The sequence below is a fragment of the Neovison vison genome, chromosome 6, assembly GCF_020171115.1.
Source record: "Neovison vison isolate M4711 chromosome 6, ASM_NN_V1, whole genome shotgun sequence".
NCBI classification, from domain to species: Eukaryota; Metazoa; Chordata; class Mammalia; order Carnivora; family Mustelidae; genus Neogale; species Neogale vison.
Genome location: NC_058096.1, coordinates 215574854 through 215847265, shown reverse-complemented (window position 1 = coordinate 215847265; position 272412 = coordinate 215574854). Strand labels below are relative to the sequence as shown.

The following is a 272412-nucleotide window of genomic DNA, read 5'->3' as shown; positions in this document are numbered from 1 at the left end:
ACCCAGGTTCCCTTTGGCTGAATCCTGATGAGTTTCCTCACCTGGGAGAATGGAAGCCTGAGGGAGGGAGGGAGGGAAGGGTTCTGTTATGCCCTGGGGAGGGCAGGGTGTGCAGGGCTCCCAGGGTTCATGCCTGTGGCTGTTCAGGTGTTCTGCCCTGCCTCACCAGGGACTGACCCACTCTGGGGCTTCTGTCCCCATAGGATGAGTCTAGAATGTGGAACCTTCTGAACGTGCCTTTCCTTCTGTCCTTGGGGAAGCAGGCTGCACCTCTGTGCTGAGTCCCATGTTTGTTTCCTGGATTCCTTTTCTCTCTCTCTCTCTCTCTCTAAGATTTTATTTATTTATCTGAGAGAGAGAGGGAAAGAAAGAGAGAGAAAGAGTACAAGCAGAGGAAGCGGCAGGCAGAGGGAGAAGCAGATTCCCCTTTGAGCAAGGAGCCCGATTCGGGACTCGATCCCAAGACCCTGAAGGCAGACGCTTAACCGACTGAGCCGCCCAGGCATCCCTCGCGGATTCTCGCGGATTCCTTTCCTGATCAAACATGCAGTCCTTTGGCTCCGGTTTCTCTCAGCACTTGGGCTCCTAAACTATAAGTTGATTGAGGGATGGGGAGTGGGGAAAGCTAGAACATTAGGGAAACCAAACAGAATTTGTGTTCCATTTAAGCAAAAGAACCTCAAGATGGGAGACGAATGAGTTTAAGTTCTCAGGGACATACAGCACATTGCAATCAGTTTTTGGCCGTATGTGTCTCTAGAGAACACTCACACTGGCTCCTGTTTGGGTTTTTTTTTTATAAAATCAACCAATTGTGAAATGCATGTTTTTCTTGCCGATGTAATCCTGGTAACGTGCAGTCAGACTTTGTATTTTTGGGTGTTTGGGCGCTGACACCTTAAGCCTCACCCTGCCCTCCACACCACACCCCACCCCTCTCCTGCCCCCTGTGCTCCCAGCTAAAGGAGCTGATGAGAAAGCCTGGGTGGTCTCCTCTCCCACCTGACCCCTCACGTCCCCCCCCCCCCAGCCAGCTCTCCTTCTTTGCTTTTTTTTTTAAAGATTTTATTTATTTATTTGAGAGAACAATACAGAGATAAAGCACAAGTGGGAGGAGAGAGAGAAGCAGACTCCCCGCTGAGCAGAGAGCAGATATGGGACTCGATCCCAGGACCCCGGGATCATGACCTGAGCCGAAGGCAGACATTTATTTTGGGCCACCGAGGCACCCCTCTTTCCTTGCTTTCTGAAGCCGTGTCAGAGCCGCCAGAGAGGCCTCCCTGCCTTCCCCTGATACTCCTGTTCTTAGGGTCCTAAGCTTCTTCCGACCCTCTGTGTACATGTGATGGGGTGGGGAGTTCATGGTCATCCGTCTCAACCCTTGAACCACTCCTGTGCAGTGACCATAACCACTGGCACCACCGCCCGTCCAGGCAGGACCACTAGGCGGTGGGTCCGCTTCTCTTGCTCTCACCTGCTCACCTGCGCTGACGCCTGATGGTGGCATGTTCCGCGGGCGCTTGGGGCTGGGGAGCTCGTGCTGTGACCTGTGCTGCCCCATGTCGCATGGCTGACCCTCCCACACCTCAGTTCTGTGTTCAGCCTACCAGACTCGGCGGTTTACACAATCCCCAGGCATGTGAGAGCAGGAGCGTAAGAGCGAGGCCCTCCTTACAGTGGTCCAGGACGATGTGTTTGCTGGTTTAGGGTGACACTGCATTAGGGCAACGCTGTGATAGGGGCTGGGCTGGCCCCACATACCCAAGGGTGGGGTGGCAGAGGGGACTCTATTCTGTGCAAGAGGCCAGGGCCCATCAGGTGGTTGCTCCTAAAATAGTCGTTTATATAGAGAAAGAGAAGGTCAAAGGCAGCCAGCAGATGGCGGGTTGGGCCCACACTCCTGCTATCAGGAAGCTTGTCAGGACACTTCAGTCCCTCTGCTGTCAAGGGCCTGTGCTGCCAGGGCCTCTACTGCAGCAAAGATCAGAGCCTCCGGCCCCAGCTGGCGACACTCATGGTCCACCCTGCCCCTGCCCCCCACACCATGGCACAGCAAAGGGATTAGTTCAAAGTTGACATAAGCCCATGGTCCGTAAATGCAGTAAAGCCACTGGTTGTCATATGCAGGCTCCTAACCCTGCTGGAGGGGTCTGAGACTCTCAGGGGAAAAATGTGTAAGTACCGGGGTAGAGAGGTCACCTGCTCCCCTGAAGTATATCTGGTGACAAAGATATCAAAACAGGGATGGGCAAGGGTAAGGGACTCATAGATAAAATACGGAAACAAGGGGTGCCTGGGTGGCTCAGTTGTTAAGCTTCTGCCTTCTACTCAGGTCATGATCCCAGGGTCCTGGGATTGAGCCCCACATCGAGCTCCCTGTTCAGAGGGAAGCCTGCTTCTCCCTCTCCCACTCCCCCTGCTTGTGTTCCCTCTCTCACTGTGTCTCTGTCAAAAGAATAAAATCTTAAAAAAAAAAAATACGGAAACAAAAGACCACAATTTGACCAAATTGTAAATCCAGCAGATAAAGGTACACAGCTTGGCTTTTCATCTCTACCACATAAGTTCTAGATTAAGCTTGCTATCTGGCGTAATGCACTAATTCAGAAACCTTCAGTTAATCAATACTAGGTCTCGGGGTGCCTGAGTGGCTCAGTCGGTTAAGCGTCCAACCCTTGGTTTCAGCTCAGGCTCATGAGATCGAGCCTGTGTCCGGCTCTGTGTGGGACGTGAGGCTATGTAAGGTTTTCTATTTCCACCTCTCCAAATAAAATTTTAAAAAAATACTAGGTCTTAACTTACAGGTAAACCTGGGATCCCACTCCATTTAAGCAGCGTTCCCTGGATGATCTCAGGGCTGTTACTGACTAGTATATATGGGACAGATAGACCAGCTGTTTGTCCTTGACCATCAGAAACATGGTCCTGTCTAGGGTCACCTGGATAGCTCAGTGGGTTAAAGCCTCTACCTTCGGCTTAGATCACGATCCCAGGGTCCTGGGATCAAACCCCACATAGGGGTGGGAGGTGGTCTCTGCTCAGCAGGGAGCCTGCTTCTTCCTCTCTCTCTCTCCCTGTCTCTCTGTCTACTTGTGATCTCTCTCTGTCAAATAAATAAAATCTTTTTTTAAAAGATTTTATTTGACAGAGAGAGACAGAGATCACAAGTAGGCAGAGAGACAGGCGGGGGGGGGGGAAGCAGGCTTCCCGCTGAGCAGAGAGCCCGATGCAGGGCTCGATCCCAGGACCCTGGGATCATGACCTGAGCTGAAGGCAGAGGCTTAACCCACTGAGCCACCCAAGTGCCCCAAATAAATAAAATCTTAAAAAGAAAGAAAGAAAGAAATATGGTCGTGTCTAAACCTGCATGGTTTAGATGCACCCATTGTCCTAAAATATCCGATAGTGAGCTGAGAAGCTCTGAACAAATGATTTGTAAACTAAAATTAAGGTGAGTAATTGCCACTTACAAATGGTCTTGAAAAAGATGGGACCATGAACCTTATCCATCAAATAAAGCAGCTAATATGGCCCCATGGAAATTGCACAGTGTTTTGAAGGATTGAAACCCTATACCAAGCCTACTGAGTTGGTTGACTATTCCCCGTACCTCTCCTTTGAACAGCTGAATTGGCCTGTTAAATTGGGAATGAACTGAGCCTGCATGGCTCAGTTGGTTAAGCGTCTACCTTTGGCTCAGGTCATGATCCCAGGGTCCCGAGATCGAGCCCCACATCGGGCTCCCTGCTCAACAGGGAGCCTGCTTCTCCCTCTCCCTCTGCCTGCTGCTCCTCCTGCTTGTGCTCTCGCTCTGTTAAATAAATAAAATCTTTTTTTAAAAAGATTTATTATTTTAGAGAGGGGGGAGGGGCAGAGAGAAAATCTCAAGGAAGCTCCACCCCTAGCACAGAGCCCAGTGCGGGGCTTGATCTTGCAACCCTGAGATCATGACCTGAGCAGAAATCAAGACTCTGACTCTTAACTGAATGAACCACCCAGGCGCCCCTCAAAGATTTCTTTTAATGTTACACCGTTGTAGCTTTGCTCTGGTTAGTGTCACTTGACTCATAACCACCACCTCCTGGGGTACGATAATAATCATCTTTCAACATGTGGCCCACTGACACACGTGTGAAGTGTCTCATGACTAATGCTTTACTAAAAAGAACCACCTTATCTTAACAACAGCTGCCCTCCAAGGTGCTAGAGACCCTGCTTTCAGCATATACAAATTCCTCAGACCTTACATGATCCCTAACCCCTGCTCACTAAAATTTAGTGTATCATCAGGGACTCCTCACAATCCCACAGCAGCTCCTTCTGCCCACGGGTTCTGTTCCTGTGCTTTAATAAAATTACCCTTTTGCACCAAAAACATCTCAAGAATTCTTTCTTGACCGTTTGCTCGGCAGTCCCACATCCGTGGTCACGGAATTTTTTTGTGCATTTGCACTCAGAGACTCATACAAGGATGGCATGCACTGATATGAAAAGATCTGGAGGATTTATCAGTAGAACAAGAAAGCAAAGTGGGTTGCCAAATACGCAGCAGGTTACCCACTGGGTGACTGTTAGGGTCGACTGCATGGGCAGGTGGACTCCTGCCGGAGATTTGGTTCAGACTGTCAACACTGGCATCACGCACATGCCCTACAGGGTATGAAAGCATCGTGGGTTTTGTTTGTTTGTTTGTTTTAAGGGCTTTACTTATTTATTTGAGAGAGAGACAGTGAGAGAGAGCATAAGAGAGAAGGTCAGAGCTAGAAGCAGACTCCCCATGGAGCTGGGAGTCTGATGCGGGGCTTGATTCCGGGACCCTGGGATCATGACCTGAGCCAAAGGCAGAAGCTTAACCAACTGAGCCACCCAGGTGCCCTTGAAAGCGTTTCTGCCTTCCATAATGCAAGCGTCCAGGGAGGGCATCACAGGACAGGCCTCTTGAGCAGGTGGGAAATGCCTGGAGAGAGCAAGGAAAGGAGACTTGCCTGGGGTTAGGGGTGAGCCAGGGTGAGAGCTGGGGGGCAGGGGCAGGGTCTCCTGTGGATTGAATCATTTGCCAAAACCAAAGGTGGTCTGGTCCCCTTGTACAGATGTGGGCACAGGGGGAGGAAGGAGAGAGGAGGGTTGAAAGCTGTCAGCAAACATCAAAAGAAGGAGTCAGAGACTTCTTGCCTCTGGCTGGACATGTAAGGCGCTCAGAATGTGGCTTGCAGCCCTCGGAGGACAAAAGCAAGAAACCCGAACATCAACAACGCTTCTGCCACAGAACTGAGGGAGCAGGTAAAGCACCGTCTCCAAAAATTAGAGAGGCCAAAGAGTAGCCATTTTGAAATATGTCCAAAATATTTTGGCCTCCACACAATCTATTTCACCAGAGGGGCACTGACTGGGATTCTCCCAGAGCCTCTCTGACCTGGGAGGAAGGAAACAGCCAACCTGAGGCTCTTCCAGCCTTTTCCACAAGGTAGAATACTTGTGAAGACGACAGGGTTTTTATCCCCTGCCTGATACCCAATATGTGGTGACTGTTCGATGTCATTTCTCCAACTCTGTGTCACCAGATGGGTTGCACAGTTCAATTCAAGTCCAACATTAACACCCAGAGTTCACGTCCGACTCCACAGGGGAAAAGCTCAGCCCCACACACTGGTGGCCCCACTCCAGATGCCAGCCACAGACGGGAGCCCAGGCTGCTGGCATCTGTGCCCAGCCGCCTACACACTCAGGTTCCCTCCGAGTGCCATCACGTCTGGTAAGTTCCCAAATCAATGGTAAGAACTCCCCTGAACTGTACTGATGTGCTCTAAAGGATACAGCGCAGGAACAGTCAAAGGTAGTGATGCATAGGTCAAAGTAAGGGGGGCATACTGGTGAGGGGGGTACAGGGGGAGAAGGGGGTTACAGAGAATGCCCCCCTGCCAGCCCCTGCCTGTGCTTGCCAACCCAGAAACTCTCTGAATCCTGGATTACAGGGTTTTCATGGGGAGTCACTGCCCATTGGTGATTAACTCAATCTCGAGTTCCTCTTCTCTCTCCGGAGGCTGGGAGCTGAGCCTGAGCATTCCATGCCCATAGTCAAGGCTTGGTTTTCCCAGTGCCCAGCCCCATCCTGAAGCTATCTAAAGGCTAGCTAATAGTTTCCCATTAAAACAAAAAATATTCTGTTACCCTTATCACTCAAGTGAATTCTGAGGGCTTCAAGAGGCTTTTGCTAGGAATCAGGGACAAAGACCAAATATCTTCCTTTTTCCCTTTTTTATTTATTAGAGGGGGAAAGAGAGAGAGAGAGCACACAAGCAGATGCAGAAGGAGTAGCAGGCTCCCCACAAGCAGAGAGCTGGATGCGGGGCTCGATCCTAGGACCCCAGGATCATGACCTAAGCTGAAGGCAGATGCTTAACCAACTGAGCCACCCAGGCGCCCTCCAAATATCTCTTATTATATCTGGGGATATCAAGCCTGGGGACACAGGCTCACTAAAAGACTGAGAGCAAACCCCTGGAGCAGAGGACCCTTCCCCTCTGGCCCCACCTGCTTCTATATCAACTGGGCTCTTGGTTAACACAAACGCACTACGGACAGAATTAGGTGCTTTCCCGGAGCACTGAAATAATGCAAGAATGTCTCTCTCTCACCAATCCTAGTCAGTCCTGTCCTGGATTCTGAGCTAATGCATTAAGATAAGAATGTATCAGCCAAGAAATGTGAATTCGCTCCTTGGTGGGTTCTAGACAGAGACCACAACAGGTGGAGTTGTTACACAGAGGGACATCTATCTGCAGCAAATTAGAAGATCTCGGGGGATAATTTCCAAAGCCATGGCTCCCTGAGCAGGGGGCGAGGGGGTTCTTTTTATTTCAGGTTTAGGACGAATATTCAGAAAGGGGAACTTAGTCATTGCAAGTAAAGGTGGGCATGTCTCCAATTCTCTGATGGCCAACTATGGCCAGCCACATTTAGAGTGGGGACTCGGTAGGGTCGCCACTGTGACAGAAGGTGCCACAGGTCACAAAGCATGAGCTCCCCCGCACCCACCAGTGCTTGCCATCACCAGACAGCAGAGTGGGTGTGCAATACAGAGCAAAAGCAGACAGATCCATGGGATGGTGGTCACATGTGGACATGCTGCTCACAGCGTCCATTGTCACGGTCATGTGCATGGGAGTGGTTTAGAAGTTGAGGGGCAGCGGTGCCTGGGGGGCCCAGGAGGCTGATCCCGACTCTTGATTTTGGCTCAGGTTGTGATCTCAGGGCCCTTAGAGCCATGGGGCGGCACAATCTTGTTTGAGATTCTCTGTCCCTCTGTCCCTACCCAGCAGCCCCCAGTCTCTCTCTCAAATAAATAAATCTTAAGGAAAAAAAAGAAAAGAAAAGAGGGCACCTGGGTGGCTCAGTTGTTAAGGGACTGCCTTCAGTTCAGGTCATGATCCTGGAATCCCAGGATCCAGTCCCACATTGGGCTCCCTGCTCAGCAGGGAAACCGCTTCTCCTTCTGACGCTCCCCCCTCATGCTCTCTCTCTCTCCCTCTTTCCCGCTCTCAAATAAATAAATAAATAAAATCTTTAAAAAATGAAGAAGAATAAATTGAAGGATATAGTTATATAGCCCCCCCACCCCCGCCCCAACACAACACAGACATCCAGACAGTAGGGGAAAACTTAGGACTCACGTAACAGAGGTCTCAGAGCAGGGCGGACCTCTCAGACCAAAGAACAGAAAGGAGCCTGGCTGGGTATGGAGTTCAGTGGGGTTGGGATGTGGGGCAGAGGCAAGTGATCTGCACACAGGCGGGGCTTTTCCAGCTGAAATCCCACCCCACACCACCACTGCTGCTCTAGAGAAGAGACCACCCAGGCATTCTCATCAGTTCAGCTGGTGGGAGCACAAGGGCAGGGGTGGGAGGGGAGGGGGAGCAGAGAGCTGGATGAGGCTTAAGCTGTCAGCACTCAAACACGCAAAAATGCAAAGTCTGACTGCTCACTGCAAGGACAAAGGTTGGTAAGAAGCCCCTGGTTGCGCTCTCTCTCTCTCTCACACACACACACACACAAACATACACACAAGTAAGTGAATCTTTAAAAATAAATAAATAAAATAGGGGTGCCTGGGTGGCTCAGTCATTGTCTGCCTTCAGCTCAGGTTAGGATCTCAGGGTCCTAGCATGGAGCCCCGCCTCCAGCTCCCTGCTCATTGGAAAACCTGCTTCTCCCTCTCCCACTCCCCCTGCTTGTTGTGTTCCCTCTCTCGCTGTGTCTCTCTGTGTCAAATAAATAAATAAAATCTTTAAAATAAATAAATAAAATATGGAAATTTTACTATTTAACAGTCTTGATTTAATTTTAAGTTTTGTACATCAGAAACCATTCTAAGATCGCATTCCTTTCAACATTAATGGTTACAAAAGTGCAAACCATACAAAAGGAAAATTTTCAAAACTCTTTCTAACCAACAGGACCTGAGGCATCACAGAACTCCTGACTTTCTGACTTTCTCAATGTAGTAAATTGTAAATAAATTACACTCTGAGTGCACCTACAATGTGATGTCAGACTCAAATCCTTTGTTTAGAACCCCCCCCAATCCCAGCTGCCCTCCTGGGGCACTTGGGTGACTCGGTAAAGGGTAAAGTATCTGTCGGCTCAGGTCATAATCCCAGAGTCCTGGGATCGAGTCCCACATCGGTAACTGATACTGGAATATATTTTTTTTCATCCCTGTTCGGGGGGAGTTGGCTTCTCCCTCTGCCTCTCCCCCCTTTTCGTGCTCTCTCTCGCTTGCTCAGATAAATAAATAAAATCTTAAAAAAAAAAGAACCCTCTCAAACCAGTTAAAATCTCAGAAGGCATCTGTGCTGCATTCCCTCCCCCAACCCCACATGCACTTGTATCCCCACGTTGAAGGGCCCTGTTGCTTCTCTCGGTATAAAGGCTCCTTCTCAGGTGGGTGTGAGCAGGTAGAACACCAGCAGGGAGGCCCAGCAGGAAGAACCTACTGGGCTTTCAAATACTTCCCTTTGTAGGCTCAAGGGGGCCCTTACCTTAGAGACACTGACCTGGGGTCTCTAACCACCACTGGAGTTTATCTGGGCACCAGAAATATTTTAAATGGCATAAACCCAGTAATGAAGAATCCCGCAAAATCACTAAATCCAATGTTTATGGGGTAAGGAAAGACAAAAGAAAATGAAGACATTTTTCTTGTTCAACAAGAAAATCCACAAGTATTTTTTTGCAGTGAAACAGTCAAAACAGTAACTATTATTTCCGTCGCAAGAAAATGTTTTCTAAACAATTAATCACTAGTTCAAGTCTAAGCCCTGGAATTATATTTGAAATCCCCCCTACCCACATTCCATTCATAAATAAATAAATAAATACCTCAAAATATTACTACAAACTGCTCAGGAGAGGAAAATTGAAAAACTACAAATACTTGCAATGCAATACTGGCATATTTTATCTTTTCTGAAATACCCTTCTTTCATGCATGCCTCTTTGGAAATAGTTCATACTGCCCTTCGAGATCTACTGAGTAAACAAATTTTACGTTTATTGAAAAATGAAGACTTAATACAACGTTGTTGTATTCTCTGCTTCTTCTCACGCTCTCACGCAAAATATCCACAAAGAAATAAATCATTTTGAAATGAATCATCCATTGACTGTGTGAAAACGATAATCAATTAAAATACTGAGCTGAATGAATTGCACCGCAGAGGACAAATGGTTGATGCTGATGCCATGAACTGAAGAGGGGAAGCTGGCGTCGGGGCAGGCGGGCGGGATTGGGAAACAAGCATTCACTGCCAGTCCAAGGAAAGGATAGGCCGAGGGACAGGGTCGTGGATTGGACCCTCTGCTTCCCAAACACCGGGAACACTCAGGAGAAACGGGTGCCCCTCGACAGAAAGGAGGGACTGGGGCCCCGGACCACAGCACCTCCCGCGCACGAACCCCGGAGACCGAGTCACGACTGTCCCCTGACGACCCTCCCTCCCCGTGGTCACCGCACGATCAGGGCAGACGCGGCCGCGCGCAGGGACGGGACAGGACGCCGCGGTCCCCGCTGCCCGCCCAGCCCGCACGCCGCGCGCCGGAGGGGACTGAGGTCCGAGCGGCGCCACCGCGGACTCGGCTCCGCAGACTCGGGGGATCGCGCGGGAGGTTGGGTCCCCGCCACCGCCCGTCGCCAGCCCCTCCGCCCCTTCCTGGCACACCCGGCCCCGCACACTCACCATTTCCCGGCTTCTCGGTCAGCCGGCGACGTCCCTACGGCTCCCGCACCGGGTGCAGCTCTCTGCGCTATAGACGCGGCGGCAGAGCCACCTGGGACCGCTAAGCGCAGGTGAGATTTCCCCGGGAGCAACTTCAGGAGCGTCCACGAGGCTGCGGAGCGTCGCCACACCCACCTGCCCCGGCGGCACCCCTGATTGGACAGCTCGCAAGGACCCGCCCCTCCCCTCCTGAGTGACAACAGGGCAGGAGGTCCAGACCGCTCAGGCGCAGGGTTCTCTGCTGGGGTGGGGGAACCCGCCCCCTCCTTGGACGTTTGCTTTTAGACAACTCTTGGTCCAGGCCCTGGAGGGACAGTGGCGTCTTCCTGCAGCTCCTTCTAAACGTGGGGACGCAGGTGTGCGCAGGGAGTTAGAGAGTCCGTTCGAGGGGAAGGACGCCCTTGTTCAGAGCAAGAGGGGCGCCTGACCAGGCTAGACCAGGCCAGGCCAGACGGGAACTAGATGTTCTGGAGTTCTGGAGTTAGAATGAGGCTGAGAAATCAATGTCAGAAATGGAATAAATGCCTAATTTTGAGATCACTTCCACGTTACCAAATGTCACTTTCTTCTCTGATTGACATGATTACCAACTATTTGCTAGAACTAGAGGGTCTGAGGTCCTTCCTGGGGTGGTGGGGGGGTGCTGAGGGCGGAGGGCGGGCACGAGACTGAGAAATCACACATGGACCTGTGTGACCCTTGCTTACTAACATATTTTAAAAAGACCTCACCTTGGGGCGCCCGGGTGGCTCGGTCGGTTGAGTGGTGGGATTCTTGGCTTTGGTGCGTTACTGAGATCCAGTGGGGAGGCCGCTCCACGCTAAGGTCAGCTGTGCTTGAGATTCTCACTCCACCTCCCTTTCTGTCCCTCCTCTCACTTTCTCTCTCTCTCTCTCTCTCTCTCTCTCTCTCAAATAAATAAAATCTAAAAAACAAGAAACCCCTCACTGCATGCAAAAGTCTGGTTCCATTTTGATCTTTGATGGCAACTTGGATATGTACAATCAGCACCACAATTTTTCAACATTTTGTCCCCTCAAAAAGAAAGTCCTGTAGGCTTTAGCTTTCCCATCTTCCCATCTTCCTCCTCCAAGCCACAGCCTCAGGCCGCCTCTAATCTACTTTCTGTCACTATGGAATTCCCTATTCTGGAATCATGTATGAATGAAATCATACAGTATATTGTCTTTGTAATTAACTTCAGTCACTTAGCATACTTTTCCCAAGGAACATCCCTGCTATTGCTGGTATGGATAATTGATTCATTTCTACAGCCAAATAATATTCCATGATATGGATAAAACACATTTAATTTACCTATTCATGTCTTCAAGGACAGTTGGTTTATTGCCAACCTTTTGACCATTATGAAGGACATCGCAAGAAATTTTCATGTACAAATTTTCACTGAAACATGTATTTCCATTTCTCCTGGGTACGTACCTAGAATGAATTGATGGGTCCTATGGCAATTCTAGGTTTAATTTTTGAGGAATTGTCAGACTGTTTTCCAAAGCAGCTGCACCATTTTATGTTTGCACTACTAGTGCATGGGGGTTCAAATTTCTCCACATCCTAGACAAAACTTATCTCACTTTTTAAAAAAAGATTTTATTTATTTTTTAGTCAGAGCTCACAGGTAGGCAGAGAGAGAGGGAAGCAGACTCCCTGCTGAGCAGAGAGCCCGATGTGGGGCTTGATCCCAGGACCCCGAGACCACGACCGGAGCGGAAGGCAGAGGCTTAACCCACTGAGCCACCCAGGTGCCCCCTTATCTCACTTTTTGATTCACCCATCTTAGTGGTTGCAGAGTGGTAGCTCATTGGGATTTTATTAAATTTCCTTGATGACTGATGATGTCCAGCATCTCTTAGTGTGTCCTCGCCTATTTGTACATCTTCTTTGGCAAAAACATGTATTGACATCTTTTGACATTTTAAAATTGGGTGGTTTGACCTTTTATTATTGAGTTGTAAGAGCTATTTATATATGCTTTTGATACAAATTCCTTATCAGATATATGATTTATAAAATCTTCTTCCATTTTATGGGTTGTGTTTTCACTCTCTTGCTTTAAAATGTTTACTTTTAGATTTTACTTATTTACTTAAGAAAGAGAGAGAGAGCAATTTGTGGGGAGGGGAAGAGGAAGACAAAGAGGAATGTCAAACAGACTCCATGCTGAGCACAGAGTCTGACCCAGGGCTCGATCCCAAGACCGTGAGATCATGACCCGAGCAGAAGGCAGAGGCTTAACCCACTGAGCCACACAGATGTCCCTAAAATTTTTATGTTTAATAGTGGTAATATATATAAACATGTCATAAAATTTACATTTCAGTGTATAGTTCAGTAGTAAGAAGTATGTTGACATTGGAAAGCCAATCTCAGTACATTTTCATTTTTCCAAACTGAGTATCTGTACCCATTAAACATCTCTCTGAGCTCTTCCCTCAGGCCCCTAAAAACCACCATTCAACATTCTGTCCCTATGAATTTCACATTCTAGGACTACATACAAGTAGATTCATACAGTAGCTGTCCTTCATGACTGGCTTATTTCATTTAATATAATGTCCTTTAAAAAACCCCAAAACACCACAAACCCAATGCACCTGGATGGCTCAGTCAATTAAGCCTCTGACTCTTGATTTTGGTTCAGGTCTCCATCTCAGGGTCATGAGATCCAGCCTTGCATTGGGCTCTGTGCTCAGTGCCGAGTCTGCTTAAGATTCCCTCTCCCTCTCTCTCTGCCCCTCTCCACCCCTCTCTCTTTTGTCTCTCTGAAAAAAGAAAACTGAAAAACCAAAACACCATAATGTCCATAAGGTTCACCCATATTGCAGTATATGTATCAAAATGTCCTTTCTTTATAAATCTGAATAATTTTGCATTATATGTATGTGCTCAATTTTGTTATTCATTCATTGATCCACACATGGGTTGAGAACACCTTTTGGCTCTCATGAGTAATGCTACCCTGAACATGGGTGTAGAAATATCTGTTTGAGTCCCATGTTCAATTCTTTTGAGTATATACTCCCCAGAAGTATATCCAGTAGTATTGCTGAATCATATGGTAACTGTGTATTTTGTCCAATGCTTTCTCTGCATCTATTGAGAAGATCATATGGTTCTTAACCTTTCTTTTATCAATGTGCCATATCACAGTGACTGATGTGTGAATATTGAACCAAACTTGCAGCAGAGGAATAAATCCCACTTGACCATGATGAATGATTCTTTTAAGATACAGTTGAATTTGATTTGCTAGTATTTTGTTGAGAATTTTGGCATCCCTGTTCATCAGTAATATTGGCCTCATTTTTAGTGGAGTCTTTGGTTTTGGAATCAGGGTAATGCTGGCCTCATAGAATGACTTTGGAAGTTTTCCTTCTATTTCTATTTTTTTAATAGTTTGAGAAAAATAGGTATTAACTCTTATCTAAATGTTTGGTAGAAATCCCCTGTGAAGCCATTTGGTCTTGGATTTTGTTTGTAGTGACATTTTTTAGTACTGATTCCATTTCTTTCTTTCTTTTTTTTAGATTTTATTTATTTATTTGAGAGAGAGTGAGATGCATGCATACATGAGCGGGGGAGAGCAGAGGGAGAAGCAAGCTCCCCACTGAGTAGGGAGCCTGACATGGGGCTCAATTCCAGGACCCCAGGATCATGATGTGAGCCAAAGGCAAAAGCTTTAACTGGCTGATTCCCCAGTAATGATTCCATTTTTTTGCTGGTTATCAGTCTGTTCAAGTTTTCTATTTCTACCTATTTCAGTTTTAGTAGTTTATATGTTTTGAGAAATTTATCCATTTCTTCCAGACTGTCCAATTTTTTGACATATTTATTTTTCATAATATTGTCTTACAATGGTTTGTATTTCTGTGGTATTGGTTGTTATTTCTCCTCTCTAATTCATTTATTTGGGTCCTTTCTCTTTTCTTTTTGATAAGTCTGGGTATAAGTTTATCAATGTTATCACTTCTTTCAAAGAGCCAGCTCCTGATTTGCCTGTTCGACTTGGTTTTTTCATTTTCTGTATCATGTATTTCTGCTCTAATCTTTATATAATTTCCTTTCTTCTGCTGGCTTTAGGATTCATTTGTTGTTCTTCTTCTAGCTCCTTTAGGTGTAAAGTTAGGTTGTTTATTTGAGAATTTTCTTGCATCTTGAGGTAGGCCTGTATTGCTACATACTTCATGTTTATGACTGTTTTGTTGCATCTCAAATGTTTTGGGCCATGGTGTTTTCAATTTCATTTTTTTCCATGTATTTTTATTTTTTTAATTTTTTAAAAAAGATTTTTAAAATTTATTTGACAGAGAGAGAAATCACAAGTGGGCAGAGAGGCAGGCAGAGAGAGAGGGGGAAGCAGGCTCCCTGCTGAGCAGAGAGCCCAATGTGGGGCTCAATCCCAGAACCCTGAAATCTTGACCTGAGCCAAAGGCAGAGGCTTAACCCACTGAGCCACCCAGGTAACCCTGTATTTTTATTTTTTAAAATATTTAAAGTATGACCTGTCCATTGGTGTAAGTGGGTTATTAAAGTCTCCTACTATTATTGTATTATTATCAATTAGTTCCTTTATGTTTGTTATTATATCTTTTATATATTTGGGTTCTCCCAAGTTGGGGGCATAAATATTTACAATTGTTAGATCTCATAAAGTAGTCCCCATTATCATGACATAGTACTCTTCTTCTATCTCTTGTTATAGTTTTTGGAGTAAAATCTGGTTTGTCTGATATAAATTGCTACTCTGGCTTTCTTTTGATGTCTACTTACATGATAAATATTTCTACATCCCCTCACTTTCAATCTGTAGGTGTCTTTAGGTCTAAAATCAGTCTCTTGTAGGCAACATATAGATGGGTCTTGTGTTTTTACCCATTCTAACACCGTTTGATTGGAGCATTTAGTCCACTTATATTCAATGTAATCATTGATGGATATTATTTAGTGCCATTTTATTACTTGTTCTGTCATTGTTTCTGGAGATTTTTCTCTGTTCTTTCCTAGTCTTTGTCACTTTTGGTCTTTCTTTCCCACTCAAAGAGTCCCCTTTAATATTTCTTGCATGGCCAGTTTAGTGATCACAAACTCTAGTTTTTGTTTGTCTAGGAAACTCTTTATCTCTCCTTATATTTTGAATTATAGCCTTCCTGAATTGAGTATTCTTGGCTGCAGATTTTTCCCATTCAGCCCATTGAATATGTCATGCCACTCACTTCTCATTTGCCAAATTTCTAAGGAGAGATCTGCACCTAGCCCTATGGGTCTTCCCTTGTAATTTAGGGACTTCTTTTGTCTTACTGCTTTTAAGATTTTTTTATCACTATATTTTCCAAATTTTAACTACAATATGTATTTTTTTAAAAGATTTTATTTATTCATTTGACAGAGAGAGAGAGCGATCACAAGGAGGCAGAGAGACAGGCAGAGAGAGGGGAGGAAGCAGGCCCCCACTGAGGAGAGAGCCTGATGCAGGACTTGATCTCAGCACCTGAGACCATGACTTGAGCTGAAGACAGAGGCTTAACCCACTGAGCCACCCAGGCACCCCAAATTTAACTACAATATGTCTTGATGTTGGCCTGCTTTTGCTGATTTTGATGGGAGTTCTCTGCGCCTCCTGGATTTGGATGTCTTTTTCCTTCCCCAGATTAGGGAAATTTTCAGCTATTATTTCCTCAAATAAACCTCTGTTCTCTTTTCTTTCTCTTCTTCTTCTAGGATGCCTATGATATGAATGTTATGACATTTGATGGAGTCACAAGTCCCTAAGTCTACTCTCATGATTGATAATTCTTTTTTCTCTTCTTTATCAGCTTCATTATTTTCCATTATTCTATCTTCTGTATCACTTATTAATTCCTCTGCTTCTTACACCCTTGTGGTCATTACATCCAGTCAGTTTCAAATCTCAGTTACTGCATTTTTCATTTCTTCCTGATTGTTTTTTAACTCTTTTATCTCTGTGGTAAGGGTCTCCCTGATGTCTTCCACGCAGTTCTCAAGCCCAGGGAGTAGTATCCTTATGATATCGTTTTAAATTCTCCATCAGGCATATTACTTATATCTGGTTTTTTTAAGACTTTTAAAAATTTATTTAAGAGAGAGAGAGCACAAGTGAGGGGGAGGGACAGAGGTAGAGAGAGAAGCTGACTTTCCGCTGAGCAGGGAGCCCAACTCAGGGATGGATCCCAGGACCCTGGGATCATGACATGAGCCAAAGTCAGATGTGTAACTGACTGAACCACCAAGGTGTCCCTACTTATATCTGTTTTGACTAGATCTCTGCCCATTATCTTTTCTTGGTCTTTCTTTTGGGATAAATTCCTCCGCCTTGGCATTTTTATCTAGGTTTCTGTCTTTTCTGTGTTAGAAAATCACGTTATGTTTCCTGCTCATGAGAGTAATGGCTTTATGAAGAAGAGGACATATAGTGTCCAAGGTCTGGCACTTCAGGGATTGTCTCTGTTGTTTGCTGCATGCACTCTGTGGCTGTGTTTGGCTGCTCTGTCCCTCAGGTTAGTCCTCTACAGAGATTCTCCTTGCCTGCAATGGGCAGCATTTGGACCTTGGGCAGAGCATGGTGAGTTTTAAGTAGGTGGGTTCTAGTCTGCTTGTTAAATGAGGTACCCTGGTGATACCTCTAGTAGAACTAGAAGCCTTGCAGAACTCTATGGTCAGTAGATGTGGTGCAAGTGAGGATTTCTTCTGGTCTTCTGGTGAAAGGGCTCACTGTGCTGGTCCTTACGCACACTTGCCTGAGAAAAACAATACCGGCAGAGCTCAGAGGGGCAGGACTTGGTGTAATGAAGTTAGGTAACCAGTGTTGGTGCTGAGCTCTTTGCTGAAGTTGGTTTATGCTGAGGGGCAGGGGAGCAAAATGGCACCAGCCAGTTCATTTTTCCCTGGAGAGGGGACTCCATGCTTGCTGCTCCAAGGTTTCTTTTGTGCATCCCAGGCATTTTTTAGATCACTGTTTTCATGCTATCTCTCTCCGGATTGCATGCCTGTCTAGAGCAGTGCAGTGTACTTTGAGCTCTATCCAGCCAAGCCTGCAGAGTTTTAAAAACCCCAAACTTTAGGGACTTGGTGTGGGGAGGACCTATGCTGGTGTTTGGGGGAGGGTCTTGCTATGCTGAGACTGATGCAGGTTTGTCCCAGAAGGGGACTATGCCAGAGCACAGGGGCATGGGATTTGGAGCAAGCTGGCTAAACAGACAGTGTCTGGGTTAACCACCCTCAGCATGTGTCTCTGCACCTATGTTGAGGGGTGGGAGGGAAATGGTACCCTCCTGCTCTTTTGTTCCCCAGGAGGCTACTCTGCAAATGCCACCTCTCACAGATGCACTCCAAAAAGAGTGAACAGTTTCTCCCCATGCACCTTAGGTGATCCTCAGATCAGGCTGTCTGTCCTGAGGTTGCTTGTGCTTTCTCTCATGGAGTAGGGAAGCGCCCTCCGGGTTCCATCCCAGCCAAGCCTTCTGACCTCTAAAACTCCAGTCTTTGAAGCCCACTTGTTGCAAAGACTCATGAAAATCAGCCCCTCTCATTTTTCGAGCCAATGGAAATGTTGGGGCCATGTTCTCCCTGTGCACATCCCTGTGTGCTCCACTCTGTCTCTCCTTTCTTTGCAACCAGGGCTCCCTCCCTTCTGAAACACCAACAATCCATTCCTCCCTCAAACTATGTCTCCACCCAATTATTACCTTCCTTGACGTGGCCTCTCCTTGCTCTGTAGTTGTACAGTTTGTATTCAGATTGATTTAATAGTTATCTAGCTCGGTTCAAGGGACAAGGCAAGTGTAGGGTTCTCCTACTATACCTCCATCTCAGCTCCCCCTCCCCTGCACCAATTTTTAAAAAGAATATTCTTTCCTCATTTTCAGTGTTTTTGAATATCAGTTGACCATAGATGTATGGGTTTATTTATGAAATATCAATTCTATTCCAATGATCTATACCTCTATCCTTGTATCAGTACACATTACCTTCATTACCATTGCTTAATAAAAAGCTGTGAAATAAAGAAATGTGAGTTCTCTTGCTTGATTTTTCATTTTCAAGATTGTTTTGGCTGGTCTGGATGCCTTGCAAATCCATACAAATTTTGGAAACAGCATGCCAATTTCTCTAAAGAGCTCAGCTGAAATTCTCATAGGGACTGCATTAAATCTGTAGATCATTTGGGGGACTACTGCCATCTCAAAAATATTAAATATTCTGATGTATAGACATGGGAAGTTATGTCATATGTTTAGATCTTTATTCATTTTTCTCAACAATGTTTTAAAGATTTCAGAGTTGTTGTTTGGTTTTTCTTTGTTAAATGTACTCCTAACTGCTCTTTTCAGTGTCATTATAAATTTATTTGTTTTATTAATTTCATGTTCAGATAATTCATTGTAAGTGTGTAGAAATCAATTCATTTTTATGTATCAATCCCATATCCTACAGCTTTGCCAAACTTGATTATCAACTCTAATAGGTGCTGCATTTAAAAAAAAACATTTTATTTATTTATTTGACACAGAGAGAGAGAGCACAAGCAGGCAGAGAGCCAGGCAGAGTGAGAGGGAGAAACCGGTTCCCCACTGAGCAGGGACCCCAATGTGGGGCTTGATACCAGGACACCAGGATCATGATCTGAGCTGAAGGCAGATGCCTTACTGAGTGAGCCACCCAAGTTCCCCAAGCTGTTGGGGTTTTTTTAGTGGATTCCTTGGTTTACTTATACAAGATAAGTCATCTGCAAGTAAAGATAGTTTTTCCTATCCAATCTGGGCTTATTTTATTTCCTTTTATTGCATATTGTACTGGCTGAAACTTTCAGGACATTGTCAGATAGAAATGCTAAGAGCAGACATCTTTGTTTTCTTCCTGATATTCAGGGGAAACCAGTCTTTCACCATGAAATACAATATTAGCTGAGGTTTTTTTTTAATAGGTGTTAATTTTCATGTTAAGGAAATCTCCATCGATACCTGTTTTGCTGAGGGACGCCTGGCTGGCTCAGTCAGAAAAGCATGCAACTCTTGACCTTGGGGTTGTGGGTTCAAGCCCCATGTTGGGTGTAGAGATTACTAAAAAATAAATAAATAAAACTTTTTAAAAAATACCTAGTTTGCTGAGGGTTTTTTTTAAGGTTTTATTTATTTGTTTGTTTGTTTGACAGAGAGAGAGAGAGGGAGCACAAGCCGGGGAATGGTAGGCAGAGGGAGAAGTAGACTCCCCACAGAGCAGAGAACCTGAGGTGGGACTCAATCCCAGGACCATGGGGCCATGACCTGAGTAAGTGACTGAGCCACCCAGGCCCCCCTTGCTGAGAGTTTTTATTATGAGAGGGTGTTGGATTTTGGCAAATACTTCCTGTAAGTCTACTGAGATGATCATGACATTTTGCTTATTACACTATTAACACAGTGTATTACATTTATTTTCAGATGTTAACCCAATATTGCTAGAATAAATGAAAAGGAGTCATGGTCTATATATGTTTTTAGATGCTGCTGGATTAGGGTTCCTAATATTGTTTTTATATTTGCATTCATTTCCACAAGACAAACTGGTCTCTTAATTTTTTTGTAATGCTTTTATTTGGTTTTGGAATCAGAGTTATAGTGGTCCCATAGAATGAATTTAAATGTTGTGTTGATTGTATGTTTTGACAGAGTTCATGGATAATAATATAAAATTATTGAATGTTTGGAAAAATTTTGTAATGAAGCTGTCTGTATTATGCTTTTCTCTTTTTTTTGGATGATTCTCTGGTTAATAATTCAACCACAACACTTGTTATAGTTCTAGACAGATTTTCTATTTTTTTCTTAAGCTAATTTCAGTTGTTTGTGTGTTTTTAGGGATTTGCCCATTTCATCTAAGTTAACTAATTTACTGGTATTCTGCTGTTCATTGAATTCCTTTACAATCCTTTTTATTGCTGTAAAATTGGTGGTAATAGTCTCTTCGTTCTAACTGTAGGAATTTGAGTCTTCCCTCTTTTCCCCTACATCAACCCAGCTAAAGATTTGCCAATTTCATTTACCTTTTCATAGTACCTACTTTGGGATTCACAAATTTTCTCTATGGTATTTCTTTTTTTTAATTAATTAATTTATTTGAGAGAGTGAGAGCATGCACACACAGAAGCAGGCGGGAGCGTCAGAAGGAGAGGGAGAAGCAAGCAACCTGCTGATCAGGGAGCCTGATTTGGGGCTCGATCCCAGGACCCTGGGATTATGACCTGAGCTGAAGGCAGACGCCTAACCAACTGAGCCACCCAGGCACCCCTTCTCTATGGTATTTCTATTCTTTCACTAATTTCTGCTCTAATCTTTATTATTTACCTAATCTCATTGCTTTGGCTTGGTTGCTCATCCTTACAAGTGTGTTAAGGTGAAAGGTTATATTATTGATTTGAGATATTTCTTCTTTGCTAGTATAGGCAGTTACAGCTATAAATGCTCCTTTTTAAAAAGATTTTATTTATTTGACAGAATAAGAGAGAACACAAGCAGGGGGAGTGGCAGGCAGACAGAGAGGGAAAAGCAGGCTCCCCACTGAGCAGGGAGCCTGAAGTGGGGCTTGATCCCAGGACCCTGGGATCATGACTTGAGCCATCTGAGCTGAAACCAAGAGTTGGTGACTTAACCAACAACCGTACCACCCATGTGCCCCAAGTTATTGATTTTTAATTTCATTTCATTGTTGTCACAGAACACAGATTGTATTCATTCTTAGTGTTTTAATTTTTTTAAGATTTATTTATTTATTTTAAAGAGAGAGAGCGTGTGTGTGGGAGGGGCAAAAGGAGAGGAAGAGGATCCTAAGCAGACTCTGCACCCACTGTCTCACATTCCATTGTGAATTCGCCTTCAAACTCTTATTTCTGCCTTATAAACCAAGCTTTATCATTTGTTAAAAATGTCTCTTTCGGGGAACCTGGGTGGCTCAGTGGGTTAAAGCCTCTGCCTTCGGCTCAGGTCATGATCCCAGGGTCCTGGGATCAAGCCCCGAGTCGGGCTCTCTGCTCAGGGCCGGGGGAGGCCTGCTTCCCCCTCTCTCTCTGCCTGCCTCTCCACCTACTTGTGATCTCTGTCTGTCAAATAAATTAATAAAGTCTTAAAACAAACAAACAAACAAACAGTAACTGATAGGGTACCTGGGTAGCTCAGTCGCGCCCGGCATGGGACTCTGTGCTGAGTGTGGAACCTGCTTAAGATTTTCTCTCTCAAAAGACAATTATCATATGATCTCCCTGATATGAGGAAGCTGATAGGCAATGTGGGGTGTTTGGGGGGTAGGAAAGGAATAAATGAAACAAGATGGGATCGGGAGGGAGACAAACCATAAGAGACTCTTAATCTCACAAAACAAACTGAGGGTTGCTGGGGGGGTTAGGGAGAGGGTGGTGGGGTTATGGACATTGTGGAGGGTATGTGATGTGCTATGGTGAGTGCTGTGAAGTGTGTAAACCTGGCGATTCACAGACCTGTACCCCTGGGGCTAATATAATACATTATATGTTATTTTAAAAATTAAAAAATTAAAAAATAAAATAGTTAAAATAGTGAGTAGTGAGTAGTTAATTTGAATGGTGCATAAAGCATTTTCTCTTTCAATTGCTGAGAAAGTAAAAAATTAATAAAAGCAAAATAGTTTAAGACCAAAAAAAAAGATTTTCTCTCTCTCCCCCACCCTTTGCCCGCCCTTGGCTCATGTGCATTCATGCCTGTGCCCTCCCTCTCTCTCTCTCAAATTAAAAACAAACAAACAAACCTGGAGCCAGAGAGTTCCATTTTCTCATCTGGTATAAGGAACATGGAAGCTGCCATTCTGGACCTTGTAGGAAAAAAAATTTTTTTTCTGAACAACTCTTCTTGGATCCAGAAGAACACTGTGGTCACAGGCAAACCACTCTCTCCAAAACTAGGAAAAGAAGAAATAAAGACAGCATTTTAAAATGTGCCCCAAATATTCTGTTTTGTTTCCCTTTTCTTAAGACTTTATTTTTTTATTTATTTAAAGATTTTATTTATTTATTTATTTGACAGAGATCACAAGCAGGCAGAGAGGCAGGCAGAGAGAGAGGAAGGGAAGCAGGCTCCCTGCTGAGCAGAGAGCCTAATGCCGGGCTCGATCCCAGGACCCTAGGATCATGACCTGAGCCGAAGGCAGAGGCTTTAACCCACTGAGCCACCCAGACACCCTTAAGACTTTATTTTTAAGTAATCTCTACACCCAATGTGGAACTTGAACTTAAAACCCCGAGATCAAGAGTCGAGTTGCCTACCCACTAAGCCAGACAGGCGCCTCAGGACAATTGCTTTCAAACAGAACATTTCCTAGCCTGGCTGACTTCATTGTCCATAGTGTCAGGTTCTTCAGAACACGAGGGCACTTGCACGTGCATTCAGTTATGAGATGGACAACAGTGGTCCAGACCAGACCTCACTGAACAAGAGGACGCTGAGTCCTCTAGGGGTCAAGGGCTTCGTGTAATAGCCATGGAGCCACTCAACAGAATTCTGAGCCTGGTTTAGAAACACAGACACTTCATGGGGTGTGTGGGTGGCTCAGTGGGTTCGGCTTAGGTCCTAGTCTTAAGAGTCCTGGGATCCAGCCTTGTATTGGGCTCTCTGCTCAGCAGGGAGCCTGCTTCCCCCTCTCTCTGCCTGCCTCTCTGCCTACTTGTGATCTCTCTCTCTGTCAAATAAATAAATAAAATCTTTTTAAAAATCTTTTTAAAAATGCAGATATTCTTTTGTTCCTTACTTTCAGGGGGAAGTATCCACTCCTTCATTACTAAAAATAATATTGGTTTGGATTTTCCCATAGATGCTCATAATGAGATTATTTCATTTCCTTCTTTTCTAGTATGCTGAATGCTTTAACTTAAAAAGCGTATTGGATTTTGCCTATTTTCTCTGAGGCTATTGAGAAAATCTTGCCATTTTTACTCTGTTGGTATCCTTCATTATGACAATAATGGATTTTCAGATACTAACCCAAGTTTTCATCTTTGGAATAAACCCCACTTGGTCATGTTGTAGAATTTTCATATATAATGCTGGATTGGGTTTGTGCATTCACAAAGCAAATGTGACATGTTCTTTCCTTTATATCTATTTTTGTACATGCCCAGTTTTTTTTTCTTTTAAGTAGGCTCCACATCCAACATGGGGTTTGAACTCATGACCCTGAGATCAAGAGTCCCATGCTCTACCAACTGAGCCAGCCATGTGCACCTGTACTTGTACAATTTTTTATTTATTTTTATTTTATTTTTTTAAGATTTTTAAAAAGATTTTATTTATTTATTTGACAGAGAGGGAAATCACAAGTAGGCAGAGACGCAGACAGAGAGAGGGGGAAGCAGGCTCCCCGCTGAGCAGGGAGCCCGAGGCTCGATTCCAAGACCGTGGGATCATGACCTGAGCTAAAGGCAGAGGCTTTAACCCACTGAGCCACCCAGGTGCCCCTTGTACAATTTTTTAAATTGAAGTATGGCTTCCATATAATTTCAGGTGTACAACACAGTGATGCAACAACTATGTACATTACAAAATGCTCATCCAGAAAGGTGTAGTTACCATTTGTCACCATAACAAGTTGCTGACTTAATTTCCTACTGCTGTGCTTTTCATCCCACTGATTCACTCATTCTGCAACTGAAAGTTTGTAGCTCTTAATCCTCTTCATTTAGTTCACCTGTTCCCTTAACACCCTCCTTTCTGGCAGCCACTGGTTTATTCTTTATGAGTCTGTTTCTCAACCAAAAAAAAAAATGTTGTCTGTTCATTTTTTTTTTTTACATTCCACATAGAAGTGAAATCACATGGGATTTGTCTTTTTCCTTTTTTAAGGTTTTATTTATTTATTTGACAGAGATCATAAGTAGGCAGAGAGACAGGCAGAGAGCGAGGGGGAAGCAGGCTTCCTGCCGAGCAGAGAACCTGATGCCGGGCTTGATCCCAGGACCCTGAGATCATGACACAAGTCGAAAGCAGAGGCTTAACCCACTGAGCCACCCAGGCGCCCCTGGGATTTGTCTTTTTCTGTCTGACATATTTCACTTAGGATACTGTTCTCTGTGTCCATCCATGTTGTCATGAATGGCAAGATTTCATTCTTTTATTATGGCTGAGTATTACTTCACCATGTATATATACCACATCTTTACCCATTCACATATTGAAGGATACTTAGGTTGTTTCCATATTCTGTATTATTTTTTAAGATTTTTTATTTATTCCTTTGAGAGAGAGGGAGAACAAGAGCATGAGCAGGGGAGAGGGTCAGAGGGAAAGGGAAAAGCAGGCTCCCCACTGAGCAGGAGATAATGGCCCAGAAATGGCCAGCCCAGGCCCTCTGGATTCCCCTGAAGTTTTCTCTCCCTCCTTAGGCTACGACCTAAGATACATTAGGTATCTTACTTGTAATTCTGGTCTTCTAGAATGTCAACCTTAAGGGGACAAGGATGTTTGCTCCCTGTCACTCACTGCAGTACCCACTAGAGCGCCTATTACACTGGAGATTGACCCTTGTTGACTAACTGGCCTCACAGACTCTCACGCACCCCACCTCATCACAGGAACCATGTGTGCTTGGCTTGATCAGAGCCGAGTAAATTGTTCTCATCTCCTTCCCATGTGACAGAGGGGTGTCGTTGGGCCCCAAACAAACCAACTCCCAAAGGAGGATCCATGTGCCCTTCCTGATAGCCCGTGACTTCACACTTCCTGAGCAGAAACCATACAAGGTCATGTCTAAAAGAACGCAACTCAGGAGCCTCGAGAGGTGAGTTGGGGCCCATGATAGCTGGAGCTACTGTGGTGCTGCCCCCCGCGCTGCTGTAACTGCATCTAGAAACACACCCCTCATGACGTTACATGTCCTCATTTTGCTTTTCTTTTTAAGATTTACTTGTTTATTTGAGGGCAGGAGGGGCAGAAGGAGAGAGAGAGAATCTCAAGCAGATTCTCTGCTGAGCACAGAGCCCCATGCCAGGCATGATTTCCTATGACCCTGAGAACATGACCCTAAGAGCATGACCTGAGCAGAAACCCAAGTCAGACACTTAACCAACTAAGCCACTCAGGTGCCCCGCGTTTTGCTTCTCTGTGGAGGATTCACTGAGGGGAACACAAACTGGTGTCTCCTCCCTCTGCTGCCATGTCCCCTGCTGTGTTCTCCTCAGTATGGTATCCATGCCCGCCTGAGGTCTCATTTGTGCGTGGACCTCACTCTGGTCAGCCATGTTGGCCTGTCCTCACTGAGGCCTTGATGGCTGTCCATCCTAGTTAACGTCTGCTGGTGGGGAGCATGGCAGCCTCAGAACCTTAGACTCCAGGTCTCACAGCCACAGAGAGATCACTTTGTGGACTCAGGAAAGCACTAGATGCTGTTGCAAGACGACATTAAGATGTTCCAGAACCCATTTCTGTGTCTTCAAGATATCAGGTGGTGTGGTCTCTGACAAAGGAGGGCACCACCTCCTGCGTCTGGGTGCTTTCTGGAAGGAGGGTATCCGCCATGTTTCTGCCACTTTTTAAACGTTGGACCCCATTGCAGAGGGAAAGGGAAACATGGTAAACATGGGGGCCATGTTTACAAAGGGAAACTTGGGGCTGTGGAGGGTCTGTCAGGGATCTCCATTTCCCACAGACCACCAGCCAGTACTCTGTAGGGTGAGTCCTAGTCCAGAAGAGAGTTGGCCTGGGCCTTGGGGGGTTGCCTCCAAACTCACCCTGCAGGGAGGCTCTGAAGGAAGGGAACCTGGGCTTAGTTGGCACATGGGCAGCTGAAGCCTCAAGGTGGTCTGTGCCACAAACTTGGGGAGGGAGGTTTAGGGACAGCGAGGCCCCTGAAGTCCTCCTGGGACTAGAACAAAGCAGGGTTCTCTTTTTTGACATCACGGGAGGTTTTGAGACTATTGTGAAGCTGCGCTGGTTGGTGCCTAGCTGACGCTCGTGGGGCAGCAGGGGTGACTCTGCTTGAGGGGCCTGTGTCTCCTGACCGTTCCGGGTTCTTCCACAGCTTCACTTCGCAGTCACCTGCAGTTGCGACCAAGAACATTTCTAGAGTAGTACAGGTGTTGCATTAACCATAAACTTGGGGGGCACCTAAGTGGCTCGGTCGGTTAAGCGTCTGACTCTTAATTGCCGCTGAGGTCATAATCTCAGGGTTGTGAGATTGAGTCCTAGGTGGTGCTCAGCCCTGGGCATGGAGCCCGCTTAAGTCTCTATCCCTGCCCCTCCTGCCTGCCCTTAAAAAAATACACACACACACATACATATAACTAAATAGATACATACGACTTAAACTTGTTTCTCAGCAAGCTGGCCCAGAGAAGGCAAGAAGATAAGAGATAAGAAACACAACACCTGGAAATGGCCTCAAGACCAGCTCTCAGGGAACCTGATGTTGATAACCAAAGATTAGATTAGGAAAAACCCAGGGAGCTCCCACCAGCATCCGTTAGCTGCACCCTTGTTTCAGACAACAACATTCTTAAGTTATGATCTGAGAATCCTGCTGTTTGAGGTGGCACCAGGAGCCTTACGGCTTTCTCACCGGTTATGTGTATGACATGAGGGTAGGTGTGCCCCTGGAGGGTGTCAGGCTGGGTTCCAAGACAGGTCTCTGGTGGCCTTCTTCCCCCCTTCTTAGACGACTTCCTATGAAGGACCCCACGTTGGAGGACATACGGCGCACACAGAAATCAAAGTTAGGGTTTTAACATTCTCCTAGCATGTGACATTTTTACTGTTTTCTATTAATTGCTTTTAGTAAATATACACATGTAATTTAAGGGTAGTTATGTATTTTCACACATGTATAACTGTAACACTCTCAAGATAGAGAACACTCCATCATCTCAAAAGAACAGTCAATAATGGTATTAACAGAAAAATATGTTTACTAAACAAATTGGACTTTATATGAATAAAATCTAGAAAAGAGGAGAGTAACACTTCAGAGAACATTCTCAACCATAACAATCTGAATTTGTGGATACCTGAGGACTTGCAGGAAAATTTGAACCCACGCTGGATCTTTGATGGAGAATTCTGGAGCCAAGTGGAGAAGCCTACTGCTCAGATCCAATGGAAGTCAAGCAGTTGGCGGTCGTTTTGAGATTATTCTTGGTTTCCAAGAAAAAAAAAGGAATAAGGCAAACAGGCTGGAAGCACGTGTCTGTGAAGGTGTATGCTTCTACCCACCTCCATACCGGTGGCTGAAAAATGTGCCTAGTCCTATTTCACTTCTGAATTCCAAGTTTTATGTAAATTGGGCTTTGGTAAATTCTAACATGAAACCATAAATGCAACAGATTCTAGGAATCTAGTAGTTTGCATGACTGACTTTGACATTAACAGCTTCAAGGAGGGTCATTTCCAACTCTAGATTTATTTTTCTATCTCACGCAGGCCTCTATTCTTAATGTAACTCTATACTCCAAGTCCCAGCCATAACCAATGACAAAGAGCAAAGGACAAAAGAAGAAAATAATTCACGAGACTATAATGTATGATGAACTCTACATATTCACAACTGTATGGCAACTATTTAGGAAAAAAGAATAAGGCTCTTCAGGCCAATGAGACGGGAGCTTTCTGTTAATAAAGAAATGCAGAATATAGAAATAATGACTAAAGCATACTGAGTACTTGCCCCACAGGAGGACACCAGGGAAAGGAAAATACTAAAGTGTTATTTTTCAACATTCCTTTCCTTACATAATTTTAAATATAAAAATTAAACATACTTGCATATTAGAAATACACTTCAATCACCCATGGACCCAACAGACTTCAAAATAAGAGTATAAAAATGTTACTAAAGAAAAATTTACTTATTAAACTTGGGAACTCTTGCTTAAAAAGTGCCTACATAATTATCTCACTTCAGTATCTGCTTGTAAAAGTAAGTGGAAGTCCACAGTACAGAGAATTACTTTTAAGAATTCTCCTCAATTCTTCCTGGGTGGCTCAGTTGGTTAAGCCGCTGTCTTATCATGACACTGATCATGACGCTCAGGTCATGATCCCAGGGGATCAAGTCCCACATTGGGCTCCTTGCTCAGCGGGGAGCCTGCTTCTCTCTCTGCCTCTGCCTGCCACTCTGCCTGCTTGAGCTCTCTTGCTCACTCGCTCTGACAAATAAATAAATAAAATCTTTTTTTAAAAAAGGAATGAAAATCTGATAAAGACCATATGTGTATAGTGCTCACTTCGGCAGCACATATACTAAAATTGGAACGACCATATGTGTATAACATTTATAATATTTTTTTAAAAGATTTTATTTATTTATTTGACAGACAGAGATCACAAGTAGGCAGAAAGGCAGGCAGAGAGAGAGAAGGAAGCAGGCTCCCTGCTGAGCAGAGAGCCCGATGCGGGGCTCGATCCCAGGACCCCGGGATCATGACCTGAGCCGAAGGCAGAGGCTCAACCCACTGAGCCACCCAGGCGCCCCTATAATATTTCTTTAATGTTGTGAATTTTCATAAGTATTCTCCGTGAATTCATGTTCACAAAGTTTACCTATATTACTTCTTTCTTTCCCAAATAATTTTCACACTACCTTTAAAATATCTGTAAAAAGTTTTTATTTTTTAGTCTATAGTATGAATCCAGGGAATAATCTAACATGATTTTCAGTGTTGTGGGACAAGTGAAGATTTCCTACATTGTTTACCATCAATGAAATTCTCTCTATTGACTTTTCTGGTAAGCTCTGAAGGAAACAGGACAACTGAAGGCTTTCCTACATTCCATATGTTTCTATAATTTCTCTCCAGCGTGCATGAAAGACTAAGCAACAAATGACAGCTTTCTTACATTCCTTATTTCCATAGACTTTGTCTCACATATGAGTTCTTTCATGATTTTGTAAAGAATGAATAAGACTGAAGGCTTTACAACAAATTTTACATCGATAAGGTTTCTCTCCAGTGTGAGTTCTTTCATGTGTTTGTAACGAACTGGGAGAAATAAATGCTTTCTTACATTTCTCACATTTATAAGGACCATCTCCAGTGTGGATCACCATGTGTGATCGAACACCTGACCGAAAAATGAAGCCTTTCCCACATTCCTTACATTCATAAGGCTTTTCTCCAGTGTGAGTTCTTTCATGTTTTTGAACATAATAGTGACTGCTGAAGGCCTTACCACATAGTTTACATTCATAGCGTTTATCATCAGTATGCGATCTCTCATGTTTGCGTAAGTTACTTGAATATCTGAAGATTTTACCGCATTTTGTACATTCATAGGGTTTTTCTGCACTATGTGTCTTTTCATGTATTCGAAAGGACTGGGGACAACTGAAAGCTTTTCCACATTGCTTACATTCATATGGTTTGACTCCAGTGTGAGTTCTTTCATGAATTCGAAAGTAATTGGGACAACTAAAAGCTTTCCCACATTCCTTACACTTATAAGGTTTCTCCCCAGTATGAGTTCTTTCATGATTTCGAAGGGAACTCGGATAACGGAAAGTTTTACCACATTCCTTACATTCATGAGGCTTCCCTGAAGTATGAATTCTTCTATGTTTTCCAAGGGACCTGGGAGAACTGAAAGCTTTACCACATTCCTTACATTCATAGGGCTTCACTCCACTGTGTGTCATTTCGTGACTACGACAGTTTTTGGGACACCTGAAGGCTTTCCCACACTCCTTACATTTATAAAGTCCATCTCCACTTTGCTTGATCATGTATCTTCGAAATTTGGCAAGAGGATGAAAGGCTTTCCCACTTTCCTTACATTCATAGGGTTTCTCCCCATTATGACTTCTCTCATGTTTACGTAAATTACTTGAATAACTGAAGGTTTTACCACATTTTGTACATTCCTTGGGCTTTTTTCCACTGTGTATCCTTTCATGTATTCGAAAGGACCTGAGACAACGGAAAGCTTTACCACATTGCTTACATTCGCTAGGTTTCTCTCCAATATGAGTCCTTTCATGTTTACGTAAGTTACTTGAATAACTGAAGGTTTTGCCACATTTTGTACACTTGTAGGGCTTTTCCCCACTGTGTGCCCTTTCATGAATTTGAAAGTAATTGCGACAAATGAAAGCTTTCCCGCAGTGTTTACATTCATAGGGCCTCTGTCCAGTGTGTGTCCTTTCATGCATTCGGATGGATTGCCGATGCTTGAAGGATTTCCCACATTCCTTACATTTATAAGGCTTCTCTTCACGTTCCTGATACTCATATGGTTTGTGTCCAGTGTGACATCTCAAGTGCTTGTTAAAGGATGAATGACACACGAACACTTGTCCACACAAAGTACATTTATGTAGTTTTATTCTGGTAGGACTTTTCTTCTTCTGATTATGATATGGAATCTGGCTGAAGATCTCTTCATACTGACTACATTCTTTGCTTTTACGGAGTCTTTCTACCATTTGACTGCTGTAAAATATGAGAAGCATAATGTTAATAGGTTATTAATAATCATTAACTATGACAGTGACTTTTGTACCATCTTCAAGGAAAATGTTGGTTTTCTGATTGTTTGAAAAATGAACATACTGAGAGCTTTGCAACAGGCCTCTATCTTAAGTATTATCAAAACAGTAATATTCATAAATGGTATTTCTACATGCAGTTTTCAGATACACCATTTTTCAGAAACTGTACATCTCAGTTACATGTGAGGAAAAAAAACTTTTGGCAAAATATCTTAAGGATCAATGAATTTAAAGCTGGGGTGATTTATTTGCTTGTTTTTAAAATTTCATGGCATCTCTAGATTCTCTAATGAAACTCTGTTTTCTCGTGTGAATGCTACTCACCTTAGATCTGTCCCATGATTTTCATTCTGATCTTCACTGTCATGGATATCCCATTTTTCCTCTGAACTACAAACTAGAAAGAAAAGCAGTATAAATTATAAAATTTTATAGAAAAATTGTTAGGATTCTAGGTCCATGATGAGTTGTGACCACAGCAGTTTTATTAATGAAAATATTACCATCCCACTTTTCTCCCCTGAAATAGCCCTGATGAGCAAGTTACACCGAATCTCTAATTGATTTGGCAAGTAAGAATGTCATCATCCTACCTATTGAGGCCAGGTTCCTGAAGGTTTCCTTCATCACATCTCTGTAAAGTTTCTTCTGGGAGGGATCCAGGAGAGCCCACTCCTCCATGGTGAACTTCACAGTCACATCCTCAAAGGCCACTGAGTCCTGAATAATCCCATATATGTATATAGGATGGGTGAGACAGACCACTGAAGACTTATACTCAATTTATAAGCAGTTTACATATGACTTCCAGAGCCTAAGTGACCTGAGGGGCAAGGGTATTTCTTTCCTTACTGTTCCAAAGGTAGGACATTGTAAGGATGATAGGGTTTTCTCACTCCTGACACCAAATATGTGGTATTTGTTCCACAGCCACTTCTCCAATCCTATGTCACCAAACTTATGTCCAACAATTCAATTCTAATCTAAACTACCCAAAATTTAAGTCAGATTCATAGTTTAAGAAGTCAGTCCAACACACTGCCCCTACTTGTATTACCAGCTACAAATGGGGAGCCAAGTTTACTATTTCAGTAGCCAATTACAAATTCACAGATTTCTGCTACATTCTGTCTTATCTGTTAATTTATTGAAATGATTTTGAGAAACTTAGCAAAATGCTTTATTTACCATTATCAGTTTACTGTAAAGCATACGACCCAGGAACACAGGAAAAGTTAAGGCAGTGGTATGGGTAAGGGGAATAGAAAACAGGGTGTGCACAGCTCCTCCCTCACCATGGACACACCAACCTCCCAGCACCTGGGTGGACTCACCCTTGCACAAACTGTCAGAATTCCATCTTTAAGAATTTTGATGGAGGTTTCATTACATCGGCACAATTTATTAAATCACTGGCCACTGGTGATTAACCCAATCTCCAGTTCCTGTCCTATACCCAGAAGCTGGGAGCTACAGCTCAACATTCTAAACATTTAATCAAAGCTTGCTATTTTAGGGGGCACCTGGGTGGCTCAGTTGGTTGGGTGTCTGCTTCCGGCTCAGGGCATGATCCCAGAGTCCCAGGATCCCGCCCCACTCAGGCTCCCTGCTCAGCATGGAGTCTGCTTCTCCCTCTCCATCTGCTCTTTCCTCTGCTACCTCTCTCTCTCTCCCTCTCAAATAATATTTTTTTAAAAAATCTTGCTATTTCAGGAATCCAAAACCCCATGATAAAAGCTACCTAGTAAGTGGACAAGAGGTGCCTCATTAGACAAAACACACTCATTCAGGATTAATACTGAAGTAATTTCAAGGGATTCAAGAGGATTTTGCTAGGAACTGAGGATACTTACCATACTTCTTTCTCCTTATATTATAGTAGGGCAAGCCCAGGGACAAGGGCCCACTAAAAAGACTGACAGCAAATCACTGAGTTAAGAGAATACCACCCCACTGGCCCCATGTACCTCTACATCAACTGGGAACTTATTTAATGTAAGTGCATGATTTGGGGAAAAAAAAAAAAAACGTGCTTTCTGGTAACCTCAGGGTGATGGCAAGAATGTCCCCTCTCACTACACTTAAATGACATTATACTGGAATTCTTAGCTAATACACTCAGACAAGGGCAATAAAAGGTAAATAACAAAAAATAAAAGGTAAACATTTGTGGAAGTAAGAAATAAAACTGTCTTTGTATCATGACAAGATTGTCAATTGAGGGGCACCTGGGTGGCTCTGTCGTTAAGCATCTGCCTTTGGCTCAGGTCATGATCCCAGGGTCCTGGGATCGAGCCCCACATCAGGCTCCCTCTTCAGCAGGAATCTTGCTTCTCCCTCTCCCACTCCCCCTGCTTGTGTTCCCTTTCTTGCTGTCTCTCTTTCTCTCTCTGTTAAATAAATAAATAAAATCTTTAATAAAAAAGATTGTCAATTGAGAAAATGAAAAAAATTCCAAATAACAAAGAAAACCCCACGAACCAAGAGCAAAAATAAAAGATAAAAAGCTAAGGGAGCCTGGGAGGCTAAGTTGACTGAGCATCCATCCAACTTTTGGGTCACGGGATCAGGTCCATGGGGCTCCACTCCCAGCAGGGAGCCTGATTTTCTCCCTCTGCCCTTCCCCTCCCCTCCCCTTGCTTGCACTCTCTCTCTCTAAAATAAATAAATCAGGGCGCCTGGGTGGCTCAGTGGGTTAAGCCTCTGCCTTTGGGTTGGGTCATGATCCCGGGGTCCTGGGATCGAGTCCTGCATTGGGCTCTCTGCTCAGCGGGGAGCCTGCTTCCCCCTCCCTCTCTCTGCCTACTTGTGATCTCTGTATGTCAAATAATTAATAAAAATCTTTAAAAAATTTTTTTAAATAAAAATTTTAAAAAGAACAATGAGGTATCACCAGTTGCTTGTTACAATGGCTAAACATCATGAGAACATCAAACCAACTTCATTGCTGGTGGAAACGGAAAATGGTAAACCTACATTGGAAGAAAGGCAGTTTTTTAACACTAAGCCTACATTTACCATACTATGCAGCAATTATGTGTTTCAAATGTACACAAATGAATTTAAAACTTATGCTCATAAAAATTCTACATGTGAATGTTTACAGGAGCTTTATGCACACTTGTCATGACTTACATGGAACCAAGACAATTTCAATAGGTGAGCTGATTAAAAAAAAATATCACTGGTATATCCACTGGATGAAATATTTTACAGTGACGAGAGAAATTGGGTTATCAAACGAAAAGACTCGAGGACAGTTAAAAATCATATTCTTTTTTTTTAAAAGATTTTATTTATTTATTTGACAGAGAGAAATCACAAGTAGATGGAGAGGCAGGCAGAGAGAAAGAGAGGGAAGCAGGCTCCCCGCTGAGCAGAGAGCCTGATGTGGAACTCGATCCCAGGACCCTGAGATCATGACCTGCGCCAAAGGCAGCGGCTTAACCCACTGAGCCACACAGGCGCCCCTAAGAATCATATTCTAAGTGAAAGAAAACTATATAACAAGGCTACACACTATGATTCCAATCATAGGGCATTTCTCAGAAAAGAGAAAATTAAAAGGCATCAAAAGATCTTTGGTTACTTGGGCTTTGGGGTGGGAGGGAAGGGTGAATGACCAGGTAGAGAACAGGAGATTTTCAAGAGAGTGAAAGTATTCTATAGGATACAAAAATGACAGACAGGGGTGCCTGGGTGGCTCAGTGGGTTAAGCCTCTGCCTTTGGCCTGGGTTATGATCTCAGGGTTCTGGGATCGAGCCTCACATCAGGTTCTCTGCTCAGCAGGGAGCCTGCTTCCCCCACCCTGATCTGTTGCTGCTCTGCCTACTTGTGATCTCTCTCTCTCTGTCAAATAAATAAATAAAATCTTGAAAAAAAAAATGACAGAGACATGTCATTTTACATTAGCTGAGGTCCTCAGATTATACAACACAGAGTCAACCTTAATGTATGAACTTCATGCACTAAAGTGGGTTCAACAAATGTAACAAATGTATTACAACAATACAAGATATAAAATATAGGACAAACTGTGTCCAAGCAGAGGGATTTTGTGGGAAGTCTCTATACTTTGCGATTAAATTTTCTGTAAACCTAACTTCTCTTTAAAAAAAAAAAAAGTCTACTAGGAAAAGAAAAAGAGACACATTAATATTCACACCTAATAACTGACCCATGTGAGGCACAGACCATCTTTCATTCAATGTAGTTCAACTTATTTCAGTAAGCCATTATGGTGCTTTATGAAGTCTGCACCCTGAGACTTGGAAGAGAGGAGAAACTTCCAGTGAATGCCGATGAGAGTGGCCCAGCACAGTGTATTTTGAGAAGTGAAATGAGTGCCTTTGTTACTATCGGTCACATCTGGACTTAGACATCGATTACATGGCTCCTGGCAAGGCCTTGCGTTCTGGCCTTAATAGACATATAGACAAGTGTTACTTTTATTTATATTGGGGATAGTGGAGACATAGGATTCCCAGAGTTCTTTCACCCCAGCAGGGCAACTCAGAGAGTCACTCCAGACTAGTGAACAGGTGAAGATGATGTCAACTGTCACCTGGTGCTAAGACAACTGACTGACATACGGTAAGTTGTGAAGACCCTCTGGTCTGATCCAGTTCAGACATAAGAAGCAGCAGTTCTGCCTAAACTCCATTATGCACAAATGTGGTGATGTCATACCTAAAGTCTATGAACTCCCATTGCTTTGCACTCAGATACTCCTATGGAGCTCCCCAGAGAGCCCAGGGGTCTGGGAAAGGGGGGGGGGTCTTCCTCCAACACCATGGCATCTTGCAAAAGACTGCAGAAGAGGGCCATGCTCTCCTGTACCTGGCTATCCCAAAGGTCCACGGTTTGCCCCATGTCTCAAGCTAGTCAAAGAGCAGCCTTTTTCAAGGCCATCATGGGTAACGCCAGAAGGCATGAAAGGAGGTCAAGGAAGCACTCAAATGAAGAAGGCTGTGGACACTACCAGTGCCAGTTCAGTGGCAGTTTCAAGAATCTCCAGCCTTTTGAGGTACCAGTACCCACTGTAATAGCATAAATGAGTTCAAGTAAAATTTGTAAACAAGAAATATGTTTCCTCTGGAACATAGTAGATGTGAGTGCTGCTGGGAGAATAGCTATTTCCTTGTGATATTAGAGAGGGGAGGTGTCACATTATCAAACAATTTCCAGTAAAATAACAAGGTTGACCAGGCCTCACATTCATGCATGACAATGCCCCATCCACATTTTGCTAGCTCCTTTTCTCAATGTTTGCCTCCCTAGTATGTCCTCAGGGGAGGAGATCATTAATGGGGCACCTGTGTTCTTGGAGAAACCCAGATGCAGTTCAGATGACTGTTTGGGAGGGCAAAACTGTTGAGGATCCATGAGGATAACCCAGAAAAGGTGTACTGTGTCCCTTCAAGATAAAGGCCACTGCCGCTGTGAGGCTGTTGAGATAAGCACCAACCAGAACAGACCCCACCCAATCTGGGACAGCAGGGTATTTACCCTATTGTTGATTGGTTGAATCAATAATTTCCCTAAAGTTGGGGACTGAGTATAGAGGTCCATTGGGTGCGACCACAGTTACAGTTACACAGTTGTGGCAATTGACTGTGAGGTGTCATTCAGTTGTTCCAGGTAAGAATAAGTCAAATTCAGCTTTTCACCAAAGGAGAAGCACTGGGAATAATCAACCCTTCACTGAACAGGTTTTGTATATGGTTTCGATCCTTCAAGGGCCATATGAACTATTGTTAGAGGGTACAGTGCAAGAGGTCTCATTTTTGTGAAGATGACTTGTAAGTGACAAGGACAAACATCAGTAAGAATAATATACACTTGCAACTGCTTCTTGGATATAGGAGGCTCAAGAAATGATCAAAACTCTGTATTTGGGGGTGGCTGGGCTTAATAGTGCTGGAAGGAACTCAGATACGTTCATGGTGATTTTCTTAAGTTACACTCCCTATCTTACAACTTTATTTTATTTTATTTTCTAAAGATTTTATCTTATTTATTTGACAGAGAGAAAGATCACAAGTAGGCAGAGCGACAGGCAGAGAGAGAGAGGAGGAAACAGGGAGCCTGATGCAGGGTTCAATCCTAGGACCCTGGGATCATGACCGAGCTGAAGCCAGAGGCTTAACCCAATAAGCCACCCAGGTGCCCCAATTTATTGTAAATATATATATAAACTTGGGGCGCCTGGGTGGCTCAGTCACTTGAGCATCTGACTCTTGGTTTTGGCTCAGATCATGATCTCATGGTCCTTAGCTCTAGCCCCACATCAAGTTCTGTGCTCGGTGTGAAGCTGGTTTGTCCCTCTCCCTCCACTCCTTCCCTCTCCCTCTCTCTCTCTCCCTCTGGAATAAATAAAATCTTTAAATATATATACATATATATGTATATATATGTGTATATATATGAACTTATGTATGTATATATATATGAATTTATGTATATTATAGTATTTAACAGTCTTGGTTTCATTTTAACTTTGTACACAGGAAAACATTTTAAGATATAATTCCTTTAAACACTAGAGGTTACAAAAATGTAAACCATTTGTATGGTTTCTGAAAATTTTCAAATGTCTAATTAGCAGGACATGGGGCACCCTAGTTTGTCCATCCCCTAGATCACATGCAGGGTATTTTCCAGAAATAAGTAGCATCTTACTTACATTAGGGGTTTGAGTTGAGCACCTTACATGCACTGGGTTTTCAAATATTTACCTAAGCTTTGGGCAGTTTTTCTTACATCAATTAAAACAGGAATTCAATTGCTTTAGCCTGTTGAATGTCAGTATTCTCTAGGGGCATGGACATGCTCTAACTGATCCAAAAATGAAAAATGACCTTAAGAAAAGTTGACTGAGTGCCTCTCATGTCTTGAAGTTCTCCTGTCTAAAGAGAACACAAATTCTATCTAATTCCACAATTTTCTTGCTTTCCTCCCACTGTATCTCTCAATCAACTCACAATTCCAGAGCCCAAGTGCTTAAAGAAACTAGAGCCAAAGGGCTGTACTATTCAATCACTAAAGGAACCCAAAGTAAAGACATATAAGGATCCGCGCATATGAGCGGCCTGCTTCCCACGGAACAGAAGGAAAGTTCCACATTCAGAAAGTTCCACATTCTAGGGGCACGTGGTTGACTCAGTGGGTAAGAGTATGTGACTCCTGATCTTGGGATGGTGAATTCAAGCCCCACCTTGGGCGTAGAGCTTACTTAAAAAAAAAAATCCAAATTCTAGACTGCCTGGTGGAGACAGAAGCCCTGGAATGGGTCAGTATATGGAAGGAATGATAATAGACACGTGAGCAGCCATAGGAATGAACTCTGGGAACTTCACACACATGCAGGGGAGGTGATCTGAGAAGAAAAACTGGGCATTATGTACTTCCCCTTGAAAGCTTAAGGGGGTCAGAGCTTAGAGACACTGTCCTGAGGACTCTGCCTGCCACTGACATTGCTTTGCACCACCAGTGATATCTTAAATGACATAAACTCAATGTCTGAACAATGCAGCAAATCACTCAAACCAGTGTTTATGTGGAAAGGAAGAGGAAAAAAAAATGTAGGGTACTTTACTGGCTCAATAAGAAACCTCACAAGTAAGGACTGCAGTCACAAATATAAATAAATAATAAGAAGTTAATTATTAACAGAACTTGTTTTATAAACTACTAATCATAGTTGAACACTATAGTTCTGCAAGTCTAAGCCTTGGAAATCCATTTGAACTCATTCCAAATTAAAGAACAGACCTCAGAGTATCAGGAACACACTCAAGGGAGGAAAAAAGTAAAAAATAATAATACCTGCAGGGTAACACTAGAATTTTTTTTTTTCCTGAACTCACCCCTTTCTTGACTCTTTGGAAATATTTTAGTTTTTCACGATGTATGAATTAAATAAATTTTTATTCATTGAAAAATCTGAGACTAAAGTTAATTGAATAAATCGTTTAAAGGTGACAAACTGAGGGACATCTGGGTGGCTCAGACAGTTAAAACATCTGCCTTTGGCTCGGGATGATCCCAGGGTCCTGGGATCCAACCCCACATCCGGCTCCCGGCTCGGCGGGGGAGCCTGCTTCTCCCTCTGCCTACTGCTCCGCCTGCTTGTGTTCTCTCTCTGTCAAATTTAAAAAAAAAAAAAAAAAAAAGTGACAAACCGAGGGAAGGACCGTGCTGACAGGGCAGGTCATCCAGGAAAGTTTCAAAGAGGAACCTCCAGCCGAAGGACTTCCCATAGGATGACTGTGCCTAAGAACGACCCTGGAAGGAAGGGCACAAGGATTTCATACAACGTTGTTCCAAGTCATTATTCGCTATTTTTCTCTTCCGTAAAATATCCAGGAACAAAAACTAAACCCGTTTAAAAGCGCCATCCACTGGGAGCAGGAAAAAATGATAAATAATTGAAATACTGGGTCTGTTTGAAATGCACCACGAAGGAAAATAGCTAGTTCCTGGTGACGCTGTGAACTGGAAATGGTAAGTGGGCCAGGAGGAATCTGGAAATTTACGCAACGACTGCCAGTCCTAGGGAGAGCTAGGCGCGGGGTGGAGGGGGGCGCGGGTGCCGCGACAGGATCGTGGATTTCCCACAATTTGGGAAAACTCAGGAGAAACGAGGTCCCCTCTGAAAAGAAAGGAAGGGCTGAGGACCCCACAGACCATGGCACCTCCCGAGCACGAACTCCAGGGAGCCAGTCACGATCGTCCCCGGTCACCTGGGGTCACCGCACAATGTGGAGAGACGCGGCGCTGCGGGCGCAGAGCCGTCCACAGGGCGGAAGTTGCCGGGCGCAGGGACGGGACAGGACGCCGGGGTCCCGGCTGCGGGCCCAGGCCCCAGGCCGCGCGCGGGAGGGGACTGAGGTCCGAGCGGCGCCACGGACCGACTCGAGTCGCAGACTTCAGAGTTCTCCGCAGGGAGGCCAGCTCGCGCCCCCCGCAGTCTCCGGGCTGTTCCACCCGGTACTCCGCCCCCCTGTCTGGAAGCCCCGGCCGGCACACTCACCATCTCTAGCTTTCCGGGGTCTCCCGGCGTTCTGCCTACGATTTCGGGGAAGGTCCAGGTCTAAGAAAGACAGAAACCCGGGAAGGGCGACCTGGAAGCTCTAAGGACAGGGACCCCCGATCCCAACAATGGCGGGAGCCAGAACCTCCCGCGGAGTGAATGCGGAGCATCGCCCCGCCCTCCTGCCCTGACGTCTCCCCTGATTGGACAGGTGGCGAGGCCCACCCACCCCCCCCCCCCGCTCCCTCGGGAGTGACAGCTGGCCAGAGGGGAGATGTCTGGGGGACCGCGGCGGAAACTCGTTCTCTCCAGGGATTTTTACTTTGGAGGGTAATGCGGACCGTCCACTCGTGGAACTTGACCCTTCTTTACAAATAAAGACCCTTAGGAGTCACCTGGCTCCATTTTGATGTTTGATGATTTGAAAGCGTTGGGTCTTCCACCCAACACTTCCCCATCCTTACTTCACAGTTTTAAAATCCTATTGCCTTCCAAGCACCACGCTGTGGTGGGAAGTTGGAACCCCAGGCCCCGGTGGGTGCAGGAACTTTTCTAAAACCAATCACAAGTTGTAAAACGTATTGACTAAATTCTCTGGTATACGTTTTACACTGAAAAGGTATTTATTTTAGATCACTGTTTGAATGTATCCTGAGAGAACTGTGCTAGATAAAAGTTATAAAACCTATACGGTAATTCGATTACTGTTTGGACTCAAAAAACAAGAAACAAGAAAAGGTTACATAAATATGGGATGTTGTTTGAAAGTATTAATATGCTTAAGAGATTGGATTGCAAAACTCTTAAAGCATTTTCCACTTATTTGAGGAACTTTGGGGGGAGCATTTCTTTTTTTTTTTTAAATCATTTTACTTTATGTTATTTTTCATCATGATAAATGTACTCTTTTATTCCCATCCCCTGTTTTCCCATGCCCTCACCCATCTCCCCTCTGGTAACCATCAATTTGTTCTTAATACTAAAGAGTCTGTTTCTTGGTTTGTCATTCTCTCTCTTTTTCCTTTGCTTGTTTTGTTTCTTAAATTCCACATATAAATGAAATCATATGGTATTTGTCTTTCCCTGACTTATTTCACTTAGCATTATACTCTCTAGTTCCATCTATGTTGTTGTAAATGGCAAGAGCTTGTTCTTTTTAATGGCTGAGTAGTGTTCCGTTATATAGATAGATAGATACCACTTCTTTATCAATTCGTTTATTGATGGACACTTGGACTGTTTCCAGAGTTTCGCTATTATAAATAATGTTGCATAAACATAGAGGTGCATGTACTCCTTTGAATTAGTGTTTTTGTATTTTGGGGTAAATACCCAGTAGTGTGACTCCTGGATTGTATGTCAGTTCTCTTTGTAATTTTTGAGGAACCTCCATATTGTTTTCCAGAATACATGCAAGTGGGGGAGGGAGGGCAGAAGAAGAGGGAAAGAGAGAATCCTAAGCAGACTCCATGCCAAGTGTGAAGCCTGACATGGGGTTCCATCTCATGACCTTGAGATCATGACCTGAGCTGTAATCAAGAGGCAGATGCTCAACTAATAGAGCCACCCACGTGTCCCTCTATATTTTGATACAAGAACTTTTCAGTTATATTATTTGCAAAATTTTCTTTCATTCTATGGGTTGTGTGTTCATTCTCTTTTTTTTCTTCTCATGGTGGTAATATACACATTCTATAAATAATCTTACCCATTTTTTAAATTTTATTTATTTATTTATTTGACAGAGAGAAATCACAAGTAGACGGAGAGGCAGGCAGAGAGAGAGAGAGGGAAGCAGGCTCCCTGCTGAGCAGAGAGCCCGATGCGGGACTCGATCCCAGGACCTTGAGATCATGACCTGAGCCGAAGGCAGCGGCTTAACCCACTGAGCCACCCAGGCGCCCCAATCTTACCCATTTTTAAGTGTAGAGTTCAGTAGTGTGAGCCACACTGACTGTGAAACCAGTCTGCAGAACTGTTTTCATCTTGTAAAACTGAAACTCTATACATATTAAACAACAAATCCCCACTGCCCTGGGACCCTAACCCCTGAGAACCACTACTCTTCTCTCTGTCTCTGTGAATTTGATTACTCCAGGCACCTCATGTAAGTGGAATCATACAGTTTCTGTCTTTTTTTGACTGGCTTGTTTCACTTATGGCCTCAAGGGTCACCCAGGGTAGCATGTGTCAGAATTTCATTTCTTTTAAAGCTGAGTAGTATTTTGCTGTGTGTGTATACCATATTTTGCTTACCCACTCATCTCTGATGGATGCTTCCACCTTATGGCTACTGTAAATAATGCTCTTGCAAACATAGATGGACAAATGTGTTTGAGTCCATGTTTTGAATTCTTTTGGGTATAGACTCAGAAGTGGGATTGCTGGATCATGTGATAACAATCTGTATATTAAAAAAAACAACTGCCATACTATTTTCCTATTTTCCACAATGGCAGCATGGAGTTACATTCCTCCCAGAAGAGTATAAGTAGAAACAAATGAGAATGAAGAGAACACTTCATGCTCATTTCGTGAACCCACAAACCCTATCCAGAAATAAATAATATTCTATACCATGACTAAGTAGGATACAATCCAGGAATGAAAGCTTGGGTTAATATCTCAAAATCAGTTAATGTAATAATGAAGGATATCGATACAGTAAGAAACAAAATAGCAAGATCTCAGTTGCCTCAGAGAAAATAAGTGAAAAAATTCAATATTCTTGGGGCACCTGGGTGGCTCAGTGGGTTGAAGCCTCTGCCTTCAGCTCGGGTCATGATCCCAGGGTCCTGGGATCAAGCCCCGCATCGGGCTCTCTGCTCAGCAGGGAGCCTGCTTCCCTCCCTCTCTACCTACTTGTGGTCTCTATCTGTCAAATAAATAAAATTTAAAAATCTAAAAAAAATTCAATATGCTTGTGTGATTAAACCACTCAGCATATCAGGTGTAAAAGGAAATTAACTAAGCTCATTAAGAGCATCTATGGAGGGGCACCTGGGTGGCTCAGTCATTAAGCCTCTGCCTTCGGCTCAGGTCATGATTCCAGGATCCTGGGATCCAGCCCCACATCGGGCTCCCTGCCCTGCAGGAAGCCTGTTTCTCCCCTCCCCCTGCTTGCGTTCCCTCTCTCACTGTCTCTCTCTCTCTCTCTTTGTCAAATAAATAAATAAATAAAATCTTCAAAAAAAAAAAAAGAGCATCTGTGGAAAATCCAAACTAGTATTGTTTTTGATTGTGAAAAGCTGGATGCATTCCCCTGAAGTAAAGAACAAAGCAAAGATATCTGCTCTTGCCATTTATATTCCGGATGCACCATTTATTTTAGCTAAAACTATTATGCAGGAAAAGGAAACAAAACGCATTAAGGTTGGTTAGGATGTAAAACTATACCACCTCCCCACTGAGGTATCTTGTTTCTAGAAAATTCTAAAAAATCCACTAAAAAAAAAAACCCTCCTAAAACTAATAATTGAGGGGTGCCTAGCTGGTTTAGTTTGGTAGAGCATGGGACTCTTGATCTTGGGTTGTAACTTCAAGCCCTATATTGGGTGTAGAGATTACTTAAAAATGAAATCTTAAAAAAAACCCTGATAATTGAGTTTAGCAAATTGGTTAGATCCAAGATCAAGGTATAAAAATTTAAAAAAAAATTTTTTTGAGTGAGAGAGAGAGCAGAAGGAAGGGGCAGAAGGAGGGAGAGAGAATCCCACACAGGCTCCATGCCCAGTGCAGAGCCTGACTTGGGGCTCAATTCCATGACCCTGAGACAATGACCTGAGTAGAAATCGAGTCAGACGCTTAGCTGACTGAGCCACCGAGGTGCCCCACAATTGTATTTTTATACACTTGTAAAGAATAGTCTGGGGACACCTGGGTGGTTCAGTTGGCTAGGTTTCTGCCTTCAGCTCTGGTCATGATCCCAGAGTCCTGGGATCTAGCCACCTGTCAGCTCCCTGCTGCTCCTTCTTCCTCTGCCACTCCCCCTGCTTGTGCTCACTCTCTCGCTCTCTCTCAAATAAATAAAATCCTTTTTAAAAAAAAAAAGGAATAGTCTGATAATAAAATTAATAAATGCATTTACAATGAAATCCAAAGGAATAAAATACTTAGGGATAATTTAGCAAAAAAGTCCAAAATGAATACTCAGAAAACTAAAACATGAGCAAAAGAAATTAATAAATATGTAAATAAATGGGGAAATGAATCAGAAAACTTAATATTGTTGAAATAGTGCTAGCCCCCTAAATGATCTAGAGACACGGCACAATACCTATCATGATCCCTTATTTCCTCTTATATAAATTGGCAAGATGGTTTTTTAAATTATATGGAATTGCAAGGGAACCAGAATAGCCAAAGTACTCTTGAGAAAGAAAAACAAAGTGGTAGGACTAACACTCCTTGATTTCACAACTTTGTAATATGCAGTAGTAATCAAGAGAATGTGGTACTAGGGCACCGGGGTGGCTCAATTATTCAAAGTCTGCCTTTGGCTAAGGTCATGATCCTAGGGACCTGGAATTAAAACCCACATCAGGCTCTCTGCTCACTGGGGAGCCTGTTTCTTCCCTCTCCCTCTGCCTGATACTCCCCCTACTTGTGCTCTCTCTCTCTCTGTCAAATAAATAAAATCTTTTTAAAAAGAGAGAGAATGTGGTACTGACGGTAGATTAAGATTTGAGAAATAGTGGTGCCTGGATGGTTTAGTTGTTTAAGTTTCTGCCTTGAGCTCAGTTTCTGATCTCAGGGTCCTGGGATTAAGCCCCATATTAGCCTCCCTGTTCAGTGGGGAGTCTGTTTCTCCCTCTCCCACCTTCTCTCTCTCTCTCTCTCTCTCTCTCCCTTCCCCACCTTCTCTCTCTCTCTCAAATAAATTAATAAAATCTTTTAAAAATATATTTGAGAAATAAACCCACACATCTGTAGTCAACTGATTTTGGGGGGGTACTAAGAATAGGACAAGAATATTCTTTTCAGGGGTGCCTGGGTGGCTTAATCAATTTAGTGTCTGACTCCTGATTTCAGCTCACATCATGATCTCAGGGTTGTGAGTTCGGCCCTGTGTCGGGCTCTGTGCTAGGCGTGGAGCCTGATTAAGATTCTTTCACTCCTTCTCCCTCTGCCCCTCCTCCCTGCCACTCCCTCTCTAACAAAGAAAAAAAAAGAATGTTCTTTTCATAAATTTTTGCTGCGTCAACTGGATAGCTATATGCAAAGGAAAGAGGTTTTATCCTTACAGGACACCACATACAATAATTTAAAAGAAAGGATAAAGACCTAAACATAAGAGTAAATTACGACACATTTACATAAAATATAGGAAACAATTCTGAACTTGTATTTGGCAAAGAATTGGTAGCTAACACACCAAGAGCAAGAATGGAAAGGAAATGGGCTTTAGCAAATTTGGACCTCATTAAACTAATGACTTTCATTCTTTTTTAAAAAGATTTATTTATCTATTTATTTGACAGAGATCACAAGAAGGCAGAGAGGCAGGCAGAGAGAGAGAAGGAAGCAGGCTCCCTGCTGAGCAGAGAGCCTGATTCAGGGCTCTATCCCAAAACCCTGGGATCATGACCTGAGGGGAAAGCAGAGGCTTTAACCCACTGAGCCACCCAGGCGCCCCCATAACTTTCATTCTTAAAGGACACTATCAGGGAAACGAAAATACCTTTTGGAACCCTTGTTACACTATTGTTGAGAATATAAAATCATGTTGATGGTATGAAAAACAACATGGCAATTCTCCCAAAACTACAGAGTTATCCTCTAAGCTAGCAATTGTCTCTTGGGAATTGAAAGCAGTGATTCAAACAGCCTTACTCGGTCATTGACCACAGGGGTCTATGCCCCACTGGAGTTGCTTATATTCTATGTTCTAAACAACACAACCATTATATACTATGTTCTAAACAACACAAACTAAGTGTTTGAACAAAGTCACTCAAACTCAGTGTTTATGTGGAAAGGAGTAAAGAAACTGTAATGCATATTTACTAGTTCAACCAGAAAACATCAAATATCTACTCCTTTTGGGGAAAGATCAATTATTTTTCATGGCAAGACATTGTTTTGCAAATAATTAGTCCTGCTTGAATAGTTTCACTCTGCAAATCTAAGCAGATTTGAAATCACCCAGAATTAAATAATAGGTCTCAGAAACTAACAAGACACTGTCAGGAGAAGAAAAAGTGAAATCAAAATCCTTAACAAATGGAATGTAATATTAGAATATCTTGTTTTTTTTTCTGAAATTCACTGCTTTCTCATTTCATACTTTCTTTCAAGCTCTATTAATTAAATAAATTTTATCCCTATTGGAAAACGATAAATAAATTAGCACATGTTTTCAGGGTGGCAAATCCCGTGTGGGGCAGTTCTAACAGGACAGATTCCTGTTTCAAAGAGTTTCAAAGAGGAAATTCTACCAAAAGACTTCCCATAGGATGTTTGTGCCCAGGAAATACACTTACAGAAGAGTCACATGGATTTCATACAGGGTATGTTGTCCTGCCCAATTAAAACATTGAGTCTGTTCGAAATACATCACGGAGAGCAAACAGTTGGTAATCATGTCAATCAGAGAAGAAAGTGGCATTTGGTAACGTGGAAGTGATCTCAAAATTAGGCATTTATTCCAGTTCTGACATTGATTTCTTAGCCTCATGCTAACTCCAGAACTCCAGAACATCTAGTTCCCGTCTGGCCTGGCCTGGTCTAGCCTGGTCAGGCGCCCCTCTTGCTCTGAACAAGGGCGTCCTTCCCCTCGAACGGACTCTCGAACTCCCTGTGCACACCTGCGTCCCCACGTTTAGAAGGAGCTGCAGGAAGACGCCACTGTCCCTCCAGGGCCTGGACCAGGTGTTGTCTAAAAGCAAACGTCCAAGGAGGGGGCCGGTTCCCCACCCCCAGCAGAGAACCCTGCGCCTGAGCGGTCTGGACCTCCTGCCCTGTTGTCACTCAGGAGCGGAGGGGGCGGGTCCTTGCGAGCTGTCCAATCAGGGACGCCGCCGGGGCAGGTGGGTGTGGCGACGCTCCGCAGCCTCGTGGACGCTCCTGCAGTTGCTCCCGGGGAAATCTCACCTGCGCTTCGCGGTCCCAGGTGGCTCTGCCGGGGCGTCTATAGCGCGGAGAGCTGCACCCGGTGCGGGAGCCGTAGGGACGACGCCGGCTGACCGAGAAGCCGGGAAATGGTGAGTGTGCGGGGCCGGGTGTGCCAGGAAGGGGCGGAGGGGCTGGCGACGGGCGGTGGCGGGGACCCAACCTCCCGCGCGATCCCCCGAGTCTGCGGAGCCGAGTCCGCGGTGGCGCCGCTCGGACCTCAGTCCCCTCCGGCGCGCGGCGTGCGGGCTGGGCGGGCAGCGGGGACCGCGGCGTCCTGTCCCGTCCCTGCGCGCGGCCGCGTCTGCCCTGATCGTGCGGTGACCACGGGGAGGGAGGGTCGTCAGGGGACAGTCGTCACTCGGTCTCCGGGGTTCGTGCGCGGGAGGTGCTGTGGTCCGGGGCCCCAGTCCCTCCTTTCTGTCGAGGGGCACCCGTTTCTCCTGAGTGTTCCCGGTGTTTGGGAAGCAGAGGGTCCAATCCACGACCCTGTCCCTCGGCCTATCCTTTCCTTGGACTGGCAGTGAATGCTTGTTTCCCAATCCCGCCGCCTGCCCCGACGCCAGCTTCCCCTCTTCAGTTCATGGCATCAGCATCAACCATTTGTCCTCCGCGGTGCAATTCACACAGCTCAGCATTTTAACTATTTATTGTTTTCACACAGTCAATGAATGGCTCATTTTAAACGTTTATAATTTTTGTCTGGATATTTTACATGAGAGGCAAGCAGAGAATAACCACGTGGAACTACGTTTTTATGAAATCCTGTGCCTCTCCTTCCAGGATCTTTCCCTGGGCACGGACATCCAATGGGAAGTCCTTTCGGGGGAGGTTCCTCGTGAAAGTTTCCTGGGTGATCTCTCCAGCCAGCACTGCCCATGCCTAGGTTTCTCACCTTGGTGAAATTTATTCATTTTTAGTTTCCAGTTTTCAAATGTAAATGTATTTAATCGATAGATTGAGAAACACAGTATTAAATATTTCCAAAGAGAAAGAGAAAGAGAAAAATTCTTTTTTTAAAAAGATTTTATTTATTTATTTATTTGACAGTCAGAGATCACAAGTAGGCAGAGAGGCAGGCAGAGAGAGAGGAGGACGCAGGCTCCCCGCTGAGCAGAGAGCCTGATGCGGGGTTTGATCCCAGAACTCTGGGGTCATGACCTGAGCTGAAGGCTGAGGCTTTAACCCACTGAGCCACCCAGGCGCCCCGAAAGAGACAAATTCTAATATTACATGGCATGTGTTAAAATTTCACATTTTTCTAATCCCTGAGAAGGTGTAGTAATATTCTTAGGTGAGAGTGTGTGTTTGTGTGTGTGTGCACGCGTGTGAGGGTGAAGGGGAGCAATTTCCAATGTAATTCCACCATTTAGTGTATTCAGTGATTGATTATAGACAATTTCTTGCCATGGAAATAATTATTTACTATCATTATTTCTGAAAGTAATAAATACTTGTGGATTTTCTTGTTGAACTACAATTTTCGTCCACCTTTTCTACATAAACATTGGGTGTGTGTTACTTTCCTAGATTCTTCATATCCTGGGTTTGTGTCATTAAAAATATAAATATACAGGGTGCCTGGGTGGCTCAGTGGGTTGAGCCTCTGCCTTCGGCTCAGGTCATGATCTCAGGGCCCTGGGATCAAGCCCCACATGGGTCTCTTTGCTCAGCAGGGGGCCTGCTCACCACTTCTCCCCACCTGCCTCTCTGCCTATTTGTGATCTCTGTCAAATAAATTTTTTTAAATCTTTAGAAAATATCAATATAGTCCAAAGCTATGTGACTGGGAACAGAAGGCTATGACTAGTGACCCAAGCTAGGCTCCCCGCACTCTGCCCCACTGAGCCTTCAACAGGAAATGCCTTCAGGACCCCAGATGGTTCTTCTTGAGAGCCTCTGCAGGTGTCCTACCTGCTCATACCTACCACAGAAGGAGGCTTTATATGAAGAGAAGCTACAGAGCCTGGAAATCTGGGGATGCATGTGCACAAAGGGGAAGGGAGGTAATCTCCTTCCAAGGCAATTGTGGTACCCTTGTGCCTGTGTCTGGACAGTTTGGAGTTTTACATCCCTGTGCAGGTGCACTCCGTGTAATTTGGATTGAAAAAGTCTGTGAAAGTCAGGAGTTCCGTGTCTGGGTTAGGGTTCACAAATTTGGGAGCTCATTTAGGTAATAGCCTAAACCTGAATCCAGCTGAGGGTTTCCCTGCTTGTGAGAATGGAAGGCTTAGGGAGAGAGGGGTTCCATTATGCCCCAGGGAGGGGAGGGCTCCCAGGATTCATTCTTGTAGCTGCTCAGGTGTCCCTTTCTCCCCTACCCCACTTTCTTGGGGATCCACCAACTCCAGGGCTTTTGTCTCCACTGGGAGAGTCTATTTTTTTTTAAGATTTTATTTATATATTTGACAGACAGAGATCACAAGCAGGCAGAGAGAGAGGAGGAAGCGGACTCCCTGATGAGCAGAGAGCCCAATTCGGGGCAGGATCCCAGGACCCCAGGATCATGACCTGAGCCGAAGGCAGAGGCTTTAACCCACTGAGCCACCCAGGTGCCCCCTCACCGGGAGAGTCTAGAGTATGTTCAGCAATATGAACATGGCTCTCCTAGTGTCCTATGAAAAGCAGGCCTCTCCTCTGTGCTGAATCCAATGTTTACATTTCTTTTCTCTGGATTTCTTTATGGATTGAGTACTGAAGCCCTTTGGTTCTAGGTTCCCTTAGTACATTGTAATTTAAAAAAAAAAATTTTTAGAGAGGGTGGGAGGTGGGAGAGGTGCAGAGGGAGAGAGAGAATCCCAAGCCGACTCCAGTGGAGCCAGACCCAGGGCTCCATCTCACAACCCCAAGCTCATGACCTGAGCCGAAATCAAGAGTTGGATGCTTAACCAACTGAGCCACCCAGGCGACCTGGTACTTTGTAATTTTGTTCCCTGTGGGAGAAATAACATTTTTTGTTTCTTGGGCTTGCAAATGTAAATTGGTTGAGAGGGATGATGGCAGTAAGGTAAGAAAACTATGGAACTCACTTGAATTTTTGTTCCTTTTAGGCGAAAGAACTTCAAGATTTGAGATGAACGGGCTTCAGTTTGCAGGTACATGTTTTCATTTTTACATCAGTGCTTGTATGCGCATGTCTCTAGAGGACTCTGACATTTAAAAGGATCAAGAAAGTGAATTCCTATTTTAATTGACATGAGGAAATGTACCTGTAGCTTATTAATTAAGTCCTTGAAAATCCAGTCCATTTAAGGAGCTAAATTCAAACCCCTGTTGCATCAGAACATTATTTCTGAAAATACCCCCAGTGTTGAACTCGGAAGGGCAAACTATGATGCCACATGTCCTTCTAGTTAGAAGAATATTTGAAAATATTCATTTTCTATGGTTTTCACTTTTGTAACTCGTAGTGTTTAAAGGAATTAAATCTGCGACACTTGGCCGGCTCCATCCGTGGAACACGAGACTCTTAATCTCAAGGTTGTGGGTTGGAGCCCTATACTGGGTACAAACTACTTAAAAATAAAATATTTTTTAAAAAAGAATTAAATATGAGACTGTTTTCCTAATACAAAAGTGAAAATTAGGGGCGCCTGGGTGGCTCAGTGGGTTAAGCCGCTGCCTTCGGCTCAGGTCGTGATCTCAGGGTCCTGGGATTGAGCCCCGCATCGGGCTCTCTGCTCAGCAGGGAGCCTGCTTCCCTTCCTCTCTCTCTCTGCCTGCCTCTCTGCCTGCTTGTGATCTCTGTCTGTCAAATAAATAAATAAATAAATAAAATCTTTTTTTAAACAAAGTTAAAATTAAATAAAGATTGCTAAATAGTAAAACTTGGTATATACAAACTTCTGTTGATTTGAAGTAAAACCATGAGATAGAAAATCTGACTTAAGAAAGCTCACTGCTGGGGCGCCTGGGTGGCTCAGTGGGTTAAGGCCTCTGCCTTCGGCTCAGGTCATGATCCCAGAGTCCTGGGATCGAGCCCCACATCGGGCTGTCTGCTCCATAGGTAGCCTGCTTCCTCTTCTCTCTCTCTCTGCCTGCCTCTCTGCCTACTTGTGATCTCTGTCTGTCAAATAAATAAATAAAATCTTAAAAAAAAAAAGAAAGAAAGAAAGCTCACTGCTGGGACACCCGGGTGGCTCAGTTGGTTAAGCAGCTGCCTTCGGCTTGGGTCATGATCCCAGCATCCTGGGATTAAGTCCCACATCGGCTCCTTGCTTGGCAGGGAGCCTGCTTCTCCCTCTGCCTGCCATTCTGTCTGCCTGTGCGCGCTCTCTCTCTCTCTCTCTGACAAATAAATAAAATCTTAAGAAAAAAAAAAAAGAAAGCTCACTGCTAGGGCACCTGGGTGGCTCAGTGGGTTAAGCCTCTGCCTTTGGCTTGGGTCGGGATCCCAGGGTCCTGGGATCAAGCCCCACATGGGACTCTCTGCTCAGTGGGGAGCCTGCTTCCTCCTCTCTCTCTCTGCCTCTCTGCCTACTTGTGATCTCTGACTGTCAAATAAATAAATAAAATCTTAAAAAAAAAGAAAGTAAACTCACTGCCCACACATCCCACTCCCCTCCAGTGCTGTAACTCCAGCCATCTTCCAATCCACAGTCTTGATCATTTCAGGAGTTTCCAGCCAGCTTTTGTGTTTCTTCAGATAGAAACCAAGCCATTTCAAATACATAGTTTTCTTATCCACGCGTGTCCTTGTAACAAGCAACCAGACTCCACATCTTTTGATGTTTGCTCGCAGCTTACCCCTCACCTCTCCCTCTTTCCCTTATCTCCACACTTGGACGAGCAGACAAGAAAGTCTGGAGACTCCCTGATATGGTACTGACTTCAGATTCCTGGCACACAAGCCCCCGTCTGCAGAATTCTTGCCCTGGCCCCACCCCTGACAAAGATTCTTTGCTTGGCCAAACTTGAGTCAGGCTCCTGAAATTTCTCGGAAGTCGGTCAGGGTAGCTCCTTGTAAAACCCAGTTTTAGCAAGAACGCCTGCTAAATCAGTTGATCCAGAATCATCCCCATACCCTCCATATCTGATCACCCTTGATATGTGACCAAGTTCCTCCCCCGACTTGCTGTGTGTGTTGGGGCAGGGAGGAGGCATCAGTCTTAACACCGGAACCGCATAACGGCTGGTGACTGTTAATTCTCGTCTGTGAACAGCATGTCCAGACGAAGCCACCACCCATGGGTCTGTCTTCTTTTACTCTGACCTGCTCCCCTGCTCTGCCTGATGGTGGTGTGCGCTGTGGGCTTCCCAGTCCCCGGGAGCTCATGTTGCGGCATGTGCTGCCCTGTGCCAGTGACCCTACGAAGCCTAAGTTCTAGAATCAAACTGACCAGAGGTGGTAGCTCTAGGATTCTTGGGCCTTTCAGAGCAGGAGTATGGGATTGGGGCCCTCCTTATAGTGGTCCTGGGTTGACACGTTTGCAGGGATTTATCTGTTAGAATGAAGCTGCGATAAAGGCTGGGTTGGCCCTGAGACAGCCCAGGGGCGGGGCTGGCGGAGAGGACTATACAGGAGGAGAGTGTATCAAGGGGTCACCCCTGAAACCGCTGTCATTTAAAAAGAAGAAGGGAAGAGAGGAGAAAGGCGGATCATTAGAATGCAGGCGGAGTCCTGACCCCAAATACCAAAGGACCCATCAGGATCCTGAAATACTTCTGGGGCTGCTTCTCTGCCACACTGTGGCAATGATTCTGACCCTCAGGGTCACAGAGGCCAACACACACAGCACAGCAAAGGTATTCAAAACATTTGTCACAGGAAAGTCTCCTGTCCCTGATGGCACTGATTTGAAGCTCACTGAAGGAAAAATATATATATAAATACCTAGGTAGAGAGGACACTCCTTTCCCTGAAGTTGATCCAGTGACCAAAAACAAACCAAACAAAACAACTCAAAATAGGGAAGGACAGGGGACGCCTGGGTGGCGCAGTTGGTTGGACGACTGCCTTCGGCTCAGGGCGTGATCCTGGAGTCCCGGGATCGAGTCCCACATCGGGCTCCCAGCTCCATGGGGAGTCTGCTTCGCTCTCTGACCGTCTCCTCGCTCATGCTCTCTCTCACTGTCTGTCTCTCTCAAATAAATAAATAAAATCTTTTAAAAAAAAATAGGGAAGGACAGGAAGAAAAGAAGAAAAGAGAAAAACACTGAAAGAAAGGTCCACAATTTCACCCAATTGGAAATCCAAAATACACTAAAGGAATCTACACAACAAAAAAAGAGTACAGGTCACTGTTTAAACCCTTTAAAAACCAGGAGCACCTGGGTGGCTCAGTCAATTAAGTGTCTGCCTTTGGCTCACGTCATGATCCCAGGGTCCCGGAATCGGGTTCCTTGCTCAACAGGGAGCTTGCTTCTCCCCCTCCCTCTCCCTCTGCCTGCCACTCCTCCTGATTGTGCACCCTCTCTCTATCTTGAATGAATAAATAAAATCTTTAAAAGACAAAGGATTCAGGGGCCTCTGCAACAGAGATTCTGAATTAATTTTGCCATCTTCTTCAATGCATTAATTCGGAAACCTTCATGCAAATAAGACTAGGGTTCAAATTATAGTTATATTGGGATTCCAGAAAATTTCAGCAAGTTACCCCTGCTAATGTAGGGAGTTACTGAATATAAAATAGGGGACAAATAGGTATGCCTCACCTCAATGCTCTTCACAGTTTCTTGCCGGGTACCATCGTTCTGCAAGAAGTAACTTTTTTTTTTTTTTTTTACTATACGATTTCACTTATTTGTGGAAATTATGATATGAAACACACGAGCAAAGAGAAGGAGAAAGAGGCAAACTAAGAAACAGACTCTTAACTAGAGAACAACCTTCTGCATTCAGCATGATGTTAGCCATGCATTTGTCATTTATGGCTTTTATTGTATTGAGGTAAATTCTTTCTGTACCTAATTTGTTTCTTTTCATCATTAAAGGATGTTGGGTTTTGTCAAATGCCTCTTCTGCACCTGTCAAAATGATCATATGACTTTTATCTTTCGTTTTGTTAATTTGGTGTAACCCATTTGTGGATTTGAGGAAGTTGAACCATCCTTGCATCCCAGGGATAAAGCTAACTTGATCATGTTGTCTAAGCCTTGTAATGTGCTGTTGAATTTGATGTCCTAGTATTTTGTAGAAAAGTTTTGCATCTATGTTTCCCAGGGATATTGGCTTGTAATTTTCTTTTCTTGGAGTGTGCTTGTCTGACTGTGTTATCATCATAATGCTGGCCTTGTAAAATGGTTTTGCAAGTGTTTCTTACTCTCTGATTTGTTGCAAGCATTTGAGAAGGATTGGTTTGAATTTTTTTTTAAGTGTTTGGTAGAATTCACCAGTGAAGCCATCTGGTGCTGAGCTTTTCTTTGTTGGGAGTTTTTTGATTGCTAATTCAATTTCCTTACTTATTACTGAGCTTTTGATTTCCTCTTTCATGATTCATGCCTGGGTGGCTCAGTGGGTTAAAGCCTCTGCCTTTGGTTCAGGTCATGATCTCAGGGTCCTGGGATCGAGCCCCGCATCTGGCTCTCTGCTCAGCAGGGAGCCTACTTCCTCCTCTCTCTCTGCCTGCCTCTCTGCCTACTTGTGATTTCTGTCAAATAAGTAAATAAAATCTTAAAAAAAAGATTTAAAAAAAAGAATGTATCCAGTACTTGTAGGTTATCAAATTAGTTGACATATATTTATTCATAGTAATCTCTTATGATGCTTTATTTTTCTGTGTTCTCAGTTATCGTTTGTCCTTTTTAATTTCTGATTTTATTAATTTAATCTTTTCTCTCTTTTTTAAGGATTCTATTTATTTATTTGCCAGAGAGAGAGCAAGAGAGAAAGAGAGAGAGAGAATGAGAGTACTAGCAGGGGGAGTGGCCGGCGGAGGGAGAAGCAAACTCCCTGCTGAGCAAGGAGCCCAATGTAGGACTCGATCCCAGGACCCTGGGATCACAACCTGAGCAGAAGACAGAAGCTTAACTGAGCCACCCAGGTGTTCCTGTTTATTATTTTTTTAAAAGATTTATTAACTTATTTTAGAGAGAGCATGAGTGGGAGGGGCAGAGGGAGAGGAAGAGAGTATCTCAAGCAGACTCCATGCTGAGCATGGAGCACGATGGGGGGGCCTCAAACCCACAGCCCCAAGACCAGAGCCAAAACGAAGAGTCACATGCTTAACTGACTGCACCACCCAGGCACCCCTAACCATTATTTCTTTAAATAAGCTTAATACCTTTCTCTCTTCTTTTGGAATTTCTATGATGTGCACATTATTTATTTTACTGGTGTCCTCTAATTCTCATAAGCTTTCTTCGTTTCTTTTTTTTTTAATTTTATTTATTTATTTGACAGAGAGAGATACAAGCAGGCAGAGAGGCAGGTTGGGCTGGGGGTGGGGGAGCAGGCTCCCCACTGAACAGAGAGCCCAATGTAGGACCCAATGCCTGGACCATGCCCAATGCCAGGACCCTGAGGTCATGGTCCAAGCTGAAGGCAGAGGCCCAACCCACTGAGCCATCCAGGTGCCCCTCTTCATTCCTTTTCATTCCTTTTTCTTTTTTCTTCCTTCCTCTGTATAATTTCATATGATTGGTCTTCAAGTTCACAGATTCTTTCATTGTGAAGAATTTCACAGTTCCTCCCTCCCTGTTCCTTGTAACATTGTGGTCATTCATTTTGTTTATCTATAAGCTATAATTACTGAAAACATTGCTATTATGACTTTGAACAAAGTGTTGTCAGATTAAATAAAAATACCAAAAACAAACCATTGTATTTTACCTTTACTGTTTTGTTCTCTGACATTCTTCCTTTCTTGATTATTATCTTCCTCCTACTGAGTTTCTTTTAACATTTCTTGGGAAGAGAAATGACAAAATCCCTCAAATTTTGTCTCCAAAAGTCTTTTTTTCCTCGTACTTTTGAAGGATTATTTTGTCTGACACAAAACTGCAGTTGGAGTTTTTTCTTTCAACACTTTTACAATTTAACAAAACTCTCTTCCTGCTTGCATGTTTCTGAAAAGAAGCCTGAATTAATTCTTTTCTTTCTATGTAACTCTATTTTCTCCCCCTATTTTCTTTCAAGATTTTCTCTTTGTCTTTTCCCCGCAACTTTGAATAAGATATTGCTAGGTGTGCATTTGTAGGCTTTTATCTTCTTTGGTGATCTCTGAGCTTCTTGGATCTGTAGTTCAGGGTCTAACATTAATTTGGGAGTATCTCAGTCATTGTTGTTTCACTTATATCTCCTGTTCCGTTCTGTTTTTATTTTCCTCCATGTAGTCCAATTGTGTTATGTTACACTTTGTGTCACTGTCCCAAATTTCTTAGATTTGTTTTGCCTTTTTTGTTTATTCTCTTTGCATCTCAGTTTTGGAAGTTGCTATTGACATTTCCTCAAGCTCACTGAATCTTTCATCACATATTTTCACTGTATTGATGAGGCCCCCAAAGGAATTCTTCATTTTTCTTCTACTGTTTTGTTTCTTCATTTCTTGCCTATTTCTTTTGGTTCTTTCTTAGTTTCCATCTCTGGGTCAATTACCTACCTGTTTTTGCACGTTATCCACTATTTCCATTAAAGTGCTTAGCATATTGATCATGGTTGCTTTACATCTCTTGTCTAATAATTGCAACATATCTGCTACGTCTGAATCAAGTGCTTTTACTTGTACTATTTCTTCAAACTGTGTATTTTAATATTTTTGTTGTTGGTGTTGAATACCAGTCATGATGTACTGTGAAAAAAGAACAGGGATAACTAGGTCCTTAGCTTGAGGATTCATGTTTATATGATGAGGGTTTAGTCTATGTTTACTCTCTGTAGCTGTCAAAGGCTAAAATACCCAAGGTGTCCTTGCTTTTGTCATTTTGGGGAGTACTGAAAAGACTTCTTACAGTAAGTTCTGAAATGTATATTTCTTTCAGTTTATTCCACTGTTATTCAATGGGGGTCGTCCTGATGTATTGGCATGTTGTGGATGGAGAGGAAATGTTCAGGATTGGTCTCAGTATTTTAATGAGTATGTGTTTCTGGGCTGTGACCTTTGGTATAATAAGAAAAATGTCTGGGTTTTTTTTGTCTGTTTGTTTTAATTTAAGTAGGCTCCACACCCAACATGGGCCTTGAACTCATGACCCTGAGATCAACAGTCACATGCTCCACTGACTGAGCCAGCCAGGGACTCCCCCAAAACTTCTGGGGTTTGTCCATAGTTCCTACTAAATACCATCAAAGCCCTTGGACTTTCTTGGTGAGAAAGGTGATAGGAGCATCTTATTTTCAAAGAGGCCACTATTCGTAAGCCTTCAAGCATTTGTAATGCTTCAGGATTGAGGTTGGTCACCAGGAAGACCACGATCTCTTTAGAGGCTTGATTTTTTTTTAATTTTCAGCCCAGCCCCCAACCTCTGGGGAATGGGAAGGAGCTAGAGATTGAGTTATTCACCAACCACCAATGATTTCATCAGTCATGCCTATCTATGTAAGGAAACTCCATCAAAACCCCTACACCTCAAGATTCAGAGAGATTCTACTTTAGTGAAGACATCAGTGTGGCAGGAGGGTATTGTATCTGGTGAAGACATGGAAGGTCCCTTCCTCCCCCACCTACTTTGTCTTGTACACCCCTTCCATTTGGCTGTTTCTGACTTGTATCCTTTAAAATAAATCAATAAATAAGAAGTAAATTTTATTCTAATAGTGTTTCTACTGAATTAACAAACATGGGAGTGTATCTAGGGACCATCCAAGGGCTGGGCCTCCCACTTGCAGCTGGCTTCTAACATGGGGACCATTTTGTGGGAGTATATCCTTAAACTGTAGCGTCTGATGTTAACTCTGGTTAGTGTTAGAATTGAACTGAATTGTAGGCCACCCAGTTGAGAGTTGGAGAAATGGTTTTGGAAAAAAATTTTGTTTTTTTGTTCCAATGCATTGGAAAACCCAACATATTGACTATGAGCAGTGAAAAATGACCTATGAATCCCACAAGGGTTCTAAGTTCCCCCACACCCTCAACTTAGGTCAGGCAGAAAGGCCAGAGGGGAATCAAGTGGCTACATCCTTCCCTGACCCCATGGGATTCTTGAGAAACAATTTTTTTTTTGAGAAACAATCTTTTGAGGACATATCTTGCTAAGAAGAACAGAATATTGCAGGAATATTTCAAAATGGCAACTATTCTATGTCTCCATTTTCAGAGACAGCAGTTTGTACTGTGACCTCAATTCTTCTAGAGGTCTAAGAAGAATCATTGATTTTACTCGGCTAGCTTTTTCTGGTAAGGATAGAAATGTCACCTTCTAAACTCCTTCCATGCCAGGGAAGAAACCGTAAGCCTCTGACTCCATTTTTAAATATTTGACAATTGATATGTTGAGAAAATCCAATATTATTCCTGAATAGAGAGAACCCAGTTCTTTTCTCCCATGTATCTCCTTTGTATTCACCCAGAACACTTTCCTTCTGACAGCTCTGGTCTCCAAATGTATGAGGGTTTTTCCCCCACAGCTGTGACGTCAGCAGGGTGTCAATCCTAACACTATCTACCTGTAGATAGTGCAGATCCTACAGGTTAAGAGCTCATTTCCCACCAGACCCCCCCCCTTCAGATGCCAATCACTTGTAGTAGGTGCCAGTAAAGTTACCCACAACTTCAGTCTGACTTGCTACAAATCAGAGGTTCCCACAGTCCTTCCTTAGGTTCAATTAATTTGTTATGGCAGGTTCCAGAACTCAGGGAAACACTTAATAGATTTTGTTTATTGAGGATAATATAAGGGATACAGACGAACAGCCAGAGGAAAACGTGTTGAGGGGCGCCTGGGTGACTCAGTGGGTTAAATCCTCTGCGTTTGGCTTAGGTCATGCTCCCAGGGTCCTGGGGTCGAGCCCCACATGGGGCTCTCTGCTCCATGGGGATCCTGCTTCCCCCCCACTCTGCCTGCCTTTCTTACTACTTGTAATCGCTGTCTGTCAAATAAATAAATAAAATCTTAAAAAAAATTAAAAAGAAAACATATGTTGAGAGAGTTCTTGGAGGGCCCCTATGGAATTGGAGTATGCTACCCTCCTAGTATGTGGAAGTGTTCCCCAAGCTGCAAAGTCTCCAAACCCCATACCATTGGGATTTTATGGAGGCTTACTAATGTAGACATGAGCAATTTTTTTAAGATTATTTATTTATTTATTTATTTGACAGAGAGGGAGAGAACACAAGTAGGCAGAGAGGCAGGCAGAGAGAAAGGGGGAAGCAGGCTCCCTGCCGAGCAGAAAGCCTGATGCGGGGCTCTATCCCAGGACCCTGAAATCATGACCTGAGCTGAAGGCAGAGGCTTTAACCCACTGAGCCACCCAGGCGCCCCAATCAATTTTTTTAAAAGACTGAATTCTTTATTTTAGAAAGAGAGAAGTGGGGGAGGGGCAGAGGGAGAGAGAGAATCCTCAAGCAGACTCCCTGCTAAGCACGGAGCTCAATGGAGGGCTTGATCCCAGGACCCTGAAAGTATGACCTGAGCTGAAATCAAGACTCAGGTATTTGACCAGCTGAGCCACCCAGGTATCCTTCCCTAAACATGATCAAATATTAACTCCATTTCTAGCTCCTCCCCCCTTTCTGGAGGATGAGTTGAGCTAAAAATTCAAAGCTTCTAAGCATGGCTTGGACTTTCTGATGACCAGTCCCCACCCAAGAGCCCACCCAGGGTCACCTCATTAGAACAAAAGATGCTTCTAGTGCTCTTATCACTTAGGACTTTACATGGTTTCAGGAGCCCTATGTCAGGGACAGAGTCAAAGACCAAATATTAAAACAAGACTGGCTCCTAGTACTCTTATCTCTAGGAATTTACAAGCTCCAGGAATTTGGAACAGAAAGCAATATGTATATATTTTCTACTATCTGACAGCTGACTGCTTTAGAGTTTTACCTCTCCCTCGTCCCTCTGTGTTCCACATCTGTATGAGGTAATAAGAAAGCCTGGGCACTCAGCTTTGGCCCTGGCAAGAGAGTCTGTCACAGTACTAAACTCTCACCTAGCCACCCTCCAATCACCCTCAGTAAAAACACATGCCTGTTGGGGCGCCTGGGTGGCTCAGTGGGTTTAAGCCTCTGCCTTCGGCTCGGGTTGTAATCCCAGGGTCCTGGGATAGAGCCCTGCATCAGGTTCTCTGCCTGGCGAGGAGACTGCTTCCCCCCTGCCTCTCTGCCTGCCTCTCCGCCTGCCTCTCCACCTCCTTGTGATCTCCGTCTGTCAAATAAATATATAAAAATTTTTAAAAAAAAAATAAAAGAGAAATTAAAAAAAAATACATGCCTGTCTCCTTTCCTTGCTCTGTCAAGGCTTTCCCACCTGCTTGAGAGGCCTGCCTTGTCCTCCCCAGAAACTTCCATTATGAAAGTAATAAACCCTTTCATGTATTCCTAGTAGGTGTGTTTTATTTTCTACTTTTCAACCAAACCTTAGGGGTTTCTGCTAAAGCTGGAAATGAAAGCTCACATTACCACATTACAGAAAAAAAAAACAAATTATGTTTTCTTTAATCTTAAATACTTTTTTTTTCAATCTTACATACTTCTTAAAATTGTTTATCATCACATATATTGAGGAAAGAATGTAGAAAATGTTTTGCGGTAGGATCTGCTAATAATATAAACATCCCCGAAGTCATCATCAAGATTCCTAAGTGTGGGCAGTAGTGGAGCCTCATGTTCCCCTCCGTGGCTCACCTCTGTCCTGCCCCTTCGATGACTGTTGTCCCCATGCTTTGTTTATCCTCGATACCTTTACCATCTCTTATTTTTCCCTAAGCGGTGTTCTTTCCGTTTTCCTCCTTTGACCTTTGAGCAGGTAAGTATCCACGGAATGATGCTGAAAGGCTTTCCAGTGGGTTTTTGCCTCAGTATGTTTCTGACCTGCGAGCACCTGAGGCTTCGGGGCTGGTCTAGGACTGTGGGGTTCAAACCTCCCGGCCAGCTAAGTGGCCCAAGGCTTCGAGATTCTTTCCATACAAATGAGAGCGGTTGGGGGGCGTGGTGGGCAGAAGACTCCCTGATGCAGACGGTCCAGGATCCGAATGGAACCAGACTCCGCACTAAGTGAGGTCACTTGGGTCCGTGTTTGTGAGGAAGGGTCACGGCTCCGTGAGTGGCCTGGCGGCCTCGCGGTTCAGAGCGACGTCCTCGCAGAGACCAGGTGGCATCCCGCCGCCCGAGCAAGGTCGACTCAAAGACGTGACCTCCGGCCCGCTGTCACTCAGGCGGGCGGGGGCGGGGCCTCGCGAACGGCCCAATCAGGGGAGTCGCTGGAACCCTACGTGCGGGCGACGCGCTGTGGACGGTGGGGACTGGGTGCTGTCGCCGCTGTCCGGCCGAGGCTCGCATCACCTCGCGCCGTCCTGAAAGGCTTGGGGAGCTTCCGCCACATCCTCTGTCGCCGTGAGCTCCGCCGGCCGCGGCAATCGCATGGTGGTCGACCCGGTACCCCAGAAAGCGGGCAATGGTGAGTGTGCGGGGCCGGGAGTCGGGAGAGGGGGGCGGGGGGACCGGCTGGAACCGGCCACGGCTGGACCTGGCTTCCCCGCGGTGAACTCCGGAGTCGGGGGACCCGAGGCCGCGGATGGCGCGGCACGCAGCGCGGGGCGGCCCGGCCGCAGGGACCCATGCCATCCTGTCCCGTCCCTGCGTGGCCGCGTCCCCCTCAGATCGGGCGATGACCACAGGGAGGGTCATCAGGGGACGGTCATGCCTCGGTCTCCCAGTTTCGTGCGCGGGAGGTGCTGTGGTCTATGGGGTCCCCTTCCCTTTCTCCCTGGGGGGACCCAGTGTCCCCGCACTTTTCCAAACATTTGGGGAGTAGGGTCTCAAAGTCACGACCCTGTGCCCCCAGCCTAGCTCTTCATGGGACTGGCAATAAATGCCTCAATTTCCAGATCTTTCCGTGTTTTCTGAAACGCCATCTTTCCTCTCCAGTTCAGAGCATCATTATTAACTATTTGTTCTCCGGGGTGCATTTCATATTACGCAGTATTTTATCATTTACCCACAGAGCCATGGATGGCTCTTTTTAAAGACTTGTCTTTTTGGTCCATGGATGTTTTACTTAAGAGGAGAGCCAAGACAAACCACCTGGAATACGTCGCATGAAATCCCTTTGCCTCTTCTCTCAGGGTCTTCCCTGGGCATCGACATCCTATGGGAAGTCCTTTGGTTGGCGGTTCCTCCTTGGAGACTTCCCTGAGTGTTGTCTCCTGTCAGTATTGACCCTATGTGAGTTTGTGACTTTATTCACCTTTAAGCCTGCATGTTTCAGTTAAGTTAAAATGTTTTTAACCAGTAGATCTCCAAAGTATGAAATTTTACAAAGAGGCAAGAAAGGGGTGAATTTCAGGGGGAAAAAATTCCATTGTTACATTTATTACAAATTTTGTTTCCTTTATTTTCCTTCCCATGAGCCGGTGTGTTAAGGCCCAGAGATTTGTCCTTTTAGGTGATTTGAAATGTAGTATCAGGACTTAGACTTGCCGTACCTAGAAGTGTGTTCAATTATGATTGTTTCCAAACAGTTTCTTGCCATGGAAATTGTAATTAACATATTTATATTTTTGAAGGAAGTAGATGTTGGTGTGTTCTTTTTGTTTTACTAGAAAAATCCTTACAGTTTTCTTTCCTCCCTTATTCATAAACACCAGGTTTGATTTTGTCCAAACACTAGGCTTATCACATTTGAGGTATTAGTGGTGGTTCAGAGCAACTTGGTAGGAAGCAGAAGCCTGAGGTCAGTGTTTCTAAGGTAAGGACTCCCCCTTGAGCCTGAAAAGGGAGGTACTTGAAGGCCCAGCCGGTTCTTCCTGGAAAACACCACAGAAGGAACTGAGAGAAGCTAGAGAACCAAGGAAAGCTGGGATGCCTGTGTACATGGGGGATGGGATTACAGGACAGGGCAGTGCTGCTCTTCCTGAGGTGGCAATTGTGGTTTCCTTGTGCCTGTTTCTAGACATGAGCTTGAGCTTTGCGTGTGCAGTGTAGGTGCACTCAGAGTAATTCTGTACATTGAGAAAGTCTGTGAAGGTCAGGAGGTAGGTCTTCTGGACCAAGTGTTTGTGAATTGGGGAGTTCTTTGGAGTTAGATCCTTACACCGAATCTGGCCAGTAGTTTCTTAACTTATGTCAATGGAACCCTGAGAGAGGAATGTTCCATTAGGCCCTAAGAGAGTTGTGTACAGAGCTCCCAGACTTCATTCCTGGGGCTCCAAGTGTTCCTCCCCAAACCTCCTCTCTGACTGTAGAGGTTGTATTCCAACAGGTGCCGTCTGGACCACAAGCTGGGAATATGAAATTTCCTTCTGAACTGTGGAAGCAGGCTGCTTATGTCACCTGATTCAAATATTTGCGTTTCTTTCCTTATATATGTTTGTATATTGCATTTTGTAACCTTTAACTTTAGGTAGCTTCCCTCAGCCATGTGTGATACTGTTTGCTTTGTGAGAACATGACATTTTTAGTTATTGGATTTTGAAAATATGGGTCGATTGAAAGATATAGTGGAAGTAATGGAAAGAATCCTGGAACCAAACAATGTTGGTTCCCTTTAGGCAAAAGGTTCTCAAGAGGCGAGATGGGGGTATTTGAGGTTCTCGGGTAGGTTTTACATTTTAGGTCAGGTTTTGTGTTTGTGTGTGTGTAGGGGGAGCTTTGGAAATTTGAATGCTGTAATACTGTTAAAGGTTAAGGCAAATTAATTCCTCTTTTAATTGATACAAGGAAAACTACTCAAAACTTGCATAAATCTTTGATAATTCCCATACATTTCATGTCTGAAGGCCAAATCTCTAATGCATTATAATGTGCTACTTAATCCTAACCCCCCCAGTGAAAGTTGAAAGAAGAAACTATGGTGCCTTTTTTTTCTTTTTCGTGTTTTTTATTTAATTTAATCTTTTCAGTGTTCTAAGATTCATTGTTTATGCATCATACCCAGTGCTCCATGCAATACGTGCCCTCCTTAATACCCACCACCAGGCTCTCCCAGCCCCCTCCCCCCTCCCCTCCAAAACCCTCAGTTTGTTTCTCAGAGTCCACAGTCTCTTATGGTTCCTCTTCCCCTCCGATTTCCCCCAGCTCCCTTCTCCTCTTCTCCCAGTGTCCTCCGTGTTATTCCTTATGCTCCACAAGTAACTGAAACCATATGATAATTGACTCTCTCTGCTTGACTTATTTCACTCAGCATAATCTCCTCCAGTCCCGTCCATGTTGCTACAAAAGTTGGGTATCCGTCCTTTCTGATGGAGGCATAATACTCCATAGTGTATATGGACTGCATCTTCCTTATCCATTCGTCTGTTGAAGGTCATCTTGGCTCTTACTACAGTTTGGCGACTGTGGCCATTGCTGCAATGAACATTGGGTACAGATGGCCTTTCTTTTCACTACATCTGTATCTTTGGGGTAAATACCCAGTAGTGCAATTGCAGGGTCATAGGGAAGCTCTATTTTTCATTTCTTAAGGAATCTCCACACTGTTTTCCAAAGCGGCTTCACCAACTTGCATTCCCACCAACAGTGTAAGAGGGTTCCCCTTTCTTCATATCTTGTCCAACACTTGTTGTTTACTGGATTGTTGATTTTGGCCATTCTAACTGGTGTGAGGTGGTATCTCATTGTTGTTTTGGTTTAAATGTCCCTGATGGCTAATAATGATGAACATTTTTCATGTGTCTATTAGCCATCTGTATGTCTTCATTGGAGAAGTGTCTGTTCATGTCTTCTGCCCGTTTTTCAACATGATTATCTGTTTTTTGAGTGTTGAGTTTGAGGAGTTCTTTATAGATTTTGGATATCAGCCCTTTGTAGTGTCATTTGCGAATATCTTCTCCCATTCCGTGGGTTGTCTCTCTGTTTTGTTGACTGTTTCCTTTGCTGTGCAGAAGCTTTTGATCTTTTTTTTTTATTATTTGTCAGAGACAGAGGGAGAGAAAACAGCGAGCACAGGCAGACAGAGAGGCAGGCAAAGGCAGAGGGAGAAGCAGGCTCCCCGCCGAGCAAGGAGCCCCATGCAGGACTCGATCCCAGGACCCCGGGATCATGACCTGAGCCGAAGGCAGCCGCCCAACCAGCTGAGCCATCCAGGCATCCCAGAAGCTTTTGATCTTGATGAAGTCCCAAAAGTTAATTTTCGCTTTTGTTTCCTTTGCCTTTGGAGACATATCTTGAAAGAAGTTGCTGTGGCTGATATCAAAGAGGTTACTGCCTCTGTTCTACTATGGGATTCTGATAGATTCCTGCCTCACGTTGAGGTCTTTTATCCATTTTGAGTTTATCATTGTGTATGGTATAAGAGAATGGTCAAGTTTCATTCTTCTATACAGAGCTATACAATTTTTCCACCAACTGTGGTGCCTTTTATTATGCAAAGAGATTTGAAATTCTTTTTGTTTCTCATGGCTTAAACTTTTATAAATACTCATTTTTTTAAAGATTTTATATATTTATTTGACAGAGAGAGACACAGAGAGAGAGGGAACACAAGCAGGGAGAGTGGGAGAGGGAGAAGTAGACTTCCAGCTGAGCAGGGAGCTTGATGCTCGATCCCAGAACCCTGGGATCATGACCTGAGCCAAAGGCAGACTCTCAACGACTGAGCAACCCCGGCATCCCTATGTTTATTTTTCCTAATATGTATTTATTTTAAAGCGGGAGAGCATGCGTGCATATAACCGGGGACGGGGGGGCCAGAGGGAGAGAGGGAGAGAGAGAAAAATCTCAAACAGACTCCCTGCTGAGCACAGTGCCCAACACTGGGCTCAGTCCCACAGCCTGGAAATCACGACCTGAGCTGAAATCAAGAACCGGACACTCAGGTGATTGAGCCCCACAGGCACCTCATAAGTGTTCATGTTTAAAGGATGAAATCTTAGAATGGTTTCCTATGTAGAAAAAAGTTTTCATTAAATTTTAAAAAGCATAGGAAGGTTATTCAAAAGAAAGGGTATTAAAAAGAGAAACTATGGTTTATATATATTACTGTTTACCTTAAAAAATATATGCAAGGGTTAGCAAAAAATGTAAAATATAGTCTAAGGAGACTCAGTGCCAGAACACCCTGGTCTACTCCGAAACTCTGGCTTCAGCCACCCCCAAAAATGAGTGTTGATCATTTCTTGAGCGTCCTGTTAGTGTTTTCTTTATATGTCTTTATATGACATAATATATATGTCTTTATATGACATTATATATATATATACAGTCTCTAGATATGTATTTAGATATATTTAAATTTAAATGTATATTATAAATATTATATAAAATATATATTTATGATATATTATATTTATATTATTCAATATATTATATATTTCAATATATTTTATTAATTTAAATATATAAATATATATAAAGACTATATGTATTCTATATATGTAGAATATATATAGTCTTTATATTCTATTTAATTATATTTAATTCTAATATATAGAATGTATATATATTGTCTTTACATGAAGACAAGCTCTTGCAAATGTGCGTTTTTCCTAACCACGATTTTCTCCTTGTATGAGCAGTCAGGTTCCGTATTTTGGATGTTTGCTCACAGTTTAAGTTTCCTCCTTCCCTCTTTGTCTTCTGCCTCCCACTGGATCAGGCTAATGAGAAAGTCTAAGTGGTGTCTCCTCTAGAGATGGCAAGAGATTCAGATCACACTGGCCCCTGCCCCGGGCAAGGATTCTGGCCCCAGCCCCACCCCCCAGCCACAATGAACCCCAGACCAGGCTCTTTTCACCGCTTTCTGAAGCCCAATCAGAGCTGCTTGAAGGGCCAGCCCTCCCCTCCCCAGAGACATTTATTATGTGATTTGTAAACCTTTTCCTACCTTCTTGCTCTGTGTCTGTGTGTCCCGGTGCCACACTGACCCCAGTCTCGACGTGGGAACCACATCTCCGCAGGTGACCGTAATCACTGGCACCGCCGGCCACGTCCAGGCAGGACCGCTAGGCTGTGGCTCCGCTTCTCTTGCTCTCACCTGCTCGCCTGCGCTGACGCCTGATGGTGGCATGTTCCGCGGGCGCTCGGGGCTGGGGAGCGCGTGCTGTGACCTGTGCTGCCCCGTGTCGCATGGCTGACCTTCCCACGCCTCCGTTCTCTGTTCAGCCTACCAGACTCGGGGGTTTACACAATCCCCAAGTATGTGTGAGCAGGAGTGTAAGAGCGAGGCCCTCCTTACAGTGGCCCAGGACGATGTGTTTGCTGATTCATGTCTGCGGTAGGGTGACACTGTGACAGAGCCTCGGTTGGCCCCACACACCTAAGGGTGGAGTGGCAGAGGGGACTCTATCCTGTCCAAGAGGAGGGCCCATGGGTGGGGTGGGGGGCAAGGGGCGTCACTCCTGAAGTAGCGGTCACCGAGTTAGAGAAAGAGGAGAGGGCAGGGTAGCCAGAAGCCTGTGGGCTGAGTCCACACCCCTAATCACAGGGACCCTTCAGTCCCTCTGTGCCACCCCTGACTCCTGCAGCAAAGATCTGGAGCATCAAGTTTAAGGGACACACTCAGGGTCCCCCTGTGGCATAGCAAAGGCCTTAGTTCAAACTTGATCTGAGTCCAGGGTCATCAAGCTCAATAAAACAACCAGCGTTCATGCGGGAGGCTCCAGGCCCTGCCGGCACTGCTCTGAGGCTCCCGGGAGGAAACAATGTACAAATACCCAGGTAGAGAGCACCCCGCTTCCCTGAAGTATACCCAGTGATGGACAAAAACTAAACCGGAGAGGAAGCCGAAGAAAAGAGTGTTGAAACTGATGCAGAGAAACTGGCTCTGAAGACCCAGAGGGGGTCCCACAGGACCAGCCAAGAGGGTCCTTGGTTATGCTTAGGATAGAAATCAAATGTAAGCCCGCAGCAAGTGAGAGCAGAGTTTATTGAAGATAGAGAGCGGGGGCAGGGGGCGCCTGGGTGGCTCAGTGGGTTAAAGCCTCTGCCTTCGGCTCAGGTCATGATCTCAGGGTCCTGGGGTCCAGTCCCGCATCGGACTCTCTGCTCAGCAGGGAGCCTGCTTCCCCCTCTCTCTCTGCCTGCCTCTCTGCCTACTTGTGATCTCTCTCTCTGTGTCAAATAAATAAGTAAAATCTTTTTTTTTTTTAATGTTCTATTTATTCAATGCAGGGCTTCATCCCAGGACCCTGGAATCATCACCTGAGCTGAAGGCAGACGCTTAACCAGCTGAGCCATCCAGGGACCCCGCGGGTCTGAGGTTCTTATTGAGAATGCTGGTTTGATGTACATGTCCTGTCAGGCGTCTGAGAACTGGCCCAGTGAGCATGAGTGCCCTGGTGTCCTCCATACCTCATGTGTGCCTTGGAGCCAGGTGTCTTGGCGGCAGGGTATCTGGAGTCAGTGGTCTTTGAAAAGGTGTACGATGACCCCTCTAGGCCACTCCTTAGATGTTATCTGTTGTACTGGAAAACACCAAAGAAATCATTAACTCCCTGGTCTTTACAAGGAGGACATACATTAAGGCATGTGTAAGGGGGTGCCTGGGGGACTGAGTCTGTTAAGCCTCTGACTCTTGAAGTCATCTCAAATCTGGATCTTAGGGTCCTGAGTTCAGGCCCTGTATTGGAGGCTATTTAAAAAAAAAAAAAAAAAGCCTTCTGGGGCGCCTGGTGACTCAGTGGGTTGAAGCCTCTGCCTTTGGCTCCAGTCATGATCCCAGGCTCCTGGGATCGGGCCCTGCATAGGGCTCTCTGCTCAGCTGGGAGCCTGCTTCCTCCTCTCTTGCTGCCTCTCTGCCTACTTGTGATCTCTGTCTGTCAAATAAATAAATAAAATATTTTTAAAAAAAGAGGCTTTCTGCCTTCGGCTCAGGTCATGATCTCAGGGTCCTGGGATCGAGCCCCACATCGGGATTGAGTCCCACATTGGGCTCTCTGCTCTGCGGAGAGCCTGCTTCCTCCTGTCTGCCTGCCTCTCTGCCTGCTTGTGATCTCTCTCTCTCTCTCTGTCAAATAAATAAATAAAATCTTCTAAAAAAAAAAAAAAGAAGCTTGTGTAAGGCAGGGGTGCAGGTACTAGCAAGAATAGAAGCAGGAAAATTAGCAAAGGAAAAAAATCCTTTTTTTGTGAGGTCCCTTCAGTATTCCTGTCTCAAAACCAAGGTCTGCAATTTGACCAATTGAAAATTCAACATATATTAAAATAATGTATGTAACAAAAAAGATAAAAATACACTCCTTCATGCTTTGGGCCTCTACAACAACGGGCTCTATAATGCATTAATTTAGGAAACTATGCAGATAGCCAATACTAAGGTTCAACTTACAGCTAAAGCTGGGGACCCGACTATACTTAAGCAGGGCACCCCTGATAAACTTAAGGGAGTTGCTGAATATAATACAGAGAACAAATAAGCACGTCTCAGAACCACGAGAACTGTGCTCTTACCTAAAAATCTCTCGTGGTCCTAGCACCCATTTTCTTCATTTTTTTTTTATTTTAAAGATTTTATTTATTTATTTGAGAGAGAGAGAGAGAGAATGCACAGAGAGAGGGGGAGAAGCAGACTCCCCACTGAGCAGAGAGCCCAGTGTAGGGCTTGACCCCATGACCCTCAGATCATGACCTGAGCCTAAGATAGACACTTAACTGACGAAGCCACCCAGACGCCCCACACCCATTTTCTTTAAATATCCCATACTGAACAGAGAAAGACTGAACCCACTGTGTCTTATCTCCTTTTCCTCCCCTCTCATGCTCTCACTATAAATAAATAAATAAAAATCCTTACAAATAAATAAAATAAAATCTTACCCTCACAAATAAATAAATAAAATCTTACAAATAAATAATAAATAAATAAATTTTATTTATTTATAAATAATAAATAAAATCTTAAAAAATAAGATAAATTAAAAAAATAAGATAAATTTTTATCTCTCACAAATAAATAAATAAAATCTTAAAAAAAAAACCTTTAACAAATATTTAAATTTTGTTTTTGGCACTTCTAAATTGTACTAACAAAATGGGACCCCACCGACCTTCCTTCACCAGCCCCCAGTTAAATTACTTAATCCGACCGAACATAAATTTTTTTTGTGAAGATTTTATTTCTTTATCTGACAGAGAGAGAGAAATCACGAGTAGGCAGAGAGACAGACAGAGGTGGAGGGTGGGGAGCAGGCTCCCTACCGAGCAGAGAGCCCGATGTGGGACTTGATCCTAGGACCTGAGCTGAAGGCAGAGGCTTAACCCACTGAGCCACCCACATGCCCCGACCAAACATAAATTAAACAGAAATCCAAACCATTGATTGAAAACTCCTTTTTTTAATGAATAAGCGGCTGTTCCCTCTGGTTCTCCTTTTAACAGCCTTATTTGGCCTCGTGTTTAAATCTGGAAAGAGTGAATGACACGTCAGAGTGGATTCCTGCAACCTTGAGGCTGCGTCTACTCCTGATGAATCCCTATTCCCAGTCCCCACTGTAGTGGAAATTCATGACTCTGTCCATTCAGCACCAGATACATTTCCTGCCGTCAGAGACTTGAGCAAGTTGGATTTGTTCAGTGCCCGTTTCAGCCTCCTGTCAAGTGCAGTTGGTTTTCACCTCCCAAATGACATGATGCACCTCTTCCTGGTTACCTGCAGGGGGTGTCCAGCTGCAGCCTGTGCGCTCAGCCTCTGCGAGCGGGATCTGACCTGCACCCACCTTGCTCCAGCATCATGGGTATGACACCACACTAACGACAGCCTCTGCTGAGGATATTTGGGACATAAAGATTTTGATAAAAAGAATTCATAAAGGGGCGCCTGGGTGGCTCAGATGGTTGAGCATCTACCTTCTGCTCAGGTCATGATCTCCACGTCCTCAGATTGAGCCCCACGCCAGGCTCTAGCCCCGCATTGGGCTCCCAGCTCAGCGGGGAAGCCTGCTTCTCCCTCTCCCATGCTTGTGCTCTCTCTGTCTCTCTATCAAATGAATAAGTTTTTAAAAATTTTTCTTCTTAAGCGGCGCCTGGGTGGCTCAGTGGGTTGAAGCCTCTGCCTTCAGCTCGGGCCATGGTCCTGGGGTCCTGGGATCGAGCCCCGCATTGGGCTCTCTGCTCGGTGGGGATTCTGCTTCCCCTTCTCTCTCTGCCTGCTTCTCTGCCTACTTGTGATCTCTCTCTCCCTCTCTCTGTGTGTCAAATAAATAAATAAATCTTAAAAAAATACTTTTTTCTTTTTAAAAAAAGAGCTCCTAAAAAGGGGCTAGCCCATTGTCATATGTATGATGCAATGCCCTGCCTCCTTGTTTAAATTTTTTTTAAGATTTTATTCATTTATTTGACAGAGAGAAATCACAAGTAGGCAGAGAGGCACGCAGAGAAAAAGGGAAGCAGGCTCCCTACTGAGCAGAGAGCCCAATGTGGGGCTCGATCCCAGGACCCTGGGATCATGACCTGAGCCGAAGGCAGAGGCTTAACCCACTGAGCCACCCAGGCACCTGAGTGGCTCAGTTGGTTAAGTGTCTGATTTGGGCTTAGGTCATGATCTCGGGGTCCTAGAATGGAGCCCTGCATAGGGCTCCTTGCTCAGTAAAAAGCCTGCTTGTCCCTCTCCCACTCCCTTTGCCCCTTCCCTTTTGCTCTGTCTTTCAAAGAAATAAAATCTTTTTTAAAAATCTTAAAAATTATTTGGTAATCTGGAGCCTGTTCCCTCCTTGACACCGTGAAGTAACTGCTGTCCCTCTCAGCAGCCACCACACTGGCTAGATTCCTTTGGTGTTGTGGCCGCAACATACTCTGCTTAAAATCCTACTTGACCCTATTGCTGCTGTTACTTGTAAAACGGTCCACCCTGACTAGGAACCCCCATGACAACACGGAAGGCTCTGGGCTCTGATCCGGTTGCCACACAGCAGGCACACCTGGGAGTGCCCCCAACACTGTTCCACGACAGGCCTCAGTGACCTCTCCTCAGGCCTCCTGGGGTTGCCCTTGATGGCCTTACCTTGTCCGTGGGCTTCTGAGGCAAGACGTGGCCCCAGGCCCCAAACTGTGCCCGTCCGTCATCAGTCCGTCACCTTAGCACTGACCAGCAATGGCTTCAGCTACGTTTGTAGACTCTTGGGTGATTGTGAAGAGATGCTCCTTCGTGGTAAAAAGTCGGGGACTCTTTCCTCCTAGACCTCTCCAACATACAAACCAAGGTGACATTTGTCTCCACGTGCACTGAGGTCCCAGTGTGAGTCCTTGCCTGGACACGCCTTACCACAGCAGAGTTCTAGATGCTACCGAGAGCAATGAAGACACTCATGTCGCTTCTCCGAACACACAGTGGCTGGCTGTCCGGAAGGCGTTCAGTGGAAATTTCTGTTCTCCCCTGTCTCTGGGTTTAGGCCTCAGAGGGTGCCATATGGGTCACTGAAATAAATTCAGATCAGTTGAATAAACGATGGCCTCTTTCAGTCGTCAATCATCAGGGATGAATATGAACGCCTCTGTCTTCTTTTTATTTTTTTCCCCAGGCAGACTTCTCTACAGCAGTTTTAGTTTTACAGAAAACTTAATCAGAAGAGGGGGGCGCCTGGGTGCCTCCATCGGTTACGCATCTGCCTTCGGCTCAGGTCATGGTCCCGGGGTCCCAGGATGGAGCCCTGCATGTGACTCCCTGCTCAGTGGGGAGCCTGCTTCTCCCTTTCCTTCTGCCCCCTCCCCATTTGTGTGCTCAGGTACGCACATGTTCTCTCTCTCTCTCAAATGAATAAATAAAATCTTTAAAAAAAGGAGGGGGGACAAAGGGTTCCCACATAACCCTCTTGCCTTCATATAGTTTGCCCTATTTTTTATATTTCGCATCGCTGTGCTATAGTTGTTATAGTCTGTGAGCCGGTGCTGATGCGGTCAAGTCCTTGGTTTACAGTAGCCAGTTTCTGTGTCACACAGTCTCTGGGCTTCGGCAGCATCAAATGATGTGTGTCTGTCATTTCTGGATCGTGTCATCTACTTTCCCTTCCCTAAGCACTCCCTGCCATCCATTTAGTCATTCCTCCTTCCCACCCCCCAGATCCCTCGCAACTGTAGCTCATTAACTGTCTCTGGTTTGGGGCTTTCCGGAATTATGCTTGGAACCATGCAGTGGGTAGTCTTGCCATAGTCTCTGCTTTCACCTCGCAATAGGATTTTGAGGTTATCACACGTCTTTCTGGCTTGATACCTCCTTTCCTGTTACTACTGAATAATATTTCATTATATGGAGGTCCCAGTGGTTACTTTTCCATTCACCTATTGGAGGATACTTTAGTTTCATGTAAGTCTTGGCAATCCCGAATAAAGCTCTTATAAACACTCGTGTGCAGGTTTCTTTATGAAGTTTTTTTTATGAGTCTATAACTCATTTGGGGTAATAGGAAGGATAGTGACTGCTGGATAGTATGGTTAAACAAATAGGTGGTTTTTTAAGAAACTGCCCACCTCGGGCACCTGGGTGGCTCAGTGGGTTAAAGCCTCTGCCTTCAGCTCAGGTCATGATCCCAGGGTCCTGGGATCGAGTCCCACATCAGGCTCCCTGCTGAGCTGGGAGCCTGCTTCCCCCTCTCTCTGTCAAATAAATAAATAAAAATTTTTTAAAAGCTGCCTACCTCCCAAAATAGGCATACATTTTCCATTCCCATCAGCCATGAATGAAGGTTCCTGTTGCCCCACATCTTCACTATTATTTGTTTTTTTTTCAGTGTCTTGAATTTTTGCTGTTGTAATAAATGTCAGGCTGTGTATCATTCTCTCATTCACAATTTCTAATGACATGGTGTTGAGCATCTTCTTATATGCTTAATTACCATCTCTATATCTTTGGTGAAGGGTGTGTTTACATCTTTCTCCCATTTTTTTAAAAGATTTTATTTATTTATTTATTTGACAGAGATCACAAAGAGGCAGGCAGATGGGGAGGGAAGCAAGAGAGCCCGATACGGAACTCGATCCCAGGACCCTGAGATCATGACCTGAGCCGAAGGCAGAGGCTTAACCCACTGAGCTACCCAGACGCCCCATCTTTCTCCCATTTTTTTAATTGTGTTGCTTGTCATACTGTTCTTGTCTTAAGAGTTCTTTGGACATTTTGGATACTAGCCCTTTATCAGAGAAGTGTTTTGTGAAGATTTTCTCCCAGTCTGTGGCTTCTGTTTTCCATCTCTTAATTTTCACAGATTGGGTTTTCATTTTAATGAAGCCAAACTCAACTATCTTTTTTCCTTTCATGGATTTTGATTTTGGCGTTCTATCTGAGAAATAATTACCAAACCCCAGGTCATCTAAATTTTCTTGTATGTTATCTTACAGGAATTTTTTATGTATCTCTGAGTCCGTTTTGAGTTAACTTTTACGAAAGCTGTAAGCTCTGTATCTATAGATTTTATTTCATGTGGATTCTGCTTTTCCTGGCACTTTTTGTTGAAAAGACTGTCTTCTATATTGAATGGCCTTTGTCTTTTGTCATAGATCAGTTGACTATATTTGTTTAGATCTATAGGAAGGCACAATTTTTCCTTTTCTACATTAACCTTTTTTAAAAATTTTTATTTGTTTATTTGAGAGAGGGAGAGAGAGAGCGTGAGAGTGGAGAGGTCAGAGGGAGAAGCAGACTCCCCGCAGAGCAGGGAGCCCCATGCGGGGCTCGATCCTGGGACTCCAGGATCATGACCCTGGCTGAAGGCAGTCGCTTAACCAACTGAGCCACCCAGGCGCCCCGCTATGTTAACCTTTTATCCCTTCAGCCTTACTCTACTCTCTTCTAGTTCAAAGGACTTTCCTTCTTGTTGTGGATTGTTTGACATTTGCTCCTTAGTCATTTTTATATGTGTCAAAGACAGTTTTTATTTTTTACTTCCCATTCTGTATATTTTTTTAAGATTTTCTTTATATGACAGAGAGAGATCACAAGTAGGCAGAGAGGCAGGCAGAGAGAGAGAGGAGGAAGCAGGCTCCTCAAGGAGCAGAGAGCCCGATGCAGGGCTTGATCCCGGGACCCTGGGATCATGACCCGAGCCGAAAGCAGAGGCTTTAACCCACGGAGCCACCCAGGCACCCCTGTATGCCTTTTCTTTCTTTTTCTTGTCTCCTTATATTAGCTTTGACTAATAGAGATCATGGCAGCTTCCAGGGGTTGAGGTTGAGGTCCTCCGAGACCGCACGCACACACCAGGCTGTTACCCACGCTTCTGACCTACAGATTAGAATTTCTGTCAACCCCCTCCAACTCAGGAGGGCTGCCACAAGTCCAGGTTGTGACTTGTTCTGACTGGTGATAAATCAGAGCTTCCCACAACCTCCTCCTTGGCTCTGTTTTGATGAATACTAATTTGCTAGAGGGGCTCACAGAACTCAATGAAACATTGTACTTACGAGATTGACACTTACTATAAAAAGTTACAACTAGGAATGGCCAGATGGAGGGGATTAAGGTGTGGTATAGGGAAAGGGCTCAGACCTTCCGTGTTGCCTGTCCCGTCACTTTCTTGTGCTCTCCAGCCCCATCCTGTTAGGTTTCTGTGGAGACTGCATTACATAGGCTTGATTGGTTAAATCACTGGCCCTTGGCCACTAATTCAGTTCCAGCCCCTGGGCCCCCTGAAGGTCGGGGGTGGGGGGAACTAAAAGTTACAACTTTCCAATCAAATAGTCGGCCCCCTTGGCAACCCAGCCCCTTCCTCAGGTGCTTTCCCAAAGTCCCTGCACTAACATAGCACCAGCCCCTTCATCACTTCCAGCCCTTAGCAAACTCCAAGGTTTGGGGTAGATTTTGAGGCCAGAACTGTGGAATAAGACCAAATATGTATGCAAAATTTATTTGGTCATTCAGACGACCAGATTGCGCTATTGGAGTCTTTGTGAATTTTCCATGTGAACTTGAGAAGAATATGTATCCTCTTTGATGACGTATCCCACAGTTTTCAACTAAATGCAGTGATGGCGTTGCCCAGTTAAACTGCGACTTCTCTGATATTCTTCCTGTGATCTGATTACCAATAAAAGGTGTTGAAGTATTCAACTCTAATAGTGGATTTGTCTGTTTCTCCTTGCCGTTCTGTCCATGGGAAACTCATGTATGTTGCCACGTTATTATTCACATAAGCAGCGTGGAATGCTGTGTCTCCTTGGAGACTTTTTTTTTTTTTTTTAAGAGAGAGCCTGAGTTAGCAGAGGGAGTTGGGGGGATGGGCAGAGGGGGAGAGAGAGAGAATCCCAAGCAGGCCTCACGCCCAGCACGGAGTCCGATGGGGGACTCAGTCTCTCAACCCTGAGACCATGACCTGAGCTGAAATCAAAAGTTGGACGCTTAACCAGCTGAGCCACCGGGGGTAAATACAAGGAAGACATTTGGTCTTGAGCACACTTCCTGGCAAAGATCCCTGAAGACCTCAGCATCCCGAGCGGTAAGGGTGAGAGAGCGTGTTTGGTTCTAATGAGGCATTTCTTGGTGGACTCCTACATAGCTTCAGGATGGGGATTGGATGCCAGAAACGCCAGGCCTTGATGGGAAGTTTAGAACTTGCAGCCCCAGTTCCCAGCCTCTGGAGAGGGAAGAGTGGTTAGAGATTGAGCTAATCACTCCGGCCTACATAATGAAACTCCTATCAAAACCCTTAAAGAGGGGCGCCTGGGTGGCTCAGTGTGTTAAGCCGCTGCCTTCAGCTCAGGTCATGATCTCAGGGGCCTGGGATCGAGTCCCGCATCAGGCTCTCTGCTCAGCGGGGAGCCTGCTTCCTCCTCTCTCTCTCTCTCTCTGCCTACCTCTCCATCTACTTGTGATCTCTCTCTGTCAAATAAATAAATAAAATCTTTAAAAAAAAAAAAACCTTAAAGATGGGACTTCTTCGAGGGACCCCTTCTTCGAGGGGTGCCTAGGTGCCTCAGTTGGTTAAGCAACTGCCTTCGGCTCAGTTCATGATCCTGGAGTCCTGCGATCAGGTCCCGCATTAGACTCCCTGCTCAGCAGAGAATCTGCTTCACGTTCTGACCCTCCCCTTCTCATGCTCTCTCGCGCGCTCTCATTCTCTCTCTCACAAATAAATAAAATCTTTTAAAAAAATTAAAAAATTAAACAAAGATGGGACTCTGAGAACTTCCAGGTTGGTGAACCCATGAAGGTGCTGGAGGCAGGGGGAGGTGGGGACAGCTTGTGGGGAGAGAACATGGAATCTCCAAGTGATCCTGCCCCCCTCACCCCTGCTCCCATTCTTTCCCCTATGTATCTCTTCCATTGGGCTGTTCCTAAATTGTTATCTCTTGTCATAAACCAATAATTGTAAGTCAGGTGCTCTTTTTTTTTTTGAAGATTTTACTTATTTGACAGAGAGATCACAAGTAGGTAGGCAGAGAGAGGGGGGAAGCAGGCTCCCTGTGGAACAGAGAACCTGTTGTGGGGCTCAGTCCCAGGACCCTGAGATCATGACCTGAGCTGAAAGCAGAGGCTTAACCGAGCCACCCAGGCACCCCAGTCAGTGCTTTCTTGAGTTCTCAGAATTGTTTTAACAAATTATCAAACCTCAGGGGTTTCAGAGGCATCTGTGGATTTGTAGTCAGCTGGCTGGAAATGTCAGTAGACGAGGCACCCCATTTAGGCTGGCATCTGAAATGGGGAAGTTCTGTTGTAGTGAATGCTTAATCTGTGAGTCTGACGCTTAGTGTTAGTACTGAGTTGAACTAATGGCCACATACTGGGGGAATCAGAGTTGGAGCCGTGGTGTTAGAGGAACCGTCACACACTTCATGTCAGGAAGGAAGAATCCTGTCACTATCACAAGTATTTCTCTGTCCTCCACCTCCTCAGGTCCACCAGGTGCCAAGAAAATCCCAGTCAGTCATGCTCGCATAAAACAGATTTTGAGGGACGCCTGGGTGGCTCAGTTGGTTGGACGACTGCTTTCGGCTCAGGTCATGATCCCGGAGTCCAAGGATCGAGTCCCGCATCGGGCTCCCAGCTCCACGGGGAGTCTGCTTCTCCCTCTGACCTTCTCCTCGCTCATGCTCTCTCTCACTGCCACTCTCTCAAATAAATAAATAAAATCTTTGAGAAGGAAAAAAATAAAAAATAAATAAAATAAAATAGATTTTGAGGGGTGCCTGGGTGGCTCAGCCATTAAGCGTCTGCCTTTGGCTCAGGTCACGGTCCGGGATCCTGGGATCGAGCCCCGCATCGGGCTCCCTGCTCAGTGGGAAGCCTGCTTCTCCCTCCCCTACTCCCCCTTCTTGTGTTCCCTCTCTCACTGTCTTTCTGTCAAATAAATAAATAAAATCTTTTTTTAAAAAAGTAGATTTTGAGAGGAAAGGCCTGGTAAAGAACAGAATATTTTGGACATATTTTTAATTGACTACTTTTTGTCTCTCTGACTTTGGAAGCAGTAGTTTCCCTGTGACCTCAGTTCTCTGATGGATCTAAGAGAGTTGTTGATTTTAACATGTGTGGGTTTTTTTCCTATGAGGACAAGAATACCTGCGTCTAAACTCCTTACATGGCTGACCTAAAACCAGGAGTCTCTGACATTTTTTAATGTTTGTCCGCTGACAGCTTTCAGCCTTCATCTCTCCTTTCCTCCATCTCCGTACAAGGGGGCAAGACAGCCTAACTGTTCACTGCCTTGGTGCTGGCAAGATACTCGGTTCCCTGAAGGCCCTGTCCCTGTACCCAAAGCCCCACCCTAGCCCACTCCCAAACCGCCATAAAAAATCCAACCAGCTTCCTTTCCTTGCTTTCTCAAGGCACTTCTGCCCTGGTCGAGAGGCCTGCCCTGCCCTACCTCCACTGGGCACTTGCATTATGGAAGAAATCTTTTCATGCCCTCTTGGCCTGTGTGTGCGGTCAGTCTGATCTGAGTCAGATCTTGGGTGGGCGTCTGCCTTCCTCTGTGGGTGACTATTAGAGCTACAGAAAAGGTAACCTGGTGTATATATTGCAATGCATTTTACTTACTTATTCTGTTGATAAATCCTTCACATCTTTCCCTACCAGTATGTCTCACCCTTTGTTTTTAAGAGCTATGTAACCAATTCTTTCAAAATAAACACTTGTTACCAGTTTTTGCTGCCCAAATCTGTGAACTAGAATTCAGATTTCTATATCACAGCACCAAGAATAAAAAATAAGAACTTCAGGGCGCCTGGGTGGTTCAGTGGGTTAAGCCGCTGCCTTCGGCTCAGGTCATGATCCCAGGGTCCTGGGATCGAGTCCCGCATCGGGCTCTCTGCTCAGCAGGGAGCCTGCTTCCCTCTCTCTCTCTCTCTGCCTGACTCTCCATCTACTTGTGATCTCTCTCTATAAAATAAATAAATAAAATCTTTAAAAAAAAAATAAGAACTTCATACTTCTCCAAACTTAATTCTTTAAATGTTTATCATCAAATATATTCAGAAAATGATACATATAATGCTCTATGGGAAGATTTCATAGTAATAACAATATAATAGTAATAACATCTTTGTGATCATCATTATTTATAAGTGGACTTGGACAGGTTTTGTCTCCTGAGACTCCTGACCTACCTTCTCTCCATCCTGCACCGTGAATGACCTCTGACTTGATGCTTTAATCTCCCTAACCTTTGCCATCTTTTTTTTCCCACTAAATGGTATTCTTTTAGTTTTACCTTTAGATATATGAGTATAGGGGGGGCGCCTGGGTGGCTCAGATGGTTGGGTGTCTCCTTTGGGCTGGGGTCATGGTCCCAGGGCCCTGCAGTTGAGCCCCACATCAGACTTCCTGCTCGGCAGGGAGCCCGCTTCTCCCTCCCTCGACTATCCGCCCCACCGCTGTGTTCTCTCACTCTCTCTGTCAAATAAATAAAAATAATAGATTATTAAATAAGTAAATAGATATCAATGAAATCACATTCAAAATGTGTTTTGGTTGGTTCTTTGCAATGGTATGTTTCGTAAACGCTTGTATCTCGAGGCTGCGAGCCATCCAACTTACTCACCCGTTGCTTTGCTTTTGGTATTTGGACTTTTTCAAATTTCATTTTTACTCTCATTAAAAATACATCTCCTTTCTTTCTTGTGTCAGACTCCCAAGTGCAAATACACAATAAATTCTCTGGACATTGGAGGAATATTGTAGCTCGTGATCAAATTCAGATTTTGACAGGAAATGGCAATGGAGCCTAGAAGTTGATGGTTTCCTCCATTCATGCATGATTTATGTGTTTGTTGACTGGTCATCCACACCTGGAGTTATTAAATTAACTAATTTTTATCCTCCCATCCAAGTACTAACCAGGCCCGACCCTGCTTAGCTTCCGAGATCAGACGAGATCGGGCGCGTTCAGGGTGGTATGGCCGTAGACTAACTAATTTTTATCCTAATCAGTATGAAATGTAATGTGCTTGGCCTTTTTTTTTTCTCTTATTACTTAGCAGAGAGACTTTTTTTTTTAAAGACTTTATTTTATTTATTTGAGAGAGAGAGACAGTGAGAGAGAGAATGAGCGAGGAGAAGGTCAGAGAGCGAAGCAGACTCCCCATGGAGCTGGGAGCCTGATGTGGGACTCGATCCCGGGACTCCAGGATCACGCCCTGAGCCGGAGGCAGTCGTTCAACCAACTGCGCCACCCAGGCATCCCGCAGAGAGACTTTTTTTAATATTTATTTTTTTAGAGAGAGATGGCACAAGCAGCAGGGGCAGAGAGAGAGAAGGAAAGAGAATCCCAAGCAGACTCTGCACAGAGTGTGGAGCCCTACGTGGGACTTGATCCCACAACCCCAAGATCACGACCTGAGCCAAAACCAAGAGTCAGATGCTTAGCCTACTGCACTGTAGAGGCACCCCCAGATGGACTTTTTTTTTTCATATATGGTCTTTCATCTTCCTGTTTAAATACGTTTTGATTATTTTCTAATTTTTAAACTGTTCAGTCTTAACTCTGCAAACTATTTTTTAGTATAGTTTTTTAAGATTTTATTTATCCATTTGACAGAGAGAGAGAGAGCACGAGCAGGGGGGAGCAGCAGGCAGAGGGAGAAGCAGGCTCCCCACTGAACAAGGAGCCCAATACAGGACTTGATCCCAGGACCCTGGGATCGTGACCTGAGCTGAAAGCACACGCCCAGCCAACTGAGCCACCCAGGCACCCCTAACTCTTTAGTATTGCGCGTTATTACGGATATTTTCTTCTACCTTGTTTTTTAATTTCCTTAGTTTGATTATGAATTGTTCAGTCTCTTGTTTGAGGTCTTACTCTTTCCCTCTTATCAGAAAATTCTCCCTATTTTTGGGTCAATGAAGCATTTATCTATGACTTCTACAAGTGCCCTAGTTTCATCTATAATGCATTGGCCATTTTCCATGGAATAGAAGTGAATACAATGCATTTTTCCAGGTAGATAATAGTTTGTCTTTCTGGGAGCGCCTGGGTGGGTCAATCAATTAAGCATTTGCCTTCCGCTCAGATCATGATCCCAGGGTCCTGGGATCGAGCCCTGCGTTGGGCTCCCTGCTCAGTGGAGAGTCTGCTGCTCCCTCTCCATCTGCTCCTCCCCCTGCTCATTCTCTCTCTCTCCCGCCCCCCCCACTTTTCAAATAAATTAAAAAAAAATAAAAATAAAAAGGGTTTCTGATGTCTGCCACTGTACAGATCACAATGTCTGATCTGCCCTTGACCAGATTCCAGAATTTAATGCTGGCCCATGGAAGATGCTTTTCCTTTCTCTTGGTCTGTTTTTCTCTCTGCTAATACTGTGCTGTCTGGAATGCAATAGTTTAAGAAACTTTGATGTGTATTAGGCAAGCCACCCCTTTGTTCTTTGGAAGACCTTTTTTCCTCATACTAGGTTTGGAGGAATAGTTTTTGTTGACCCCTAAAATGTCTGTTTTGGGGATTGATGGGATTTTATAGAAAAACATTTTGGGAGAGGAAACATCTTGGGAAATGGAGTTGTTTCTAAGAACATGTACCATATTTTCACTTTTTTCATTCTTTGATGCTCAATAAAAATGTAAATCTTTTTTTGGGCACCTGGGTGGCCCAGTCGGTTAAGCCTCTGCCTTTGGCTCAGGTCATGGTCCCAGGGTCCTGGGATGGAGACTCACATCAGGCTCCCTGCTCATCGGGGAGCCTTCTTCTCCCCCTGCTTGTTCTCTCTTTTGCCAAATAAAATCTTTTTAAAAATTTAAATCTTTTTCTATTAGGATCATTAAATATCATCCATTTGTTTTGTTTAGTATTTAATTAAATTGGTTTGGCCAGGAGGGGGGGCAGTGTCTGACTGGCTCAGTTGGAAAAGCTTGTGCCTCTTGATCCCGGGTCATCAGTCTGAGCCCCACATTGGGTGTCGAGATTACTTAAAAATAAATAAACTTTACAAATTATAATATTAGTAAATTTGTTCTGGAGGAAACCAGATGCAAGCTTCAAGGAGATGTCACCTCCTGTTGTACTCCATAGGAAGGGTTCAGTCCCCCAAGCGACATGTTGTGACAGCACATGTAAATGTTATCTTCCCAGGAAGCTTATTTAGAGACTCAGTGCCTGGGTCACACAGGCATCCCCTTCTGTGCATAATGAAAATTCAGACTCTCAGAGTGAAAACTAGAGTTTGGGATGTATCATATTCTTTGCATAAACTTTGGCTTAAGTTTATAAATTTATAAGCTTTTGGCACACTGAGTCACTCTCATCAGGCTGGTGGGCTCCGTCTTACATCTTGGCTCCCAGATACCAACCAAGGACAAATACCATGGGCAGGCGTTCATAAGGATCAGAAATCCCATGCCTGCTAGTAGTGTCCACTCCCTTCTGCACACTGGGTCGTGGGACGTTCTGTGAGCAAGTGCGCGTGTCCATTATAGAAAGAGTTATTAGAGCCCACCCAGGGAGCTCATTTTACTTCGTGGATCTACCAAGAAGCGTGAGTTTCCCCTCTCTTTTCTTAACCAAATGGGTGAACACTGTCATCCCAATTACTGTGTGGGACCTGTTATCCCCTGCATATAGACCTCTGTGGGTTAATCATCTTTTTCAGAGACCAGCATTTAGGGGAATGAATTAGCTGCGGGCTATGCAGGCCAGGAAGTGAGGCAGTCCTATCCTGTGCCATACCTGAGGGGACAGAAGTGAGAGAAATGGAAGAGCGGCCTCCAGAGCAGGTGGTTGAAAATCACTGCCTCCGGAAACTGGAGAAGGGAGGTCTTCTGTTCTCTTGGAGGAAAATGCCGCTGAGCCCTGTATGTGTTTTACAGCAGTGGGCACACTTGCCACCAAAGCATGTGGCTTTCAAATGAACTTCCTTGCAAATTGTAGCTTTTATCCCATTCTGCACGCTCAGCAGGGCTGGAGTACACCATTAATGGTTCTGGAAAAGCTCTTCTAGCCTCTTAGCCATCCCAGTAGATGCGCGTGTAAATGCTAAAAGTTGGTGAGCGACGGCTCTGAGGCCCATGAATGTAGGGAGTTTTGTAGAGTTCTAAGTTGTGATGCCTTCTTTTTGAGCTGTAGTTTCTGGGTAACTCCCTCGCCCCCTGAAATGGGACAAATAGAAAGGAGTAACTCGGTTTCTGACAAAAATTCTTATAGACAAGTTAAAATTAATACTCTCTGCTAGGTATGTTCATTCAACCAGTGGCATCCAACTACTTCTTATGGCCTGGAGCGCTTCAGGACAATATGGCCAGCTGGTCCTGGTTATACATTGGATCCCCACAGGCCCTCTGGCCTTACATGTCTGGCAATGGACATAGAAGGAAAAGCTCCCCATGGTTCACTGTGTTTTTACACAATAAAACTTCATGAGGATGTGACCCTGCACTTTGTGGAGTGCTGTGTGATACGGTGGCTAATAAGGAAGGAGCTGAGTTTTTTTCTCACAAGGAATTGGTGATCTCAAAATGCAAATGTTTCTTTCCTTTGTATATCATTTCTTGCATTCTCTGACATGCCTGGGATGCTACCATCAGAGAGCAATAAGATTTGAACATAGTAAAAAAGTAGAAATAATTTTCGTGTGTTCATGATGTTCCTAAATGTATGAGAAATGATTACATATAGAGAGTGAGAATTCTGATGACCAAGTCATAGAATTTTTTGAGATTACAGAATCATGTGAGCTTCTTACGAATTGACTATAGATTCCTAGTGCTGTCTCATCCGTCCTCCTCTGCACATATGTGGGATGTTTTAGGACCCAGTGGCCTTTGAGGATGTTGCTGTCAACTTTACCCTGGAGGAGTGGGCTCTGCTGGATCCTTCACAGAAGAAGCTCTACAGAGATGTGATGCGGGAAACCTTGAGGAACCTGGCCTCAATAGGTAAGGACGACACCTTACTTTGACCTTGTCCATTTGAGGACAAATGTTTCTCGCCCATCAGCATTCTTTGAATTGGAATGGGAAAAGGAATACGCCAGTAACTCAGGCATGGTCAGAACTCATCATGGACTTGTAATAATTCTTCTATAACGTATTGTTTTTTTCTGGGTTTTCATTGTAGGGAAAAAATGGAAAGACCATAACATTGAAGATGAGTACAAAAACCAGGGAAGAAAACTAAGGTGAGTAGCACTCATGGTGGAAAGCAGCATCCAAGGGAATCTTTGTATGTTATGAAAATGCAAAAGCAAGCCTAGCTTCAGATGTATTTCCTTCTAGAAAATTTTCATCAAAAGTGTTTTCTTTTTTTTTTTAAGATTTTATTTATTTATTTTACAGAGAGAGATCACAAGTAGACAGAGAGGCAGGCAGAGAGAGAGAGAGAAGCAGGCTCCCTGCTGAGCAGAGAGCCTGATATGGGACTCGATCCCAGGACCCCGAGATCATGACCCGAGCCGAAGGCAGTGGCTTAACCCACTGAGCCACCCAGGCACCCTCAAAAGTGTTTTCTTAAATGTGACACATCCTCAGTGTTTTCAAAAATAGTTCATTTGGAAATATTATCCAGAAACTCCGTATGTGACTGTCACTGTTTTCATAGAATAGTTATGGTTGAGCCCTCTTGTAGAATACGCATTTTCTAACAATTCAGACAAGACAGAAAAACCTATCCTTTTCCCCTACGTGTAAATGATAACAATGTAATTCTGGTATTTACTAATAGATGGGAAATCACAATAATACACTTCTGGTGGTTTTTTGGTTTTTGTTCTACAGAAGTCATACGGTAGAGAGGTTCTGCCAAAGTAAAGAAGGTAATCAGTGTGGAGGAAACTTCAGTCCTATTCCAAATCTTAATCTGAACAAGAAAACTACTGAAGTAAAACCATGGGAATGCAGCGCGTGTGGAAAAGTCTTTATGCGCCATTCATCCCTTAATAGGCATAAGCGATCTCACACTTCACCTAAACCATACAAGTATCAGGAATATGGAAAAAAGCCTTATAAATGTAAAGAATGTGGAAAAGCTTTCAGTTATCTCCAACCTTTTCAAAAACATGAAAGGAATCACAGCGTCGAGAAATCTTACAAATGTAAGGAGTGTGGGAAATCCTTTAGGTATCGTCAGTCTGTTCGAAAGCATGAAAGGACTCACACCGGAGAGAAGCCCTATCAGTGTAAACAATGTGGAAAAGCCTTCAGATATCATCAGACCTTTCAGACACACGAAAGGACTCACACTGGAGAGAAACCCTATCAGTGTAAGCAGTGTGGGAAAGCCCTCAGCTGCCCCAGTTCCTTTCGAAGTCATGAAAGAACTCACACGGGGGAGAAGCCCTATGAATGTAAGAAGTGTGGGAAAGCCTTTAGTTGTCCCAGTTCCCTTCGAAAACATGAAAGAACTCACACTGGAGAGAAACCCTATGACTGTAAGGAATGTGGGAAAGCCTTCATTTCTCTTGGAAGCTTTCAAAGACACATGATAACACATACCGGAGTTGGACCGTACAAATGTAAGGAATGTGGGAAAGCCTTCAGCTGTCCCAGCTCATACCGAATACATGAACGATCTCACACTGGAGAAAAACCCTATGAATGTAAACAATGTGGCAGAGCCTTTAGTTGTTCTAGTTCCTTTCGAACACATGAAAGGACTCACACTGGAGAGAAGCCCTATCAATGTAAAGAATGTGGAAAAGCCTTCCACTGGCTGACCACTTTCCAAGTGCATGTGAGAACTCACACTGGAGAAAAACCCTATATATGTAAGCAGTGTGGGAAAGCCCTCAGTTGCCCCACTTCCTTTCGAAGACATGAAAGGACTCACACTGCAGAGAAACCCTATGAATGTAAACAATGTGGGAAAACCTTCAGTTCTCCTCTAGGTTTGCAAATACATGGAAGAACTCACACTGGAGAGAAACCCTATAAATGTGAGGAATGTGGGAAAGCATTCGTTTCTCTCACAAGTTTTCGAAGACACATGATGACACACACTGGAGATGGACCTTATAAATGTAAGGAATGTGGGAAAGCCTTCAATTGTCCCAGTTCCTTTCGGATACACGAAAGGACTCACACAGGAGAGAAACCCTATGAATGTAAAATATGTGGCAAAGCCTTCAGTTGTTCAAGTTATGTTCAAGTACATGAAAGAACGCACACTGGAGAGAAGCCCTATGAATGTAAGGAATGTGGGAAAGCTTTTATTTATCGTACAACCTTTCGGGGACACATGAGGGTGCACACTGGAGAGAAACCCTATAAATGTAAAGAATGTGGGAAAGCCTTCAGTCGACCCAGCTCGTTTAGAAGCCATGAAAGAATTCACACTGGAGAGAAACTTCTGGAATGTAAACATTGTGGGAAAGCCTTCAATTGGCCCACATCCTTACATAAACATGTGATGAGAATGCACACTAGATAGGTACATTATAACTAGAAAATACAGGAGAGTTTTCAGTCTTAACAAATACAAGGCCATGTAAAAACACCACTGGAGAGAAATGCTATAAATGAAAGCAACAGGGGAAAGTCTGATATAAATTAATTCAAGTATAGTACTCCAGAGAATTCGCTACATGAAAGAAATGCTTCAAAATTAAAAATAATGAATTGCATTCTGAAACTCGGTCTCCAGACTGTGGCTTCCAGTTGTTGCTTTTCAGCTGGACACTGAGTCGAGACAATTCTGTAACCACTGTTTAAGCAATAGTACATACATAAGCTTAGTAGGTAGCGTTTTTCCTTGAATCGGATCATAAAATTTTTGTCTTTCCCTTTTGAAGTCTGTTGGATCAATGGATGAGTTAAAGTGTATTTCTAATATGTAAGGAGGGCTAATTTTTTTATATTTTTTTAATTGTTCAGTAAGTGAAGGGGCCAAGGAATAATGACATTTTGGTATTTGTTGACATTTTCCTATTGACCTCATGTCACAGGTACTGGATATTCCTTATCCATTATAAATAGTCCTCCTTTCATATGAGAAAAGATTTCCTTCTTTTTCTTTCATCAAAAGAGACTTATTTTCCTGGCTAATAAGTAATTGGCGTACATTTGTAAGTATGCAGAGTTTATCATAGGGTATTATCTCATTAGAATCGCTGTTTACTTAATTTCCTTTTATTCTTTGTCATTTCTCCTGTGGGTTTGGATATTACACTTTAAGAGACCTGTGATCAAACAAACAAACAAACAAAAAACAATGTAGAATTGGAGATGGCTCTCCTGGAATGTGCCAGGTCAACATGGGTAATGTTTTGACCTAATTTTCTAGAATCTGTTCTCTTTATAGTTTCCTATTAGAATTCACTAATAGCCTCACTTGCATGAGATTTGGAAGGCAGAAGGGAATAAGGCCTTCATTTTTGGAGTTACAGTACAAGTAGTGATAGAGACCAGAGGCGTTTTCCACACGCCTTCTAGGCCATTCTTTGCCCTGCCAGTCAAGAGTATCTTCAGTACCGCCACCAACTACTTGACTTCCATTTTCTCAGAGCATAGGTTTCCACAGATGTGTCCACAAGTTCCACAGCAGAGTTCGATGCCATTTGGATTTTCTCGCAAGCCATCCTGTGTCCACAAGGCAACACATGTAGACTATCATGGTTGAGAATGTCCTTTAAAGCGCTGACATCCTTCTTCTCTGGATTGTATTTGTATAAGGTCTAATACATGTAGTGAGCATCTAGTCCTGGGTTCCTCATTCCACCAGCACAGCTACAGTGATGCAGTCAAAAGGAACCCTGTGGTAGTGTGTTTCTCTACTGCATTGTACAGTGACTTCTGTGACCCAGTCCTTTCTTGTGAGAATAAACACCTTCCTCTTACAGGCAAACTGTGGGTTTTTCTCATTACTCACAACTGAACCTAATTCTTCAGTACATTTTCAGTTATGTTTGTATGTGATTTACATTTCTTTTATCAAACCAACATTTCTGTACATGTTCCTTTAAAATCTTATTAACTGCTGTATACTAACAAATATTATTTTCTCCATTTTCTGGTAGGATATATTAAAACATGCCATTGCAATTGTGGATTTTCAAATCAACTTGTAATTTTGTCATTCTGGGCCAGTATCATCATGTGCATACAAGTTAAAGTATTTTTTCCTCAATTTTTTTTAATCTGTAGCTATAATTTTTGCAGTTAAACAAATTCGTCATCATCCTTAATTCCAAAAACTTACAGCATGGTTTTGTCAGTGCCTTCTTGCCAGACACTACCAGAATGACATCTGTAGTCAGAAAGAGAGGGGGAATGAATTGTAGTTATTAAAGATGACCACAGACCATAAAGAACAATGGATATTGGGCACCTGGCTGGCTCAGTTCATGGACCGTGTGATTCTTTATCTCAGGGCTGTGAGCTTGAGCCCCCACATTGGGTTGTACAGACTACTTTTAAAAAATAAGTAAAATCTTTCTGGGGGCATCTGGGCGGCTCAGTTGTTGAGCATCTCCCTTTGGCTCAGGTCATGATCCCAGGGTCCTGGGATCCAGTCCCACATCGGGCTCCCTGCTCAGCGGGGACCCTGCTTCTCCCTCTGCCTCTCTCCTTGCTTGCATTTCCTCTCTCGCTGTGTCTCTTTCTGTAAAATAAATAAAATCTTTAAAAAATAGAAGTAAAACCTTTTTTTAAAGATTTATTTTATTTTAGAGAGCATATGAGTGGGGGGACAGGATGGGCAGAGAGAAAGAATCTTCAAGCAGACTCCCAGCTGACCCAGGGTTCGAGCCCATGACCCATAAGATCATGACTTGAGCCAAAACCAAGTCAGTTAACCAGTGAAAACCAAGACACTTAACCAACTGAGTCACCCAGGTGCCCCCAAAATAAGGAAAATTGTTTTAAAAAATGGATTGTATCCGTGTGAAGTTTCTCAAAAGGTCTAGGATTTGGACTTGTGAGACCCCTACAGAAATTAATACATTTAAAGGCAGACATGTAAAAAAAATTTTTTTAAGTAAAAAATAAAAACAGACATACATATGGGGGAATTGGGGTAAAAATCACCCCCACAGACTGAGGTAAGACCCATGCCCAGAAAAGGCCTGAGAATACCTTAAGTCTTCATGCTGCACTGGCAGTGAATCTGTGCATGGAGCTAGCCTGCAGGGTTCAAATGCCCAAGTCTCAACAGAAGAGCACAAGGCTCACGAAGATACTTGAAAACATGGCCCACTTGAACAAATTACATCATAAATCTCCAGAAGCCAACCCTAATAATGAAACAGAGGCTTCAGAGTTAGGAGACAAAGAATTTAAAGTAATAACTCTGGGGCACCTGGGTGGCTCAGCTGCTTAAACGTCCAACTCTTGACTTGGGCTCAGGTCATGATCTCAGAGTTGTGAGATCAAGCCCCACATCCGTGCCCAGCATGGAGCCTGCTTAAGATTCTCTTCCTCTGTACCTCCCCCAACTTGAGTGTGTGCACACTATCTAAATAAATGTGTTGCATATATTTGCATATTATATATTATTTATATATAAATACATATTCATTATATATGTATATAACTCTTAAAGGGCTTAAGAGAAAAAGTCATGAGAAGAATAGATGAAGAAATTGAGAACATCACAGAGAATTATTTTTAAACTGAATTGGAAAAAAGTCACTAAAGGAATCAAAAGCAGATTTGTACATGAAGAAGAAACAATCTGTGAACTCGAAAACTGGTCATTTGAAATGGTAAGTCTGAGGAGCAAAGAAAGAGTAAAGGAAAGTAGGCCAGGGAACGTCTGGGATACCATTAAACTAACCAATATTCACATTATGGGAGTCCCAGAAGGAGCAAAGGGAGAGGAAGGGGCACGGAATTGATTCTTCTTGGTCTGATACTTCCATTATGCACATGTTTTTGTACTTAGTATTCCATGTTTTCCAAGCACTCTTCATTTTTCTTCAATCTCTCTCCATCTGTAACTCCTCGTTGACAGTCTTTAATGTCACATCATCGTACCCTCTTTTACTTCTTTAACTGTGGTTTCCCTTAGTTCTTTGAGCAGATTGATAATGGCTGCCCTGAAGTCCTTGTTAAATCTGTCATCTAGACCATCTTGCAGGCAGTGGTCTGCCTTTTTTTGTCTTTGTAAGTCAGTCCTTTCCATTTTTTTGCAAGTATTATACATTTTTCAGTCGAAATTTTGACATTATAGATCCTGTACTAACCAGGGCTCCTTGTCTGTTTTATTTGCTTTGAGATTAGCTGGCTGACATTTTGGTGACATCTGTTTTTTCCACATGTGAGCATCTGATGTTGCTCCCCAGAGGACCCAGCCTCGGGCTTTCCCACAGTCACAGTGGGATGACCGGTTTTGACAGGGCGCTCCTTGCCTTTCCCTGATCACACTGTCGCGGCAGACTGCTTCATTGTTTTTAATGGTACCCTGGGATGCAAATTACCCCAGAGCATGATCAGTTTCATTCCTGCCCCTTTGTGGAAGCAGTTTTTGAGGCCAGTGTTTGAGACTTGTTCTAATCCCAAGAAGGCTTTCCTTGTGTCTTTCCCTGGTTCTCCAGTAAACTAGCTGGCCTGCTTGTTTCATATATTGATCTCATGAAGCTACTAGCTGCCTTCTCTTGGCTTGCTGTCAGAACCTCCCTTGTCTTTAAGAGCACCCTTGGTCTTGAACTTCCACCATTTGTTTCAAATAAAGTTCACCCTTCTAGAGAGAGCTTCAGAGCTGTCTGCTCTTAGGAACTGCCTCTGCTTGTGAACAAAATCCTTGCACCACAGCTCTGGAATAATGGGTGGGGTTATTCGCCTGCATTTCTCGGAATAACCCTCCATCCACTTTTTTGGAAAGATTTTCATAGAGCAGCGGGAGGGTCAGAAGGTCAAGCAGACTCCACACTGAGTGCAAGAGCCCCACCCAGGGCTCAATCATGACCTGAGCCAAAGTCAGACTGAGCCCCTGAATGATCCCCTTTTTAGGGGAAAGACGCTAGGTGTGGGTGGCAGCCTCTTCTTGACCTGCCTTTTGGCATAGGATTTCTGCCCTATAAACGAGCTAGGAAGAGGGCAGTTGGGCCTCCAATGTTCTTAACATGCCATATCTGAAGTGGGGTCTCCACGCCTATCGGGCAGCCAGATGGAAATGGCCCCCTGCAGTCTGTAGCTGGGAGGGAATGACAGAGGCTGGTGCCTGCCCCTCCCAGGAAGATCAATCCCTGGACTGAAAGCAGGGTTTGGGGAAGCCTTGTGTTCTTGGCTGCCCCTGTCTGGGGTGGGGTTTGCATCATTGACAAGAGAGGGGCAGAAAGCAAGGTGTGGTTTCACTCCCCTTACTCTTACTTGGGTTTTACTGAATACGTGTTTATTTATTATATCCCATTATGACATTTCCCAGAGACTTGCAATAATAGGATTTTTTTTAAGATTTTATTTATTTATTTGACAGATAGAGATCACAAGTAGGCAGAGAGGCGGGGGAGGGAGGAAACAGGCTCCCTGATGAGCAAAGAGCCCGATGTGGGGCTCGATTCCAGGACCTGAGCCAAAGGCAGAGGTTCAACCCACTGAGATACCCAGGTGCCCCAATAATTACATTTTAAAAGTGAATCTTTATATTTGTTTCACTGGGGAAGGGATCCACAGAGTTGGCTCCTCATGCTGCCATTCCAGAATAGTGCCTTTGTCTTTGGTGCTGTGGGGAATGGGATTTTCTTAATTTCAGTTTGGGATTTTTCATTACTAGTTTAGAGCAAAGTGGGTTCTTAGATCTTCGATCCCTTGACCTTGCTTTTTTAAGTCTTTTCCCCTTAGAGTCAACAGTCACTTCTACAAACAAGATTGTGTCATCTGCAAATAAGAGTTTCGCTTCTTTCTTTCTTATCTTTGTTCCTGTAAGTGTTCTTCCTGGCTGATGCTAGGGGTTCCGGGACAGTTTTGAATGGAAGTTGTGGGAGAGGACACTTGTTTTGTCTCCGTTGTGAGGGGAAGTGCATTCAGCCTACACCTCTACACGGGTAGAGTGTTAGCTGTAGGCTTTTCATGTTTCATCAGATTGAAGTTTCCTTCTAAATAGCGTTTGACAAGAATTAAGTCCACTCTTATCTTCTTGGACGAACTCCACTTCATCATAGTGTGTAAACCTTTATATGTCTTGCCATGTTTCATTTGCCAATATTTTGTTAAGAGGTGTTATGTTCGTGAAGGTCATTCATCTGATTGTTGGGGTTTGTTCCCCTCTCCTTTTTTTCAGTCGACCCAAACCCACTTCTGCTTCGGCATTCTTTCTTTCTCCTCCAGCTTCACTGAAGTATAAGAGCAAGTACATTTTTTTTAAAAGATCAACCTAAGTATACCTTTTTTAAAAAAAGGATTTTATTTATTTATTTGACAGAGATCACAAGTAGGCAGAGAGGCAGGCGGGGGTGGGGGGAAGCAGGCTCCCCGCTGAGCAGACAGCCCAATGTGGCACTTGATCCCAGGACCCTGGGATCATGACCTGAGCCAAAGGCAGAGGCTTTATTTAACCCACTGAGCCACCCAGGCGCCCCTCACAAATAAATTTAAAATATACTTTAAAATATACATGAGAAGGCACCTGGGTGGCTCAGTGGGTTGAGTCTCTGCCTTCGGCTCAGGTCATGATCTCGGGGTCCTGGGATCGAGGCCCACATCAGGCTCTCCGCTCACCAGGGAGCCTGCTTCCCCCTCTCTCTCTGCCTGCCTCTCTGCCTACTTGTGATCTCTGCCTGTCAAATAAATAAATAAAATAAAATATACATGAGAATGATTTGACACAAGTACACTGGGTGAAAGGATCCCTGTCATTTTTGTTCTTGTAATACCTTTGTCTGGATTTGATGAAATTATTTTCAGTGTAGTTGCTCCTCTTTTATTAGTGTGGTCCTGGTATTTCTTCATTAAAGTATGTTAGAATTCCAACAGTGAGGCTGTCTGGCCCATGGCTCTTCTTTGTGTGAAGATTTTTAACCAACTGATTCAACCTCTTCACTTGATAGAGACCTGTTCAGATTTTCTATTTCTATTTCTTCCTGAGTTTATTTAGTTGGTATGAATATGGCTAGGAATTGTTCATTTCAAATAAATTATCTAATCTAGGGCACTTGGGTGGCTCAGTTCATTGGACGACTGCCTTCAGCTCAGGTCATGATCCCAGAGTCCCGGGATGGAGCCCCGCATCAGGCTCCCAGCTCCACGGGGAGTCTGCTTCTCCCTCTGACCTTCTCCCCTTTCATGCTCTCTCTCTGTGTCTCTCAAAGCAATAAATAAGATCTTTATAAAAAGTAAATAATCTTTTGGCATAAAATAATTCATATGATTCCTTTATAGCTTTAAAAATCTCAGGTATGTTTGTAGGGCTTGTGGGTTTTGTGGGTTTTATTGGGAGGGCTTGGAGCAGGTATACTTGTTTCCTTTTCTATTTTTGTGATTCGTGTCTTTTTTTTTTTTTTTTTGGTTGGTCCTCTTTTGATTTTATCAATTTTCTTGATCTTGTCAGAGAACCAATTTTTTGCTTTATTGATTTTTTTCCTGTCGGTATTCTGGTGTTGTATTTCATTGATTTTTGCTTCTATTTTTTTCCTGCCTAATATTTCCTTTTTTAAATCTTACTTTTGGTGTGCTTTTTCTAGTTTACTGAAGTTGAAACTTAGATTGTTGATTTTAGACCTTTCTTCCTTTCTAATGTATTTAAAACTATAATTTTGACCCTAAAATTTGTGTGTGTGTTCCATAAATTTTGATATTCTATTTTCATATTCATTTACTTAAAGGGTTGGGGTTTTTTTTTTTTCAATTTTTTTACTACTTGATTTTTAATTCCTTTCTTGTGGTCTGAATTGTTTGATTTCTTTGAGGATCCAAAGCAATTTTTAAGGTTAAATTCTTTTATTTCCATATACTTAACATCTTTTCCATGAAAATGATTTATTATTTTAGTAGAAACTTACATCTTGCTTTCATCAGTGCTGTGCAGCCAGAGATTACCAGGAACACAGTTACAATAGAACACAGTTGAGTTATTGACCCATTGCAGTGGTGGAGACCATATACCGTGAGGAACCGTGATGCATCACAGTGGACGGTAATAGGAAGAGAGGACTTATTCTGTGATTTGGGCTTACACTGGTTGGTTGGCAGGGGGAGGGAGTTCAAGAAATTGGGACATTGATTAATGATATTAGGAAGTAAATGTAATTCTATGATCAGGTAATTTTTTTAAGATTTTTTTAATTTTATTTGGCGGAAAGAGATACAGCGAGAAAGGGAACACAAGCAGGGGGATTGGGGGAGGGAGAAGAAGGCTTCCTGCTGAGCTGGGAGCCCAATGCAGGGCTTGATCCCAGGACCCCGGGACCATGACCTGAGCCAAAGGCAGATGCTTCACTGCGCCACTCAGGCACCCCTATGATCAGGTAATCTTAATCATTAGATCTAGAAATGGGGCTAAAAGCAATGATAAAGAATTAATTGCCAATCATTTATGCCAGCACAGTGAGATATTTGCTAATTTCTGTGGCTTGGACAATTTCGTTGTATAATCCAGTTACAGACAAGATAGTGGACTCATGTGGGTCTTGTTCCATCAGTCAGAGAATGAACCTGTGGGATTTAGGTTGTCTGGAAGATAGTTCATGTTCAACATCAGAACAACACAGCCTTGTTACAACAGGCCAGCAACTAGCAACACCGACACCTATCCAGCGCCATCTGTGCCGCTCCCGCCTGGCCCAGTGTGCTGGCAGACACCCTGTCCACCATCCCATGGAAATTGCTCACTCCCCATAGGTTAACAGAGTAAAACTTGAGCAAATTCTACAAAATAGCTCTATTTCCTCTTTAAAAAAAAAAGATTTTATTTATTTATTTGACAGGCAGAGAGAGAGGTGGAAGCAATCTCCCTGCCGAGCAGAGAGCCCGATGCAGGGCTCGATCCCAGGACCCTGGGATCACGACCTGAGCCGAAGTCAGAGGCTTTAACCCACTGAGCCACCCAGGCACCCCTCTATTTCCTCTTAAAAAAGCAAGTGATTGCAGTAAATTTTAGTCACAAAAGGTAGTAAATGATAAAAGATTGAATTCAAACCCACAGCGTTTGGCTCAGAGACTGTGCTCTAAATGCAGTTCTAACTTTGAAGCCTCTCCTCTGGGCCAGGGGTCCTCATTCAGAAGTAGATACACTTTCTGCAAAAGAGTCAGATACTAGATTTGCTCATCTGCGCAGTCTCTGTGAGCTCCGTCACAACTACTCAATTCTGCCATTGTCCTCTCTGCGAATGGGACAGAGGACTAAGAGTTGCAAAATATTAGAGTGACATCAGCGGAATGGTGGCTGTGAAGCTTGAAGCCCTTGCCCACCCCCCGCCCCAACAGAAGCACTGGAGAATAGTCGACAGTCAGAGCTTTACAGCAAGCGATACCTGAGCAAGAAATAGCCATCTTCAAATGGAAGGAAAGTTTTCTTTTTTTTCTTTTTACTTAAAGCTGCCTAGTCTTCACAGCATGTAAGTGGCCTTGATCTTGAAGCAATGACACCTTGGTTCCCAGTTCTTCCCTTGAACCCAAGGGAGCGGAGCAAACCTGATCTGCAAAATTATTGTGTGTGTCTGTCCTAACCCATCTGGAGGAGCCTGAAGGAACGCGTGGAAGCCACATGAGACCACAGCTCTGCCCAAAACATCTTCCCAGGCTTCCTCGGCCAGGCATGGCCCATGCCCAGGACACCAGTGAGATTCAGAAACATTTCCAGAAAGCCCATCGGTCCACAAGGCCTCATGCAGGATAATTGCTGGGCCCAGTCAGCTTTCCCACGGTGTCCTTAGCATGTTCAAGCTGGAGACTTAGAAAATTTGGAACATACTCAAGTTGGCCTCACATGGGACCATGGCTGTTTGGGGTCCCCCTCCAAATCCTCCCCATCCAGCCCAAGCCAGTCCCAGCATCCAAAGAGGGACTAAGAAGACTTTTGGAAGGCACCCTCTGTGACCATGACCCATGGTGGATGGAGGCCTAGCCAGGGTGCCCTCCACGAGCTGGCCAGGCTGTCCAGGAATTGGAAATGTCTTTGCAAGCTAACCTGGGCCTGGCATCGCAGGCCAGTGCTTCCACTGGTGGTGAGAGAACACATTTCAGAGATCTGCCTTCATGTCCAGGGTGCCCTCACAGGGCGTCCCTAACAGGCCCAAGACAGCATCTCCCCTCCAGGAAGGGGAATCAGAAGCTCCTTCAGGAAGTGCGTGAGTCAGCAGTGACCTCTTGAATCCCTGTGGCCAGACCTGGATGCCTTCCCCAGCCACCACGGACTCTAGACAAGCTGATTCTCCTCCCTTGGTTTAGAAGGCCTCTCCTCTCCCTGGTGCAGGAGGGAGGACCCAAGCACCCTGAAAACACTTCTCCCAACCCCTGGTCCCCATTTGGGCTGTGGATGGGACCTGGGCATGCTCCCTCGGCCTCCCTGTCTGGCTGGCTTGTTAGCATAGAGAGAGACTTAGAAAAATTTTCAGGAGGTGCAGCCAATGAACCCCCACGGGACTGCTCTTCCCCTCGCGCAGGGAGTTGACTGAGGGCCTTCCTTTCCTCGGGAAACATTTTCAGAAGGGATAGGTAGTGACTGGAACCCCACTGAGGACAGCTGCCTGCCAGGCCTCCCTGCCCCCTCCTCAGAAGGGGAAATTTCAGGGTGCGCATCCAGGGACCTGGCCCCACACAGGACTGCAGCCGGGTGAGGGGAACGCCCCCTGACCCAGGACTTCCTGGCCATGATCCCGACCTCAGGAGGGAGAATCTAAAAACCAGGCACCAGGTGGAAACAGGACCAAGCCCAGGACACCACCTCATTACCTGCAACGTCTCAAGGGAGTCCCTGGGAGCGGAGGGGACCGCCGGGCGCTGGCCAGCCCATCCGCGCAGTTCCTGGATGTCGCTCTCCTCTATATCGCTCTCCTCGACACTGCCACCAGTCTCCTGGAACTCAGCCTTGCTTTTCAACAGTTGGATCCCATCCCACGCCCGCACAGCCGAGCTCCGGGGACGACATAAAAACAGCCACCAGGTGGCGCAGTTCAGTCAGCGCGACCTGGATGAAACGACCCACCAGGACGCAGCTTGCGTGGGTAGGTCTCACCCAAATGATGTATCTCGACCCACAGCAGCCGAGAAGGAGCCTGATGGGCCCAGGGCACCATCCGCGTAAATCCCGGGGGCGCCCAGGCTGCTCTCAGCTTCCAGAGCACCATTGAGACGTTTTCAGCGATGCTCCCGGTGACTAATCCCTCTCTGAAGCTGGCCCGCCACGCCTCCCTGGCCATGTCAGCTCAGTCTTCCCGCTCCCAAGAGGGCTTAAAAATATTTTTGAGAAGCATATGTAGCCACGCAGCCCAGCACAGGAAGGCGGCTGGGCCCAGGACACCCTCCCCGGTGGCCCATCGCCCAGCAGGCTGCTGCCTTCCTTTAGAGGAAGACTTGGAAACAATGTCCTGTGGCATATGTGATGACTAGGGGCCTACATGTCACCGCGGCTGGGCCTGGAACTCGCTCCCTGGGCCTCCCTGGATGGCTAGGGCTGCTTGCCCCATTCAGAGGGGGAAGGGGAGTGCATTCACCCTCTGGGTGGCCCTGAGCTCCACAAAAGGACATAGAAACTTCTCGGGAGGGGCTCCCAATGACTGGGACCCAAGAGTGACAGCACCTGAGCCCACGGCATCCTTCATGGGTTTACTTGCCCAGCACAAGCCATTCAGTGACTTCCTTTTGGATGGGGATGTGGCCGTGTTTTCAGGGGGCACCGCCAGGTGGGTCCAATAAGAGGGCCCGTGCGGAAGCTCAGCCTGGCCCTGGGCACTCTCCTCCCCACAAGTCTCTCTGGCTGGCCTGCCCTTGTCTCCATCACCAGATACAGAAGTCTGCAGGGGCCAATCCAACAATCAGGCACCATGGGGACTACAAGGGGGCCCGGGGCAACCTCCGTGAGTCTCCTTGGCCAGCCAGGATGGTGCCCAACTTTGGAGGAGGGTTTGCACGTTTTCAGGAGATCCCATGGACTACCAGGTGAAAGGTGTAAACCCTAGGGTGCGCTGCCTGGCCAGTGTCCTCCTTACCACCAGAGGATACTTACAAGCAAATTTGGTGGGCACATCCTAAGATGGGACCCTACAGAGGGGTCCAGACCACCTTGCCTAGCTTTGCTGCCTTCCCTTTCTGGAGGGAAACTTTAAAAAAAAGAGGGGGGAGTATTTATTTGAGAGAGAACAAGAGCGAGCACAAGTGGGGGACAGGACAGAGGGAGAAGCAGACTCCCCACTGAGCAGGAAGCCTGACATGGGGCTCAATCCCAGGAGGCTGGGATCATGACTTAAGCTAAAGGCAGACGCTTAACCTGAGCCACCCCAGCGCCCCAGAGGGAAGCTTTAGATGAAGTTTCTGAGAGGTGCATCCAGTGACTGGGCCCCATGTAGAATGGCAACTAGCCTGGGGCTCCCTCCCTGGGTCTCCCTGGTCCATCTCTTTAAGGGGAGACTTAGAGAAAATTTCAAGATGCACATCCAGCACCCAGGCCCCATCTGGAACATTACCTAGGCCTGTAGTGCCCTCCCCAGCGGTCCCTAGCTGCCCAGGTTCATCCTGCCACCCCAAGAGGGACTTACAGATTTTTTTCTGGAGGGGCATCTGACAACCAGGGAAGCACGCATCCCAGGGGTCAGCCTGGGATGCCCTCCTGGCCTCCTCACACCTTCAAGGGACTTGCCTAAGTCTGTCCTGACCAAGGGGGAAGTGACTCACTTTCGAGTCTAAATCACCAGTTTCATTTCAAAGTGTCCTTTCTCCATAACAGACCCCAGAGCAAACCAGGGCATGCCAGACTCTACCTGTCTCCTGGGAGCCCAGCAGCTCTAGCCCACCTGTCCAAGGCCTCACTTTGGAACCTGGCTCCTGTCCCAGCCCTTTACCAGGACCTCCTGGATTCCTTGCCCTCAGGGCCTGGATTCCCCAAGGCCAGGACCGGAAGGCTCCGGGGTACATCTGCTTCTCAGATGTAGAGAATGTCTACATTCTCATGCAGAGTGTGAAACGTACTCATACACTGAGTATGCATACGTATACTCGATGTAACCCATGCAGGCCCACCCTTGGTAGCTTCTAGAGACAGCTGCGCCGCAGCCTGAGTGGAGGAAGGAGTGAAGGAGGAGTGGAAGACATGGCAGATGAAGCGGGTGTGGATGGTGCAGTCTGGGGTGTCTCCCCTGCAAGGCCTCAGAGCAAGAGTCAGATAGTGCCTGCTGACCTTCCTAGGCCATCAATGCATTCCCCCTCACCCCCTGCTCCAGAAACAAGCAAAACCCCACTCAGTCACACCCTGACCCAAGTCTTGGTAGTGGCATTTTAATGGCTTTTGTTAGTGGCAGCAGCAGCAGGAGGAAGAGCGCGCGAGTTTGCCTGCCCCCAGCCTGTCTAGCCGAGCTCCTTCCACTGCACCAAGGCCAGGAAGGTGCGGATCTCCATGGGCTGCAGCGTGATGGCAGCGGGGTCCAGCCGAGGGGGAGAGGGCTGGGGCGCGGGGCCTGGGGAGGTGCGAGAGAGAAGTGAGGGCTGCAGACCTCCTCTGCCTCACCCCTCCTCCTGCTCCTTCCCCGCGGCCTCCACAGAGCCATACACCCTCAAATCTGTACCCAGGGCCTTAGTCCCAGACCCATTTTAAACGGTCTCCCAGGCCCTGAATGCCATCCCCGATGTCAAGCCATCTCCCTTCCACCCTCAAGCCCTACCTGAAGACCATCATGCCAGCCCCAGGGGTGAATGGGCATAGCCCTCACCCCAGAACTAGACACCCTGGGAATCCCACCCCAGACCCTCCAGAGCCACTGCTAGTTGGGACATTCCCACACCTCCCACACAGCCCCCAGCTCCCAGGACAGGCCCCCACCTGTGGCTGGTGTCCACTTGAGCCTGGAGGCCCCAGCCCGGAGCTGGTTGGCCGCCAGCGTGGTCTCCTGTAGGTCTGTGATGGTGAAGGCGGAGAACAGGTCCTGTAGGCAGTGGATGGGCCCGGCTCAGTGGGGACAGAGCAGGGTTTCCCCTCTCCCTGCTCTCTCTGCCTCTGTCTTGTCTCCTTCCCACTTCTGCCTTACTCACCTTCAAATCCACGGTCACCGGGGAGCTCAAGTTGCCAGAGCCCTCCCCTACAGCGAACTGGTGTTCCAAGCGCAGCAGCAGCGATGTCCTGTCCCAGCGGGCCAGCGTGAGCAGATGTACGGAGGGAGGCAGCTCCCGGCGGAGCCCTGAGAACTGCACAAAGGGGGTGGGGCGGAGGCGCGGCTAGGAGGCGGGGCTCTGACTCAAGGGGCGTGATTTCGTGGGGGTTAAGCCAGTGAGAGGATGGGACAGACCCAGGGAAGGGTGGTGCCAGGCTAGGGCCTGGCCCGAGCCCGGAAGGGGGCCGAAGGGATCTGGCCTGAGACCCCCCCGAGATAGGGCGGGGATGACGCTCAGAGGGTGGGGCAAGGCAGGATGGGGCGGGGATGGGGGCGGGACCGTGGGTGGGGAAGGAAAAGGCGGAGAGGGTGGGGCCCAGTGAGCCCGCGGGAGGGGAGAGAGCTAAGGCTGTGCCAAGACCCAGACGTGGTGCGATGGGACTCAGCAATCGGGGGGCTGTAGGGCGACGGGGCTGAGGTAAGGGGGTGGGAGCAGTTTATGGCTTCCCCAGAGCGAGATAGAGGCGGGCGGAGTGGGTACCCTCTAAGGCCAGGTTCCTTGGGGTCCTCCCTGGCGGCCCCAGCCCCCTCACCTGCTTGAGTGGGGCGACTCCCAGGTGGTAAGGGGCGCCGCCACCGGGGGCCAGCACCAGCTGCGGGGCCAGCAGCTCCTTCTCTGCCTGCAACCGGTGCCTGGTGGCAGCGGCCGAAACCTTGTCGAGCAGCACGAGATGGCGCCCTCGCACCCACAGCCCCAGCCCGCCCTCCAGCAGCGGCTCCCCTACGCCGCGTCCGTCGTCTTTCAGAAGCCTTCGGTGCACCTGGGGGGAGTGGTCAGGAGAGGATGAGAAGTCCCTCTGGCCGATTTCTGGGCCAGAAATTTGGGTAAGGGCTTATGGAAATTTCAAGAGAAACTTAAGAGTGAGAAGGACGGATGCGGAGAAAGGTCTAGTGGGGGTCCGCCGGCACAAGTGGTGACCCAGCCTTGCAAGGGACTAGCACAGACGGAGGTAAGGGTCTAACGGGATAGGGCAAGTGAGGGCCTGGAAGAGATGGGGAACTAGATGGGGACCGGACAAGAGCTTGGAGTGAACTTTTCACTTAGGAATGGAGGTGTCAGCTTAGTGGGGTGACACACGGAGGGGAGCAGCTAGCAGAGAACAGAGAGAAACCAGCAACCAGCTTTCAAGGTCCAGTGGGGGGGCCAGGGTGGGAACTGGCTGGGACAGGGCTCTGGCCACTCACCATGAGCTCTACAGAGCCATCCTTCAGGCTGCTGCCCCCCTGGGAGCGGTCAGTCAGCACGGTCAGCTGCGTCTTGCCATCCTGGGGGAAGGAGGGCGAGGGGAGAGTGAGGGGCCCACAGCCAGCCAGCCGTGGCCCCCAGGCAGTCACCACAGGGGATGGTGGAGACCACCAAGGACAGCTGAGAGATGCTAAGAATGAGGGTGACCCCCCACTATGTGGAGGGGGGCTAAGACATGGGGAGCAGGATGGGGGGTTACCCTGATGTAAATGCGGCTGTTGACTGGATAGTAGTTTCCAGCCACTGGCTCAGTCTGGTTCAGCTTCCAGGTCGGTCGATAATCCCGCCTGGGGAGGGGGAGGGTTTGGTCAAGGCTGGGGTCCAGCTCCCCTTCCCCGGTCTACCCATGCCTCACTTCCCCTTCATGCCCTCCTTCCCACATTCAGAGGATCAGCAGATGCCCCCACAAGCCTGGGCCCCCACACATCACAGACCACCCCGTTACCCGCAGTCACCCCACCTCCTCTCCAGGATCTCCCGGCCGTTGCTGTCTGTGTAGAAGAGTCCTTTCGTCTCCAGCACAGTGTCGAAGCGACTGATGACCTCCTTCCCCCAGCCGTCACTGGACCCGAGGGGATGGCAAGACTGTGAGCTTCCCCTATCCTGCTCTGCCCTTGCCCGTACCCCCGAAGTCCCCCTGGGTGCCACTCACCCCACAGGTATTGGTCCCACTGTCCACTCCAGCTCCAGGTGCCGCTGGCCTGGGTACAGGCGAACCACCTGGGAACACCAGGCTGAGAAGTTCTGGTGCACCTCCTGCACCAAGGGGGTCTGCGGGCACGTGGGGGGTGGGAGCAAGTCTGAGCCTGCACCTGCACACAGGCAAACCATGCGGATACCCACCCCTGCTGTCAACTCACAAGGGCTAACAGCCAGGTCAACCCCACTCACAAAATGGAAACCTGCCCCACCCCCTCGGTGCGATGTCCCCATTTCCTATGTCAGATGTTACCACCTAACTCTTGAGTGTGGCATGTACGCTCGCTGCCCACCATTACCCCGACTTCCCTCCTTAGAACAGAATTCTAGCTTGGCAAGTAGCTACCTGGAATAAAGACCGTATTTTCCAGTCTTCCCTGAGGCTAGCAATAGCTGGGTGACCACGGTTTGCTCAATGGAAAAGGACCAAAGAGGTGTGCGCCACGTCCCTTGCCTCTTTCCCTCTCCCACTGGCTCCAATGCCAATACGATAGCTGGACCTTGAGCAGCCATCTTGGGCCACGAGGTCGAAGCCGAATGTTGACGAGGGCAGACAATGAGACAGAAGAGGCCTGGATGACTCCGAAGTCACTCCCCCGGCCCTGGATGGCCCATCCAGACTTTCTGTTAGATGGAAAGAAATGTCTATCTTGTTTTAGGCACCACATTTTGGCAACGGTTACTGGAGGCAAAACTATACCCTAATGCAGCAACCCTCGTAGGCAGAAGTTCCCCTCAAGGGGAATCATGTCCAATGTGAATCCTGCCACCACCTGCCCCACCCCTACCCTAAGAGAAAACATCAACGAGAAGCCCCGAGAAACCCAAGGGGGACCCCCATTCCCAGCCAGCTGCACCCTGAGATATCCATCCTAAGTGAGAATCGCCCAGCCCCTATCCAAGTGTGAACGCTCGCACAGCCCCCTCAAATATAATCCCCTCCTACCACAGACCCTTGGTGAACCTTCCAGACGCTACACCTGCTTCTCCCCATTCCTGGACCCAGTGGAAACACCCCACTCCCAGTTTCAAAATCTAGTATAACCCTGACTCCCACAGTAGATGTGAAAGCCTTTGTACTTGCTCCCAAGGAATGACTGTTACTCAACCAGCCAAAAATACCAGCCCTGTGGGAAGATTCTCAATATTCCCCGCAGGTCCTAACCCTCTTATCTGATAGAGATACAAACCCACCCCGCCACCACCACCCCCCCGACCACCACCCCCAGGCTCCACACCTCCCCCACACCCACTCGTCATTCAAGGCCCCAGACCTTCACCACGCGCGTTTGAGCCCAGTGGCTCACGATCAACGGTTTCTGGCGGTCGGGTCTGAAGATGTAGGCGCCTGAGGCCTGGCTGCTGAGGCTGTTGCCTACGCTGGCGTTGTACCTGGGGCCGGGGCAGATGAGAGTCAGGTAAGTGACCCCCGCTCTACTCGTACCCCCCTCCCTGGCCTGATGGTCCCTCCCTCACCAGTAGAAGGCCTGGCGAACAGGCAGCAGGAGGTTCTGGTCCAGGTTCTCCAATTCCACCAAGAGTCCCGTGTCAGGGTCAAACCTAGCCCGGAGGTGCTGGGTAGAAAAGGGACAGCCAGAGGTTAATAAGCATCTCATCCAAGGGCAGCTTCTCCTTCCTGGGGCTCAGGAGGAAGCCCAGAAGCTCCCCGCCCCCTCCCCCCGGCCCTATTAACAAATCCTAACAGCTCTACCTTCCACCTCCTCCTCAATCTGACCACTTCTCACCATTTCCATGACCTTCTGTGACTAGTGCAGGGAACCCCTTCCAGGCTCCCTCCCCCAGTCAGTTCCCCCCACCACGGCCACCAGAGGGCGCCAATGACACCCAAAATACCATCGCAGCCGGTCCGCTTGGGCCCCTGGGCTGACTCGGGGCGGACTGGGGCATCTGATTAAGGGATCATAGTGCCACAACCCAGCGGACTTTTAGGGGCCAACAGAAATATGTAAATTTTAATTTTTTTTAGAATCAGAAGAAAATGTAAATGCAATAAAAATGAATATTTTATACTTGTCTTCTACAGCCACCTGCTCATGAAATACAATTGTCACCTTTTTATTTTTTCTGACCGAAAAAGAGACCCAAAAAGGCAAAAAAAAAAAAAAAAAAAAAAGAAATGCTAGAGCCCATTACAGTCTTCATGCAGCCCTGTTTCTGACGTGGCTCCTTCGAAGTAAAGCCCAAGTCTTGTCCCTCAAGTCCTGCAGAGTCTGACCTGTCACCCAATACCTGCCCCATTTAGCCTCAGGGGGTTCCTGGGACACTCCCCACCCTCCTGCCTGAGGCCTCTTGCTTCTGCTGCTCCCTGTCCGCCTGGATCCTTCTCCCCGCCACATGGCCACGTGGCTCCCTCCCTCGGGTCTCTGACCCATCTCATTTAATTCGCAAACCCCTACCACCGTCAGCCCTTACTTATCAGTCCAGTGTCACCCATAATTACACTGGGTCCTCACAGTCCCAGGAAAGGCCACTGAGGCTCAAAAGGAGGTGGTCACTACCAGAGGACACGTAATGGGGCACTGGTGACTAGACCATGAACCCAAGACCCACTGATCCAGAGTCCACGACACCTCAAATTTGTCACGGGGGAAGGGAGGGGCATTTGAAGGGAGTCTCACCTCATTCTGGATGGCCAAGTCACGCGACCAGGACTTCTGGGATCTGGGGTGGCGGTTGTGGGCGTGGAGGCTTCGGCCAGGCACCTGGGTTACTGAGTAGACGCTGAAGCCCAGGGCAGGCACTGAGGCCAAGAATAGCAGCTCCGAATTGTCTGAACTAGGATTTATCACCACCTTGGGTAAGGGAGGAGGGAAACTGAGTCAAGAGGCTGTGAGTCCACATACTGAGCTGTACCTAAAGGGCCATGTCAAACTTCAGGAGGGGAATGAGCCCCAGATGGGGAGAAGAAATACAGGTGTTGGCCAGGGAGGACGGAGTGTCAAATTCTGAGTTCAAGATTACAGAGAAGATTCATAAAGTGCGGGGAAAAAACACTTTGGGGTGCAGAGACTGTGGGAGAAGGGGATGTGAGGGGCCTTCCAGGACAAGGGAAATAAGCTAAAACTTTTTTTAAAAAATTCGGGGTGCCTGGCTGGATAAGTTGGTAGGGCAGGTCCCTCAGTCTCAGTGTTGTAAGTGGAACCCCACACTCGATGTGGAAATTACTGAAAAAAAATAAAATTTTTTATTTTTTTTAATTTTTTTATAATTTTTTTTAAAGATTTTATTTATTTATTTGACAGAGAGAAATCACAAGTAGATGGAGAGGCAGGCAGAGAGTTAAATTTTTTTAAAAGATTTTATTTATTTGACAGAGAGATCACAAGTAGGCACAGAGGCAAGCAGAGAGAGAGGGGGAAGCAGGTTCCCTGCTGAGCAGAGAGCCCAATGCGGGGCTCGATTCCGGGACCCTGAGATCATGACCTGAGCTGAAGGCAGAGGCTTAACCCACTGAGCCACCTAGGCCCCCCCAAAATAAAATATTTTTTAAAAATTCATGAGGAGAGGGGCGCCTGGGTGGCTCAGTGGGTTAAAGCCTCTGCCTTTGGCTCGGGTCATGGTCCCGGGGTTCTGGGATCGAGCCCCACATCAGGCTCTCTGTTCGGCGGGGAGCCTGCTTCCTCCCCTCTCTCTCTCTGCCTGCCTCTCTGCCTACTTGTGATCTCTGTCTGTCAAATAAACAAATAAAATCTTTAATTAAAAAAATAAATAAATAAAAATAAAAATTCATGAGGAGACATTAAAAGGGAGAGATTGCCTGAGAGGCAGGGCAGGGGGGTGAGGGGAATGCGGGGAGCGGATGTTTCCAAGAGCCCAGATGTTAAGGGGCAGCAAAAGAAAGTACTAGGCACAAGGTATTGATGGAGGGGAAGATATTAAAAAGAGTTACCCGAGAGAGAGGGCGGTGTCCATGGGAGGAGATACCCATGGAGGGATATGTTGCCATGGGATAGGATAAGGTAGGAGGGTGAAATCCCCAGGAGGAGGTGTACAACGCAGGCGGTACTCATGGCGGGGTGGTACTCATAGGAGAAATACTTGTTGAAAGGACTTACGTCGCTGGGCACAACTGTGCCATTCGGGTCCCTCACGTCGAAAAAGTGTTCGCTGACTGGCAGCCGCACCATCCAATCCACTTTCCGCCCCAAGGGGTTATAAATGATCACTTGGAACTGGTGCGGGAGGGCCAGATGGGGCATGGGTCACAGCAGGCCTTCTTGAAACCCACCCACCACACGCGGCCATGTCCCTGGGTGCTCCAAGACCCCATGGGGTGCTTTGGTCTCTCCTACCCCAGCTACACTGCCCCCCAGCAGGCCGATCCTCCCAATGAATTTCACAACCATCAGGTACCTCAAGAGACCCTCAGTCCGAGCCCCGCCTCCTCTTGGCCCCGCCCCCACTGTCCTCAGTTTCTAGTGCTGTCCCACCCACCTGCCTCCCTGCCCGCCCCTCCAGCCTGAGCCCGGCTCACGCTCTTCGAAGTCTGGCTGAGCGGACAGACACTGATGTTGAGGTTGCGGCAGTAAGTGAAGTCCTCCTTGGAGCCGCTGAGCCGCGCCAGCGCATTGCTCAGGAGAACCTGTGGGAGGGAGCATAAAGGTCTATGGGTCAGCTCTGGACTCCCACCCAGGTCTTCCCTCTGCCCCCTTCCGGACCCCCCCCCCCCGCCCTTGCCTGTCCCCGCCCATGAGTGCTTCTAGGCTCCACCCCATTTCTTGTCTCCGCCTCTCTCCTCCCAGGCCCCGCCCCATAAGGCAGCTTAGGCTCCACCCACTGCTTTGACCACGCCTCTTCCTGTCTCTGCCCTTTGATTCTACACCAGCCTCTCCCGAGTCCTACTCCTTCCCCGAACCCAGCCCGCGCACCTCGCAGGGCCCCCAGCCTGCCGCCAGCTGGCGCGCGTAGTCATTGGCCACGTGCTGCCGGGAGGTGCCGCTGACCGCGTCGTGATGCTGGAGCACCGCCATCGCCTCATCTGCAGGCAGACGGTAAACCGGGTGGGGTCTCCACGGGACTCTCAGTCCAGACCCCAAGGAGACGGGAAAGATCACGTGTGGGTGGCCGGGGTCTCGAGGAGCTTTATGAAAGGGCTCAATGGGGTTGCCAAGGGTCTGTGCCCAGCTTTGGACACACCCCCATCCCCTCATCGTCTCAACACCTACTGAGGGGTGCACTGTCTCCTGAGCCATAGGGTCCCACGTTGGCCGCTGGACCCGCCAGTGCCTCCAGCTGGTTGCACACCTGGGGACAGAGGGGCTGTATTAGGGCCCCGGCCCTGTTGGGATCCCCGGGCGCTCCTTGAGCCCAGGACCCACTCACCTGCAGAAAGTTGTAGCTGAGGCGCTCGTAGCGTTTGAGGGCCGGCCGGCTGGAAAAGTAGCCAGTCCAGAACTTGTAGGGGCCGTCGGCGTAGGGAAAGAAGTCATCCTGCTTTACAGACCTGCAGCGGCAGAGGCATTGAGAGCAGGGTCACGACCCAAAGGGCGGGCCAACCCCCCCAAGCTCCCATTTCCCCCAAATACCAGGTGAGGTTGGCCTTGTTCAGCTCCCGGAGGTAACAGGCGGGAGTGGAGTAGAGAACATGGACGCGGCTCCCGTTGGCCTGCTGCTGGGCGGAGGGGTCCGTGTGTGAGCCCTCGGGAGTCCGCACCTTCCCAGGGGGCCCACAGGTGTACACACACATCCTCACACACATGTGCGCACCTTCATCATGCGGTGGGTTCAGATTCTCTTAGTACACATTTTGAGTGCACACCAATGGCCCAGTGTGAGACTGGATTTGGGCAGCAGCTCAATATTACCACTATGGAAAGGATTTCACGGATGCAAGAATAAACCTGATTTTTTTTAAAGATTTTATTTATTTATCTGACAGAGAAAGAGCGAGGGCGTGAGAGAGGGAAGAAAAGCAGGGGGAAGTGGGAGAGGGAGAAGCAGGCTCCCCACTGAACAGGGAGCCCCACGCGGGGCCAATCCCAGAACCCTGGGATCATGACCTGAGCCGAAGGCAGACCCTTAACGACTGAGTCACCCAGGCACCCCTAAACCTGAAATTTTTACTAAACCTTTTTATCATTCCAATTTTATTTTTAAAATATTTGGCGGCGGCACCTGGGTGGCTCAGTTGGTGAAGCGTGGGACTCCTGATTTGGGCTCAGGTCATGATCTCAGGCTCATGAGATGGGCCCCGCCTAAGGCTTTGCAGTCAGCACAGAGTCTGAGATTCTCTCTCCTCCCTCTGTCCCTCCCCTGCTCGCCCCTCTCTCTAAATAAATAAATAAAGGGGCGCCTGGATGGCTCAATGGGTTAAGCCTCTGCTTTCGGCTCAGGTCATGATTTTAGGGTCCTGGGATCAAGCCCCACGTCGGGTTCTCTGCTCAGCGGGGAGCCTGCTTCCCCCTCTCTCTGCCTGCCTCTCTGCCTAATTGTGATCTGTCTGTCAAATAAATAAATAAAATCTTTTTAAAAATTTTTTTGATGGAAAAACTAATGACATTATAGGGCTGCAGTCATCATTTCTCACCACTGCCACATTATTGCTCAACGACACCACTGTTAGAATGAACAGGGTCCTTCAACTGCGGGAGATGAAGGAACAAGAAGGTGAACTCCTCCCTGAAGAAAAAGATGTTTGTTCTGCTCGTGTCATGAAGCCAGTGCCTGGTACACTGTAGGTGCTCACTAAACACTTGAGTGAAGGAAGGGAAGTGAATAGGACTACATGCCTTTATGTACAGCCACAGGCCTGCCCCTGCACACACAAGTCACATACACAGTTACACACACACACACACACAGGATTCGCTCTACAACCAACCACTTGCTTCTTCAATATGCTCAGGATTTCAGGCACAATCTAGAAGCAGAGCCCAGCCCCACTCTCCTGGAATCCACAGCCAAGTGGAGGAGAGATACTGAATGGACAATTTGTTACTATCAGCCCGGATGTGACCTTGTAGGTTTCTGTGGGGACTGTGTGCACAGAGGAAAAGGCAAGAGCTCCACCTGCGTTTGGTGAAGGCTTCCTGGAGGAGGAAACATTGCAGCTTGCATGTTAAAGGAGAAGCAGAAGGTGTTTGGCCCCAAATAACAGTCATAAGCAAACGCCGTAATACTGACTATTGATCTGGCCCTGTTCTATAGATCTGTGTAAACGAACTCATTAAACCCCAACAGCCTTATCAAGTGGGAGCCACCATTGTGCCCATTTTCTAGATTGGAAAATTAAGGCGGAGTGCTGAAGATTTCTCAGGGTCACAGAGCCACTAAGTGGCAAGCTACAGACTTGAAGTATGGGACTGTACTTCCAACAGAATGCAGTAGGCAAAGGAGCTGTCGGGGCAGGAGAAAACCTGTGGCAGCTCGGGACCATGGTATTCACAGAAGAAAGTGCTCAAGGTGTCCAGGGCTCCTCCAGGTCACGGGGAGGACTGGGAAATGTCTTTGGGAAGGCCTTGGTGATGTCCCTGAGGGTGTTTTGGGTGAAACAGCGGTGCCGGGGTAAGTGGACGGTGAGGATGTGGAGACCGCCAGCAGACAGCCCGGAGGATGGAACTGAAGGGAAGGACATTTCAGATTTGAGAGGCCCAAGGATGTCTGAGTCCTGGTGCCCAGAACCTGTAGGTTACAGGGCAAAGGGAAATTAAGGTGGCAAATGGAATTCAGGTTCCTGACCAGCTGACCTTAAAACAGCTTATCCTGGATGATCTGCAGGGCCGATGTAATCACAAGTCTTTAAAAGTGGAGGTGCCTGGGTGGCTCAGTGGGTTAAAGCCTCTGCCTTCGGCTCGGGTTGTGGTCCCAGGGTCCTGGGATCGAGCCCCACATCGGGCTCTCTGCTCGGTGGGGAGCCTGCTTCCTCCTCTCTCTCTGCCTGCCTCTCTGCCTACTTGTGATCTCTCTGTCAAATAAATAGATAAATTGGGACGCCTGGGTGGCTCAGTTGGTTAAGCAGCTGCCTTCGGCTCAGGTCATGATCTCAGCGTCCTGGGATCAAGTCCCACATCGGGCTCCTTGCTCGGCGGGGAGCCTGCTTCTCCCTCTGCCTCTGCCTGCCTCTCTGTCTGCCTGTGCTCGCTCTCTCTCCCTCTCTCTCTGACAAATAAATAAATAAAATCTTTAAATAAATAAATAAATAGATAGATAGATAAATTAAGTCTTGAAAAGTGGAAGAGAAGGTGCGCCTGGGTGGCTCAGTCAGGTAAGCGTCCAATCCTTGATTTCCGCTCAGGTCATGATCTCAGCAACTTGAGATGGAGCCCCGCATCTGGCTCGTGCTTATTAGTGAGGAGTCTGCTTGAGATTCTCTCTCTCCCTCTGCCCCTCCTCGTGCTGGCCTGCACACTCTCTCTCTCTCTCCAAATAAATAATTTTTTTTTTTTTTAAGAAAAACAGAAGAGGAAAGACGGGGTGAAGGAGATGTGATGACAGCCTCAGACAGAGAGCTGCTGCATGGCTGGCCAGCAAGACAGGGACAGGGAGGCGTGAGTCAAGGAATGCAGAAGGCTTCTAGAAGTTGGACACGGCAAGGACATTTTCCCCAAGAGCCTCAGGAAGGAACCCAGCCCTGCTGACATCTTGATTTTTAACCCACTGATAACTGTGTCCGACTTCTGGCCTATAAAACCACAAGATGATATATTTCTGTTGTTTCCAGCCACTACATTTGTTGGTCATTTGTTAGAGTAGCAAGAGAAAACTAAGAGAGCATGCCCTGGGATGCATGTGACCCAAAGGCCAAGGGTCCAAGCACACTCATTCCACGAGCTGGCACTCCTACCTGGGCGTTGACCAGCTGGATGAGCCGGTCAAGGTTCTTGAACCACATGTTGGCATTCTCATACTGGAAGTCTGAGCCCATGGTCATTATGGTGTGATTGGTGCGGTAGTACTGGCCCTGTAGCGGGGATGGAGAATTCCTCAGGTCGGGGTGTCCTGGACCACCCCTGTGACCACACCGTCTTGGTACATCCAAGCCTGCAGTGCTCAGCCGGTTGAGCATCTGACCCTTGGTTTTGGCTCAGGTCATGATCTCAGGGTCCTGAGATCGAGCCCCTCATTGGGCTCCACACTCAGCTGGGAGTCGGCTTGAGGATTCTCTCTCCCTCTCTCTCTGCCCCTCCCCCTGCACCGTCGAGCTCTCTCGCTCTCTCTCTCTCTAAGATAAATAAGTCTTGGGATGCCTGGGTGGCTCAGTCAGTTAGGCGTCTGCCTTCAGTTCAGGTCATGATCCCAGGGTCCTGGGATCGGGCCCTGCACTGGGTTCCCTGCTCAGCGGGGAGTCTGCTTCTCCCTCTCCCTCTCCCCCTCCACCCCTGCTTGTGTGCACTCATGCTCTTGGTCTCTCTCTCTTGCTCCCAAATAAAATCTTTAACAAATAATAAGTAAACAAATTTTTAAAAAACAAGTGTGGGGGCACCTGGGTAGCTCAGTGGGTTAAGCCTCTGCCTTCAGCTCAGGTCATAGTCTCAGGGTTCTGGGATCGAGCCCCATGTCAGGTGCTCTGCTCAGCCGGGAACCTGCTTCCCTCTCTTTCTGCCTGCCTCTCTGCCTACTTGTGATCTCTCCCTCTCTCTGTGTCAAATAAATAAAATCTTTTAAAAAACAAGACAAACAAACAGAAAAAACCAAGTGTGGTGTACATAGAGGAGTGGAGGGGGGAGGGGAATTGGGTCACGGGGGAGCATAGGGACACACGTGAAAATAGCCTCACGCTGTTGAGTACTCTTCTGGGGCCCAGATGAAGGCACTGAGTCACTGTGCCATGCTGTCTTACGACCTTGGTGAGCATTTGGGGCAGCAAAGGGTGTCTGTAGTCTTCTAACCAGAAATGCACACAAATCTGGGAGGGGAGCCTGGCAACGGTGAATGGAACGATCCCTTCCTCCAAGGGCGATGAGGAGGTGTCAGGGAATGCCTGTGCCATGAAAGGGCCCAGTGCATCATGACCATGAGTCGCACGGGCTCTGCACAGTAGGCTTACCTGGGCAGTGGCCAACTGTAGGAAGTAATCGACCAACTCCTTCGCATTGTACTCGGGGCTGCGCGGGTCCTCCACAAAGGGCTTGTCAGCGCACAGCGTGTCCCAGCACAGTTTCTCGGGTGGGTTGTACATATTGGGGAGCACACCTGCATACCACACCGGGCTCAGCACCCTGGACCTGCCATGGGTTCAAAGCCTGCCCCGCCCCACCCAGGAGGGACCTCAGAATTTGCAGGGCCCCCTGCAAAGTGCAAACGCTGGGTTCTTGTTCATAAATTATTAAGAGTTTCAGGAAAAGGACAAGAGTATAAGAGCAAACCCAGGGCCCTCTGAGCATGCTCCCAGGTCCCATGCCCCTGGGGTCAGCCCTGCCCCCATGCCACCCCCTTACTGGTAAAGAGGTCAGCTGCTGGGGGCTTCAGGCTGGCGCTAGCCCGCCAAACCTGCTCCATCTCCTGCTTCTCCTTCCGCAGGCTCTTATCTTGATAATCCAGACGCCCGAAGAAGAAACCGTCAAAGCCCATCTGGAGGTGGGGAGGGATGAGGACTGGGATCAGAGGGCAGGAGAAGTGGGAGTCCAATCCTCTCCCCACCAACCGCCAGTCCCCTCGGCATGGCAGGCGAGGGTCAGAGCACAGTTAGAAAAAGCAGGTCTGAAACCAGAAAGGGTTTCAGCTCATTTTGAAGCCAGGGAAGGGTCCGGTGACACTGAGGAGGACTGGGCGGGGGGGGGGGGTGCGACGCTAGAACAAACCTCCACCTTCCCCAGCTCAGAAAGGGCCTGACCCAAGACTTTCCCCCTTAAGCAACCTGAGAATGGAAGGGATCAGAGAATGGAAAGGGGACGCCATCATGCCAAAGACTATGAAGCTTGTTGAAGAGCAGGGCAGGCCTCCACCTCCCACCTGGCTCCGGAGAGGACTGGGGATCATAGCAAATGGGGTGGGGCCAGAGCTCCAATGAGAGGCAGGTGTGGGACCTGGGAAGAGCCAGCTGGAGTGGGGTCAGCCTGGGCAGAGGCAGAGCGGAAAGGTGGGGGGAGCGGGGGAGGGGCTACTAATGGGATTCACAGCTCACCCAAGGGGCAGGGCCTCAAGTGGCCAGAGGGCCAGGGGCCAGGGCCTGGTCCAAGTGAGCTTGCAGGAAAAGGCGGGGCTTGAGTGGCCAAGGGAGGAGCTAGGAGCGAAGCTGGGCAATCACCTGTGCAAACAGCGAGGCCTGCTCCCGAGAGTGACCGAAGGGGTCAATGTGCCAGGCCACACGGGGGCGCCCATCTTTGCCAAACGTGTTTTCCAGGAAGCGCAACCCAAGTGTCATCTGGTCTATGATGGCTCCGTAGTGGGTGGCTGCCTCATCGTTCATCACCCAGCCACCGTTGGCAAACTCCAGGCGTCCTGTGCCAGGAAGGGCAAAATCTGTGGACTGTCAGGGCCAGGACTGGGGCCAGGGGTGGCAATACAGGGGATATGAAGGCCCGCCTGCAAACCCAGGCCGGGAAGGAGAAGAGGGGTCACTTCCAGGCCAGTGTAGCCAGATATGGAACAGAGGGCCCCCTGCGTGGCAGGCTTCCCTGAGGCTCCCCTGGAGGTGGGGCCCTGAGGGATGTATAGGAGTTCTACAGGTAAAGGGACATTCCAGACAGGCAGAGCCACATGCACATGCAGACTGCAGGGGACATGACAAAATCTCAAAAGCTGGAGGGTCAGAAACAGAAGCGAGCTGGGCTTCCTCTTTGCACTTCCTTCAGGCAGGCTCACCCTGGCGTACCAGCTCCCGCACAACTTCCTGTGTTGCATTTGTCTGCTGGTGCCACCAACGGGAGAAGAAGGCAATCTCCACATAGATGAATCGGCGGGTGGGCTCCACCAGCAGGGAAGAGATGACTGAGTCTAGAATGTACTGGACCCCCGCGTGCTGGACGTCGTTCTGGACTGTGGACACAGGGGTCAGGGACAAATGAGCCAAGGCGGGACATTCTTAGACACAGGAGCCCAAGCTGGGCAACGTCCCTCCTCCCAATGTCCAGGACCCACAAAGGATCTGAAGGCTCAAAGGGACCATGGGGGACCATGGGACCATTGCCCCAAGGGGAAGTCCCCCTGCTCTACTCACTGCCATAAAAGTACTGGTCCACAGTCTTGAGCCAGCCCACATCGTCATGCGTGTGGGCCACCAGGTGCACGTTGAGCATGTCCGGATGCACCACGGGGCATGTCTGCACAGGGACCCCAAATAACACACATCCTATCAGTTACACCGGGGTTAAGAAGCAGGCTGGGGTCGGGGGTGGGGTGGAGGCACAACATAGGTCTTGATCTAGAGGCGAGTGACCCAGAGAAACCCCGCGAGGCCGTTCCAGGGAGGAAGCCGCAGAGTTGGGCAAACAGATACAACTCCCACTTGACACGACCCCTTACGGCAGCTCTCATTCACACCCTGGGTTAATCGTAACAGTAGCAGCAAACGTTTATTAGGTATTTGCAAGTGGCAAGCAGCTGGGGGTGGGGGCAGTATTATCTCATTTTCAGCTGAGAGCACTGAGGATCAGAGTGGTTAGGGAACTTGGCCCCAAGTCACGGGGCCAGGAAGTCCGGGAGCCTGACTGGAACTCCAGGCAGGCTGACTTCAGGGTCCCAGCTCTCAAACCATCCCCCCGCCAACACATACACCCATCTGCCAAATGACACAGTTAAGTGCATGCATGCAAACTCCCGGCAAGCCCACTCACAGAAGGAAGGAAGCAGGTACGGAGAGCCCTGTTCTCGGACTCACACAGCCAGACCTTTCAGTGACGCAAAGCATGCCTTCAGACCACACTGTCATATTAACAACCATTCACTAGGCACCCACAGAACACACCCACCCACAGCCCCGGACCCTACTCGCGGGTCTTCGCTCCAGCTTCTGTACGCTTCCGCTCCCGGGCCGCGCTCACCTCGTATCCCGCGGCCCGAGCGCTGGGCGCCGCCACCAACAACAAAAAGAGGAAGGAGAGAGGCGGGAGCGGTGGCTGCAGAGCGCGGGAGCTCGTCTTGGGCCCTGCCGCGCCCCGGCCGCCACCGCCGGCGCGGACCCCCGAAGGCCGCGCGTCGGCGCCCATGGCTCCGCCGCCGCCGCCGCCGCCGCCGCCGCCGCAGCCACCACCTCCAGGGGCTTCCCGGGCCCTGCAAAGGCAGGGCAAACACCCCGCCCCCAGAACCCTATCTAGCCAATGGCTGCTGGCGGGGGCGGGGCCAGGGTGCCGCCCTGCGTGTCACGGAACGGAGCCCTCTGCTCTGGCTAGCCCCTGGGGACACTAGGAGTGTGGGGAGGCGTTGGGCGTGTCCACCCTTGGTTGCTGGTTTAGCCAGGGGAGCCCTTAATATCTCACCGCCTCCGAGTGACCCTTTGTCCCCGTGGACGAAAAGGCTTCAGATTTTCCTCCGGGTATAGTGTGCTTAGGAGGTGAGGATGTGTGCTTGGGATCCTACGATGTCCCGTCGGTCTTCAGGGCTAGGGTCTTGGAGGGACCTAGCTTGGCTAGGAGCAGGGGCTAATGGTGGTCCTGTTCTGTTCTACGAGGATTACGCATAAAGGAACTAACCCCCTGGGTTACTAAGGATGGGACGTATACAGCCTAATTGGAAGAAATACCCATGGGACTCAGGTGAGGAGTGACAGGTGGGAGAGAACTCAGTCTTTCATGCTTTTCCCAATCCCTATTAGTCCATCCAGTTCACTGGTATTATCCGATTTGTCTGATAAGAAAATGAAAGCCCATATTCCTCAGGTCAGCAGAGCCCATCTGCTGAGTTGCCAGAGGATAGGGATCACTGCTCTGCCTCAGGCAGCTGACTGAAGTCACAAGGCTTGTGAAAGAAGCAAGTGAACCACCACCACCAGAAGGCTCCAGGCTGGAGCCCCTCCCCCACCAGGAAGAGCACCCACAATCCACAGGAGAGGTTCCCAAAACACAGCCAGAATGCAAAACTTTATTATTAACTGGTTTCAACAAAAGAAACGAGTGGATACACATAGAAACATGGACAGCATCTCCCCCAGCAGCAGGCAGGATGGGGAAGCAGGCAGGTGGGGGAGGCCTAGGGAATTCTCCTCTGCCCAGCAGAAGTAAAATCCCAGGGAAAGGGTCAGGTTCCCTCCATCCAGCTGTGAGCCCTGAGACTACCTCATTCAGGGAAGCCCAGGACAGCAGCTGAGGGCAGGGGCTGAATAACCAGGGGCCAGGCCTGGGGGAAGGTGTACAGAGTAGTCCTTGGCTGACATCACCAGGGGGGCGTCATGGGCTGAGGGTTCTGCAGATATGACATCACCACGGCAGAGATGGACAGCCTGCGGGGGGAGAGAGGTGTCAGTCCAGGAAGGGTAGGCTTGGGTCCCCCTCTCCCACTTACTCAAAAGTCCTCCTTCTCTAAGCCTAGACTCACATGAAGCTACTCATCATCTGTTTAGTGTCCTCAGAGCTCCGGGAGTTGGCAAAGCTGATGAAGGAGCAGTAGACAGCGACCCAAGCGCACCACTTCAGCTGGGGAAAGGCAGGAGGATGGGGGTATTCGGTCAGTGACAGGGACACCAATGAGCCACCACAGGGGCATTCCCAGACACGGGTGCCAACCCACTGTTTCCACCCGATGCAACCTGGATCTTATCCCCAAGAATCCCTCGGTCCCATTCCCCCTAGCCTACTCCAGGTACCCAGTTTCTTGTTCTACCCTCTTCGCCTGCCTTTCTTGACAGCACCACATGCCCTCAGGCCTAAGAAGAGTAGCCTTTGACATGCCTCGTGATGCTAAGAACCCCATCCTTTCTCCACGAGTCCCCTCCAAATTACTTTTAAAATCAGGCCGACCTCCCCGGTACCCACCCTGAACCCGGCTTCCCCTCCGGCTCTGGCCCTCTCAGCCGAGCAACACCGCAGCCCCGCCCCCGGCCAGGCCCAGGCCCCGCCCCCTCAGCACCAGCCCGGCTTCATTCCGAATCCGCTCCCACCACGGGCTTCGTGGCCAGGCGGAGCTACGCCGAAGGAAACTCGGCGCCGCCCACCTTGAGCATGAGGCCGCACATGCTGAAGATCATGCCGAGCAGGTTCATGTAGTCCGGCGTCGGGTCGTCCAAGGCCGGGTTACACTCGCTCGGCGGGGGCTTGTACCTGCGGTAGGCTCAAGGGTCAGAGGCACTCAAAGTCCCGCCCCCGAAGTGGACAAGCGCTTCCCTGGACCTCGCCCCACAACCCGAGCCCTGTTCCCGTGATGTTGGGGTCCTCACCTCAGCACTTTGTTCGGCCTTCGTGGGTCCGACATATTGTTAGTGGACATGGCGGGTCCGAGGTCGGGCCTCTTCCGCTGAGGGAGTCGCAGCTTCCGGTGCGGAAAAGAAGGGTGGCTTTTAGAGTGACACCCACAGGCTGCAAGCTTCCGTTCCCAGGGGCGGGGCCAGGACTCCTTCCAGCTGGGGGATAGAGCATTGAAAAAGACCAGAAATGTTTCTTGAAAACAAGAAGTGGGAAAAGAAACCTAGAAGCTGGAATCAGGTTTCAGTATTCCAAACAGTATCCCGAAAAAAGCCAAAATATTTGAACCGGAAGTGAGAAATAGGAAGTGGGCTACGGAAGACAATAAAGTTACACCCGAGCGTGGATTCCCAGGATTCGGAGTCCTTGGTGCGGATCGATGTAAGGCGGCGAGGAAGGGAACCCGAAACAAATGGCTTTCCCTGAGCCGAAACCACGGGGCCCGGAGCTGCCGCAAAAACGGGTGAAGACGCTAGACTGCGGGCAGGGGGCCGTGCGAGCTGTACGATTTAACGGTGAGCTCCCTCTTCGTTCCGGGTCCTCCTGCCTTCTGAGGTCCTCAGCCCTATAATTCCCTCCTGGTGTTTCCCAGTGGATGGCAATTACTGTCTGACGTGCGGCAGCGACAAGACCCTGAAGCTGTGGAATCCGTTGAAGGGGACGCTGCTGCGAACGTACAGCGGCCACGGCTACGAGGTGCTGGATGCGGCCGGGTGAGCCGGGGGCCAGTCCGAGATACGGATGCAGAGACCGGGATCTGAGGTCGGCACTGATCTTCCTTCCTTGGCTCTCCAGCTCCTTTGACAATAGCAGTCTCTGCTCCGGCGGCGGGGACAAGGCGGTGGTGCTGTGGGATGTGGCATCGGGGCAGGTCGTTCGCAAATTCCGGGGCCACGCGGGGGTGAGTACAAACGAGAAGAGGCCTCATTAGAGCGTGGATGACGGAGAAAGCCCGCATTGACGTGTAGGTGGTGACAGGGAACCCTCCCACCCCCACCCTTTACCACCCCCACTCCAAGGCCCAGCATGCAGTGTCCCCCAAAATCTTTCACCTCCCCTATCTCTAGCCTTTGCTTTCTTTTTATTTTTTTAAGATTTTATTTACTTATTAGAGGGACACCTGGGTGACTTAGCCGGTTAAGCGGCTGCCTTGGGCTCAGGTCATGATCCAAGGATCCTGGGATGAAGTCCCACCTCAGACTCCCACCTCAGTGGGGAGCCTGCCTCTCCCTCTGTCTGCTGCTCTCCCTGTTTGTGCTCACTCGCTTTCTCGCTCTGATAAATAAAAATCTTAAAGAAAAAAAAAAAAGATTTTGTTTACTTACTAGAGAGAGCACAAGCAGTGGGGCAGGTAAAGGGAGAAGCAGGTTCCCTTCTCAGTGGGGCCAGATTCCAGGACCCTGGGATTATGACCTGAGCCAAAGGCAGATGCCCCTCCTTTGCTCTTGCTTTAACCAGCACCCAGAACCCTGCCTTTATCCCAGTCCTCCAAAGTCCAGTCTCCTCTGAGTGACAATTCCCATCTCTCAGAAGGTGAACACGGTCCAGTTTAATGAAGAGGCCACAGTCATCTTGTCTGGTGAGTCTGGAGCCTAGGGAGGGTGCTAACCCCTACAACCCAAAGCTAACCTCACCTTCATGCTGGCCCTCACAGGCTCTATTGATTCCAGCATACGGTGCTGGGACTGCCGGTCGCGGAGGCCTGAGCCAGTGCAGACGCTGGACGAAGCCAGGGACGGCATATCGAGTGTGAAGGTGTCAGACCATGAGGTCCTGGCAGGGTGAGTGGAGCCAGGACCTCACTCCTGCCCTGCTAAGGATCACCACTGCCTCGATACTTACATTAAAATCTGCTCTTCTCACCTCAGCTTACAAGGCCCTGCACAGTGCTCTCTGCTGAGCTATTAACTTTTATTCATTCCATGTCTCATTTCTCTGAATATGCCAAGCATGCTCTCACCTCTGGACCTTTGCAGTTGTTCTTTCTCAGCCGGGACTCCCTTTCTCCTTACTCAGAGTGTTTTTGAGCCTCTCTTGCATACCACTTTTTTTGTTGGGAAACACACAGCAGGGGCGCCTGGGTGGCTCAGTGGGTTAAAGCTTCTGCCTTCGGCTCAGGTCATGATCCCAGGGTACTGGGATCGAGCCCCGCATCGGGCTCTCTGCTGAGCAAGGAGCCTGCTTCCTCCTCCCTCTCTCTCTGCCTGCCTCTCTGCCTACTTCTGATCTCTATCTGTCAAATAAAAAAAAAAAAAAAAAAAAAAACACACAGCAGTTACTGAAATCGGGGAAAATCTCGGCCCGCATCAGGCTGACATTCTAGTTGCAAGAGACAAACAATGACAATTCCCAAGCAGGGCTCCCCAGACTGTTGGCTAGTCTGTTCCCACACATCATCTCCTGGACCACACGTTTGTCTCCTTATCCTTCAAGTTGAGAGGTCACCTCCTCAGGGAGGCCTTCCTAGATTACTCTCAGTCAGTAAGGCTCTGGTGGCAGAACGTGCTCTGACTTAGTTGCAGCTGTGTCCCAAGGACTAGCCCAGAGAGGCAGCTCAGTGCATATCAGAAACCCATAGAGTAGGTCCTGATTGGCTCTGGGTGTCCGTCTCAAAGCCAGTGCCCGGGAATTCCACTTAAGAACTCATTTCAGTGTTTATTTCCCATGGCTAGCCTCGAGTGTGAGCATGATAGCGAAGGGTGCACAGGAAGGGCAAACCCAGCACCCCACACACACACACCCTGCCCTGTTCCTGGCGGGGTCAGGGAGAGTCCAGGGACTGGAGTCATGGACCTCCTGGCCCCAGTTGATGCTTCAGCTGGATCCATCCTCTTGCAGCTCCGTGGATGGCCGGGTGAGGCGCTATGACCTGAGGTTGGGGCAGCTCTTCTCAGACTACGTGGGCAGTAAGTGTGGCAGGACTGTGGGGCAGGCAGGGCCGGTTCGGGGCAGCAAAGGGGGCCCCAGCCTCACCCACCTGCGCCCCTCCCCACCCCCAGGCCCCATCACCTGTACCTGCTTTAGCCGGGACGGGCAGTGCACCCTGGTCTCCAGCCTGGACTCCACGTTGAGGCTTCTAGACAAGGACACAGGGGAGCTGCTGGGCGAGTGAGTCCTCGGGGTCGTGGAACCACCACCCCCCCCCCGCCGCCCCAAGCACCCTCTGCTAGGACCCAGGCCCTCCTCACCCCTCCCACCCCCAGGTACACCGGCCATAAGAACCAGGAGTACAAGCTGGACTGCTGCCTCAGTGAGCGTGACACACACGTGGTCAGCTGCTCCGAGGACGGGAAGGTGTACTTCTGGGACCTGGTGGAGGTGAGCGTCCTCACCCCAACTCCTTACCAGGCTGCTTGCTCTGTCTTTTCCTCCGTCACTCCCACACCTGCGAAGGGGAATGCTATTAGAGCTGGGGGCTTGCAGGAGTGAGTGAAAAGAGAAAGCAGGAAGGGCATTCCTGGCAAAGGGAACATGTGTGCTAAGGCTTGGAGGTGTGGCCCACTTGGGTCAGGAGACAAAGGTACTGTGAGATGGTGGTGGCAGCAGGGCTGGTGTAAGCAAGGCCACGCAAGCCCAGCTGACCTTTGAACTGGGGCCAACAGCCGCATCAGACCCCCACTGAGATGGAGCTATAGTTCAGAAACCCTGAGCTACCTCTGAGCATCCCCATGGTTTCTAGTCCCAAACCCCGTGAGCCCTGTCTTGATAGGTCTCGGCCTGGTGGGAAGGTCAGACTGGAAACAGGCTATTATTCGGACCTCATGGAGTCAGGGCTGGGGCTTGGCCAGGGCAAGTAATGCCCGTAAGAGGATGGAGGAAGCGGGGGGCGGGCAGAGACTTGGGGGCCCAGCTCTCTCTGGCAACTGAGAACGCGCCAGTGTTCTGCTTACTTCTCGAGAGACTACCAGACAAAGTCACCCTGAGCGGGGGAGCGCATGGAGGAACATTTTCGAAGTGGGAAGAGCAACTTGGAGCCTGCTTAAGGGACCAGATGCGTTGAGCGGGAACTGCAGACTGATGAAGGAAGTGAGCACAGACGCTGCCCCGTGGGCCCCTAGAGCCCAGATGGCAGCAAGGCAGAGAAGCCAGGACAGGACAGGGTCTGAGCAAGGTGGTAGCTGTGGATGTGGATCGAGACATGGTCTAAAGGCCGCGCCAAGAGCCCTTGCTGATAAACTGGCGGGAAGCGTGAAAGAGCAAGACTCCCGGGATGCTTGGCCTGAGCCACATGTGCTCCAAAAGATAGAGCAACTCAGGGGTTCATTTTGGGGCAGCTGAGGTTTGCGGTGCCTGGGAAGCAGTTAGCGGCAGGTGGCTGAAGGTCAAGGGAGAGGGACGCACTGATAACCGGTCCCCACCCCTTCCTTCCACAGGGTGCCCTGACGCTGGCCCTTCCTGTGGGTCCCGGCGTGGTGCAGTCGCTGGCCTTCCACCCCACGGAGCCCTGCCTGCTGACCGCCACGGGAGGCAGCGTCCAGTGCTGGCGGGAGGAGGCTTATGAGGCTGATGGTGGCACTGGGTGAAGGTGGGGGACCCACCACCACCAAGGACACAGACACGGACTCAAAAGGATCATGAAGACCATTTATTTTAGACACATGGCTGACCAAGGAGGGAGGAAGGGACTGGGTTTGCAAGCTAATAAATACAGGAGAGGGGAGACTTCCCTGAGCCACAGCCATTCAGTCCTCATTCTTCTCGGGCATGAAGGCATCTCTCTTCTGGGCAAAGGTTTCAGCCACAAGCAGGGGGAAGACGAGGGAGGCGTCGGCGTAGACCTGCAGAGGGGACATGAGTGAATCATAGGGCTTGCGGCCGCACTCCAGGAGACTGTGCGCCCCAGCCGCCTGACCGGCCCTCACCTTGACAGGCTGTGCATCCACCCGGATCTTGCCCCAGGAGACCGCTTCGTCCGGCCTGGCACCAGAGTCCGAGCCATCAAACTCCTGGGCCGTGTTGATATAGACAGAGTAGTCAGCCCCGTTCCGCTGTGGGGAGAGCCAAGGGCAGGGGGAGCTGGTCAGCCAGTCACTGGACATGGTGGGGCGGGGGGTGGGGGGCACTAGCTAAGAGGCCAAGGGCTGTGTCCTGCATGCAGGAAGCCCGGAGCGGCCCCCCACTCCAAAGGAGGGGCCCCACATGCATGCATGAGCAGAGCACAAGGTTGGGGTTTGGTAGGGTTGATGGGCAGAGCTGCCACCAAACACCAAGATGACGCCCACTCTGATCAAGGCCCCATCAGTCTTCACCCGACCCCCGCCCATGTTACCCCATCCCCCACAGATGCCAGAGGGCGCCTGTGAGCTCCCAAGTGGCAGCCCTGGAGGCCTGGCTCCTGCTGCTGGTCACCTCCGCTCCCCTTCACCGGCCTGCTAACTGTACCTGGACTTAATTCAGGCACCCCAGAGCCTTCGTACTCGCCGTTTTCTGTGCTCACTGGCTGTCTTTCCCAGAACGTCATTTCTCTTGCCATCTTGTCATCCCTCGTTTTTTCCCACAGGAGCTAACTGCCATGTGACAAGCATGTCACTTGTTCGCTGCCTGTCTCCCTGGCTAGAACATCAGTCCAGGAGGACAGGATCCTGGCCTGTCTAGTCCACAGCTGTCTCCCCAGCACATGGCACAGGCCTAGCACACAGGCATGGCTGCATGGCGAGCCCGCGTCCACCCTCACTAGGGACCGGGTGCCCCGTCTCCACTCACCATGAGGTTGGCGTTGGCAATGTGGTGCTTGACCAAACCCCCGCCCAGGATGATCATCCCAGTGTGCTTGGCAAAGATGGCCTGCGTGTTGATGAGCCTCAGGTCTGGAGAAGATCGCTGTGGTTAGGCTGTGGACCCAGCCAGCCTGCCTCCCCTGCTCCCGTGTGGCCCCCCGTGCCTCACCCTCAACGATGTCCAGGACCAAGCCTGGGTTCTTGTAGGAATGGAAGAAGATCATGTCACCCAGGGAGCCATCTGTGAGCGCTGGGCTCAACACGGGGATGTGGTTCTGGGGAACAGCAAGACAAGAGCGACTGGAGCTCGGAGCCCAGTGGGAGCAGGCTGGTCCCTATCCCAGTGGCATCCCCTCCTCTTTGCCTGATTCTGGGCAGAGTGCTTAAGTTTTCTGGGCCTCAGTTTCCTCAACTGTAAAATGGACACAACACCTCTCTCATGGACGAAGAAGCATTAAGTGACGAAATCACAAAAGCACGAAGGATGGTGTCTGACAAAGAACAGCCGCTCTCGCTACTCTGCCGGACCTCCGCCTTGGAGGAGCATGGGACCATACGCCCCACCCCATGACGGCTGCCCCAACTGATCCCAGGTCTAGGAAACAAGCCAGGATCCCAAGATCACACTCAGTGGCTGTGCAGCCTCAGACAAAGCACCTAAGCTCTGTGTCGGATTCCGCATCTCAGAGTGGAGATAAGGAATGGACTCTCCAGGGGTCTATGAAGGTGAAACAAGCAAATACACACCAAGGCCTGGCATCCGGGCCCCACCCAGCCCCTCACCTTCTGGGCCCAGTAATACACTGATTCTGGGTTGTTGATCTCCTTGCCCAGCCGGGCAATCATCTTGGAAGGTGTCCACTTCACACCCTAGGAGGAGACACTGACTTCAGCCTACAGTGCCTGCCCTGACTCCTACCACGCCAGCCTCTAGGTCGCTCCTGCCCTACCTCCGTGTTCTGCTCCAGCACCATCTGGTCCAGAATGGGCATCAACCAATCCTCAAACTTGCAGTAATTGTCGTTGGGCACCAATAAGTTTCCAATCCTGTGAATGTGAGGCATGTGGGCATCAGGCCCCAGGTTCCCCAGCCCAGCTCCCTTGCTCAGCACCACTCAGGGCCCCCAACCTGTTGATCCCGTTCTCACGTAGCTCCTTCCCCCTGAGACTGAAATCGCCCAGGTACGTGGGTGCCAGGCACTTGATAAAATCTTCCTCCACGCCGCCAGCTGTGGTCACTAAGACGTCCACCTGCAGCCGTAAGTCAGGGAGGTTGGCCCAGGAAGAGGGGCCCTGCCCTCACCCCAGGTAGAGCTCCCAATACTAACCCAGTGACCCTTGGGGAAACCTCTACAGTAAAGGTAGAGCTTTAAAAAAAAATTAGCTTAAAACTGACCCTATCTCCCTATGTCATTTAAATCACCAGTAATTTTATTGCCCTAAGACCTAGAAAGGCCAAGGCCACAACCCCACGAGGTCCCCACCATGTTGTGCTGCACGAGGTAACGGATGGTCTCACGGATGCCTGAACTGATGAGGTTTGATGTGTAGCCCAGAAAGATGGTGCAGCCAGTAAGTGGGCGCCGGCTCTGGGTCAGGTCTGCATGGTGGTCTTCATCCTGTGACAGCGGCTCCAGTTTCTTCTCTATCTAGGTGTAAGGGCAGAGTCAAGTTACCCTCTGGCCCCAAACTCTAGCACCTACCACTTCTACCTGGAATACCTGTAGCCAGGGAACGAACGCCCTTTGTGCAGGCTCCGCCCCATTCACAGCCCAAATCTCAAGGCACAAGCTCAGGTTTTACCCCCTTTTCAAGGAATCGGAGAGCAAGACCTTTGCAGGCCCGTTCCCCTTCCCCGATAGAAAGAACAAATCCGAGCCTGACTTAGGCTCCTCAACCGCATACTTCAGAACACTTTCACTCGCCTCCTATCTAGAATCAGTCCCAACCTCCTCCTGATTGTAGAACACTATGGGGATGGGGGCCGGGGGTGGGAAGACAACGTCCTCTTCCCAGCACAGAAACTGCCGCCCAGGATGGGTCCCGCCTCTCTCCAACTATTGGACCGCCCATCAAAGGACACGCCTCCTTCTCAAGGGAGCCCCGCCCCCTCCGAGTACTGCATTGCCGCTACTCTAGGCCACACCCCCTCGATGCAGGAAGTTCCGCCCGAGGCTTCACCATGGCGTTGACTTGCTGCACGGCGCGCCCGAAGTTGGTGGCCTGGAAGCCAGTGGTGCCGAAGGCCTCCAGTAGCGCACGGTAGTCCACGCCGCGGTTGAAGTCGTACCCTCGGACTTGGGAGCTCTCGGAGGGTAGCGCCGAGCTGTGCTTCAGCACAGCGGCCAGCGCCGCCGCGGGTGCCTTCCCTTCCGGAGGACCCTCCATGTTCCTGAGGCCGCACTCCCAGATCACAGCCGTCCCAGGCTAGGCCTCCAGCGGCCTCCAAACGCACTAAACCCCAGCACGCGCTCAGTACGACAGTACAGGAAGTAGGGCTCGGGAAAGCCTGCAGAGGGGGACGGGAAGTGGCTTAGTCACGTGACCTTCTTTGCGTCCCATAATCCAGGGCGCGGCCATGTTTGCGCGTGCGTTCCGTAATACGGAAGCTGCGAGGAGCCGCTGTTCCTTGTCTCGTGTCTTACCAAGCCTGAGATGAATAACGATTCCTACTTTCACTGCCGCCTGCTGGAGACCCACCGCGTTGCGCGGCGCTTTCCCATTCGTTTCTGTCCCTTCTGGGAAGGAGGGTGGCTTCTTAGACGTCGCCTTTCGACAGGATTCGAGTCATCAGGAAATGTCAAATAGTTTCTGCCCCTGAGCGTCTCTCGTCGAATGGTTTAGTGATCGCTGTCCGTACCTCTCAGGTCTCCAGAGCCTCCTCCACATGCTGCGTAACCCTGCGGGCCGTTGCAGCTGTCGCTTCTTCTGGGAAGCCTCCTCTGACCTTCCTCTGGGTAAGGGACCTCCTCTGGGATCCAAGGCTGACCTCTCTTTCCCTCCATCAAGACTGTGAGACCCACAAAGGTGGGGTCTGTATCTCATGGATCCTCCTAGCGCTGCACAGGGTCTGGTCCAGGGGGACTCTTTTAAGCAGGCATTCTACAACTTACGGAGTCTATACTATACGTTGGGCTCTGTGTTTGGCATTTCAGACTTATCAGTGAACAAGATGCAGACCCTGCCCTCCTGGAGTCCACAGTTTGGGGAGCTAGAAAGCTAACAACAATAGTGGTAAGTGCTACTGAGGATGCCAAAATGATGATGTGTCTTTTAGGTAGGGGTGGATGGAGTGGGGGAGGTGGCCTTATTTGAAGCAACAGGTGATTGGGGAAGATGCCAAGGAGGTGACATTTGAGCCAAGGCCAGAAAAACCCCATACGTGAAGATTTGGGGAGGCCTTTATCCACCATCGCCCACTGGGAAAGAGAACTAGCAGTGCAAAGGCCCTGAGGCCAGAGATTAGCCCACTTGATTGGAGAAAGAGAACGTCCTCCTTGACATCTTTGACAGTCCCCAGTTGGATCTCACTCCTCAGTTCCCACTCCTCCTAACCCAGATCTCCCTGCAGTCTTCCACAGCTCAACAAAGAGCCCTCAGCTCAGCGAATAAGCCCTCCGTGCACCTAGTAGGCTCAACACTGGAGAATTGAGCTTAATGTCTTTCCTTCTCTCACACTCACACTCATCCCTCAGCACCTCCACCAAGTTCTACCCACAAAATGGGTCCCAGATCCAGGTGCCTTTTCTTATTGTTAGAATTTGACATTCTGTTAGTTTCAGCTGTACATTATGATTGGTGTTTGTATCCAGGTCCTTTTCTCCATTCTCAAAGCCTCAACGCTGGGCTGCCTTCCCTCCAAACCATCTCCCTGCTGTGGTCAGAGAGCTCGATACACAGAAACCAGAAACATCGTTCCTTTTTAAAACTCTCTTATGCTGGCTTCTCCCTAGGAGTAAAATCCAGGGTCTTCACCGTGGCCTGTGAAGTGCCTGCTTACTTTTCTGCCCTCATCTCCCACCACTTGCCCTCCATTCCTTCCTTTCTGGTTACACCGGCCTCCTCGCTGTCCTAGAACCCACCAAGCTTGTTTCCTGACCTTTGACGTACCCGCTGCTCCTTCTGCCTGGAATACCCTCTTTCCCAGTTCCTTCTCTGAATCTCTGTCTAAATATTACCTCGTCCAAGAGGACTGCTCTGACCACCTGACTCCCCACTTACCTTGCTCATCATTCTCTTTCATTTTGTCTGCTGTTGTCCATCCCTCCCTGATGACAGCGGCCACTCCGTGCAGGCAGGATTGTCTGGGCTCGCCGCTGTTTCTCTTACTCTGTGCAGTGATTGCATACTGTGATCTCAGCAAATATGCTGAATGAATCAGTGAGCCCACACAGGGGCATCAGGGTGATCCGGGAATCCAGGAATGAAGGAGGGGAAGAGGTCAATAAATGAACTCAGGGACGCCTGGCTGGCTCCGTCAGTGGAGCTTGTGAGTCCTGATCTCGAGGTTGTGAGTTTGAGCCCCACGCTGGATGTAGAGATTACTTAAAGATAAAACCTGTAAAAGAAAAAAAAAGTAAATTCAGAACAGGTAGAAGGTGCCAGAGCAGACAGAGCCCTCTGGGCAGTAGTAGGGAAGATGGGTTTAAAAAGGCTGGGAAACGATTGGAGAGTTTTAAGATTTTTCATTTATTTGTCAGAGAGACAGAGAGCACACAGACAGGGGGAACAGCAGGCAGAGGGAGAAGCAGGCTCCCCACTGAGCAAGGAGCCAGATGCCGGACTTGATCCCAGGCCCCTGGGATCATGACCTTAGCTAAAGGCAGATGCTTAACTGACCGAGCCACCCAGGCGTCCCAACCATGAGAGAGTTTTTACTTCCCCCATCTTTAAAAAAAAAAACTTTTATTTTTGAGTAAGCTCTGCACACAACATGGGGCTCAAACTCACAACCCTGAGATCAAGAGGCAGCCAAGCCCTCCACCAACTTTTTTTTTATTGTAGTAAAACTTATATAACATAAAATTTATTATCACATTTATTAAATTTATTCAAGTATGCAGTTCTATGGCATTAAGCACATTTACACTGTTGTACAAACATTGCCACTGTCCATCTCTACAATGTTTTCATCATCCCAAACTGAAACTCTGTCCCCATTAAACACTAACTCCCTGTCCCCCTCCCCCAGCCACCCACCATCTACTTCCTGTCTCTGGATTTGACATCCCTAGGGAGGTCATGTAACGGGATCATACCTTATCAGTCATTTTCTTTTTTTTTTTTTTTCTTTTTTTTAAGATTTTATTTATTTATCTGACAGAGAGAGATCACAAGTAGGCAGAGAGGCAGGCAGAGAGAAAGGAAGGGAAGCAGACTCCCCGCTGAGCAGAGAGTCCGATGCAGGACTTAATCCCAGGACCCTGAGATCATGACCTGAGCCGAAGGCAGTGGCTCAACCCACTGAGCCACCCAGGCGCCCTTATCAGTCATTTTCTGACTGGCTTATTTCACTTAACATATGCCTTCAAGGGTTTTCCATGTTGTAATGTGATTTGTTTTTCACCAGACCCCACTGGCTGCCTCGAGGAGAAAACAGGGGCAGTGGGGAAAGGCAGGGCAGGGGAGACGAGGGCGGAGACGCCTGTGCTGGTCCAGGCCAGCAGAGGTGGGAGCAGGACCTGGGACATGCCAACAGATGTGGAGAAACATGACCAGATTGAGAAGCTAATTTGAAGTTGATCTGACGGCTCCTAAGAAAAGCTCAGACATAGGAACACCAGAAAGAGAGGGTCAAAGGAGTTGAAGATGTGGGCTAGGGCATTTGATGACATGGTGGTGAACTGGGGGCAGAAGGTCTGGGGGGAAGACAATCCCGAGTCCAGCTTTGGCTGAGCTAGACGAGAGACCCCTGAGAGCCCAGTGCGGCAGACGGAGGAGGCAGTAGGCTCTGCGGGTGGATAGGAGATCAGGGAAAGCTCTGGGATGGGGACAGAAGGAGCCATCAGCATAAGCAAGTAGACAGAGTTTTCTGTGGATAAGATCCCGGCTGGTGAGTGTAGACAGGGGAGAGACAGGGCTTCACCTGAGCCAAGGTACACTCTGTATGTGGTAGGGGGGTGGGGGCAGAGGCTGGCAAAGGAGGAGGGTTGGGGCCCATCGGCAGAGGATCAAGCAGGTCAGTGAGAAGCCAGGGCCCCCAAGCTCCCCCAGCGTAGGTGACACGTGACACCAGGGCAGCCACTGGGCCCCCTGGGGCAGGGACCCCCTCAGCTGAGGCAGCTGCTGCCGCTGGTGACATTTCACTCCATGAGTGTCCTGGCTTCAAAGTCTCTGCAGGGGTGGGGGAGGGATCGGAGGGGGCTGGAGAGGCCAGGCTGGCCAGGGAGGGAGCCAGAGCCGGGCTGCTGGAGGACGGAGCAGTCAGGAATCAGCTGCAGCCCTCAAGCTGAAGTACGTGGTCCTGACGGGTCGGGGACCCGCCACCCCCTTCCCACAGCCCCCAGGGGGACACCGGAGGCGGCTAGGGGACTCTTGGGTAGCCGTGTGGCTCAGAGTCTGGAATCGAGCCCACTGCCCGTGACCCCGCTCACTTTCCTGCAGATGTCCGGCAAGGTGGCCATTGGCAGTGACATCGGGCAGGCCCGCCGGGCCGTGGAGCAGCTGCGGATGGAGGCAGGCATCGAACGCGTGAAGGTGAGGGCCAGGGTGGTGGCACGGGCGTGTCTGGGTGAGGGGACAGGTGGGCAGCCCGGGCCTGGCTAACCAGTCTGGACTGCAGGTGTCCAAGGCGGCCTCCGACCTGCTGCAGTTCTGCATGGAGCAGGCCAAGAGCGACCCCTTCCTCGTGGGCATCCCCGCTGCCACCAACCCCTTCAAGGAGAAGAAGCCCTGCACCATCCTGTGACCTCCACGGCCCCGACCACCCGGGAGGCCGCAATAAACATGAAGTGAGGGATCCCTAGGACGTGGCTTGGCCAGGCTTCGGTGGGGGCAGAAGGGGCCCGTGCTGGGAGCTGCCTGCGCATCTAGCACAACCCCCATCCCCCACCAGCTCTAGGGTCCTGGCCCCAGCAGCACACACGTCCTGCACCCCCAGAAGGACGGCACACACCTCCCCCACCCCTCTCTGCCCCCCCGCACCCGTGGGGTGGCCTCAGCAGATCCCCTTGCCACCGCACAAACGCGCCCAGGGTAAGAGTCCCAGGCTGGGTGCCAAAACGCATCACACACACACACACACACACACACACACGTGCCATTACACAAACATGTGCAAACCCCTGAGAGCCTCCCCTTCCTCACACACACCCACATCCACTGGCCCACAGACAAGCGTAGACGAGGTTATTGTTACAACACTCACAGCCAGACCTGCCTCCCCCGCGACACAGACTGTCTCCCAGACGGTCACACACCCAGCGGCGCCTCCCAGTCCCAAGCAAGCACAGGCAGGGCCCTCGAGGGACACCAGTACATCAGGTTTATTTCTCCTTCGCTCTGGAAGGAAAGCAGGTATCCAAATCCTAACAAAAACGGGGCCCCAGGGAGGGAAGCATCCCCTGGGTGGGCCTGAACACCAGGCTCACCTCCCCTGGCGTGGGCCACGGCCTGTGGGGCACAGCTCACCATGGCCCAGACTCCTGGTGCCTCAGGGCTTTGGGACAGGGCAGGGGCAGCACCAGCACAGGGGGGATGGTCCCCCGAGAACAGAGGCCACGGCCCAGCCTGTGGGCCAGCAGATCCACATCCGCATCCTCCTGCTCAGGCCTGCAGCCTCCAGACCTCCAGTGACAGGCCCCCAGAGGCAGCGACCACCAGGTTGCCCTCTGCGCAGATCTGGGGATACAGGGCAAAGGGAGTCAGGGGCGCTCTGGGCACCTGGACAAGGCGCACAGGGCAGGGCCTTACCCCATTCAGCACGTTGTTGTGGCTTCGGGTGCAGATGGTCCTCGGCGGGTCCGTAGGCACGTGCACCTGGGGGGGGCGGGCAGCGGGCAAAGGTCTGGCCATGGGCTGCTGGCTGGTGGGGGCAGGGTAAGGGAGGGGGGCCTGTCTCAGGGGCTCACCCGGATGGTCTTGTCGGTGGATGTGGTGTACAAGGCCCCTAGTGAGTGTTTGATCCCTGTGATCTGAGACCTGTGGCCCACGTCAAAAGACTGCAGGAAGGAGGGACAGGGAACACTCAGGAAAGGCCTTGCCCAGGGTCAGCCCGCCAGCTGCCCAGGGGGTCAGGAGGTAGGGAGGAGGCCCAGGGACTGTGGGGCAGGGGCCAGCTCCCTGGCGGACCCGGACGAGCTGGAAGCGGCCGTTGTGGTTGGCGAAGACGTGCAGCAGGCCCTGGTTGTCACCAGCCCAGAGCTGGGGCTCCTGGTAGGACATGCAGAGCAGGTAGGAGTCCAGCTGCGGGAGGAATGCAGGCCAGAGCAGCTCAAGCCGGGCCAAGCCACCACCCCATGCCCGGTCCCTGCGGGTCCCCGGGGAGGGTCCACCTGTAGCCGCTGCAGGACGCTGTTGGCCCTGCGGTCGAACACCACGAGCGTGTGGTCCTCGCTGCCCGAGATGATGTGCCGGTCGTCCGCCAGCAGCGCCAGCACCGCACTGGAGTGCAGCCGTCGGCTCTTCAGCAGGGCCGGGCCGACTTCGGGAGTGATGTGGCGAGGAGGGAGACATCAGAGCCCCTGCCCCCCACCCCCCGCCCGCCCCTATCCCGCTTGGCACAACCCTTGGTCTGCTCTGCCTGCCCCCATCCCGTCTCCTCTCTTGTCCCAGCAAGGTCTGGGGCCATCCAGGGCCCCCAGATCTCAGCCCCCCCAGCCCCCGGCCCAATCCCATCTGCTCTCAGTACCTGGCCAACCTCAGCGAGTTCCCACATTAAATGCTTCCGCTCCCAGGCGGGTCTGAGCCAAGACCCACTCCCATGACCAGGCCCCCGCCTCTGACCCCTCCTGGGAAAAGACCCCTAGCCCTACAATTAAAATAAGAATGAATAAAGAAACAATAGAAAAGGCTTTGGTGCTGGGCAGTGTTTTCCTAGGCTTTTTATGTAAACTAGTATTTAATCCACCAATGTTCCCACTGTCCTCTCCTCCTATGAACCCTATGGGGTTGGGGTTATTATCCAGATCCTACAGAAGGGGACACTGAGGTTCAAGCTTGACAGCTAGGACGGGGGGGTAGTCAGGGTTCTAGGGGCTGCTCCACCTCCCACAGTATTGAGGCTCAGAGGATCTCCCACCCTCCAGACCCCCAGGTGGAGGGGGACTGCCTCTGCCCCCAACATCCATCCCCCGCCAGCTGCCTCTGCTGGCTCAGCAACAGCACGGGCCGCGCGGAGTGGTCAGCATCTGGTTGAGACTGTCATCCCAGCCAGGCTGTGAGGTCCAAGTGTCTCCTTCCCCAGCATGACCCTGGAGACCCCCAGCGGCCCTCCTCTCCCCACCCGGGTCCCTGGGCCCCCAGCCCACCTCTGGGGTCGTAGACGGTCACCTTCTTGTCATAGGTGCCAGTCACCAGGATATCGGGCCGGTAGGACAAGCACAGCACAGCCGCCTTGCCCCTGGGAACACACGGAGCCCAAGGCTCGGGCTGTGACTAGCTGAGACCCAGCCCGGCCCCGCCTCCCCGCCCAGGACCCCACACACTTGATCTCGCCGAACTGCTGCCCATCAGCTGCCATGTCCCAGAGCTTCACCGTGCTGTCCCAGGAACCAGAGCACACGCGGTGGTCCAGCGCCGCCAGCGACCACACCCAGCCCTGCAGACCAGACCCAGTGGTCACCCCCATTCCAAAGGTAACCAAACCAAGGGTCGGAGGAGGGAGACAACTGACCCCAGAAGCCAGAGCAAGGCAGCTCCAAGTAGAGGTCAGGACTTAGGTCGGTGGGTCTGTCTGACTTCAGAGCCCAGGATGTGCATACCCCCATACAATGATACTCCTAAGTCCAGTCCCTGCCAGACTCAGCACCTGTGGTGGTTTGGGGCCACGTAACAAGTCGATTAAAAGTGGGCACTCCACTCCATGACTGGAGCAAATGACGTGCTCTCCCTCAGTTTCTTCACTGGGACAATGGGCACCAAAAAACAGCGCCTGCCTTGGGAGCTAACAGGCACAAATCACTGGCTGGTGGCTAACCCATTCCTCACCAAACTCCCTGAGCAGAGTGCTGTAACCGGGTCGCATGCTACAAACAAGGACACTGGAGCACAGAGAGGTTGTGTCTCTTGCCCAAGGTCACACAGCCAGGGAGGAGCAGAATAGGGATTTGAACCCAGTGGCCTAGCTCCGGCACCAAGCTCTTGGCCACCTGCCTACACCACCTTGGTAACTGGTGGCAGTGGTTTTCCTCTACAGCTGCTTCTCATGAGATGACCGCCATGCTCAGAGCTTTGTGAGCCTCAAAGGCAGCCTCGAAACTGCCCTGCCCTATGCCTCTCAAGGTACACCTGATATCCCCCCGAGTGCCTGCTGTGTATCCCAGCCCACGTGAAGCTCTACGGCATAGTCATCTCATTCATGCTCATCTTAAACGAGGCCTAGACACAGGTAGAAACGGAGGCCGAGAGAAGTCCCACATCTCACCCAATGTCACACTAGTCATGGCAAAGCAACATTTAAATCCACAACGTCTGGTGCCAAAACAAAACTCCTGCCCTTAACCATGGCACCCTACTCAGGCCCCACCCTTCCATCCCCTGTCTGGCCTCCTAACCCCTCACCTTGTGGGTGCTGTTCTTCTCGGTGCCCAAGGCCTTGACTAGAACCTGGCTGGGGTCCACCCCCAGCTGCCGCAGGTCCCACAGATTGACATTGCGATCTCGGGAGCCCGACAGACAGAACGCACCGCCCTGAGAAGAGAACAAGGTGGTGGTGTCAGAATCACCCTGGCCCAGCCCTGCCTGCCCCCCACCGAGCCCCACCTCACCTGGAGCAGCAGCACCGAGTCAATGGAAGCAAAGTGCCCATCAGCCAAACAGAAGTACTCAGCCCAGCGCCCATCCTCCGCCCAGCGTGACAGGTGCTGCTCCAGTTCGATGCAGGCTGTCGGCCAGTCGAAGTCCTCCTCTGTGGGGCATCGTGAGCAGGGTCCCCAGTGGGCAGGAATCCTGACATCCACAGCAGCTGTCCAAGCCCATCCCTGGCTTCCAGGAAGCCCAACCTTCACCAGCCTTGGAGAGAACCCCACCTGGATCCTGACCCACCCAAGAAGGCCTAGAATCTAGCTTTGGGACCACCAGCCACCCACCTTCCAAGCAGGCTTAGGACTACTCACCCCAGTTTCCAAAAATAGAGTAACTAGAGCCTCCGGACCATCTTTGCAGGTCTCAACCCCTGACCCAAGTGTGAAGGACAGTAGCCTCAGAATGTTAAGGTCCTGCCTCAACCCTCAGGCAAGGCATCAGAACTAGGACATTTTGCCTCCACGATCTCAACCAAACCCAGGGAAGTGTTCTCAGATTAGTTTCTGTAAATGTGGGAACCTTGTCAAGTGACTCAAGGGCTAGATGCAGAGATTCAGTGGTATAATGGGGCACGACCAACTATGTTTATCAGGCTGTTCAGGAAAGCCCCATCAGTTCAAGCTGACCAAGCTGTCTTATCCCCCAGCTATCAGTGACCTCAGGGACAGGGGGAATTACTACCAGCCCCCAGCCTAGGTTAGACCCTGGGCTTGAGGATTTATCTGTGATTGCTAGTAGCAGGGATCCTAACCTCTTAAGATGTGGCTTGATTTTAAGGTTGCAGGCTCGGGGCCTTTAGTCCCCGCCCCATCCCTACCTAGATCAAGACTGTAAGGGTGGGGAGCTTTGACATCAATTGCTAGTTCAGCTTCTATACCCAGAGGATTCTTGGCCTTACCCTGAACCGCAAGAGATTCCAATTGCTAAGACTTCAAGTCCCTGTGTCAACCCCCAGCCAGGGATCAGGTCCGTGGTACCACCAGACCCCAAGCCTAAGGCTCAGTGGATCCTGAGTTCAGCGACCCCAGCCCCGCAAGGTAGATTTCCACAGCCCCGGGAGCCCCAGCGCCTAGCTCATGGTGCACCAAGAGGTCAGGGGCTTTGACACCATCGATAACTACCTCAGCCTCCTCCCAAGCCAGGACCACCAGGAAGCGTGCTTCAGGGCGGTGCTCACAGCACCCCAGCCTAACCTGGGCAGCTGACCCCGGCCCCCAGGCGCGCGCACCTTCTACCACTGGGTAGGGCGCGCGCACGCGGCGCTGCGCGCGTAGCCTCCAGGTGACCCGGTCACGCACGAGGTCGCGCAGCGTGTGGCACACGCGTGGCAGGACGTGGAGCACCAGGCGGGCGTCTAGGTAGGCGCAGATCTCGAGCAGCAGCTCCGGAGGAAGGCTCAGTAGTCCCGGGACCCCCACGGGCGCACCCTTGGACGCCGCCCGCGGCTCCAGGGCGCCAGGGGATGCGACGGGCGCGGACAGCAAAGGGGCGCGTGGGGGCCCCTCCCCGACTTTCGGCGGACTGAGCACGCGGGCCACGTAAGCCTCGGCCTGCGCGTCGGGGTCGGGCTCCGACTCCGGGTCCGAGTCATCTTCCCAGGCGCGGGGATCGTCTCGCGGCCCTGGGGGCAGCTCCATGGCGACCGGGGTGGGCGCGGCCAGCCGGGCTCTGTCAGCCGAGGGCCCGCGTCCCGTCTCCTAGGCAGCGCAAAGGCACTTCCGGCGCCGTTTGATGACGTGTCGGCGCTGGAGCCGACCGGAAGCGAGTGCCACAAGCGGGAACCGGTCGGTTGTTAAGCTAGAATCACGCTGTTCGAGGGCTCCGGTGGTGCAGCTACGGCAGCCTTGGGCTAGAAAATGCCTATTCCTGTTTCTAGCGTTTGTTAAACAGGCATCTGTGGCGGTGCTGATGCGGACGGGCGGCTGAGCCTGGCTCGACGCGGTTCTGTCCAAAGCACCTCTCACAGGTGGCACTGAGCTTAGAAATGCAGCCCCTGAGTTGAGGGGCGGGATTCCAACTCCTTCCGGAAACAGAAACGTGCAGCTGTACCGCAGGAGCTTCAAGTTCTCCGAATTATCTACCACCGCCCTATCTCTTATTTATTGAAAGCGTCTCTTGAGCCAGGCAGTATTAACCGATCCATGTGAATGTCTCAGAGCACTGCTGTTCAGCCTCTTTGGATATCCACGTGGCTCTTTGCTCAGCTATCACCTTCGCAGTGAGGCCTTCTCAGAGTATCCTACTGTAAAGCTGACCATCTTACCAACGTTTTCTCTCCTCTCCCAACTTTTTCTCTATGGGACATACCACTGTTCCGCAGTTTATCTCCTATTCGCTCACCAGAATCTACAACACGTTTGTTGAACGTGGGTATATGTCAATGTCAGGCTTTTGTTTCTTTTCCCAAGTCCATGCAGGTGACCTTTGGCCAGGCTGAAGTAGCAGCAAGATTTTATTGAGGCTGTGTGTCCCAAGAACTTAGCAATTCTCATTTGCCTCTGTAATGCCGCTCACACTTACCACACCTCCCACAGGCCAAGTGCCAAGCTTAGCTTCCTACAAAACTGTCCAACCTGCCCAGTGACCCAGAGTTGCGAGGCTAACCAAAGATGAGGGTGCCACAAAACTGCCCCTTAATTTAGTGTAAGGCGATGGGATCTTGAACTTGGGCTGTGACACTAATGGCTCCCTTTTAAACTGAGCTCAAGACATTCAGTGAGCTGTAATTCCGTTCCAGGGGACACCACACATGTGTATGTTACCACATCTAATCTTTTTCCTTCACATTCACCTTCCCATTTTACCGGGAAGGAAAGTGAGGGGCTTGGAGTCCCAAGAAATGTCCCTGGGTAACACTTATTTATTTCCTTCCTCCCGAATTATTTCCTGAGTCCTGTGCATCCCCATTTCTAAGACATTCTAAGCCCCCCTCCACATCTTTTCTCTACTGCCAAAGCCAAGCATACAGGAGGCCAGATAGAGACCAAGGGTTTCACAAGAAACTGATCTTTACTCAACAAAGTTCTACACAAGTGGAATCTCACGCCACCTTGGCGCCAATCCCCAGCACAGCACAGTAACAAATGGACAGACCCTGGAGCCCGTAGGAGGAAGAGGGTGAGGGGGAAGGAGGGATGTGGGACAAAGAGGAACTGCAGATCGAGGCCAGTCAGGGTCTGCAGCCCTGGGCAGGGGAGAGGGTTGAGAAGCTGAAACTTCGTTGTGCAAAAATCAACCAAAAATAAATTAAAAAAATTAAATAGTTTTCTTAAAAAAAAAAAAAGAAGAAGAAGAAGAAGAAAAAGAAGAGGAAGAAGAAAAGAAAGAAAACTAGAACCAGGCTCCCCTTCCCTGAAGGTGGCTGGAGCCCCCCATCCTGGGTGGAGAAGGGGTCACCAATCCCATCAGACACCCAATCCATCCACACACCCCAAGACCCAGCAGAGGATGCTCCAAAGAACTGGATTACCAGAAAATTAAATGGTACCTAATTTTTTTTTTTCTTTTTTTAAACAAATGGCTTCCAGAGACCTGCTGGAGTTTCACAGGGTAGGGAAGCCAGCGGAGTTAATGGAATGTGCACCAAGTGCCCCTCGGAATAGAGGCAGGGCCCAACCTTGTCTGGGAAAGACAAAGGGCTATGATGCGTCTGGGTCCAGGGCCCTGTAGGGATGAACAGAACAAGCCCCGGGATGTAGGAATCCAATCAAAGCCCCACATAACCCCCAAAAGGTCCCCCAGAAAAGTAAAAGTAGGGGAGGAGAAAAAGGAAAACAGTAAGGGGGCAGCAGGGCCCGGTTCAGTTTTGAGGCCAACTGGGAAATAACCATGGCCCCTCTCTGGGGTGCCTCCCACACGGTGAATGCATCCCCAGCCCATCCCAGAATTTCCTCTCGAATCACTGTCCATGGGGTCTTCTAGCCCACAGGGAGCTGTTGATGAACAGGAAGCCCCAGGGACAGAGAGTGGGATCAAGAGGTGGACCACATTCTCCTCCTCCAAAGGGCTCGATTTCCTTCTTGCTAGAACATAACCTTTCATCCCTGATCCCACGGATTAAATGGCCCAGCCCCAGCCCTCAAGTTAAAACTCAGGCTGGAACCTGAGAGGGCGGCTCTCAAAAGCACAGAGAAACGGGCTGCCCTTGAAACAGACTTGCTTATGGAGAGATGCAGGGGTAGGGATCAGCAGCTCGGGCTGCCCCCAGCTCTCTTCAGGAAAAAGACCCTGGCCCAGTGTCTTCAAAAGTCACTGGGGCACAGTGGTGGTGGTGGTGGGGTGGGGTGGGGGTGGGGGTGAGAAAGGGCAGCCTCTGGCCAGACCCAGCCCCTCCGGCAGTCCCCCGCTCTTCTGGCTGGGACAGAGCAAGGAAGGGGACACACAGGCTGCGGCTGCCACAGAGCTGGCAGGAAGTGTGCGGAGCAGGTCCCAAGCGTGCGCGTGCTGACTTGGGCGGCCCAGAGATGGCCGTCCTTGTCCCCCGCCCCAGGGTCCCAGCGGAGGCCCCCAACCCACCCAGCCCTCCCCAATCACCAATTCCGGCAAAACAGCAGAAGCTTCTTAAACTCTAGATGCAGGTTACACGGAAGGCCTTACGGGTTAACTCAGGGGTTCACTAATTCTACTGTCTCCATGCAGTCGGGGAAATGGTGGGGCGGCTGGCCCAGCCTGGCTGGCTGTGGCGCCGCACATGCGTGTGTCCACGTGTGCACATGTGAGTGGACGTGTCTCTACAAGGACCCCCCTCCCCGCCTGCTTTCCCCTCGCCTCATCCTAAGCCGGATTTGGTCGGCCGTGTTGAATCTTCCCTCCCGCGAGGCTGGCCCACGTGGGCTGCCTGAGGTGACCCCGATGGAGAGCAAAGGGCCCTTGCTGCCAAGAAGTCCCCCCCCCTCCCATTTGTAGGATGAGTGTGGAGACCCCACCCACCTGCCCGCTGGCCGGCAGGCCACACACACACCCATGGCAGGTAGGTGGACGGGGAAGGCGTCTGGATTTGGGTCCCGCTCACTCCTCCCTAACCCCCCTCGACCAGGGCACGGCGACTTCTGGACGCAGCGCGCTCCCCAGCAACCCCTCCAACGACGCAGACAGAAACCTGTGGGGAGAGGCGGGGGTCAGGGCCGGCGCTCTGCACCCCCCCACCCAACACCAACGGCCCCCTGGCATGCGGCCTCCTCACCTGGCGGTCGTGATGCTCGTCTAGACCCCATAGAAGGCAGCCAGCCTCTCCTTGAGCAGAGGCGGGAACTGCTCTGAGAACTGCTGCCAGTTCTCCTCCCCAACTTGGTCTTTGAAGCCGTGGAGAATCTGCGGGGAAGCAGGAGGTGAGGCGTGCCCTGCAGCAGAGCCCTCTGAATGCAGCCTCTCCCCGGGGAGGCTCCTCCTCCCTCCCCCCACCCCACCGCCCGCTGCCTCCCAGGACAACATCAAGGCTAAGCAGGAGCTCACCTTATAAAACATGTCCCGAAGGTCGTCCTTCGGGCTCACCCAGGAGGCTACAGCGTCGCAGAAGAAAATAAAGTCCTGAAACGTGACAGGTCCTGTGTGAGGGGCCGCCCGAGCCCAGCCCCAGCGCCTTCCCTCTGAGCCCGGCGGCCCCGACCTGCACGACGCCCCCGGGATTGACGCCTATCATCATGCAGATGCCTCGGAAGGCTGAGTCCTTCTCCTCGTTGTCCCTGATATTCCTGAGGGATGTGCACCTGTCGGGGAGGTGAGCGGCAGGCAGTCAGCTGGCTGGGCCGGGGCATGATGGGCATCTGTGGGGGGCAGTGGGGTCGGGGAGGGGGGTGGTGGTGGGTGGAGCGGGGGTTCGGCAGGCGATGGGCTAGGACGGGCATCCGGGGGCGGACACAGGCCTGGGAACGGGTCAGGCCCGCCCCACCCGCCCGACACAGGCCCCACTCGGGCTGGGGGAGGGGACACGGGGGGGATGAGGTGTCACACACCAGGGCCGGATGAACTGCTGCAGCATGGGGGCCACCTCCTGTGGGCACACGTAGCCCAGGCGGCCGATGGTGATGGCTGGAATGGCAGAGGGACTCGTCAGGCGACCTGCAACCCCGAGCGGCCCCGGGACGGTACGTGGCGGGGCCTCTGGCACGAGGCACCAGCCCCGCCCCGTGGGCCCCAAGGGAATAGGCCCCACCAGGGTCTCCCCCTGAGCCCAGCATCTTCCCTGGGGCTCTTCCACAACCCCCTCTCAGGTCTTCCCAGACACCATCCCTGGTTCTTTCCCAAAGTCTCTTCACCGGTACCCTCCCGGCCAGGCAGCCCAAGTCCAGGTAAGGGAACAGCAACTGCTCAGGCCTGGTGCCCACCTGTGTTTTCTAGCAGTGTCTTGGGCGTGTTGGGCCGGTTGATGATCTCCACCAGGTTGTTGAGGACCATCTGCACGTAGGGCTGCATCTCCGCCCCTGGGGGACCCGTCAGTCAGAGCCCCGCGGAGCCCACAGCACCCCTGCTTATCCCCAGCTGCACCCAGACATTGGCCAACTGCAACCAGTGAGGGGACAAAGAACATTCTCCAGCTGGTGCCCCGCTCAGGACCCATGACCATCCAGGGACAGACCCACACCTTCCAAACACCAGAAGCTTCCTTGGAGTCACTGTTCAACACCAGGGTTAGGCCACCATTACCCACAGATTCCCTGTGGGGGGAGGGGGAGGGAGGACACGGCCACAATCTCCCCAGCAATCACACTGGGCCTTTCAGGCCACTGCACAGGGCCGGAGGTCACAAACAGTCCAAAGAGAACCCACTGCCCGTTCAGCCTCTTTGGAAAAACCAACCACGGGTGCACAGGATCCTGCAGGAAATGGACTCAGAGAAGTCTCCTTTGCGTGCCCCACCACAGAGGCCCTCAAGAAGCCCCAGGGCTCTCTTATGTGGACCTGTCAGGCTGAGGCCAGGTCCAGTGCCCCGCTGGGAACAGGCCATCGAGGAGTGAGGGGCGGGGACTGCCAGGGACTCACCCATCTGCATGCAGATCTCGCCGATGGCCCAGGTGGCATTGTTGCAGACAGAGATGAACTCAGGGTTCAGGTTAGTGCCCAGGATGGGCATGAACTCGGCTGGTGGGGAGGAGGAGGAGTGCTGAGCAGGAGGGCCAGCCAGGGCGAGCTCCTGGACCCAGCCCGGCTGACCCCATCAGACAGTACGAATACGACCCAGTTTGGTCACTGTCCTCCCAAAGTCATTTCTTCATCACTTGAGGCCAGAGTTGGGGTCATGGGGTCATGAAAAGAGTGGCATCCTACCGATACAGGGCTTGACATGGATGAAGCAGGCTTTGGTGAGATCTCCCAGGAGGGCGAAGGAGCTCTGCCGGACCTCAGGCATGGAGTCCTGGGGGTGGTCAGAGAACGGTCAGTGTGGCAAGGCTCCATGCCCCCCAACCAGAGGGGTCCTGACTAGTCCCTCAGGGTAGGGCAGCTGGGGGAGCAGTCCCTGGGGCACAGCCTGACCCTGTCACTCCCCATCATGGGCCCCATCTGTAAAGCTAGGACTCGGGGCACACTGAACCACCGTATACCCCTGCCTCGCTTGGGGTACCACTAGGCAGGGAGCAGTCCTAGCCGCTGCCCACCCTGACACACCGGGCGTGCGTGTGTACAGAGCTAGGGGGAGCTTCTGCTTTTATATTTCTTCCACTTTTTTTTTAATGTCATGTCCCTGCCCAGCGTGGGGCTAGAACTCACAACCCTGACTGAGATCAAGAGTCACATGCTCGGGGCGCCTGGGTGGCTCAGTGGGTTAAGCCGCTGCCTTCAGCTCAGGTCATGATCTCAGGGTCCTGAGATCGAGTCCCGCATCGGGCTCTCTGCTCAGCAGGGAGCCTGCTTCCTCCTCTCTCTCTGCCTGCCTCTCTGCCTACTTGTGATCTCTCTCTGTCAAATAATAAATAAAATCTTAAAAAAAAAAAAAAGAGTCACATGCTCTACCGACTGAGCCAGCCAGGCACCTCTAGTTTTTCTTTTTCTTTTTCTTTTTTTTTTAAAGATTTTATTTATTTATTTGACAGAGAGAGATTACAAGTAGGCAGAGAGGCAGGCAGACAGAGAGAGGAGGAAGCAGGCTCCCTGCTGAGCAGAGCCCCCGATGCGGGACTCGATCCCAGGACCCTGAGATCATGACCTGAGCTGAAGGCAGCGGCTTAACCCACTGAGCCACCCAGGCGCCCTGGTTTTTCTTTTTAGTTTTCTCTGTTGTTAGCTTATTCAATGAGATTTGAGTCATGTCTTATTTGAATCACTTTTTAAAATAAAGACAAGCATGTTTCTCCCCCGTGGGTCCCCTCCTCCAGATGTCCGCTCGGCACCCCAGGGCCTCGCGTCACCACAGGAGGCCTGCCCCGCCGCCAGCGGGCTCACAGGGTGGGGGTGGGGGGCCACCCACCTGCATGCACTGGAACAGCAGCGTCATGATGTTGCTGCGGGCCACCAGCTGTTCCACGTGGCCGCCCAGGCCCTCGGCTAGGCCGCTGAGCAGGTCCAGCGCCACGATCATGAAGTCCTTGTCGGGGGCCTCGTACTGCTCAGGGTGCTGGGTGTACATCTGGGCAAAGACGGGGCGGCCAGGCAGGTAAGGGGAGCGGGCCGGGGCCAGGGTAGCCACAGAGGAGCGCAGGGACCGGTGGGAGGCTCACCATGGCCTGGGCCAGAGTCTTCTGCACCAGGGTGACGCAGCGCTGGTAGACGGGCTCGCAGTAGGGCAGGAAGCCGCTCTGCAGGGCAGTGGCCACTGACGACAGGCACTGGTTGGGAGGAGGGCAGGAGAGGTGAATTCCAGAAGGATGGGGCGGGGCATTTGGGAGCTGGCCAGGAGCCCACCCACCTCCAACAGAGGGAAGAGGTCCTTGTCTTCATCCTTGAGCTCATTCCACTTCTGGATCAGCGGAGGCATCAGCTTCTGGATGTATTCCTGGAGAGGGAGCATGAAGTTGGGGCTTCCTGGGTGGGGGGGGGGGTGGGCAGCCTGGCACCAGCAGGGCTCCCTGTGACTCAGAGGCACCTACTGCCTGAGCGATGAGATCTGAGCTCCTTGCTGTGGCTCAGGGGGCCCTATGAGGCCCTGCCATCCAGCCAGACCTCCAGGCCTGGCTCAGCGGCTCCCTTCTCACTGTCCCTGCCCCACCCGCCCCACTCTGCCCCCTCGGAGGCAGGGTCAGCTCCTCCTGGTTCCCGCAGGCCCCTGAGCTTCCCCAGCACAGCACTTACCACACTGTCTCATAACTGTCTGTCTCCCCCACTAGACTGAGAGCAGGGCGAGGGCGGGGGCCAGGTCTGTCTGTCTGCCTGTTGAGGTCACGGCCATGTCCCTGGCGTGCGACACAGGGTCGCCGCCAGGTCACTGGCAGCAGAGGAGCACAGGGCTCGAGAGGGAAATGCTGTGGGGTCTCACCGGCTGGTTGAGGTGGTGGCCCACGGAGTCAGCCAGGGTGCCGATAGCATCATAGAGGATGAGCAGGTTCTTGTGCTGGTACTTGCCGAAGGCGAAGACAAGGGTGTCCAGGATATAGCTGAGGTAGGGCACCAGCTCTGTGCAGGCCTCCTCCTCCAGGGTGGCAAAGGCACTGGAGTGGGGAAGGGGTTTAGTGGGTGGCTATAGGTGGGGCTGGGCCTGTGGGGGACGGGAGGGGAAAGGGATGCCCTTGGGATCAGACAGTACGAATACGTGAGAAATCAGCACGAGGTCAAGATCACGAGCGTCATCACTTCCCAGAAGGCAGCTGGTGGGGCAGGGGTGGGGGCCGCGGGGGGCCGGGGGTAGAGGGTCACCTGCAGGCCGCCTCCTGCACCCTCTTGTTGCCATCCAGGATACGCTTGAGCAGCTCTGTCATCAGGGGCTTGAGGTGCATGTCGGGGGGCTGGCTGACCACCCAGTGGGCGTAGCGGCTCAGCGTCCAGCAGGCAATGGAGCGGACCAGGGCCTTCTTGTCCGACAGGCACTGGATGAGGTGCGGGATCAGCTCAGGCAGGTAGGGCACCATGCCCTGCATGCAGCCTGCAGGGACGGGCACGAGGGCAAGCCTGAGCCCCGCTGGAGCCAGCCACAGCCACCCTCCTGGGCAGAGCTCAGCAGCACCTAACGCGGGGGACGCCGAGGCTGGGAAAGCCAGGCTGGAGGCGGCATCCGAATCTGCCTTTCCCCTCCGTCGGCGCCGCCCTGGCACAGTCACTCACGGATTCACAGATGGTCGGGCAGCACAGTGACCAACATGGATACAATGTACTTTTCTTCCAATTTTTAAAATTTTATTTATTTTGGGGGGCACCTGGGTGGCTCAGTCATTAAGCGTCTGCCTTCAGCTCAGGTCATGATCCCAGGGATCTGGGATCAAGCCCTACATCGGGCTCCCTGCTTGGCAGGAAGCCTGCTTCTCCCTCTCCCGCTCCCCCCTGCTTTGTTCCCTCTCTCCTGGGGTCTCTCTCTGTCAAACAAATAAATAGAAATCTTAAAAAAAATTATTTTTTATTTTTTTAAGTAGGCTGCATGCCCAGCTTGGAGCCTACTGCAGGGCTTGAACTCACAGCCCTGAGATTAAAGCCTGAGCTGAGATCAAGAGTCAGATGCTTGATCAACTGAGCCATGCAGGTGCCTCCTTTTTTTTTTTTTTAAACTTAAGCAATACAGGGGCGCCTGGGTGGCGCAGTGAGCTAAAGCCTCTGCCTTTGGCTCAAGTCATGATCTCAGGGTCTTGGGATTAAGCCCCGCATCGGGCTCTCTGCTCAGCAGGGAGCCTGCTTCCCTCTCTCTCTCTCTGCCTGCCTCTCTGCCTACTTGTGATCTCTGTCTGTCAAATAAATAAAATTTAAAAATATATATTACATAAATAAATAAATAAAATAAGTAAACAAATTAAAATTTAAAAAATAATAATAAAGTAAATAAATAAAAACTTAGGCTCTACACCCAATGTGGGGCTCGAACTCTCGACCCTAAGACCAAGAGTCACATGCTCCACTGACAACCAGCCAGGCACCCCAAGTACTTTTCTTCTGAAACATTTCTTAGATGTTTATGAGTTTTCTAGTTTTCATCTTTTGGAAAAAAAACAAAACAAAACACATAAACAGGGACGCCTGGGTGGCTCAATCGACTGAGTATCTGCCTTCAGCTCGGGTCGTGGTCTCAGGGTCCTGGGATCGAGTCCCACATCAGGCAGTTTGCTTCTCCCTCTCCCACTTCCTCTCCATGATCTCTTGATCTCGCTCTTCCTCAAGTTATTAAAACAAAAAAACCAAAAAACTGTGAACGTAGCGCCTGTTCAGAGAACACAGATAACAGCACACCACCTGATAATCCGAGACCCAAGGGTCAATTCCTCTAAATTTTCTCCCATTAAAATCTTTTCGCAGAACCTTCAGGAAGCCCGTGAACATACGCACACGTGACGTTACCGTAACATGCGCTGTGCTTATCATACAAGGAAACCTTTCCTTAACTAAATTTCAAAAGCTCACCAGGGTGAAGGCTGCTGCTGCCGCCGGGCCTGAACCTCGCACGACAGGCCTGGACGCTGCGGCGCCTGCTCCCGAGTGACGCGGGTAACACGCCCGCGGGCGGCCCGGGAAGCGGTGTGATGGTGTCAAGCTCCCGCCCCCCCCCCCCGCCCCGTTTCCCCATCTGCACACCCCTGCCTCATCAGGAGGGCTGCCTGTTGTTACTGCTGTAGCCTTAACTGTGCCGAACCCCTCACAGAACTGCTGTCGGCAAGAATTAGAAGGAGGGCTTGCATCGTGGCGCCCAGGGGTTCCGTTCAGGCCCAGAGGCGGAGGGGAAAATTCCTGTCCCAGAGCTGTTTGGTGGGGACCGAGCAGGCCTCTGAAAGAGAGCGAGAACCTGCGGCTGGGCTCAGCCGGGCTCAGCCGGGCCCCACGGCTACGCAGCACAGCCCGGCCCGGGCCAGCTCCGGCGTGCCGCGCCAGCACAGGGCTCGAGGTCAGGCCCTCCCACGCCAGCCAGCGGGGCACTCACCCTCAGCGATGGCGCCCAGCACCAGGATGCCTGACTCTTTGACCACCCACTCAGGGTGGAAGAGGAGTCCCTTGAGCAGGGGGAGTAGGTGAGGCAGCAGCTCCTCCCGGAAGACATTGGCCAGGACATCCAGCGCGGCTGCCGAGCACTTCCCTGGGATGGGAGGGGAGATGAGGCAGCAGGTTCAGGGAAGCCCTTTTGGACGGGCTGCCAGCCTCCTAGACTGTAGCCACAGGATCAGAGATCATGTGAGCACCTTCACCATCTGCTCTGAGTAGGCCTCTCATCGCCTCCCAAGAGACAGCCCCTGGGCTTGCTGCCCTCCCCCACCCACCCAGCCCCCACAGGCCGGGCCACGCACTCAGATTCCAGTCAGACAAAGCATCGTCATCATCATCGTCCTCTGCGTCCTCCGAGCCATCGGGCCGCTCAGCCTCATGGGGCAGTGTCACTGTGCGGGACTTATGGAAACGTGGCTTGATGTCCTGCTCGCTGTCAGGGACTGCCTCGTCCTCCTCCACGTCCCCCTGTGGGGCCGGGCAGACCACTAAGCACCAGCGGGGCCCCCAGCCTCAATGCCCCGGCCCTCACCTGCCCATTCATGCCCGACAGTGGGCCCTGACTGACCTTGAGCAGAATGATGTCGATTTCCGAGTATTTCATCCCATTCACCAGGATGGGGATCAACCTGTTGGGAGAGACGCTGCTCATTGAGGGAGAAGCGTCAAGCCAGAAGCAATGTATGGAACTTAGGGGTATTATCCTGACCTAGTTCTAGCCGCTGGGACTGAGACAAAGTGGACACCACTCCTGGCTCCACAAGACGGTTCCTGACCCAGACCTGGCCACTCAGGGAATTCTAGACCTCTGAATACACTGAAAAGCTTAGGACAGTGAATGCTCCCTAGCATACAGTAAGACAAGGAGGACTTAGGGTTCTTCCCCAGGATGGGCCACGTCAAACAAGCCAACAGGCAGGGAAGCTGGTCTCCCCAGCTGGACTCCATGCACCTGGGGACTAGAAACTTTGATTCATGACTCAGCGGTAGGCAGTGATCCAAGTTAGTCAAGGAGGGTCAGCCCTAGGACTTGTGCTGCAGATACTAGCTGAGAGAGAATTTCTTTCCTCTGAGGTCCCTAAGCTTGAAGGTAGCAGAAAGCCACAGCACTACAAAGGAGGAAGGTCGGGCCTGATGACAAAGACAACACAGAGTGTGTAGACCTGAGACCATACTGACGTCTTTTACATCCTCTGAGCACCTGGATCCAGCTATACCTGAAGCCTCTGTCAACTTTTCATTTTTTTCACCTATAACTTACCTAATTTCTAAGTCACTAAAAACTACCATACTTGCTAAATAAACATACGCTGGGATAGAAAGTAAAGGGAGACAGAGGATACAGACTGAGGGTAACACAGGGAATAACCAGAGGGAAGGCAGAGCACAGCAAGGGACAGAGGCTGAGGCAGAGCAGAGGGCAGGACTGGCACTCACTGGACCAGGTGGGAGGCCAGGACTTCCTTGCAGATGGGCTGCTCGGCCAGCGTCAGCCAGAACTCACAGGCCTCCAGGGCCACGTTCTCATCATGGTCTTGGGTCCTCTGCAGCATGTACTAGGGTAGAGTGGGAGAAAGGCTAAGGCCCAGTCCAGCCAGGGGTGCCTCCCCCAACCCGCCGCCTGCCCCCACAGCACGCGTGTGCCTGCCTGGCAGGACTCACCTGGATGATGCTGTGCATATGGGGGATGAGCCTGTCAATCCGCACTTCCAGCAGCATCACCAGGGCACGGCACACGTTCTTCCGCACCTCAGGGTCATCGTCCACGGCCAGGGCGAACAGGTGCTGCAGGGAAGGTGGGATCAGCGGCAGCATGGACCTCGGCCCTTGCCCTGCTCACCCCCGGCCCGGCAGCCCACCTCGATGAACGTGTCGATGTTGTCCATCAGTGCCTGGGCCCGGTCCATGATGAACTGGTTCACGCAGGCGATGGCATGGGACCTGAAAGCGAGCGGGCACCTGGGTCAACCCTGACCCCGCCCCCTCCAGCCCCCTCCCCCGCCAGGAGTCACACTCACCGGATCTTTGGGCTGCAGTGCTTGAAGAACTGTAAGAACTTGGGGATCATGATGTTGAGCGGCCTATTGAGGGCATCACTGTCCAGGAGCTCAGATGAGTCTTCACAGATCTTCTGCAGGGCTCCGAAGGCTCCCTGAGTGGAGAGGAGTAGGCAGACAGCTGTGAACCCCGGCCCCGTCCCAGCTCCCACCCAGGTGGGCCACAGCTGGCCACCTACCTCACAGGTGTTATAATCCTCCGAGTTGAGGAGGTTGCACAGCTGGGGCAGCAGCTCGGGCCACATCTGCAGCTCGCCCTTGGAAGCGATGGTGGTGATGAGAATGCCTGGGGCAGCCGGGAGAGGGCGCTGCCTCAGGCTGGGTGCTGGGTGCGGGCCCGCCGCACTCGCTCCGCGGGCTCACAGGCTGTCTGTGTGCAGTCCCCCAGAAGCCCTACCCTTTCGAGTTTCCTTTCGAGTTCCTCTGAGCCTTACTGTAAGCCAGCTCCGCTGCAGGCTCTGGGATGCAGCACAGAACTAAACGCAAAATCCCTGCTATTGGGAGCTATCTAGTGAGAGAGGTTTCAAGGTAAAAATAAGTCAGCAAGGGGCACCTGGGTGGCTCAGTCGTTAAGCGTCTGCCTTCGGCTCAGGTCATGATCCCAGTGTGCTGGGATGGAGCCCCGCATCGGCTCCCTGCTCAGCAGGAAGCCTGCTTCTCCCTCTCCCACACCCCCTGCTTCTGTTCCCTCTCGTTGTTGTCTGTCTCTGTGAAAAAAATAAATAAAATCTGGGGGCGCCTGGGTGGCTCAGTGGGTTAAAGCCTCTGCCTTTGGCTCAGGTCATGATCCTAGGGTCCTGGGATGGAGCCCCACGTGGGGCTCTCTGCCTGCTTCTCTACCTACTTGTGATCTCCGTCTGTCAAATAAATAAATAAAATCTTTTAAACTTATACATATGTGTATATACATATATATATTTTTTCTTTTTTTAAAGTTAACAAATATATAAATAAACCAGCAAAAGACCTGGGAGGCTAGGTGCCGAAAGCTAAGGGGGGCTAGTAAAGCAGAGAAGACAGCAGACAACGGCTGAGGTTGAGGGCAACAATTTTTTTTTTAATTAATTTATGTATTTATTTTTTCAGTAATCTCTACACCCAGCGTGGGGCTTGGACTTATGATCCCGAGATAGAGAGTCTCAGGCTCCTCTGACCAAATCAGCCAGTTGCCCCATTTTAAAAATGGGTGGCTAGGGGCACCTGGGTGGCTCAGTGGGTTAAAGTCTCTGCTTTCAGCTCAGGTCATGATCCCAGGGTCCTGGGATCGAGCCCCGCATCGGGCTCTCTGCTCAGCAGGGAGCCTGCTTCCACCTCTCTCTCTATCTGTCTGCCTCTCCGCCTACTTGTGATCTCTGTCGGCCAAATAAATAAATAAAATCTTTAAAAAAAAAAAAAAAATGGGTGGCTAGAACAGGCCTCACCCAAGGTAATACCTTGACATCTGAGCAAAGACCTGAAAGAGATGAGGAAGGAGCTGTCCAATTCCCCGGGGCAAGAGCGTCCTGCTGCCCAGGCAGAGGGAAAGGCAGGCGCGCAAAAGGCCTGGGGCAAGGGCAGGCCAGGTGCGCTCCCAGACCGGTGAGGAGTCAGAGGGCGGAGGTGGGGGCGGGCAGAGGGAGGTGGTGAGGGCTGAGAGGTGACAGGCGCAGGTTGTGGCAGCCCGTAAAGCCCTGGGGAGACTTGCAGGAGCCCACGGGCAGCCTGCAATAGGCATGCTCGGCACGAGGGCCAAGAGGCAGCCGAGCTGAAGTAGGGCAAGAGCAGTGCAGACAGGGTACTGGAAGCCAGGAGGTGGCAGTGTTTTCCCAGCAGGGATAACTCGGTCCCGCCATCCCTCCAGATGACCGTGCCTCCTGCTTCTGCTAGGAAGATGTTACCTGCGCCAGGTAGACTGTGAGGACTTGGGAATGCAGTCCCAGTCCCACCCCTGCTGTGCGACCTTGGCCACATGGCCCAACCTCTCTGTGGCTCACTGGCGGATAAAAGCACCTGCTCCTAGGGCTACAAGAAGCTTCAATACCTTCATTCAAACACTCAAGAGCAGAACCTAGCTACGCAGTGAACTTGGTAAGTCCAGACCCTTCTGCTGGCCTCACAGCGGGTGTCATCAGGCCTATGGGTAGCAGCCCCAAGATCAGGACTTCTAGCAAGACAGTATCTGGCTCACATTTAATACTATTTTTCTGTCTTTACTGCACATTTTTAACGTTGTGTTCCCTTTACTGCAAGCAAATGTCTTTTCTTTTAAAAGTCATATAGAACTTTCTTCTAAAGACAACTTTTAAAAGTTGACATTAATCTAAACAATAAAAAACAGAAGTCGGCTGTGTGTCAACCACACCTCAGTAAAGGTGGGAAAAGAAGCAAAGTCAGTAACAAAGAGCTGGGCTGGGGGCGCCTGGGTGGCTCAGTGGGTTAAGCCGCTGCCTTCGGCTCAGGTCATGATCTCGGGGTCCTGGGATCGAGTCCCGCATCGGGCTCTCTGCTCGGCAGGGAGCCTGCTTCCTCCTCCTTCTCTCTCTACCTGCCTCTCTGCCTACTTGTAATCTCTCTCTGTCAAATAAATAAATAAAGTCTTTAAAAAAAAAAAAAAAGAGCTGGGCTGGTGTTTCTCAGTAGCAAAGCGGCGGGAGGTAAAATTGCTGGAGAATTCTCAGTTGTCCTTTTTTTTTTTTTTTTTTAAAAGTTTTAATTTATTTACTTATTTGACAGAGAGAAATCACAAGTAGATGGAGGCAGGCAGAGAGAGAGAGAGGGAAGCAGGCTCCCTGCTGAGCAGAGAGCCCGATGCAGGACTCCATCCCAGGACCCTGAGATCATGACCCGAGCCAAAGGCAGCGGCCCAACCCACTGAGCCACTCAGGCGCCCCCCCCAAATATTTAATTTATTTATTTGACAGAGAGAGAAAGATCACAGTAGGGAAGCAGAGAGAGAAGATGAAGCAGGCTCTCCACTGAGCAGAGAACCTGATGTGGGGCTGGATCCCAGGAGCCTGAGATCATGAACTGAGCGGAAGGCAGAGGCTTAACCCACTGAGCCACCCAGGCGCCCCCTCAGTTGTCCTGTTATCTTGCTCAGGCAGCCCTCCTGGGGGTCAGGAAGGTCCAAACACAAGCCAAACTTCCATTTCACCTCATCATTACTGGTGAGAACTAGCTGAAAACACGAACTCCACAGGAGGGGATGGGGGGCATACACTTGTCTTCCGAGTGTGCTACACCCTCAGGATCTAAAAAGAATCCTGGGTATTGAGTGACCGTCTCCAGAGTGGGAATGGCTGTCTTGGGAGGGAGTGGTTCAAAGCACAGACCAGTGCTGGTTGCTTCTGCGCTCTGCTACTCACCAAATAAGGCCCTTACACCTCTGTGCCTCAGTGTCCTCCTCTGAAAAATGGCAACACCAACAGTACTACCACCCACCGTACTGGAGCAGCCAATGAATCGATGCCCTTAACAAGCTGAAAAGCTCGGGACGCCTGGGTGGCGCAGTTGGTTAAACGACTGCCTCCGGCTCAGGGCGTGATCCTGGAGCCCCGGGATCGAGTCCCACATCAGGCTCCCAGCTCCATAGGGAGTCTGCTTCTCCCTCTGACCTTCTCCTCGCTCATGCTCTCTCTCACTGTCTCTCTCTCTCAAATAAATAAAATAAAATCTTAAAAAATCTTTTAAAAAAAAAAACAAAAAACAAGCTGAAAAGCTCCTTCGCTGGGAGTAAGAACTCGGGGTGCCGCCCGCTCTCACCTATGGTAGCTCGGATGAGCGAGGAGGCATCGCCAATGTTGTTCAGGCACTCCTGCTTGATGAAGTCGGCCACGGGGGGCGGAAAGCTCTGGTAATGTGCCTTCACGTTGTTCTTAAGGATGAGACCGCTGAGGGAACGAGTTGGCTCATCTGAGGCAGGAAGGCAGAGGGTCAGGGGAGCACGGAGGAGAAAGAGGGGTCCCGCTGGAATCCGGGGGGAGGCACTGAGAGCTTACCTTCCGACTTGAGTCTGGTCAAGACAAAGATCAGGTAGTTGTTGAAGTCGGGAAACTGGTTCAGTTGTTTGAGTTTCTGCCAGGTTGTTAAGGGACTTGGGAGACAAGGGCCTTCCCCAGGTGGGTTCCCTTACTGTCGTGTAGCCAAAAGTCCTTCTGACCACTGGGACCAGGCAGACAGCTCCTGAGACCCCATCTGTCAAGCCCCGGGCCAGAACAGCCCAGCGCTGCAGGCATACCAGTATCACCGGGCGGGTGGGAGTCAGCAGGCCGGTGGGAAAGCACGCCTCAGCTTCCCATCCACTCTCTCAGACCTGGCTGGAGCAGGAGAGGGCTGCCAGAGCCACTCTGCCCAACCGAGGCAGCGGCTACTCAGTCCTGCTCATCAACAGTCCCATGTTGCCTGCTTTTTTAAAAAAGAAGGGAATCTATGTTTTCAAGTGAAAGTTGCTAATAGTTTAAATACCTTAAACTTTAACTTATTAAGTTTAACTAAGCATCGCCTGGGAAAAAGAAATGGTAACCACAAACCTAAGCAAAATCTAAGTGCCAGCCCCCTCCCCCACAGGGCCACATTTCCTCTAGAAATGGGACCCAAGAATTCTAACCCCAAATTCTCTGCCAAAGCTAGCTCCTGCCCTAAGAGAGTCTGTGAACTTGGGATTTAGGGAGTCAAGCCCTTCCCCCTGGCCTTCAGGGTCTGCCCTGTTCCCCCTAGACCCCGGAAGGAAGGAAGGATACGTCCTGGACGATGCGCTGCGTGGCTGTGTTGGGTGACTGCGAGTCCTTGAGCAGCTGCAGGACCTGCTGCAGACCCTGCTCATCTGGCTGCCAGTCCATGGCGCAAGGTGAGCTGCGGGGGTAGGGGCCGGGGGTCAGCACTGGGTCCCAGGGGCCCCGTGTGAGAACTGGGCTGAGCCCCCGTGGAGGTAGCTGCAGCGGCAGCGCGACGGGAGCGCCCTCGGTGGACAGGCGGAGGCTGCCGATCCACACCAGCCCGAGTGCGGGGTCCCCGCCAGATGCGCCATCCACGACCGCGCGGTCTTGCGCTCGAGAGCGCAGGTGAGGGAATCTGGAAGCGGGCCGAGGGAGGCGGTGGCGGGGGCCGGCGGGGCCTCATCCGGCCCAGCACGGAGCCTTCGTCCCAGGGCGGCCCATGCCGCCTCCCCCGGCTGCGGGCGTTACGGCTTCCGCCAGCCTCACGGCCGCCAGGCAAGGCCCCAGCCACCTCTCCATCCAGGGCCCTGCTCCAGACCGCGATAGCGCCCCTGTCCCCGCGATCTCCCTGGCCCAGACACGGTCCCCAAAGAGCCCTCTTCTTCCGAAATCCAGACCTCAAGCTCCGCCAGATCCCAGGCGCCTCCTCCGCCTCGGTCTGGCCCCTGAGCCTCCCAGATGCACGGTCCCAAGGTACTCCAGTCGTCCCGATTTCTGCCACCTCCCCTAATCCGTTCCTCCAAACGGAGCCGGTTGCCAGACGCTCCTCTTTTTGGCCTAGCCAGACTCCATCCAGAGATTCCCCTTAATCGAATCCGAAGCAATCCCCGGACAGGTCCTACTTGCCTCTCGGAATGAGAGCCTGCCAAGTCGGCCACCCTGTGAAAGATGACCCCTGGACAGGTCCCTGTCGCTTTCCCTAATCAGGTCTGGCCAAGTCTCCCCGCTACCACCACCTCCTGCCCTAGTCAGCATTAACTCCTGCTGGCAGATCTCTGTTGTTTCCCCCAATCAAGTTTGGACAAGGCCCCCACCACCTCGAAGTGGAAGCCCACTTCTTCCGATCTCTGCAGCTTCCCTAGTTAGGCCCGTCCGAACACCTCCCACAGCACTCCCCTCAACGGATCCTAGCGACGCCTCGAAGTGAGACCTAGCAAAGCCCTCTGGAACGAAGTCCGACGACCCTCCTTCTCAGGGTCCAAGAACACCCCCAACTTTTCAATGAGACCTCGCCCAACCAGATCCAACCAAAACCCTGTCGAAGTACCCCCCCACACACACACCCGATCCTCGCGACGTTCCCCAATCAGGCCCTAAGCAGTCCCCAGGCGCTTCCCCCAGATCCCTTCCAGCCCGACCCCAGCCGCCACACTGGCCCGATTCTCGAAGCACCGGGGTCTAGCCCGGCTCCGAGGCCCCGCCCCCTAGCCCCGGCTCGGTTTCCCCCTCCCCCGCCTCAGCCCGTTCTCACTGCCTCGCGAATGGGGCCCAAACCAGGTTCTCGGCCTTTCCCGGTCAGGCGCGGCTCCGACGGCCGGGCCGCGCGCAACGCAGATCCAGAGCCCCGGGAGGGTCAACGCAAGCCCGGGCTCAGCCGGTCGGACTTCGGGTAAGGCCCACTTACCCGGCCCCGGGTGGCAGCAGCGGCGCCGTGCGCTGCGGCTTCTCCTGAGACTCCCGCGGAAGGAGGGAGCCAAAGAGAGGGGATGAAAAAAAAAAACGCGGCCGTGGATGAACCACGGCGGCTTCCGTACGCCGTTCAAATTGACCCAGCCGAGCCAATCGAAAGGCACAGCCGTAACACGTGGCCCGGCACGGGGGAGACCCAAGCCCAGCCGAGGCCGGGTCACGTGACCGAAGTGTTGGCTGCTCGCCTGGCCTCTCTGGCCGTTTGGTCTTCCCAGCGTCTCGTTTTCTCAGCGTCTCACGCCTGCCAGACAGCTGCTTCCTTGTAGGAGCTGAGTTTGGTGGCGCATAGGACTTTCGGTATTTGGTGGGCCCGTGAACCTCTCGACCACAGCCAGTTGTGCCTTTCACCCCCTTCTCTACGAATTCGTAGAGGGCCTTTCCCCGCGCATCCAGAAGGTTCCTGAGAAGAGTACCGTAGGTGTTCTCAAGGAAAGATCGGAGGGATTTCCTGAGTCTAGCGTGAATATTAGACCCCAGACACAAAGGAAGGACTAAGCCACATAAAGGGAGTGCCTAAGATAGGCTGCGTTCCTGCAGAAGCCTCAGGCACATTTTGTGTATTTATTTTCCAGTACTGTTTGATACTTTTTACAAGGGTATGAGAAAAACCCACAAGGATATAAAATTCTAAACGAAATGAATCAACGCTGAAGTGAAAGGGCTAACCTCTTTCCCTACCTGAAGCTGAATGAGCTGAAACAGACCAGGAAATTTAGGCAAGGGCAGGGTCATGATGAAACACATCTTCGTAATCCTTGCGCCATCTAAGAACAAAGTAGGGCACCTCTTTTAAGAGTGGAGCAGCAGACGAGGGAGACGCTAGAGACCCTGGGCCCTCTGTTTCCCCATCTCCTGGCCAGGCTGATCCACAGATAGGCAACCAAAAAAAAAAAAAAAAAAAGAAGAGGCAACCTAGGGCCACTCGGGAGTCTTAGTTTCCCGGCTAGTCAAATGGGCTTAAGACTAGGTTGCTGGGTTAGAGATCACCAAGTTAAGCATTACCAGGCCCGCTGCAAACTGTTCTTTGAAAACTTGGCTTTTACCCGGAGAGTCTCAAGGCCATCCTTTCATTGTATTCAGCCACGCCCTAAGCCAATATTTACTGATTTTAATCAGCTAGCCCTTTAATCTCCAAGGACAACCCAGCCCTGCCTTGAGGAACTTTTTGGCTCCAAGAGAGGCAGGTCAGTTTTTGGTCCAGCCTGAAGGAAGGGGACTGGTATCTCAGCCAACTTCCCCTTAGCCAAAGTCAGTGCCCTTCTGTTCATTTATGGAAAAAAGGTACCTAAGTCCTCTCCTTCCAGTCAGTACTGAGCCTTCCACACTTGGGAAGGGTCGGCTGGCGTCTAACGCCAGTCAGAGACTTACTAAAGGAGTAATCGGGTTTTACTTATTAAAACCGAAACCCGGTGGAGGGACACGTGCAGAAAGCGGTCGCTCACGCATGCGCAATGGCCTTCCCGCGCACACCCTGAGGAGCTGGAACTACAAATCCCGTCGCACCGTGCGCCCGCGTCACCGTGCCTACGGATTCTGGCTATGGCTCAAAACCTTGTGGTTCGGAGAAACGCCGCCGCCCACCCCACTCCACCCCACCCCATCCCCCCGCTGAAGGTGGGCGTTGAGCCGAAGGAAGAGTGATATTGAGGGACTGGGACTGGAAGTTTCGGGAGGGGTTGCTAATGGAGTGTTCTGCTCAGGGTTGGGAGATGCCCCAGATAAGGGTCAGATGGGAAGAGGGCTGGAGATGCGCGAGGGAATTTCATGCTCACCCTCTCCTGTTTATGTGTCAAGTTTCCAGTGGTCCTGCGCAAGCCTCGGGAGTGAAGAGAGTCAGGCAGAATAAAGTGACCCCTGCTGTCTTTGTGGTCCACGATACTAGCCCTCGTATAATCACAAAAGTCTTTCTTCCTACTCCCAGCTAGTGGATTTAAGTTGCGAATCCAGGCTTTTCCCCCCATTTCTTTTACTTTACTTTTGTTTTTTAAGTAGGTTCCATGGGCAGTGTGAGGCTTGAACTCATGGCCCCAAGATCAAGAGTTACATGCTCTACCGACTGAGACAGTCAGGCACTTCGTATCCCTATTTCTTAAGCACCTACTTTACTGCCTATCATAAGACCCTGTACACAGCAAACTTACTCCAAACTAGAAGCGCTCAGTACAAAAAAGAAAATCAAGGAGCCGGTGCCCAACCGTGAATCTGAGATGGGAGACAAAGTCCTCTCCGTTTACAACAGCCTCCCTGTCCGAGCATCTCTTCACACAGCAGCCACGTTTAAAGGTCACCATTTCTCAAACAGGTCCCCCAACCCAAGCCAATTGCTTCATTTGGAGAAACAATAACAGCTGTTTTAAATAATGTCAGGGTTAATGTTGACTTCAATATTACCATTATTTTAGAACTTGACTGTAGAGATGCTTCCATATTCTACCCCTATTATTTATTTATTTAAGAAGGTCAGAGAGAGAGAGCACACAAAGGGAGAGGGAGAGGGAGAGGGAGAAGCAGACTCCCTGCTGAGCACAGAGTCCGATATGGGGCTCTATCCCAGGACCCTGGGATCGTGACCTGAGCTGAAGACAGACACTTAACCGAAGGAGCCGCCAACGCACCCTTACCCCTGTTTCAGACATGAAGAACTTAAAACACGGAAAGGCTGTTACTTACCCAAGATCACGCAACTAACAGGCACCAGAATAGTTTGAAGCCGCAACTGTGCGACTCACCAAACCCTGAATTCGATCGTCCTCCCCTTCAGACTTTCCCCGGGTCAGGACGGGTGAATGTAGTGAACGGGGATGCTGGGACTCCATCAGCTTCTCCTGCCTCCTGACACTCCAGAAAAGAGGCTGAGCTGCTGCAGGGCCGACCTACTTCTCCCACTTGTGTTTCTTTTTAAAGATCCAGCGGCTGCTGGTGCCTTTGAGGAAGGAGGTAAGGGTGGGACATTGGCTGCCTATGTCCCCTCCCCCAACACTACATCCCCAAGGCTAAGGTTACACCTGGGCCAGCTCACCATCCCCAAAGCAGGAGGGAGAGAACTTTGAGCCAATGTGGAAAATATTAAATCAGACAAGCCTAAGTGCATTAGCTAGAAATAAGAGGGGCAGGTCTCCTGTTCCAAAACCTGCTTGTGCTTTTCTCTTTAACAAGCCAGGCCATCTGGGACGCCTGGGTGGCTCAGTTGGTTAAGCAGCTGCCTTCGGCTCAGGTCATGATCCCAGCGTCCTGGGATGGAGTCCCAAATGGGCTCCTTGCTCGGCGGGGAGCCTGCTTCTCCCTCTGCCTCTGCCTCCCTCTCTCTGACAAATAAATAAAATCTTTAAAAACAAAAAACAAGCCAGGCCATCTTTCAGCTCAAGGTCTTTGTACCTGTTCCTTTGCCCTTGCATACCTCCAAGGATCATCTTTAATGCTTTCAGAACTTAGAAGTGTTACCTCCTTAAGGAGGCCATCCCTGACCAACTTAAAATTGCCATCTCTCCCATTGATCTTAGTTCCCCTTTCATACCTCTCCCCCCCTCCATAGAATGTATAACCATTTGATGTGTTCTGTGTTCTATTTTGTTTCCTCAACTAGAATGTTAATCCCACTGGAACAAGGTGTTTCACCTGTTTTGGTGCTTAGTATTTGGAATGCCCCACCCAATTTCCCATAGGCCAGAGCTGGCAGTCTGAGGCCAGGTGGGTACCATACTACCTCATCTGTCCTCCCTCTGCCTACATGGGTCTCAGGTACCTGGTGGCCACCGTGATGTGATCCTCCTGATGGACGGGGATGGGAGCCTGAATCTGGGATGGGCAGGGGTGGCAAGCTGCTCGGCATTCCTACATGGGAAGGTCTGGGAGCTGGGCCCATGGCTGGGAGACCCACATGTGGTCTAGAAGGTTTGAGAAGGGAGGTTTGGGAGGCAAGGACCTCTTAAAACATTTGTGGGCTCCGTGGGGGAACAGGCAGCTAGGCAGTTTCCAGGAAGGCCCAGAAGTAGAAGGAGCACTAAAGGGGCACTAGGGAAGTAAGTCTTCCCTTAGGACACCCCATCCCCTGACATGTGAATAATCATATTCTGCAAGGTGGTGTTTGTGCTCCTTCTGATCATATATACACAAGGGTGGGGTCAATCAAGCCTCACTGGAGAGGCTGCAAGAGCAACCCCACCAAATCCAGATCCCAGTCCTCCTCACCTCAACCACCAACACTCCACCACCTGCCCTCCCCAAATCATGGCCCAGTCTCATCTCCAAGCTCTGCCCCAGCAGCCAGAGGGGGCCTGTTAAGACAGGTAACACATAACCTATTGCTCCTTAGCTCATACCGCCCCGCGACAACGAAGACTTCCTCTTACCAAGAATGAAGTCCCAAATCCTGACCCAACATACAAGGCTGTGTATATAATCCACACCCCATCCTCATTCTTTAGGTCCAGTTATGTGGGCCACCGTGAAGCTCCCCACAAAGGCCACCTGTTCTCCCACCTGTTTTTACACTGTCCCCTCCACCTGCTTCCTCACCTCCCTAAGGACTCAGATCAGATGTCAAGGGAAATAGACAACTTTCCCCTAGCCTCTACCCTGTATTTCTTCCCAGTCACCTCCCCAAATGACTTCCCCTTTTTGTTCGTTTCCTTTCCTTCTAGAAGGGCAAGGAGTGTACATGATCTGTTCTTTTCACTCTTACGGCCCCAAGGTCCAGAACAGCAGAGGCACACAGTAGGCATTCGTGTCAGCTGAATGAAGAAACTGACAGTTCTGGCCTGGCCAAATGGGGCTGTGATGGGGCACTGAGCATGAGCAGCACCACAGGGGCTCTGTCGGGGATAGGGGAAATGGGTCCTCAGGAGAGTCTCATCACCAACAGGAGAGGATGCACCCCTGTCTGGCCCATACCCCCAAATAAACCCCTCACCAAGCCAGACCCAGGACCAGGTGGAGAACCAGGCAATGGGAGAAGGGAGTGCTTCGGATGGAGAACAAAGAAGGCAAACCAAGCACACAGCTCCGGCACTAAGTCAAGTTCTTTACTTCCCAGAAGTGATGGCTAAGGAGGGGTGGGGTGGGGTTGGGGGTGAGGAAGACAGAAAGAGCCAGAGAGAGCGAGGAGGTGGGAGGAGAGGGGACAGTAAACCACTGTTCTAGAAGTCTCAGGAGGCAAGTGCTCAAGGTAAAAAAGAGTCCTGGAGAATCATCCGCGGCTGCGGGAAGCATCTCGATTTCCTTCTGTGTAGAAGTCCTTGGGGGGAAAGGCTGCCGCCGCTGCCGCTGCATTAAATAGTTATGTACATCGCAGAGAGTCCCAGGCCGTAGGCAGGCGGGGGAAGGGGGTCATTTCACCAGGGGCCGAGTTTTATCATCATCGCCACACTGATGGGCTTTGTACTTTTTCACCTCTGCCATGTACTTGGCCCACGCGTCACCTTTACTTGTTAATACCTGTGGGTGGGGAGGGGGGCATATAGGGGTTGCAAGGGGATACCAAGGCGGCCAGGAACTGGGGTCAGGACTGTCCTGAGACAGCTGACCCCCCACACACACACACACCCTGCATCACCCTTAAGGTCCTGGGTTCGAGGTAAAGATATGCAGACTCGGTTTATCTGGGGAGCCTGTTGAAAGCCTCCTCCCCCACCCAGCCCCTGCATCCAAGGCCCCGGGAGCTGGACAGAGAGGGAAAGGGCTCAGCAGCCAGGCACTAAGGCTGGAAGGGAAAGGCACCGCGGATGGCTCCCCAAAGCCAGCCTGCTCACCTCATCCTCCGTCTTCTGCTTCTTGGCTACTATTCCCGTCTTGAGGGCTAGTTTGTTTCCGCCTCTGCGCTTGCCCACCTGGGTGAAGGGACAGAAGACTGCAACGGTTACAGGAGCCGGGCCCGCCCTTGGCGGTGCTGAGGCCCACTACACCTTCCTAGCCCGGCCCGGTGGCCCGTCCCGACGCCGCGCCCAGCTCCGCCAGCCGGCCAACCTGCGCAGCAATCAGAGAGGAGCACACGCGATTCTTAGCGCCTTCCCTGGGCCCATGATGCCCTGGCAGTCGTGGGCCCCTGGGCTGCCCTCCCCAAAGGCAAGAAGAACCCCCACAGGCTTTCCTCTCTCTCCAAGCTGAACCCTCACTCTCCCCTAGCAGGAACCACACAGGCAGCAACAGTTCCCTTTACTGAGCACTCACTGTATGCTAAGCTCTGTGCCAAGTACTTTCAACGGATCATCCTTCACTTTCACAGCTGCCCTAAGAGGAAGGTTACAACCATCCCTAGTTTGTAGATGAGGGAACACCTTTGAGAAGGAAGAGAGCCTACCCCTTGTTGGCAGTAAACAATGGAACTGGGTTTAGGGTCAGATGGGTCCAAGCCACAGAGCAGTATCTTTACCCACCAAATGACACGGTCTCCCCTGCACCAAACCTGGCCTCTTTAAGAGTGCCCCTTGGTGGGACACCTGGGTGGCTCAGTTGGTTGGACGACTGCCTTTGGCTCAGGTCATGATCCTGGAGTCCTGGGATCGAGTCCCACATCGGGCTCCCAGCTCCATGGGGAGTCTGCTTCGCTCTCTGACCTTCTCCTCGCTCATGCTCTCTCTCACTGTCTCTCTCTCAAATAAATAAATAAAAATCTTTAAAAAAAAAAAAAAAAAAGAGTGCCCCTTGGTGAAGAAAAGAAAAAATCAGTGACAACTACTGCTACTCCCACTCACAAAGGGTCACTCAGCCTCCATCTCTGGTTCTTACACCAAGCCAAGAACCTAGATCCTGACACACTCTCTTCTGCCAACTTATGTCTCACCCCAGACCTCATCCTAGTCCTCCTTCTCCCACCAACTGAGCACTCTGTGTCCACAGGCAGCAACAGGCTTCACAGGCTTCGGCCCATCTCTACTCCTCCACTAGGCATCAAGTAACCTGTGCTGCTGGGACTATCCCCACTCACATTTAACAATGAAGAAAATCCGGCTTAGAGAAGTTGGATCACTTGCCCAAAATCACACTGTTAGCGCTAAGACCTGACCTCCAGTCTGTTACTCTCAAGTCAACACTTTTCTCCACAGCACAGGGACTTGACCTCTGAAAAAATTAGTATCTGGGCTGTGAATTAGCTACTTCCCCCCCTCTTTTCTTTCTTTCTTTTTTTCTTTCTTTTGGTTGTTAAAGAAACTTTTATGTCTTTTTTTTTTCCCCTAAACAGGCTGTACACCCAACATGAGGCTTGAACTCTAGACCCTGAGATCAAGAGTCGCATGTTCTACTGACTGAGCCAGCCAGGCGCGTTCATGGATTCGATCTCAACACTAGAAACAAAGCAAGCTCAGAGCTGACCATCGATATAGTTGCCATTTATTTAGCCTAGAATTTCTTGACCTCACACTGATGACATTTTGAACTGGATCATTTCTGTGGGCAGGGGGCTATCCTGTGCATTGTAGGACGCTGAGCAGCATCTCTAGCCTTTACTCAGAGATGTCAACAGCAGCCCTCCCCCAATTCTGACAACCAAAAATTTCTCCAGACTGCCAAACTGAAGGGGTTTGGGAGGGAGGGGTGTTCATTCCCAACTAAAAGCTACTGGTGGTTTAGCCCCTTCTGTAAGACAAAGCCAGTACTAACCTCCGGGATGGCCTTACAGTACCCTCATCACATCACAAAATGCGATGGTAACCATATTTGCAAATGGGAAAATTGAGGGTAGGCCAGGCCAGACACTCCAGGAAAGCAAAGATCTTGTCATGGTCAACACGGCACATCCAGCACCCAGCACAAGGCTCAGCATAAGGTATGGTGCTCAATAAATGGACACTGGAGGAATGAGACTCAGGAAAATAGAGCAAAATTCCTAAGGTCACACAGGAAGCTCTGAGCCTCCAATCCACACAGTTCAGATTCCAAATTTGAATTTGCACCTCTTCCCCATAGTGGGAGATGGTCCCAGTACCCAAGTTTAAGTACCACTCAAATAGGAATCCCGGTAAACTGATTTCCCCATCCCCGGAGCGCTGTTTCGAATGCAATTCCCTGGCTCCCGGTCCCCGCGGGCGGGCGGGCGGGCTCAGGGGGTCCCCACCCCCGCCCCCAGACATCTCGTCGAGAATCCAGGTTCCGGATCCTCAGCGGGCGACCGGACGTCCCTCTCACCGGGGCCGGAGGGTGGACCTGGATCCCGATACCCTTTCTCGGGCCCCGATTCCCTCTGCCAAGGCAGGCCCTGGCGCCCGCCCCCACCCCCGCGGCTCCTTACGAAGCTGAGCGTGGGGCCCGGGCCGCCCTTCCTCTTCAGATCCCCAGGGCCCGCGGCGGCAGCGGCGGCAGCAGGCTGGTCGGGTCGCGGCGGGCCCGGGGGCGGCTCCTCCTGCCGCTGCCGCTGCTCCTCCTCCATCTTCCGCTTGAACAGCTCCAGGAAGCTGCCGTCGTTGGCGAACAAGTTCACACCGCCCGACACTGGGCTAGAACCCGCGCCCGACGCTTCCTCGTCCCCGCTCTCGGGCGACGTCCCGGGCCCCGACTCAGCCCATCGGCTCCCGACGCCGCCGCCGCCCGCGGGGCCCGGCGCCTCCCGGCCCGGAGGCTCCGCCCGTCTCCCTCGGGCAGCCATTTTGTCGCCAGGTGCCGCGCAAAGGACTCCGGGAAGGCGGCTCCGGCCCGGCGCTTGGCGCCCGACTTGCCCCGTCCCGGGCAATGCATGCCGGGAAAAGCGGTCTGGCCCTCCAGCGTCCGCAGCAGGGGCGGAGTATAAGGGGAGGGGCGAACAAGGGGGTAAAACCTGACGCCAAGGGCCCGCCCAGCCAGCCACGCGGATTTTTATAATCCAGCTAGAATTGGGCAGGCGTTAAGCGCAGTCTCCCCGGGAAGGGAACCATTGTCTGGGCCTGGGACTGTAGCTGGCTCTCCGGAGTGAAGTTCCCACTTGACACTGGGAGCACATTACCTTTCCGGGGCTCCCTTCTTGCACCTAGAGATAATCTCCCTTCTGGCCCCAGGGTTAATCTCTGTGAAAGGACCCCATCTGAGAGTGTGTGTTCAACTGACACCTCGAAACCGAGGTCCCGAACTCGGTCTAGAGGGCATATCTAGGCTAAGCGCACACCACCCCGAATAGAAATGGGGATGTCTCTGGTTTGGTTGGGTACCTGCTTCTGGAACGGAGCTCTCATATGGGAATGGGCGTACAGCTGTCTTTGTGGAGGTGGGGTCCCCACCTGAAAATAAGGATGTTATGGGCTGAAGTGCTCAAAAAACCTCGCGGGAATTTTTTGACTATAGTCTATCTAAGGTTAAGAGTGTTCGCCAAAGGCCTGGGACCCAGCGGTATTCCTGCCCAGGACAGAGGTTCAAACAGAATTCGCTGGAATCTCCCCTCGAACAGAGAGCAAAGTGAGAGAAGGCTTCCGGGAATAGGGTCCCTTCTGCGACGAGGAGCGCAGCTGCAGGTGTGGTCTCTGCCCTGGCCTGCCCAGCATGGGGCTCAGGGCGCACTGCACGAAGATCTACGGACCTCGCCCACAACCAGAGTAACTCTCCCTCTAGCCCAGTTGCGGTCCAGGGACCTGTCTTCGGCCAACGAATCGGTTTGTCTGTGATTGGTTTGCGTCAAGAGCCAGGTGGCTCACAGCCAATTGGAGAGCAGAAGAGACGGACCTGAGGCGATGTTGGGACCCAATTTAGAGAATAAGGACAAATGATCGACATGAAGTTGAACCTATGGAGTCAGGCCAGGGCGGACCGCGGATCTAACTTCGTGGAAAGGGCATGGACAGGGTGTTTGGCTGGTTGCTAAGGAGAGGTTGGCGGCTACCGGAACGTAAGACTGATTGGTGAAAGTGAGAAAAAATGTAGCCAATGAAAGGAGAGCTGAGAGACTTGGGAACCAGTCAGAGAAGGGGAGTAGTCTGGAAAGTACCAATAGGTTAATTCTGCAGGGGGAGTCTCTGAAAAAACTTAGACAAGAGGGCGACAAAGTGAATCCTAGAAAAGAAAGACATTGGAAATATAGCTTCTGTTACCTCCTAAAAGCCAGGCCATGAGGAAATTAATTCAGGCTCCTGGACTTGATGGGTATGTGCTAGGCAATTTCCCCTGTAGGTTCTTTTCATGGTGCGCTCCGCTTGATCACGTGAGCCGGTTCCAAGATGGCGGCAGGGGTGGCCGGGTGGGGGGTTGAGGCAGAGGAGTTCGAGGATGCGCCTGATGTGGAGCCGCTGGAGCCCACGCTTAGCAACATCATCGAGCAGCGCAGCCTTAAGTGGATCTTCGTCGGGGGCAAGGGTGGCGTTGGCAAGACCACCTGCAGGTAAGGAAGCTGCGGCGGGGGCCTGGAAGACGGGTGGGATGTACCACCGGGCGAAGAGGAGGAGGCTCCGGAATGGCTCTTCCACCCCAAGTCAAGCAAGCGGGCTGGACCGGGGTCTTCCAGATTGTACTCCCAGAAGTTACCTGGGGCAAATGGAAGATACTGCCTGAATGCAGGCTTGGAACCCCCTGATTTGGACCGCCCCCGTTGCGGCTCAAGGGCAGACCCACACTGAACCCAGCGCACGGGAGCCAGGAGAGCACTTAGGTGTCCCAGTCAGCTGGACCGTACCAGAGTGAGCTTGGAGTAGGGGGAGGGGCAAACTATCCTAGTCGGGGAACCTTGACATTCTCTGGCCACGTTGGGGTAGAGGTGGTAGGCGGGAGGGGAGGCACGTGATTAGACCATTGCTGTCAGCTGGGCAGAGGGGTTAGGGGTCCCTGGAGCAAATTATCCTGAACCCTCCTGAATTTAGCGGGCGATGCAAGGGACCCTTTAGCTTAGCGTTTAGGGAGGGGGTACAGGGTCAAGCCAGGCTGACTGGACCGCTGGACCGTGCCACTCTGTGCCAACAAAGAAGCAGCGGGTATCAGGCTAGACCAACTCAGACAGCTGAACCTTATCACTGTAGACACCCAGAGGGGTCAGTAGGTGAAATCTGAGAGGGTCCCTATACAGGGGTTAAGTCTTGATTCCACAGTTACCCATATTCTATCCCAAGGCCCCTGTCAATCCAGATCCCCTGCTCCTAGGCCCTCTGTAACCCCTTGCAGACCTAGGGAGCAGAGCCGGACCCCTCACTCCCTGTCTTTTGACCTTTCCCTTGCCTAGCTGCAGCCTAGCAGTCCAGCTTTCCAAGGGGCGGGAGAGTGTTCTGATTATCTCCACGGACCCAGCCCACAACATCTCCGATGCATTTGACCAGAAGTTCTCCAAGGTGCCTACCAAGGTTAAAGGCTATGACAACCTCTTCGCCATGGTGAGTGGAGCCGGGCTCAGCTCCCCACTCTGGCAAAGGCCCTTCAGGCTCTCTCTGTGAACACCGACCATCAGCTGCCATGTCCCGCACATTCTCCATCATCCCTCAACATACCCACAGGACAACAAGCGATGAATGTTTGCAGAGCAGAAGGGAGGATGGCGTGACCAGAGTTTAGTGAATGAGGGGAGGGAGGGAGATATCATAGGTCAATCACAGCTACATGGTATGGATCTTGTAGGCCACTGGGAACAGCTACGTTTGATTCCAAGTTTAATAAGAAGCTGTTCATTTTAAGCAGGCCAGTGTCATGGTCAAATTCATTTTTCAGAAGGTTCCCTATGGCTACCGTGCAGAGAAACTCAGGTGGGGGCAAAATGCTGGGAGAAGTGGTCAGGGGAGGAAGAAGTAGTGGGCTCCAGCAGGCACATCAGATCTAGAGAGACCACTCTGGGAGTGGGCGCAAAAGCCTTCCCAAAATGAGTGAGCTGAGGAATGGAGACAGTGATGGCCATCATGGCAACTGAGAAATAAGGCCATTGCTGGAAGCAGCTGAGGTGGGTGGTGTTTTGGAGGCTTTTTTTGGTGGGGGGCGGGGCTGGAGAAAGGAAATGCTGGAGCATGTTTGCTGATGCAAATGCTCCAACAGGAAGGGACAAGTGAGGCTGCAGGAGGGAGCAAGGATGCTGGCAGAGAACGGTCCTCAGGCAGGTCAGTGGGTGTAAATTTCACTCAGCTCTCAGACCCAGGACATGGAGGCAGGGTAGGGTAGGAGGCACGGGGACCTTTTGAGTGGGGAGATAAGGGTATTGGCAGCCAGTGGCTTCTCTTTCCAATCAGGCACAGCACTGGTCTTAGCAGGGGGTGAATGGGATGGATAGGGTTTAAGGCAAAAGAAGAAACTCCTGAGGGTGTGTCTGGCTTGAGTGCCTGTTGGGGATTGTGTTCAGGAATGGGGAGCAGTGTGAGAAATGTTTCTCAGGGGCATTCCCCGGCTGTTCACCTTGGTGCAGCCATCGCAGAGTGCTAGGTATAACGATAGTGGGGATGTTGCCAGCCACAGGGCAAAGTAGGCACCCTGTGGAGCCCAGGCTGAATAAGGGTGCCGGCCACGAGGGACACTGACAGGGAACAATGGTGACAAGATAGCCCAAATAGGTAGGAGGCAAGGAGGCCCAGGTCAGAGAGTGAGGGGTGGGAGCTTAGAGGTGGCCCAGTTACTCGCAGTAACCCATCAAGGGTGTGACTGTCGGGGGTCGTGGGTGGCAAGCTCCCTGCAGGGAAATGACCCCTGAGGCCAGCGAGCTGGGGGCTTCACCGTGGGACATGTGAAGTCCCCAAGGGCTTACATGAGAGGAGGATGAAGAGAGGCACTAAGTCCAGGGCAGACCAGATCCCGGGGACAGTCGTCCCTTCATGGCTTCCACATACATGTAGAGGGCCCGCTGTGGGCCAGACATTTTTGTGCCAGGGACACAGCAATAAACACCGAAAAACCCCTGTCTTCACAGTGCTGACAGCTGATAAACGTGATGAGTCAACCATGTGAGGAGGGGCAGGGGCAGCTGGGGCGACATTAGATGGGATGGTCAGGGAACACTCTTGTTAGAGAAATGATCTGCACAAGGTCAGGGCCCCAGTTAGGGGAACAGCCAATGCAAGGGCCGAGCCATGGGCTTTGACTTCCCTCTGGGGCACTGATCACAGTTTACAATTTTCCATCTGTTTGTGAAACGGTTTGGCCATTTGTGTGACCACACGGGACCTGAGGGGTCAGGGGGAGTGCTGTAGCACCTCAGGGGTATCCCCAGCGATGAACAGGGGTATCCCCAGCACTGAAAGTTGGCATTCGGGGCCCTTTGTGGGCTCTCTCGCCTGCTGCCTGGGCGAGAAGGCTTGACGGGAGCAGCGGCCTGAGTCTTGACCCTTCGGCCCTCAGGAGATTGACCCCAGCCTTGGCGTGGCTGAACTGCCTGACGAGTTCTTCGAGGAGGACAACATGCTAAGCATGGGCAAGAAGATGATGCAGGAGGCCATGAGCGCCTTCCCCGGCATTGACGAGGCCATGAGCTACGCAGAGGTCATGAGGTCAGGCCCGGCAGCAGGGGCAGGCGCTGCCTGGGGCTGGGGTGGAACGGGGCAGACAGGCCTGACCCTCGTCTCCCCCGCAGGCTGGTGAAGGGCATGAACTTCTCGGTGGTGGTGTTTGACACGGCGCCCACAGGCCACACGCTGAGGCTGCTCAACTTCCCCACCATCGTGGAGCGGGGCCTAGGCCGCCTCATGCAGATCAAGAACCAGATCAGCCCCTTCATCTCACAGGCAGGCAGGGCCCCAGGGCTGCCGGGCACCCCCGTGTCAGAGTGTGCGGACGAGCAGTAGCCGAGGCCTTCCCCCAAACAAGCCGTCTCAGTTCGCGGTTCCCTGTGGTTGGGTTGGCTCTTTCCCATGGGGGTGGAGGGAGACTGTCCGCCTAGTCCATAGGATTTGTGTCTTGCCCCTACCCACGGAGTGCTCCAGGCAGAGCTTGGAGACCCCTCCTCCTGAGCCAGGTGGCTCTGGGCCTCCCCTTCCTTGTCTGTCAAATGGAGTTATTAGCATGACAACCCCAGTGCCCCACATTTCAGCACACCACCCACCCTCTCCCTTGGTGGTGGGTGGTCCCCCTACAGGGACTTGTGCCTCAGTACCACAACTGTTGGAGGAAAGGTCTACCTGTGGGGAAACTAAGGCTCCAGGAAGTCAAGCCCTCTGGCCACAAGCCCCCAGAAATGCCAGAGCTGAGTTGACCCCGGGCTGCTTGAGGGCCTTTAACCCCAGGAGGTGTCAGAGGTTATTTACTGGTATTTACTGCATCCCCAAGCTGCATACTGTAAGGCATCCCAGGTAAGCTGTGAGCCCCACCCCACCCCCCACAGATGTGCAACATGCTGGGCCTAGGGGACATGAACGCAGACCAGCTGGCCTCCAAGCTGGAAGAGACGCTGCCTGTCATCCGCTCCGTCAGCGAACAGTTCAAGGACCCTGTGAGTCATGGTATGGGCGGGTGGTGAGAGGCTTGGGATGGGGACAGGGCCGGAACTTGCCCTTTACTGTCCTCCCTCATACCCTGTAGGAGCAGACAACGTTCATCTGCGTGTGCATTGCTGAGTTCCTGTCCCTTTACGAGACGGAGCGGCTGATTCAGGAGCTGGCCAAATGCAAGATTGATACCCACAACATCATCGTCAACCAGCTCGTCTTCCCTGACCCCGAGAAACCCTGCAAGATGTGTGAGGCCCGCCACAAGATTCAGGCCAAGTACCTGGACCAGGTGTGCATGCCCCACTGCCTGCCTAGCCCTCACGCCTTTGACCCTGGAAGTTGGGGCCTGGTCCAGCCCAGCCAAGGCCCCATGGATCAGTTACTGTATTCTCTGACCTTTTACTCCGTCCTGTCTTCTAACCCTCTGCCCCCGCCTCCTGCTTTCACCCTAATTTTGGCTCTTGAAGACAATAGCTGGCCTGGCCTGATACCTCTGACCCCAGGGTGGGGGAGGCCCAGCCCAGTGATCTCTGACCTCACTGGTCTCACCCCCACCTATCAGCATGTGAAGCCACTGCCCCACATTCTCCCCTGATCCTGGGAGCCCCCCAACCCAACCTCTCCCATTGACCCACATTCTGTCCCTGCCCTACAACCCCCCTGACCGCCACCATCTGCCCTATGCCCTGGCCACAGATGGAGGACCTGTATGAAGACTTCCACATTGTGAAGCTGCCGCTGCTGCCCCACGAGGTGCGGGGGGCAGACAAGGTCAACACCTTCTCTGCCCTCCTCTTGGAGCCCTACAAGCCCCCCAGTGCCCAGTAGCACTGCTGCCAGCCCCAGATGCTACCATTTCACACCCACCCTCCATCCCCCCCCCGGGGGGGCAGAGTTTGCACAAAGTCCCCCCATAGTATAGGGGGAGCCACTTGGGGGGCGGGGGGCGGGGAGGAGGTCTGTTCCCCCTGGTGGGGCTGAGGGGGCTATAGCTGCCCCCACCTCTCCCTGCCTCTCGCCCCTCAATAAAATGATCTTAAACCACTGTGGATGTTGATGTAGAGGGGTTAGGGATCTAACTGTACTTTAGGTACAGTTGCACAGGGTGTACACTGCACAGAGATGACACATCTAGAGGGACCAAGTCACACCAGAGATAATAGAGGTGTATGTTTATTATGGTAACTTTGGAAGGAGGGTATCTTCTTTAAGAGATTGTCTTTTTATAAATCAGTGGGTAGCAGTGTCCCTGCTGGTCCTATAAAGTCTGTAGTAGAAGGGGAGCATCTGCCTGCTTCCTTTGAGGTTCAGAGCGTGGGAACTGGGAGGCCCCTTGGCCAGCCCTAGGCTGGTGGGGAACGGATTAGGCCGGCAGCGGGCCCAGCACTGCCTGCTGTTTGGTTTAGGAATTAGTGGGCGCCCTGGGCAGAGGTTGGGCCTGCCAGACTGAGGATTAACAGTCTCCGCCCCATGATTCCTGTTCCCATGGGATGGCATCAGCTCTTCCCAGTACAGGGCTGCAACAGGGGGCTAATTAGGAGGCAGGATGGAAGAGGACTCCGGTCGGGTGGGCCCCTGAAGTCCTATCTGCCTAGAGAGCAGCCTCACTGGATGATAGGCAGCATGCTTCCTGAAGTTTGAACTCCGGTCCTTTTATCCCTAAAATGGAAACATAAAGTGTGGCCATTCAGAATCATGGCAAAATTGACCAGACCTTGGAAGGGTTTAGCACACCAGCTTGGAAGGCATTTAGTGGGCTCCCTCACCCCTTCACTCCTCCCCCTGCCACTGCCTGGACAGCCGGTGTTATCCCCACTCGAGAGCCCCAAGACTGGGGCATTTGCAAGTTCCAAGCCAGAGCTGGTTCGAGGGGACAGAAAGAGGATGCCTGAGGACATGCATGAGTCAGGAAGTGGTGTTCAGGCTGCACACGGGTAGGCCAGGGTGTGCATGACGGGGGAACCCAGCCCCGAGCCTAGACGTGTCTCCCCCCACCACCACCACCATTCCACTGGGTGTGTGCAGGCAGGCGTGGACAGGTTGGGGTGGCCCTTGTAAATAAATACAGTGGTGCAACCTGTGACAGACCCCAGGCTCCGAGCCAAACTGCCTGAGTTCAAAAACCAGCTGTGCCTCAAGCCATGTGTCATCTGAGCCTCAGTTTCCCTACCTGGATAGTCGGAAAAACAAAAGCACTGGTTTTGTAGGTCCACTTGTAAGGACTCGGTGAGATGAAGTAAGCAGCGCCAGACTCCGCCAAGCACAGAGCCGCCAAGGAGTGTTTGTTATTCTTTGCTGTAACAATTACTCGGCATGTGAACTAGCCCGGGCAGCCCGGGCAACCTGCCCCAGGACCAGCGGGGGTCCAGCAATCAGAAGTGTGTGGGGACATATGTGAGTTGGGGGAGGACGGGCTGAGCACAGAGTGGGGGCTAGCTGTAGTGCGTGTAGGGATGCGGCCTAGGAAGTGGGGGCCCCTGATCACAAACCGAGACCATCCTCCAAGCCCATGCCCTCCCCCGGTCCTGAAGTGAGCCGTGCCACTCCCTCGTCCCCTTTCATGGGCTGTCCGGCAGCTGGACAGCGGAGATTTGGGTCTGAGGGTGGCCAGCCCAGGCCAGTTCCTAATTACCCCGGGGCAGGGCAGACATCTGCCAGGTTGGGAACACAGTGTCCTGGCTGGCAGAGCTGCAGGGCGGGGCTGCAGCAGGCCTGCTAGTGCACACGGGGAACATGAGGGGCTTCAAAGGTGCCCATCTTGGGGTTGGAGCTCTGAGCCTCCGCACCTTCCACACTGGGTTATGAGTTTGATGTTGGGGATAAGGGGGCTATTGTGTTAGGCGGGGAGGGGGGTGTCCCCCTTTGTAGGGGTGTCTATAAAGGGGGAGCATCTGCCTGCATCCACACCAAATTAGGGGACGAGGTTGTGTGTTCATGGCAGTACTGAGAATATCAGAGAACTGAGGTGTGTGTATGGGTGTGGGTGCTTGGCACACTGCGGTGAGGGAGCAGTGGGGGGAATGGCTTATTACTGATTGTGCAAATACGGGTGAGTTTCATGGGGGGGGGGCATGAGCCCATCTGGTTAGGAGGGTCTGTGGGACTGTAGGGGAGGGGTCTCTGTTGTAGGAGTGGTTTGGGACCCTGCTCTGACCCCAGGACCATGTGCCACTGTGTTGAGGGCATGTGTGCCTGCATCTGGTGTGTGACCACAGCTCAGAGTTTGTGCAGGAGAGATGGGGAGTAAATATATGGTCCCTCCCATGTGACGCTGTATGTTTGTGTGTGCGGAGGCATTCTGGGGTCTGTGCTTAGCGGTTATGTGACCTTGCATATCTTTGTTCCATGGTGCGATCATGAGGGAATGCAGGGTCCCGGATCCTGAGTGGCTGGAGTCCCATATGGATGGATACCTGAGAGCCAAGAGCCGAGAGCCTGATGGGTTAGGGTCCATCTGCCCATATTCAAATGTTGGGGGTGGGTAGAGCTACCCGTGTCTTGTGTGATTTCGTAAGTCTTTGTTACAGTGTAGACTCCCTTGTGTTACCGCAAATTGTGAAGCTCAATTTGTGTCTTGGTCTATGGTGTGTCTTTGTCTGTGCATCCTTGTGGAGTGACACACCCTCACTCAGCAGTGTGTGTGTATGTATCTCTTGAGCTGGGAAGGAGACAGTCACTGCCCCCTCCCCCAGCTTAGGTCCAAGATCCCTTGGACGGCCAGTGACTTAACTGGAGACAGGGAGGACAGAGACAGGGAGGAGCGAGGGAGGACAGGGTGGATATGCTCCCCCTGCCCCAGGTAGCAAACTGGCAGGACTTCTCCAAACAAACTTCTGAGGCTGCAGCCAGAGGGGGGCGGGCCAGGGAGGGGCTGCCCACGCCCACTCCCCAGCCCCCTCCCTCCAGGGTCTGGCCTCAGCCCCACCTAACACTGAAGTCACCCGTCCATTCTGTCCCCGGCCCCGTTTGTCTCTGCACTCTGCACCAGGTGAGAAGGGCCCAGGCCTGGGGGAACAGGATCCTGAGGAGAGACAGGTCTTTAGGCAGGAATCCATCACTCCTCAGGGTGGGGACTTAAGGACTCTGAAGGCTGGAGGGGAATGGACAGATGAAAGGGTCCATGAGAAGGGGGGAGGGACAGAATCTGGGCAGTTAAGTCAGTCGCAGCAGGTAAGCTGCGGGAATTGTATTGGGGAGAGACCAGCCGGAGGAGAGGGCCTGGGGGACAGAGCCTGGGGAACTGGAGACTTGGGGACTGGGTTTCCAAGGGCTTCAGAAGGGCGTGCAGGGGTGGAAGATGAGCTGAGACTGGGAGCTGTAGGGGTGAGGTGGGGGACCGGCTGAGATGGGACCTATAGAAGGGGATCTAGGCTGGGGAAGAGCCGGAGTCCTATGACTCTAGAAACTGAGGCGCTGGGGACTCAGGGAGTGGGGAAGGCTGTAGCGGGAGCCCAGGAAAGGGGGCTGGGATCCCATAGAGGGCTACTGGGGCTGATTCCAGGACCCAAGGGTCTTGGGGGTGGAGGGTGGAGGGAAAGGCCTGGAGAGGTAGACGCCAGATGCTGAGACCAGGAACCCTGGGAAGAGGGAGGCCAACCAGAGGGGGTTTGGGAAGGACTGGGGGGCTAGGGCCGGACTGAGCATGCTTGGGAAGAGACCGGAACCTGGGCTCGGGACGCGGCCGAGGAGACCACGGTGCGGGAGGGGACACCAAGCTGAGCTGGCCCGCACCTCTCCGTCGCTGTCCGCAGCCCGGGGGGCCCGTTCCTCCGCCCACAGGCTGGGGTCCGCTTCAGCCCCCTCTCCTTCGGCGCAACCGGCCCGGCGGTGCGATGACCGTCACGTACACAGCCCGCGTGGCCAATGCGCGCTTCGGAGGATTCTCGCAGCTGCTGCTGCTGTGGCGCGGGAGCATCTACAAACTTCTGTGGCGCGAGCTCGTCTGCTTCCTAGGGCTCTACATGGCGCTGAGTGCCGCCTATCGGTGAGGCGGCCCTGGGCTGCGGGGCGCCGGCCAGGGAGCCTAGGGAAGGGACCTCGGGTGTGTCCTGGAGGGAGGCTCTCCTGTGACTCCCTGGCCCCTCCCTCGCAGCTTCGTGCTGACAGAAGAGCAGAAGCGTTACTTCGAGAAGCTCGTCATCTACTGTGATCAGTATGCCAGTCTCATCCCTGTCTCTTTCGTGCTGGGTGCGTTCGCTCCGGAGTTCCCCAGAAAGCCATTTCCAGGCCTTTTGGAGACCCCATTCCTCAAAAGACTACCCCCAACAGACCCATATTTCTACATCTTTCATGCCAGGTGTGGCCCCAATTTACAGAGACCTTGGATGTCACCTGGTTACAGTAAGCCATGAGAGCTCCATGTCACCCATAGGCTTATCCTTGGCCATCTCAGGGTCCCCCCCCCCCCGTGTCTGCATGAGACTCCTAATGGCTCCCGACATGTCCTGGGCCCCAGGGACCCCTCCAGTGACCCCATATGACTCCATCCTCTCAGGTACAGCCGGGAGGACATTTCTCTGACAAGTCAGTGACTTCACGTGACCCCAGCCTCCAGTTTCAGATCACCATGCTCCCAACCCTGGGTGACAACCTGTCTTTGTAGGCCCTGTGTCTCCATCTCCATACTGAGATCCCAATCCCACATCCCAGGTGACAATCACATAGCCGGGGTGACCCAGCCTGCTCTAGCCTCTCTGATCAGAGGGCTGCCTCCGTCCCCCGATTCCCAGCCCAGGTGGCCCGGAGAGGTGGGTGGGTGACAAGCGTTCCCGGGTATCTCTGATTGCAGATCGTGTATCATCCCTCTTGCCACGACCTGGCCCTAGGATCCCCACTTAGCCCCCGCATTGCCGGCTGTCCCGCAGGTTTCTACGTGACGCTGGTGGTGCACCGCTGGTGGAACCAGTACCTATGCATGCCGCTGCCCGACGCGCTCATGTGCGTGGTGGCAGGCACGGTGCACGGACGCGACGAGCGGGGCCGCCTCTATAGGCGCACGCTCATGCGCTACGCCGGGCTCTCGGCTGTGCTAATCCTGCGCTCAGTCAGCACCGCGGTCTTCAAGCGCTTCCCTACGGTCGACCACGTAGTGGAGGCGGGTGAGGCTCCGCCCTGAAGCCGGGCGGGGGGCGGGGCTGAGGGCAGGGGGCGGGGCGAGTAACCTCCCACCCACCCCGACTTCACCCCCTCCAGGATTTATGACCCGGGAGGAGCGGAAGAAGTTCGAGAACTTGAACTCGTCCTACAACAAGTATTGGGTGCCCTGCGTCTGGTTCTCCAACCTGGCTGCTCAGGCCCGGCGCGAGGGCCGCATCCGCGACAACAGCGCCCTTAAACTGCTGCTCGAGGTGGGCCCGCCGGGAGGTCATTCATACAAAATTCCAGGGAAATTACACCTCCCCGGAATTGTGTAGACGGCGGCGTGCCACGCGCCTCCCACGAGGCAGATTCCCAACACCGTTACCCAGTAGGCCCCAGGTGCACACTTATCTCTAGGGGGCCAACTCCCAGGCACCAAGATCCCCTACCCCAGATGTACACTTCCCCACTAAGTACTCTCCCTGGAGACCCAGAAGCGCACGCTGCGACCCACCAGGTAACCACTCACCTCCAGCCCACGTACCTACCCACACCTGATCCCCATGTGTGCGCCCGCAATTCAGGCCCTCTCGTGACTTGTATCTGCACCCAGGAGCTGAATGTGTTTCGGGGCAAGTGTGGAATGCTCTTTCACTACGACTGGATCAGCGTACCCCTTGTCTATACCCAGGTAACCCTGCCATGCCTCCGTTTAAATCGGGCAACAGATGCTCTGACTCACTGGCCTGAAGGAAAGACTGAGGGCCAGCTAAGACCCCGTATCAGTGATGCCCCATCCTAGTCCTCGGCTCTCCAAGACCTGCTGAGATCAGGAGAACCCTGACCTGGTGACCCATCCCGCCCCCCAGGTGGTGACCATAGCTGTGTACAGCTACTTCCTGGCCTGCCTCATCGGTCGCCAGTTCCTGGACCCAGCTCAGGGCTATGAAGGCCACAACCTGGACCTGTGCGTGCCCATCTTCACCCTGCTGCAGTTCTTTTTCTATGCGGGCTGGCTCAAGGTGGGTGGGGCCCAGAGGTAGGGCCACCCGGGGAAGGATAGGCACGGGTTCGCAGGGCTCTACCAGACTATTCTCTCCCCCTTCAGGTAGCCGAGCAGCTCATCAATCCCTTCGGAGAAGACGACGATGACTTTGAGACCAACTTTCTGATCGACCGCAACTTCCAGGTGAGACTCGGTTGTGACCATCCGGGGCTCCCAAACCAGCCTTGGCCCCACCACCCGCCTAGACTTGTCAGGGCTTGGACCCTGAACCATCCTCCTTTCTTTAGTCACCGTACTCCTAACCCATCCTGAGGGGTCCACCCCGCGGTGCCCGCACTGTGCCAGGCTCCACCCGGCCCCGCATGCCCACGCCCGCAGGTGTCAATGCTAGCCGTGGACGAGATGTATGATGACCTGGCCATGCTAGAGAAGGATTTGTACTGGGACGCAACCGAGGCTCGCGCCCCCTACACCGCAGCCACGGCGTTCCTGCTGCAGCAGCCCTCCTTCCAGGGCTCCACCTTCGATATCACGTGAGCCAGCGGGACGTGCGGGCCCAACGGTGGGGCCTCCTGCAGGAGGAGCTTCTGGCCCTGAGGGGATTATCCAAGCGAAGGGGCTATAGGACAGCAGGACGGGGCCAATTTGGAGACTCGGGTCTAAGACCTAAGTCTGTGACGACTAGAATGGGGGGAGGGGGCAGCGATCCGGGTCAAGGTCTGGGACGGCCACTGACTGGGAGCAGACCTAAGCACTAAGGCCTATGAAGATTGGACGGGCGGCCAGAGGCAGTGCCGGAGACGCGGCCGTCACAACTGAAGCTTGAAGGGCTAAGTTTGAGCTTAGTCAAACCCAGAGGATGAAAGCAGGCTCTTGAGAGAAGGACCAAGGTCTTTTGAGATAAGTGGGACAAAGGTGTGGGTGGAACCAGGAGGACCAGCGTGTCTCGGTCTCTGTCAATCAAGGAGAGCAGCGAGGTCGCAACGCTGAAACACTGCCCGTCCCACAGGTTGGCTAAAGAGGACATGCAGTTCCAGCGGCTGGACGGCGCGGACGGACCGCTGGGCGAGGCGCACGGCGACTTTTTGCAGCGCCTCCTGCCGGTAGGCGCAGGCATGGCCGCGGGAGGCCTGCTCGGCCGGCGCCTGTCCCTAATGCGCCGCAAGAACAGCTGCGTGTCTGAGACGTCCACAGCCGCCAGCTGCGCGTGCGCAGGCGCCCCCGACGGCGCGGCCCCGGAGTGTGGTTGCGGGGACCCGCTTCTCGACCCCGGCCTGCGGGAGCCAGAGCCGGAGCTCCCCGTCGGCCCCGAGATGCCCGTCCCGGGGGCCGCCCCCGAGCCCTTCACAACCGTGCCCATGCCCGCGCCGCGGGGACCGGCTCCTCCCTGGCTGCCCAGCCCCATTGGCGAGGAGGAGGAGAGTCTAGCCTGAGGCCCTCAGGCCTAGGATCCCCAAGGACAGGGACACAAACCCCGACAGGGCACACAGGCAGCATTTGGGGCCTGCATAAGCCGAGTGTGGACTCTACCTGTCCGATTTCGACCGGTTCCCGCCTCCTGCGCGGGGTCCTTCACGTCTGGCACTGGGGCTTCGAGTGCCTCCTGTGGGCCAGGCACTGGGCTAAGGGTGAAGGATACTTCCAGCTTCTTTGAACAGCCGGTCCTTCCCAGCAGCTCTACTTCCCTCCTTCCACCGCCTGAGAGGACCCATCAGTGTGCCTTGCCTTTATTTTTTCCTTAAAATGGAGATGTGAGTGCCTACCTCATTGAGTTATGGGGATGAAGTAACGATTTTAGAGTGTTGATCCATTATAGGTGCTCAATAAAATGTTAATGGTTTTTACACAAACATTATTAGCCTGACTTTTCCTGCCACGAATTAGGCTAAGATTTGAGAATTCTTCCAGATTCTTTGATCGCACGCTGCCTTTCTCTTCCCAAACTCTGCCCTCTGAAATGACCCCATCAGTGTCCATGGCTTTACTCATTCATTAATGTACCAGCCGGTCCCCAGACCACAGGCTCCTCCTCTCAGTCTTGTTTTATGATTCTGCAAGTGACTTCTCTGCCCCAAGTCCCTGCATTCTCTGATACCCCTTCAGTGCTCCCAGGCTTAATTCAATCATATGGTGAATTCACACGTCCAGCCAGGATCCCTCTCCAGATTCCAGACTGGGAGAGCCATCTGTCTGCTTGGTATCTCCGTGCAGCACCTTGAACAGAACATGCCCCCCAAACCAGCTCCCACTTGGCTCCCCAATCTTCCCCAACTTATCTGTTGGCTTTGTTCTTCTGGGTGATAGGCCCAAATCTGGGACTCCTCTCCAACTCTTTCTCTTATCCCCTCCCTGTCCACCTAACAGCAAATCTTACCATTTCCCGTTCCTCTAGGGCCCACATCTTAGAGCCCCCAATGTCACCCATCCACTGGGACCAGGAACCACTGCCCTTGTCTCCCAGCTTTGGCCCTAACCATCCCCAGTCTGTTTCTTCTACAGTAGCGAAAGAGAGCTCATGAACATCTAAGTCAGGTACTGTCCCTCCCTTCCTTAGGATCTACATGATTCCCATGTCCCTTGGAATAAACGTATTCCCTGCAGTTCACAATCTCCCTGCCCTCATTTCTCTCCCCTCCTCCCCTCACTCATGTCACACTGGGCTCCTCACTGTCCCTCTAACCACGAAGCAAAGCCTCATCGCAGAGCCTCAGGCATATCCTGCTCCCACTGCTTGGAACACTCTTTCCCAGATACCTACACACTCACCCCACCCCCCACCTCCTTCAGGTCTCTGCTTAAATTATGTCACTTCCTTGGTGAGGCTGCTTCTGCTGGCCTTTTACTTAAAATCACCCCATCCCTTGGGACGCCTGGGTGGCCCAGCTGGTTAAGTGACTGCCTTCGGCTCACGTCATGATCCTGGAGTCCCGGGATCAAGTCCCACATCGGGCTCCCTGCTCGGCAGGGAGTCTGCTTCTCCCTCTGACCCTCCCACTTCTCATGCTCATTCTCTCTCTCACTCTCAAATAAATCAAGTCTTTAAAGGGCGCCTGGGTGGCTCAGTGGATTGAAGCCTCTGCCTTCGGCTCAGGTCATGATCCCAGGGTCCTGGGATCGAGCCCCACATCGGGCTCTCTGCTCAGCAGTGAGCCTGCTTCCTCCTCTCTCTCTGCCTGCCTCTCCGCCTACTTGTGATCCCTGTCAAATAAATAAATAAAATCATTTTTAAAATTAATTAATTAATTAATTTAAAAAAATAAATAAATAAAATCACCCCATCCCAAATGGACGGACGTCCCACATCCCCGTCACTTCTGACTGCTTTCTTTTTCTCTGTAGCACTTCTCACATCAAACTTTTACTTTATTTTGTTTACTGTCTGTCCGCCTTCATGAGCAACGACAGCTTCATAAGGCAGGAATTTTAGTCTGAAGCTTCTTCAAAAAAACCACCACACGCCCATACAGTTACACAGACACAAACATGGTTCTCACTTCCCAGTGGGTGCTGTCAGTCACTCATGCCTTAGTTAGAACACGAGTCAGGCCTTTCAAAAAGCAATGCTCTGAGTCCCTGGCCTGTCTTCTCTCCCTCTCCTCAGCGCCTAGAGTTCAGCCAGGGCAGATTGAAAACCTTTATTGTTTTTCTTCTCAAATATAAAAATCACTCTCTCCCCTGGCATCTCATTAACCCCAGGTTGAAAATCAAGGATAAGAATCACATTGCTAAAAAGAACAGGCAGGCCCTCCCCTGCCTCCTGCTCTAACCCGCACTCTTGTCCCATCTCAGAGAACAGAGGGCAGAAGTCATGACCTTAAGGCTCTCAGACTGCTGGCTGAGGCCTTCCTCATGCTGGGCCCAGGTGAGCTGGGAGGAATCCAAGGCGGACTGAGCCCCAGCTGGCTGGGCAGGTGGCAGGATACCGAGGTCCATCAGTGCTTGTCCGTGGGGCGCGTGTTCAGGGATGCTAGGCGTCCCAGGGGCCCCCGGCGAGTGTTGGTGGCCAGGCGCTGCTGGGCCAGGAATGACTGGGCGTGGGCGGGTGCCCGCTCCTCCCCAGCTCGCTGCTGCAGAGCCATGCCCTGGAGGGAGGAAGAGGGGAGACGGTTGGGGTCAAGTTGAGCCCCACAGCACATCCCAGAACTCTTACTACAGAGACACGAACTCACCATATTATACCAGGCACTGATGAGCAACTTTTCTTCCTGCTCCCGCTGACTTCGACTTTTCTCAAAGTCCATCTGCCAAAGAGGGAACAGTCAGGGGCCTGCATATGCGGGGGACAGCGAGAAGTGAGGACGACACCCACCTCCAGGTGCCGGATGCGGACGTCCCGCTCCCGGAGCTGTGTCCTCAGGGTGTGAAGTTCTGGGGGTGCTCCCCCTGACGGCCGTTGTTTGGGTTCCCGGGTCTGCATGACCTAGGGTTTGGGAAAGACACAGGCAGGGTGACCTTGGCCTTGCACGGCCTTGGGACTTGTTGGGCTGCATTAAGCATGGTGCAGAAGTCTGTGATCCGATGGCGGTACGGCAGGTGCAGAAGTGGGAGGCAGAGAGGTGCACACTGGTGGGAGGCCCGGGTTGGTGGGAGGCCCGCGGAGCCCCCAGGTGCTCACCGTGTGCACCCTGTCCACGTAGCAGCGGTAGCGCTCTTCCATGGCCCGCAGGTCCGCATCCTTCTTCTGCAGGCTATGCTGCAGCTCCTCAATACGCCGGGCTGCTGTGGGAACAAAGGGACCCCTCAGCTCCCCACCTAGCTCAGGGCCCTCCCGCCCCACCCAGCCGCTGCGTCCCACTCACTGCCGCTGTCAGCAGGCGGTTCCAACTCCTCGATGTATTCTCGCTTCCTCTGCAGCTCCAGATCCGCTTCATGCAGCTTCTGCCTGTGCACAGAGGATGGGCAGCAGCAGGCTGACCGCTGGGCCCCCTTCCCTTTCTCCCACTGACGGCCACAGCCTTCCCCGCCGGCCACCATGCACCTGCCTGGCTGCAGAGACCTGGGTGCCAACCCCCCAAGACAAGCGCTGCACCTCGGTCCCATCATCTACTAAGCCATCGGAGCCACAACCGTCCATGCCCCTCAACAGGTGGCCCCTGCACCAGCCCCCTGTGCATCCACTCCTCTCCATTCCCCAGCGCACACGCTGGCCCAGCCACCGTCACCCCGTGCCGGCCTCTTCTACGTTCAACCTCAGTGCCTTTCTCCACCCAGCAGCCAGGTATCCTTCTAGCAGGCAAATTTCTTCTAACTAAAAGGAAACTGGTGTAAAACCTTATAGTTCTGCCACCTAAGGCAAAACCCCAAAGATCTAAGAACACTCCTTGTAGGTGAGATTATTATCGTGCGCTGGATATGGAGCTTGGTCTAACACCTAACCGTGACTCGGGCTATGTCTACCACGATTATAAAGGCATGTGCCCTCTAGGTCCCCAATTCCACTTTGTCAACATATCTGCACAGAAGCAAAATGAAGCACATACGAGGCTTTACTTTGTGGCACTGTTTGAAATTGCAAATACCTAGAGAGAATGGCTTTTTAAAAGAGTTTATTTATTTACTTGAAAGAAAGAGTGAGCGAGAGAGACCACAAGCCGGGGGAGGGGCAGAGGGAGAGGGAGGAGCAGACTCCCTGGTGAGCAGGGAGCCGGGTGTGGGACTGGATCCCAGGACCCTGGGATCATGACCTGTGCTGAAGGCAGATGCTTAACCAACTAAGCCACCCAGGCACCAGAAAGAATGCCTTATATACATTATGACATTCACAAAAAAATGTTACAGGCCAGCCCTCCTGGATTGGAATTTCACAGGAGAATTAAGTCCTGATGTTTCCATATATCCATCCTCTGTAAGGAAATAAGTTTTGTCTGCACTCTGGGTTGGTACTAGCTACAATCTATCCTTGGTAGAAGTCAAGCAAATCATTTTCTGTAAGGCCTAATTTCCCCACGGAACCCTAGTTGACAAGAGCTACTATATTTATCAAAACAAAAACAAAAACAAAACAACAACAATAACAACTATTCATATGGCAAAATTTCCCAGCCAGCTTTTTTTTTTTTAAAGATTTTATTTATTTATTTGACAGACAGAGATCACAAGTAGGCAGAGAAGCAGGCAGAGAGAGAGGAGGAAGCAGGCTCCCTGCTGAGCAGAGAGCCAGATGAGGGGCTCAAACCCAGGACTCTGGGATCATGACCTGAGCTGAAGACAGAAGCTTTAACCTACTGAGCCACCCAGGCGCCCCTCCCAGCCATCTTCTTAAGTAAGAGAAGCAAAGGGCAGACTAGCAGATATCAAGTTACTTTTCATATAGGTAACTGAGAAATCAGAACAAAAATTTATATTCATATTAATTTACAAAAAATTTCAGGAGAAAAAAATCTCATGAGATTTTTATAATTTTTTTTTAAAGATTTTATTTATTTATTTGACAGAGAGAGGGATCACAAGTAGGCAGAGAGGCAGGCAGAGAGAGAGAGAGGAGGAAGCAGGCTCCCTGCTGAGCAGAGAGCCCGATGCGGGACTCGATCCCAGGACCCTGAGATCATGACCTGAGCTGAAGGCAGCGGCTTAACCCACTGAGCCACCCAGGCGCCCTTTAATTTTTTTTTTTAAGATTTTATTTGGGGCGCCTGTGTGGCTTGGATGGTAATTGTCTGCCTTCATTTGGGGGCATGATCCCCAGGTGCTGGGATCGAGTCCCACATCAGGCTCCCTGTTCAGCAGGGAATCTGCTTCTCCCTCTCTCTCTGCTTCTCCCCCTGCTTCTGTGCGCTCTCTCTCTCTCTCTCTCAAATGAATAAATATATATATATTTTTGGCTCAGGTCATGATGCCAGGGTCCTGGGATCAAGTCCCGTATCTGGCTCCTTGCTCAGCAGGGAGTCTGCTTCTCCCTCTGCCCCTACCCCTCCCTCTTCCATGTTCACTCTTTCTTGCTCTCTCGGTCAAATAAATAAAATCTTTAAAAAAAAAAAAAAAGGAAACTATTTTTTAAAGATTTTATTTATTTATTTGACAGATAGAGATCACAAGTAAACAGAGAGGCAGGCAGGCAGAGAGAGAAAGGAGGAAGCAGGCTCCCCGCTGAGCAGAGAGCTGGATGTGGGGCTTGATCCCAGGACTCTGGGATCATGACCTGAGCTGAAGGCAGAGACTTTAACCCACTGACCCACCCAGGTGCCCTTAAAAAAAGTTTCTTAAAAAAATAAAATGTGTGTGTGGGGTGTGTGCCTGGGTGGCTCCAGTGGGTTAAGCCTCTGCCTTCGGCTTGGGTCATGATCTCAGGGTCCTGGGATTGAGCCCCACTAGGGCTCTCTGCTCAGCCGGGAGCCTGCTTCCCCCTCTGTCTCTACCTGCCTATCTGCCTACTTGTGACCTTTCTTTGTGTGTGTCAAATAAATAAATAAAATCTTTAAAATAAAAAATAAAATAAATAAAACAAAACAGGGGGGATGCCTGGGTGCCCAGGTCATGATCCCAGGGTTCCGGGATCTAGTCCTGCATTGGGCTCCTTGCTCAGTAGGAAGCCTGTTTCTCCCTCTCCCTTTTCCTCTGCCCTTCCCCCCACTTGTGCCCTCTCTCAAATAAATAAATAAAATCTTAAAAAATAAAATAGAATAGGGGCGCCTGCCTGGCTCAGTCTGTTGAGCATCTGACTCTTGATTTCCACTCAGGTCATGATGTCTGGGTCAAGGGATTGAGCCCTGGGTCAGGCCCTGTGCTCGGCTGAGTCTTGCTTGTCCCTCTGTCTCTGCTCTCCCTGCTCGTGCTCGCTCTCTCAAATGACTAAGTAAGTAAAATTTAAAAATATAAACCAAATAAAATCATTTTTTCTTTAATTATTACTATTATTTTTTTAGTAATCTCTACACCCAATGTGGGACTCAAACCCATGACTCCGAGATCAAGAGTCGTATGTTCCACTGACAGCCAGCCAGGCACCCCCCAAATAGTTTTTTTAACAGTATAAAATGTAAAAAGTGAGAATCACCTTTGTCTCCCCCATTGTTCCCCCCAAGCAGTTCATACTCCTTCCCTTGGCCCCTAAGACCCTACTTGATCTGATCCTTCTCTCTTTTGGCTGACTGGTTCTCCTAAATCCCCACAGACAATAAATGTCCCCCACACCTGCGACCCAGCTCCCCCCACACCAGGAATGCCCTCCCTCTGGGACTCACAGATGTTCCTCCAGCTTCCTCTTCAGCAGGGCGGACTGGGAGAGAGAACAGGCACTGGGTGAATGGGGGTCGAGCTCCCAACTCCTTCCAGGGGTGAGGGCAGGGGCTGCCACCCTGGGCCCACGGTACTTACAATCGACTGCAGAGGAGATCGTGCAGCAGGGAGGAGAGAGAGAAGGGTTACGGGCGGGGGGGGGGGCAGGAGAGGGGGGCAGGAAGGGAGGAGGTGGGCACTCACATCCTCAGTCTTGCCCCCCTGCTCTTGCAAGGCCTTCTGCAAGTCCTCCACCTGCGCCCGCAGCTCCAACAGCTGCTGCTGGTTCAGCCTGCAGGGGTGCGGGGCTGCTGAGTGCCTGCGCCCGCCCTCTGCCCCCACTCACACGCCCCCTCCAAGCGCACGGTCGGGGGTGCCCTCCACCAGGTGGGTCCTCACCGCAGCTGGGTTTCCAGCCCGTGGCGCGCGCGGTTGGCGTCCTCCAGGAGGCGCTGCAGCTCCTCCTGCCGCTCCCGGTAGGCCGCCTCCTGCTGGCACAGCTGCTTGTTCTCCAGCTGAAGCCGCAGGAGCGTCTCCCTGCCGAGGACGGGAGTGAGCGGGGCTGGAGACGGGTCACCCCGCAGGCCTGCTGGGGATCTGGCAGGGACACTGGGACGGACAGGGCTGGCAGAGGGACAGAGCCCTGGGAGACAGCCCAGCCAGACCCCGGGGCGGGATCAAAGTAATGGGGACCAAAATGGGCGGAGTTCTGAGCTGGGCCTAAGGGTGGAGCCAGGCAAAGGCGGGGCTACGGGAGCGGGTTAGAACGTTGAGCATCCCGCTGTGGCTGGGAGAAAGCAAGGGTGCGGAATGACAGACGCAGAAATGGGAAGAACTGGGCTGGGGGAGTTCATCTGGGCAAGACACGGGGCACTGAGCGTAGCACGGGCTACACTGAGGACAGCACTACGCCCCGGGGGCAGAGTCCGACGTGAGGGGGGCACTGGGGGTAGGAATTTTGCTCCGTGAGTGGAGCCAGATGGGTTGGACCTAATTTGTGTACTGAGGCTGGATCCTGGAGAGGCAAGCAACCCATAAGGCCTAGAGCGCCGACCAGGTAAGGGCCGAATTAGGAATGAGTGGACCTAGGAGCCAAGCTAGGACCGGGGATCCCAGCACAGCAGGCCAGGCCAGTAGTAAGTGCGTGCACTGGGAGCGGGGCTGAGGGGTGGGCTCTGGGTGCAGACAGAGCTCTGAGCGACCGCAGCGTACCTCAGCTCCGCAGGTAGGATCTCTGCTGCTAAGTTTTCCACAGCTGGTGAGGTGGGATCCAGCGAAGGGTCTGGAGTATGTCAGAAACGTCTTCAGGTTGATGCACGGCTCCTGCCCCCAGCCCTAGGGTTCTCTTTCCAAGAATCATCTCTGGGGACTCAAGTTCGGCCCAGAGCCTGGCTTAACACAAGCCTCACTTCCAGCTTGACAGGGAGCAGTGACACGTGGCGTGAGTTTGCCTTTGCCCCACCCTGATCCTGGGAGGTCAGCGCCTGCCTTCTGTCAGCCCTTGCCACCTCTCTCCGTTCTAGCCTGTCTCCAAAGTGGCCTAGCTCTGGCCCCAGCCTAGACAAGCCCTGGGACGCTGGTTTTCTGTCTGCCCTAACAGCACCTTACGGCCCCCCTTCCCCAGGCCCTAGGGCTGACAGTCCTCCGACTCACCAGCCTGGGTCGGCCCCCGGGGCTGGAGCTGGGCACAGCGCAGTTCCTCATTGGCCTCCCGCAAGGAGTCCCTCTCTGCCAGCAGCCGCTGGAGCACAGGGTGCAAGATGCTGTTGGGGGCAGGGCTGGCCTCCTGGGGACCAGGCTATGCCAGGGAGGACAGGGTGGGGCTTGGATGCGGGACTTCAGCCTCACCTCCTTCTCCTTTGTCACCAACTCGTACTTCTCCTCCAGATTTCGACACTCGAAGAGCCATTTCTCAGCCTTCATGGCCTCCTCCTGCCTTTGGCCCTGAAGTTCCTGAACCTGAACAGAGAGGATGGGTAGGGAGGCAGGGCTGGAAGGTGGAGGCGTGGGGCCAGAGATGCCAGACACAGAGAACTTGAGAGCGGTGAGGCTTCCAAGCCCAGGGAGGAGCCGGCATGACTGAAGGGCGCTACCCGAAATGAGGGACAGAGGGCTCTGGGGGCAGGGGCTCAGCCACCCCGAGGATGGGCCGAAGTGAGAGGGGTGATCCAGCGGCCTGGAGCACCCGGTCCTCCCGGGCTCTGCCCTGGTCTCTGCCGCACCTGCCGCCGCTGTGCCTCGAGCTGGGCACGAAGCGAGCCAGCCCGGCGTAGCTCATCCTCCAGCTGCCGGGTACGCTCGGCGTGGCCGGCGTTGCGCTCCTCCAGCTGCCGCACCTGCCGCCTCAGCTCCCGCAGCTCACCCAGCCGGCGCCGACAGCTGCTCAGCGTGGCCTCCAGCTGTCCAGCACGCTCAGAGGACTGCCTGGGGGAGGAGGCAAGTTGGGAGAGGAGGCCTGGGTTTGGGCTCAGGGTTCAGCTTGGATCTAAGGCCCTCCATCAAGGGGAAGAGGTCATGTCACCTGGGGATGTGTGCATTCAAGGTGGTAGATCGTGAGGGTCAGAAGTCAGCCCGGGCCTGGTGATGTTGGAGAGTCATTAAGGGGCACAGAGGGAGACCTAAGCACCAGTGGTTAGCCCAGGGTCATACTCAGGGATAGGGGGGCAGATTTGGGGTATATGGAATGACTGATGGGTTCCAGGCGGAATGATGGTGCCCAGAGGCTCCAAAGAGCCTCCAAGGACCATTTGAGGTTATAAGGTGGCTACGGGATCAATGAGGGCATGGTGGGGTCATGGGGGGAACTTCAGGCCAGAGGCCTCTGTGGTCCTTTAAGGTGCAGTAGGGATTCACTAGACACTTTAACATTATAGGGGTGCTGGGGGTCACAGGGGAGCCTTCTGAGTTTACAGAAGGCATGGTGAGGTCTAGGAAGTAGGTGTTCTGGAGGCCCATCAAGTCCTCTGGGGCTGCAGGGGTGCTATGGAGTCCTAAGAAGGGACAGTCCTATCATGAGGGGCACAGAAGGGTCATGGGGGGTGGGAGGGTGGGAATGACTGCATTTTGGGTCCTGCAGGGCACAAAAGAATCCTGGGGCGCGATGGCACCTGGGCAGCAAGGGAACAGGGGTGGGCAGCTGGTAGCTGGGGTGTGGGGAAGCACCAAGGTCTGGGGACTATAATGTGGGATCCCAAGGGCACACTGTGGGGTCCTGGGGGCCACCAGGGATCCAGGAACCTTGGTGGTGTCCAGAAGGCACGGGGGAGTCCAGGGACAGTACAGTGGGACTCAGGAGGTCCCCGTGGAGTCTAGGAGACATGATGCAGGTTCACCGGGCACCTGGGGGTTTTCGAGGGACTATGGCATCAGAGGGACACGGTGGCAACGAGTGTGTGCGGTGAGGACCCAGGGACCGGCCACTCACCGCAGCTCGTCCATCTCATCCTTCAGCGCCTGCGCCTCCTGAGCCAGACTGGTCAGTGCCTGGTTCCGCTGCTGCAGCTCCGAGACCTCCCGCTCCAGCTCGGCACAGTGCAGGCGCTCGTCCTCCCTGCCGTTCTCCAGCCTGGGGGTGGGGCGGGAAGAGAGGGACGCTTGAGGCCACTGGAGGCAGGCCGACCCCCTGGCCTGCTGGCCATGGCCCCAGCTGACCGCACCTGAAGTTCTCCTCCTGCAGCTGCTCCAGCTGGGACTGCAGCAGCAACAGCTTCTTGGCAGTGAGGCCCGCAGCGCCCTCGCCCTCTGGCCGGCCAGCCCGCTCCCGCAGCGCCGCGTTCTCCTGGGCCAGGCTCTGCTTCTCCTCGGCCAGGAGCACCAGCTGCAGGCAGGAGGTGCACAGGAGCTAGAGTTCAGCGCGGGGGGGACGGAGTGGGGGGGGGGACGGAGGCGAGGCGAGCAGCTGGGCCCCAGGACCGCCTGCGCACCCCCGCCCCACCTCTCACCTGCCGCTCTAGGTCCAGACAGCGCTGCCGAAGTTCATCCCCTTCATCGGCCTCCTCACTCAGAAAGTAGTACCTTCGGGACTGAGGAGGGGAGTGGAGGGTGGAGAGGGGCGAGGAAGTCAGGGAAACACCCCCCTGCAAAGAGACTAGGGGGAGGCTGGTGCCTCTAGTGGCAGAGAGGAGCCCAGAAACCCTCGAGACCTCACAGAGGGCTGGGACTCCAGGGCACTGGAGGGAAGGTGATGTGGGAACGAGGGAAGAGGCAAGAACCCTGAGGGATGGAGGGAGTCTATATACTTAAGGTCAAGTTCCTCCTCCTGAGGCAGCCCTGAGACTCAGCGGTGGGCTTGGGCCTTTAACAAGGTCCCCCACCTCTTACCTGGTTATCAAAGTTCCCATATGTTTCTGGTGACAGGGAGTCAGAGGTGTCTTTGGTCATGAGCTGAAGCGGGGCAGGAGGACATGGAGATGAGCTGGGCCCTCTGGGGGTGGCCATTAAAGCTTCCACGCTCCAGCCTAAGGATCTCTCCATCCCCCTGTCCCCACAACCAGTTCTCCCCAAGAACCCCAGTCTAGAGGCTGCCTTCCTGCCCATGGATCCAGCAGGGAGGCTGGGTCCTTTGAGGGTGCAAAATTGTGACTCCAAGCTGGCAAGAGCTGGCAGACACATGAGACAGGGAAATCTGGCCAGCTGAGTTCCAGGAAGAGCCCAGACCTTACCAGGCCCAAGCCTGTGCCCAGTGGCCTCTGCTCTGGTGTCCCCTCCCCTGGTGCTCCTCGCCACACTGGGCACCCCCACCTACCTCCTGGATGGCTTCCATTACCACATGCTGCACAGATTCCTCCAGTGTCATGATTCTCTGGATGTGTTCTGGGGATCAAGGTAGGGAACAGTGAAACCCGGGGACAGGGGGTGAGGAGGATTTCCTCGGGTCGTCCCCTAGGGGTTCCGAACCTGCATACCCTGCTTCTTCTCGCAACTGATGGCACAGCCAAGCACCAGCTGAAGCAGCTTGCCAAGTTCTTCTGGGTCTGAAAACTCGCCAATGAGGCTCACGTCTGGAAGGTGCTGCTCCAAAACAGGATGTCCCAGGACCTGAGAACAGGCGGTAGGAGTGGGAAGAGGGGATATGGGGGCTCACAGACACTCACCTCCTCCCAAACCAACCGCACCCCCTAAATCCTGTCACAGTTACTCACATCCTGGGAGTACTCCACCAAGCTCTGTAAGATGGTCTTCAGATTGCTAACCTAGGGAGGGGCAAGGAGTTGTGCCCAGGGTCCCAGAGTGCTCCAGAACAAGCCAGGCAGCCCCCATTCTGAATCTGCCTATCCCAGCCTTTTCCCTCTGCCTTATTTCCCAATCCCTGCTCATCTCTTCCTGTTTGGCACCATTCTCTATCTGAATGTCCTCTCTCCTAGGGATGAACTATCCAGTCACCCTGCCTATCTTGTTTGCATGTCCCCAGAGCCCAATCACTTCTCATCACCTGCCCTGCGACCCTTTGGCCCTAGCTGTCTTCATCTCTCACCTGGATTACTGCACCAACCTGGTCTCAATTTCCACCCTTGCTGCCTACCCCCCATTCCTCTCCAAGCAGCCAGAGGGAGCTTTTTCAAAGTCCAAATCCAGGTTGTGTCTTTCCTCTGCTAAAACCCTCGCTTGACTTTGCATAGCACTTAAAATAGAATCCATCTCCCTGCCCCAGCCTGCCCTCCTCCTGATGACCTCATCCACCATTCCTGCCCCCTTGTTTTCTGTTCTGACTGCCTTGCCTTTCCTTGATACCCCACGCTTATTCCCCACTTCGCATCTGCTGTCCCCTGTGCCTGGAATCCCATTTCTCCAAATTTCACATGGAGATCAGCCCATCTGGAGTAACCACCCACCTAGCTGCCCTCTCTTGTGGCCCAGCTTTTATTATTTACTATCTTCATAGAACTTACTGCCACTGGAAGTTAATGCTTCTGTGTGTGTGTGTGTGTGTGTGCGCGCGCGTGTGTATGAGTTTTTGTCTTTTTTATTCCTTGCTGCACACCCAAACCCGTTCCATAGGAAAAGGAAAGAACAGAGTTGGCTTGTCACCAGACATGTGTCCCTCTTCCTAGCCAAGTCTGTCCATCACCCAGGACATGTGTCTAGCTGACCCATTACCCAGGACATATCTAGCTTAGCCTTCCCTGATTATCTCTTTGCCAGTCTGTCCCCCAGTCATGAGTCCACCTGTCACCTTCAGCCTCCAGTTGGGACCTGGGTCATCTGAGATGCCCTGAAGCCACGCCTCGTTGAACCAGGAAGGGTCTCTGGGGGCGAGAAGGTGGGATGAGCTGCTGGGGGACTTTTTCCGGACCCTCCCCCTCAGCCTCACTCACATCTGGTTCAGCACATAGGCTACGGCGAGTCCACTGCTCAGGTCCTGGGGGCTGGTACAGGGGGACGGGACGTGGAACGTCTGCAACTGGAGAGGAAGAGGAAAGGGTAACGGGCAGTTCGGGCCTGGGAGAAGAGAACCATTCTCCTTTTGCAGACTTTCCCGGTCAGCAGGAACGTTCACAGTTGGCCGGGACTGGCCTATGGCTTTCTCAGACCAGCTCCGCGGGGGAGTGGCCTCTGCACACCTGGGACTGGGGGGGGCGTGGCCTCACTTCACTTCTGTTCAACAAGCCCCGCGCGACCAGGGCAGGGCGGAACCACGAGTCACCTGGCCCCTACAGGCCCCACGTGACCAGGTCAGCTCACCTGCGCCCTCGCCCTGTGTGACCCAGCCGCGAAGGGGCGGGGCCTCACCTGTTCTTCCACGCAGACCTCCCACGTGACGGGGGCGGGTGCTCAGGCCAAAGTCCAACCGCCCCGCAAGCCCACCACCCTTTCCTCCTCCCAGTCCCAAGAACAGAGGAATAGACTTAGCCAAGGCCAGGGCTCCCGGGCAAGAAGAGCGGGCGCACACCTGTCCCTGGCCCCGCCCCCGACCTACCCAGGTGAGCAGAGACCCGCATAGCTCGGCCTTGTCCACACTCATGGCTCCCGATCGGATTCGACCCCGGCCGCGGAGCTCCGCCACCGCAGCCACCTCCTGATCAGCCACCAGCGAGCGCCCGCAGCCCCGACCTCCCGCTCGGCCTAGAGCGCCGCCCCGCCCCGCCCCCTAGGCGCAGGCCCCGCCCCGGACACGTGATCTCCCGGCCCCGGGTCGGACTTCCAGTTCCCCCATCTTGGATACGGGCGGCGTTCGAGTGCCCGCCTTGCCGCTAGGGGTCAGCCTGGGCCCAGCTTGCACATCCCAAATGTGGCCCAGCTACCCCTCCTCCTTGGCTCTTTTGGGGGTACCGGAGACCTCACGATAATTCCTCTCATCATGTGAGGCGGAGCTGTCCCACCCTGTTATACGGGCTTATTCAGGTCCTTTCCCTTCAGTTGGAAGAAATTCTGCTGCCTAACCACCTTATCGGAGCCCTGATCTGCCCTGGGAAAAGGCAGGCCATAACACGTTCTTTGGACTTCGAGGAGAGATCCTAAAGGGGTCTTCCCGGTGGAGGTGACTTGGGAGTCTTGACTCAGGGGTAAACAAGGAGAGACGAGCGTGATCCTTAGGTCGAAGGCAGGATGAATCAGCCAGACTCAGGTCTTGGACGATGGACAGACACGCTTGCCCACTATGGATCTAGTTCCACCAAGCTTTGCCTGCGCCATACCCGCGCCACCCTACCCCACCCCCCCACCCCACCCCCAGCCCCGAGCCCCTGAGGTCCTCCAGCTTCAGATCCCAGGACCGGGCCGCCCTAGTCCCCAAAGCCCACCAGGGGGCGCAGACTGCAGGAGCGCCGCCAGCACGGAAGCAATGTGCCCTTCAGAGACCCTGCCCGGGCGATGGAGGGGACTCAAAGGAAAGTGATAACAATAGTAGTTAATAAAATAGAAGTCACCATTTATTGTCTACAGTATGCAGTTCCTGCGCTAATCGATTTAAATTATATAGGCGGTTGAAATCTCCCCACGACTAGGTGGCAGGTGCTGTTTTAATTCCCGGTCGCAGGAGAGGAAACAGAAGCTCTAGTTGGCTTTAGAGGAAAGGGCAAAGCCCCGGTCCGCACCCTTTGGCGCCAGAATACCGCAGCAGCTCCTCTCCCACGAGGCGGGCAAGGTAATGAGCAGTAATTAGAGGTTATTAGCTGTACCTGGAGGGAGGGGCGGGCTCTGCTTTGGGGGTGGGTCTAGGTCTCAGGGGAGGGGTGCTACTCTCTCCAACCCTGAGTCGGGCTCCCGCGACCTTGCCCTGGAGCGGGTTGAGCAAGATGAGAGCACCCCCACGCCGCATCGCAAGAGCACAGTCACTCTGCCATCAGAAACCCAGTTACAGCCCACTCAGACGCGCAGCCGCAAGCACGCGGGGGCCTTCCAGGCTCGTCTACACCCCCACACCCCCTTCCCGCGTTGTTTTCGGCCTCCGACCCCGGGGAGTGGGGTGAGGAGGAGGAGGAGGAGGGAAGGGGACAGGGACCGGCAGTGCCGGCTTCCGGGCTGGGCTGCCTTCCGGCGGGCGGGCGTGGGAACAATTACCGTTGGCTCCCCTTCCCGCACCCACCGGAGGACGGGGTGCTGCCAATCGGGGGAAATGGGGCCACACTACCCCCAGATAAAAGTGGAAGATGGGCCGGGAACCATGGTTCTTACAAGCAAGGGGGTGCTGGGACTATTTGCGGGAGGGCCTGTTTGCTCAGTGATGGGAGACATGCTGTGACCGCCACATATTTGGGGTGGGATCCCCGATATTTGCAAAAAACCTGCAGGGATCTTGATGTGTAGGAAGAGTCTGGGAATCCAAATATTTGGGGCATGGACTTAAGTTGTTCTAATGTGATATGGGCTTTCTAGATTAGATGTTCAGTGACCTGAGTCCCCAGATTTAAGGAAAGGTCTGGGTGCCCTCAATTTGGGAGAGAAGCCATAACCCTCCTTTTGGGGCTGCAGGGATTCTTACGTTTGTGGGGAAAGGAAGCTTCCATGTTGGCAGGAAAGAGTGAAATCTCTGTTATGGGATTCAGGGAGCCCCACTGTTGGGGATGATCTGGGTACCTTCAATTCAATGAAAGGGATCACAAGCCCTCACTTTGGGGCAGGAACCTTGTATTTTGGGGAAAGATGCAAACCTCCATTTTTGGTGGAGGGAGCCCCAAATTTTGGGGGATGCCCCAGAGGCCTCCATTAGTAGGGACAGAGAGTGTGGGTGGGGGCCAGCAGCCCCCAGCTGGTTTGGAGACCCCACCCCCTCCTGCCTGTTTCCAGGAACAGCTGGGTCCGGCCTGGGTTGTACTGCTGGGAAGCTGGTGACTCAGCCCCTCCCTGCGGCCACAGCTGGACCCCGGCCCATCCCCTCCAGCCTTCACATCTGGGCAGAGACCCAGTCATGAGGGCTAAGATGGGGATCGCGGGTACACACAACTGGAGGATGCTGTCCTTTCCCCAGGACAAGGGGAAAGAACATCACCCTGTGGACACCATGGTCCACCCAGCTACAGGGTGGACACCATGGTCCATACCAGGAGGGACTCTGGCAGGCCTTTTGCCCTTATAGACACTGACAGCTTACCACCGGGAACTCCCATCCTGTCCTCCCCATGCGCGCACACGTGTGTGCGTGCGTGTGTGTGCGTGTCTGCCTGAATCCATGTAAAGTGTGCTCACATTTATGTGAGATGGTGTGAGATGGTAAGTCTGTGATTGTGTGTGCACAGGCATTGTGTCTGCATCCGCCTGTGTCTTGGGGCCCTGGGAATTTATGCAATAGACTGTGATTTGGTGGGGGGGGGTGCTAATGGGGACTGGGGCACATGCTTCTCCATACGCAACCTTGCTGTGTGTCTACAGCCCCGTCATTTTTTGGTATGAGAAGTGTGTGACAGTGTGACAATCAGTACCTCAGTTTGGCTTTAGGTTCTGTTTTTGTGCGACCATGTCTTTTCTCTCCATGTGGCTTTCTGTGATAGCATGACCCTGACATGTGTCCTTGATTTGTCCACATCCCCATGACAGAGGGTCCTGTGTGCGCGTTGTGGGTTTGTCTGTGACTCTAACTTGTGCACCCTATTTATGATGACTGTAGGACAGCATGGCTGTCCTTTCTGTTCCCACCATGTGTCTCTGTGCCTTTACAATCTCTATGTGAGAGGCATGGTGGCTGTGTTCCATCTGGAGTCCTGGCGTCCAAGACTTTGTATCCGTGTCTTACTTTGTCTTGGGGATGACAGTGTGGCGTTATCAGAGTACCTATACATAGCACCCACCTGTGTAGGGAGATAGCCCCGTCTGTCTCCACACACAAAGAATAACAGGTGTGCCTGTGTAACCATCTGGGTCTTCCTGTGTGTCTGTGTGTCCGTATGACCCTTTCCGTGACCGCTGCAGGGCTGGCTGGACTACTGAAGGTTTGAGCCCTGGTATGGCAGGTGTATCCTGTGTCCGTGTGACACTGTGGGTCATCGGAGAGTTTGTGACCTTGTATATGGAGGGGTGTCAAAGTAACCGGGGACACCGCGATCAGCGGAGGCGGAGATGTGCGCAGTGGGCACCACCCGCCCCACGTCCCGCTGCTCTACGCCGGGAGGAGCCCCTCCCCGCGCTGCGGGGGCGCGTGCGTCGTGCGTGACGTGAGACACGACGGGGGTCGCTGCATGCGTGAAGCCCGACGCGGTCGTGCGTGCGAGCGCGGGGCGGGGGAATGGGCTAACTGCGTGCGCGTGTGCGTGGGCGGGCGCGGGGTGGGGCGCGCGGGGGCGCGCGGGGTATAGCCCCGCCCCCTCCCCGGGCTTTGGGCGCCGGTGAAACCCGGGAGGGGGCCGCCGTTAACCCCTTCCTGCCCGACCTGAAACTTGTGGCCCCTCAACGGAGCGCGCGGGGGCTTCCCCGGCGCGCGGGGGCCGTCCCTGCTGAGAGAGGAACTCCCCCCCGTGGAGCTGAGAGACCCCCGGTTACCATGGGAACCGGAGCTTCCCGCGCGGCCTGACGCGTGCTTCCCTCCCCTCCCCCCGCTCCGCTCCGCTCTTCCTTCAGCTCCGTGGTCCACCGGCAGTGCGCTTCCCTCTCCCGGTCTCTTGGGGGAAGGGGGTGGGGGTCAGCGAGGCTGGAGCGTGCGTGACTCAGGCCAGTGCGGGGGTCCCTTGGCCGCAGCCGACCTTGCTCCCCCTTCTCCACCCCGTGACTCACCCTTCGCGGCTTTCCCCGAGTGTGAGTCAGGCCCCTGGGGAGGGGGCTGCGCACTCTGAGACCCCCTCCAGGCAGTGGGGGCTGAGAACCAAGTTTTAGGGACCTCCCGGTCCAGGGGAGAGGGGCGCCCCTTCCGGGGTCTGACGGTGTGTTCCCTTTGCCAGCCCTCGCCAAGGTCGCTGGAGGTGTTTCCCTCCACCCTAGAATTGGCAGGGCCTCCCCCCACAGCCCAGGCCTCCGGGAACCCAGCTCCCACCCCTCCCCCCACAGCCCACAGGAAGTTTTGGCAGAGCCCATCGTGGCGATGAAACGGTTAAAGCCGTTTTCTTATTCATTTCAAACAGGGGCCCCTTTTGACTCAGAGCAAGCCCAAGCCGGGCGCCCCCTTGAGCCAGGCCTCATGGGGGCCTGGGTTTACACTCCACCCTACATGTACCATTTTTAGAGAAGGGAAGGAAGGCGGTTGGTGAGCTGGCTGGGGGTCTTGGGTAGCATTCAGAGCTGGGTTCAAGTGCTGCCTCTGCCATCGTTGCCATCTCAGTCTCAGTCCCCCCATATGAAAACTGGGGATAATTATACCTGGCCCATTGTGGTGTTGTGGGAATTAGGTGAATAATAGAGGGGACGCTTTGCATCCTGAGCTGGGCACAGCAATAGGAGAGGCCTGGCAGGCAGTAGGACCCAGATTCCTCCTGTCTCTCCAGCCTGGGTGTCAAGGTGCCCAACAGAAGCCAGTCCTTGTGGGGTGGGCCCTGCCCCACCCAGGCGCTCTGAGGCCATGGGGTTCATCCCATCCACCCCCTGCCCCAGGCGGGCACCCAGGAAGTGAGAGGCGGGGTAGGAATGAGGTGGAACCTGTTGGGCCCGTTGCCTTCCCACCTCCCACCCTCATTCCGGGGCCCTGACAGGCCACCCCCCCATGCTGCAGCCCCACCCCCACTGCCCCGGACGCCTGGGTCCTGACCCAGGGGTGGCCAGAGGGAGGGGATGCCGGCGGAGACAGCGTCTGGGGAACATCCTGTGGACTGCTGGCTGGACAGACTGGAGGGTCAGCCCCTCCCGGGGCAGGGCAGAAATCGGCTGGGGGCAGAGTAAACTTGGCCCAGGGTGGCCAGACTTGGGGGAGGGATGGCAAGGAGAATACGCACACACAGTCACCCCAAAAGAGACCCAGTCCAGACACACAAACTCCTGTCACCTTGGCCACAGAGAGACTGCTAACCAGGGACACACCGACAGGGTCAGACACACATCTGGGCAAGCCAACCCAGCGGCAGCTGTCACATATAGGGCAGTCACAGGGCAGACTCTGGAGCTGGATGGAAACACTGGCCAACACATGGAGACATCGGCCGCTCAGAAGCAGACAGGTAGGATGTGTGTGACACACTGACGAAGACACAGACAGACATTCAGGTGAGAAGCACACAGCCCAGCAGACACAGAGCCACGCTCACTCACACTGTGGCAAATAACGATGGGCCAGACACACATAGACCTGACAGTGACCTAGAGAACTGGATGTCAGACACAGGCAGGCGACACACACATGCAGACAGTCTCAGAAGGGACAGTTGCTCTCAGGATGGGTACATCTGCTGCATGGGAGATGTGCAGACACACACGCACACACACACACAGATCCTGACACAAAAGAAAGCAATACAGGTGCGTGCACGCACACACGGGCGCGTGCACGCACACACATCAACGAGATCACCAAGTCAGCAAGGTACTTGGAGGCGAGAGAGACAGACCTAAACCTATAGGGAGGTGGATGAAGAGGACACTCTAGAGACAACACGACAGAGAGCCCCAGCCTCCCACACACACCGCACGCACATGCTCCCAAGGCTCCAAGGGACACCGAGATGCGGCCTTCCAGATACACAATACCTCAGCAGCACCACACACAACTCAGACCCACCTACAGACTAGACAGATGCAAGCAGACAAACGGACATATTTACAGACACGGTCTGGCCAGACAGTCACACCCAGCACAGAGAGGCATGAACAAGCCATAGTCGGACATTCATAAACACACTGGCGCAGAGACACGCTGACAGAACTAGTTGGCTAGCGCACGTGCGCGCGCACACACACACACACACAGCCACAGAGCTCACACAGACCAGCCACACACACACACACAGCCACAGAGTTCACATAAACATACATACCAGTCACAGACCTCACACACACACACACACACACACACCTCACACAGGCAAGCTGTGGACCCCACACACACAGACACACATACACACCAAACACAAAACAACAAATGCATATGGGTCAGCCACACGCAGCCTGTTCCCTAAACCGTGGGCACACACTCACCCACCTCCCGCCCCCCAAAGCAGAAGGCCCTCCACACCCCTGCAGGGTTGAGCCAACACACAGACAGACACACGCACTGAGGAGACAGGCCTCACACACACTCTCACACGCCCTGACAGGCCAGCCACATGCAAACCCACAGCCGACCAGACACACACGCTCTCCTGGACCAGGCAGAGTGCTATGGGGCTCCGTGCTTCCCAGGCTGTTTCTGTGCCCCCCCCATCCCCCCATCCCGGTGCTTCCTCTCTCCAAACATCACCCCCCCCAAACTTCCCTCCCTGCTGTTTGTCACTTCCCTTAGGAGGCCCGGCTCTTCAGCCTCAGTCCTTGGTGGGGTGTGGGCTTACTTTCTCACCACATCCCCTGTAAAGGGGACACCCAGGATGTCAGTCATGCTCAGGCCCCCCAAGATCTCTCCAGCAGTGGGGAAGGGGGCAGAAGTAGTTTTGTAGGAAACTCCCCTCATGCCCAGCTGAGTCAGCCTTAGGAGACAGACTCTCCTTCCTGCTTCCAAGAAAACCCAGAAGCTTCCTCTCCAGGAGAGGGGGTGAGGGACCCCCAAACCTCAGAGGTGGGGGAAGGAGGTGGCTGGCAGGCCAGGGGTTCCTGGGGGAGGGCCTCCGTGATTCTCAGCCTCTTCCTGCCCAGCTGTCTGTCCACACCCAGGGGCAGGGACGCGGGAGGCTGGGTGCTATGACTTGTGGGTTCTCGTCCTGGCCTGCCCACTTGGCTGACTCACGGGCAGCCCCCAGCCCAGTTTCCTGGTGAGGGCCCGGTCGGTCAGTGGGGCTGGGGCAAGGGGGTCACCAGGCTATTTATAAGAAGGAGAAGTCCCTCAAGGCCAAAAGCCCCAGAGAGACCTGTGGGTGGGGGTGGGTGAACTTCCTCCTTATTCCTCTCCTCAGGCCCCGGGCCCAGTTGGAGAAGTCTGGGCCCAGACTCCTCAGCCAGATGCTGATCTGAGGCCCAGGGGCTGGGCAGTACCCAGCTGCTGGTTTGGGCACCCGGGCTGGGTGGGGGAGGGGGCTCTCCTTACACCCTCCTCACAGCCGGCCTTGGCGCCAGCAGGGCGGCGTGAGGGGGTGGTGCCCAGGCCACAAGGGTGAGACTGGCAGGGGCCTGGAACCGGCTGTACCAGCTTGGCTGGGCCCCCGCCCTCCTTTGCCGGCCCAGTCCCCACCCCCTGCTCAAACACCCATGCGGAGTACAGGAGCAACCGGACCCCACTTCAGCAGGCTAGCCGCTCCCACCCGGACCCCCACCCCTCTGCCCTGAGCCCAATTCCACTCCTCTGCCTCCTCTGCGGATTAAAATGAGACCCTGCAGGAAGGGGCCTGCAGACCTTGACATACACTTAGTACAGCATGAATGCCTCTCAGGTTTTGAAAATCCACAAGACAGTGGTCAATACGCTGAACCGGACAGCTCCAGCATATTCTGACTCGAGTACTTGTAGTCAGGGGATATGGGGCAAGTTCCTTACCTCCGCCAGTCTCAGTTGTTTTGTCTGTTACATGGGGATACACACAAGCATTTCGGTAGGTGGTTGGAAGCAGGCAATGAGTTACTCTGTGTAAACCGCTTAGAAGAGGGCCTAGCTCATGGTTAGAGCCATGTAAGTGTTAGCTATTAAAATAATAATTATTATTTCTCAGTCTGTCTGCCTATCTTAAGTGTCTCTGAGTCTCACTGTTAGTCTGCATGACGCTAATCCTGCCCCCGGTTTGTCTCTCTGGGCATCTCTCCCTGCCCTGACCCCCGCCCCCACACATCCACTCTTCCTTGCTTCATCTTTGTCCTCCATCTCGACCCTCTTTGGGCCAGCCTCACCTCTCTGCAGGACCCCCCACCCCCACCCCGCACGGCCAACCTCAGCCCTGACCAGGGCTGATTCACTGTGGCCTCCTGGCCTGTGGGACCTGCAGGTTGGCTTCCCAAGATGCTGCCCTCAGGCCAGACCTGCCCAGCCCCCCAACGCTGTCCGCTGCGCCCCCGCAGGGCCCGGCCAGATGTCAGCTGCAGTTATTAGCATGGGCGGGAGACACAGGCCTGGCAGCATGCCCGCCAGACTCAGCGGCCAGCCGCTGGAATCTCCCTTGAGCCTGGGGTGGGGTTAGGGGAGCAGTTCAAGCAAGAGGAGGAGGGGAGGGAGCACCCAGGGGTCACAAGGACCCTCCAAAGATGGGGATACCCCCAGCTTCTCATGGGACCTTCCTCCCTAACTTCGCTGATCTGCTGGACTTCCCCCTGCCCCCACAAGTTCAGTTTCTCTTTTGCCTCTTTCATTTTCCTTCTCTCCCTCATACTTAAGAGTGTGCTCTCCCCCTGCCCTATAAAGTCAGCCTAGCCCCTCAGCCTCTCTCTACTCTAAAGAACCCTCCATCCCCCCAGAAGATAGAGACTGATCTTTCACCTGTCGTTCTCTTGGCTCACATTCTGCTTGGAAGTCCCACTCTAAGTCTAACTAGGAGTCTCACCACCTAAACCTCCATATAGTGCTGGGGAAGGGGCACTGAGTTCCCTCAGATTCTCTCCCCTTGGATTTTCTGGCCTCCTCTGACTGAGACACCCCGAAGGGGGAGGGATCCTCCCCCCCATTTTATGAATTCTGGATGGTTGACGGACCCCTAGACTAAAACAGGAGTAGGGCCCCTAGCCAACTGGTGTGAGGGAAGGAGCACTCCAGCCGCTAGCGATGTGGGGGGAGAGGCCCAGACCTCCTGCTTTAAAGGAAGGGTACCCCACCCGAGGAAGGAGGCAGTCGTGCCAGCCCGCCTCGGCGCCGGGGGCGCCTGGAGGCATTGGCCCGCCCCTCCGCGCCCTGTCGGGCCGGGGGCGAAGTCCGACCCAGGCCCGCGGGCAGGCGGGGACCTGCCAGGCTGGGTCGGGCCGGGCTCGGCAGGACGCAGCCCCAGAGCAGCTGGGTGGGGCTCAGCGAGGCGGCCGTGGGGGCCTCGGGGGCGGCGGCGGGGCTGGTCGGGACTAGCCGTCCGGGGGCCCGGGCGCGCCCTGGGACCTGGCAGATACCCGGGCTCCCGGGTCCTGGCTCAGGGCCCCGGGACGGCGCTGGTCCCACCCCTTCCTGTGTCCTTATTTGGGCGCGGGAGAGAGCCTCCCGGGGCCGCCCCGCCCCCCGTTCAGCCTGCGGACTCCGGCCTGTTGCCATGGCGACCAGGCCCGCTTCCCGGTACGTCCCCCTCCGTCGGACTAATGGAATCGTCCCCGGACTGCCAGCCTCCGCGATCGCCAGCGGGTGCCGCGGGCTGAACCACTGCTGGTAGAGGGGTACAGTGATTGGAGGCCTATGAGGCTGAACGTGTTCTGTGCACCCTTGGCCTCCGCCGGGGTCGCACGTCCACGTTCCTCTGCTGAAGCGAAGAACCCGACCGGACCCAGGGCGGGGCGCAGGGTCCCGGAGGATCCGAGTGACGGAGACAGGGCCGGGCTCCTTCCCCGGGGGCTGTTGCCACACTTCCTGCCGCGGCGTTCTTTCCCCAGCCCGTTTCTAAGGAAGGAGTGGGGTTGGGCGACCGCGCCCCGGCCGTCGGGGTAGGTTCGGGCACCAGGAGTCGACGCAGTGTTGGTCAAGCCCCGAGTCACTGGGGGAGGGCTTTGAGATGGGAACAAAGTACACAGGCGCCTAGAAGTCACCCATAAGAGGGGGTGCCAATCATGGAAGATCCAGTAGTCCAAATCCCCAGGATCCTCAAAAATCCCTCTTCTCAAGTCCCAACTGGAGACCCTGTGTCATTATCATCTCAGCTCTTAAGGTGTGTCCCGACTCTTTTAACTCCCTTTTATCAGGGCTTTGCAGATGACCCCAGTGACTCCCAACCTTTAACCCTAACCCCATCTTCTCCCCCCATCTTTTCCCCAGTATACCCCAGAACACTCACTTTCTTCATATCTATATCCCCTCCCCCTCCAATTCCTTCCCATTATGGAGGCCCTCAGTCTCTCTCATGGACTTCAGGACCCCTACTCATTTCTTGAGTAATCTCCTCCCTTCACCCTTTTGATTTTCCTTCCTCCTCACTTTTCCTGGATTCAGTCCCTCCAGTAAAAGTTCAAGTCCTTTAACTCCTCTGTATTCAGGACCCCCACAAAATTACTGAATCAGGTATTTCCTTACCCCTCCTTCATTTACCCAGGTTAACCCTCCTGTCTCACCTCTGCGGGGTTTCCCAGTGTATAATCAGCCCTCCAGCCCCTCCCGGATACTCGGAGTCCCTCAGACCTTTTCATGTGCACCCTGGAGGACCCTCCCCCCGCGACCCCCAGACACACTTGCTTTGTATCGGTTCCTCGTATCCAGGGGAATCATCGCCTTCCCTGGAGTCCCTCCCCGTGTCTTGGACCAGTACCCCCTTCTTCGCACACCCCAGGGTCCCCCGAGCCCCTCCCCCTGCAGCCGCGCCGAGCCACCCAGCCCGTGGCCGCTGTTTACAAGGACACGCGCTTCCTGACAGTGACGCGAGCCGCCTCCTCCCCTTCCCCACGCTGGAGGAGGGGGGCGCGGGGGCCCGGCTCGCGCGAGGACCAATCGGAGCGCACTTCCGTAGCTGACAATAGCCGTATAAAGGCGTGTGGCTCAGGCTGAGCTGCCGGGACCTTGAGCGCGTCCAGGCCAGCATCGGAGTCAGCGGGGATCGGGGAGCAGGGGGAAGCGACACCAAGAAAGCGAGCACGCCAGGCAGGGCAGAAGGGCTCGAGGAGCCGCACGGAGCTTCCGCGTACAGCCGCCGGCTGGCCTCTCCCGGTCGGTGCCAGCTCCTGGGATCGCGCGTCCAGATACCTGGTCCAACCACTACCGTCGCGGACAGAGCGCCGCTCGCCGCAGCGAGGCCCGGGGCGGCCCCGCAGGGACCCCCCCAGACCGCCTGGGCCGCCCGGATGTGCACTAAAATGGAACAGCCCTTCTACCACGACGACTCATACGCAGCAGCGGGATACGGCCGGGCTCCGGGCGGCCTTTCTCTACACGACTACAAACTCCTGAAACCCAGCTTGGCGCTCAACCTGGCCGACCCCTACCGAAGTCTCAAAGCACCCGGCGCGCGGGGCCCGGGACCAGAGGGCAGCAGTGGCAGCAGCTACTTTTCCGGCCAGGGTTCGGACACAGGCGCATCGCTCAAGCTTGCCTCATCTGAGCTGGAGCGCCTGATCGTCCCCAACAGCAACGGAGTGATCACGACGACACCCACGCCTCCGGGACAGTACTTTTACCCTCGCGGGGGAGGCAGCGGCGGAGGTGCGGGGGGCGCCGGGGGAGGTGTCACCGAGGAGCAGGAGGGCTTTGCCGACGGCTTTGTCAAAGCCCTGGACGACCTGCACAAGATGAACCACGTGACGCCCCCCAACGTGTCCCTGGGCGCCAGCTCAGGGCCCCCGGCTGGGCCCGGGGGCGTCTACGCCGGTCCGGAGCCGCCTCCGGTCTACACCAACCTCAGCAGCTATTCCCCAGCCTCTGCGCCCTCTGGAGGCGCCGGGGCCGCCGTCGGGACTGGGAGCTCGTACCCGACGGCCACCATCAGCTACCTCCCACACGCACCACCCTTCGCTGGCGGCCACCCGGCGCAACTGGGCCTGGGCCGAGCAGCCTCCACCTTCAAGGAGGAACCGCAGACGGTGCCTGAGGCGCGCAGCCGCGACGCCACGCCACCGGTGTCCCCCATCAATATGGAAGACCAGGAGCGCATCAAAGTAGAGCGCAAGCGGCTGCGGAACCGGCTGGCGGCCACCAAGTGCCGGAAGCGGAAGCTGGAGCGCATCGCGCGCCTGGAGGACAAGGTGAAGACACTCAAGGCCGAGAACGCAGGGCTCTCGAGCACTGCTGGGCTCCTCCGGGAGCAGGTGGCCCAGCTCAAACAGAAGGTCATGACCCACGTCAGCAACGGCTGCCAGCTGCTGCTCGGGGTCAAGGGACACGCCTTCTGAGCGTCCCCCGTACGGACATTCCCCCAGTCTGGACGACTGGGCGCACGCCTCCCAAGGGGCGAGGGGGCAGGCGGTGGGCACCGGCCCCCCGCGGCACCGCAAACCACACTGGACTCCTGCCCGCCCGCTCTGCGCCCGGTCCTTCCACCTCGACGTTTACAAGCCCCCTTCCACGTTTTTTTTGTATTTTTTTTTTTCTGCTGGAAACGGACTCGATTCATATTGAATATAATATATTTGTGTATTTAACAGGGAGGGGAGGAGGGGGCGATCGCGGCGGAGCTGGCCCCGCCGCCCGGTACTCAAGCCCGCGGGGACATTGGGGAAGGGACCCCCGCCCCCTGCCCTCCCCCTCTGCACCGTACTGTGGATAAGAAACACGCACTTGGTCTCTAAAGAGTTTATTTTAAGATGTGTTTGTGTGTGTGTGTGTTTGTTGTTCCGACTTTTTATTGAATCTATTTAAGTAAAAAAAAAAAATGGTTCTTTATTAATTTCTGTTGTCTTTTTTTCCAAGCCGGGCGGGAGGAGGGAGAATAGTGGGCTGCCCCACCCCACTCCTGTTTGTGACTCGGTCCGGTATCTGTATCCTCCTCACCAGCTCTACCTAAGCATCCTGCACTCGTAGTCCAGGCGTCCAATCCTTCTCTTGTCCTCTGATCTCTGGGGTTGGAAGGTCCGGGGCGGGGACGCTGTCCAGCCGCCCATCACCAGGGGGCAGGATGCCTGGGGCTAGACGCGCATTGCGCGGGCGCAGCCCCGCCCAGGTGCGCGCGCTGGGGCTTTCCCCGCTGACGCAGCGGAAGCGCTGCCCCTACATGGGCCGATTCTGTCCAGTGACGCGACGGCGGTCTCCGGGCAGATTCCGGGAATCCCCTCCCCCGCTCTGCCGGGCAGGGCTGCGGCGCCGGGAAGGGGGCCGGGATTTTCCCAGGCAGGCGGCTGCCGGGGCCCGGAAAGCCCCAGGCCTGGGTCCAGAGCGTCCGCGGTGGGAGGGCCATGCTCCTGGGTCCCGGGGCCAACCCAGAGACTGCCCCATCGGGTTGGCGTCCGGGCCCCGCCGCGCCCACGCGCGCTCCGTCTGACCTGACCCGGGCGGGGGGTTGCTGCAGCCTTCGTTGCCGCCGCGGTACCCCCCACCCCCGCCAGGAAGGGCGGCGCCCGCCTGCCAATTTCCCCTCCCGGGTGCCAGGTTGGGAGCAGGGCGACTGCCAGGTCTGGTCCTGCCGGGGCGGCTGCTTGGGCGGCCGGGCGCCGCCGCCGCCGCCGCCGCCGCCCTCTCGCGGGACGCCCGCCCCCGCAGCTGGGAAAGGTGGGAGGGCTGCTGGTACGCCCGTAGGGGGTCTAGCTGGCTTCGGAGCTGGAAGCCCCCAGAACAGCGGAGAAAAACACAGGCTGAGAAACCGCAGGGGTGGGGTGGGCAGAACAGACAATTCATTAATTCATTTATGAACCTTGGAGACACTGCCTGGACGGTGGCAGACAGACAATAAACAAACATGATTCGGAGATGGTGGTAAGTGCTAGCAAGGGAAAAAAACAGGTCAAAGTAGTACTGATGGGGCAGGGGAGGCAAGCTGCTTTGGAGAATGGATTGGAAACGTGGACCTTTAATGATGAGACTTTTCATTTTTAAAGCCAGGTTCTGGGACAACAACGTTCTGGGCAAGAGAAACAGTACGTGCAAAGTTCCTGTGGCCAGAACAAGATCAGTCTGTTAAAGAACAGCAAGAAATCATTGTGTGCCTGGATTCGAGTGAACCAAGAGTGGGTAGTTGAGGTCAGGGAAATCCATGGACGGCCTTGGGGAAGGACTGTAGATAAAATTCCAAGGCCCAGATGAGTGTTTTGGAGGATTAATAATCTAGATAGCAATCCTGTGGAAGGAAATGGGGGTTCAGAATGGCAAAACCACTTGCACAGCATCAAACTGCACTCTTGGGAACACTCTGGTTCCTAATACCTGCCTCCCAGCCTGACGGTCATCCTTCTTCCCCAGGAGCAGATGGGCAACCCTTCCAGCCTAGAGTGGGCCAGAGCTTACAACAGGGCCTGTACACGGAACTCAAGCTCCTACTCCTGGTTCTGCTCTTAGGACTGGGTCCCCCCTCCCTTCTTCCCATCCAGGGACAGTCCTAATAACTACTAACTGGGTCCCAAGCTTCACATACTGTGTTGCATTTAATGTGCATGGTAATGTTGAGTTAGTTGTCTTTATTCTCATCTGTTGAACAGACCCAGTAAAAATCACAGCTCTTGAATGGTATTTGAACACTGGCTGGCTGATGGCAAAGAGTGGGTGCTGCCCTGCGAGGCCAGGTTTTAGGACACAGGCCATCCTGGGGCTTGCTCCCAGCAAGGGGCCAACAGCCTACCCACCCCCACCAGTACCCTCTGGCCAGGAGAAAGAGGAAGCAGTGAGCATGAGGTAAGACTCCCACCTTGTGGTGAAAATAAGTAACTACAGGGTCAATTTCCCAGGGAGAAGGGGCGGAGTTAGCAAGGACACCAGGACAGACCACACAGATGGAAACTCATGTCTGTCCTAATACTTTATTGGTCACCTCTAGGCCTGTGCCCAGCTAGATGGGTCCAAGGAGGGGCTCACCATTCACCCGCTCCCAGCGGGGAGAATGAGAAGGCCCTGGCCAAGCCCTCCAGGGTCATGGACTATGGTGTTTAAAGGGGTGAATCTGGCCTTTCCTGGGTCAGCAATGGGGTATCCAGGTAGAGGCGCAGGTGGAGGCCAGCAGCCCAGGCTTTCCACCTGTCTGCAGTCTAGTTGTGTTTGGAGAAGTATTCTTTGCTTTCGTCCACGTTAGGCTTGATTGTGTCACTGCCTGGCTTCCAGCCAGCAGGACAGACTGTGGGAAGACACAGGGATGCACATGTGAGACTAGAGCCACATCTTCGAGGTAGGGCAGTATGAGGGGATGAACAGAGGCAAAGCAAGAACTGGAGTGGCAGAAGAAAAAGCCCAGAGCCAAGTGGTACAGCCCCAAGGCCGTACAGCACCTTGGGAGAAGCTCTTTAAGCCCGGATACGGGATGTTCTGGCTGACAATTCAATTTCTTTTTGACCTCCCCCACACTGTTTTTTAAAAATTTATTTATTAGAGAGAGAAAGACAATGCATGAGAGTCCGGGGGTGGTGGTGTGGGGAGGGGGGAAAGAGGGAGATTCCTCTAGCAGGCTCCCTGCTGAGTGAGGAGCCTGACAAGGATCCCTGGATCCCAGGACCCTGAGACCATGACCTGAGCCGAAACCAAGAGTCAGATACTTAACTGAGCTACCCCGCCACCCCTCTTTTTGACCCCTTTAATACTGCTTCTCCCTCAGTCACAGACCCACTGGACATGGAGGGCCTGGGATCAGGCTGTGTCCTGCACATGAGAAGGTCTCTGATTCGACTAATATTATTCCAGCTCAACCTGGTACATGACTTCTCAGATACCTTCGATAGATCTGTTACCTCCCAGCCCCCACTGTCATATTGGGGTGTCCCCCCCTCCAGACTAGACAAGTCCTGCAGACAAGGCTCTGAACTGGGGCCCTCACAACGGACAGGGCAGGCAGGCAGTGTCTGCCTGAGGGCTGAGGGTCTACCCACATATGAACACAGGTGAACATATATGTGCTTACCTTCCCCATGCTCATCCGTGTACTGGAAGGCCTGAACCAGCCGCAGAACTTCGTCCACAGAGCGCCCCACAGGCAAATCATTGACAGTGATCTGGCGAAGGACACCCTTGCCGTCGATGATAAAGAGGCCCCTGAAGATGTTAAGTGTTCATGGTGAGAAGCTGAGAGTTCCCACTGCCAGGGCCGGGGGAGGGAGTATCGACTCCCTGGCGGCCACAGGTTTGGCGGCAGGGAAAACAGTGCCCAAGTGTTGCCCCCTCACCCTGAGGACAGAGGGCTTTCTGGGGGCTCCACGGTACCTGTAGGCAATGCCCTCATCTTTCTTCAGCACACCATAATCTTCAGATAAATTTCTGGTTACATCAGCCAGCAGGGGAATATTCAGGGGGCCCAAGCCTCCTTCCTTCCTCGGAGTGTTGATCCTAGGAGTGAAAGAGACTAGTCTGGGACCTCCAGATGCCTGACACAGCAGGGTCCTCCCCCTGGGGCTCTGGGTATGATAAAGGCTGGAGAGGGGGTGCTGGAGTTGAGAGATAAGGGTCTAGCCTCCCCACCCACCGCACCCTGAGGAGGGTACAGGGGCTCTTTCCCACAGCTGGAAAGACTCAGCCAAGGCTCCAGGTCCAGCAAAGGGCGTTCACATTCGCTGGTGGCCTCCCACATCTTGAGGCAGAAAGCCTGCCTCAGCATCCCCCTCCTCCTCGCTCTAGCTCTGTTCCCTGGGGCCCAGCCCTTCACTGTCTAGAACTGGAGTTTCCACCTTCTTGAAATAGTTCTTGGAAGGGAGGTTGTGTTGCCCTAAGTGAGATAAAGCATCTCCAAGTCTCTGGGACGAGCAACTAGTTTTCAGATGCTAATTACTGCCATCATTATTAAGGACTTAGGCGTCCTTAATTCTACTCTTTTCAAGATGGGGGAAAGGGAGGCCCAAATGTTGAGCAACACCCACAGGAACACACAGCTCGGACCCCCGGAGGTTGGACGTTTGGCTGCATCCCCCCTCCCTGCCCGTCCCAGCTCATACCAAGCGAGGTGGGTGAACTGAGAGTCGACAGAAACCCCCAGCACCTCACAGCCCAGCTTGCGGAAGTCCTCCGCCCGCTCGCTGAAAGCGATGATCTCCGTGGGGCAGACAAAGGTGAAGTCCAGCGGGTAGAAAAAGAGGACCAGGTATTTCCCTGCGGGAGGGAGCGGGGATAGACAAGGAGTTAGGCCTCTGCTGTCTGGGCCCCACCCCCACCTGGGCCCACTCTCGACCGCCCTCACCTTTGTAGTCGCCAAGCTTCACCTCCTTGAAGGCGCCGTCCACCACGGCGGTGGCTTGGAAGGGCGGGGCGGGCTTTCCGATGTGCGCCTTGCCAGAGGCCATGACTGAAAGCTGAGAACCCCCCGGCCCGGTCAGTGCGCCCGGGGAAGACCCTTTGTCCTCCTTCCCCAAGGTCACGCTGCGTGCTGGGCTCCGTTATCGAATGGGAGGCAGAAGCCGCAGCACTACCCGCACCCTCCGGGGTACCTGGCCTGCGCGGCCTTGAGACCGCAGGAGACCCGCCCCCCTGACCAGCAAAAGCGGCCCGGCTGCAGCCGCCAGGGGCCCCCCATTAGCGTGTCGGCTTGAGCGCCCTGGCGCTAGCCCACCGCTCCAGGTGGAGACCCCGCGAGCAGGGGGCGGGAGCTCGGCGATGCGGCCTGTACTGCAAGGCCAAGGCCTCGGTTTCCCCCTGCAAGGACAAAGGCGGCCACTAAAGCGAGCGGAAAACAAAAGCTGCAGCACTGAGGTCTGGACCCGGCCGGAGCTGCTCTGCGGGGGCTCCCCAGAGCCCGGTGCCCTCCAGGTGTCCATACCTGCGTGGGCAAGGGCGGCACGCACAGAGTAGCAGACGCGCGAACACGCGTTCTCAGCACCAAGTGCGCCCTGGGCCTGGGTGCCTTTTATGCGCGGCCCGAACCATGACGCATAGGGCGGGGGGGGGTGGGCGGACGAGTGGAGCGGTCGGGTCCACTGCAACCGCGGGAGGGGGGTTGGGGAACGAAGCGGCCGGGTCCACGCGCCTGCAAGCGGCGGGAGGAGTCGCGGAGCCGTGGGCCCCGACCACTGCCACCGCTGGTGGGGGTAGTGCGGGCACCACATACCCCGCGAGGAGCTCCTCGGAGCGCGCCCGGGTCGGTTGGAGTCCGGCATGGCCGGGAGCCCGACTGACTTACTGCTGCCGCTTCTGATTCTCCTGCTGCTGGGGACCCCTGCCCAGGTCTCCCACGACTACCATTACTTTGGCGAGAAGAGCGGAGGCGACCCCTGGGAGGAGCTGCGGCTGCAGCATCAGGAGAAAGGTAACCGCACGCCGCGGGTGTGTTGGTGCGGAAAGGTGCCCCATTGTCCTACTTCGCCAGCTGGCTGCAAAGAGACCCTCCTTCAGACTTCCCATCTCTTCCCATCTCTCCCCATCTGCGCACTGGCGTGCCCCCCACCCCCGCCCGCCGCCCTTGGGCTGGGTACTTTTCTCTGAGGCTCAGTGTCCTTATCTGTAAATTGAAATAGAGACTGACTTGAAGCCTCTTACAGGGGAAGAGGGGACATGGGTAGGCAGTAATTCCCGAGCAGACACAACTGTAAACTCAGGCATGGTGTGCTAGGAAGGGTGGAGATAGAGAAAGGAGGGGACAGGTAAACGTCTGAAATGAGAGAAGGGCAGATTGAAGAGGATGGCTAACCAGTGCAGCAGGAAGCCAGCAAAAGCCAAAAATGCAAAAATTTAGGGGGAAGAGTGTGCCAGGGAATGGGAACAGCAAGTGCCAAAGCCAAAGGGCTGGACGGAGGAAAAGAAAGAGGCCAGTGTTGTCTGGCTGAGGCTTGGTAAGGCAAGAAGTGTTAGGACTTTGTGAGCTGCAGAGTTGGGATAAGACCTGTTTCCTAGTGGCATAGGGAGGCGTCCGTAGAAGAGCATTGTAAAGAGCCCCCCCCCAACACTCAGAAGGTTGTAGCTGCTTGAAAAGTGGTCATAATAATTGTTTTTGTGCTACATGCTAGCACATTGCCAGAGGCTTTCCGTACCTTCATTATATTATGCCAATTATGTCACTTAACTTGCCACCTGGCAGCCTTGCTGGTTAGGGGGCACTCTGCCTACTAACAGGCCCATTATCACACCCCTGAAGACACGAGTCAGCTTCAGATGGTGGGCACCAAGGTTGTTGTATCATGTTCCCAAATGGACAGGCTGGCACAGGTGGGAAGTGTTAGTTTGCAATTCCTCTGGGTCACACACCAGATGTATGAGCTCAAAGGGTGGGTTGCTTTCTGTAAGTCTCAGTTTCCCCACCTGGGAATGATAAGGAAATTAAATGAGATCATCTGTGGGGGGCGAGTGCCTGGCACAAAGGCAGAGCTCAACGAACAGGAGATGTCGTTAGTGTCTTTATCCTCCTGCCTTCCTAGAGGAGGGAAGGGGGTAGATTCCCCCCTACCTGGCCCTCCATCCCTAGAAGTGGAGGACTCCATCCTTGGCCCTTGGGGAAAGTGGCGCTGTTTCTGCGACCTGGGCAAGCAGGAGCGCAGCCGCGAGGTCCTGGGCACTGCGCCTGGCCCTGTGTTCATGGACCGCGAGAATCTGGTGCAGGTGCGGCCCTGCAGACAACAGGATTGTGCCTCCTGCAAACCAATCGACTGCGACTGGAGGCCCTGAATCCGGGTGAGAGGCTCGCGCAGAGGAGGCGGGGCCAGGGCGGGTGGTTAAGTCCCGAGTTGAAAGTCCCCAGGGTGGGCAGGGAGAAGAAGGGAGGGACCACGAGTGGGGGGGCGGGGTTCGAGGAGGGTCTTGAGGGCTGAAGCTAGAAGATGGTGGGGAAGGGAGAGCTGAGTCAGGAACAGTGAGCCCCCGCTGATATCTGGGGAGAAAGGAAGAAAGATGGTGAGGGGCAGGGAGGGGGAATTTGAAATGGAAGGACTGCGACCCTGAGAAAGGGGTATGAGCCTGATGTGGGCCAGGGACCTATCTACAGGCTGAGGCCGTGAGCCGGCTGAGACTTGAGAACTGGGGGACATGGACCTTGAACTGGGGGGAATGGCCCTGCCTGTTGGGCACAGACTGTCAGCAGAAGTCTGTTGATATTTGGGATCACAGTTGGGAGGGGGTGGGTGGGGGAGGCTTAGCCCCAGTCAGAGGTTAGGAAGCAGAGTGGGGGCCGGAGCGAGGCAGCCCCGGTGCCGAGAGAGAGGGCTAAGACTGTGTAGAGTGGCAGGGACAGGGACTACAAAGAGCCAGCATCCAGATGGACAGAGACCCAGTGATGTAGACACTGACAGTATTCTGGCAATATAGTGGTATTTGACCTTCAAGGTCCTGACTGGGCCAAGTTCTCCAAAGTCTGCGTCAGTTTCCCTTTTATTTCCCTATCCTCCTACCAGCCCCGACGGGCGGGACGTCAGGGACTCCGGGGCGGAGCTTGGAAAGCGACCCCGCCCACCCCGGTCCGCCAAAGAGCGGGGCCGTCGGCCTTGGGAACTACAATTCCCAGGAAGCCGTACGGCAGGAGCTTCGGTGGCGCCTGCGCAAACTTCAACGGCGGCAGAAGCGTCGGCGGCGTGTCCTCGGCACCGATTGGTCGGGAGCGAGAGCGGTTTGGGGCCCGCGGAAAACGCGCGCCTAGACCTGAACCTGCAGACCTCGTTCTTGCTGGTGGTGGCGGAGGTAAAGGCGGCATGGATCTCAGCGAGCTGGACAGAGATAGTACGGGCCGCTGTCGCCTGAACTCGCCTGTGCCCGCGGTGTGCTGCAAGGAGCCCTGCGCCCTGGGCGTCGATGAAGCGGGCCGGGGCCCGGTGCTGGGTGCGCCCCCGGGGCTGGGCTGGGGGAGGGGCGTGATAAAGGGAATGCTGATTGCACTGGAACGGAAGCCGGGATTGCATCGTACCCGGGGAGGGGGGGTGATAGTGGAATAGAGATAGCGGTTTTCACGGGCTCACTGGTTGGATCCCCGCTTCTCCAGGCCCCATGGTCTACGCCATCTGTTACTGCCCCCTGTCCCGCCTGGCAGATCTGGAAGCCCTGAAAGTGGCAGGTGAGCTCGAGGTGTGAGTCTCGGGAGGTGGTTCCGGGGCGGGTGCATACTGGAGGGGGAGAACAGGAGCTGGGAGAACCAGTCGATTCCCTTCTCTCCCAACCCTCCTCCCAGACTCAAAGACCCTATCGGAGAGTGAGCGGGACAGGCTCTTTGTGAAAATGGAGGAGGACGGGGACTTTGTGGGCTGGGCATTGGACGTGCTGTCTCCAAACCTCATCTCTACCAGCATGCTTGGGCGGTGAGGGACCTCCGGGAGGGGCCTGGGTGGAGGGGCAGCCAGCATGGGTTGGAAGGGATCAGTATCTGGATCGGGGTTGACTGGGTTCTGTCTCCCACTGCAGGGTCAAGTACAACCTGAATTCCCTATCCCATGATACAGCCATTGGGCTGGTGCAGTATGCCTTGGATCAGGGTGTGAAAGTTGCCCAGGTGAGCTAACATAGATCTCAACAGTTAATTTTTTGATTCCAGTAAAAATTAAATCTGGGAAGTTCAGTGTCAAGTGAATAAGAGAGAGAGATTAAATTACCAGAGGGAAATATAAGTTGGCATTGCATCCAGTACTCTCTGGCAAAGAACAGGCTGTTTTGAGAGAATAACAAGGATAAATATGCTTGAGATAGGGAACGTAACAAGGGAGGCTTTGCTGGGGAGATGGCCGAGGTCCAGGACTGAAACATGGCGCTGATGGTGCAGTACTGGAGCAGACAGACAAGGGCTCTGCCCTCTGGGCTTCATGGCCAAGTCATGGGACACAGATGGTCAGCTGGTAAGCAAATATTAAAGGTGATTTCTGAGGATAAAGGCAACGGAGATCACCAATATCTTTCTACTCTAGCTGAGGTCTCCCTGTTGCTGTCTGGCATTTTTGGCATGGTCCCACCCCAGGGCCTTTGCACTGGCTGTTCTTTCTGCCTAGAATCCTCTTCCTGAGATCTCCCCATGACTCATTACCTCATCTCTTTCAGGCCTTTATTCAGATGTCACCACATCAGAGTGAACTCTCTGAATCTCTCCTACCACTGTTTAAAATGAAAACCCTTCCTGGGGTGCCTGACTGCCTCAGTCAGTAGAGCATGGGACTCTCAATCTCGGTCATGAGTTCAAGCCCCAAGTTGTATGTAGACCTTACTTAAAAAAAAAATTAAGCAGAGGGGTGCCTGGGTGGCTCCATGGGTTAAGCCTCTGCCTTCTGCTCGTGGTCTCTGTCAAATAAATAAATAAAATATTAAAAAAAAAAGTAGAGAAGGAATAAAATGATAATTTTCCCCAACACTCCCCTGCCCTTTATTATTTATCCTTTTTTTTTTTTTTAAGATTTTTAAAAATTTATTTGACAGAGAGAGATCACAAGTAGGCAGAGAGGCAGGCAGAGAGAGAAGGAAGCAGGATCTCTGCTGAGCAGAGAGCCCGATGCGGGGCTCGATCCCAGGACCCTGGGATCATGACCTGAGCTGAAGGCAGAGGATTTAACCCACTGAGCCACCCAGGCGCCCCTATTTATCCTTCTTCTTGTCTGTGGCCCTCACCAGGGTGTCCACTCTCTGAAGACAGATTTTTGCCTCGTGTGTTTACTGCCATATTCCTGGCATCTGGTGTAGCCACGGTATGCATTAGGTGCTCAGCGAGTGTGTAGAATGGATTCAGCTTGATCAGGAAGCCTCTTTTGGAAGGGACTTTTTTTTTTTTTTTTTTAAGATTTTATTTATTATTTACTTGACAGACAGAGATCACAAGTAGGCAGAGAGAGAGGGAAGCAGGCTCCATGCTGAGCAGAGAGCCCGATGCAGGGCTCGATCCCAGGACCCTGGGATCATGACCCACTGAGCCACCCAAGTGCCCCAGGACTTTATTTTTTTATTTTATTTTTTTAAAAATATTTTATTTATTTATTTGACAGAGAGAGATCACAAGTGGGCAGAGAGGCAGGCAGAGAGAGAGAGGAGGAAGCAGGCTCCCTGCTGAGCAGAGAGCCCGATGCGGGACTCGATCCCAGGACCCTGAGATCATGACCTGAGCCAAAGGCAGCGGCTTAACCCACTGAGCCACCCAGGCACCCTTTATTTATTTATTTATTTATTTAAGTAATCTCTGGGGAGTGCCTGTATGGCTTAGTCGGTTAAATATCTGCCTTCAGCTCAGGTCATGATCCCAGGATCCCGGGATTGGGTCCCCTATCAGGCTCCCTGTTCAGCAGGGAGCCTGCTTCTCCCTCTGCCTGTCTCTCTCTCTCATACACAAATAAATAAATAGAATTTTTTTTTTTTAAGATTTTATTTACTTATTTAACAGACAGAGATCACAAGTAGGCAGAGAGGCAGGCCGAGAGAGAGAAAGGGAAGCAGGCTCACTGCTGAGCAGAGAGCCCGATGTGGGGCTCGATCCCAGGACCCTGGGATTATGACCTGAGCCGAAGGCAGAGGCTTTAACCCACTGAGCCACCCAGGTGCCCCAATAAATAGAATTTTTTAAAAAATAATTTTCTTTTATTTATTTGTTTATTTATTTGACAGATGAGAGATCACAAGTAGGCAGAGAGGCAGGCAGAGAGAGAGAGGGGGAAGCAGGCTCCCCGCTGAGCAGAGAGCCCGATGCGGGGCTCGATCCCAGGACCCCGAGATCACAACCCGAGCCAAAGGCAGAGGCTCAAGCCACCGAGCCACCCAGGTGCCCCTAAATAAATAGACTCTTTAAAAAAAAAAAAATAATCTCTGTACCTGATGTGGGATTCAAGTTCACGATCTCAAGACCAAGAGTCACATGTTCTGTCAACTGAGCCAGCCAGGTGCCTCTGGAGGGGACTTCTGAGCAGAGATACCTGAGAGGGCTACAGCCTGGGGATGAGCTGAGAGAAGAATATTCCAGGCATAGGAGGAGCAGCCAGTGTAAATGCTGTGAGGCTGGATCACTTACACAGCTGTTTTTCCAGATGTTTGTTGACCGGATACGTTTCTGTCACCACGGCAGGTATTTGTGGACACAGTAGGGCCGCCAGAAACTTACCAGGAGCAGCTGCAGCAGCACTTTCCCGGCATTGAGGTGACAGTCAAGGCCAAGGCGGATGCCCTCTACCCTGTGGTCAGTGCTGCCAGTATCTGCGCCAAGGTTAGGCTCCTACTGGCCGCGGCCCATTCCTAGTGTCTCCCTGGGCAGAGGGCAGGCGTGCCTGCTCTGGGGGGAGGGAGATCCCAAGTTTTTATCTTGCCCACAGGTAGCCCGAGACCAGGCTGTAAAGAACTGGCACTTTGTGGAAGATCTCCAGGGCCTGGATGCGGATTATGGCTCCGGTTACCCCAATGGTGAGCAGACGACAGCTGCCTTGAGACAATGGTAGTGGCAGCAACACTGACGGGGCAGGGTTGAGCCCTCTTCTACAGTTTTCCGTGGTGCGCTCCTGCTGCGCAGTTGAGGAGCCCAAGGCTCAGATGGGAGCCACTTGCTGGTGGCCAGCCTGGAGCAGAGCTGGTTCCAGCGGGCAGGCTCAGTCCTCCCACCTGTCTCCCTCCCGCCTGTCTCTCTGGCGCTCCATTGAGGTCCTGACACCCTTAGTGGGCATCTGTCTGTTTGTTAAGAGGAAAGGGGCAGGGGCAAGGGATGTCAGCACATGTCCAGTAAAATCTGGCTTAAATCTAGTGTTTTCTTCCCAGTTATGAAACTCACTCTCCTCACCTGTATGGTAGGTGATCTTGTGCCCATCTCCCTGCCTTGAGTAGATTTTAAGAATCAGTGGCTGACCGGGTTTGAACTCGTAATAAACGACCCTTGCTGTTTGGCTTTGAAAAAAAAAAAAAAAAAAAAAGAATCAGTGGCTGAGTTCAGGGAGGCCTCTGGTCCTTCTGAGGCCCAGGGAGGGATGGGCAGTTGGGTGGGGAGACATGGCAAGTCTGTGACTGGAACTTAGGTAAGGCCAAAGTAAGGAAAGCAGGTCCAGGCCAAAGACAGCCTGGGCCACAGTCAGTGCTTACTGAGCACCTGGTACGTGTCTGAGCCCTTGGGATGGAGCCATGAATAAGATAAACAAGGGCCTCACTGTCCCCACTGAGGTCCCCGTTTTGGGAGGATGATGGCCATTAACACCATGGTCCACTGATGCTCATTTAATGACCATTGTCCTTGATCGGGGTGAAGGGATGTCTCAGAGGCAGTCTCCCTCAACTACCTTGAGCACCCGTTGGCGGGTAGAGTCGGGCAGTTTCCCCGCACAAAGGTTCTGAGGCAGGGATGGGTCTTGAACAGTGGGAGAGGCCTCCGGTACTCTGGCGGCCTGAACTGAGGTGGTGGGACCTCAGATGCCAGGCCAAGGAACTCGGACACTGCGTCCGGGCTCAAGGGCCATTGCCGCTGCCCACACCACCCTTCCTGTCCCTCAGATCCCAAGACAAAAGCGTGGTTGAGGAAGCACGTGGAGCCTGTGTTCGGCTTCCCCCAGTTTGTCCGGTTCAGCTGGCGCACGGCCCAGAGCATCCTGGAGACAGAGGCCGAAGGCGTTTTGTGGTGGGTGTCCTGCAGGGGCTGTGACGAAAGCGGGAGGGAGGCCAGGGCTCAGCTCCCACCCGGAATCCCCCTCCTCCCACACCTCGAAGTGGCCAGTGTCACCACCTCTCCCCCAGGGAGGACTCGCCGACGGGGGATCAGGAGGGACCCGGGAGGATCATGTCCTACTTCAGCAAAAGCCCCCAAACCCTGCCGCGCCTCCCACACCGGTACTTCCAGGAGCGAGGCCTGGAGTCTGCCACCACTCTCTAGGAGCCAGCCCGTTCTCCCTTGATACGCGCCCCCACCCCAGCCCACCCCTGCCCCATTTGTGATTAAAGTTCTTTACGGAAAGCTGAAGCTCGGTATTTGGTTGTACTCTGCGGTGGAAGCAGGTTGGGAGTGTGCTCGGCGGCTGGACTGAGGCACAGACTTCTGGAACATAAACATGATGGGTCCTGGCTGATTGACTTTATTTTTTTCTTTTTTTAAGATTTTATCTATTTGGGAAAAAAAAATTTATCTATTTGAGAGAGAGAGACAGCACGTGGGTGTGTGGAGCGAGGGCAGGGAGAGGCAGAGGGAGATGGAGAAAGAATGTCAAGGGGACTTTGATGCTGAGCATGGAGCCGGACACGGGGCTTGATCACACAACCCCTTAGATAACAACCTGAGCCAAAACCAAAAGTTGGACCTTTAACCAACTGTGCCACCCAGGGACCCCTATTTTATTTTATTTTTTAAGGTTTTATTTATTTATTTGACAGAGATCACAGGTAGGCAGAGAGGCAGGCAGAGATAGGGAAGCAGGCTCCCCACTGAGCAGAGAGCCCAATGCAGGGCTCGATCCCAGGACCCCGGGATCATGACCTGAGCCGAATGCAGAGGCTTTAACCCACTGAGCCACCCAGGGGCCCCCCTATTTTATTTTTTAAATGGATAATATATTTGCAGGATGCAGAATGAGGAGAGAACACAGTGAAAATCCTCCCTCCCACATTGTCCCCCAGATTTCTGGTGGGTTTACCAAGGCATCTCAGTCTATTCGGGTGCTTTGACAAAATACCGCAGCTGGGGGATTTATAAACAACAGGAGGCCGGAAGTCTAAGATCACGGTTTCTGCAGGGTCAAGTTCTGCTGAGGACCCTTTTCCAGACTGTAGACTGCGGGCTACTCACTGTGTTGTCAGGTGCTGGAAGGGGCGGGGAACCTCCGATTATAAGAGCACTAATCCCCTTCTTGACCTAATCACCTCTTAATACCATTATCTGTGGGAATTAGGATACCAACCTGAATTTTGGGGGAACACGCATTCAGGCCACAGCAGGTACCTTTTGTCCTTCTGGAGATAGCCTGGCATGTTACAAAATAGATGTGCAGTTACTTCCCTAAGTGTGTTGTTGTTTTACGAATGCAAACACTCTAGCCCAGGAAGCACGCATTCAGTACTCTTCACCGCGTCTGTCTTGGAGATAATTCCAAACGTGCCTAAAAACGTTCCTCATTCCCTTCTCGCTACAGAGTCCTTGGCGTGACTGTCCTATGGTTTATTTAATGCTTAAGAGACAGTGAGTTGTTGCCTGGCTTCTGTTAGACATGAACAGCGGAGAAGGACCAGGGTGGGCCATCATTTCTCATGTACTTTTGTCTGTAGGGTAAAATTCCCAGGGGTGGGCTTGCTGGGTTAGAGATTCTGTGTCGTTTGTAATTCGGAGAGATATTAGCGAATTCCTGTGAAGACTTACACCCGTTGGCAATGTAAGTAAGCACTTATTTCGCACACAGCCTTGCCAGTGGCAAGACAGGTTTATCTCACTCCATGAGAAGCTTGGAAGTCAGGGGGCTCTAGATGTTTATTTTTTTATTTTAAAGAGTACATGTGAGGAGGAAGGGGGCAGAGGGAGAAGGAGAGAAAGAATCCCAAGCAGACTCTGCACTGAGCACTATACCTGATGTGGGGCTCGATCCCATGACCCCAAGCCCATGACCTGAGCCAAAATCAAGAGTTGGACGCTTGAGCCACCCAAGTACCCCTCAAGGACACTATTTTTTATTTTTTATTTTATTTTATTTATTTATTTTTTAAAGATTTTATTTATTTATTTGACAGAGAGAAATCACAAGTAGATGGAGAGGCAGGTAGAGAGAGAGAGGGAAGCAGGCTCCCCACTGAGCAGAGAGCCCGATGCGGGACTCGATCCTAGGACCCTGAGATCACGACCTGAGCCGAAGGCAGCAGCCCAACCCACTGAGCCACCCAGGGGCCCCTTATTTTATTTTTTTAAAAGATTTTATTTGACAGAGGGAGATCATATGGAGGCAGAGAGAGAGGGGGAAGCAGACTCCCTGCTGAGCAGAGAGCCTGATGTGGGGCTCGATCCCAGGACCCTGAGATCATGACCTGAGTTGAAGGCAGAGGCTTTCACCCACTGAGCCACCCAGGCGCCCCAAGGACACTATTTTTTAAATTCACCTAGGGGCGCCTGTGTGACTCAGTCAGTTAGGCATCTGCCTTCGGCTCAGGTCATGATCCCAGAGTTCTGGGATCAAGCCCTGTGTTGGGCTTTTGGCTCAGCAGGGAGTCTGCTTCTCCTCTCTCTGCTGTTTACCCTGCTTGTGCTCTCTCTCTCAAATAAATAAAATCTTTTAAAAGGGGGGGGGCACCTGGCTGGCTCAGTGGGTCAAAGCCTCTGTCTTTGGCTCAGGTCATGATCTTAGGGTCCTGGGATCGAGTCCCACATCAGGGTCTCTGCTCAGCAGGGAGCCTGCTTCCTCCTCTCTCTGACTGCCTCTCTGCCTATTTGCGCTGTCAAATAAATAAATAAATAAAATCTTAAACAAACAAACTCATCTTTTATTTTGCCATCTTTGGTGTTTTTTGCCTCTCATGGGCCTACTATGGCTGCCACAGTTCCAGACATCACATCTCAACCTCCAAAGGCTTCACCTCCAAACAGCTGCCCTGTCACTTCCTGGCTGAAAGTAGGACACATCTATGCCCAAAGCAATCCCTGTTAGGGGGAATGGAATATCTGGGGTAAAAGAACCAGTTAAGAACTGGTATCTAGGAGGGATGCCTGGGTGGCTCAGTCGGTTAAACTTCTGCCTTTGGTTCAGGTCATGATCCCAGGTACCTGGGATCCAGTCCTAAATTCTGCTCCTTGCTCAGTGGGGAGCCTGCTTCTTCCTCTGCCTGCAGCTCCCCCTGCTTGTGTTCTCTATCTCTCTGACAAATAAATAATCTTAAAAAAAAAAAAAAAAAAAAAAAAAAAAAGACTGGTACCTGGAGGTGGAAGAGACCCAGTAGCTCCCCCCCCCGACTTCATTCCCTCTTTTTTTTTTTTTTTTAAGATTATTTATTGGGCTCCTGGGTGGCTCAGTGGGTTAAGCCCCTGCCTTCGGCTCAGGTCATGATCCCAGGGTCCTGGGATCGAGTCCCACATCAGGCTCTCTGCTCAGCAGGGAGCCTGCTTCCTCCTCTCTCTCTGCCTGCCTCTCTGCCTACTTGTGATCTCCCTCTGTCAAATAAATAAATAAATAAAATCTAAAAAAAAAAAAGATTTATTTGAGACGTAGCAAGGAGAGCACGAACAGGAGGGAAGGGGAGAAGCAGACTCCCTGCTGAGCAAGGAGCCCAATAAGGAGCTTGATCCCAGGATCCCAGGATCATGACCTGAGCTGAAGGCAGATACTTAACCGAGGCATCTCAGGGTTGATTCCTTCTGAGGCCTCTTCCCTTGGTTTGTAGATGGCCATCCTCTCCCTGTGTTTCACAAGATCTTTTCCTTTGTACATGTCTGTGTCCACTTCTCTTTCTCCTCCTCCTTCTTTATTTGAGAGAGAGAGCATGAGTGGTGGGGAGGGGCACAGGAAGAGGGAGAAGCAGGTTCCCCGCTGAGCAGGGAGCCCAGCATAGGGCTGGAGCCCAACATGGGGCTCGATCCCAGGACCCTAAGATCATGACCTGAGCTGAAGGCAGAGGCTTAACGACTGAATCTCCTACGGTGCCCCTAATCTCTTCTTTTAAGGACTCCAGTAATTGGATTATGGCCCATCGGTATGACGTGAGTTTACTTTAATTACTCTTTAAAGACTCTATCCAAATATAATCACATTCTGAGGTACTGGGGTTAGGACATGAATTTGGGGAGTGGGATACAATTCAGCCCCATAACTGGTTACCTCTCCACTCAGGTCCCGTGCTGGTCACCAGGAAGCCAGCACTGACCCAGCTACAAAAGGTCTCTGAGTATGCACCGAGGTCCAGGGGACTTCAGGAGTGCATGGTGGGGACAGCAGCCCTGACTTCCAGAGCCCGAGGAGCTGAATGGCGGAGATCTGAAGGGTGAGGGGTGGAACAGAACAGGAGGGGGAAGAAGGCTCGCCTGAGGGCGGGGATAGTGAAGGCAGAACTTGTGTGTGTGGGGGGAACTGTGGCCTCCCCCGTTTTCCCACCTGAGGGGATCCTTCTATTCAAGCCACGGCCTCTGGTTATCACTGCAGTTGCAAAATGTTTACCCATCCAGAGTCCATTAATAATTCTGCCCTGTCCTTTTCCGTGCTGTAAATTTGTAAATGTATGCTTTCACACATTTGGGCTTTCAGTTTTGGATTTCCATTTTTTTCCCCTCCCAAATTGTTATAATTACAGTTTATCTTGAATTTATAGGCTCTTCTGACTGCTGATGGAATTTACCAGGACAAGATAAACTCTCCCCCTTTCTTCACAGCTGGCCATAAGCAGAAGCTAGTCAGCAACCTAAAGATGTAATTTGCAAATGTGATTTTTTTTTTAAAGATTTTATTTTGCCAGAGAACGAGAGAGCATAAGCATGGGGAGCGTCAGAGTGAGAAGGAGAAGTAGGCTCCCCGCTGAGCAGAGAGCCCAATTCGGGGCTCGATCCAGGACCCTGAGATCATGACCTGAACCGAAGGCCAAGGTTTAACCCAGGTGCCCCTCTTTCTGAGTTCTGAGGATGGTTCTGGTTCACCTAAATGCTGGCTGGGGCTAGGAATCCACTTAAAGGCGTCTTCATTCACACATCCAGTGGTTGGCACTGACTCTTGCCTTGAACCTCAGCTGGGGCTACTGACCAGAATTGCTACACATTGCCTGTCCCTGTGGCTTGGGCTTCCGCACAGTATGGCATCTAGGCTCCAAGGGCAAGAGTTCCAAGTCTCTTTGAAGCAGTCTCCTCTCTGACTCCCTAGCCTTGGAAACCAGCATCGTCTCCCCTCTCTGTTTGCTGATGTGTCACTAGAGCCGGCTTGTATTTAAGGGGAAGCATCTAGACTCCACCTCTTCATGGGAGGGAGGTCACATAAAATATTTAGGAAGTGCCTGGCACATAATTAATACTCAATAGGGCGCCTGGGTGGCTCAGTGGGTTAAGCCGCTGCCTTCGGCTCAGGTCATGGTCTTGGGGTCCTGGGATCGAGTCCCGCATCGGGCTCTCTGCTCAGCAGGGAGCCTGCTTCCTTCTCTCTCTCTCTGCCTGCCTCTCTGTCTACTTGTGATTTCTCTCTGTCAAATAAATAAATAAAATCTTTAAAAAAATTAATACTCAATAAATGTAGACATCATCTGTTATCACTCTTGCTGCTATATATTCTATTATTGTGACAAGGATAAGCATTCAAGGAAGAAAGTAGATAAGCCTCCCCCTCTCTCTCTCTGCCTGCCTCTCTCTCTGCTTCCCCTTCTGTCTTTGCCTGCCTCTCTGCCTACTTGTGATCTCTGTCAAATAAATAAATAAAATCTTAAAAACAAAAAACAAAAAACCAGAAAGAATGATTGTTGTTTTCTACCACTAAGTTTGGAGTTGCTACTCAGCAATGTATAACCAGAACAATTGGCATTCGCTCATTTAATTAATTTTAATTTAATTAATTTAATCCCAACAACCCTAGGCAAGGAACGATTCTCCCCATTTGATAAAGAAACAGAGTGACTGGGGAACATTCACAAAGTTGTGGCATGAGTAACTGGTAGAACTGGCATGTGAACCCAGGTGGACCTACTCCAGAGTCAGGTCATAGCTGCCTCTCTAGGGCCCATATATCTTGATTCCCTCCCCAGCACTCCTTTCCCTTCGGGTCCCAGCACCTGATTTTCCTTTGGGAGCAGCTCTCCACCATCCTCAGTCCATGCAGTTCAGATGGAACTGACCCTACTTTGGGCCTTCAGGCACAAGCCCATAACCCACATCAGGCCAGCGAGAGCACAGCATTCCTCTGGGGACAGTGATTGGTTTGGTGAGGGGCTCATGCTGAGGCAGGGTCACTGAGTGCCAGCACTGGAAACGTTGCTTGCTTAACAGAGAAATAGGCCTATTTTAACCACAGAATCATGTAGTTGCTGGTCCCATCTTTGCTGTTGCGAGGAAATCCTGTCCGGAAGTATAGTCAAGAGAAAGGTAAAGGGGTGCCTGGGCGGCCCAGTGGCTTAAGCCTCTGCCTTTGACTCAGGTCATGATCTCAGGGTTCTGGGATTGAGCCCCACATCGGGCTCTCTGCTCAGCGGGAAGCCTGCTTTCCCCCTCCTCACCCTGCCCTACTTGTGATCTCTGTCTGTCAAATAAATAAATAAAATCTTTTTTTTAAAGATTTTTTTAAATTTATTTATTTGACACAGGGAGAGATCACTAGTAGACAGAGAGGCAGGCAGAGAGAGAGAGAGAGAGAGAGAGAAGCAGGCTCCCTGCTGAGCAAAGAGCCCCATGCGGGACTCAATCCCAGGACCCTGAGATCATGACCCGAGCGGAAGGCAGCGGCTTAACCCACTGAGCAACCCAGACGCCCATAAATAAAATCTTAAAAAGAGAGAGAGAGATAAAGATATAAGTAGATTCCTAACATCATTTAAGGACCTAGATATAGCCATTCCTGAAACTTCTCACTGATGGCTAAAGGTGCTTTGAACTGAGTTTGTCTCTTGCAATTGAAAGAGGCCTCTCTGCTATTCTCCCAGTGAGGCTCTTCTCTTACGCATTTCCACCTTGCCTGAGGACAGAGAATGGACCTGATCCATTCTGTGTCTGGGTACAGGAGCCATCCATCAATATTATTCTATTGAATAGAACTAAAAGGCACATTGCCCCTGTTTCCCTGGTGAGGAAATGGGCTGTCCTAAGGCTTTTGGATAAGAGCAGGATCAGGAGTAGCACTTATATCCCAAATTTGAAATCTGAGTCAAGTTCTTTGTCTTACGTGGGGAACTGGAATTTGGAAGAAAAGGGAGGAAGAAATAATGATAGGGAGATCATGCCAGCAACTGCTGGGTCGGCTTATCAGAGGGGAGGACCATGAAGTCTGTCTTGAGGTCTATACAAGTCAAGGAGCTTCCTCACGGGCCTGATGGCACACAGTGGGGAGCATAGCTCTTGCCCTTGTCAGCCCCTCTTCTGGACCCCTCTCCATTTCTGACACCTGGATATTCCGAGTAGTGAAAGTGCTCAGAATACAGGCTGTCATTTACATGCTGGTGTGTATCACTTGCTAACTGTGGGACCTGAGGATCTGAAGTTGGACACCGATCACTTTCTGCCTGCTATTTTGCCACCTAGTTCCCCAAGAAGCAGCCACATCACAGTGCTCTAGTTGGAGAATTTATTCAGGGAGGAGAGGGGAAGATGAGCTAGAATTGGATTCTTTGTCTAGTCTGGAGAAGGGCGAGTCTCTGGTACTCCAGGAAGGAGAGACAGGACTCTGGAAACTAGAAGGCAGAGCGGGAGAGAGGTGGAGCTTTGGGTATCTTGAGGGGCCGGGTCGGGGGAAGGGACTCCCATCTCCCATCCAAGGCCCGGCGCCCCCTAGGGGCCGCTGCCGCTTCCACTGCCACTCCCGCTGCCCGCGGCATCCAGGATCCAGGTGCGTGAGCGGCGGGAACGCAGGAAGGTGATTTCTCGGGCCTTCCCTTCCTGTCGGGAACCCGGCAGTTCCGTGGTGGAAATGTTGATGCAGTGACCGGCGCCAGGAGCTGCCACCGGCATCGCGTAGCCCAGAACCGAGCGGCAAAGTTCCGCCCCGTCAGCGAAGGTCTGGGGGAGGGGGTGGACTTAGGGTCCGAGTGGGCGGAGTCCCGGTACTCTGGGGGCGTGGCCTTCGGGCTGAGTGGAGGGAGAGCTGAGGGGCATGGCCTTGGAAAAGGAAAATCCCGGACTTTGCAAGTAGGGGCCAGTGTTGAGGTGCGGTCTAGGGGTGGGCAAGTACCGGCTTTGGGTCCTACGGAGAGTGTGGGGGCGGGGCCATAACAGGAACCGAGTCCTGGGAGGGCGAGTTATTTTTACTGGGTCCCATGGTTGGGGTGGGGGAGGGCCAGATTAAGGCTGAGGCCTTAGGGAAGGTGATCTGAGCTTCTGGGTCTTCCAAGGGGAATTGTGGATGGGCCTAGAGCAGAGACGGCCCCTTGGGGAGGCCAAATTCAGAGCTTACAGACTTATCCCATTATGGAGGTTGTGGTGCGGACCGGGGAAGGGTGGGAGCAGGGGCCTTGGGAGTGTCAGTCAGGACCCTGGGGCCTAGGCGGCTTAAGATAGAACATAGTAAGTGGCGGTCTCTCTCCCGCACCTCTATCTCAAGCTCACCTGCTCATAGGTAGGGCAGCCAGGTTCACAGCCCCTCTTTTCTAGGATCGGGAGCCAAGTCGGGCCGCAAATAATATCGCTTTCACATGTGGCAAACCTGTGGATGGTGTGTAGAGAGAAAGTGGGTAAAGTCTCCGCAGTCGTGTCCTAGCGGGTTTCCAGCCCTCCAAGTCTTCGCTTCATGTATGTCCCGCCCCCAGATCACCCTGCCCTACATTCTCCACGGGCCCTGGCACAGCTGACCTCATCCCAACAGACTTCGGCCAGCCCCTTGCATTCCCCACCTTCTTAGCGTCACTTTTCTATCAGGAGGCCCCGCCCCTTAAAAGCCCAGGTCTCGGAAAGGTCTCGCCTACGTACCGCCAACCTCAAAAGCCAGGTCCTTTACAGGCCCCGCCCCTTTCCACCTGGCCTCTAAACACTAGGCCTCCAATTTAGACCGCGGTCCTGTGGGAGGCAGGCCACACCCCTTCAAACACTAGGCAGAGCAAACTGCCCATCCGGCCTTTGGTCCCGCCCAAACCATAGGACACGCCCCTCGCGCCCCGCCTCCCATACCAGACATCGCAGAGCTCGGAACAGAGCGGCTGCGCCGGGCGTGCTCCCAGTAACAGCAGGCGGAAGCGACTGTGGAGGGCAACTTGGAGATGTCCCAGAAAGGATTCGCACCTGAACATCGGGAAAGATAGGATCATTTGGGTCAGGATGCGCAGGGGCGGTAGTCCCTGGCAGGGTTAACTGGAGCAATGAACACAAGGAAAGACTGGCGAGTACCGTACTCACCCGGGGCTCGGGTCCCCACAGCGTTCTGGAGCCATCCCAGGGTCCAGCGCCTCTGGTGTGTCCATCTCTGACAATAGGACAATAGGAGCATGGAGAAGGGGACTCCTGTGAGTTAGGATCTTGTATCCTCAGGATTGGGGAAGCAAGGCATGGGGGTCCCCTGAACATAACCCCAGTTACGTCAGTGCCGCCCATACATTAAACTTAAATAAAGACACTTCTCTTGGGACACAAATGCAATTTCGAATAATAATAATAGTTTATCATACTCAGCTTAATTATGTCCCTGATAATGGTATGTTTTCATATACTTACATATACCGCTTTACAATACCCCTATGAGATAGGTCTATTCCCCCCCCCCCTTTTTAAGGGTCTACAAGAAGCCCGGAGAGGCAAGTGACTTTCTCAGAATCAACCAGTTATGAAGTGGTAGACCTGGGTTTGGGATTTGAATCCAGGAAATCTGACTCCAGAATCTGTGCACTTTAACGAACGTTCCTTTTTTTTCTTTTTAAGATTTTTACTTGTTTATGACAGAGGGAGGTATCGAGAGAGGGAACACAAGCAGGAGGAAGCTGGAGAAGGAGAAACAGGCTCCCCGCTGAGCAGGGAGCCCGATGAGGGGCTAGATCCCAGGATGCTGGAATCATGATCTGAGCCGAAGGCAGACACTTAAGGACTGAGCTACGCAGGTGCCCCACTACCATTCTTTTTTTTTTTTTTTAAAGATTTTGTTTATTTATTTGACATACAGAGAGAGAGCACAAACAGGGGGAATGGGCAGAGGGAGAGGGAGAAGCAGGACCCTGGGATCATGACCTGAGCTGAAGGCAGAAGCTTAACTGACTGCACCATCCAGGTGCCCCTTTAACTACTATTCTTTAGCACAAGCCCTGACTCCCCATCTTCCCCCACACATGTGTCACCCCAAGCCCCTCTCATAAGGAGATTCTGGTATTGCTATGGTGAAATGGGATTTCTTAGGTGTTGGCGGTTAGGCAGGGTCTGGAGTGCTCACCTGCAAGGTGCAGCTGGCTTGTGCCAAGATCGGCTGCCAGCCTGTAGTGTCTCCGGGACGTAGCTGGGAGTGGGCGGCTTCCTCCACAGGCTCCCAGCAGGATCCAAGCCAGGGTCAGTCCTAGGGCCCAGGTCAGGCCCTTGGGTCGAGTGTGGCCCCTGCTGGCCATGTCCACCTGAGACAAGAATCAGCTGGGGTATGGGGTAAGGTTTGGCTGACTCTATCCGGGAGCTCAGGGTTGTACCCTCCTGATGCCAACCCAGGAGACAGTGCCAGGGAGAGCAGAGAATGAGCAGTTGATGGGGAGGCAATGATCAAGAACCTTCAAATCCCAGGGGATCATCAAGTCCTGCCTCTGACCCAGGAGTCCCTTCTCATCCATCAGACTCATGTCCCCTCCCTTTAGGCCCAAGGGCTCCCTCCTCTAGTTGGACCGTGGTGCCCCTCCCCCTCACACCCAGCAGGGTCTCCCACCCTGTTGGCCCTTAGGTGATCCCCTCTGTCTTCAGAACTAAGGGGACTCCCCAGCTTTCTCTCTCTCTCTCTCTCTTCTGTCCAGTAATTCCTCTCTCTCTCTTCTGCCCAGTCTCCTCCCTCCCTCTTGATCCGTGCTGGCCCCTCTCATGGTCACCTTCTCTCGGCCCACAATCGGCTTAGGGGCTGCCACCAGGGCTGTTCCTTCGGAGCCAAGCTTGACTGTGGCAGGACTCTAAGTTTTGCCGCTGGGGTACTAAAGCTGCTGTAGGGTAGGGGAAGCTGAGGGTCTGTGGAGACAAGACAACTCCCTCCCCTCCTCTGTTCCCTCTGGCCACTCCTCACCTGTTAACTGGACGGGTGTCTAGGGCGCTGCTGAGACACGGCAGGGTCAAGTGCAGGAAAGAGCGGTGGCCAAAGGGGTGTGGTTTGATGCAGAGGAGGAGTTTCCCATTGCTCCACCCCCTGCTCCAACTGACCAAAGGTCAGGGGACCTGGGACTGCGTTGTATGTATGTTTGCATTGACCTTTTTGTTGAGATGATGGCTTAAACTCTATGTTTATGTGTGTTGGATGAAAGTGTGTTTGTATGGCTGTGTGTGCGGAGAGAGTGTATGTTTGTTGTGTGAGGGTATAGTATGTGTGTCTCTTGGTTGACTGGTTGTGTGTGTGTGTGTGTGTGTGTGTGTGTGTATTCAAAATCTGGGTGAAGGGATGCCTGGGTGGCTCAGTGGGTTAAAGCCTCTGCCTTCAGCTCAGGTCATGATCCCGGGGTCCTGGGATCGAGCCCCGCATCAGGCTCTCTGCTCAGCAAGGAGCCTGCTTCCCCCTCTCTCTCTGCCTGCCTCTCTGCCTACTTGTGACTCTGTCTGTTAAATAAAATAAATAAAATCTTAAAAAAAAAAAAGAACAGTTCAAAATCTGGGTGAGGAAGTCTTTATGTGTTCCAAGCCAAGTGTGTCCAATTGGGTAAGATATAATAAATGTGAGGGGGGTATGTAGGGTCAGGATGGCCATCCTGTGAGAATATTGTGGATGAGTCAGTGGATAAATGCTGTTGACCATGAATGGTGTCCATTAGTGAACAAGGGGGTCTTGACCTGTGTGGAGAGGGTGTGTCTGTATCTGAAACGTGTGTGTGTGTGTGTGTGTTCCTCTGCAGTTTCTGTGAATGTGGGTTTTTTGCAAACATTTTCTCAATTCATCCATTCATTCAACAAATGTTTATGGAGCACCTATTGTGTGTCAGGTTCAGGGGACGCAGTAGTGATCAAGAAATGAAAACCTCAACCTTGGGATGCCTGGGTGGCTCAGTAAGTTAAGCATCTGTTTTTTTTTTTAAAGGTTTTATTTATTTATTTGACAGAGAGAGATGACAAGCAGGCAGAGAGGCAGGCAGAGAGAGAGGAGGAAGCAGGCTCCCCGCCAATCAGAGAGCCCGATGCGGGGCTCAATCTCAGGACCCTGGGATCATGACCTGAGCCAAAGGCAGAGGCTTTAACCCACTGAGCCACCCAGGCGCCCCTAAGCATCTGTTTTTGGCTCAGATCATGATGCCAGGGTTCTGGGATCAAGTCCTGCATAAGGCTCCTTGCTCAGCAGGGATCCTGCTTCTCCCTCTGCCTGCTACTCCCCACTTGTGTGCACTCACTCTCTCTCTGACAAATAAATAAATAACATCTTTTTATTAAAAATCTTTTTTAAAAAGACTTTATTTATTTGACAGACAGAGATCACAAGTAGGCAGAGAGGCAGGCAGAGAGAAGAAGGGAAGCAGACGCCCCGCTGAGCAGAGAGCCCAGCGCTGGGCTCGATCCCAGGATGCTGGGATCACGACCTGAGCCGAATGCAGAGGTTTTAACCCACTGAGCCACCCAGGCGCCCCTTAATTTTTTTTAAAGATTTTATTTATTTATTTGACAGAGAGAGATCACAAGTAGGCAGAGAGGCAGGCAGAGAGAGAGGGAGAGAGGAGGAAGCAGGCTCCCTGCTGAGCAGAGAGCCCGATGCGGGACTCGATCCCAGGACCCTGAGATCATGACCTGAGCCGAAGGCAGCGGCTTAATCCACTGAGCCACCCAGGCGCCCGCCCCTTAATTTTTTAAAAAAGATTTTATTTATTTATATGAGAGAGAGAACATGAGAGGGGAGAAGATCAGAAGGAGAAGCAGACTCCCGGTGGAGCTGGGAGCCTGATGCAGGACTCAATCCCAAGACTTTGGGATCATGACCTGAGTGGAAGGAAGTTGTTTAACCAACGGAACCACCCAGGTGCTCAAATAAAATCTTCTTAAAAATTCACCTTCCGAGGGCACCTGGGTGGCTCAGTGGGTTAAGCCGCTGCCTTCGGCTCAGGTCATGATCTCAGGGTCCTGGGATCGAGTCCCGCATCGGGCTCTCTGCTCGGCGGGGAGCCTGCTTCCTCCTCTCTCTCTCTCTCTCTCTCTCTCTCTCTGCCTGCCTCTATGCCTGCTTGTGATCTCTCTCTGTCAAATAAATAAATAAAAATCTTTAAAAAAAATTCACCTTCGGAGAACTTACATTCTAGTGGGAGACCCTGGCGAGAAGAGCAGTCCTGTAATGTGTATGTGAGTGTATATGTGTGTCCATGTGTTGTGCGGGTAGGATACTGTGTCTGTGTGTTGGATGAGAGTTTGTGTGTAGCTGGGCTTCTCTTGGTTTTTGTATTATGTGTGTGTGCTTGTGTCTGTTGAGTGTACATGTTACTTGTGTGTGTCTGCATTTGCTGAGTGTGTGTATGTCTGTTTTCTCAGTAGGTGCTTGCATGTGTGTGTCTTTGCAGAGCATGAGTTTATGTGTATATGTGTTTGTGTGTGCCTTTGTTTGCTGATTATCTGTCTGTATTCTGTGTTTTTGTGTTTGCATACGATTCAGTGTGTCTGAGTTTTCTAAGTGCATATTTGGAAATGTGTATGTGTGTTTGTGTGTGAGTCTGTGTTTGCTGAGAATGTGTATGTTTGTGTATTTTTGAGGAGTACATATTTGCAGTGTGTGACTATGTGTATGTGAGTCTGTTTCCTGAGCATGTGTTGGTATGTTCGTGTTTGTGTGTATTTTTGCAGTGTGTGTGTGTGTACCTGTGCTTGTAGTGTGTGTATATGTGTTTTTGTGAGCAATGACCACTACCACAATTCTCTCTCCCTTCTCAGGCTAATGCAGAGTTTTTGTTTTGTCTCTTTCACTGAGGAACTCCTAGATCTCAAAACACTACTTTGTACACAGTAGGTGCTCAGTACTTATTGAGTAAATTAACGAATCAGAAGGCCCTATCTCCTGGCCCCTCCAGGGGTACACACACAGTGATGTCCTATAGGCGTCAGCAACAAAGACCTAATGGATCTAGCCTTCCCCTAGTACATTTTGGGTAGTCCAGGGTGCTCGTGTGTCATATCTGTCCAGTCTTTGGACTGTGCCTCCTGCCAACCCATCCCCTCCCCCGACCTCAGCCCCCAAACCTGCCCTCGGAATTCAGCACCGCGGACAGGAGCGCGTGAGATCAGCACCACGGAGAGCTCCCGAGACAGCTTGCTTTAGAAGGGGCGACAAGAGCGGAGTCTGGGACTTTGACAGAGAAGTGCGAAGAACAGACTTAGCGGGATGGCAAAAAACATGCCGACAAACAGAGACAGAGAGAAACACCGAGATAACTCAGGCAAAGGCTCAGAGATGAGGAAACAAATGTCTGGGGAACACCTGGACCCAGACCTTGTCGTCGCACTCATTGGCCGGCAGAGGTCGCTCCCGCCCAGTGACCGCGCCCTCCAGGGCGTTCCGATCGCCCCCTCCCCACCCTGTCCCCTAATGTCTAGAGTGGGGAGGTCACCGATGCTTTCCATACCAACTCTGGGAAGCATGGTCGGCTTGGTCTCAGCTATAGGAACACTGCGGGTGTGTGTGTGTGTGAAAATCGCTTCAGCTGGCCCCCCTCCCAAACTACCACTAATCGGTCCTATAAATACAGCCCAGCCTGACCTGACTACTTAATCCTGACGGTGAGGGAGGGGGTCGTTAGAGGGGCTGCTGCGTTCCCCGAGAAGGCTCTGATTGGGAAGGGGGGGGCGGTATATGCAGGCAAAATGTTTGTCTGTGGGAACAACTCCCTTGAGGATGGGTGTCCTCAATGCAAATGTCACTCTGTAAGAATGTATCTCCTCAGGATGTGAGGGTCTCGTGGGTGGGAACAATTTCCCACAGAGAATATGGTTTTTAGGGGGTCTTTCTTTGGGGGTATCTTTACCAGGCTCTCCAAGGAAAATGTCACCCGTGGGGATTTTTCTCTGCGGAAGTGTCTCTTCTTGGGGGCGGCAGGGGGCTTTGAGAGGAAGCGCTACCTCTCAGAGACCATCTGCCTTAGGAATGATTTTCAGGGTGAGGGGGGAGTTTCTGATTGAAGAGGACCTCCGGTGGAGACTATCAACCCGTGGGAATGTATCTCCCTGAGGGGGTCGCTGCGGGGAGGGGTGGGTATCCGCATAAGGAATAATTTTAGTGAGAATGTCTCCCTTGGGTGTTTCTTGGGTTGGAGGTCTACCCATGGGCATGTCTCTCCCCTGGGGTGGCTCTATTTATAGGGGTATCTCCGTAGCTTGACTCCCTTGGGGACATAGGGAAGCTCCTCCCTCCCTTGCCCCCTCCCACCCCGCCACTCGGGCAGCCTTGGCCGAGGCCAGGCTCGGGCGCCCAGACGCAGTGACGGCGCCGGGTCCGCCCCACTTTGCTCCGCCCCCGCCACCCCTCAACTCCCCCCGCCGCCGCCGCCGCCGCCGCCGCCGCGGTCCCCGCGGCTTCTCACTCCCTCCCTCTTCCCTCCTCCCGCCGCCGCCGCTGCCGCCACCTCCCTCCTCCCTCCCCGGGGCCGAAGCCGCCGCCGCCATGGACGATTCGGGCCTGATCCGCCGCCGGAGGCTGCAGGTACGTGGCGGCCCGGGTCCCGGGTGGTGGGGAAGGGGTCGGCGCCCTGAGGCGGGGCCCGGCAGGGGGCGGGAGAACTTGCGCCCGGGCCGGCCCGGCCGCCCCCTCCCACGGCCTCAGGATGCTACCAGAGGGGGAACACAGTAGCCGCGCGTCCCGCCGCGCTGGCGACCCCGCCCCTCAGGCGCCGCCCGGGGATCCAGGGAGCTGACGGAAGGGTGCAGCCTAGCGCTCCCCCTCGAGGATAGCCCTGAGGGGCACCTGGTCCTCCTCCTCCGGAGGGGGCTGGGACCGAAGTCATCGCCCTGGCGCAACGCCAGGCTAGGGGTGAGGGGCCGCAGAGCAAAGTTATTGCCCCAGGGCTCGCGCCCCTCGGGGCCACCGGCGCTGCAGAGGCCGTAAACATGTTTATGCTGCAGCGTCTCCCCTTACTACCCTAGGAACCCCTTTCTGAGGCTTGGGGAACCCCTGCGACCTCCATGCATCTGCCCGGCCACCAGGATTCTTCCTACTGCCCTAATTGGACAGACACCCTAGACAGCCTCCCTCCACACTCTTCATTCCCCCTCCTTTCACTACCCATCCGCCCCCCCCGCCCCCCCCCCGCCCGCCTTGAGATCCTCAAGTCCAGCCCAGCTTGTGGGTGGGCGGGAGCGATTTTTAGCTCCTTGCAGCCTTAGAAGATACTGGTCTCTAGGCTGCGCAGGCGCGGGAGTGAGTCCACTGCACAGAGTGGGACACTGAGGATTGTGGAGTATGGGGAAATCCAGGCCTCAGGAACTGCCACCTTCAAGATGGGTGGGGACTCAGGCTGAAAAGGGTCCTCCTCTACTATCTTCCTCGTGCGCTTCTAAGGGTTAATAGGAAGGTCGATGTTGCTCTTAAATTGACCCCAGCAAGGAAACTGATCAAAGCTTCACCCCAAGGCCTGCCTGGGGTCTGGTCCTTGTGAGGCTTCTTGGAGCTCAGACCCACGCTAAATAATCTGGAAGAGTTTAGATAAAGCCTAGGTGGCCCCAGACTCAAGCTACATACCTAGCCTGGCGCTTGAAAAAAAGGGGAAGATTCAAACCCTCCCCCAGGGCCATGTCCATTTCAGGACTCCTCTAACCCACACTATCCCTGAGGTTGGAGACCAAGGTTAACTGATCGGTCATTGCAGCAGGAAAAATCTGAGTCAGATGATAGGAAGGACTTCCCAGGTAGTCTGCATGATGCGGGAGCCAGACCTGGGTTGGGAAACTAATTTGCTTTCAGCCAGATGGCTCCATCTAAGAGCCTTGGGCTCTCGAAATCTCCTCAGGATTCCCACCTCATCTTAGTGCTGGGGAGAAGAGGTTCTGACATCTTAGTGGGAGAAGAGGTTCTGACAAAAGGGAAGGAGCAGCGGCAAAGCCAAAGCAGGTGCTGAAGCAGCCAGTCTGGGTCCGCGCGGTCGGGTCCCCTGGAAAAGGGCGGAAGGGGGCGGGGCCTGCAAGGGGGTGTGTTCCCGCCCTCCGGGCCGGCGCCGACTCCCATTGGCTCAGCGCCACGCGGGCCTTCCATCTCTTCCTCAAGGCTCCGCCCCCAGCCCGGGATCCTCCCACTCCCCCACCCTTCCTTCCTGAGGCATCCTCTGGGCCAGGCTACCCTCCGGAGTCCTGCCCCTACCCCTTCCCCTCTGGCAGGGTTAACCACTTCACTGCCTCGGATACATCCTCATACAGTGATGCAACCCTTTAGGAGCTGTTCCACAACTGCGGAGCGCCCGAGGGCCCCCAACTGTGTGCAGGTGGGATCGTATATGCTTACAGCATCTTGAGTTCGAAAGCCCTGTTCACAGAGCCGTCCATCAATCCCAGGGAGAAGCAGAATCCGCTTGGCTGAGCGGCTCTGCAGCTCATGATGGAGGTGGCGTCTCTTTACTCTGACGCTGAGGATCCAAATCCTCGACAGCTCCAGTTTGCCCTTTTCTTAGACTCTAGGATGTTTAGGGGCGCTAGCAAATGGTGCTAGGTTCCAGGACTTCTCCGGGAGGTGTTTAAAGGAACCTCAGGGGCTCACCCTCGAAGGCTGAGTGTACCCGGATCTGGAATCCTGGGCTCCGTGGCCAGAAAATCCAGGTCTAGATTTCGCTTGGGCCATTGCGGTCGTCCCGCCCAGCCGGCCAGCCGAGGCTCATTCAAACTGAGTCTGCAAAAACAGAGGGAAAACCTGGAATGGATTTCTGGTCATCCGTGGCTCAGGAAGGCAGGGCTGCCCAACTGGACAGCGTTCTCTTTGACTCCAACCGTATGTGTATCCTCTGTACATGGGAGTGGGAGGTCCCTTTGGCCCATCCTCTTTCATGGAGCAATAACTCCTGTTCCTATGACCTAATATTTATTGAGTGCTTACTGTGTACCAGGCATCATGATAAGGTGCCAGGCACCTGGATCAGTTCACAGAATCCTCTAGGAGAAATGGACTGTTGGGAGGTCATTTGCCAAGGTTATAAGAGGCAAAGCAGGGATTTGAACCCAGGGCTTTCTGCTGTCAGAGATCCTAGAAAGGATCTAGAATGTCCCTTATTTTACCCATGTTGGAGTGCCCCCCAAAATGCTTTTGAAACCCTCACTAGAATCTTTCCCTCTGTGGCTCCACCCAACCTCCTTTATTCACTTTCGCCTGTGGACAGAAAACAGACTGGAAGGTAACACTCCCTTTCCCCACTGCTCTCCTGGGAAAGGGCACCGAATTCCATAACTTCTGATCCCTGTAGTGGCTTCCTGAGTGCTTGACAAACAGAACACAACCTTCCTCTGGTGTGGACACATACTGTTAATATTTAGCGGGGCGCCTGGGTGGCTCAGTGGGTTGAGCCTCTGTCTTCCGCTCAGGTCATGATCCCTGTGTCCTGGGATTGAGCCCTGCATCAGGCTCTCTGCTTGGCAGGTAGCCTGACCACCCCCGCCCCCACCTCTCTGCCTGCTTGTGATCTCTGTCAAATAAATGGGTAGAATCTTTTTAAAAAAGTTAATATTTAGCAATTATCATCATCACACTAGATCAAAAAGACCTCTTGGCCATCATCTAATTCCCATTTCCAGTTTTATTTTTGAGTCATCCTAACTACATCACCTTCAACATTGAATCTGGCTGGGAGTGGGATAGAACCCTAGGGGTGGGGTGTGGAGTCATTCATTCATTCAACCTTTCATGCTTGAGCATGCCAAGTTCATTCCTGTCTTCCTTGGGACCTTTGCAGTTCCCTGTATCTGGAATGCTCTTTCCACAAATCCTTCCATGGCTGGCTTTTATTTTTTCAACAACTGTCTTAAAGGTCATTTCCCCAGAGCAGCCCTCTGACCATCTTGTCCTTCTCCTTGCATTTTCCCCTCACATCATGTTAGTTTATTCATGATACTTATGAATACTTAAACTTAGCTTGTTCACTTCTATATTAGTCTTGTGTATTGTATGCTTCCCTTCTCTAAATGCCAGTCCCGAAAAGACAGGAATTTTTCTCTCATTCGCTGCTGTGTCCACAGTGCCTAGGACAGGGCCTGGCATACAAGAGGCGTTCAAGAAATATTTTCAAATAGGCTGTTTCCTTTGCACAAATGCACATTGAGATGTCAACTCAGGAGTCCTGTTTGGGGCTTTGTACAGGCTGGTCTCTGGGGTCGGGAGAGAAATCACTCTGGCACCTTCTCCTCCAAAGAGCCCTGCTTTCTGGGGATAAGGAAGGGTGCAGGTGAGGCTGCTGATGAGGGGCTCGTCCCACCCAACATTTGCTCCTCCAGGGGGTGACAGGGTTTGCAGACAGCAGCTGCTGGTCCTCGCTGACCTCATTCTTTTGCCCCTTTGCCTTCTAGAAGGATTTGCCTCTGCCCCGGAAAAGCAGCAGGTGAGCCTTGGGGAAAGATGCACAGGGCTGGCGGTCCCTTCGCTAGCCCGGGTGGGGGCGCAAGGGGCGCGCGCGGGCGGGGCCTGGCCCACTGGTGCACAGGAGCGCCCCCTTCCGGCGGGCGGCAGTGGCACGGCCCTCCCTTCCCCCGCCCTCCCCTACTCGCTGCGGCTCCAGCCTCCGCCCCGCGCGCTCGCTCCCCGCGCTGCCGCCGCCACTGCCGCACCTGCCACCATGTCGCCGCCGCCGGGTCATGTCTGACTCTCTCTGGACCGCGCTTTCCAATTTCTCGATGCCCTCCTTCCCTGGCGGCAGTATGTTCCGCCGCACCAAGAGGTAGAACCCCTATCCCTCAGACCTTGACCCGGCCCTCCCCACCAAAGCTGTCCCTCTGGCGGCTGCCGCAGGGCGGGGCCCGGGATGCTGCACCCGGTCCAGCAGCGCCAGAGGTGCCCGTGCTGCCCCTTCCTACGGGGGAGGGGGCTGAATTGGGGACTGTGTGGGCCGAGACTGGGGGGACTGTATGCCGGAGAGGACGGCCGCGGGGTGGGGGGGGGAGGAGGCTGCGCCGGGTGGGGGGTTGCGGCGCCTTTGTCTACTGGCGCTGCGGGCTCCCGCAACCCAGTGAGGGTAGGGGAAGAAGGGGAGGGTGGGGGACTTGGCACCCTCGGAACAATAGCCGCAGCCTGGCTACCCCCCCCCCGCCCCCCATGCCGCGTGTTCCTGGCCTCGCTAATATGCTCCGTCACTGTGGCGGGGGGTGGGGAAATGGAGGGGCTGGGGGCTCCGTCTTCAGAAGCTGGGACCCTGAGGGGCAGAGGGGAAGGGGGGGCTTTATCAAAGCACAAACTACCCCCCACCAAGAATACAGCCTCATAAGGAAAATAGTGACACACAGCGTCACGTAGGACATGATGTCACACACATACACACACTACAGCCCCAGTGGCCCAGATACACCCTGGAGCCATCACGCATGCAGTGGCCTTAGGTCTGAGTCATGCCCAGACACACAGGGGGACCACCAGTGTCACACACAGACGAATAAGCCCACAGGTACAGTGCTGTGTACACCCAGAAACATGTCACATGCATGGTGATACACACACACACACACACACACACACACGATTTGGGCATCCAAGATGCACACAGACATATGTATGGCAAAGACATCCATGCACCTAACAATGTCACAGAACATCATATCACCTAAGCATGTCACATGCCGTATTACACGAATGCAGAATACATGATACAGGGAATCTTGCAGAGATAGAGAGACACAGTGTTGCACATTATCACATGGGAGACTAATTTAGGGAACGCCACACATGGTGGCAGGTTCAAACATGCCCAGTATCACAAGGTATGAGACTCGGACACAATAGATGCCATACGTGGTTCCACGTGGTGAATGTCACATACACAAGGACAGGATATCACATAGACTTAGAATGCCGAACAAAGCCGTAGACACATGTAGCAGAAATCATGCACGTATGGGGTACAGCCCACGATAGCACATCTACTCACGGACAAGTGGCATTACACACTGTGTCACACAGATGCACAAAGGTACAGGTTGTATCCTATGAGATAAATCCAACCCAGTGCCGAGCTCACACCCTGGGTACCACATGTGGATACATACAGAGAATGTCATGTGCAGCCCCAAAGAGTCTTACACAGGCACTCGGGATCTCCAATGGTGTCGCATGGGCAACATGTCTGTTATTCCATGACTGACACTGTGCCCACATGGTCATACATGCTGGGACCTCTAGCATGTCCTCTGAGCCATCCTCTGGAGGCACCTCCAAGCACCCACAGATAGGACACAGGTGGGGATCTGAGATGGGAAGGTGGATGGTTGGGTTCACAAACTCACTGGGCTCTGCTCTGGCCCGGTCCCCTTGCCTCGCCTTCCCTGCAGCTGCCGCACCAGTAACCGGAAAAGCCTCATCCTGACCAGCACTTCGCCCACGCTGCCGCGACCCCACTCCCCACTGCCTGGACACCTGGGTGAGACAGGTGGTGGGTGTGGACCAGAGCAGAGGGGGTGTGGCCACCGGTTAGGGGCGTGGCCACAGGGTAGGGGAGGGGGCACAGGCAACGGGTGTGTCCATGCCGCAGGACAGGGCCCAGTCTGGACAGAGGAGGACCCGGATTGGGCAAAGGGCGGGACCATCTTTGTGTGGCCTTGGTCAGTCGGCTGAGGAACAGGCATTGGTGGGCAGAGGCCCAAACGGGGCTAGATTGAAAAAGGGATGGGGCTGAAGGGAGGAACCATACCCGAGGACCGAGGCCATCTCAGATGAAGACGGAACCGGACTGGAGGGGGGCTGGGCTGACTTGGTAACCAAAACAGCTTAGAGAGGCAGGACCACAGCTAAGGGGGCGTGATCCACTCATGTAAGGTGTGACTAGACTAAAGAGGGGAGGAGCTATTGTTTGCAGCCCTCTTTGAGGATTGGAAGGCCTGGTGGGATTGTCTCCCACACCAAGCCTTAAGATCCCCCTCTTTCCGCCACAGGTAGCAGTCCCCTGGACAGCCCCCGCAACTTCTCCCCCAACACCCCCGCCCACTTCTCGTTTGCCTCCTCCCGAAGGTGAGTCCCTCTCCCCAGGGCCCTAGAACCCTGGCCGGATCCTCCCGACCCACCGTCTGGGCCACCATCTGTTCCCCGCCTAATTGCACCTGAGCCAGGGCCCGAGGGACCCGCAGAGTGCCCCCACGTCCCAGCGGGAATAAGCGCCAGGCCATAGGGGCGGGGCCTATGAGAAGGCGGGGCCAACCGCCCATCCGGAATCAGAGGAGGAGAGGGACTTCCTTTGCAGTGGAGAGAAAGCGCCTGCGCTCTGAGCCCAGGGTCTCAGTCTCCCTAGCCGGTAGTTCCAGGCCGAGCGTTACCATAGCAACAGGACAGGGAGCGGAGATGAGGTGCGCAAGCGCAGCCTGCATGATGCCCACCGAGGGACTCGGTCTCCAAGAGGAAGGGCACCTGGGGCAATTTCTCGAGGGCCGAAGAGGAGGAATCTCGGGTTTTCCTAACTGGGGTCTTTGAGGGTTTCTGGAGTGTCGCTAATGAATTACCTCGGGCTTTTGGCGAAATTGGGGGAAGCAGAAAGATTCATCCAATGTGTTTTGGAGAAACTTCTGGGAGTCACCAGGATGTTTGGGCGGCTGGCTGGCTTTTTCTTTGAACTTTATTCATTATAAAAACGTTGTCTGAACACGTGCTGTGATCTGGGAATTGAGCATAAGAGGTGAATGACTCCCCGTCTCTGTCTTCGGGGTTGAGTTGGGGTGGCACTCCAGAAAACCTGGGTCACTGCAAAGGCTGGTGAAGGCTGTCGTGTGGGACTCACACAGCACTGTGGGGGACAGAGGATAGCTCCCTGGGGTGGGTGGGGGAAGACCCCCTTGGCCGTGGGATTCAGCTGAGGGATTGAGCTAAGATTGGGGCCGATGCAGTTGCCCGGACTGGGTGGGAGGGCACTCCCTGGAGGGAGGAATAAGGGACGAGTCTCGCGCTCGGGAGTGCGTGTTCCCGCGATGTGCAATCCGTGTGCCGATGTGGATGTGTGAGTATGAATTCGTGAGACTGTGCAAATGTGAGGCAGCGTGTGCCTACACATGTGTCCATGGGGGTGTGCGTCAGTGAACATGGATGTGGACATGGGTGTGAGGGTTTATCTGTACCCTGTTAAACGTGTGTGAATATGTGAGGGAGCGTGCCCTTCCATGAATGTCTCCCCGTGAGTGTGCAATCTGGTGGGCGTGTGAATGAATGTGTGACTGAGTGCGTGAGGGTTCTTGAATGCGTCTGTGCGAACACGGAAGTGTAGAATGGGCGTGAGGGAGTGGCGTGTCTTTGTGTCAGAGTGTGAGTACTGGGTCTCTAAGTACATGTGTTTGGGTGTGAGTGTGTATCTGGTTTTGCATGCGTGGGGGCAGTAAATGTAGGAAAGTGTGGTATTTGGGTCCATGTATGGGACAGTGAGTGTGTGTGAGTGAGTGTGTTGAGGAGTCCTGTGTGAATGTGTGTGCCTGTCAGTGTGTGAACTTGACCGCACTCGTCGCAGTAACACTGGTACCTGTGCCATGAGAGTGATGGGGCGTGTGTGTGTGTGTGTGTGTGTGTGTGTGTGTTTGAGGGAGGGGCCTTTCTTTGAGAGGACTCAAGTGGTCTCACTGAGTGCTTTCTCATGGGGGGTAACTGTTGAGATTCCCCGGTACCTGCCTGGAAGACTTCCTTTTTACCCCCTTGGCTCTGAGGCCCTTTTGAAATCTCAGACGGAGCACGGATATATCCCCTCCCATTCCCTACCCTGCTGGTGGCCAGTGGCTTCTATCACATCCTGAGGAGTGGGGGGACCAGTGGGGCCTCTTAGCCTCTGAGCATCTCGGCTGGGTTCCAGGGCGGACGGACGTCGTTGGTCTCTGGCTTCGCTTCCTTCGTCTGGCTATGGCACCAACACACCCAGCTCCACCGTCTCGGTGAGTTGGCAGGTGGGCGAGTGGGTGGAAGCTGCCAGGGAGCCCTCCAGCCTGGAGGCCCACACCCAGGCCAGTAGTCGGGCTGGCCTTAAGGAGAGCTTGGGGCTTCTCTTGTTTTCCAAGGTGTCACCTGTCCATCTATTGGCAAGTCACAGGTCCCCTTGAAAGCCCTGCTCTCCACCCTCAACATATCTTCTTGGGGGTCCTACTCATCACCGACTTATTTTACAGATAAAGATATTCAGGCTCATGTGCCCAAGGGGCTCAGCTGACCAAGGTCGGCACAGCCTTCACCCAGAACACATTTGCTCCGCACTGCGCTACCCTAAGTCTCTCTCTCTCCACCTGCCCCCTTTTCTACCTGTGTCTCTGGTTCACTCATCCATCTATTGGTATGATGTTCAGCAGACATGTCACTGTCAAATGGTGGGTGGGCTCTAGAAGCTGGGCCAGGATCCACGGACTGTCGAGGCCCTCACGAGTGGAGACAGATCAGTAAGAAGTCATCACAACACGGGGTGGTTGGAGCTGTTTTGGGAGTAATACCAGGCGAGGTGATAGCAGTGTGGCAGGCGGGGAGGGGACTTGATTTAGCTGGGGGAAGGGTCAAGGAAGACTTCCTGAAAGAGGTGGAATTGAAGCCAAGACAAAAGATCAGCAGGCATTTGGCAGGTGGGAGAAGGAAAGGAAGTGTGTTTCAGGAAGGGGATGAGGGAACAGCATGTGCAAAGTCCCAGAGGCAACAGACAACTTGTTGCCTTTGGAAAGTTGAAAATAGCTCTGAGTGGCTGGTGCTCAGGGTTGGAAGTGGAGGAACTGGGGTGAGGCAGGCAGCGAGAGCCCTTGGTCATACTGGGGCTTCTCAGTGAGGGCCGAGAAGTGGATCTTATTCGTAATGTGGTGGGAAGCCATACAAAGGCTTTTTTGCTGTATATTAAATTATACTAAAATTTCAGCCTGAGCTGTTTGAGATTGTGGTTCTGTAGATTATAGGTTATGTGCATTGAAGAAATTATTTTAGTAGATAACTGATGGGATGGGGAATGAGTAATGTAATATTTCTTTTTTTTTTAAGATTTTATTTATTTATTTGACAGACAGAGATCACAAGTAGGCAGAGAGGCAGGCAGAGAGAAAGGAGGAGGAAGCAGGCTTCCTGCTGAGCAGAGAGCCTGATGCGGGGCTCGATTCCAGGACTCTGGGATCATGACCTGAGCCAAAGGCAGAGGCTTTAATCCACTGAGCCAGCCAGGTACCCCAGTAATGTAATATTTCAAAAGATCCTTCTTCCTGTAGAATTGAGTGGCTATCCTTGTTTTCTCCACTGATATCTGTGGGTCTGTGTGTATGCCAGGCCCTGACTAGGGCCCAAGCAGAACCAAGATCCTCGCCTCAAGGAGCAGATAGCAATAAAAATTAGTAATAAAGATAAAGCAAGTCAGGAGATCAAGAAGAAACAAGATAGGGCAGGGATAGCGAGTGATGGATATATGTTCAGAGGGATGAATGCCACCCACAGGGGTGATATTTAAGCAAAGGTGTGAAGGAGAAGTGATCAGTAGTAGATATGCTCCGGGCAGAGGGAAGAGTTAGTGCAAAGGCCCCGAGGCAGGGGTGTTTGTGGCTTGTTCAAAGACCATCAAGGAGGACTGTGCAGCTGGAGCAGAGTAAATGATGGGGAGAGTGGAAGGAGGTGATGGCAGAGAGACAGGACTGAATCTTGTAAGATGTTGTGAGTCCTGGGAAGGACTTCAGCGTCCACCTTGAGTAATGTGGGAGCCATGGAGGGTTCTGAGCAGAGGAGGGATGTGACTTGACTCAGGTTTTAACAGGCTCCCACTGGCCACATCTGTGTGAGTGTCACGGTTCTCATCTGTGTCTGTCCCTGTCCCCCTATCTGTCTCCAGGAGTCCCAACCTGGACCCTGGGATCCAAGGATCATAAAACAGGTCCTGATCCCGACCCTGCCCAGTGGCCCATCAGCCCCAGGAATCCCAGCCCAGGGTCGCGAGATGTGGGGGGACCGCGGTGGCTCTGACCCGGGCCCCGCTCCTCCCCCCAGTCTTCCTGCTCCTCCCAGGAGCGCCTGCACCAGCTGCCCTACCAGCCCACCGTGGATGAGCTCCACTTCCTCTCCAAACACTTTGGCAGCACCGAGAGCATCACTGACGAAGATGGTGGCCGCCGCTCTCCTGCCGTGCGGCCTCGCTCGCGGAGCCTTAGGTGGGCAAACACCCCCCACCCTCACCCAAGTTGATGATCTGGGGGACTGTGTACTGCGAGACCTCTGTCCGCATGATTAAATGGGTTGCAACACGATGGGTGAGGTTTTCCCGGGGTTGGGGGTGGAGGGGATCTGATGCCTGGCTGTTTTCAGAAGCAGGGGGCTGGACAGGATGGGTTTCTCTCCCCGCAGCCCCGGGCGCTCCCCCTCTTCCTACGACAACGAGATCGTGATGATGAACCATGTCTACAAGGAGAGGTTCCCGAAGGTGAGACGGGGCGGGGGGCGGCCGCTGGGAGGCCGGGCGGCGGGAGCCCTCGCTCGCCTTAGCTCCGCGCGCCCCCTGGTGGCCGGCGCGCGCAGCGCAGGCTCCTGGCAGCCACAGCCTCCAGGCGCACCCCCTGCGCCGGCACCCCCGCCCCGCCTCTGTCCCTCCCGCAGGCCACCGCGCAGATGGAGGAGAAGCTGCGCGACTTCGCCCGCGCCTACGAACCCGACAGCGTGCTGCCGCTGGCCGACGGCGTGCTCAGCTTCATCCACCACCAGATCATCGAGCTGGCCCGGGACTGCCTGACCAAGTCCCGCGACGGCCTCATCACCACCGTCTACTTCTACGAATTGCAGGAGAACCTGGAGAAGCTGCTGCAGGACGTGAGTGCACGGGGCCGCTGGCCTCATTCGTGCCTGATGCCTTCCTTCCTTCACCCCACTTCCGTTCGGAGGGCGCCTACCACGTACCGGGCGCCGATGTGGAGCTGAGATTCCAGGGGTGGACAGGAAGGACGTGGTCCTCAAGAGAAGGCTGCGGTCCTCATCTAGGTCTGATGGGGGCGGCAAGAATTTAACCTCCCTCACCTTCTTCCCGTCTTTACTCAAATGTCACCTTTTCAGGTGGCCTCTAGACCCTCTTACTTAAAATGTCAACCTCTGCTTCAACTCACCACCTACTGTCTCTTTAGTTTTCTCCTTGGCACTTAGCACCATCTGGCATGATCGATCTATCTATCTATCTATCTATCTATATTTATTTATTTTATTATTATTATTTTTTAAAGATTTTATTTATTTATTTGGCCGAGAGAGAGATCACAAGTAGGTAGAGAGGCAGGAAGAGAGAGAGGAGGAAGCAGGCTCCCCACTGAGCAGAGAGCCCGATGTGGGGCTCGAACCCAGGACCCTGAGATCATGACCTGAGCCGAAGGCAGAGGCTTTAACCCACTGAGCCACCCAGGCGCCCCGCATTCATATATATATTTTATATTATATATAAAAAGGGAATTTGGTCATTCATTAATTCCTCGATAATTCCATTTATCAAGCACCTATTCTGGGCCTCCCCCTGACCTAGAAGCTGGAAAATTATCTGGAAATAAAACAAACAAAAAGTCCCTGCCCTCAGGAAGCTGACATTCTAGTTAAGAAGAGTCAGAAGCAGGGCACATGGGTGGCTCAGTGGGTTAAAGCCTCTGCCTTTGGCTCCAGTCATGATCCCAGAGTCCTGGGATCGAGCCCCACATCGGGCTCTCTGCTCAGCGGGGAGCCTGCTTCCTCCTCTCTCTCTGCCTGCCTCTCTGCCTACTTGCGATTTCTGTCTGTCAAATAAATAAATAAAATCTCTAAAAAAAAAAAGAAAGAAAGAGTCAGAAGAAAATTAATAGGCATCAGGGCTGGGACTAGGATGAGGCAAGTGATTCCCCTCACCCCCGCCTCAAAACATGAAAGTAATTGTTGAAAAGTAGGTGTATTAATACTTAACATTATTTAAATATTTTATTTATAACCAAACCAGAATTTGTTAGAATTTTACTTCCCTGGTTTTAATGAAAACAAACTCATCAATAATATTTTCATTAAAACTTGATCACTGAGGGGTACCTGGGTGGCTCAGTCAAGCATTGGCTCTTGGTTTCAGCTCAGGTCATGATCTCAGGGTTGTAAGATCAAGCCTCATGTTGGGCTCCATGCTCACTGGAGAGTCTGCTTGAGATTCTCTCTCTCCTTCTTCCACTAACCCACCTCCAACACTCTCTCTCAAATAAATAAATAACTCTTTAAAAAAAAAACAAAAAAACAACTGTTAAACATCGAAAAACCACGTATAGGTTGCCGTACACTTTTTCTTTTGCTTCAACCTCCAATATGGCTTGACACAGCCCTACTGGGTCCTATCCTTGTTTAAATTTTGTTATTTTGCTTGTCAGAGGTTTTTGCATTATTTTTTTCAAATACTGCATTAAAATATCAGTTATCTCGAAGACTGAGATTTTTGGCATCAAGGTGAGTGTCTCACTGCCTCACCCTGGTCTTGGCCCTGAGAGGCATGATAGAGAAATTCTTATACGGCTTGTTAGAAGGGGCTTCATGGGGTAGGAAACCGACGTGTAGTAGGGTAATGGTGATTGAGGACCCAGTCAGGAGCTGGGGTGTGATTTTATTTTATTTTTTATTCTTTTAAAGATTTTAGTTATTTGTGAGAGAAAGAGCACAAACACGGGAAGCAGCAGTGAGAGGGAGAGAATCGGGCTCCCTGCTGAGCAAAAAAGCCCAATGTGGGACTCGATCCTGGGACTCCAGGATCATGACCTGAGCTGAAGGCAGATGCTTAACAGACTGAGCCACCCAGGCATCCCATGGGGTGCGACTTTAGAGTGGGGCAGTGGGGTCAAGGGAGGCCTCCACAGCGAGGTGACAATGGAGCAGAGACCCAATGGAGCAGAAGTAGGAAGCTGCCCAGGGACTGGAGAGGAGAGCGTGCCAGGCAGAGGGAGTCGAACTTGGCCTGGAATATAGGGTTGTTTTGGAAGATGAATGGAATGAGCGAAAGTTTTAGGACAGTGCTGACTATAATCATCATCTTTTTAAAAAAAGATTTCATTTATTTATTTATTTATTTATCAGAGAGAGAGAATGTACACAGGCAGGGGGAGCAACAGGCAGAGGGAGAAGCAGGCTCCCCACCGAGGAAGGAGCCCCATGACCGACTTGGTCCCAGGACCTTGGGGATCATGACCTGAGCTGAAGGCAGACAGTTAACTACCTGAGCCACACAGGTGTCCCTACCTTTTTTTTTTTTTTTTTTTAATTTTTATTATTTTAAAAGATTTTAGTTATTTGTTTGACAGAGAGATAGATAGCACAAGTAAGCAGAGCAGCAGGGAGAGGGAGAGAGAGAAGCAGGCCCTCTGCTGAGCAGGGAGCCCCATGCCCAGCTCGATCCCAGGACCCTGGAATCATGACCTGAGCTGAAGGCAGCCGCTTAACCAACTGAGCCACCCAGTCGCCCTCATTATTTTTTTTAAGGATTGATTTATATTTGAGAGAGGTAGAGAGAGAGAGCGTGCACGTGAGTGGGGGGAGGGGTAGAGGGAGAGAATCAATCGTCAAGCCGACTCCGTGCTAAGCGTGGAGCCCATTGTGGGGCTCGATCTCAAGACCCATCAGATCAGGCCGCTGAGCCCAAACCAAGAGTCTGAGGCTCAAGCAACTGGGCCACTCAAGCGCCCCCATCATCATCATTTTTACAGTGTGGCCTGGTCCTCAGTTTTCTCACCCGTAAAATGGGACAACAGCAGCACTGTGTACCCGGTGGGGTTGGGACAGGGGCCGGGCTGAAGCAGGGCGCCTGTGACCCCCACCCCCACTGTGCCCGCCACCATAGGCCTATGAACGCTCGGAGAGCATGGAGGTGGCCTTCGTCACTCAGCTGGTCAAGAAGCTGCTTATCATCATCTCGCGCCCGGCGAGGCTGCTGGAGTGCCTGGTGAGGGCCCTAGGGTAGGGGTAGGGAGAGGGGCGGGGGGAGGCGGTCTTGGAGCCCGCTGCCAGCCAGTCCCTGCCCTGCCTCAGGAATTCAACCCAGAGGAGTTCTACCACCTGCTGGAGGCCGCGGAGGGCCACGCCAAGGAGGGCCACCTTGTCAAGACCGACATCCCACGCTACATCATCCGCCAGCTGGGCCTCACCCGTGACCCCTTTCCAGGTGCCGGCTGGTGGGCGCAGCGGGCTGTGGGTGGACCCCCCGGACTCCAGCCTCCGCTCACTGTCGGTCTCTTCCCAGACGTGGTGCACCTGGAGGAACAGGACAGCGGCGGCTCCAACACCCCTGAGCAGGACGACCTGTCCGAGGTAAGGCCCGGCGGTCCAGCCGTGAGCGCTCTTGCTCTGCCCGGAGAGGCCCTTGCCGCCTGGCTCTCTGCCTTCAGCCCAAGTGGATCTCTTGGTCCTTGCTCCCAGCCTCAGTTTCCCCGTCGGAGAATTGGGTTAATAATAATAGCTGTTCCTCCATGGGCTTTTTTCTCTTCGTGATAAAATACACATAATACACACCCATGTACACATGGTACATAAGATGTGCCATTTTGACCATTTTAAAACATTTTTAAAAGATTTTGTATTTATTCGAGGGGTGGCTGGGTGGCTCAGTCCTTAAGTATCTGCCTTCTGCTTGGGTCATGATCCCAGAGTCTCTCTCTCTCTCTCTGTTAAATAAATAAATAAATAAATAAATAAATTTTTAAAATAAAATTTTAAAAAATTTATTCAAGAGAGTGAGAGAGATGTGGGGGTAGAAGCAGAGGGAGAGGGACAGGCAGACTTGGCGCTGAGTGTGTAGCCCAGTGCGGGGCTTGATCTCACCACCCTGAGATCATGACCCGAGCTGAAACCAAGAGTTGGATGCTTAACAGACTGAACCACCCAGGAACCCCCATTTTAACCATTTTCAAGTGAACAATTCACTGGGTTTTAGTACAATCACAATGTTGTACGGCCATCACCTCTATCTAGTTCTGGAACATTTTCATTACCCCCAAAGAAAACTGTTCTCATGAAGCCATTGGTCCCCATTCACCCTCCCCCCACCAGCCTCTGGCAACCATTGATCTGCATTCTGTCTATAGATTTGTCTATTCTGAATATTTCATATATTTTAAAATGTCACCTAATTGTATATTTCCTGTACATTTCCAGGTATTTTATATAAATTCACTTTCACTCTGTGGCCTTTTGCATCTGGCATAACATTTTCAAGGTTCATCCATGTTGTAACGTGAATCAGTGCTTCATTCCTTTTCGTGGCTGAATAATATTCCATTATTGGGATTCGCCATATTTGTTTGTCCATCACCCATGAATGGACATTTGGAATGTTTCTATCTTTTGGCAATTGTATGAATAGTGCTGCTGTGAATATCTGTGTACAAGTGTTTGGACAACTGTTTCAACTCTTTTGAGTATATAACCAAGAGCAGAATTGCTGGTCAGACTGGTAATTGTGGGAGGCCTGCATGGGGTTTTGAGTAGGTTGGATTGTCTGTGTTAACAGCTCAGCATAGTAAAAATTGCCATAGTCCCACCTCCCTGGCAGCCACACTCTGACAGATGTTCCCCATGTCAGGTATTGGCCACACATGTGTTTTTGCTGAACTGCACAGTGTTTTTTAAAAACTTGAAGCAAAATATAGAAAAGAGAAGATTTTGACTCAAAATCTAGATTGGGGCCTTCTTTTGAAAAAATCAGAGGTTCTGATAACACCGTTGTGGATCCAGCTGGCACTAAGGCGGGGCTACACTGTGATAAGGGGTACCTGCCTCTCTGCCACCCGGTGACTCCCACCTGGCCTGCCTGGCCCCTGAAGGCATTTGAACTTGGATCCTTTGTTTCAAAACTCTATCTATGAATTCTCATATACACACACATCTTTCCTTTATATATATATATATATATATTTAACAGAATCTCACTACCCATGCCATTTGTTTAATTTTTTGAATAGGTAATGGAATGACATCACTCAAAACTCTAAAACTCTAAAAAGGTATTTATCTTTAATTATTGTTTGTAGGATTCTACTCATTCCATTCAATCAAACTTGTTAATTGAGTGATTCAATTCTTCCATCTCCCTATTCTTTTTTCTTTTTTGCCTGGTTAATCTAAGTTTCTGAGAAGTACTGTTAAATCCTGGTTTTGAGCAATTAATTCCTGTAATTCTATCAATTTTTTGGTGTTGGATGTTTTTAAGATGCGGATGTTTTTAGGCTACATTCTAAGGAGCAGAGACATTTAATATTTTTATATCAAACATTTTTGTGTAATGTTTATGGAATGAATCGCTTCATCCTAAAGAAAAATAAACATAATTTTCAAAAAAGGTATACAGTGAAGTATTCTATACCCACCCTTGTCCCCCACTGATCTATATCCCCCCAAATATTATTAGTATATGTTCTACTGACTACCCCCAAATATGATTAGATAGCTCTGTTTTGCCATAAAAACATACAGTACATACCGTTCCTTGCTCCCCCCGCCCCAGCATAATAAAATACTTTGGAGGGCCTTCTGAATAAAGGTACTGAGAGATTCCTCATTTTTCTTTTAACAGTGGCACAATATTCCTTTACACAGATGCCGCTCGTTTGTTTATTTAACCAATTTCCTATAGATAAACATATGGGTTGTTTCCAATCTTGCAATGGGCAAGGTAATTAATACATATGTCATTTTTCACATGCAAATCTGTAGCATTAATTCAAAAATGAAATTACTGAATCAAAGGGAACATGCACTTGGAATTCTTTTGAATGCCAAAGTACCTTCCAAGGGGGTTGTAGCAATTTATACTCCCAATAGCAAGGTATAGAACTACCTGTTCCTCCACAGCTTTACTCAGAGAGTATAAGCCCTTTGGATTTTTTTGCAAATCTCCTAGGTGAAAAATTCTGTCTTGGGGTAGTTTAATTTGCTCTTCTGCCACTATATATGAGGTTCAGCATATTTTCCTATGGTTAAGAGCTCTAATTGTTCATGTATCTTGCCTATATTTTCTCTTCAATTGTTAGGCTTTTTGTTATTGATTTCTGGAAGTTCTTTATATATTAAGGTGATTATTTTGTAGACTTCTTTCCTAATGGAAGAAGTTAGGAATATGGCTTCAGAGTCAGGCAGTATGGGTTTGAGTCCTGACTTGGTTACTCCCTTACTGTGGCAATTGGGTGAAGGACCCATCTACCTCCTCTCTGTGCCTAAGATTCCTCACATGTAAATAGAATAATAAGAGTTCCAATCTTATGATGATGGTGGTGGTCGTCTCTACTTTTCCCCTGCAGGGCCGCAGCACCACCACCAAGGCTAAGAAACCGCCTGGAGAGAATGACTTTGAGACGATCAAGCTCATAAGCAATGGTGCCTACGGGTGAGCCACCCGGGGCTCTGGCGGGGGGAGGGTGGCGGAGGCCGGGTGTCTCGGAGGTGATGGCCGGTCCTCGCTCTCTCCCCCTGCAGCGCTGTCTACCTCGTGCGGCACCGTGACACAAGACAGCGCTTTGCCATGAAGAAGATCAACAAACAGAACCTGATCTTGCGCAACCAGATCCAGCAGGCCTTCGTGGAGCGTGATATACTCACCTTTGCCGAGAACCCCTTTGTGGTGGGCATGTTCTGCTCCTTTGAGACCCGGCGCCACCTCTGCATGGTCATGGAATACGTGGAAGGTGTGGCTGCCTACAGGACCGCAGGGAAGATGGGGGGATGCATGCTGGTCATGCTGGCGCAGCAGCCTGTCTGAGCCCTAGTCACCATATTGATTATCCACCTGTATGTTTATCTACCTATTTAATTATTCAGTCATTGATTATCATCTCATCTGTTTATAACCTAGCTGTCTATTGGTTTATCTATCTGTTTTCATTTCATTCAATATAGGACATCCATCCAAATACCCACCCATCCGTCCTCCACCCATTCATTTGCTAATCTATAAGTTTTTCCATCCACTCATCCATCCATCCATCCACCCATCCATCCTTTCCATCCCATTCATCCATCTGTCCAGCCATCCACCCCATCCATCCATCCAATCATTTGATTATCCATCCCTTTGTCCATTCAGATGATCTGTTATTCATTATCCATTTATTTTAAAAAATTAATAGACTTTGTTTTTTAGAGTATTTTAGATTTACAAAAAAAATTGACTGGAAAGTACATTGAGTTCCCACATACCCCTTTCCTCAGTTTCCTCTATCCTTGACATGTTGTGTTTGTTATAATTGAACATTTGTTATAATCAAACCAATATAGATACATGATTATTAACTGAAGTCCCTACAGTAGGGTTCACTCTTTGCTTTGCACATCTATTTTTTTTAAAGATAATTTATTTATTTATTTATTTGTTAGAGAGAGAGAGAGAGAGATCACAAGTAGCCAGAGAGGCAGGCAGAGAGAGAGGGGGAAGGAGGCTCCTCGCTGAGCAGAGAGCCCGATGCGGGGCTCGATCCCAGGACCCTGGGATCATGACCTGAGCCGAAGGCAGCGGCTTAACCCACTGAGCCACCCAGACGCCCCCTCTTTACCCATCTTCTCATGTATCTAGCCATTTAGTCACCATCCATGTGTTCACCCACCTACTCAGCATCCATCCATCCATCCATCAACAACCATGTATCCATTTATCAGTCCAGCACCCACTGTTCCATTTACTATCCATATTTTGATTCTTCCGTCCACAACTCTGTTCTAGCAGAGAACAGAGTCTCCCTCCATTCGTCCCCAATTTATCCATCAGCCTATCCATCCATCCATCTACTATCCAGCTAGCCAGCTGCCAATGTACATTTTTTTCATCTGTCTATCCGCCCATCCATGCTTATGTTCACCCAAATATTAATTCATCCATTGCCCCAAACACCCGTACTGTGGTTAAGACACACATGGTCTTATGGAGTCACACTATGCTGCTCCCAAGCCTTTAGTCAACCATCCATTCACTCAACAGATGGCCCCTCATGGTTTTCTTTATGCCACGTGCTGCGTTAGGCGCTGACGGCACAGTTGGGACCCAGACAGACACACCTCTCCCTCGTGGAGGTTACATTCTGATCTGTGTAGTCAGACAATAAGCCAAAGGAGACCAGGTGATGTCATATATGAGCACGGCATTTTCAGGGAGAGGAATCCCAGGCGCAAAGTCTCTTAAGTGAGAAGGTGTCTGGATTTGGAGGAGCAGTGTGGAGGCCAATAAAGCCAGAGCCAAGTGAGCAAGCCAGAGGGACGGTGAGGGGAGGTGAAGATGGAGAGGTGATAGGGCTGAGCAGGCCGAGCCTTCTGGAGCCCCGAATGGCATCGGATTTTACTCCTGATGCAACAGACATCAGCTATAATGTTTTAAGCACAGCCGATATGATCTGATTTATGTTTTGAGGATATCCATTCAGCTGCTGCAGTGAGGGCGGAAGCAAGGAGACAAGGAGACCAAGACGGAGGTGACAGCACACGTTTAAGGTCATGTGCCTCCTGAGTGTGGCCCAGCCTCAAAGTCTCATCTGGAAGTCAATCCAGCTTGGTTCTCATCATAAGTGGGTGTCAGGATTGCCTAGGATTGTGGCCAAATGCAGATTCCTGAGCCCCACCCTTAGAGAGTCTGTCTGATTTTGTCAGTTTCTTTCTTTTTTTTTTTTAAAGATTTTATTTATTTATTTGACAGAGAGAAATCACAAGTAGACAGAGAGGCAGGCAGAGAGAGAGGAGGAAGCAGGCTCCCTGCTGAGCAGAGAGCCCGATGCGGGACTCGATCCCAGGACTCTGAGATCATGACCTGAGCCGAAGGCAGCGGCTTAACCCACTGAGCCACCCAGGCGCCCCTGATTTTGTCAGTTTCTGACACTGAGCTAAATCTGGCTGAAGCAGAAAGAAAGAAAGAAGGAAAGAAAGAGAGAGGGGGAAAGGAAGGAAGGAAGAAAGGAAGGAAGGAAGAAAGAAAAGAAAAGAAAAGAAAAAAGAAAAGAAATTGACATGATTAAAAAAATCATGTCGCTTTCAGGAATGGTTGTATCTGGGTGCTCAAACCATGTCACCAGGAATCTCTTCATTTCTTGACTCTGCTTTTGCATGTGTGGACTTTCCTCTAGATAGGCCCTGACATAGCAGAGTTGCCATCCAGCAGATGGTAGTTTACATCCTATGAGTTCAGCCATCTTTGTGAAAATAGAAGGGAAAGTCTGAGGGCTGATTCACTGAAGCGACCTAGGTTACATGCTGACCCAGCCGCTGCACCTGGAAGAAAATCCGGCCTTTGTAAGAGAAGTTAGAAATGGGTCTTAGGAGACCAAAATACGAATGCTGTTTATAGTAAACCTGGTAGGGGCCAGGATCCTACATTTTAAGGCCCCAGACCCTCAAGATTCAGACTCCAGGAGATCAAGGGCCATGCTCCCAGACTCAGTCAGTAAGTAGGTAGGCTTTTATCCTGACCAGATCTCACCTCCACCATCAACTCCCTGCATGATCCAACATCCTTTCTCTGAGTCTCAATCCCCTCCTGTGTGACATAGGCCGATTAGATTAACTTGGTGGGAATGGCTAAGAGGAGGAGAGAAGCCTGGTAGAGGGCACTCCCCATGGGGCCCGGGGAGAGGAGGCCCCTCTCCGAGCATCAGTTTTCCTTAGCTATAAAATGAGAGGCCTGTGAAGCGAGGACATGGTGCATGGTGAGTGCCCAGCTCTGGGCTGAGGGTGCCTCCCTCTTCACGTGGGCCAACTCCTTCCCCCACAGGGGGGGACTGCGCCACCCTGCTGAAGAACATCGGGGCACTGCCCGTGGAGATGGCCCGCATGTACTTCGCGGAGACGGTGCTGGCCCTGGAGTACTTGCACAACTATGGCATCGTGCACCGGGACCTCAAGCCTGACAAGTGAGCCTTCCCATCGCCTCCTTCCCACTGCTCGGGCAGCCCCGGCCTGAGAGGACCAGGAGGGAGGTGGACGTGTGCCTCACTTCTGAGACCCACCCCCCACAACACACACTCATTGCAGCCTGCTCATCACCTCTATGGGCCACATCAAGCTCACGGATTTTGGCCTTTCCAAGATGGGACTTATGAGCCTCACCACCAACCTGTACGAAGGCCACATTGAGAAGGACGCCCGCGAGTTCCTGGACAAACAGGTGTGTGTGCGGGCATGGGGGTCACTGTGGGTGGAGTGACCTGACAGAGCCGCGGGCCCCAGGGCCTGGTGGGGGGCTCGGCTCTCCCTCGAGGCCCCTCCTGCGGCCAGGGCGCAGGCTGACGGCCTGCCCCCAGGTGTGCGGGACCCCAGAGTACATCGCACCCGAGGTCATCTTGCGCCAGGGATACGGCAAGCCGGTGGACTGGTGGGCCATGGGCATCATTCTCTATGAGTTCCTGGTGGGCTGCGTACCCTTCTTTGGCGACACACCTGAAGAACTGTTTGGACAGGTCATCAGTGGTGCGTGCCTCTATGGGGGGGCAGGCGGGGGCACGGGGACCTGGGCCAGCCCAAAGTTTTGTAGACTCCAAGAGTGACCCCCAGCCCTGCCTTTTCTGCAGATGACATCCTGTGGCCAGAGGGGGACGAGGCCCTGCCCACCGATGCCCAGCTCCTGATATCCAGCCTCCTGCAGACCAACCCCCTGGTCCGGCTAGGCGCAGGTAAGGGGTCTGATTTTCAGAGAAACTAAGGACTGGGAGCTATTGCCAGAGAGAACTCCAAGTCCAAGTGGTCTGAGGCTATCTGCGGGGCTGGCCTTCGGCGGTCTCTGGAATCGAGTCCTGTCCTCCTCTCCTCCCTCCCCCACTCCCTCCCCAGGGGGTGCTTTTGAGGTGAAGCAGCACAGTTTCTTTCGAGACCTGGACTGGACAGGACTGCTGAGGCAGAAGGCCGAGTTCATCCCCCACCTGGAGTCTGAGGACGACACGAGCTACTTCGACAGTGAGCAGGGACAGGGGGCGGGATCCGGTGCGAGGGGCCCTTGGTTAGGCCTAGGATGGTACCCCAGCTGAATAGGGGACGTCCCAGTTCCAGCCGGAGGAGAGGGCTGAGGTTGTCGGTGCGTGGATTGCTCAGAGGCGTGGCCTGGCGTGGAGCCCCCTAGGTGGGATCTGGAGGTGTGGCTTTCCTGGAGCCTCCGAAAGTGGGGCGGGGACCCAGCCTGGGGGCGGGGCCTGAATCTGACCCGAGATAAGGCCGGGGCCTGGCAGGGGCGTGGCGGGACCTGCGGGCCCGGCTGGAACGAGGATCCGGTTCCGGTGGGGGTGTGATCTGAGGCGTGGACCCGTGCCTGCGGTTATGGCCCACCCCCCAATCCTCAGCCCGCTCAGACAGGTATCACCACGTGAACTCCTATGATGAGGACGACACGACCGAAGAGGAGCCTGTGGAAATACGCCAGTTCTCCTCTTGCTCCCCGCGCTTCAGCAAGGTGGGCCAAGGCTGCGCTAGGGGTGGGGTGAGACCAGGGAGGGCGGGGCCTGGGCGGAGGCGGGTCTTTGCTTCCCCGTGGTGGGTTCGCAGGGGCCGCGGCGGAGGAGACTGGAGAGCAGGGTCCCAGGCGTGAGGTCTCACGCGGGGGGATTACTGAGGGGATAAGAGATCTGGGGTGATAAGGCCTGCGGGGGAGGCAGCCTGGGGGTCTTGGGACTGGCCTGTGGCATTGAGTGGAATCTGCCGGGACCCTGGACAGATGTGGAAAGGAGGCCCACGGTGGGGCGAGCTAGTTCTGGACGGGGCGGGGTCAGGGGGCCCGGGGCAAGGCTTGGCAAGGCTGGACGAAGTCTCGCGTTGAGGAACAGCGCGCAAGGGGGTTCAGGGCCTAGCCGGGGCGAGAGTAGACATAACTGGGTGAAGCCTGGGGAGGTGGGTCACGAAGGAGGCCATGTTCTTGAGGGCATGGGCGGTTGCGGAGAGGGGCCTGAGTTGAAGAATTGTAGGTGGTAGGGGGTACTTCTTAGAATTGGGCGGGGCCCGGCCTTGGGGGTGGAGCGTACTTTGGGCGGGTCCAGCAGTGGGGAGCGGATTGGTTCGCGAGCGAAGGCGGGAACTGGGGCGGAGCTTGCCTCGCACCACCACCACCTGCCGGCTGGTTCAGGTGTATAGCAGCATGGAGCAACTGTCGCAGCACGAGCCCAAGACCCCGGTGGCGGCAGCGGGGGCCAGCAAGCGGGAGCCGAGCGCCAAAGGCCCAGAGGAGAAGGCGGCCGGCAAGCGGGAGGGCCTGGGAGGCCTGACCCTGCGCGAGAAAACCTGGAGAGGGGGCTCCCCGGAGATGTGAGCAGGTTCAGGACTGGGTTTGGGGGCGGGGCCCAAAGGGGCGTGTCTCTTCTGACCACGACCCCTTCTTGCAGTAAGCGTTTCTCGGCTTCCGAGGCCAGTTTCCTGGAGGGGGAGGCCAGTCCCCCGCTGGGCGCGCGCCGCCGTTTCTCCGCGCTGCTGGAACCCAGCCGCTTCAGCGCCCCCCAAGAAGACGAGGATGAGGGCCGGTTGCGCAGGCCTCCCCGGCCCAGCTCTGACCCCCCGGGCTCGCTGGATGCGCGGGCCCCGAAAGAGGCAGCTCAAGGGGATGGCACCCCCAGCGCTGGGGACCCCGACGCCAGTGAGTGCCCCCTACTGCCGCCCTCCCCAATTCCGCAGTGGCCATGTAGTGAGCACTTCAGTGAGCGTGGTGCTGTTTATGCAAGAGCTCACCCACTCTTCACACTCCAGCCTGGTGATTCTCATCAACATGGGGAACACCCCATATTCCCCGCTCAGTCAACAAATGTATTAGAGCAGTCCTCTGTATTAGGAGCTGTGCTAGATGGATACGTTACCTGCTTTCGTGAAACTCACAAGTAGGAGAAGCGGGAAGAGCATTCCAGGCAGAGGGAACAGCATGCAGGAAGTCCGTGGACTTGGACTGACCCCTAACCCACCTGCTCTGTTGCAGCTGACCGCCCACGCCCAGGTGACCTCTGTCCAACCTCGAAGGATGGGGACTCATCCAGTCCAAGGGCCACCAATGACCTGGTTCTGCGCCGGGCGCGGCACCAGCAGCTGTCAGGAGACCCCGCAGTAGAGAAGAGACCTTCTCGAACCGGGGGCAAAGTCATCAAGTCAGCTTCTGCCACTGCTTTGTCTGTCATGATTCCTGCAGGTGACGCCGGGCTCCACGTAGCAGGGGAGGGGCTGTCTCCATTTGCGCCAGGATAGGCCAATGAGAACACTGTATTTTCCCTGTTCACAATGATTGGCTCTGGGATGGACCAATGAGAACCCTGGGACTTTGACTCGGGAGGAATGAGCAGCAGCTACAGGGAGAGGTTTATCTTGTTGGCCCCATCTCTGACCATGATTCTGTGTCTGCAGTGGACCCCCATGGAAGCTCACCCCTGGCCAGTCCCATGTCCCCACGATCTCTTTCCTCTAACCCATCCTCACGGGACTCCTCACCCAGCCGGGACTACTCACCGGCTGTCAGTGGGCTCCGCTCCCCTATCACAATCCAACGCTCTGGCAAGAAGTACGGCTTCACACTGCGTGCCATTCGGGTCTACATGGGTGATTCGGATGTCTACAGTGTCCATCACATTGTCTGGGTGAGCACACATGCTTGGAGTCTATGTCCAGAGGTGAGGGGTGGGTGGGTGGACGAGAGGGGAAGAAGGTCCCCCCGGGATGAGGGACAGCTCAAGCTGTAGAACCAGGACCTAGATAAGAGTCCTCTGTGAGCTGTGCTCTCACTTCCATTTCTGAGCCTCAGTTTCCTCATTTGTCAATTGGGGAGAATGATTACTGGTTCATAAGGTGTTAAGAGGGTTGCTGTGCATACAGAGCTCGGCGTCTGGCACAGAAGCGCGGGGCGAATTTTTCGTTACTATAACTCTGACCCTACCCCTGTGGGGCGTCTTGTCCCCAGCACGTGGAAGAGGGGGGCCCAGCCCAGGAGGCCGGGCTTTGTGCTGGTGACCTCATTACACACGTGAACGGGGAGCCTGTGCACGGCATGGTGCATCCTGAAGTCGTCGAGCTGATCCTTAAGGTGCGTGCAGCGGGGGGAGCACCCTGCGGGGAGGGCCAGGGAGGGTTGGAGACATCCTGGGGAACTGGAGCTGCCTGAGCAGCCTCCAGCAGAGGATTTCTCTCCTTTCTTCCCCTAGAGTGGCAATAAGGTAGCAGTGACTACAACGCCCTTTGAAAATACCTCCATTCGCATTGGCCCTGCACGACGCAGCAGCTACAAAGCCAAAATGGCTAGGAGGAACAAGCGGCCCTCTGCCAAGGAGGGTCAGGAGAGGTGAGTGGGGCCAAATGCAGTTGGCAGGCCTATAATCAGCAGACTGAGGGAACGCTTGTGTTTTTGTGGTGGTGGTGTCCTATGAGCAGTGGGCGGGGCTAAGGTGGGAGGTGGTGAGAACGTGCGAAGGAAAGCCCCCAGGATAAGTGGCCGGCTGGGCCATCAAGCAAAAACAAGAGGACAGAGAGAGAAGGGCTAGGGAAGTGGGAGAAGTCAGGAAAGGAAGCTGTGCCAGGTTTCTAGGCTGGGCGAAAAACCTTGTGGGAGGTGTCTTGGGAGATGGGCAGGGCCAGCGCTTGTCAGTTAAAGAGGGTGCTGTTCGGGAGCCATTCCTGACCTGTCGGATAGATAAAGACTGGGAGGACTGGGAGAAGGGATTTCCATGTGAAATGAGCACAGTAGGCAAGACCCAGCCAACTGAAAACGTTTCTTCCCTTTGAGGTAGGAGGAGCGAAGAGAGGTGGGTGGGGCCAGGAGACTTGTGTTTTGATCAGAGGGTTTGGCGGTTTGGCCTGGAAAGTCGTTGAGTGGGGATTTGAGTGAGGAGCCAGGCAAAACTTGAGTCAGGTGAATTTCTTCCAGCCCTCCTTAGGTAGGTGGCCGCTGGTGGGGAGGGGCTAGAGAGGCGGGCGGGGCCAGAAAAGGATGGTCCGGCGTGGATGGGTGTTTTCCGGGTTTGGGCTAGGGGCCGCCTGAAAGGAATGGGGGCCTGGGCTGGGAGGAGCCACATGGGACCAGCCTTAAGGGAAGTTCTTTCGGTTCTGATAGGTGGGTGGCAGCTGGAGAGGGAGGGGCTAGAAGGGGTGGGCGGTCCCCAGGGGCCGACGTGCGGCCCTAAAATGGAAGGAAGCCAGGAGTTCTGGAACTTGGTGAAGGGTAGGTGGCCCCCTCTTTGTCCCCCAGCAAGAAGCGCAGCTCCCTCTTCCGCAAGATCACAAAGCAGTCAAACCTGCTGCACACTAGCCGCTCGCTGTCGTCGCTGAACCGGTCGCTGTCGTCCAGCGACAGCCTCCCGGGCTCGCCCACGCACGGGCTGCCTGCACGCTCGCCTACCCACAGCTACCGCTCCACGCCCGACTCCGCCTACCTAGGTACGCTCTGCGCCTGCGCGCGGCGGGCCGAGCGACGCAGGGTGGCGGGGCTGTGCCCTGGCTGTGCCCGCAGCGCGCGACAGCCCCTCTCACCCACCCGCAGGCGCCTCCTCCCAGAGCAGCTCGCCCGCCTCGAGCACGCCCAACTCGCCAGCGTCGTCGGCGTCGCACCACATCCGGCCCAGCACGCTGCACGGCCTGTCACCGAAATTGCACCGCCAGTACCGCTCTGCGCGCTGCAAGTCGGCTGGCAACATCCCCCTGTCGCCGCTGGCACACACGCCGTCCCCGACACAGGCATCGCCGCCGCCGCTGCCAGGCCACACGGTGGGCAGCTCGCACACGACGCAGAGCTTCCCTGCGAAGCTGCACTCGTCACCACCGGTGGTGCGCCCGCGCCCCAAGAGTGCCGAGCCCCCGCGGTCGCCGCTCCTCAAACGCGTGCAGTCAGCAGAGAAGCTGGGAGCCTCGCTGGGCGCCGACAAGAAGGGCGCACTGCGCAAACACAGCCTCGAGGTGGGCCATCCGGATTTCCGCAAGGACTTCCACGGCGAGCTGGCACTGCATAGCCTCGCTGAGTCTGATGGCGAGACGCCCCCCGTCGAGGGCCCTGGCACACCTAGGCAGGTCGCTGTCCGTCGCCTGGGCCGCCAAGAGTCGCCCCTGAGCTTGGGCGCGGACCCACTGCTGCCTGAAGGCGCTCCCAGGCCGCCGGTGTCCAGTAAGGAGAAGGAGTCTCCGGGTGGTGCCGAGGCCTGCACCCCACCCCGTGCGACGACCCCTGGGGGCCGGACCCTGGAGCGGGACCCCAGCGGCACACGGCACCAGAGCGTGCAGACAGAGGATGGAGTGGGTGGGGTGGCCAGGGCTGTGGCAAAGGCCGCGCTGAGCCCAGTGCAGGAACACGAGACCGGCAGGCGCAGCAGTTCGGGTGAGGCAGGCACACCCCCAGTGCCAATTGTTGTAGAGCCTGTGCGTCTGGGGGCCAAGGCCGTGGCACCCCAGCCTCCTGGTGCAGACTCCAAAGGGTTGCAGGAATCCACATCCCTGGTGCCTCCTGTTCCTGAGGTCCCCCGGGGTCGGGAGTGCTGGGTGCTGGAGGTGGTGGAGGAGCGGACCACGCTGAGCGGGCCTCGGTCCAAGCCCACCTCCCCCAAACTCTCTCCAGAACCCCAAGCCCCCTCCCCAGCCCCCACAAAGAATGCGCCCAGCAGTGCAGGGCCCCCAGTCCCACCCACTTCCCTCTTGGTCCCAGCCACCAAGCCTGAGGTGGGGCTGACCTCCCGGTGCCCTGCTGAAACTATACCCCCAGCAGGCCTGACCAAAAAAGGTGCCCCCTGTCCCACACCTCCAGGCCCGTAGCCGAGGGGGCTGCTGGCCCTGCTCTGTACAGCCACCTGTATACATATGTACACATATAAATAAAGTGTGTCTGTGCTGTGTGAGCTTTCTGGGGCTCACCCCACCCCTGGCGGGGCAAGACATTGTGTTTCTGCCCCCTTGCCTGTGTGCATCTCGAGGCCTGAATACCATGGAGAAGGGAGGTGAGTCTTGGGTATACCCTTCCTGTGGTCCTACTTAGGGTCTCACTTATGCACCAGCTGTCCCCAGACCTTCAGGGAGAGAAGAAGGGCTGTAATGTTGTCTGGAGTCCCAGTCCCCACTTGATGAAAAAGGTTAATAGCCCCGTCCACAAATTTCCTTTTATTTTTCAACAGTCCTAACAGTCCTGAATCACGTATTGTGATTCTCATTTGGCAGATGAGTAAATAGAGTCACAAGTTAAGGCACATAATTAAGCTCCCACAGTTAGGCATTAAACTGGGGATCAAGCTGAAGTCCCAAGAGGCTTCTGAGCCTTAGCTCTTATGTGCTCTGCTCAGATTCCTGGAGAGAAGGTTCTCTTCTCCCCACAGGGCTTGCAGGCCTTCACCAGAGGCTGGAAGGCCTTCCACAGGGCTGGCAGCTGGGCACATAATGTGCCGCCACCCCGCTTCTCCTCTCTGAGGTTACGATTCATGTCACCCACACAGGCCCAGGGCACTGCTGGGGCTACACACCACTTGGAGTGGTCTTCTGTGGCATTGAAGGCCGGCCCAGCCGGCCCAGGGAAAGCTATCTGGGTCACGTCGAACACATACTGGAGCCTGGAGCAGTTGGAGGGTAGGATGCCATGAGAGTTTTGCCAGAATTGGACCTGCAAGTTATTGCCAAGGGCTTCTGCCAACCAGCCAGAATACAGGTCTGTGGAGGATGGAAAAAGGGCATGGACAGGGTCAGGGTCATTGCTAGGACCACTTCCCCTTTCTGAGCTCAGTTTCTTCAGTTGTCAATTCCTGGAGACACAAGGAATGACAACATTAAAACCAATAGCCCTTACCAAATGCTTTATACGCATCACTTCATAACAATCTGTTAAAGTAGATACCAGTGTCCCCATTTCTCAGATGGGTTAAACTGGGGCTCTGGTTAAATCACACATCACATAGCCAGAAACCCATATGTGAACCCAGGTCTGTTAGTTGTCTACCTCTCATCGATTTTGGCCGTCAAAGAGTCCTAGTCCTTATTCCTGACCTGCCCTTAGCCATGGACACACCAGGCACCCCCTCTGCAGAAAAAGAGCTTTGCAATTCTCAACTTCAGGACTCACCATCTCCAAATTTTCCAAATTTGGCAAAGCTCTGAAATGTGTCCCCTGCCTTGGATGTGAGTGTTACACTGCTGTTCCAGGGGCCGTGGAGAACATGGTGGCCCTTGACCACATCTTCCAGATAGGGGACTTTCTGAGCGAAGGTGGCATCTAGCTTGTGGTCATACACTAGGGGGTAGGTGTAGGTCAGCTGTCTGCCTGGAGGGCAAAGGTAGAGAAAATGAGGGACTGTTCCACATTCTGGCCTGGGAATCAGGGATTCACTTTGCCTCCCTCTCCACACTCACCAATCTTCCCAAACTGAGTGAGGGGAAAAGACACACAGAGCAGGGTCTGCCCGTAGGTTCGGGCGCTAGAAGGCCAGCTGTATGCAGCAGAGCAGGCAGGTGGTGGGAAGTGAGGAACACTGTGGACCAGCCAGAAGCCCCCTTCTTGGTCCAGGAGCAGCACACCTGAACCAGAAGACAGGGGTCAGGAAGACTGCTTTTGCATCCCCAAAAGCACGTGTGCCACCAGGAACACCCTCCGTTTGCAGGGGACCTGGAGAAGGTGTGGGCAGTGTCAAAACCACTGCTGAGCTCAGTTTCTGCAGCTGTTAATTCTCGCAGTCAAGAAGAAAAACAATATAATAAGGAAGCAGATGTTCAGAGTCTGACAGAGCACCCCCTCCACCATCCCATCCCTGGGCAGGGCAGGGGTTAGCTGGGGAAAATGCATAGGAACACCAGAGCCCTTCCCCAGTCCCAACCCGGGACTCACCCTTTGTGTGCCCTCGGCTAGACCAGTTCTGAGCCCTGTTGGAGTTAGGTGGCTGGTCATTGTATAGCAGGAAGGCGAGCTGAGGGGAGATGGATGGGGCAACTTGAAATTTCCCCCCAAGCTGGGTCTTAGAGTCTTATTCCAGGTTCAGCCCAGGCCCTCCTTCACCTGGCTGGCGTTCCGGTACAGCGGCAGCAAGCTGCGGCCCACGGCCCCTGCCGAGCTGTTGATGGACCCCGCGCCGTCGCGCCAGCCCCCTGAGTCCTTATCCATGTACTTGTATCGCAGTCCGCTCTGCGCTACATCCCCGGGCCCGCTCTGGGCTGGCAGCTTGTAGACAACGAACCTTAGAGTTGAGGAATGGGAGAAATGGAAGGAGGGGAAGACGGGGAACCCCAGGCTTCACCCAATTGCCGAGCAGCCCCCAGGCCCACCCCGGGCGACGGTCGGCACCTGCGCACTCACCAGTCCACAGGCTGCCCCGAGTCCCCATAGCAGGTCAGGGTCCTTACAGGGACCCATAGCAGCGCGGCCAGGAGCAGCGGGCTCAGCATGGCCATGCCCTTGGGTAGAGGAATCTCTGTTAAGGCCCGGAACGCCAGGTCACGAGCTGGGCCGGGCCGGCCCCTAGACGACTTTCAGTTCCTCAGACAGGCGTGGGAACCGCAGCCGGAACATCACGAGGATGGAGACTGCCCGCGAGGCAGAGAAGCTGAGATTTGAGCCAGTTCTGGGCCTCCGGGGGCGGGGCTTCCTTCCGGATGGTCACTCCCCTTAGGCACCGCCTCCCGCTTCCGGGAGACTCAACTCTCGATATACTCCACCCACCCGTCAGGCTCAGGCCACGCCTTCCACGGCCACATGGTTCCCCCCCCCTCCCGCCTTCGACTCCTTTCCCGGCCAATCATAGCTCATATCCCTCTGCTAGGCCCCGCCTCCGTTTCTTTCTACTGTGGTTAGTCTCAAACCGCTCTTCGCCGCTAGTACCGCGCAGCTCGGGCTCCTGGGTCAAAAGCTGTCTTGGGTTTGTTTTTTTTTTTCCTTTTCTGTCTTACAACCTGAGGTCTACCTCTTGTGATCTTTGCTCTTTTAAGGGGCGCTTGTGCTCCTGGTCCTTCCATTTTCGTTCCACATGTTTTCCTGGGGCCCGCCTGAGCTAGCCATTCGAGGGAATAGTTTGTGCTTGCTTCGGCAGCACCTGTATTCAAGGGAATATTTTGGATCGGGTCACGGTGGAGGGTGATGGGGCTCTGGGGCCGGGCTGAAGGCTGAGGGGAGGAAAACGGTCCCAATGAATGTACCTGGGGTTCAAGGCAGGAGACAAGGACTATTTAGGCTAAACTTGGGGTGTGGTGGGGAGGGGAGGCAAAGCCTCCAGTGCTAAGAGGGGTCTCTGAAGTTTACATGATTTTGTGAAGGTGTGTATGGCCCCCAATCTCACCCCTGAGAGTAAAGCTTCCTCCCAACCTCCAGCATCCAAAACCCACAAAGTCAGGCCAACGCTGAAAGCCTTTATCTGGAAGCGACATTGGTACAGGACCCATAACCATTCACAGCAGATCCAGCCACTATCCAGGGCTTCATTAGCCACGTTGTGAAGCCCCCCCTTCTAGGCCCAGAGTCTCCGGGAACCTTCACCCCACAACCACTCCCACTGCCCAGGGCCTCTTGTAAGCTGGTCTGAGGGTCCAGCTCTCTGAGGGTCCGTCTCTCTGTCCGAAATGTCTGAGTGTCCAACTGAGTCGTTTATTTGGAGGTCTGTCTCTGTCTCATTGTATCTGTGGGACCATTGGATGTCTCCGTGTAGCTCCTGCGACTGAGAACGTGTGGGACCTTGGGTTGGAGGTTCCCTCAGGTCTGTCTATGGGCCAGTCCTTGATCTTTGGGTGGATCTGTGGGGCCGCGCAAATCCAGGAGAGGGTCCATCTGAGGGAAAACCACCCTGCGTAGATCTGCTCGTGTTCCATCCCCAACCCCCAGGAAGGGTCCAAATGTTGGGGTGGATCTCAAAGATGACGCTTCATGTGCAGGGCCAGGTGATCCGAGCGTGAAAAAGCGCGCGGGCAGAGCTGGCAGCGGAAAGGGCGCTGTCCAGTGTGCTTCCGGTAGTGGCGGGTCAGTTCGTCTGAGCGCGCGAACCTCCAGCCACAGCCGTCCCACGTGCAGGCGTAGGGCTTCTCCCCTGGGGAGGGTGGATGGGGGATGTGGAAGCCTTAAGCATCCCTGTCTGCCCCACCCCTCCCCCCGGCTGCCTCTGCGTCTGGTCGCACTTCTTTGCTCAGCCTTGGTCGGTTCTAGGATGAGGCAAGGGAGGCGCCCACCGCGCAAAACGTAGGGAGGCGCTCACTCTCAGGGCAAGGCCCTGATTCTGCACCCACGTCCGGCCTCTGCGACTCCTTCTTCAGTACCTGCACTTGGCGCCAAACCCATTCTCATTTCCTGGACCCAAGTCATGTTCCCTACTCCATCGGCTTCATTTCCTGTTCCCTATTATCCTGCCTCTGAGTCCTAAAGCCATTTTCACCTTCGTCCTTTGGTTTGGCTCCCTGTGTTCCAGCCCCTCCCTTGTAGGACCCTCCAGCTGCTGCCCAGTTCTGCCCCCCGCCCCTCAACCTGCCCCGGCCTTAGCCCTAGAGCCTCGAAATCCAGGCCATGTCTCAGGTAATTGTTCTCTCCCTATGCTACTCCTGGCCTCTCCACCTGCGTCTCTGCACGGCACTGCACACAAGGCCCTACCCTCTCTGGGCACTCCTAAATTTAGGACTCACCCTTCCTCCTCCTCGCAACCTCTATTCCACAGCCCCGCCCCCGTCTTAGGATCCCTGGCACTCGGCTTCTCCTCCCATGCCCACCCTCCTTTCCCAGCTATTCCCTCTATCCTTCTGGACCTGCCTCCGCATGTGGGCTCGGGAAACTGACTCTGGCCCTGCCTCTCCTCCTGCGTGCCGCCACGCCCCCAACAGTCTGGCTCCGCCTCCCTGGCAAGCAACCCTTGCTTTATGCTCTTGGCCCCTAATTCGGCTTTCCGCTTGTCCCGCACCTGAACCCTCTGTCTTTGACTCCGCGCTTAGCATTTTAAGTTCCGCAGTCCCTCCTCTAGCCCGCCCCCTCTGTCACCGGTCAGGCTTTCTGCTCTTTAGCCCTTCGGCTGCCCAGGTCTTAGCCCGTCTGTTCCCTGAAACGCTCCTCAGGTTCCCCAGGCTGTCTCTTTGCCCCCACCCTCCTCCCGCAATGCTGCCTCTCGGGCTCCCGAGGTCCTAGACTGGCTCCCAGCTCCCTCTGCCCTGCCCGTGGCTCCGAAATTCTGCTTTAGTTCCGCCACCTGCTCGGGTTTCCCAGCTCCCCAGCCACTCGCGGCTCCTGAGACCCATCCTCCAGCCCCCGGGTCCCGCTCCCTCACCTGTGTGCGTACGCAGATGAGCCTTTAGGTGTGAGCTCTTGGTGTAGCTCTTCCCACAGCCCGGGTGCGTGCACGTGTGCGCCGCCTGCCTCTTGCGCGCCCACGATCGCCGGCTGCGTTTGGATGGCGCGGCGTCCGCGATCCCTCCGGGGTCTCCTGCCGTTCCCCGGAGTCCCGCACCCGCCGTCCCGGGTCCCAGACAACTCAAGAAAGAAGGGGGTGATGTGGGGCCGGGCGCGGGCGCCGGGAGCCCGCGGAAGAGCTGGAAGTGCCCTTGGTACTGCGGCACCGGGTACAGCGCTGGGTACCCGGACAGCAGCCCATAGGGGGCGCCTGGCGCCGTGGGCATTGAAAGCCCGGTCCGCGAGAAGTAGCTACTGGCGGAGCCCGCACCTGGCCCGGGGTACACCGGCTGCAGCGGGAGTGCCTTGGGCTCGGGAGCTGGGCCCAGGGCTGAGCCCACGAAGGCATCCGGGGCCGGGGCTCTTGGGGCCGGGCGTGCCCAGCCCGGGTGCTCCTCGGGACCCAAGAGCCCAGCCACAAGCCCTGGGCCGCCCGCGTACGGACTGGGAGTCTCGGGTGGCAGCGTCGGCGGAGGGAATTGCACCCCGGAGCACTCGCCTGGGGCCAAAGCGCAGGTTTGGGGCGCGCCGCCGGGCTCTGGGCACGAGAAATTGGTGAGAAGGAGATCCAGATCCCAGGCGGAGGCCGAGTCCCTCTCGTGGTCTTCGTCCTCCCTGGGTGCGTCCTGCGACTCTGGCCTCACGTGGAGGGGCAGCCCGGTGGGATCAGGGGGTCCCGGACCCAAGTCCTGCACCTCCTCAGAGCGCCACCACTGGGGAGGGAGCCGGTAGCGTGAGGCTTCGGGGGACAGCAGGGTACCCTGTCCAGAGATGGAGAGGGCTGGATGCCCTGAAGGGGGCAGGCTGGCCAGAGGCTCTGGGAAGGGGTCTTGTTTGCTTGTCTGTCATGTCAGTCTGTCCCCCTCCCTTACACTGCACACTCCCTCCAGCCCCCCTCCAAGTCCAGGGACAGAGGTCTATGGGTCTGGCTGGAGACCCAAGATAAGACTGACATTATCTGGAGCCACACTCAGGCATGGGGGAAAGGGTGGCAGAGTTAGGCATGGAAGGCTGGGTGAGGGGCAGCCTTGCCTCAGTTTCCCCCAGACCCTCCCTCTCCTTCCCTGACCCCCCCCCAAATTAATTCCCAAGATTAAATTCCTGCAATGCCGTTTCCCCCTGGTATCTGGGGTTGTCTTACTGTGGACTGCTGCACTGTTCAGCTTCAAAGCTCAGGGTTCTTTTTCTTTCTTTCTTTCTAAGTAAGCTCTATGCCCAACATGGGGCTTGAACTCACAACCCTGAGATCAAGAGTTGCATGTTCTACCTACTCAGCCAGTCAGGTGCCCCTCCAAGCCTCAGTTTTATATGACAAAAATAGGCCCTTAGACCGAGTTCAGAGCCCTGGCCTGGACTGAGGACCCCCAGTCTTAGCTAAGATTCAGAGCAAGAGGGAGACTAGACCCTGCAAGCTCTAACCACAGCCCAGGACCTAGCCCATCCACCTACACCCCACCTGGCCCCTCCCAAGCTCTAACCACAGCCCAGGACCCCAGCCCACCCACCTACACCCGACCTGGACCCACCTTGAGAAAGTCCTCCTGTGTATCCGGGAAGGGGCCCAGGGTGGTCAGGGTGCTGATGGAGGGCAAGGCGGTCTCAGCTGTGGCCATGGCTGGCTGGTGCCCACCCTGGGCCTCAGGCCTCCTCTCCCTCCGTGGCCTCGTGGGCTCTGAGACACCAATGGCCCCTTGGAGGGCTCCTCTCTGCCCTCAGCTGATTGGCTGAAGCCCCTGATAAGAGGCAGGCAAGGCGGGGGTCACTGTTTCTGGGGAAGAGACCTCATCTCAGCCTGTTTAGGGGCTGGGCCTTAAGGACTGACCCTGGATCTAAAGCCAAGTCAAGTTCAGGGGCTGGGGGCTCAGAAGTTGAGGGTTCAGGTGTTGGGTAAAGCGAGGCACTAAGTCTCCACGAAAGGAGAGACTAAGGGGGTCCTCTTAGTTACCTTCCTATAGAAGGGGTGATAGGCAGAATGGGGATCCTGGGAAGGGACTTGGAGACCCCATTTGCTGTGACTGGGGCCCTGTAGCTCTCCCCCTCTCCAATAAACAGCAGCGACCATGTTGATGGCGGGACTTGGCATGAAGTCCCTGCCAAGCCAAGCATTATCAGACGCCCCAGATGCTGGAGGCTGCTATCAGGTGGGGGCCCAGAACAGCCGAAGCTCTGTTCCTGGTGAGTGGGAGGGTTGGGGGCTGGGGCTTCACATTGGGTTGGTTTGAAATTGCCTGGACTGTGAGTTCCCAGGGTCTGAGTCCAGCGCCGGGAGGAGCCCCTCCCAATCCGCTGCTGCTGTTGACCATGGACCCTCTGGGTGGTGCTGGGAGGAGTCAGGCCCTGTGGAGGGGGAGGCTGCCATGACCGCAGTTGCTCCAGTGTAATGGGGCTGGGGCAAGGGAAGTGACCCCCTCTGCTGGGTGAAATAAGATGGTGGGATCAGGCCACAGGAAGCACCTGATGATAAGCAGGAGACCCTTAGCAACCCCTGCTCTGGGTCTGGCTGCTGTTTGATTGCTGCCCCACACGGGGGAGGAATCCAAGCTTCTACATAGGGACCTCCACTGTTGTGCCCTGGGAGTCCAGGTGGATGCTATGGACACATCATAGACACCTAGTTCACAGTCACATCCACACACAACTGGTGGTTACATAGTGACCCAGATTCCTGGTCCCCCAGTCACACAGACCATATAGTCCCTGTACATGGAATTGCGTGTCTGCATATCATGTAGACCAGACACAGATACCCATTTTCCAGACACAAAAACACAGCTATACACCACATTGATTACACAGTGATATAGTCACACAGTCTCTCAGACATAAAATTCACAATCACACAGATGGATACTGACACAATCACACACTGCTCCAGAAACACACAGAAACACACAACCACTCTCACACACACACACACACACACACACACACACAGCTACACATCAGACACAACCATTCATGGAACCATATGAAACCTACAACCTGACATATTCACGCCCCCTGTCACTGTCACAGTTTGCCACTGGTCACACGATTGCATAGTTACCAATGCCCAACCGTAGGGGGCAGAGCCAGTCAAAGACAGACAGCCCTGCCAACACGGAATCAAACACTCCAATAGTGAAAAACACACAACCCTGCCCAGGCACATGTCACCACAGACGCACAATCAGAGTTGGTGCATCGCAAAAGTTGCACATTGCACAAAAAGGCAAAATATTGGGGTGCCTGGGTGGCTCAGTGGGTTAAGCCGCTGCCTTCGGCTCAGGTCATGATCTCAGGGTCCTGGGATCGAGCCCCGCATCGGGCTCTCTGCTCAGCCGGGAGCCTGCTTCCTTCTCTCTCTCTCTGCCTGCCTCTCTGCCTGCTTGTGATCTCTCTCTGTCAAATAAATAAATAAAATCTTTTTAAAAAAAAGGCAAAATATTATCATGGGCCACAACGGGAGGGGGAAGCAAGTAATACAGAAGCCAGCTCACACACCAACTATGATGGCCACAGAGAGAGAAAGTAGAACCCTGTAAAGTGCTGGGGGGAATGGAAAATGAAGCTACTGCGGGAAAGTCTGATGATTCTTCCAAAAGTTAAATAACCAAAAAGTTGGATGAGAGTTACCATATGACCCAGCAATTGCACTCTTAGGTATAAACATCAAAGAATTGAAAATGGTATTCAGGGGATAGCGGGGGGCTCAGTCGGTTAAGTGTCTACCTTTGGGTCAGGTCATGATCCCGGGGTCCTGGGATCGAGTCCCACATCGGGCTCCCTGCTCAGCGGGGATCCTGCTTCTCCCTCTCTCTCTCTGCCTGCCACTCCCCTGCTTGTGCGCTCTCTCTGATCAATAAATAGATAAAATCTTAAAAAAAGGCATTCAAATGAATACTTGTACACTATGTTCATAGCAGCATTAGTTACAATAGTTAAGACGTAGAAACACCCCAGAGTCCACAAACAGATAAATAGATAAACAAAATGTGGTCTGTCCATACAGTGAAATATCTTTCAGCCATAAAAAGGAATGACATTCAATATGGGTGAACCTCAAAATGTGGGTGAACCTCAAAAACATGCTAAGTGGAAGAAGTCCATCACAAACAATCACACATATGAGTCCATTTAATATCCGGGAAAATCCATGCAGACCAAAAGATTAGTGGTTGCCAGAAGCAGGGGGAGGAGGAATGGGGAGTGACCGCTAATGGGTACAGGGTCTCCTTTTGGGGTGAGGGAAATGTTCTGGAACTAGATAGAGGTGGTGTTTGCCCAGCATCGTGAATGCTAAATGCCTGTGAATTGTTCACTTTAAAATGGTTCATTTATGTTTTGTGAATTTTGCCCCAGTAAAATGAAATGACTTGAATTAGTGGGTTGCTAGAGAAGAAAGCAGAGTCTCTCTTGGGGAGAGATCTCCTTGGTTTGGGATGAGACACTAAACAGGCCTGTGTGGCTCTAAAATGGGAGGCAAGAAGATAAGGGTCCAGAGAGAGGGAGGCATTTAGCTGGAAGCATTTGTCCCCTAGGAGCCTGTGGCCTGGAGGCATGACAGCCATCCCGGGGTGTCAAGGCCTGAACCCCAGTTTGGGTTTCCCAGTACAGATACCGACATCACGCTCTGACACCTACACCAGCTTCAGGGTGGGGAGATTTGGGGGAAGGAAGGGGGTGGGGGAGAGAGGCCACTGGCTACGGGAGAAGGGAGGTGACCAGAAGAATGAGAGCCATGAAGAATCAGGGGCATTTCAGGGTGTTGATGGACTCCCTGTGGGGTGAGGAGGAGGGCTCAAATGGGTTTTTATGGAAGTTAAGGGCAAGAAGGGCCCAGAAAGTGGGAGGGTCTAGGGATACCCAGGCCCCAGGCACTTGGGGACAGGCAGGCCAGTGACCACATTCAGAAGACAATCCCACTGTTACTCCCATCACACTCATTCGGAGATGGTATGTGAGGTAGAACATGATATACACACAGTTAGTATGTTGATATGGGGAGACGAGTTCCTGGTGGGCAGGGAGTGGCTCAGCCTGGAAACCAGGCTAGATCCCAATACTCATCCCTGCTCTGCAATTGGCCTACTGGAACCTTGAGCAAGATCATTCTGCTTTCTGGGCCTTATTGTCCCCACCTGGGAAAAGGCCATGTCATTCTAGATATGTGCCTTTTAGATATAGAGATGGTCAAGCACAGAGCACCCAGATTCAAATGCACATCACACAAATGCTCGTCAAAGTGACCTAGGTGAGCCTAGCCACTCACTCAGGCATATACTCGTATCACACTCACAGTCCAGTCCAAGTGCACATAGACCAAATCACACTGATACAAGGAGGCACACAACCACACAGACATACACACAAATATCCAGTCATGTTGTCACAAAAATAACAGTCACACCTAGAGAGAAAACCATCAGAGCACAGAGTCATACATACAGACAGATGATCACACGGAATACCAATACACAAGCTTACAACTACACACAACTACAAGAAACCACAAAGACATTCAGGCACACAGCCACAGCCAGTTACAGTGGCATACAACCGGCCACAGTCAACCGCCCCACAACGTCGTAGGTACACCCGCATACAGATACATAGCCAGTCCGGCACCATCACACACGGAGATACAAAAAGCAACAGCGCACGGCAATCACCCCAAGTCACACACACGGTCGCTCATGACTATACGTGCTTCCTAGGACCGACTGGCAGGTAGGTTGGGCTGCGATCGCCCACAGGAGCCCGCCTCTCCACCTGCTCCCCACAGCAGCCATTAGAGGAGAGACATCAAGGTCTACCCTCCAGGCTCCCAGGACTCATTTTTCTGGTGCCTCGGTTTCCTCGTTTAACTCCAGAACCCTTCGGCACACGGCCCCTGCAAC

At 51.9% G+C, this 272412-nt stretch overlaps 21 protein-coding genes, 1 non-coding gene and 1 pseudogene across 38 annotated transcripts; 9 read left to right on the top strand and 14 right to left on the bottom strand.

Moving 5' to 3' along the window:
• Positions 1–28786: 28786 nt before the first annotated feature.
• Positions 28787–39979, bottom strand: LOC122909697 (zinc finger protein 709-like). Of its 2 annotated transcripts, XM_044254129.1 has the most exons (5): positions 39821–39979; positions 38970–39072; positions 31379–31505; positions 31110–31182; positions 28787–30726 (listed from the first exon to the last, which is right to left on the bottom strand). In XM_044254129.1, the coding sequence occupies exons 2-5, from the start codon at positions 39045–39047 to the stop codon at positions 29163–29165; spliced, it is 1842 nt and encodes a 613-aa protein (XP_044110064.1). In that variant the 5' UTR covers positions 39048–39072; positions 39821–39979; the 3' UTR covers positions 28787–29162. The 2 variants fall into 2 exon arrangements, with proteins under 2 accessions (XP_044110064.1, XP_044110065.1); XM_044254130.1 differs by lacking the exon at positions 38970–39072.
• Positions 39980–61254: 21275 nt separating this feature from the next.
• Positions 61255–86650, top strand: LOC122909696 (zinc finger protein 709-like). Its single transcript, XM_044254128.1, is given in 5 exon segments — positions 61255–61423; positions 84058–84184; positions 84366–84426; positions 85022–86519; positions 86522–86650. Coding segments are annotated over 5 exon segments (1725 nt in total). The 5' UTR covers positions 61255–61420; the 3' UTR covers positions 86558–86650.
• LOC122910839 lies at positions 80098–80228 on the bottom strand (annotated as a pseudogene).
• A 12938-nt stretch (positions 86651–99588) lies between the features above and the next one.
• MAN2B1 (mannosidase alpha class 2B member 1) lies at positions 99589–115525 on the bottom strand. The gene is made up of 24 exons (XM_044254126.1): positions 115360–115525; positions 114537–114639; positions 114182–114355; positions 113625–113818; positions 112816–112948; positions 112425–112570; positions 111222–111338; positions 107965–108047; positions 107762–107882; positions 107605–107683; positions 107308–107417; positions 106914–107021; positions 106495–106611; positions 105058–105231; positions 103895–103992; positions 103693–103810; positions 102372–102490; positions 102180–102281; positions 101919–102006; positions 101659–101739; positions 101007–101234; positions 100355–100507; positions 100146–100248; positions 99589–99783 (listed from the first exon to the last, which is right to left on the bottom strand). Exons 1-24 carry the CDS (start codon positions 115522–115524, stop codon positions 99674–99676), a joined length of 3024 nt encoding a protein of 1007 aa, XP_044110061.1. The 5' UTR covers position 115525; the 3' UTR covers positions 99589–99673.
• An 841-nt stretch (positions 115526–116366) lies between these two features.
• WDR83OS (WD repeat domain 83 opposite strand) lies at positions 116367–117797 on the bottom strand. Its single transcript, XM_044254124.1, has 4 exons — positions 117687–117797; positions 117465–117570; positions 116849–116946; positions 116367–116753 (listed from the first exon to the last, which is right to left on the bottom strand). The coding sequence occupies exons 1-4, from the start codon at positions 117734–117736 to the stop codon at positions 116687–116689; spliced, it is 321 nt and encodes a 106-aa protein (XP_044110059.1). The 5' UTR covers positions 117737–117797; the 3' UTR covers positions 116367–116686.
• A 166-nt stretch (positions 117798–117963) lies between these two features.
• WDR83 (WD repeat domain 83) lies at positions 117964–122388 on the top strand. Its single transcript, XM_044254123.1, has 9 exons — positions 117964–118226; positions 118304–118424; positions 118507–118612; positions 119242–119290; positions 119366–119492; positions 120550–120617; positions 120711–120819; positions 120915–121029; positions 122085–122388. The coding sequence occupies exons 1-9, from the start codon at positions 118124–118126 to the stop codon at positions 122232–122234; spliced, it is 948 nt and encodes a 315-aa protein (XP_044110058.1). The 5' UTR covers positions 117964–118123; the 3' UTR covers positions 122235–122388.
• On the bottom strand, positions 122282–127919 carry DHPS (deoxyhypusine synthase). Of its 2 annotated transcripts, none has more exons than XM_044254122.1 (9): positions 127650–127919; positions 124913–125077; positions 124558–124679; positions 124379–124475; positions 124212–124298; positions 123598–123703; positions 123415–123518; positions 122574–122699; positions 122282–122489 (listed from the first exon to the last, which is right to left on the bottom strand). In XM_044254122.1, the coding sequence occupies exons 1-9, from the start codon at positions 127659–127661 to the stop codon at positions 122394–122396; spliced, it is 915 nt and encodes a 304-aa protein (XP_044110057.1). In that variant the 5' UTR covers positions 127662–127919; the 3' UTR covers positions 122282–122393. The 2 variants fall into 2 exon arrangements, with proteins under 2 accessions (XP_044110057.1, XP_044110056.1); XM_044254121.1 differs by lacking the exon at positions 127650–127919 and adding an exon at positions 125610–125920.
• GNG14 (G protein subunit gamma 14) lies at positions 125936–130395 on the top strand. The gene is made up of 4 exons (XM_044254125.1): positions 125936–126385; positions 126584–126662; positions 130032–130124; positions 130210–130395. Exons 3-4 carry the CDS (start codon positions 130032–130034, stop codon positions 130333–130335), a joined length of 219 nt encoding a protein of 72 aa, XP_044110060.1. The 5' UTR covers positions 125936–126385; positions 126584–126662; the 3' UTR covers positions 130336–130395.
• A 493-nt stretch (positions 130396–130888) lies between these two features.
• FBXW9 (F-box and WD repeat domain containing 9) lies at positions 130889–137377 on the bottom strand. The gene is made up of 10 exons (XM_044254120.1): positions 135619–137377; positions 134354–134493; positions 134148–134276; positions 133073–133185; positions 132896–132987; positions 131921–132069; positions 131718–131831; positions 131498–131587; positions 131340–131405; positions 130889–131267 (listed from the first exon to the last, which is right to left on the bottom strand). The coding sequence occupies exons 1-10, from the start codon at positions 136025–136027 to the stop codon at positions 131193–131195; spliced, it is 1377 nt and encodes a 458-aa protein (XP_044110055.1). The 5' UTR covers positions 136028–137377; the 3' UTR covers positions 130889–131192.
• A 301-nt stretch (positions 137378–137678) lies between these two features.
• Positions 137679–157732, bottom strand: TNPO2 (transportin 2). Of its 5 annotated transcripts, none has more exons than XM_044254117.1 (25): positions 157543–157732; positions 153208–153319; positions 152467–152542; positions 152231–152380; positions 148669–148775; positions 148451–148584; positions 148292–148373; positions 148095–148217; positions 147870–147988; positions 147001–147061; positions 146735–146900; positions 146374–146526; positions 144174–144399; positions 143797–143968; positions 143230–143316; positions 143042–143149; positions 142792–142950; positions 141654–141741; positions 141369–141467; positions 140714–140809; positions 140342–140447; positions 139996–140095; positions 139842–139916; positions 139573–139700; positions 137679–139488 (listed from the first exon to the last, which is right to left on the bottom strand). In XM_044254117.1, exons 2-24 carry the CDS (start codon positions 153304–153306, stop codon positions 139593–139595), a joined length of 2694 nt encoding a protein of 897 aa, XP_044110052.1. In that variant the 5' UTR covers positions 153307–153319; positions 157543–157732; the 3' UTR covers positions 137679–139488; positions 139573–139592. The 5 variants fall into 5 exon arrangements, with proteins under 5 accessions (XP_044110052.1, XP_044110051.1, XP_044110053.1 ...); XM_044254116.1 differs by lacking the exon at positions 157543–157732 and adding an exon at positions 155551–155728; XM_044254118.1 differs by lacking the exon at positions 157543–157732 and adding an exon at positions 154808–154920 and having other exon boundaries at positions 139599–139700; positions 140342–140417.
• LOC122911075 lies at positions 144048–144116 on the bottom strand. Its single transcript, XR_006385400.1, has one exon. It is a non-coding gene; the product is annotated as a small nucleolar RNA SNORD41 (small nucleolar RNA).
• Positions 157733–159872: 2140 nt separating the features above from the next.
• On the bottom strand, positions 159873–163502 carry TRIR (telomerase RNA component interacting RNase). 2 transcript variants are annotated; one of them, XM_044254112.1, is made up of 3 exons: positions 163097–163470; positions 160620–160697; positions 159873–160305 (listed from the first exon to the last, which is right to left on the bottom strand). In XM_044254112.1, the coding sequence occupies exons 1-3, from the start codon at positions 163448–163450 to the stop codon at positions 160198–160200; spliced, it is 540 nt and encodes a 179-aa protein (XP_044110047.1). In that variant the 5' UTR covers positions 163451–163470; the 3' UTR covers positions 159873–160197. The 2 variants fall into 2 exon arrangements, with proteins under 2 accessions (XP_044110047.1, XP_044110048.1); XM_044254113.1 differs by lacking the exon at positions 159873–160305 and having other exon boundaries at positions 160621–160697; positions 163120–163502.
• Positions 163503–164948: 1446 nt separating this feature from the next.
• GET3 (guided entry of tail-anchored proteins factor 3, ATPase) lies at positions 164949–170193 on the top strand. The gene is made up of 7 exons (XM_044254111.1): positions 164949–165145; positions 165977–166124; positions 168064–168212; positions 168296–168446; positions 169043–169150; positions 169240–169437; positions 169845–170193. The coding sequence occupies exons 1-7, from the start codon at positions 164985–164987 to the stop codon at positions 169974–169976; spliced, it is 1047 nt and encodes a 348-aa protein (XP_044110046.1). The 5' UTR covers positions 164949–164984; the 3' UTR covers positions 169977–170193.
• A 2911-nt stretch (positions 170194–173104) lies between these two features.
• Positions 173105–178048, top strand: BEST2 (bestrophin 2). 2 transcript variants are annotated; one of them, XM_044255388.1, is made up of 10 exons: positions 173105–173136; positions 173900–174132; positions 174241–174335; positions 175013–175246; positions 175341–175495; positions 175840–175917; positions 176096–176248; positions 176335–176415; positions 176611–176765; positions 177242–178048. In XM_044255388.1, the coding sequence occupies exons 2-10, from the start codon at positions 173981–173983 to the stop codon at positions 177663–177665; spliced, it is 1527 nt and encodes a 508-aa protein (XP_044111323.1). In that variant the 5' UTR covers positions 173105–173136; positions 173900–173980; the 3' UTR covers positions 177666–178048. The 2 variants fall into 2 exon arrangements, with proteins under 2 accessions (XP_044111323.1, XP_044111324.1); XM_044255389.1 differs by lacking the exon at positions 173900–174132 and having other exon boundaries at positions 173116–173136.
• A 1804-nt stretch (positions 178049–179852) lies between these two features.
• HOOK2 (hook microtubule tethering protein 2) lies at positions 179853–191504 on the bottom strand. Of its 3 annotated transcripts, XM_044254107.1 has the most exons (23): positions 191363–191504; positions 190761–190846; positions 190619–190691; positions 189588–189638; positions 189351–189483; positions 189191–189258; positions 188767–188829; positions 188388–188468; positions 188103–188263; positions 187871–188011; positions 186669–186870; positions 186295–186405; positions 186100–186187; positions 185659–185728; positions 184846–184983; positions 184651–184738; positions 184546–184551; positions 184413–184447; positions 181032–181114; positions 180848–180951; positions 180542–180652; positions 180402–180473; positions 179853–180314 (listed from the first exon to the last, which is right to left on the bottom strand). In XM_044254107.1, the coding sequence occupies exons 1-23, from the start codon at positions 191405–191407 to the stop codon at positions 180165–180167; spliced, it is 2160 nt and encodes a 719-aa protein (XP_044110042.1). In that variant the 5' UTR covers positions 191408–191504; the 3' UTR covers positions 179853–180164. The 3 variants fall into 3 exon arrangements, with proteins under 3 accessions (XP_044110042.1, XP_044110043.1, XP_044110044.1); XM_044254108.1 differs by lacking the exon at positions 184546–184551; XM_044254109.1 differs by lacking the exon at positions 190619–190691.
• An 11045-nt stretch (positions 191505–202549) lies between these two features.
• Positions 202550–204365, top strand: JUNB (JunB proto-oncogene, AP-1 transcription factor subunit). Its single transcript, XM_044254106.1, has one exon. It carries the CDS (start codon positions 202828–202830, stop codon positions 203869–203871), a length of 1044 nt encoding a protein of 347 aa, XP_044110041.1. The 5' UTR covers positions 202550–202827; the 3' UTR covers positions 203872–204365.
• A 2045-nt stretch (positions 204366–206410) lies between these two features.
• Positions 206411–209437, bottom strand: PRDX2 (peroxiredoxin 2). The gene is made up of 6 exons (XM_044254105.1): positions 209355–209437; positions 208779–208890; positions 208537–208690; positions 207812–207934; positions 207513–207643; positions 206411–206735 (listed from the first exon to the last, which is right to left on the bottom strand). Exons 2-6 carry the CDS (start codon positions 208879–208881, stop codon positions 206650–206652), a joined length of 597 nt encoding a protein of 198 aa, XP_044110040.1. The 5' UTR covers positions 208882–208890; positions 209355–209437; the 3' UTR covers positions 206411–206649.
• Positions 209438–209540: 103 nt separating this feature from the next.
• THSD8 (thrombospondin type 1 domain containing 8) lies at positions 209541–211998 on the top strand. Of its 2 annotated transcripts, XM_044254104.1 has the most exons (3): positions 209541–209840; positions 210993–211198; positions 211915–211998. In XM_044254104.1, the coding sequence occupies exons 1-2, from the start codon at positions 209690–209692 to the stop codon at positions 211190–211192; spliced, it is 351 nt and encodes a 116-aa protein (XP_044110039.1). In that variant the 5' UTR covers positions 209541–209689; the 3' UTR covers positions 211193–211198; positions 211915–211998. The 2 variants fall into 2 exon arrangements, 1 of the variants encoding a protein (XP_044110039.1); XR_006385174.1 differs by lacking the exon at positions 211915–211998 and having other exon boundaries at positions 209778–209840; positions 210946–211059.
• RNASEH2A (ribonuclease H2 subunit A) lies at positions 211995–217403 on the top strand. Of its 2 annotated transcripts, none has more exons than XM_044254101.1 (8): positions 211995–212335; positions 212496–212567; positions 212682–212808; positions 212912–212999; positions 215538–215675; positions 215782–215869; positions 216941–217064; positions 217181–217403. In XM_044254101.1, the coding sequence occupies exons 1-8, from the start codon at positions 212209–212211 to the stop codon at positions 217314–217316; spliced, it is 900 nt and encodes a 299-aa protein (XP_044110036.1). In that variant the 5' UTR covers positions 211995–212208; the 3' UTR covers positions 217317–217403. The 2 variants fall into 2 exon arrangements, with proteins under 2 accessions (XP_044110036.1, XP_044110038.1); XM_044254103.1 differs by having other exon boundaries at positions 212006–212197.
• Positions 217404–224711: 7308 nt separating this feature from the next.
• On the bottom strand, positions 224712–228289 carry RTBDN (retbindin). Of its 2 annotated transcripts, XM_044255386.1 has the most exons (6): positions 228253–228289; positions 227434–227608; positions 226413–226479; positions 226188–226298; positions 225630–225726; positions 224712–225083 (listed from the first exon to the last, which is right to left on the bottom strand). In XM_044255386.1, the coding sequence occupies exons 2-6, from the start codon at positions 227600–227602 to the stop codon at positions 224856–224858; spliced, it is 672 nt and encodes a 223-aa protein (XP_044111321.1). In that variant the 5' UTR covers positions 227603–227608; positions 228253–228289; the 3' UTR covers positions 224712–224855. The 2 variants fall into 2 exon arrangements, with proteins under 2 accessions (XP_044111321.1, XP_044111322.1); XM_044255387.1 differs by lacking the exon at positions 228253–228289 and having other exon boundaries at positions 226413–226484; positions 227409–227605.
• Positions 228290–232769: 4480 nt separating this feature from the next.
• MAST1 (microtubule associated serine/threonine kinase 1) lies at positions 232770–261079 on the top strand. 4 transcript variants are annotated; one of them, XM_044254098.1, is made up of 27 exons: positions 232770–232839; positions 236676–236707; positions 238644–238732; positions 239244–239319; positions 241133–241211; positions 243274–243434; positions 243628–243703; positions 243877–244086; positions 247094–247195; positions 247282–247414; positions 247493–247560; positions 250545–250630; positions 250720–250928; positions 253991–254129; positions 254251–254383; positions 254520–254685; positions 254787–254888; positions 255046–255168; positions 255549–255658; positions 256325–256503; positions 256581–256828; positions 257162–257368; positions 257581–257810; positions 258131–258253; positions 258372–258508; positions 259412–259599; positions 259703–261079. In XM_044254098.1, exons 1-27 carry the CDS (start codon positions 232801–232803, stop codon positions 260959–260961), a joined length of 4704 nt encoding a protein of 1567 aa, XP_044110033.1. In that variant the 5' UTR covers positions 232770–232800; the 3' UTR covers positions 260962–261079. The 4 variants fall into 4 exon arrangements, with proteins under 4 accessions (XP_044110033.1, XP_044110032.1, XP_044110035.1 ...); XM_044254097.1 differs by lacking the exons at positions 232770–232839; positions 236676–236707 and adding an exon at positions 236906–237043; XM_044254100.1 differs by lacking the exons at positions 232770–232839; positions 236676–236707; positions 259412–259599 and adding an exon at positions 236906–237043 and having other exon boundaries at positions 259703–260254.
• A 204-nt stretch (positions 261080–261283) lies between these two features.
• On the bottom strand, positions 261284–263746 carry DNASE2 (deoxyribonuclease 2, lysosomal). Its single transcript, XM_044254096.1, is given in 7 exon segments — positions 261284–261509; positions 261512–261843; positions 262253–262450; positions 262540–262704; positions 263012–263090; positions 263180–263357; positions 263477–263746. Coding segments are annotated over 7 exon segments (1098 nt in total). The 5' UTR covers positions 263572–263746; the 3' UTR covers positions 261284–261458.
• Positions 263747–264805: 1059 nt separating this feature from the next.
• KLF1 (Kruppel like factor 1) lies at positions 264806–268146 on the bottom strand. Its single transcript, XM_044255385.1, has 3 exons — positions 268060–268146; positions 266412–267246; positions 264806–265193 (listed from the first exon to the last, which is right to left on the bottom strand). The coding sequence occupies exons 1-3, from the start codon at positions 268144–268146 to the stop codon at positions 265018–265020; spliced, it is 1098 nt and encodes a 365-aa protein (XP_044111320.1). The 3' UTR covers positions 264806–265017.
• Positions 268147–272412: the final 4266 nt, after the last annotated feature.

Coding starts and splice junctions, on each gene's coding strand:
- LOC122909697 (XM_044254129.1), bottom strand. CDS start 39,047: ATGGGAAGTCCTTCGGCTGGAGGTTCCTCTTTGAAACTTTCCTGGATG. Junction 31,506..38,969: donor TCAGCACGGTCCTTCCCTCG/GTTTGTCACTTT, acceptor GGGATTATTCAG/GACTCAGTGGCCTTTGAGGA. Junction 31,183..31,378: donor CAGGAACCTGGCCTCAATAG/GTAGGATGATGA, acceptor TTTTCTTTCTAG/TTTGTAGTTCAGAGGAAAAA.
- MAN2B1 (XM_044254126.1), bottom strand. CDS start 115,524: ATGGGCGCCGACGCGCGGCCTTCGGGGGTCCGCGCCGGCGGTGGCGGC. Junction 107,684..107,761: donor TCAGCTACAACTTTCTGCAG/GTGAGTGGGTCC, acceptor CTCTGTCCCCAG/GTGTGCAACCAGCTGGAGGC. Junction 101,235..101,658: donor ATGGCTCTGTAGAGCTCATG/GTGAGTGGCCAG, acceptor CACTCCCCCCAG/GTGCACCGAAGGCTTCTGAA.
- WDR83OS (XM_044254124.1), bottom strand. CDS start 117,736: ATGTCCACTAACAATATGTCGGACCCACGAAGGCCGAACAAAGTGCTG. Junction 117,571..117,686: donor AGGCCGAACAAAGTGCTGAG/GTGAGGACCCCA, acceptor AGCCTACCGCAG/GTACAAGCCCCCGCCGAGCG. Junction 116,754..116,848: donor CAGATGATGAGTAGCTTCAT/GTGAGTCTAGGC, acceptor CTCCCCCCGCAG/GCTGTCCATCTCTGCCGTGG.
- WDR83 (XM_044254123.1), top strand. CDS start 118,124: ATGGCTTTCCCTGAGCCGAAACCACGGGGCCCGGAGCTGCCGCAAAAA. Junction 119,291..119,365: donor GGCCACAGTCATCTTGTCTG/GTGAGTCTGGAG, acceptor TGGCCCTCACAG/GCTCTATTGATTCCAGCATA. Junction 119,493..120,549: donor GACCATGAGGTCCTGGCAGG/GTGAGTGGAGCC, acceptor ATCCTCTTGCAG/CTCCGTGGATGGCCGGGTGA.
- DHPS (XM_044254121.1), bottom strand. CDS start 125,816: ATGGAGGGTCCTCCGGAAGGGAAGGCACCCGCGGCGGCGCTGGCCGCT. Junction 124,476..124,557: donor CGTGAGAACGGGATCAACAG/GTTGGGGGCCCT, acceptor TCACATTCACAG/GATTGGAAACTTATTGGTGC. Junction 123,519..123,597: donor GGTCCTGGACATCGTTGAGG/GTGAGGCACGGG, acceptor GATCTTCTCCAG/ACCTGAGGCTCATCAACACG.
- GNG14 (XM_044254125.1), top strand. CDS start 130,032: ATGTCCGGCAAGGTGGCCATTGGCAGTGACATCGGGCAGGCCCGCCGG. Junction 130,125..130,209: donor CAGGCATCGAACGCGTGAAG/GTGAGGGCCAGG, acceptor TCTGGACTGCAG/GTGTCCAAGGCGGCCTCCGA.
- FBXW9 (XM_044254120.1), bottom strand. CDS start 136,027: ATGGAGCTGCCCCCAGGGCCGCGAGACGATCCCCGCGCCTGGGAAGAT. Junction 134,277..134,353: donor ACTCGGTGCTGCTGCTCCAG/GTGAGGTGGGGC, acceptor TTCTCTTCTCAG/GGCGGTGCGTTCTGTCTGTC. Junction 133,186..134,147: donor AGAAGAACAGCACCCACAAG/GTGAGGGGTTAG, acceptor TCTGGTCTGCAG/GGCTGGGTGTGGTCGCTGGC.
- TNPO2 (XM_044254118.1), bottom strand. CDS start 153,306: ATGGACTGGCAGCCAGATGAGCAGGGTCTGCAGCAGGTCCTGCAGCTG. Junction 143,969..144,173: donor GTGCAGGAGGCGGCCTGCAG/GTGACCCTCTAC, acceptor TCCCCACTCCAG/TGCCTTTGCCACCCTGGAGG. Junction 142,951..143,041: donor AGACTCTGGCCCAGGCCATG/GTGAGCCTCCCA, acceptor GTCTTTGCCCAG/ATGTACACCCAGCACCCTGA.
- TRIR (XM_044254112.1), bottom strand. CDS start 163,450: ATGGCTGCCCGAGGGAGACGGGCGGAGCCTCCGGGCCGGGAGGCGCCG. Junction 160,698..163,096: donor CGGGCCCCACGCTCAGCTTC/GTAAGGAGCCGC, acceptor CCCTTCACCCAG/GTGGGCAAGCGCAGAGGCGG. Junction 160,306..160,619: donor AGCAGAAGACGGAGGATGAG/GTGAGCAGGCTG, acceptor CCCCACCCACAG/GTATTAACAAGTAAAGGTGA.
- GET3 (XM_044254111.1), top strand. CDS start 164,985: ATGGCGGCAGGGGTGGCCGGGTGGGGGGTTGAGGCAGAGGAGTTCGAG. Junction 168,213..168,295: donor AGCTACGCAGAGGTCATGAG/GTCAGGCCCGGC, acceptor TCTCCCCCGCAG/GCTGGTGAAGGGCATGAACT. Junction 169,438..169,844: donor AGGCCAAGTACCTGGACCAG/GTGTGCATGCCC, acceptor CCCTGGCCACAG/ATGGAGGACCTGTATGAAGA.
- BEST2 (XM_044255388.1), top strand. CDS start 173,981: ATGACCGTCACGTACACAGCCCGCGTGGCCAATGCGCGCTTCGGAGGA. Junction 174,336..175,012: donor CCCTGTCTCTTTCGTGCTGG/GTGCGTTCGCTC, acceptor GCTGTCCCGCAG/GTTTCTACGTGACGCTGGTG. Junction 176,766..177,241: donor GGCTCCACCTTCGATATCAC/GTGAGCCAGCGG, acceptor CCCGTCCCACAG/GTTGGCTAAAGAGGACATGC.
- HOOK2 (XM_044254107.1), bottom strand. CDS start 191,407: ATGAGTGTGGACAAGGCCGAGCTATGCGGGTCTCTGCTCACCTGG. Junction 190,692..190,760: donor GCCTATGTGCTGAACCAGAT/GTGAGTGAGGCT, acceptor TCTCGCCCCCAG/AGACCCTTCCTGGTTCAACG. Junction 181,115..184,412: donor AGGAAGCTGGAGGAACATCT/GTGAGTCCCAGA, acceptor CTCTGTGCACAG/GCAGAAGCTGCATGAAGCGG.
- JUNB (XM_044254106.1), top strand. CDS start 202,828: ATGTGCACTAAAATGGAACAGCCCTTCTACCACGACGACTCATACGCA.
- PRDX2 (XM_044254105.1), bottom strand. CDS start 208,881: ATGGCCTCTGGCAAGGCGCACATCGGAAAGCCCGCCCCGCCCTTCCAA. Junction 207,935..208,536: donor CAGTTCACCCACCTCGCTTG/GTATGAGCTGGG, acceptor TTTCACTCCTAG/GATCAACACTCCGAGGAAGG. Junction 207,644..207,811: donor GATGAGGGCATTGCCTACAG/GTACCGTGGAGC, acceptor TAACATCTTCAG/GGGCCTCTTTATCATCGACG.
- THSD8 (XM_044254104.1), top strand. CDS start 209,690: ATGGCCGGGAGCCCGACTGACTTACTGCTGCCGCTTCTGATTCTCCTG. Junction 209,841..210,992: donor GCTGCAGCATCAGGAGAAAG/GTAACCGCACGC, acceptor CTCCATCCCTAG/AAGTGGAGGACTCCATCCTT.
- RNASEH2A (XM_044254101.1), top strand. CDS start 212,209: ATGGATCTCAGCGAGCTGGACAGAGATAGTACGGGCCGCTGTCGCCTG. Junction 212,336..212,495: donor GGGCCGGGGCCCGGTGCTGG/GTGCGCCCCCGG, acceptor CCGCTTCTCCAG/GCCCCATGGTCTACGCCATC. Junction 212,809..212,911: donor TCTACCAGCATGCTTGGGCG/GTGAGGGACCTC, acceptor CTCCCACTGCAG/GGTCAAGTACAACCTGAATT.
- RTBDN (XM_044255387.1), bottom strand. CDS start 227,602: ATGGCCAGCAGGGGCCACACTCGACCCAAGGGCCTGACCTGGGCCCTA. Junction 226,299..226,412: donor TGTGGGGACCCGAGCCCCGG/GTGAGTACGGTA, acceptor CCCGATGTTCAG/GTGCGAATCCTTTCTGGGAC. Junction 225,084..225,629: donor GCTGCCCTACCTATGAGCAG/GTGAGCTTGAGA, acceptor CCCCTCCCCCAG/ACCTTCGCTGACGGGGCGGA.
- MAST1 (XM_044254097.1), top strand. CDS start 236,961: ATGTCTGACTCTCTCTGGACCGCGCTTTCCAATTTCTCGATGCCCTCC. Junction 239,320..241,132: donor TCGTTTGCCTCCTCCCGAAG/GTGAGTCCCTCT, acceptor GCTGGGTTCCAG/GGCGGACGGACGTCGTTGGT. Junction 259,600..259,702: donor GCCCGACTCCGCCTACCTAG/GTACGCTCTGCG, acceptor ACCCACCCGCAG/GCGCCTCCTCCCAGAGCAGC.
- KLF1 (XM_044255385.1), bottom strand. CDS start 268,146: ATGGCCACAGCTGAGACCGCCTTGCCCTCCATCAGCACCCTGACCACC. Junction 267,247..268,059: donor CACAGGAGGACTTTCTCAAG/GTGGGTCCAGGT, acceptor CTCCCTCCCCAG/TGGTGGCGCTCTGAGGAGGT. Junction 265,194..266,411: donor TCATCTGCGTACGCACACAG/GTGAGGGAGCGG, acceptor CACCCTCCCCAG/GGGAGAAGCCCTACGCCTGC.